This window comes from Geotrypetes seraphini, chromosome 2, assembly GCF_902459505.1.
Source record: "Geotrypetes seraphini chromosome 2, aGeoSer1.1, whole genome shotgun sequence".
Lineage (NCBI taxonomy): Eukaryota > Metazoa > Chordata > Amphibia > Gymnophiona > Dermophiidae > Geotrypetes > Geotrypetes seraphini.
In genome coordinates this window covers 265,020,530-265,308,887 of record NC_047085.1, presented here as the reverse complement: position 1 = coordinate 265,308,887, position 288,358 = coordinate 265,020,530, and the positions used below count along the sequence as shown (strand labels likewise).

General features: G+C 43.3%; 3 protein-coding genes across 13 annotated transcripts in view; 1 reads left to right on the top strand and 2 right to left on the bottom strand.

The window, feature by feature from the left end:
• HMGXB4 (HMG-box containing 4) overlaps positions 1 to 98,651 on the bottom strand; it is a 125,368-nt gene extending 26,717 nt beyond the window's left edge. For 2 of the 8 annotated variants that reach the window (XM_033929569.1, XM_033929571.1), the window contains exons 1-7: positions 98,350 to 98,650; positions 74,972 to 75,099; positions 74,733 to 74,851; positions 55,042 to 55,120; positions 37,530 to 38,500; positions 34,850 to 34,934; positions 15,428 to 15,492 (exon numbers count right to left, since the gene is read on the bottom strand). In XM_033929569.1, coding sequence (XP_033785460.1) covers positions 15,428 to 15,492; positions 34,850 to 34,934; positions 37,530 to 38,500; positions 55,042 to 55,120; positions 74,733 to 74,851; positions 74,972 to 75,002 — 1,350 coding nt within the window. In that variant the 5' untranslated portion in view covers positions 75,003 to 75,099; positions 98,350 to 98,650. Of the gene's footprint in view, positions 1 to 15,427; positions 15,493 to 34,849; positions 34,935 to 37,529; positions 38,501 to 55,041; positions 55,121 to 74,732; positions 74,852 to 74,971; positions 75,100 to 98,349 lie in introns of those variants that run through there. The other 6 variants (XM_033929574.1, XM_033929575.1, XM_033929572.1 and 3 more) reach the window with 6 other exon arrangements.
• Positions 98,652 to 111,496: 12,845 nt separating this feature from the next.
• ANKRD54 (ankyrin repeat domain 54) lies at positions 111,497 to 178,179 on the bottom strand. Of its 2 annotated transcripts, XM_033929566.1 has the most exons (8): positions 177,768 to 178,177; positions 162,802 to 162,849; positions 153,867 to 153,965; positions 128,843 to 128,914; positions 117,757 to 117,804; positions 117,292 to 117,416; positions 116,096 to 116,203; positions 111,497 to 112,489 (listed from the first exon to the last, which is right to left on the bottom strand). In XM_033929566.1, the coding sequence occupies exons 1-8, from the start codon at positions 178,087 to 178,089 to the stop codon at positions 112,415 to 112,417; spliced, it is 897 nt and encodes a 298-aa protein (XP_033785457.1). In that variant the 5' UTR covers positions 178,090 to 178,177; the 3' UTR covers positions 111,497 to 112,414. The 2 variants fall into 2 exon arrangements, with proteins under 2 accessions (XP_033785457.1, XP_033785458.1); XM_033929567.1 differs by lacking the exon at positions 117,757 to 117,804 and having other exon boundaries at positions 177,768 to 178,179.
• A 165-nt stretch (positions 178,180 to 178,344) lies between these two features.
• On the top strand, positions 178,345 to 267,190 carry EIF3L (eukaryotic translation initiation factor 3 subunit L). Of its 3 annotated transcripts, XM_033929564.1 has the most exons (16): positions 178,365 to 178,495; positions 179,169 to 179,363; positions 181,699 to 181,753; positions 192,126 to 192,336; positions 200,103 to 200,182; positions 201,085 to 201,146; positions 204,804 to 204,873; positions 225,160 to 225,233; positions 240,053 to 240,224; positions 240,431 to 240,585; positions 258,527 to 258,697; positions 262,396 to 262,529; positions 264,976 to 265,149; positions 266,281 to 266,470; positions 266,649 to 266,729; positions 267,063 to 267,190. In XM_033929564.1, exons 3-16 carry the CDS (start codon positions 181,744 to 181,746, stop codon positions 267,099 to 267,101), a joined length of 1,623 nt encoding a protein of 540 aa, XP_033785455.1. In that variant the 5' UTR covers positions 178,365 to 178,495; positions 179,169 to 179,363; positions 181,699 to 181,743; the 3' UTR covers positions 267,102 to 267,190. The 3 variants fall into 3 exon arrangements, with proteins under 3 accessions (XP_033785454.1, XP_033785455.1, XP_033785456.1); XM_033929563.1 differs by lacking the exon at positions 179,169 to 179,363 and having other exon boundaries at positions 178,345 to 178,495; XM_033929565.1 differs by lacking the exons at positions 178,365 to 178,495; positions 179,169 to 179,363; positions 181,699 to 181,753; positions 200,103 to 200,182 and having other exon boundaries at positions 192,258 to 192,336.
• Positions 267,191 to 288,358: the final 21,168 nt, after the last annotated feature.

Here is a 288,358-nt window from a genome sequence, read left to right as displayed (position 1 = left end):
GGGTGGCATGCAAGTTTGGGTCATCTCTTCTTATCCAGAGCTTGTTTCAGGTCATCTAGCTTTTCATTTCTGAAAGGCAGTCATGTAGTTTTGAGGTTTAAACGTCCCGGTTCAAGCCTATTGGTAGGTAGATCCTACATGGCATTCTTCCTCCCCTAATCCCATTATCCTGGAATTCTTCGAGACCTGACACTACCAGATCCGCCCACATACTCAAACTATCTTTCCCCTCGTTAAAAGGTGTCATGTATGCAAGTAAATTAGGGAAATCCCTTTTCTTCAAATTCACTGAGCTTTGGAATAACCTTCCTGCCCTGCTGCGGAACCTAGGCTCATTCCAATTATTCCAAAAGCATCTGAAAACCCGGCTTTTCTCCAAAACGTAAAGCTATTTATTTAAAATGTAAAGCTAGCTATCCTCTTCTTAACCTCTAATTTCTTATTATGTCCTTCCCTCATTTATTGAATTACCTGTAAACCATATCGAGCTCTATCTTTATGGAGATGATGCGGTATACAAACTTTAGGTTTAAGTTTAGTTAAGGTACAGTTGTATGTCAGTGAACGAGTGGATCTTTATTTGATATTTTAAGGTACTGTATCACCAGTCTGATATAGAGATTGAAAAGCAAAGTAAACAGGAGGGTGCCTTGCGGTATTCCATATTTTATCAGTTTATGTCGCGATAGAATAGATTTTAATAGTACGCTTTGGGTCCTATAGCTCAGGAACGTGAACCATTGGAGCACTTGATCCTTTATTCCAATGTTGAGAGTCTGGCAAGGAGGTAGTGGTGGTCAATGGTATTGAAGGCAGCACTGAGGTCTAGAAGGATCAGTAGTCCATTGCTCCCTTTGTCTAGTATATTCCAGCAGTCATTGATAATGTCTGTTAAAACCATTTCTGTGCTGTGGAATTTTCTAAATCCTGATTGGTAAGGGGAGAGGCATTCAGTCTGTCAACAAAGGCTAGCAGTTTTGATAGTACAGTCTTTTTAAGGATCTTGGAGATGAAGGGGAGGTTGGAGACCGGTCTGCAGTTGCAGGGTTCATTTGGATCCAGTGTTGTTTTTTTAAGATCAGTCTGATTGCTGATTTCCAGCTTTGCGGTACTGTTCCTGATTGCAGGGAGGACTTAATTAGTGTCAAGATCAATTTGGCAAAGGTGTCTTTTGTGGTTGTCAGAAGGTTTGGTGGACACTGGTCGAAGATGGATCCAGAGGGTCATAGGGCAGTGATCGTTTTCGCTAGATCTTCATGAGATGCTGGTGCAAGGCAATTGAGGGTTTCAGTTCCAGGTTCTCTCATTGTGTGTGTGTTGGGGGTAGGGGGGGTCATTCTGGGCAGTTGGTGAGATATAGGGTGTTGAATAAAAGTTTGTGCATATAGGATCAATTTTCTTGGAATCTAATGGAGAAGGTTTCACTATCCGGGTTGGTTTGTAGGGTTTTTTAATTTCCTTGCGAGGCCGTAAGCAAATTTTTTGTCAGTATAAAGAAGTTCATTGATCTATTTGGAGCTTTCCGAAGGAGATTAGTGTATTAGGTTTATTTTTGCATCATGGATTGATAGTTTGTACTCCTGTAGTAGTTCTTTCCAATGGGTTTTCTCCTTTTTATCTAAGGATTTGTACCAATTTCTTTCAGCTCTAGTATCCCACTCTTTCACAGATAACTCCTGACCCAAATCCCTCTCCCATGCTGCCATATATTTCAAGGTCACCCCATTTTAGTGTTCAGGCATTGATATATTGCAGCAATTGCCCCTATTGGCACTGTAGGTCCTAGCAGTTTCTCAAATCCTGTTTTCCTCTGGTGGAGATCTCCCAAAATACCCAAAGTCTGAATATAATGTTTGACCTGTAAATAGGGGAAAAGATCTCTAGAAGCTAGCCCATATCTGCCCTGAAATTCCACAAAAGGTTGAACCCTTCCTCATCTGAATACACAAACTGCCCCACACAAACCAAGCCCTTAGCCTCCCAAGCTAGGAATATAGGAACAAATTCTATAAATGGCATCCTGATGATAGGCAGTTGTAGGCGCCCTACTGCTGTCTAACCAGCCAATCGGGACACATTTTCTAAAAAACAAACAAAAAAAAAAAAACTAAACACTGAGGAAGGCCCCCTACAGTATAGGCATCTATCGCGAGTGCAGGGAGGCACCTAGGAACGCTTAAATATATCTCATATAACATACTCATAAATCTAATACACACAGTTTTATTATAATCATATAAAGCAGCTCATATGGTTGGAACGTCCAAACAGGGATCACCCATCCAACTTCAAACTTTCCTTTCCATATGAGCTGCTTTATATGATTATCTATAATGAAACTACAAGTATGTTTGTTTGAAATGGAGCCATACCCAAAATAAGCTCCTGAAAATGCCTGGTGGCGAAACACGGAATCGTATCAAGTTATATGTGTGAATTGGATATTACTGAAGATCAACGGGATAAATGCAAACGAAGCAATTGATGAACATTTATGAGTGAGAACTTTGAATCCAACCATTTTGCATGCTGGTTGTGGTTATTTATGCCATTTGATTGCTGCTATACCCAGGTGATTTTTTTTTAGGGAGATTATTTTATTAATTGTATGAACTGGGAGGGGCTCTATGTATATGTATTAGATTTATAACTATATTATACGAGATATATTTAGGAGGATTTAATAAAATTATTTCATATTGAGTTAATAATTAATGATGACTATTGTGAATTGATTATTTAATTAGCTTTTTGGAATTGATGATTTAAATATAAAACAGGACAGAAATAAGCACCTCTTTGATCTTTTAACAAAGGCATCATGTTATAAAATTATCCCTTTACAAATTACCTTACTAACATATACACAAATTATCATACCAATAAAGATCCGTGAATCTTAATGTGTAAAAGCTTGTTCTTTGATATGCATGTATGGTGCGCGTGTAGGTGTTTGTGAGCGAGAAAAAAAAAAGTGCACTTCTTTCATGTAATTTCACAGCCATGTGAGTCTGTGAGGGATGGCGGGGTGGGGTTTAGATACACCCTTCTCTCCCCTTTTAAGTTAAACCCCAGTGGGGAGACAGGTGTAGGAATGGGGGTATTGTCCCTGCCAGGATAAGGAAGTGAGATTAAATGGAATCTTCTACACATACAAGTCTTATGTAGGGAAAGAAGGGTAAAGAGTCTCAGAAACCCACTTGGTTTGACACATACATGTGTGATGTTGAGACTAGAAGGGTTAGCATCTTAATCATTGACCCTTATCACCACCTCCTCCTTAATGTGTTGCCAAAATCTTACTGTTGCTAATTCAATCAATAAACAAATTTTTAATAAAGTAATATCACAGTAAGGAAATTTTTGAAATCCAGTACCACCACTATTCTTTAGCGCTATAGAAAAGTTGGATGCATTTGCGCATGCCTGAGAGCAATTGAAATCAAAATCAACAGTATCATAGTTTGCTTTTCAATATCTGTGAATAGTGACTTACAATTAGTAAGGAATATATTGAAATTAATTTACTTGATTATATTTTAAAACATTTTTTAAAAAAAATCCATGCGACAAAATTATACCATGCATGAGCTAGATTCAATGTACTGCGCATGAGCAAAAAACGGCAGCTTTAAAACACGCCAGAATAGATGGTGTTCTTGCAGTCAAATCTAGCCCTAAATGAGTAAGGACGCTTTAAAATGTAAGTAGAATTGTAGTTGATTTAAAAAGCTCTCTTTTGTTTCAAGGAATTTAGCAAAAACAAAAGTTTAATTTTTAAATCTGGTGTACATGTCATCCATTGAGAATTAAAACGTAATATGAAGGTGCAATACTACAGTTTATAATCAATAAAGATCAATTTAATATTTGAGTATATATTTTAAAGTATGGACATTATCTCTAAAAGGTTTACATGATAAAAATACACTACACATGTGCAAGAGGGTAAGCACTGCGCATGAGCAATAAATTCTGGCCTTAAAATACGCCAGAATAAGTGGGGTTCTTTTAGTTAAATCTAGCCCCTAATTGAGAAAATAAGGTTTAAAATGTAAGTTGAAATATAATTGATTTAAAATTTTTCTTTGAAATTAAGGAATCTAAGAAGAAGGAAAGTCTAACTTTAAAATCCTGTATGCATTGTTGAGTACATACGCCACCTATGGAGGTCTAACATCGAATGTGTAGGGTTATTGCAGTTTTAAAGTTGATTAGAGGAGATTCTAGAACTTTGCAGCGCACGAAGATGGCTGGGTAGAGGATTAGCTCTGTTGTGACAGGCAAATTTTATTAAGATTTTGGCAGTTAAAATTAAAGAAAAGTGAAGGAAAAGAGAGAATTGAAGTAAGAAATGGCTTCGGGTAAAACTAGTAAAAGTAATCCGGTGAATTCAGGAGCAGGAAGTAAAAAAAGAACAAAAATTGATTCGGTATCCCCGACAGCGGTCCCGTTGCCTCAGGAAGAAATTGATAACAGTGATTTGATGAATGAACTTCAGAAAATTAAAGAAATAGTAAGTGATAACGCTAAAAATATAAAAGATGTGAAGAAGGAAATAGAGAGTCTGACAAATAGAATGCAGGCAGTTGACTTCAAAATTGAGCAGTTAGAAAAGCATGCTGAGAAATCTGAGGCAGAGATGCTGGTGTGTAAAAAAGATCACAGAGAAATAGAGGCGTTGAAAAAGGATTTTGAAGACTTACCAAATCGTGAAAGAAGGAATAATTTGCGTCTGATTGGGATACCTGAGGGGATTGAGCAGAATGATCCTATTCAATTTGTGACTAATTTTATCCCAAAGATCTTGCCATTTAAAAGTTCTTTTCCTTTGGAGATAGAAAGAGCACATCGGATACCGATGAAAAGATCAAATAGTCAGAAGGGTCCCCGTCCAATAATCTTTAAGCTGCTAAGACATCAGCAGGTGGTAGAGATTATAAAGCTGGCTAAAACAAACAAGGATCTTAAATGCCAGGATTCTAAGATCTTTATAGTACCTGACTTTGCAAAAGCTACTGCCTACAGAAGAAAACAGCTTTTGGATTTAAGACCTAAACTGAAAGCAATGGGAGCAAGATATGGATTGATATACCCTGCTATTATGAGGGTAACTTATGAGAATAAAACTTATAATTTTGAAGAAGCAGGCAAATTACAGGAATTTCTAGATCAATATAATTTGCCTATGGTTTCATGAAATTATTTAGAAAATGTAATAAATAATATACTTAGATTATTTTTGGTTTATATTTTTGAGTGAAAATTGAAAGATATTTTATAAAGAAGGAAAAAGTGGAAAAAAAAAATAGAAAAGGAGAAAAATATTTTCTAGAAAATTGTTGAGGTTAGATTAAAGGGGATCAACATTTCAAACAAGATTTAAAGAATAGAAATGAAAATTTTAAAGAGACAATAAGAAAAGAAGAAAAGAAGATTTTGACAAGGTAAGAAGAGGGATGGAGCATATAGGAAGTGAAAAATAATATGAGGAACAATTATAAGATTTGGATGGTTTCTTAATGTGAGTTTATAATTTGCATTTGAGCGTGACTGAGATAATAATATGAGGACACATAAATGCTGCATTGGAGAAATGTGGGAACTTAGAATATAATTAGATGAAAAATACAAAAGACTATTGATGTAAAGAGAAGAAGATGTGAAGATAGACTGATGGAAATGACTTGAGCATTATTTAGATTTACAATTTGCATCTGAAATTGACTGAGATATAAGGATGATGTTGCAAAAATACTTTATTGGAGAAAGATGAAATAGCAATCTGCAAGAAGATGGAATAAGAGACTGAAACAGCAGGATGAAGATGTACAAGTGTTACAGTTGTGCAGAATGGAGAATAGACTGTAATAGATTGAAGATGCAATGAAAATTAATGAGAGTTTTAAAAAATATGAGGTCTGCTTGGTTGAAACGTTTGATCCTTCTTTTGATGTAAGGATAAAAAAAAAAAAAATGAATATTATAGGATGGAGTGATGTATGTTCCATTGAAGTTGTGAGAAACTTAGGTTATACAAAAAAATAAAATAAAATAATAATATTAATCTTGGGGGGTATATATTGTAAGAAATGGTTTCCGAAATATTGGGTATATACTTTTATAAATATATTAGAGGTATAGGATGGAAGAATGTTTGAAAATTTGAATGAGAGGGGAAGTATATAATAAAGAATTATAGTAAATATGGGTATTTAGGGTATTGAAGAATGGATTGACTGCAGGAAAATTTAGTGTTGGTTGTTTGAAAGATTAGAGAAAGAAAAATGAGTATGTTATTGCCTGTGGGGAGTTTATTTTTGCTCAGTAATATGTGCGTTTCGAAGTTTGCATTTGTGTTAGGGGAGGGGAGGGTGGGGGATGGGAATAGGGGGGATGGGGAAAGAGGGGAGGGGGGAGACTCGTATATTGGTTTAAGGAAAAAGAAAAAATGTATATTTTATGTTTGAGTGGATTATATATGTATTTTATATTTTATTTGTAAAATGGGTTTTAAAATTTTTTCTTTGAATGTAAATGGCCTTAATCACCCTATAAAAAGGAAAAAGGTATTGGAATATATTAAACAACAAAATATAGATATATGTTTCTTGCAAGAGACACATTTGTCTGGAACAGAGCCTATGAAGCTGACAGATAAGTGGATAAAACAATGTTTATTTGCACCAGCGGTAAAAAAAGAAGGCAGGAGTTGCAATATTGATTAATAAAAAATGTCCAGCAACATTTAATATGGTTAAGGCAGATCCTCAAGGAAGGTGGTTACTTGTTGACATGAGCATGGGCAGTAATACAATGGTGTTACTAAATATATATGCACCTAATTCGAATCAAAGTGAATTCTTTAAATCTCTACAACAATTAGTTTTACCACTGGCTACTACTAATTTAGTGGTGGCTGGGGATTTCAATGCTGTTATAGATCCAATAATGGATAAAAAGCCTAGTAGAATAATGAAATCAATGGGATTACCGTATTTTCACGCATATAACGCGCGTTATACGCGTTTTTACCTACCGCGCATACCCCTCGCGCGTTATACGCGTGAGCGCGGTATACAAAAATTTTTTTACATAGTTCCCACCCCGCCCGACGCCCGATTCACCCCCCCCAGTAGGACCGCTCGCACCCCCACCCCGAACGACTGCTCGCACGCGCTCCCACCCGCACCCACGATCGGAGCAAGAGGGAGCCCAAGCCCTCTTGCCCAGCCGACTCCCCAACTCCCCGACAATATCGGGCCAGGAGGGAGCCCAAACCCTCCTGGCCACGGCGACCCCCTACCCCCACCCTGCACTACATTACGGGCAGGAGGGATTCCAGGCCCTCCTGCCCTCGACGCAAACCCCCCTCCCTCCAACGACCGCCCCCCCCAAGAACCTCCGACCGCCCCCCCAGCCGACCTGCGACCCCCCTGGCCAACTCCCACGACACCCCCACCCCCCTTCCCCGTACCTTTGGTAGTTGGCCGGACAGACGGGAGCCAAACCCGCCTGTCCGGCAGGCAGCCAACAACGGAATGAGGCCGGATTGGCCCATCCGTCCCAAAGCTCCGCCTACTGGTGGGGCCTAAGGCGCGTGGGCCAATCAGAATAGGCCCTGGAGCCTTAGGTCCCACCTGGGGGCGCGGCCTGAGGCACATGGGCCCAACCCGACCATGTGCCTCAGGTGAACGGAGAGTCGGGACAGCGCACGGAGAGTCGGGGCAGTGCACGGAAAGTCAGGGAGGGTGAACGGAGAGTCGGGACAGCGCACGGAGAGTCGGGGAGGGCGAAAGGAGAGTCGGGGTGGCCAGAGGAGAGTCGGGGCGGGCGAAAGGACAGTCGGGCTGCATGCGCGGTATACCCGTGAGCGTGGTATACAAATGTTTTTGTACATAAAATCGTGGTTTCTGTGCACTATACCCGTGTGCGTGTTTTACACGGGTGCGGGTTATCTGCGTGAAAATACGGTAGATAATTTGGTACAAGTATGTAATTTAAAAGATATATGGCGTATTCTTCATTTTAATGATCGGGAATTTACATTTTGTTCACATGTTCATCAGTCGTTCTCAAGAATTGATTATATTTTTGTTTCAGATCAGATGGTACAGCAAGTTATAAAAGCTGACATACAACCAATAGTAATATCTGATCATGGTGGTATATGGATAGAAGTTAATTTAGTAGATCCAGATAATTCCAAACCTGTATGGAGGTTTGATAATACAGTGGTGCCTCGCATAACGGACGCCTCGCACAGCGAACGCTGCGCACAACGAACTTTATGTCTTGATCCGTACAACGAACTTCGTTTCACACAACGAAGTCGCCCGAGCTGCATCCTTCCGCGCAGGCACTGCGCTTAACTGCCCTCTCTCCGCCTGGTTCCCTCTTGCCCCCCCGACTCCCCGACACGATCGGGGCAAGAGGGAGCTCAAGCCCTCTTGCCCCCCCCCGACTCCCCGACACGATCGGGGCAAGAGGGAGCTCAAGCCCTCTTGCCCCCCCGACTCCCCGACACGATCGGGGCAAAAGGGAGCTCAAGCCCTCTTGCCCCCCCGACTCCCCGACACGATCGGGGCAAAAGGGAGCCCAAGCCCTCTTGCCCCGCCGATTCCCCAACTCCCCGACAATATCGGGCCAGGAGGGAGCCCAAGTCCTCCTGGCCACGGCGCCCCCCTAACCCCACCCTGCACTACATTACGGGCAGGAGGGATCCCAGGCCCTCCTGCCCTCGACGCAAACCCCCCCTCCCCCCAACGACCGCCCCCCCCCAAGAACCTCCGACCGCCCCCCCAGCCGACCCGCGACCCCCCTGGCCGACCCCCACGACCCCCCCAACCCCCTTCCCCGTACCTTTCTGTAGTTGGCCGGACAGACGGGAGCCAAACCCGCCTGTCCGGCAGGCAGCCATCGACGGAATGAGGCCGGATTGGCCCATCCGTCCCATAGCTCCGCCTACTGGTGGGGCCTAAGGCGCCTGGGCCAATCAGAATAGGCCCGGGAGCCTTAGGTCCCTCCTGGGGGCGGGGCCTGAGGCACATGGGCCCAACCCGACCATGTGCCTCAGGCCCTGCCCCCAGGAGGGACCTAAGGCTCCCGGGCCTATTCTGATTGGCCCAGGCGCCTTAGGCCCCACCAGTAGGCGGAGCTTTGGGACGGATGGGCCAATCCGGCCTCATTCCGTCGATGGCTGCCTGCCGGACAGGCGGGTTTGGCTCCCGTCTGTCCGGCCAACTACAGAAAGGTACGGGGAAGGGGGTTGGGGGTGTCGTGGGGGTCGGCCAGGGGGGTCGCGGGTCGGCTGGGGGGGCGGTCGGAGGTTCTTGGGGGGGGCGGTCGTTGGGGGGAGGGGGGGTTTGCGTCGAGGGCAGGAGGGCCTGGGATCCCTCCTGCCCGTAATGTAGTGCAGGGTGGGGTTAGGGGGTCGCCGTGGCCAGGAGGACTTGGGCTCCCTCCTGGCCCGATATTGTCGGGGAGTTGGGGAATCGGCGGGGCAAGAGGGCTTGGGCTCCCTTTTGCCCCGATCGTGTCGGGGAGTCGGGGGGGCAAGAGGGCTTGAGCTCCCTTTTGCCCCGATCGTGTCGGGGAGTCGGGGGGGCAAGAGGGCTTGAGCTCCCTCTTGCCCCGATCGTGTCGGGGAGTCGGGGGGGCAAGAGGGCTTGAGCTCCCTCTTGCCCCGATCGTGTCGGGGAGTCGGGGGGGGGCAAGAGGGCTTGAGCTCCCTCTTGCCCCGATCGTGTCGGGGAGTCGGGGGGGGCAAGAGGGCTTGGGCTCCCTCTTGCCCCGATCGTGTCGGGCAGTCGGGGGGGGCAAGAGGGCTTGAGCTCCCTCTTGCCCCGATCGTGTCGGGGGGACCAGAGGGCTTGAGCTCCCTCTTGCCCCGATCGTGTCGGGGGTGCCAGGGACCACACGGAGTCACCCACCGTACCACCCGATTCGGGTAAGCGCAGGTATCGGTGGGTGGCTTATTTACGGGGGGGTGCCTTATTTTACATTTTTTTCTAAAAAGGGGGGGCTGTCTTATTTGATGGCCCTGCCTTATCATCGGGGAAACACGGTAGAAAAAAAAAAAAAAAATGAACAGTTAAGTCCCAGTTTTTGCCGCTGAGACTCTGCCCTCTCACTGTAAAATTAGACTCTACTTAGTCTGTCTTTAAATTTAAAAAATGTGTGTTGTTTTAAAAAACAATTATGTTTTTAGATGTATCTAAATAAAAATAATAACCAAAAATTTATCTTTTTTTATGTCATCTTAGCATATTTTATGCTGCAGAACGAATTATTTTGTTTTACATGTATTCTTATGGGAAAACGCGTTTCACACAACGAACGTTTCACATAACAAACTTGCTCCTGGAACGGATTAAGTTCGTTGTGTGAGGCACCACTGTACATTGCTTGCTGATTCTAAATTTTGCACAGAATTTCAAAATAAAATAAATGAATATTTTAGACTTAATGATTTAGAGGAAATTTCGATTGGAATTTTATGGGATGCTTTCAAAGCAACTATGAGAGGACAAATTATATCATATTCTGCATATAAAAAGAAACTGTTAAGAAAACAATATGTGAATTTGGAAAAAGAAATTAAGAATTTGGAATTAAAATTGGTTAATAAATGGGAACAGGAGACATTTATCAAGTTTATCAAGTTTATTAGGATTTTTATATACCGCCTATCAAGGTTATCTAAGCGGTTTTTACAATCAGGTACTCAAGCATTTTTCCCTTTCTGTCCCGGTGGGCTCACAATCTATCTAACGTACCTGGGGCTATGGAGGATTAAGTGACTTACCCAGGGTCACAAGGAGCAGCACGGGGTTTGAACCCACAACCCCAGGGTGCTGAGGCTGTAGATCCAACCACTGCGCCACACACTCCTCATTTCAAATATTGTTAAAAAAAAATGTGAATATAATGAAATTTCCTCTGGGTTAGTAAGGAAAGATATTTTTGCTCAGCAGGTAGTGTATTATGGTAGTGCAAATAAGGCTGGAAGATTATTGGCAAATTATTTAAAAGCAAAGAAAAGGAAGGAGAAAATAAGCATAATTAAAGATGAGTTAGGAAATTCTCATTCTCAAATTGGAAATATATTAAAACAATTTTTAAAATATTATAAGTCATTGTATTCTTCGGAGTCTTATTTAAATAAAGAGAAAGATGGGATGGATTTTTTGAGTTTAGTTGAAGGTCCTAAGGTTCCTGATCATATAAAAAGAAGTTTAGATAAACCTATATCATTAAAAGAGTTACAAATGGCATTGAAATCCCTTAGAGTTGGGACCGTTCCAGGTGGAGATGGATTTACAGTAGAGTTTTATAAAGAATTTCAAATTTCCCTATTACCGTATTTATTAAAATTATATCAGGATCAACTGAATAAAAGTTGTATATCAGGCACTATGGCAGAATCTTTAACTATTGTTTTGCCAAAGCCAAATAAAGATCCAACATTGGTTTCAAACTACAGGCCTATATCTTTAATAAATGTAGATGGTAAATTATTAGCTAAGATTTTAGCATTAAGATTGGCTAAAGCTCTTCCGCATATAATAGGAATGAATCTAACTGGATTTGTTGCTCAAAGACACTCTTCTAATAATACTAGACTGGCATTTCAGATGTATTATTTAACAAAACAAATTAATGATCCGGCTTTTTCGGTTTCACTAGATGCTGAGAAGGCTTTTGATCGTGTAGAATGGAGTTTCATGTATCAAGCTATGGAATGGTTTGGTATTGGATCCGGATTTATACAAATGATACAAGCATTGTACAGCTCCCCAACTGCTCGCTTATATATAAATAATAATTTTTCGGATGCTTTTAAGTTGCAGAGGGGAGTTAGACAAGGTTGTCCATTATCTCCTTTGCTCTTTGATATAGTTCTTGAACCCTTATTATTAGCTATTCGACAGGCAAAGGACATACAGGGTATTCCATGTGCTGGAGTGGAATATAAAGTATCTGCTTATGCAGATGACATCTTGCTTCATTTGAGGAATCCGGAAACAACAATCCCATGTCTACTGAAGGTCATAGATACATTTGGAAAATTCTCAGGATACAAAATAAATTGGACTAAATAAGAGATTTTACCTTTAAATGTGCATTGTACAAAAGGTATACTTGATACTTTCCCTTTTATATGGAAAGAGGATGGAATAAAATACTTAGGTATTTGGCTGAATAAAACACTTGAAGAGACAATAAGAATAAATGAAAAATTTTAATTACAAAAAGTTACAGAATTGTGTGAGCAATGGAATCCTTTACATTTGTCCTGGTGGGGAAGAGTACAAACTGTTAAAATGATGATTTTGCCTGTGGTTTGCTATCAATTGGGAATGATACCAGTGTTTTTTCAGGGGTCTTTCTATAAAAAATTAAATAGTATTCTGGTTAAATTTATTTGGCTGGGTAAAATTACAAGAGTGGCTTTAGTGTCTTTGCAAAGACCAATTAAGGAGGGTGGGGTAAATTTTCCCAATTTTTATAGGTATCATCAGGCCTATATCATGCGCCAAGGTATGTATTGGGTCCTCCCAGAGCTTTTGGAACAATTACCAGAGTGGTTAAGGGTGGAGAGATCACTTATCTTTCCACTTAGGCTTGATCTTTTGCTTGGTATAAAGGTGCCTAGAATACGTAAGGACAATAGAGTATTAATGGATACTTGGAAAACATTAAGGTTTGTAGACAAATTAACTACTGATTCTATTTTAAAATCGAAACAACAGACTATTTGGGTAAACTCCAAGATACAAATAGGCGGGTTTAAGGTTGTCTGGAAAGATTGGATTAAAGCAGGTATAAGATCATTAACGGAAGTAATTGATAATGATAAGATGCTTGAATTTTCACAATTGCAACATAAATATGGTCTGAATAAAAAACAAAGTTATAAGTGGTTGCAATTGAAGCAGGCTATTCAGGTGGGGTTCCCTGAATGGAAATCTTTAAATGATCATTACAGCTTAGAATTCTTATGTTTCCAGGCAGATTTTCTGGGTCACCAGGCCGCAAAGTGGTATAAAATTATATCTAATTATTTGAATAAGAAGCCTAAAAATGGATTAAGAGATATTTGGAGCATTGAGATTAAGCATCAGATTAATGCATCTCAATGGCCACGTATTTGGTCTTGGAGAATTAAAGGTACGATGTCAGCATCTATTAGGCAAACATGGTTCTTTTTGTTGCATAGAGCATTCTGGACCCCTACTAGATTACAAAAATTAGATTGCTCTAAGTCTAATAGATGCTGGCATTGTAAAATTGAAGTTGGAACTCTAGACCATCTTTTATTTTATTGTCCATGTATTCAGGCATTTTGGATATCAATATGGGATCAAGTTAATATGTTGATGGAGAGTCATGTGGCTTTATCCTATGACACAGTGATTTTTGGAATGTGTATGAGGGCCAAATGCCAAATATCTGCAGCAAACAATAAATTATTGTTGATTCTTACGGGAGTGGGAATTCAACAGATTGGAAAGACTGTTCTAGATTGAATTGTAATTTTTGGTGGAACTCAGTTTGTCATATGTATAAGATGGAAAGATTTTTTGCGATACAGAGGGGGTATTTTAAAAGATTTCAAGAGGTGTGGAGGCCATTAATTGAATATTATAACGAGTAAAGTTTATTCTTTTTCCTTAGGGGATAATATATAGAAATGGGATGGGATGGGAGGGATAGGGAGGGAAAAATATTGGAAAGATGTTGTTATGAAAAATAAGGAGATATATGTAATAGGATGGGATATTTATTGTTGTGCATTACTGGGTATAATAAAATGTTTAAAGTGTTTGAGGAAGAAGGATGGGGGGAGGGACAGATTTCATGTCAGATTAATTGTATTATCAAAAAGGGATGTATAATTATATATAAATTTGGAAGGAATATTTTATTGATATGGAAAAGGGTGGGAGGTGGGGGGGGAATAAAAACATGTATAATAATATTGTTTAAGAATGCCAAGTGTGTTATGTAAATTAATTGTAATAATACTGTACACTTGTTGAAAGAAATAAAAAGGAATAAAGATTTAAAAAAAAAAAAATAAAGTTGATTAGAGAAACTGATTTTCAGGTGATTGAAATTTGTGTGGGATGATAAAGAGTATATGCCAAGTATACAGGGTTAAACTCAATATGGATATGTTATATTGCAGCTTTAAAATACGCTAGAGAAGTGAGGGTTTCAGATGGTTATAAGATGAACCGTATATGAACCAATGGTCTTCTAAAATAAAAATTGTATTTTTATTTGATCTATAATTGAAAAAATGTGCTTATGTAATTAATCATTAAAAGTAGTAAGTTTCATGATATTTAGTAATTTTAAGAGATAAATTTTATCACTAATTATGTTTAGCCATGAAGTTATGTATTTTAAATAAGAGAGTTAATAACAATGAATTATGTAGTAATGAATTTATAATAATATATGCATTATATGAGGAATACTATTTATTTAAGTATTTAATAGGAAATTATAAGTACAATTAATTGGATATATTCACTTGAAGTTTTAACACAGTTTTGGGGTGTTTGTGTGCTTTAATAGTTTGAAACATGTTTTTGTTATATGCAGCGCTCCTTTAGAACCCTTAACAAAGCCTTTGTGTGGCGAAACGGGTCATGTCGGGCTGGCTAGTAATTCTGCATATTAAAGATAAGTTATGAATTACTGTGATATTGCTTTATTGAAATTTTGTTTATTGAGTGAATTAGCAACAGTAAAATTTTGCCAACACATTAAGGAGGAGGTGGTGATAAGGGTCAATGATTAAGATGCTAACCCTTCTAGTCTTAACATCACACATGTATGTGTCAAATCAAGTGGGTTTCTGAGACCCTTTACCCTCCTTTCCTACATATCACACTCTGAAGTGGGGTGACTTGTATGTGTGGGAGGCATTGTCCCTGCCCCTATTATCTCTGCTCCCTGGTTGAATTTCTAGCGGGGGGGGGGGGGGGGGAGGGGAAGGAGAATGCCAGCCACTCAAACTATTATGAAGGACCATTATGCCCTTGGGCCCAAAATCATGTCCACCCCTGGCCTACGTGAAAAACCACACTACGAAAAGAACAGTCAGGAGCAGGGGAAGGTGAATGGGAGTATGGAAAGGGGAATCAAGAGAACAAAGAGTGGCCAAGTGGTTAGAACTACAGCCTCAGTACCCTGTGGGTTCAAGCCCTGAATTGCTTCTTGTGACCCTGGGCAAGTCAGTCAATCCTCCAATGCCCCAGGTACATTAGATAGATTGTGAGCCCACCGAGACAGATAGGGACAAATGACTGAGTACCTGAATGTAAAAAATCCACTTGGCAGTTAATAGGCGGTATAACTAAAATAAATAAATAGCTATACAAGTGCATCACTGGGGATTACAGGTACTTGCCAGTTTTTCTTTCTCTGGGAGCTGTTTCCACACCTCAGCCAGCTTCTTGCTCAGTTCACCAAAATCTGGCAGTGAAAAGAATAAAGACATTAAGAAGGGAAGGAACTCAACTAGCCAAATAAATTTGGATACCCAGCATTCAACTTAGCAGAGAATTATCAGTGCATATGGTACCACATTAGACATATTTGATGTAGAAAAGTCCCTGTCCTAAAGAGCTTACCATCAAAATTAAAAGAGAAGAGAGCTAAATCATGATTTGCGTCAAAAGAAGATCCCTTGCTTTTAAGCAGCACAAGAACCTCAATCATGAAGAATGCTTGTTTGTCAACCAGGATTTTCAGCTTACTCTCATGACCTTGCTGTGACCCACTTACTAAAGAATGACATGGAGAACAAACTGGACATGTGGTATTCTGGGCATCTCACCTCACACAGAAGAATGAACACAAACTCTCCAACAGTGTACAGGAGCTGATGTACTAATATTTGTTAAAAAAAACAAATATGTACAATAACCTGTTATGTGTCCAACATCTTTTTTTTTTTTTTTTAATTCTTTATTCATTTTCACATCAATTAACAAATATATAATATGATATCTTATAATATACAAAATCACTTGTACATTCTTAACCATAAATCTCAAATACTTTAAATTACCCCCATCCCATCCTCCCAGCCCTCCCTATATCAATAAAATTCATTCATAAGAACATAAGAACATAAGCAGTGCCTCCGCCGGGTCAGACCACAGGTCTATCCTGCCCAGCAGTCCGCTCCCGCGGCGGCCCAAACAGGTCAAGACCTGTTTGAATCCCCAGAGGGGGTCCCCTTGCCACCCTGGTTTCCCATTTAAGTCATAGCTTCCCATCGAAGTCCTAACCCTCCAGTCTTGCACATGCACGACCTGGTTGGGTTTCTATACTTATTACCTGGTTAGCTTTCTATACCTGTGATACATCCCAGCACCTCTCTCAGTATCCCACGATCCCTTTATCCCTCAGGAATCTGTCCAATCTCTGTTTGAATCCTTGTACCGTACTCTGCCTGATCACTTCCTCCGGTAGCGCATTCCAAGTGTCCACGACCCTTTGGGTGAAAAAAAACTTCCTTGCATTTGTTTTGAACCTATCTCCCTTCAGTTTCTCCGAATGCCCCCTCGTACCTGTTGTCCTCTTCAGTCTGAAGAATCTGTCCCTATCCACCCTCTCCATGTCCCTCATGATCTTGAAGGTCTCTATCATATCTCCCCTGAGCCTCCTTTTTTCCAGAGAGAAGAGCCCCAGCCTATCCAACCTCTCGGCGTATGGGCAGTGTTCCAGCCCTCTTACCAGTTTGGTTGCTCTCCTTTGGACTCTCTCAAGTACCGCCATGTCCTTCTTGAGGTACGGCGACCAATATTGAACGCAGTATTCCAGATGTGGACGCACCATCGCTCGATACAATGGCATGATGACTTCCCGCGTCCTGGTTGTTATGCCCCTCTTTATGATGCCCAGCATCCTGTTGGCTTTTTTTGAGGCTGCTGCGCACTGTGCAGATGGCTTCAGTGATGCATCCACCAGCACACCCAAGTCCCTCTCAAGACCGTTGTCTCCCAACAATGCCCCCCCCAATTTGTAGTTGAACAACGGATTCTTTTTCCCTATATGCATGACCTTACATTTTTCCACGTTAAAGCGCATTTGCCATTTGTTTGCCCAGTCTTCCAGCTTGTCCAGGTCCCTTTGCAGGTCCTCACACTCCTCCCTGGACCTAACTCTACCGCACAGTTTGGTATCGTCTGCAAATTTTATAACCTCGCACTTTGCCTCCTTTTCTAGGTCATTGATGAATATGTTGAAGAGTAACGGCCCCAGCACCGATCCCTGTGGCACACCGCTCGTGACTCCCCGCCAGTCAGAATATTGGCCCTTTACTCCGACCCTCTGCAGTCTACCCGACAACCAGTGCTTGATCCATCTGTGCACATCCCCTCCCACCCCGTGGTTCCACAGCTTCCTAAGCAGCCTTTCATGTGGCACCTTGTCGAAAGCCTTTTGAAAATTGAGGTAAATGATGTCTATGGGTTCCCCATTGTCCTCCCGACTGCTTATTCCCTCAAAGAAGTACAGAAGGTTTGTTAGGCATGACCTTCCCTTACAGAATCCGTGCTGGCTTGTTCTCAGTAGGCCATTTCTCTCGATGTGCTCGCAAATGCCGTCCTTGATCATAGCTTCCACCATTTTCCCTATTAATGAAGTCAGGCTCACCGGCCTGTAGTTCCCGGGGTGACCCCTCGATCCCTTTTTGAAGATGGGTGTGACATTTGCCAATTTCCAGTCCCAGTTTTCCAATCTCCAGTTTTCAAGGATAGGTTGCAAACATGTTGGATTGTGCCCGCTATTTCTTGTCTTAGTTCCTTCAGAACCCTTGGGTGGATCCCGTCTGGGCCCGGTGATTTGCCGCATTTTAACCTGTCTATCTGTTTGAGGACATCCTCCTTACTTACCTCTATGTGCTCCAATTTTTCAGCCTGTTCCCCACTCATGAGCTCCTCTGAGTCCGGTATATTAGATGTGTCTTCTCTCGTGAAAACCGACGAGAAGAACGTGTTCAACCTCTCAGCTACCTCTTTATCCTCCTTAATCGCTCCCTTCCTATCCCCATCGTCCAACGGCCCCACCTCCTCTCTCACTGGTCGCTTCCCCTTAACGTAACTGAAGAATGCCTTGAAGTTTTTCGCCTCCCTGGCCAGCCCCTCTTCGTATTTCCCTTTTGCTTTTCTAACCTCTCGGTGGCATTCCTTTTGGCATTTCCTGTGCGTCTGGTGATTTTCCTCCGTTGGGTCCTTTTTCCATCTCCGGAAGGATACTTTTTTGTCATTTATTGCCCTCTTTACTTCTGTTGACATCCAAACCGGGTCCTTTGACCGCTTGTTCTTGCAGCCTTTCCTGAAACTGGGGACGTACATTCTTTGTGCTTCCTGCAGGGTGTCCCTGAATAGGGTCCAGGCGCTTCCTACAGTCTCCATCCTAAAGATGTTTCTGAGCTTCCTCCCCACCATTTTCCTCATAGCATACATAGTTCCCTTTACTGAAGTTGAGTGCAGTTGTTGCGGTCCTTCTTACTATGGGTGTCCCCCTTTCTAATGTGAATCTGATCGTGTTGTGGTCACTGTTACCTAGTGGTCCTCCCACTTCTACCTCTCTTGCAGGCCCCCCTAATCCGTTTAGGATGAGGTCAAGAGTAGCACCCCCTCGTGTCGGTTCCCTGACTAGTTGCTCCATGAAGCAGTCCCTCACAGCTTCTACAAATCTTGTTTCCCTAGTGCAGTTGGAGTGACCCGTACTCCAGTCTATCCCCGGGTAGTTGAAGTCCCCCATCACTGTTACACTTCCAGTCCCGCATTCCTGTCTCAGTTCAGTTTCCAAGTCGTGTCCGACTCCTTCTGGCATACCAGGTGGGCGATAGTACAGCCCCAGTTTTATGCCTGCACCCTTGTTTCCTGGCAATTTGATCCATAGTGATTCCAGCCCCTCTGCCTTCGTTGCCATATCCATCCCGACCGAGTAGATAGAGTCCTTTACATATATTGCTATGCCTCCCCCCCTTTTTGTGGGTCCTGTCCCTCCTGTAGAGCTTGTACCCCGGCAGCGCCACATCCCATTGATTCTCCTCTGTCCACCATGTTTCTGTAATTCCAATTATATCCAGGTCCTCCCTCTTGGCCATGACCTCTAGTTCACCCATCTTGGCCATGAAGTTTCTTGCATTTGCGTATAAGCACCGCAGGTCCCGTCGTTTTTCCTCCATCTCCGCATTTACCTGGGCCGCCTCCCCTTGAATTATGGGCAGTTCTCCTGTTTCCTGTGCTTCTGCTTTGCCATCAGCCTTTACCCTCGTAGCTTTCGGCTTCCCCACTTTCCCGCCACCCCACTTCCCCGCTTTTCCTCTGGGTTTTCTAGCCCTACCTGCCCCCTCTTGGGCTATCATCCCTTGAGCCTCAGTTTGATCCCCTTCACCTTGTGGCACCCCTATATTGCCCTCAGCTTTCGCCCTCGTGCCACCCAGTCCCCTTGTGTCTCCATGCCCCTTAGTCTCCTCCCAGCAAGCTCCCTTTACCTGATGTTTCCCTCGCTGTCTGATCATAAGATCCACCGGTCTCTCTACTTCCTTCTTGCAGTCATTCCGTTCAGCATCTGTTCTGGATACCGTTGTCCGAAGCATCAACATCAGATCAGCTGTCGGCTTTCCCCCTCTCCTCAGTTTAAAGCCCTCTCGATCTCCTTTCTCACATTGGCTGCCAGTAGTCTAGTTCCCGCTGTGCTCAGGTGCAGGCCGTCCCGCCGGTAGAGTTTACTCTTTCCCCAGAAGGACGTCCAGTTCCTCACAAAGTGGAAGCCCTCCTCCTGGCACCATCTCCTCAACCATGCATTCACAGCCTGGAGGTCTGCTTGTCTCTTTGCATCTGCTCTCGGTACAGGCAGGATCTCTGAGAATGCAATCCTCCGGGTACTCTGCTTCAGCTTTCGTCCCAGGACCCTGAACTGGTCAGTCAGTATGGCCATGCTGAAGTTCCTCCGGCTCACATCGTTCGTTCCGACGTGGATTATCACCGCAGTCTCCTCTGTCTCTGCTCCGTCCAGGATCCGCTCGATCCTATCAGTGATGTCTCGTGTCTTGGCCCCTGGGAGACAAGTCACTAGCCGGTCCTCCCTTCCTCCAGCTACGTGACTATCTACCTCTCTCAAGATCGAGTCTCCCACCACAATAGCAGACTTCCCTTTCCTCAGCAACCTCCTCTGTCTCAGGTCCGTGTCCTTGGTGTAGTGCGGCGTCTCTCCCTCGGGGTCCCGGTGAGCCGCGGTCTCCTCCTCTTGCGTGGTTCCTCCTCTAGGTCCTTCCCTGGTTTTGCCTTGTGGATCCTGGGTCTCGTCTGCCGACATCCGTCTGTGCAGCTGCTGGTCCTGGTCCTCCACCTTCCTATAGGCCTCATCGATGAATCTCTCGAGGTCCCTCACCTGGTCCACAATGGGGCCTGCTCCGTCTGTGTCCTTGGTTGACCAGCTCGTCTCCTCTGTGGTGCGCAGTCCCTCAAGTCCCTCCAGTTCCTGGACCCTGGCCCTCAAACTGCCAACCTCCATCCTCAGGTTTTCCAGTTCCTGACACCGACTGCATATGTACTCCCGCCTTCCCAAAGGGAGGTAGTCGTACATATTGCACTCTGTGCAGTATACCGGAAAGTACCTCTGGGATCCTTGGTCCTCCATCGTTCTCGTGAAGTGCTGATGTGCTCCTGCTGTGGGCCAGCCAAGGAGTTGCAGGGCGAGCTGAGCCTGGTAAGCACGTGGCTACGTGCGGCTAGAGGAGAGCGCTAGCAGAGGGCAGAGCGGAGGAGACAGCGAGGCCGGTGCAGGGAGGAGAACGAACCGGAGAGAGGGCTAGCAGGGCGAGAGAGGAGGAAGCAGGCAGCGGAGGAGAGAGTGGAGGCAGTGAAGCGGAGAGAGGAAAGAGAGGGCGGCGAGTGGAGCGGAGAGAGGAACTGAGTAGCAGAGCAGACCGGGAGAGAGGCAGACGATACACGGAGAAGGGAAGAGGCGAGAGTTAGCTCCGCCTACCCCCCGACGTCACCAGACTAACTCCCCCCATAAAAGGGGAGGAGCCAACGGCGCGCAGCTGCCTTGTGAGGGAGCCAGAAACGTCAAGTAATTCACTTCTTTTCTCTTCTTTTTTCCTTTTCTCTTTTTCTCTTTTCTCTCTCTCTTACCCACAGCAGGAGCAGATTCATATATATATTATATCCCTTCTTATTATAAAATTTCAAACATTTAAAGTTGTCTAATCATTTGAATATTCAATCAATGGCCCCCATATCTTTTTAAACTTATCATAATTCCCATTCTGTAAAGCAAGAACTCTTTCCATTTTATATGTATAACATACTGAATTCCACCAAAAGGTATAGTTAAGTCTTGTATAGTCTTTCCAATTTCTAGTGATGTGTTGAATGGCAACTCCTGTTAATATTAATAATAATTTATTGTTAGATATTGAAATTTGACTTTTAAATCTCATTGAAGTGCCAAATAAAATTGTGTCATATGACAAGGCAACAAAGTTTTCTAATAGCAAATTAATTTGGGGCCAAATTGATTTCCAAAAGGCATTAATACAATGACAGAAATAAATTAAATGATCTAAAGTCCCTGCATCCTTATTACAATGCCAGCATCTATTAGACCTAGAAGTAAAAGCCTCCAACATCTAAAAGTGTGCTATTAGTCATCATTATACTTATATATTAAAATATTAAGGTGCTGGCATAGGCCAAACAGGTTCACAGCCTGATAATGACCTTAGTCATTAGCACATTATGGTGTTTATTTTAGTAGCACTATTTGTGTCCTGGATGTCCATAAACCAGCACTTAGATGTCTATCATGCAGAGATATCTAAGTTCCAAATTTTACAAAGCCAGAGTATGGATGTCTAAAACTGAAGAATGTCCAAGTGGTATGGTCTGGGTGTGTTTTTGGTAGGACTAGGCCGCACCCAAAATATAGCAATGTTACCCACCTATAAGAAGGTGTTCTCCGAAGACAGCAAGCACATATTGCCACATCTGGGCAATGTCATCCACGGAACCCAGTATGGACAGTCAAAAGTGCCCTGTTACTTTAAATCTTTAGAATTGCCTATATCGCGTGTGTGCTGGTGCCTTCCTGACTGATGTCGGTTCACGGGACCTGCAGTTCAGTAAGATAGCAAAGAAGCCAACTAAGGGAGGTGGGAATGTTGTCAGAATATATGCCTGCTATTCTTGGAGAACACCTACTACAGGTAACTTTGCTTTCTCCAAGGACAAGAAGGCATAATATTCTCACATCTGGGACTCCTAAGGATCATACCTCTAAGAGGGTCAGTGTTAACTACCATGAACTTAGCAAAATGCAAAGGGATGGAGAGAAATTAGGTTCTTACCTGCTAATTTTTCTCTCTTTTAGTCCATCCAGACCGGCACAGAACAGGTGGAGACTGAGAGACAAACTTTTGGCTGTAGTATAAGTGGGCTGTAGTGTCCCAAGTACAATCAGTCTGATGAACAGTCAAGCAGAACTAAGAAACTAATAACTGTGAACTATAAACAGTAACATTACTCCCAGAAGGAGAAGAGCAACTAACAGAGAAATACTGTTGGATATTGATTAGAATAAAAATCTTCAAAAATGTCCCCACAGCTTGCCAGCTATGTCAGACGAACCAAATGCCGCTGTTCTTTTAATCTCCCTTAACAAACCAGACAAAAAGACACCACAGAAAAAAAAAAAGTACTGTTTGTGCAAAAACTCCAAATAAACTAGGGTCTCTACTGGTCTGGAGGGACTAAAGAAAGAAAATTAACCAGTAAGAACCTAATTTCTCCTTCCTTATCGTCCCTCCAGAGCGGCACCAAAGCAGTACCCATTCATGGCAGCCCTGAAGGGCTGCCACAAAAACACGCTCACCGAACACCACATCCTGATGCGCCTGAAAGTCTACATAGTAGTGTCGCTCAAAGAAATGAAGAGAAGACCAAACCGCAGCCTACAGATATCCATCGGCGGTACAAGAGAAGACTCAGCCCAAGAAGCTTCCTGACCCCGAGTGGAATGAGCTTTGATAAATTCTGGAACAGGCTTCTTTTGAAGAAGATCCTTTTGCTTGAAAGCTTGGGTATTGAAGTGACGAAAGAGGAGCAAACAGGCTTAGCAAAGCTATCAGTATGGATCTGCCGGAGACGGAGAGGCTGTCTGTGCTTCTGCAATCTTGTTTCCACTTGGTGGCTTCAATACCCAAGTTTTTCAAGCAAAAGGATCTTCAAGACTGGGAAATCACCTCCACAATACCAACAAGGGTCATTTCATAAATAAAGCACAGGTTGGCAACATTGGGGAGTGAATGATGCAACTGCAGTAAACCTTGTTTCACTTTCACTTCAGTGCTTGAAGCAGCAGGATGTGTTCTTAGGAGCTCTATAGTGTATATAGTGTGGCTGTGACAAATGTGGGAAATGGAGGCTGCAGGTGTCTCAGGTACTGTGTCTGTTGACGATCAGAGGTCGTACATTAAGATTGAATCTCTACGTGGCAAAAACCCGACAGAAATTCACAGTGTGTTATGTGAAGTTTGTAGTAACAGTGGACCGTAGTACAGTTTCTTGGTGGGCAACTCGTTTTCAGAGTTGTCGTGTGAGCATAGATGATGATGATGCAAGACCAGGAAGACCAAAATCAACAACCGATGAATGATGTGTGAAACTCATGGCTGATGCTCTTGAACAAGATCGTTGTGCGACATGCGAGGAACTTTATGAAACCACAGGGATTCCACCGACATCAGTATACCGAATTCTGACAAATGATTTAAAAAAGATAAAAATTTCTGCGTGATGGGTCCCCCACTTCTTGACTGCTGAACAGCAGCAGAGATGCCTGGACAATGCAACCATGTTGAAACAAAGATTAGACGTTGAAGGTCAGGCATTCTTGAATCACATTGTTGCTATTCGTGAAACGTGGATCTGGGACTTTGAGCCGGAGCTGAAATCACAGTCCAACCAGTGGAGAGCTCCATCTTCCCCACGACCAAAAAAATTTTGACGAGCTCAATCAAAAGTCAAACAAATGATAATTTTTGCTTATGATCATGAAGGCATCATCATCGTAGACAAAGTTCCATGTGGAAGAAGTGTCACGGCAGTGTATTATGATTGCTTGCAAAAATTGCGCAGAAAAATGCACAAAACCCGACCTCAGTTGCTCTTGGCTGGGCCACTCATTCTTCACGACAACACTCGCTCGCACATAGGGAACATCATCATTGGGAAAACTACGCGAATACAGCTGAGAGGTGTTACCTCATGCTCCCTACAGTCCAGACATGAGTCCATCAGACTTCGACCTTTTTCCAAAGTTGGAACAACCTATGTGTGGACATCGTTTTGCATCTCTGGAAGAGCTTTCTTCCATCGTTACCCGAGCCATTCGGCAACTGAACAAAAATGGTGTCTTAGATGAAATAAAGAAGCTTCCCGGACGTTGGGACTTGGTCATTGCAAAGCAGGGAGACTATATTGAAGGATTGTAAAGAAATACTTGAAAACAAAACACGTAAATTAAAAAAATAGAGTGCATTATTTATGAAATGTACAAACCGCAGCCTTACAGATATCCACCGGCAGAGGTACAAGAGAAGACTCAGCCCAAGAAGCTTCCTGACCCTGAGTGGAATGAGCTTTGAGAAATTCCAGAACAGGCTTCTTTTGAAGACGATCCTTTTGCTTTAAAGCTTGGGTATTGAAGTGACGAAAGAGGAGCAAACAGGCTTAGCAAAGCTATTATTTCGGATCTGCTAGAGACAGAGAGGCTGTCTGTGCAAACTTTCAGCATGGAGATTTCGAGGCTGAAATGCAGCAAGGTTTGGGAGGCCTCAGTATCATCATCTGAAATTGTTGACCATGTCCATGACCTGATTTTCACAGATTAGCGAATATTGGCTAAAACAATTGCAGAGACACTACAGATATCCAGGGAATGTGTTAGATGTATAATTCAGGAACAGCTGGGTATGCAGAAGCTGTCAGCCAAGTAGGTGCCCAAGTGTTTGAATACTGATGAGAAATGATGTTGAGTGGACACTTCCAAGTTGATTTTGCAGCATTTTCAGCAAACTAGTGCCAACACTTTGGAACGACTAGTTACTGTTAATGAAATACAGTTACATCACTAAGATCTTGATTGTAGAGCAATATTTCAGTGACTAGACATCAAAGTATTTTTTGGAAGGGTTACAGAAACTTCTGACACTATGTGCCAAGTATGTTGAACTTTGGTGTGAATATGGGGAATAGCTTGTAAGTTTCATGGCTCCATGTCATTCCCTTCTTGGTTGGGCTGAGAACTTTACAACACCCCTTTAAAATATTATATGCTTAACTTCACATTTCATTTTTTTGGAAACTAATCACTGTTATGCCTCCATATTCATAGGCGCAATGCATGTAGCCCTGGGCATAGAGAGCAAAACAGGTGGCATTTTATGTCGAGTGGAGAAGCGAATAGATCCATTTGAGCAGCTCGTCATTGTTGGAAGATGTCACCGAGGCCTGCAGGGGTCCACTCGTGCAGATCAAGTATCCTGCAGAAGGAGTCTGCCAGGATATTATGTTCCCGTGGAATATAGAATGCATGAAGGTCCACATGAGAGAGAGCATAGTTGTACAGACAGCAAGCTGCTCTGCAGAGAATAAGGGATTTGGAATTCCCTTGTTTATAAAATATGGATACTGGATTGCCTGACTGAATGAGACGGTTTCCCCACGAAAAAGCTAACGATGGAAGGTTTGAGTGCAGAAAAACTGCTTGGTGGTCAAAATACTACATCTCACTTACCAAAAGTTTGGAAACACTCGATCATACGCCCAATTCTTAAAAATGCTAAAGGAAAACCGGAGTGCTCAAATTATAGACCTATTGCCAATTTGCCATTTTTAGCAAAATTAACTGAAAAGATAGTCTTCAATCAGGTCTCAAATCTTACATCCAAATCAAACTGGATTTCGTAGAAACCATTCGACTGAACATTCCTTGATAGGTTTAACAACTTCAATACAATACATTCTTGACCACCATAAATCTGTACTCCTAATTTTGTTAGATCTCACAGTAGCATTTGATACAGTTGACCATCAATTACTTTTACTAAGATTAGCTTCAGTTGAAATCACCGTCCAAGAACTTGATTGATTTAAATCGTATTTCACACAACGATCTACCATACTCTTCAACAACTCCAGCTCTAAGACATTCTCTAATTCTTTTGGAATTCCTCAAGGATCGATTCTATCACAACTACTGTTTAATATTTATCTCGCTCCTTTACTGACTCTATGCCAATCCATTGGCCTCACAGTTTTTGCTTATGCTGATGATGTTCAAATCATTTATCCTATCGATACTGCAAATGACTCCGAAATAGATGAAATAAATAAGTAGTTAACTAAAATAAACGATTAGCTAAGGGAAAATATGTTTTCCCTTAGTATCTCTAAAACAAACTTTCTCCTCTTCCCTTGGAAGGATGGTTTACAATTAAACTCTCCCATCTGCATTGATAACATTGCTATTAACCAGGTTAATTCAGTTAAAATCTTATGTATAATTATTGACTCTAAGCTCACTTTCAGTGCTCAAATAGGTACTGTAGTTAGAAACAGTTTCCATACATTAAGAATGATCAGAGCACTATCTAGTTTCCTAGAACCTCAGTCATTAAATATATTAATTCACTCACTTGTAATGGTCAAAACTGATTACTGTAATTCTTTATATAAGGGTATATTACAGAAAGAAATCCGACGTCTTCAAATCATTCAGAATGTAGCTATTAAGGTTATTACAGGATCTAAAAAATATGATCACGTTACTCCGTTGTTGATAAAGGCACATTGGCTTCCTATTCCCCACAGAACATATAAACTCACCCTGATAATATTTAAAAACACAGAAAACGAATGAACCAGCATTTCTCGATAAATTGATTACTCCTCATGAACCATCTAGGACACTTAGATCCTCAAATCAACATCTTATTTTTGTACCCTCATTGAAAATAATCAGCACTCGCCGTACAACAATATTTTCTGTAACAGCCCCCACAATCTGGAATTCTCTACCTTTACACATTAGATCCGAAACTAAATTTAGAGAAATTCAAAGGCGCTTTAAAATGAACTCTAGATACTCTTTCTGCTTAAAGATATCTAGTGACGCCAAGTATCCTTTATGTCTCTCCTACTCGCCTTGTCCTGTCTTTTTTCTTTTTTTTTAATAGAATCTTAGCAGCACAAAATGTGTCTTCCCCTTCCTTTTGTTTGTTCCTTATATTTTTCTTTTCTTAACTTTATTGTAGTTCCTTCCTCCTTTCCATGTATAATCTGTATGGTTTGTCTTTAATTTGAAGATATCTGTGTTTTAAACTACTGTACTCCATATTATTATCAATATTGTACTTTTGTCTAGAATTTTGACAGGCATGTAATCAGATTTTAAATAAACTATGAAATTCTTCGCTGGGTGACCAGTGGCCCTGCGTTTTGAGGTTGTCTAGATGCACCTCCCAAATTTGATTGGAAGCATCAGTGGGGAGGTTAGGAAAGACGGTGGAAACTGGGACATCTTCTGTGTAGGCAGGGAGAATGGATCTACCACAACAAGGAATTTTTTAATGTTGAAAGGTAGAGGAATCAGGTGTGATAGCGAGTGGAGACATTGACTCCAGTGAAGCTTGAGGTGCTACTGTAATGGATGCCTGTGGCGCATGCTGTACCAGGGAGAGTGAAGCTGCCATGTGGCCCAGTAAGCATAAGATCATTTGAGCTGGTACGGAAGTTGATTGTGTTTCTTGGTTTACCAGTGTGAGGATTGCCTGATGTCTGTCCCAAGGAAGAGAGGTTCATGCAGAGATGGTATCTGAAAGTGCTCCAATGAATGTGAGGGAACAAACTGGAGTGAACCTGGATTCCTTGAAATTGATTATGAAAACCAGTGTTTATGGTGTGTACACTGTAGTGTAAAAGGTGAGAAATAGATTGACCTTGAAATGGGCCACTAAGTAGCTAATCATGAAGGTACGGAAACACAACATAATGTCGTTGGGGTTTGTTTTTTTTCCAAATGTGCTGCTACCAGCGCTAGGCACTTGGTAAATACCTGGTTTGCTGACAATAGGCCAAAAGGCCAGAACCTTGTAGTGAAAAATACTTGCTGAGAAATCTGAAGTGTAGAAAAAAAACAATGGGATGGATGGAACGAACGTGAGTGTAGGCATCTTTGAGATCCAGGGCGGCTAACCAATCTTACTGTTTGAGGAGGGGAAAAATCAGAGGAAGAGATATCGTTCTGAATCCTTCTCTTGGTAGATAAGCAATGAGAAATCTGAAGCCAAGGACTGGCCCGAGTCCTTGGTGTTTGTAGGGAAGAGAAAAATCTTTTAAGTAAAACCCCTGATTAATCTGCAGAGGTGACACTTTCCCTATGGTACTGAAAAGAAATGAGTTAGCTGCCCACCCTCTAGTCGATTACGTTTGCCCCCAAGAGGCAGTCCCCTAACAGGGATCATCTGCCAATCTATCGTGAAGATCCACTCTAAGGTCTGTCGCCCTTAGTCACACCAAGCATAATTATATCAGAAGCAGCATGTGTTCTTGATATAGCACAGTTACTTACCGTAACAGGTGTTATCCAGGGACAGCAGGCAGATATTCTTGACTGATGGGTGACAGCACCGACGGAGCCCCGGTATGGACAATTTTAGAGTGATTGCACTCTAAGAACTTAGAAAGTTCTAGTTAGGCCGCACCGCGCGTGCGCGAGTGCCTTCCCGCCCGACGAAGGCACGCGGTCCCCAGTTAGGATAAGCCAGCTAAGAAGCCAACCCGGGGAGGTGGGAGGGACGCAAGAATATCTGCCTGCTGTCCCTGGATAACACCTGTTATGGTAAGTAACTGTGCTTTATCCCAGGACAAGCAGGCAGCATATTCTTGACTGATGGGTGACCTCCAAGCTAACAAAAAGAGGGATGGAGGGAAGGTTGGCCATTAGGAAAATAAATTTTGTAAAACAGATTGGCCGAAGTGTCCATCCCGTCTGGAGAATGCATCCAGACAATAGTGAGATGTAAAAGTATGAACTGAGGACCAAGTAGCAGCCTTGCAGATTTCCTCAATGGAAGTGGAGCGGAGGAAAGCTACAGACGCTGCCATAGCTCTATCTTTGTGGCCCGTGACAGAACCTTCCAGTGTCCGGCCCAACTGAGCATAACAGAAGGAAACGCAAGCCGCAAGCCAATTGGATAGAGTGCGTTTAGATACAGGATGACCCAACTTGTTAGGATCAAAGGACAAAAACAGTTGAGGAGATGATCTGTGAGGCTTAGTGCAGTCAAGATAGTAAGCCAGAGCACGTTTACAGTCCAAGGTATGCAAAGCCTGTTCACCTGGATGAGAATGAGGCTTTGGAAAAAAACAGGTAGGACTATGGACTGATTAAGATGAAAGTCAGACACAACCTTAGGGAGAAACTTTGGATGTGTACGGAGGACCACCTTATCATGGTGAAAAACAGTGAAAGGTGGATCGGCCACTAGTGCATGAAGCTCACTGACCCTCCTGGCAGAAGTGAGAGCTATAAGAAAGACCACTTTCCAAGTAAGAAATTTGAAATGCGCTGTGGCCAAAGGTTCGAAAGGAGGCTTCATTAAAGCAGACAGAACCACATTGAGATCCCAGACTACAGGAGGGGGCTTGAGAGGTGGTTTCACATTAAAAAGTCTCCTCATGAACCTAGAAACTAAAGGATGAGCCGAGAGGGGTTTTCCATGAATTGGCTCATGAAAAGCAGCAATGGCACTAAGGTGAACTCTGATAGAAGTAGATTTGAGACCAGAGTCGGACAAGGAAAGGAGATAGTCCAACACCAGTCCCACTGCTAGAGACATGGGATTATGGTGATGTAAGAGGCACCAGGAAGAAAACCGAGACCACTTCTGTTGATAACACTGGAGCGTGGCCGGTTTCCTGGAAGCATCAATGATAGAGCGGACAGGCTGAGAAAGGAGTGAGTGAGCCGAAGTCAGCCCGAGAGATACCAAGCAGTAGGGTCTGCTGATGCTGAGAAAGCAGAGAAGGAAACAGTGGAAGAATTTTAGGTTCCTTGGAACTGAGTTGAAGTAGAAGGGAATACCAATGTTGCCTGGGCCACCGTGGAGCGATGAGAATCATGGTGGCTCATTCCCTCCGGAGCTTGAACAATGTGCGCAGCATGAGCGGTAGAGGAGGAAATGCATATAAGAAGAGATTGGTCCAATCCAGGAGAAATGCATCGGGAGCCAGACGGTGAGGAGAGTAGAGTCTGGAGCAAAACAGGGGCAGCTGATGATTGTGAGGAGCTGCAAAGAGGTCCACCTGAGGAGTGCCCCATTGATCGAAAATGGACTGGAGAGTCAAGGGGTCGAGAGTCCATTTGTGAGGTTGGAGAATTCTGCTGAGATTGTTTGCCAAGGAATTCTGCTCCCCTTGAATGTAGACAGCCTTCAGGAATAAATGACGAGCTGTCGCCCAAGACCAAATCCGTTGGGCTTCCTGACACAACAGGCGAGAGCCCGTCCCTCCCTGTTTGTTGATGTAGTACATTGCAACTTGATTGTCTGTGCAAATGAGTAGTACTTAAGGAAAGAGAAGATGTTGAAATGCCTTGAGGGCATAAAACATTGCTCGTAGTTCCAGGAAATTGATGTGGTGTTTCTTTTCCTGGGCAGTCCAAAACCCCTGAGTTTGGAACTCGTTCAAGTGAGCTCCCCAGGCATAGGGGGAGGAATCTGTGGTGATGATTAGTTGATGAGGAGGTAGATGGAACAGTAGACCTCTGGATAGATTTGAAGATGTCAAACACCAAAGAAGCGACTGTCGAAGAGACGAGGTCACAGATATGTGTTGGGAGCAAGGATCTGTCGCTTGTGACCACTGAGTCGCTAGGGTCCATTGAGGAGTACGCAGGTGGAGACGTGCGAAGGGGGTGACATGTACTGTGGAAGCCATGTGCCCCAAGAGCACCATCATGTGATTTGCAGAGATTGTAATCTGTTGAAACACCTGCTGACAGAGATGAAGGATGGTCTGACGGCGGTTGGATGGAAGAAACGCCCTCATCAGAACAGTGTCCAGAATGGCTCCAATAAATTGAAGCCGCTGGGTCGGAATGAGATGCGACTTGGGTAGATTGATTTCGAACCCCAACAGTCGAAGGAAGTGAATGGTGTGATTGGTGGCAAGCAGAACCGCCTGAGGTGAATGAGCCTTGATCGCCAATCGGCCAGATAAGGGAATACTTGAAAATTGTGAGAGCGGAGATAGGCCGCTACCACAATCAGACACTTGGTGAACACCCTGGGAGAGGAGGCCAGACCGAAGGGTAGCACCTTGTACTGATAATGATGTTGATTGATGAGAAAGCGGAGATATTGCCTGGACGTCAGATGGATAGGAATATGTGTGTAAGCCTCTTTGAGATCGAGGGAGCATAGCCAGTCGCCCTGAGTGAGAAGAGGGTAGAGGGTGGCAAGAGAGAGCATTTTGAACTTCTCTTTGACCAAACATTTGTTGAGATCTCTGAGATCTAAGATGGGTCTGAGGTCTCCGGTCTTTTTGGGAACTAAAAAGTACCTGGAGTAAAATCCCTGACCTCTCTGATCTTGAGGAACTTCGTCGATGGCATTGAGAAGAAGGAGGGATTGAACCTCTTGAGCGAGAAGGAGGGACTGAGACTTGTTGGAAGCAGACTCTTTTGGCAGGCCTAACAGCGGAGGAGTCTGAAAATTGAGGGAGTAGCCGTGGGCTATGATCGAGAGCACCCACTGGTCGGTGGTGATTACTTCCCATCGAGAGTGAAAAATATTTAATCGACCTCCTATGGGCTGTGGAAGAGGACAAGAGGGAGGAAGACTGGCAATGCCCTGGAGAAGGGAGTCAAAAGGGCTGAGTCGGCTTAGTCTGAGTGACAGGCTTGATGGCAAGCTGCTGTTGCTGACGAGCCTGTTGATGCTGTTGCCGTTGCCTCCGAGGTTGAGGAGGATGAGGCTGAACCGGCCGAGCAGAAAACCGCCTCTGATATGAAGGTTGCTGTCTAAAAGGACGAGGAGGAGGAGGCTTCTTCTTATTTTTCAACAAGGTATCCCACCTCGTCTCATGGGCAGAGAGCTTTTGAGTGGTGGTATCCATAGACTCTCCAAACAGCTCGTCACCCAGGCAGGGAGCATTGGCAAGGCGGTCCTGGTGGTTCACATCAAGGTCTGAGACTCGAAGCCATGTTAATCGTCTCATCGCTACAGACATAGTCGTGGCTCGGGATGTGAGTTCAAAAGTATCATAGATGGAAAGGACCATAAACTTCCTGAGTTGCAGGAGACTGGAAGTGCATTGTTGAAATGCAGGAAGTTTGCGGTCAGGAAGATACTTTTGAAAAGAGGCCACTTGTTGAATCAGATGTTTCAGGTAAAAAGAGAAGTGAAACGCATAATTACCTGAACGGTTGGGCTAACATCGCATTATGGTAAAGTCTTTTGCCAAATTTATCCATGGCCTTGCCCTCTCTACCAGGAGGGACAGAGGCATACACACTAGAGCCTGCCGATTTTTTGAGGGTTGACTCCACCAGTAGAGATTCATGGGGCAGCTGGGGTTTGTCAAACCCTGGAATAGGAATCACTTTATAAAGCGATTCCATCTTCCTAGGAGCTCCTGGAACGGTTAGAGGGGTTTCTAAATTTTTGTAAAAAGTTTCCCTCAGGATGTCATGGAGAGGCAACTTTAAAAATTCTTTAGGAGGCTGGTCAAAATCCAAAGCATCAAGAAATGCCTTGGATTTTTTAGAGTCAGACTCTAGGGGGATGGAAAGGGTGTCTGACATCTCCTTAAGAAACTTGGTGAAGGACGAGTGCTCTGGCTTACTAGCAGGATCCTGCACCGATGGATCATCCTCATCCGAGGAATAATCTGCCTCGGTACCGAGAGGGTCGTCAGAATCATCCCACAAATCAGGGTCCCGTACCGATGAAAGACGGCCCTGAGAAAGGGGAGTAGAAGGTTTGGCATGCTTGGTCTTGCGCACCGATTTACCTGATCGCATGGACACCGTACCGGGTGACTGTACGGCGGTACGGGTGTCAGAAAACGGTACCGGCTCAGAAGTCGAGTAAGCAGTGCGTCGAAGAGACTTCGGTTCCGCCGAGAGAATAGGCATAGAGACAGATTTTTGCGGTGCCGATAATGTCGATGCCGACAGAATAGGCTGTTCGACAATCGGCACCGAAGGCTCAGTAGGTACCGACACTGGAAGGTATGGAGGTAGTAGAGCCGGGAGCAAGTGTTGTAACTGCTCCTTAAGCTGGACCTGAAGGATGGATGCTATTCTCTCATCCAAAGACGGTCCCGATGGCACCAGTACCGCTTTTTTCTTGCTCGGTACCTGCAGTGCAGCTCGACGCTCAGGAGAAGTCGATGCCGATGAAGAGGCAGTGACTTCAATGGGAGCGGAGCGTTTGCAGGGCCGGCGCGCAGTCTGCAGGACTTGACTCACTGCTTGTTCGACTGGCGGGCCAAGGACAGTAGGGGATGGCTTCTTAGCCGGCTTACCTACAGGGTGCGACACCAAGGATGGATCTTGCGGCGTCGAAGTCACCGGTGCCGATTTGGAGGAAGTTGTTGGTGTCGATGTCGGGGGAACTTCCATGGCGGCACCGAAAAGAATCCGCTGTTGAATTTAGCGATTCTTTAGAGTTCTCTTTTGGAGAGAACTGCAGCGGGTGCACGTTTCAGTCCTATGGTCCGGACCCAGACACTGAAGGCACCTCTTGTGTGGGTCGGAGAGGGAAATAGGACGTGCACACCGCTGACACTTCTTAAAACCCGGTGAGGGGGGCATGAAGGGAAAAACGGCCGTAGCAAAATCGAAGCCCGAGGCTTCGATGGTGCCAACAGGCCCCGCCGGGGCCGACCGGAAAAAAGTCGAAAAAAATTGACTTTTTTTTATTTAGAAAAGAAAGAAAATAATAACGTGAACACTTCACGACAAGAAAAAAAACGCGCGAGCGGGAAGGCGAGAAAAAATTTTCCAACAGCCGTTGGAAATACGTGTCTTCTTAGCTCCGTGGAAACTAAGAAACTGGGGACCGCGCGCCTTCGTCGGGCGGGAAGGCACTCGAGCATGCGCGGTGCAGCCTAACTAGAACTTTCTAAGTTCTTAGAGTGCAATCACTCTAAAATTGTCCGTACCGGGGCTCCGTCGGTGCCGTCACCCATCAGTCAAGAATATGCTGCCTGCTTGTCCTGGGATATAATAAGTGATACGTGACATCTTGTAGATCCACATGAAGGTTAGGCATGGTTTCTGGGAAAGCCGTACAGAGTTGCTATAGAAGCTGATGTGCCATGATCTTTGAGGAAAGCATAGCAGCATGGAAAAGATGTCCGCCCTGTCCTGGAGGAATGAAGAAAACCCTTTGGCTTTCTCCAAGTTAAATTATTTATCTTGTTTGGAATTTTTAGTGAAAAGAGGGGAGAGCTGCGACCATTCAGGAGCGGCTGAGAAAAAAACTGGCAGGAGGAGAGGAGGGGGCTTGAGGAGTAAGGCAATCCTGCACATGCTCAGTAAGCTTAAAGCTTACTATAGCTAGGGGAGGGCACCGACACACCAGGCTCAGTCAGAGACTTCACCATCAAGTGTGGCTGCATATCCCCTGCTTGTCTCTAGAGAAAGGGTTTAACTGCTGATATCCCCAGGGAGAGTCAGTACAATCACGGAATATTTAATATTCAAGAAGAGTATCAGAGCATCTCTTTCTTACCTATCCCAGGGTGGTCAGCTACGATGTTGATCCGGTACTCCTTGCAGAACACCTGATACGCCGACATATTTTTCTTCTTAGGCTGCTTAGAATGTATAAAGGGAAAAGGATAAGAATCTAAGGAAGTGCACTACTCCTCAATTGTTGTACCATTCTATAAGGTAATTTAATGCACAGTGAGGAAGAAACATAAGGCATGGAATGTGTGTTCTTCATCAAAGAAATGGCCATAGCTGCCAGGTCAAAAAGGATCCCAGTGGACCACGTAATTCACTATAACTTATTTAATTAGGCTAAGACTATAGAAATCTGAATAAAGATAGATAAGACAGACAGACAGATAAATAGATGCTGTGACATCTGTTATGGACATTTCACCTGATATTCAGCACTATTTAACTGGTCAGGAATGGCTGACCGGCTATGTTTTGTGGCCAGATAGATCGGTTAAAAGTTAGGCTGGTCAGATAAATGAATATTGGCTTAACTGGCTAAGTTTCTAGAGGCCAAAAAAAGCCTGGAAATTCAATACCAGTCACCTGATATGGCCCAACACTGATATTCCGGGTTTGCTGCCTCCAGCAATCTGAATATCAGGTCCAATGCATTTATGTTCACACTGAAGACATTTGCATAACTACTCTGTTGTATATAGTACTGAATCCCTCTAGTGCAGGGGTAGGGAACTCCGGTCCTCTAGAGCCGTATTCCAGTCGAGTTTTCATGATTTCCCTAATGAATATGCATGATATCTATTTGCATGCACTGCTTTCAATGCATATACATTGGGGAAATCCTGAAAACCCGACAGGAATACGGCTCTCGAGGACCGGAGTTCCCTACCCCTGCTCTAGTGTAAAAGACACCTTGCTAAAAGGAAACTTTCTGATGTTCAAAATGTGGATCACTTATGACCTTCACATGATCAACACAGTTCATCTGGCAAGTATTACACAGTTTTACATGCTCAGTTTTCACCAAATCATGAGCCACAAAACTGCACTGCCTATCACCTTCTGATCATTAAACCTCCCATCCCTTCTCCTTTTCATGGTATCATTGTAAATGGTCTTTTTGATTCACTTGTTTTCTGGTAATTACCATCTTTTTCGTTCAGATCTGATGGAAAGGAATATTGGCTTCTAAAAGCTAGTCAAGAAATATATTATGCTAATCCAGTAAAATGGTTTTTATTTTTCATTAAATTTTATTTCCAAGGCTCAGAAGAGCATTTTAGAGAACCTCAGAGGGGCTTGCTTATGCCTGTAGTGTAAAACTATCCGGAGATTCCTATAACTATAGAGCCAACACCCCTCCCCTTTTCAGAATGTGAAAAGAAAGAAGAAAAGAAACCTCATTTTGTCAGAATTAATTTAAAAAAGTATTCTAATTTACACACCTCCTCATATTCCCATCCAATCCATATTATGCCCACAAGAGTCAGAGCCCCTTTCCTCTACTGGAATTATTTTTTTTATGCATGTTTGTTTCTATTATGTCAAGTGGTTTCTAACTTGCCTAGTAGGATGGTCAGATATGCATGTTTTAATATGCCAACACCTGATGAGGCTCCCTCCTTTTTGCAACAGGGATCGTTAATAATAACCTTGCTAACTATGGAAAAATGGGTTAGGTGACATGACCTTAGTTAAGGAGAAGTAGCTTCAGAAAAATTGGTATCCCTTTAGGAATTCATTATCTCCTGTGGTTTGCAGCAGGGTTCTTAACCCTAAGCCTCAGTGTTCTGTTTGGGAGCCTCCTAGACTGCAGCTATTATGGGGGTGGGGAAATGGGTATGAAGCTGCATGTGGAAAATATGTCAGAAATTGAATTCAGTTGAATATTGTTATTGAAGAGTTCTTCTGGTTTGATTAATTTATCAAATGGCATGTACTTGAGACCTCATGTTTCTGGTTTTAAGAATTATCACTATTTACAGTTTATTTCACATATTTTTCCACTTTTCCCAATAAAATTATCATCACATAATGTACCATCACTGATTTAGAAATTGATATAAAAAGATTTTAAAGGAAAAAAAAAAAATCAATGGTTAATAACAATTGTGATTGGAGCTCTTACAATGTTGATTGGACTCCCAAAATACTTGGAAAATTTGAGCCCGATATTCAACCCACAGCATACATGGCTTGTCACTCATAGCTGCGGGTCAAGTCAACCCCAAATATTCAATGTCAGAGGCTCTGACCTCTGACACTGAATATCTGGGTTAGTATGGCAATGTGGACGTTAACTACATAAGGTCCGATATTTCAGACCAGTAAACTATTAACTTGGCAGATAAAGTTAGGACAGCCTTTCAGCTGTTCTAACTTTAGCCATTCATTTAACCTAGTCTGCTTTCACAGTCAGAGGGATTATTCAGTGGTACTATCTTAAATGCCACAGTATATCCAGGAATGGCAAGCTCAGCAGGGTTTAAAACAGGCAGGACTTCTCTTGCCTAGTTAAACCCTTTTGAATATCAACCCCTTTTAAAAATCATAACCCCATCAATTTTGCACAAAACTATTGTGCTTGGAACAGCACATATCTTATGTTGATCTCCCTCTGATTCTCAGGGTCTTTGTAGGACCACCACTTAGCAGTTAAAAGCAGTCAGCACTTAGACTCTCAGCATATAAGGTTCTCATGAGGTACCAGATCCTCCCCTGCTCACCTTCTCTAGTTTCTCTGTTTTTTCTCTCTCCTTCTCCTCTTTTTTCTTCTTCTTCTCGCTGGACACTTCTGAGTGGAAGACGGGCGGTGGTGGCGTAGGAGAGGGAAGGGTGTAGGGCACACTGTTGGCTGGCTGTACATTGGATCCAGACACTGGTACCACTGTGCCTGCCTCCCCTGAGGACAGGCTCAGCCCTTTCTTTGACTTGGAGTGCTTTTCCTCTCGGTGCTTCTCCTCCCGGTGTTTCTTTTCCCTGTGTTTCTCTTTTTTCTTTTTACTCTTTTTGGACTTCTTCTTTTTCTTGACCTCTCGGTAGCAGTCATCAATCACCAGCTCTCCAGCCTCCAGCTCCCCACCAGAGGATGAGCCAGTATCCATGGTCTCTAGTCCTGTCAGGTCAAAGCCAGGTGCATCTGCATAGAATGAGGCTTCAGAGCCAAAGTCCTCAGCAAGATGTGATTCTGTCTTGGGCTTCTTTCGTGCAGATTTGGTGAAGCCTGACAGCTCATGTGCCAGAAGAAAAGTAGCTTGGTCTTCCCTCAGGGCTTTCTTGGAGCTGCTCTTCTTCTGAGTAGGAGGCCCTGGGTAGGGGAAGGCCTCTTCTTCAGTCCCACCTTTCTCCTTCGGAGACAAGATTAGTTTCATTTTCAGGCCATCTGGCTCTCGCAGGGTCAGAGTCTCTGTATTCAGAAAGGGCAATTTGCTCTTTTTGGATTTGTGGAGGACATCTTCAGAGGAGTGTGAGACCTCACTGTGCATCTTCCTATGCTCTTTGCGATGCTCCTTTTTCCCTTCAGAGTGGGCAGAGAAACCTGAGGAACCAAATGATGACTTTTCTGTCTTCTTAGAAGGTTTGGAACTTAGTGCTGAAGGTGAGGTAATGGCTTTGAGAATGTCCATGGCAGTATCTGTTGATGGGTTAATCACAACTTTCTTTTTCTTCTTAGCAGATAGCTCCAAAGGAGAAAAGTCTGAAAGCAAAGCAAAGCAACAGCAAAGAGGAAAGGTGAGAGAAGAAAACTCTAGGGTCTCCTGAAAGACTGCAATGTTGTAGTGAACATAACTTTAATAAATGAGGATGTGATAGGAGAAGGTGATGTTGCCCCATCTAAATTTGTCCGATATTTCTACCACAGTGCTGCCAAGGACTGGAACTCTCTATCTCCCTTGTCACTTTTCTCTACATTCTTCAGCTTTCACTGTTCTCCCATTATCACTACTGTTCACGGCTTTTTAGCTTTTCCCACATCTTTCAATTTCTTCCCATCTAAACCTCCACTTCACTCCTTTTAATATCACATCCCCTTCACCTCGCATCTCCATGTCTTCTTTTTCTGTCTATCTACAAACCCTCTATTTTCCTTTTCATCTTCCCAATTCATTTCTTCTCTAGCATCACCACCCAACTCTGCCACTTTCCTACACTCCCTCAGTGTGTGTCTCTCTAATCAACCCCAAGAGGCAGAACAGCTCATCCTTCTGCTGCTGACAGCTCATCACTATGTGCCAGCATCACAGGCAGACCCTTTCTCATTGCTAATTTAGTGCCAACCCATATTAATCCACAACTCATTAATTTATCTTGGCTTCCATTTTTTTTGACAAGTGAGTTTATATATTTCAATCTATTTTAGAATTAGAAAACAAGCCACATAATCCAATAAGGTACAACAACTTTAAACTCGCCCTTTTCTACTCCCCAGTTACACAGCTTACATAAGGACCTATAAAAACCGGATAATCTGAAGTCTTGGTTTTTATGACTCCTGGGCAAAGTTTAAAATACGATTATTATGGTTATGGCTATCTTTATTTCAAGTTCAAGTTTATTCGTTCTTAATGAATCGCTTATTTAGATTGCTAAGCGATGTACATAATATAAATGTGCAGATAAAATATTGGTGCTGACGTACAAAATGATTTTTATATTGTGGGTTAAAACTTACAAGAATTGTGTGGGAAAATGGGGAGAAAGTTACAATCTTTAAATAGGAGAGAAAGAAGAACATAAAAGGAATGAACAAAAAGGTGGGGTAATTTTGGCTACTTAAATAAAAATTGTTAATTAGAAAGCTAGGAATCATATGCATCTTTAAAAAGATGTTTTTAAGGTTTTTTTAAATGAGGGTAAATCTTTTAATTCTCTAATGTATTGAGGTAGGAGGTTCCATGATTGGGGGGCCATTACAGAAAACATGTCGTGCCGTCTAATTCCTATAACTTTCATCGAGGGAACGGAAAGAAGATTGTGGGAAGTCGAGCGGAGAGATCATGAAGTGCTGTATGGGATTAACCACCTATTAATAAATTGTGGTTCATTATAACTCAAAGCTTTAAAAACTAAAAACAGTAATTTAAAAGTAATGCGGTGGCTTACCAGAAGCCAATGGGATTTAATCAACAGAGGGGTAACATGATCATATTTTTTCGCATTGTGGATCAGTTTCACGGCAGTATTTTGGATTAATTGCAGCCTTCTTTTTTCTTTTTGAGTGATATTAAGAAGGAGGGAGTTACAATAGTCTATTTTGGATATTACCAAGGAATGTATTAAAATATTAATAGATTTAGACTCTAGGAATTTGGCAAGTGAACGAATTGAATGTAATTTATAAAAACATAATTTAACAATATTGCTAACATGATCATGATAGGTAAGTTTATCATCAATGAAGTCGCCTAAAATTTTTATAGTGGTGACCAATTCCAATTCGGTGCTGTTAATGGAAAACGGAGTGCTTAATGCTATATCCCTTTTCCAAGAAAAAAGCATCGATTTCGTTTTTTTGAGGTTTAATGCCAATTTATTTGTGTTGAGCCAGTTTTTTATGATTACAAGTTTATTGTTGATAGTTGTAATGTCTTCTTTGTTTTCAGGATCTAATGGATGGAGGAGTTGAATGTCATCAGCGTATGCAAATGTTGTGAAACCTAGTGATTGTGCTATATTTAAAAGTGGGGAAAGGAATATATTGAAAAGAAGGGGAGATAGTATTGAACCCTGCAGGATACCATATTTTGAAGAGTAAACTTTGGACTTGCTGTCATTGAATCTGACGATAGATGAGCGATTTGATAAAATGAAACGAACCATTTTAAAACCTGGTCTTTGATCCCAATTGATTCCAGACGATTGATTAATAGTTCATGATTAATTGTGTCGAAGGCGGCAGTTAGATCCAGCGAGATTAAAATTACGGATTTGTGATGATCAAGGAAATAATGAATATTATTAGTCAAGCCTATCATAGCATACTCCGTATTATGGGATTTTCGAAAACCAGTTTGGTGGGGGTGGAGAACATTAGTAGATTCGACAAAATCTGAGATTTGCTCAAACACAAGTCTCTCGGTAAGTTTTGCCAAAAAAGGGATATTTGCGATGGGGCGATAATTAGAAATTTCGTCTGAAGAAATTTTGTAATCTTTCAAAATTGGGATAATGATGGATTTTTCCAGGTATAGGGAAAAGAAGCAGTGAGAAGACTGTTTTGTACTAAAGAGTGGATAAAGGGTCCCAAACAGGAGAAAAATTTTTTAAGATAAAAAGGTTGTATCATTTCCTCTCGTGAACTTTTTAAATTGATTCTATGCAAAAGAAGTTCTATGTCGTTTATTGTCAGAATTTTAAATTCAGAGCATTTGGATGTAGGATTAGATAAAGAATTGTTATTATCTATGGACTTAACAGATGTACTTTGTTGGAATGTATTCCGAACTGCATTTATTTTGGTTGAAAAGTAATCCGCGATTTCTTGAACTGTAAGAGTGCTTTTTTGATTAGTACCTTTTTTTTAATATAGGAGAAACTGATTTCACTAGTGAGTATAAAACTGCTGGATTTTTAGCTTCTATGATTTTTTTGTTATAGTAATTGATTAATTTTTTGCTTATAAAACGATGCCTGTTCTTTGTATTTTTGTAAGTTTCTAGGAGATTTATTGTTTCTCCATTTTCTTTCTAGTGATCTTTGTTGTTTTTTTAAAAGCAAAAGTTCTTCTGCAGAAATCAAAGCGATTTACATTACATTGACTAGTAAGCAGGTACTCTCAAGTATTTTCCCTTTCTGTCCTAACAGGCTCACAATCTTATAGTATTATTGTTATTTACGGCTTTGCACGATGATGCTCTGGCCAAAATTTCAAAGGGTCTGAAAATTAATCCGCTCAGTAGAAACCTATGATCTCAAGAAAGATTGTTACTAGATGTACCCTCATTCTACCAGATCCATTTACCGTAGAGGAGGATTGTTACCAAATGTTTTCTTTTATCATTGGTCCAACATGGTGGAATATGCTTCCTTTAGAGTCATGGCAGATATCTTCATTGTTATCCTTTAGGAAACAACTCAAAACAACTCTTTTAAAGTGCTTATTAAGTTTTGAGGCAGATATACTGCTTATTTGTATAACATGATGCTGGTTGATTGATTTAAGGGTTGTTATTCTTGATATTATATTATATTTTGTTTATTTTAATTTTTGTGATCCTGGGCAACTTACTTAACTCTCTATTGCCCCAAGTACAGAACTTAGATTGTGAGCCCACTAGGGACAGAAAAATGTACCTGCATATAATATATGTAAACTGCTTTGATTGTTCCCACAGAAAGGCGATATATCAAGTCTGTGATCATTTAGGCTTCATTTGTTTTTGGATTTTATGCATGTACTGTAACCTGTTTAGATCAATTAGATTAACATGAGACATAAAACTGAAAATAAAGTTCTGAAAAAGCTTGCAGTGCTGAATAGTTGGTAGTGAAGGGCTACAGTTCCCCTTACAGCCTGGAGTTAGAATTAAGAGGATAAGAAGATGATAAGATCCCTTTTCATCTTGTGTCTCTGATTATAACATAGTGGTCTGTACAGTTATTAGTGGTATGCTGCAAATGCATGACCCTTACGTGGAACTTTAACCACTAGCTCAGCCTACTGCATCTCACAAGTGCAGAGGCATAAATCACTGCTATTAAGGAGGGAGAGTTAAGGACCACTTTCAAACATGTTAGAGTGACCAAGCAATTGCAAAATTACCACTGAAAGAGCTACATTCCTGCCATTTTCTATACAATTCTTACACTATACAGTACTCCTGGGGGAATTCTATGCCTGATGGTGTGGGTAACATGAGAAAGGACCTAACAAAGCTTGAAGAATGGTCTGGAATTTGGCAGCTAAGATTGAATGCTAAGAAGTGCAGGGACAAACATTTGGGCTTCAAAATCCAGAGGGAGAGGTACAGATTTAGAGATCAAGTACTTCTATGCATGAAAAAGGAGCAGGTGCAATCGTTATGCAATGATCTTAAGGAGACCAAACAGGTGGAAAAGGAGATGGCAAAAGTCAAAGGGATGACTGTGTGCATAGGGAGAGGAATGGCTAGGTGGAAAAATGAGGTGATAATATACTCTTCTCTCCATATTTGTGGGGGGTTAGGTGCAAAGCTGGCCCTTGAATAAGAAAAAATTGCGAATAACTTTAGGGACAACTCTAACCCACCCCCACCTCCCAGACCTCTCCATTTACTTACTTTTTAAAGCCTGGTGGTCTAGTGGTGAAGTGGGGCAGAAGAGATCTTCCTACGCTCCTGCCCGTGCAGAACCACAAACAAAAATGGCTGCCACGAGTTCCCACTGTAGTTTCGCAAGACCACAGAAACTCATTCATTCTCAAGGCAACAATTACATTACATTAGGGATTTCTATTCCGCCATTACTTTGCAGTTCAAGGCGGATTACAAAAGAATTATCTAAGATTTATTAAAATAAGAACTTACAAAAAAAAAATAAAAAATTGGTCATTTTCAAAAAGAGTAAGAAATGGGTAAGGTTATTTGTTTGGGGTAGTTGGCTTTAGTGACAGGTGGAGTTTGAGACTTGCGGTATTATTTCTTTTTTCACAGTTTTCTTGAAGAGTATGGTCTTTATTTCTTTTCTAAAAGTCTTGTAGTCGAGGGATGCTGTCAATAGATTGGCGATTTGGTTATCTAGTTTGGCTGCTTGAATGGCCAGGAGGCCATCATATATTTTTTTCCGTTTGACCTCCTTAATTGGGGGGTATGAGAATGGGGTGTGAGTTTTCCTATGTCTGGTTGCAGTGTTGTGGATGAGGCGGTTATTCAGGTAGTTTGGACTGTCTCCGTATAAAGTCAAATAGTAGGCAGTAGAATTTAAATTGTATTCTTGCTGGGATTGGAAGCCAGTGCGATTGGAGATATGCTTCTGTAATGTGATCATGTTTCTTTAATGAGTAGATGAGTCTTAGTGCTGGGTTTTGGATAGTTTGTAGTTGTTTTGTTATGGTTGTAGGGCATGGGAGGTAGAGGATATTACAGTAGTCAAGTAGGCCTAGTATTAAGGACTGAACTATGAGCTGGAATTGAGTTTTCTCGAAGAATTTCCAAACTTGTCTTAAGTTTCTCATGACTAAGAATGACTTTTGTATTGTTTTATTGATTTGCGGTTGCATGGTGCAGCATCTGTCGATAGTTATTCCTAGCAGTTTTAGGGTGGTTTGTATGGGGTAGTTGATTGCGTTGATTTCAATGTTGGTTATGGTTGGTATTTTGTTGTTTTCTAGGAGGATGAATTTCGTTTTATCTGGGTTCAATTTCAGTTTGTGATCTTTCATCCAGGTTGCTATTGATTTTAGTGTTTGGTATATTGTGTTCGTCATGGAGAGTTCAGGTTGATCGAAGGGTATGAGAATGGCAATGTCATCGGCATAGCTGTAAGAGGTTATGCCTTGTTTGTCCAGGTGAGAGCTGAGGGAGGCTGTATAGAGATTGAAGAGAGTCGGGGATAGAGGGGATCCTTGGGGAACTCCGCAGGGGTTTGACCAAGGTTCAGATTTTTGTTTGTCTGATTTTACTCTATAGGTTCTTGATTTAAGGAATCCTTCAAACCATGTGTATACTTTATCTGTGATACCTATTGTATCCAGGATTTGTAGTAGAATGTTATGGTCCACCAAGTCGAATGCAGCGGTAAGGTCTAGTTGTATGAGCATCATTTTTTTTCCTGTGCTGAGATGTTGTCTGGCTGTGTCCAAGAGAGAACTTCGTAGTGTTTCCGTGCTGAAGTTGTTTCTGAAGCCGGATTGTGTGGGATGGAGTATGTTATGGTTTTCTAGGTAATTGGAGAGGAATTTGGCAACTAGTCCTTCTATTATTTTGATGTAGAGTGGAATAGAGGCAATGGGTCTGTTTGGTCTATCGGTCCTTTGGGGTCTTTGAGGATCGGGGTGATGATGATTTTGCTGAGGTTGGTAAGGTAGTGGCCGTTTATTAGCGAGATTTGTATCCAGTTTAGAAGAGGAGCACGGAATTTTGTGCTGGATGTTTTTAGGAGATATGGTGGACAGTTGTTGAGGTCACAGGATGCATGGCTGTATTTTTTGTAGTATTTGTTGAATTCAGGCCATTGTATGTTGGGGAATTGAGACCATATTCTATCTGCTGCAGTAGAATCTCTATCTATGGGGAGAATTGTGAATTCGTTAGGGTGGGTAGAGATGTCATTGAGGGTGGCTCTTGCATTGGTAATTTTATTTTGGAAGTGTTCTGCTAATAGAGTGGCTGGGGGGGGTAGTATTATTAGTGGTCAGGTAGGGTTTGGTGTCGGTTAGGGTTTTTAGAATTTGGAATAGTTTTTTGGTGTCTTGGGTTTCAGTGCCTATTAGGTTGGTGTAGTGTGCTTTTCTCTTGTCCTTTAATTGTGATTTGTATTGTTTGTTGATTTTTTTCCAGGCGGATTTTGTATGATCCGAGTTCGATTTTCTCCATTTTCTCTCTAGTCGTCTACATTGTCTTTTGAGTTGTAGCAGTTCGGAGTCGAACCATTTATCTGATTTCCTGCTGGGTCTGGATTTGGTTTGCAGTGGGGCTAAATCATCAAGGGTGTTGGAGCAAAGTCTTTCCCAATGTAAGATGAAGACCTCGGGGTTGTTTTCTAGAATAGTTTCATCTATTTTAGACCAGAATACGGAGGGTTCGATGTGTTTGCGTGAGGTGTATGTTATTTTATTGAGTTTTGTTATAATTTTTTTGTTGTTTTTGATCCAGTTGATGTTGAAAGTGTAGGTGTAGTGGTCTGACCAGATGGATCTGGACCAGGTTCCGTTAGATGTATGAATTTCTGTTAAGGATGGTTGGTGGGTCATGAAGGCTGCAATATCAAGTTGGTGTGGATTTAGCATTTGGAAGGATAAGGCTTTGAGAAATGAAAGAAAGTTGTCTACTTGTTTGGATGATTGATCATCTAGGTGTAGATTTAGGTCTCCTAGGAGTAGGTTGTAGGTTGCTATTAGTGAGTTTTGGTATATGAAGTCTTCCACTTCGGTTCTTGCTAAAGACCAGTTTCCCGGCACTATGTAGCAGAGCATGCAGTTTAGTGTGTCTTTTAGTGTGGTGCTTGAGAGTTGGCAAGCTAAAAGGTTCATGTACGGGTTAGATGTTTACTCAATTATATTAAGGGTTAGATCTTGTTTGATTAAGATTGCTAGGCCTCCGCCTCTTTTTTTTTCTCTGCAGACCACTGTAATTTTGTATCCTTGTGGGCAGACTTCAGTTATTCTGGGGTCTGAATCGGAGGTTAGCCAGGTTTCTGTGAGGAAAAGACAGTCCAGGTTTTCTTGTGTTATCCAGGTTTTTATAAGCTCTGTTTTTGGACCTAGCGCTCTGATATTTAAGTAGGCACATTTGAGTGTGGATATCTCTGTGTGACAGTTGTGGGTTGTGTTTGGATATATAAGTGATTTGGTGTGCCGGTGTGGTTTAGTCTTAGTGTGTGTTGGTCTTCTTCCCCATGCTGTGGTAATGGAGTGTAGAGTGTTAGATTGTAGGTTTGAGTTTTTGTCACTTGATGTTCTCCTATTTTGGAAGAGAGATTTATTTATATCTGTAGCGGGTGTAGGGAGGAGTTTATTTGCTGCTATCTTCCCGCTGGTTAAAAGAAGGATTAACAGTATGAAGTGCTGGGCTCGTGAGGTTAGCTTCATTTTGGGTTTTTTGTTTTGTTTTTAAAAAAAATTTTTTTTTTTTTTGGTGGTTGGTGAAAGGTGGTAGAAGGGTCTTTGGTGGTTTGGCTGCTGTTTTTCGGTTGGTTTTACGTTTGGTAGTGTTGTGGGGGTGGATCGCTTCTTGGTCGCTTCACAAAGGTGCTATGAGCGTCTTAGACAGCGTGCTGTTAGGCGCTGAATCTTTTATTGGTTCAGCATAGTCCTGTCGGGTGAGGAGGAGGAGCGGAGTGCGCTCCCACGCCGGCAGGCCTCCCTGCCTGCTCCTGGGTCCAGCGATGTCGGCCAAAGTGAGATTCAAATAAAGCAAAAAGAAAAAGAGACAAACTAAAAACGGGTGCTGGGAGATTCCCTGAGCCTTCCAACTGGCTCAGTGTAGTCTCGTTGGGTAGGGGGAGGGGTGGAGTGCGCTCCCACGCCGGCAAGCCTCCCTGCCTGCTCCTGGGTCCAGCGATGTGTCCACAGTGAGTTTCAAACGAGAAACAAGAAGTAAACAGAAACTAACAGAAACATGGGTGCTGAGAGACTTCCTGAGCCTTCCAACTGGCTCAGTGTAGTCCTGTCAGGTGGGGGAGGGGCAGAGTGCGCACCCACGCCAGCAAGCCTCCCTGCCTGCTCCTGGGTCCAGCGATGTCGGCCCTGTGCAGTCCCTTCGGGAGGGGGGAGAGGCGGAGTGCGCTCCCACGCCGGCAAGCCTCCCTGCCTGCTCCTGGGTCCAGCGATGTGGCCACAGTGAGTTTCAAATGAGAAACAAGAAGTAAACAGAAACTAACAGAAACACGGGTGCTGAGAGACTTCCTGAGCCTTCCAACTGGCTGTGTAGTCCTGTCAGGTGGGGGGAGGGGCGGAGTGCACTCCCACGCCGGCAATCTAGTAATTATTCATTCTAGTAATCTAGACAATCTAGTAATTATTCATTTTACTTGCTAAGTTTCAGTATAAGATGTTTTTCACTCCGCCCCGTCCCGCCCCTCCCCAAGATAGGCAAGACCTGTACTCAAATGATTTGAATGAGGTATATAATTGCTCGTGATCCTTCTTGATGCATAAGGGATGGAGATCGTATAAGCCTGTCCAACATTGGCTACACTGTCTTACACTGCTCCGCAACGTCACAGTTAACTCCAGACCCACCCCCACCCCTCAATACGTCTTGCCATATACAGGACACAAACCACAGAAGTTAATCCAGCATCATCATTCTTTCCCGCTGCTGGGCTTCTATTTAAGCAGCACTCCTGTACATCAGAAATGAAGATATAGTTTTTGATCTGTCGAGTTTTGTGTCAATATTATCTTCTTTCTATTTAGGGATTCTTTTGTGTTTATCCTATGCATTTTTGAACTCCATCACTATTTTTACCTCCACTACCTCCATTGGGAGGGAATTCCAGGCATCCATTACCCTCTCCGTGAAAAACTATTTCCTTATGTTACTCCAGTGTATCGCAGCAGATTCCAGGTGTACCCCGAGACACCGGCAAGGAGGAGAGGTGCAGGCTGACTGCTTACAGGACATGCCTCTCGAGGTGAGAGGCACGTCCTGTAGGAAGTCAGCCAGCACTGACTCTCCTCTTCACCAGTGTCTCTCCTTCTCTACTTTTTTACAGAAAGGGTGGTAGATGCGTGAACAATCTCCTGGAAAAGGTGGTGGAGACAAAGATTGTGTCTGAATTCAAGAAATTGTACAATAGGCATGTAGGATTTAGTGAAAAAAAGAAAGAAAGAGATAATGGTCTATGCAGATGGGCCATTTGGCTTTATCATGGTTCTATATTTCTATGTTTTCTTTCCCACCACAAAGAAATTCAAACTGCTTTGTCACCTCTTTGCCTCCAACGACTACTTAAAGCGTCCATGTTTCCCTTAAATAAGGTGTGATCAAAAAATACAGCGAATGTTTAAATTAAAAAGAGAAAATTACAATAAAAGACACATTGCTGTTAATCTCCCTCGCTTCAAAACACACTTATCCCATCATTCTGAAGCAGTTCTAGAAGTCCTCTTTTGTATCTTTAATTGCACTTTCGTGGCTGCCTCGATGTCCTGAATCGATACAAAACATTTACCTTTCATTGTCACATGGGATCTCTTATGAGAGAGGAATAGATAATGGTTACTGCAGATGGGCAGACTAGATGGGTCATTTGGCCTTTATCTGCCATCATGTTTCTCCGATTCTATGACAATGCACCGCGTCACACATCACTTCTGGTATGGCAATTTCTGTCAAATAAAAACATTACGGTATGTACTCATCCACCTTATTCACCAGATCTGGTACCTTGCAACTTCTGTCTCTTCCCCAAAGTCAAAATAACAATGAAAGGTAAACGTTTTGAATCGATTCCGGATATCGAGACAGTTTAACAGGATAAATTGGGTCCTTACCTTCTAATTTTCTTTCTTTTAGTCCCTCCAGACCAGCACAGAAATGGATGGGACATACTAAAGCAGTACCCATCATGGGTGGGACCCACGAAGGGCCGCCACTAGAACATGCTAACCGAACACCGCCCGATGCGCTAGAATGTCCACACTGTAGTGTCACACAACAGAATGGAGAGAAGACCAAACCACAGCTTTACAGATATTCACCAAAGGTACAAGAGAAGACTCTGCCCAAGAAGCTGCCTGACCCCGAGTGGAATGAGCTTTGAGAAATTCCGAAACAGGCTTCTTTTGAAGAAGGTATGCCGAAGCAATAGTCTCCCTGATCCAGAATGCAATGGTAGCCTTGGAAGCACCGTCCCCCTTGAGGGCCCACTTAGAGAACAAAAAGACAATCTGCTTTACAGAACTCCTGGGTCCGCTGAACATAAGAGCGAAGGACCCCACGGATATCCAAATTGCACAACTGTCTCTGCTTCAAAGAGTCCTCCTGACTACCCAAGACCGGGAGGACCATGGACTGGTTGTCAAGAAAAAGCGAAACCACCTTCGGCCACATCATGACCCACTCCCAAGAGAACTTCAGGAAAAGGCAGCCTACAAGAGAAAGCCTGCAGCTCAGAAACGCCTCTCGTGGAAGAAATGACCAACAGGAAGATAGCTTTAATTAAGGCCCTTCGATGTGCAGGAACCAAGAGGCTCAAACGGAAGATGAATGAGCACAGAGAGCACTAGATTGAAGTCCCATGTGGGAACCGAATGCCAAACAGGCGGTCAAAGCAACTTTGCCGCTCTCAGGAATCTAATCACATCCAGAGAAGAGGCCAATCATGCAAGAAACCGCGAAAGGAAGACAATGCAGCAAGATGCACATTAAGAGAGGACCAGACGAGGCCGTGCTCCAGGCCATCCTGCAGAAACTCCAAGATGTGAAGCAAAGGAGCACAGAAGGGCACAACCCCCTGCATGGAGCACCACTCCTCAAAGTCTGGAAAGTAAGTCTGGATCTTTCCACTGACCGTGCACTACATCCTGAATATCCTGATGCATAGGGAAAGAGTGGGATGCTGACCGGATCCCTCTCAGGAGAGGGTCCACAACATGAGGGAGTCCTTAGCTTCCTCTTCAAAGTGTAAAACCGAAGACCACCTGAAGAATAAGTCCTGCAATTCGTCCCGGAGAAAAATACGCACAACAGATGTGTCCTCGCCAATAGGCAGCTCTAAAAGGTCTCCATCCAAAAAGTTAGGCCCCCCTGATGGATCTGTAAGGTTTCCACCAAGATACAAGTCCTCATCTGGAGAAAACTGATAAGCAATAAAAGAATCCTTGTCCCAAGACGCCAGCGGCCACTTGGATGATAGCTGAGGGGGTTGAAGAGAGGTAGCTATGGCAGGAGATTGAACAGGGGCAGCCGTGGAAGGAACACCCTCTCCCGCAGAGGACCCTGCGAACTTGGTATCAAGCAGGACCCCCCCCCAGCCGCCTGTAAATAAGCCATGCACATTGCCAACATCAAATCAGGGGGAAAAAAATCCTGGCAGCAACATAGCATTAATGTTAGGAGCAGAAGACACATTTAAGACTTGTTCCTGCCTGTCCAAGCAGGAGGAAGGTCGCCTAAGGCCGTGGGTAAATTAGACGTGCTTCCTGCCAAAACTGAGGGAAGGGCCATCGATAAACTGTCTCCAGAAAACAAACGCAGCACCGAATCCAACTGATCACTGACAGCCGAGGAAATCCCGGCGTGACAGTAGGAGAAGCACAGGGCTCACCCCTGGCCAACAAGTGATGTGTGTTCGAAAGAGAACCCGGCATGCTGACACCCGAAGCCGGGTCTCCCTTGAGGTGGCCAGAACATTTTGTGCACTCGCCAGTAGCATTCAACAGACAGTGCCCCAGAAAACACACTTTTTCTGCTTTTGTGCTCATAATAAAAGTGGCAAAAACCCACGTACAACAACACTGTATAACAACGGTAGCCTCAGGGCTCTCTCTTTTTATTTATATATACAGTGTGTGTGTGTATATATGTATATATATATATATATATATATATATATATATAGGTGTGTGTAGATATATAGATATATCTACACACACACACACACACACACACATCCCCTTTTTTCAGTTTATTTCTTTTCACAGCACCAGCTATATCAAGAAAAGGCAGACCCAACAGGCCTTCTAAACTGTAGTCATAATCGGTAGCCAGGCATACAAGAGGAGGAGAGGCTCCTCTAGATTCAGAAAAAAACCTGGAGAGGTGGGGGAAATGGGGGGAGGGATTCGACCCTTCCGAGTGTGACATCCCCGTGGTCGGTAGGACCCCTGAGCTCAGTCCGGAGAAAGGACAAGAAAGATTCACTAACCAGATCCAACACTTAACAAACTGCACAAAACAGACCCACACTAAGCTTTTTCCTTTGAATTTATTATTTACTTATCTCCATTATTATGTGATTATCACACCCCCTACATTGTGGTCTAAGGAAGGTATAAAATTATTCCTTTGTATTTTGACAACTTTTTGTATAATTGGTAAAAATTTGTTTCTTTCTCTGTGTTGCATGGAACAAGATTTACTCTTTTGAATGAAAAAAAAAACCCCAACAGCTGCTGGAGACTGAGAAAAGACTGCACAGTAGTGTTGCCCGATTTCCAATTTGAATTGATTCACTGATTCAAATTGATTTTTTTTTTTTTTTTTTTAATCAGCCTCCTGATTCGGTGACCAACCCTCCTCCCCATGCCTTCCTAAAGCAGAAGCGGCAGTGCTGTCTCTTGCTGGCACTGCCACTCCTGCTTTAGGGGTTGAGGGGGTAGGATCAGTCGGGAAGGCCTGCATGTTCCTCCAGCTTTCCCGCTCTTACCTTAAGATAATATGACAGCCTGCAGGATCGCCGGTGCTGTAGCGATCCTTGCAGCTGCCATTGTCCTTAGCGGCACGTTTCTTCTGCCGCAGACCCGCCCTTCCTGATATCAGGGGCAGGATCGTGGCAGAGGGAACGTGCCGCTGAGGACGATGGCAGCTGTAAGGATTACAACAGCACAGGCGAACCTGCAGGCTGCGGTATTATCTTAAGGAAAGAGCAGGGAAGCTGGAGGAACATGCAGGCCTTGGGGGAGGCGGGGCAGGCCAGGCCTTCAGGGGAAGCTGGGGGACAGGCAGGCCTTCAGGGGAGGGGAGCCCTGGTGTAGAAGTACACGGAGGGAGGGAAGGGGGGTTCAAAGAGATATGCATATACCGGACTGGGGGGAGGGAGTGGGGGAAGAAATAATGGGTCTAAAAACAGAGGAGAGGGAGAGAGATGGAGGACAATGGGATTTAGGGAGGGAAGGAACAGAAAGGGGGAGAAGATAGACACAAGGGCTGGTGTGGAGGGGTGGGGTGGGGGATAGAGATACTGGATAGGAGGGTAGTTGGGAAGAGAAAGGGAGAGCTGGTGGACCCTGGGGTGGTGGGGAAGGAGGGAGAGATGCTGGATGAAGGGTAGTTGAGAAAAGGAGAGATGTGGGGGTCCATCGCTGCAGCTGCGAGGATGGAGATGAAATAAAGGAAATATGCCAGACCTCCAGGGGAGGGAAGGGGAGGACAGAGATGGAAGATGGATGGTTAGCACGGAGAAAGAAGAATACCCTGATCAGAAACCAGAGCCTGGGACCAATAAGATTTGAATAATGACCAGACAACAAAAGGTAGAAAAAATAATTTTATTTTCTGTTTTGTGATTACAATATGTCAGGATTTGAAATGTGTATCCTGCCAGAGCTGGTGTTAGACCGCGAACATGAGCTAGGATTTAACAGAGAGGAAAAGTCTTTTTTGTTTGTTTATACCACAGCGCCAGTGTGGGCAGGACAGGGCAAAGGGGGTGAAGAGGCTATAAAATAAACCCACCTGGATGTTTGAAAAAACCACCCAATTGGGCAGGAAAATTGAATCGAATTGAAAAATCGATTCAATAGGCTGAATTGAATCAAATTTTTTTTCCTCAATGGGGCAGCACTACTGCACAGCCCACTTGTACTGATGTCAAAAGTTAGTGTCTCAGTCTCCACCTGTTGGCAGAGGACCGTAAGCCCATCCGTTTCTGTGCCGATCTGGAGGGACAATAAAGAAGCTGCTCTATCTCCTTTTTAAATGTTAGCGTCAACAGCCTGGTTCCATTCCAGTAAGGTGGAGTCCATCCTTTCAGAACAAGCTCCCCCATTCCAAGAATGTTGCCCAGTTCCTAACAAATCTAAATCCCTCATCCCTGCACCATCATCTCAACCATATATCAAGTCTCTCCACTATGGCCTTATTCTCCATGAGTGCCTCTTTTGTTCCTTGATGATCCAATGGTCCCACAGACTCTTTCACAGGCTTTCTGCTTCTCATGTATCTGAAAAAGGTTTTACTGTGAGTTTTTGCCTCTTTGGCAAGTTTCTCTTCATATCCTCTACTAGCCTTCTTTATCAATGCTTTGTATCTAACTTGCCAGTGCTTATGTTGCTTCTTATTTTCTTTATTTAGATCCTTTTCCCATTATTTAAAAGATGTTCCTTTGGCTCTAATAGCCTCTTTCACTTCACCTTTTCACCATGCCAACTCTAGTGAATGACTGGGGTTCCCCAGGATAGGTATGAGAATCACTGGCTTGCCCTCTCCCACTTCATTTCCCCTTCCACATATGTTCTCTTAACCTCTGTTGTCCCTAGCTCTCCCCACCTATGTAGATATGTCCTATCCATACTCTTTGTCTCATTTCCCCCTCCCTTCCATCACCAGCTCCCATCTCATACATACACTCATCCTCTACTAGTAATCTCTACAGCACTATTAGACATATACAACACTATACACAAAACATATAAAAGTCCCTACTTGACAATCAGAACAAATAAGAAATTTGGGTGTTATTTATTGTGGGAATGATTAAAACAGATAGGTGAATAGGGGTTAGGAGTTAAAAGCAGCCTCAAAAGGTGACATTTTAGCCTAGATTTGAATACAGTCACAGACGGAGTTTGATGTATTGACTCGGGAAGTCCATCCCAGACATACTGGGCAGCTAGATGTAAGGAACAGGGTCTGGAGATGGCAGTGAAAGAAAAGGGTGCAGATAAGAGAATCTTACCTGATGAACAGAGTTCCCAGGAAGAGGTATAGGAAAAGATAAGAGTAGAGAGATATTGAGGAGCTGCAGACGTAATACACTTGCAAGTCAGTACGAGGAGTTTGAACTGTATATAGAAATGGACAGGGAGCCAATGGTGAAGATCAGTCCCGTCTCCTCCAGCCCATTTCCTTTTCAAGTTTTCCATGTATCCTTAATCCCTTGGTTATCCTCAGTAAAACTATCACACATATCCCCTATACCCTGTTTCCAGTTCTTCTCCCCTTTCACATGTCCTCTTACCCTCTATTGATCCCAGATTCCCCCACCCCTCACATCTATTTCATCTCTCCTTTCACAAATTGCCCATTATTCAATGACTCTTCACATCCAACACCCATGTTCCCTTAGCCCCTTGCTTCCTCAGCAGGTCCTTTTCTCAGCTTTCACCGCAATCTCAATCTCTTCCCAGCATAATCTTTGATGCATAATGCAGTTGTCTGTCAATTGCAGCTGCTGTCACAGCCTCTCTCCACTGTGCACTCACAAGAACAGCTCAGAACTCTGCACTATGCTGACAACATATTGAGAGCTATGCATCAGCTGAATTTGAACCATGGCTCCACTTCTGACAAGCAACAATTAAATTCTGCAAAACACAATTGTACAGAACTCCCCTAGGAATAATACAGAAGAGAAGTCCCTGTAGATAGCTAACAACAAGAGAGAGAGAGGGAGCCATTGCTTACCCCTGAAAATCAGATATGAGAAAAAGATATACTTTTTGGAATTTGCCAGACTTGGTCACTGTTAAGAGACAGGATGCTGGGCTGGATGGACTTTGTATGATTCAGCATGCCTTATCTTACAATCTTATGGCCTTCCAGAGAACAATAAGCAGAAATAAAATATTTTATTTAGTTCCCTTCTGGATTGACATCTTACATGTACAGACCTTGAGTTCTGCAAAGCTTGCCATGCAGAAAGCAAAGATCCTACCTGGGTAGTAGAAGTCCTCCGAAGAATGTTTTTTTTTCTTTTTATGCACATCTGTCCCTACGAAAAACAGCTCGCTGTCCTGTAAAAGAAACAGAGAACTCAGCAGATGTTAATAATGAAGGCCATCATTGAAAGGCAGTTCTGCTGTCTCACATATAAGCCATTCTCATGTTGGCACACCAGCAACTTTACCTGTTAACCCTTTAAATACAGCTACCTGGGAAGTGATTTCAGGAAATAACTTGGTACTCAGTTCAATACAGTGCTCTTTGTTATAACAAAAGCAGAGAAACAAAGCTATTGTAGTTTTCTAGAATTTACTATTACAGAAACAATGGTATGCTTGCTGATTGCTTTTGAAAATTAGGTCATGCCATATCAAGTGGACTAGAGGCCCAACAAACAACCTCCTCCAAATTGATAAAAATTTTATGTTGATGTTCCCTTAGGTCTTAAACAAAATCATGCAAATTTTTTTGGTCCGGATCTTTAATGGTTTGAGACTTACAGGCAGCTGAATGGAGATTGCATTCAGAGAGCCATGCTCCACATAACACAAAACAGCCACTTAAACCAGGCACTGCAGCCCAACAAAACACGTCAGAGAACTGAAATTTTTTTGATTAGTATAACCCCTATTACTTAGTTCCTGTGCAAAGTTTTGAACCTAACAGGAGCTTGCCTCCCTTTTTATGGGCCAGCAAGCTATGTGAAAAATGTTACAGTAAGAAATTTAAGGCCTAATTTGTCTCCTCATTGCTCCTAACCTATACTTTGATTCAGGTCATAACTGGACCAGTAGTCATGGTCTATGATGTACATTAGAGAATGACACGGGGAAAAAATCTGTCCCCGTCACCGGCCCACCATCCTCTGCACCGCCCCGTCACCGCCGTTCCCTTCACCGCCCCGTCACCGCCCCGTCACCGTCACCGCCATCCCTTTCACCGCCCCGTCACCGCCACTGCCATCCCATTCACCGCCCCGTCACCGTCCCCGCTGCATCCATATAAGCCTTAGTACTGTAATATTTAGCTTATTCCTTTCTTATAAATCAAAGTTCCTGCTGCTGAACTAGAGAAAGAGATGTTCAGCTGGCAGGGCTTTGTTTATAAATTTTTATCAACACAACTAATATACTATTTTATCCTAAAGCAAAAAATAAATAAATAAATATAATTTTTTTTTCTACCTTTGTTGTCTGGTTTCTGCTTTCCACATCTTTTCATTGAATTCCTTCCATCCACTGTGTGTCTTCTCTCTGCGTCTTCCATTTGCTGTTACTGTGCCTCTCCCTTAACCCCCCCCCCCCCAATTGGTCTAGCACCCATCTTCTTCCCTCCGCTCCCGCATAGTCTGGCATCTGTCTTCTTCCCACTCTGTCTTCCACATTTCCCTTGGGGGTCTGTTCCTCTCCACCCTCCTTCAATGTCTGTTCTATTCCTTTCCACCACCACCCTTCCCTCCCTCCTTTACCATCTGTTCCTTTCTACTACCCTTCAGCTCCTCTCGCGTGGCCTATCTACCTTCCTTCCTCTTATTTTCATGGCACGTTACAATGTAATTTGTGCAAGCCACTGGAGCCTGCAAGCTCGGTCCCTGTCCCATCCCCACAAACCATCTCGCTTCTGTGCTCCTATTTTCTCCATTTCTAATATCTCCCCTATGTATCTGTCATTGCTCCCCCTGTGTCCATATACCATCCCCATGGCATGTCCCCTTTATGTCTCTGTCCCTATGCCCCATGCACATAATTTCCCCTCTTTCTGTTACCTTCCTGTGTCCAGATTTCCCCTATCTTCCTCTTCCATACCAGTGTGTCTCTTCTTTTCAACCCCATCTAGCTTTTTTCCCTCTTTCTTCCCCCCCCCCTGCTTCTAGCATCTGGCTCACCTGCCAGTCCTTCCCTTTCTTTCCTGCTGTGGGTTTTTCTTTCCGACTTCATCCCCTTGGCCCAGAATCCTTTTCCCTTTCACTCCCTCCTTCCAATTTGAGCCGGGAACACTAGCGATCGCACGGTCCCCGCAGCCACTACCTGCCTGCCCAATCGATCCTAGTGTTTAGCCAGCTCTCTCCCTTCTCCTCACCTTAGTTTATAGGTTTTCTTTTTCGGCGACCTGCACGCTTTCCCAAAAAGCCGCGCACGCGCGGCTGCTCAGTGTTCAATCTTCTGCTCTGCTGCAACTTCCTGTTTCCGGTTGCGTCAGAGCAGAAGATCGAAACTGAGCAGCAGCGGGTGCGCGGCTCTCTGATAGCGTGCGGGTCGCCGAAAAAGAAAATCTACAAACTAAGGTGAGGAGAAGGGAGAGAGCTGGCTAAACACTAGAATCGATTGGGCAGGCGGGTGTGAGCTGCGGGGACCGCGTGATCCTTCATGCCTCACTGCGGGGACAAGACCATTCACCGCCCCGCGGGCGGTGAATGGCCTTGTCCCCGTTGCCGCAGCGACTGCTAGTTTTCTTCCCCGTTTTCGGCGGGTGACCCGCGGCTAAAATGCAGTGGCCGCGGGTAAATCGCCACCGTGTCATTCTCTAATGTACATCTAGGATTTGCACTAGGAGCCTTTGCAGCCAACTGGAAACAAAGATATAATGACAAACATGATGTCACTTTTTTAATGCAAATTTTGCCATTTTGGGGGCACTATTCTTAATTTTTTTTTCTTTTTTTATGTCATTTGAAAGAGCATCTTTTTTTGTTACAAAAGCCACCCTGTTTCATCTTGCACCCGGCCTTGCTTTTGTCAGAATTAAGGTTCCAAAGACATGCACCATTTGCATGCTCGGATACAATGTGTTATACAGTCATCTTTGGTACCCTATTGTGTAATATGCAAATGAGTTAGAGATGTTACATTTTGCAATATAGCTAAGCTTGTTGTGCTTACCATGCTTTTAGGTTATGACACATTTGCAATATACTTTTATAAATAACCCCTCAAATTGGATGTTAGGTTGTGCTGTGTTCTTTACTGCTTGCAAGCCTAGGCATGCAAAAGTTTCACCTTTGCAAGAAACTGTGATGTCATATTGAAATGTCATGTTAGCTGTGATCTGGAAATTGGAACGTGCGAGGCGACCAAGATGATAAAGGGGATGGAACTTATTTTGTATGAGGAAAGACTAAAAAGGTTAGGGCTCTTCAGCTTGGAAAAGAACAGCTGAGGGAAGATATAATTGAAGTCTACAAAATCCTGAGTGGAGTAGAATGGGTACAAATGGATCGATTCACTAGAGGTAAGACTTGTCAAACAAATCTGATCAATTGGGTGTGACTGTATGTGATGATCTTAAGGTGGCCAAACAGGTTGAAAAGATGACAATGAAAGCTAGGGTGCATAGGGAGAGGTATGGCCAGTAGGAAAAAGGAGGTATTGATGCCCCTGTATAAGACTCTGGTGAGACCTCATTTAGAATTCTGGAGGCCGAACCTTCAAAAATATATAAAAAGGATGGAGTCGGTCCAGACCACTGCTCCTGCACCAGACTGCAGTGACAAACCACTCCCCAACCAAGAAAGCTGGCATCTGTCGTCAGGATCACCCAGTCAGAGAAATTGATGGAGAAATGACGGACGAGATTAAATGTAACTGCAAGGGAGGCAACATAGTTATCATGGGTGACTTCAACTATCCGGGGATAGACTGGAACCTAGGTACCTCCGGCTGCACTAGTGAGACCAAGTTCTTGGATGCTGTAGGCGATTGCTTCCTGAACAACTTGTCAAGGAAAATACAAGAGGAAATGCAATTCTGGACTTAATTCTAAATGGACTGCAAGGACCGGCACAACGTGTAGAAGTAGAAGGGATGCTGGGAAACAGCGATCACAATATGATCCGCTTCGACCTGGACGCAGGGGCAAAACATCGGTCCAGAACGACGGCCACAACACTGAACTTCCATAAAGGGAATTATGAAGGGATGAGACTCATGGTGGGGAAGAAGATTAAGAAGAGGATAAGCACTGTAAAAACGCTAGAGCAAGCTTGGTCCCTTTTTAAGGACACAGTCACCGAGGTGCAAAATCTATATATACCGCTTATCAACAAGGGATCCAAGAGGAAAAAGAACAAAGAACCGGCGTGGTTCACTGTAATAATAATAATAACTTTATTTTTGTATACCGCAGTACCATAACAGTTCAGAGCGGTTAACAGAGTAAGAGATTGTACATATACAGTGATGTTACAAATAAGTCAATCAGCATAGCTTAGCGAGTAGGGAGTGGTCAGGGAATCCGGAGGTATGTCGGAGATACAAGGCAGGGTTACAAGGGGGTGGGGGGGAGTCAGAGGAATTTGTCAAAGAGATAGGATTTGATTGATTTCCTGAAAGTTTGGTAGGATCGTGAGCTAGAGATGAAAGTGGTAAGACATTTATTCCATTTGCCTGCTTGGAATGCCAGGGATCTATCGAGGAACCTCTTGTAGACACAGCCCTTTAGGGACGGGAAGGTAAACAGGTAGGTATTACGAGTGCGGGTGAGGCCTGAACGTTCAAAGTGATCCGATAGGTAGATTGGAGACGAGCCTGTTAAGGTTTTGAAGCAGAGGCAAGCAAATTTGAAGATGATCCTTGCTTCCATCGGCAGCCAGTGCAGTTTTTTGTAATAAGGGCTTACATGATCCGATTTTTTGAGGTTGTAGATGAGACACACTGCAGCATTCTGAATGATTCTTAGGCGTTTGATGGTTTTTTTAAAGGATCCTAGATATATAATATTGCAGTAGTCCAGGATGCTTAAGATTAGTGATTGGACCAGAAGTCGGAAGGAGAGGAAGTCGAAATAGTGTTTGATGGTGCGAAGTTTCCAGAGGGTACCAAAACATTTTTTAACCTGAGCATTGGTATGGACTTCGAAAGTCAGGCAGCGGTCAAGGATGATTCCAAGGATTTTGATAGTGGGGTTAATTGGATAGTCTAACCCGTTTAATTTCAAGGAGGTATTTGTTAGCTTGTTGGTGGGACTAGCCAGGAAAATGTTGTTTTTTTCTGTGTTCAGTTTTAATTTGAATAGTGTGGTCCATTATTCTATCTTGGTGAGGACGGAGGAGGTGAATTGTTCAGTATCTTGAGTAAGAGAGATTATGGGAATGATAACAGTGATGTCATTCGCGTATATATATGATTTCAGTTTTAGGTCAGATAAACTCAACCACCAAACTCTACGAGATAATAACCCCCACAACGGAAGAAGCCATATCTGCAGACAGAACATGGACCACATTCCCAACTCTACAATGGTCTGATTTGAACCGACTATACAAAAAATACAGCCACGCCTCATGCGACTTGAACTACTGCCCATCGTATCTGCTAACAAATGCCTCCCTTAAATTCAAAACCAACCTCATGCAATGGATTCAAAGCACTCTCATAGAAGGTCAATTCCCACAAGATCTTGGAGAGATCATAATCACACCCCTACTGAAAGATCAAAAAGGCCCTATAGACGCTCCTACCAACTACAGACCTATCGCTTCGATCCCATTATATGTCAAACTGATTGAAGGACTTGTGGCTCAATACCTCACCAACTACCTATTTGACCATAATATACTTCACTCCTCTCAATCAGGATTTAGATCTCACCACAGCACGGAAACACTACTAGCAACACTACTAGACATAGCCCGACAACACCTCAGTAAAGGACACAGGATCCTAATTATCCAACTGGATCTTTCCGCCGCCTTCGATCTAGTCGATCACACCATATTACTCCAGATACTTGATGCAATCGGGATCTCAGGGGTGGTTTACAATTGGTTCCAAGGATTCCTTAAAACAAGAACGTACAGAGTTAAGACAAACAACACGAAATCTAACTCATGGTCAAATCCATGCGGAGTCCCGCAGGGGTCACCACTATCGCCCATTCTATTCAATCTCTTCATCTCCTCCCTCGGCACCACTCTAGACAACCTAAATGTAACATCATTCAGCTACGCAGATGACATAACTATTCTCCTCCCCTTTGAAATCCAAGATCACACCTCAACAGGACACCTAGAAATAATTCTGGATGAAGTAGAAAAATGGATGACAAATCACAAACTGAAACTAAACTCGGACAAAACCAAATTCCTAATGCTTGAAACGGACAAAAACCCATCCATAACAGACCTAGAAATTAAAGCAACCAAATACCCAATCCAGACCTCACTCAGAATCTTGGGAGTGCTGATAGACAGAAGCTGCACTATGCAGACCCAGATCAACAAAACTACCCAAAAAGCATTCTTCACAATGCGCAACTTAAGAAAAATAAGGAAATTCTTTGACAAAGAACACTACAGGATAATTGTACAATCCCTGGTACTAGGTCTCGTGGACTACTGCAATATCCTTTATCTACCATGCCCCACAAACATGATCAAAAAACTTCAAACCGTTCAGAACACAGCCCTTAGACTAATTTACTCACTCGGAAAATTTGACCACATCACCAATGCCTACCTAGACTCACACTGGCTACCGATTCGAGCCAGAATTCAATTCAAACTATACTGTCTACTCTTCAAAGTAATTAACGGTACTGCACCCACCTACCTAAATGACCGCCTAAACCGTAACCTTCCAACCAGAACAAGAAGAACACTGACATCATTCACATACCCACCACTCAAGGGTACTCACCGCAAAAAGCTTTATGATAGCCTCCTGGCAACACATGCTGCAAAACTCGAACCTTCCATCACCAGATTGTTAACCACAACATCAGACCTCAAGACATTCCGTAAAGAAATCAAAACACTGCTGTTCAAAAAATATATACAATCTACCTAACCTCCCTCACCCCATCCCCCAAGAAACCAAAACACTGCCGTCCAAAACATCTTCCGATGTTATTAAGTCTTTACTATCATTCTGTTATTAAGTCTCTATCCTCAAACTGTATTCTCTATTGTCATGTACCATCCTGGAAATGTCCAGTTCTCTTCTTATGTAATCCGCTTTGAACCGCAAGGTACAAGCGGAATAAAAATCACTAATGTAATGTAATGTAATGTAATAACATATGACCCAACGAAGCCATGTAGACATTGAATAAAGAAGGGGATAGAGGGGAGCCCTGAGGTACTCCGCAGGAATTGTGCCAGGACTGGGAGAAGGTTCTGTTAAAGTGAACTTGGTAAGTGCGTTTTTTTAGGAAGCCTGTGAACCAGTTTATTAGTACCTGTCCGGAGATGCCAATGGAGTCGAGGCATCTGAGTAAAATGTCATGGTCTACCAGGTCAAAGGCACTGCTCAGGTCGAGCTGGAGTATCAGGGCACTTTTTCCCAGTGAAAATAAATGGAGGAGGTAATTAGTCAGAGAGGCTAAGACTGTTTCTGTACTATGATTTGTGCAGAAGCCAGACTTGGAGTCATGAAGAATGTTGAACTTCTCTAGGTAATTCATGAGGTCATGAGTAACTAGACCTTCCATTATTTTTTGGAAGAGTGGTATATTGGCAATGGGTCTATAGCTGGTAGCTGAAGAGGTAGGTTCCTTGGGGTTTTTAATAATTGGAGAAACAAGGATGTGGCCGAGTTCTGTCGGAAAGTGGCCAGTGGTCAGGCATAGGGAAACCCAGTTAAAGAGTCCAGCTTTAAATGGGGGGGGGCGGATTTCATGATAGAGGGGGGGACAGTTGTCTAGTAGGCAGTTGGATTTTGCATATTTAGAGTAGATCTTGAGGGATAGGTTCCACTCTGGGCTTTCGAAGTGATTCCAGGTCATGTCTGCTATTGAACTTTCTTTTCCTATGTTATATTGGTTGATTATTGGTTCTGTGCTGGCAACTACAAGAGACGATTTCAGATTGTGAATTTTACTGGCAAAATAGTCAGCTAGGATGGTGGCGGAGGGTGGGAGTTCTGAGTTGGAGCGCTTGAGAAAATCAATATCGAACAGAGAGTTAACTATTTTGAAAAGTTCTTTACTATTCAGCGTGGGAGAATTGATTATTTGGGAATAGTGTTTACAGCGCTTTTCTTTGATTATTCTTTGACTTTTAGTCGCCAAATGAGTCTATCGTTGTGTCTCAGATTTACGCCATGTTCTTTCCAGTTTACATACTTCTCATTTTAAAGTTAAAAAGGTCAGCATCAAACCAGCTGTCTGAGGGACGAAGTGTTTTCTTGCGAAGTTTCAGTGGTGCGATTTTGTTTAGAACCTGATCGCTGAAGTTATTCCAATCAAGGAAGAAATTAGGATCTAGGCCGGGGTTGGAAATTAGACTGTAGTGCGACCAGAATTCTGTTGGGTTTAATTGTCCTCTTGACCAAAATATCTTCTTTTTAGGATTGATCCTAGTTTTCCTTTCAGGTTGTTTTTTGATCCAAGCTAATTCAAAGTTACAAAGAAGGTGGTCCGACCAGGGAGTATTAGCCCAGGTTTCTCCTATGAGACATATACTGGGGGAGATAGGGACATTGGATAGAAAAGTAATCAAGTCGAGGTGGTGACCTTTCCTGTGGGTTGGAGAAACCTAGCGAAGTTAGGAAGGAAAGTAGGTCAGTTACATTGGAATTCTCTTCCTGTTCGAGATGTAGGCCGCATCATTGATCACCTTGATGGACACAGTCTGATGAGGACCAGCCACACGGTTTCAGCAAAGGCAGATCTTGTTTGATGAACTTGCCGCACTTCTTAGAGGGAGTAAACAAGCAGATAGACAAGGGCGACCCGGTTGACATTGTATATCTGAATTTTCAGAAGGCGTTCGACAAGGTTCCACATGATCGACTATTTCGGAAAATTGCAAGTAATGGAATCGAGGGTGAAACACTCATGTGGATTAAAAACTGGCTGGAGCATAGGAAACAGAGAGTGGGGGTTAAATGGACAATACTTGGACTGGAAAAGCGTCACTAGTGGAGAGCCGCAGGGTTCGGTGCTTGGACCCGTGCTCTTCAACATATTTATAAACGATCTGGAAATTGGTACAATGAGTGAGGTGATTAAATTTGCAGACGATACGAAGTTATTCAGAGTAGTGAAGACGCAGGAGGATTGCAAAGATCTGCAATGTGACAAACACGTTCGAGAAATGGGCTGCAACATGGCAAATGAGGTTCAACGTGGATAAGTGTAAGATGATGCATGTCGGTAACAAAAATCTTATACACGAATATAGGATGTCCGGGGCGGTACTCGGAGAGACCCCCCAGGAAAGAGACTTGGGAGTACTGGTCGAGAAGTCAATGAAGCCGTCCCCGCAATGCACGACGGCAAAAAGGGCAAACAGAATGCTAGAAATGATTAAGAAGGGCATAACAAACAGATCAGAGAAGGTTATCATGCTGCTGGTACACCCTCACCTGGAATACTGCATCCAGCACTGGTCACCGTACATGAAGAAAGACATGGTACTACTCGAAAGGGTCCAGAGAAGAACGACTAAAATGGTTAAGGGGCTGGAGGAGTTGCCGTACAGCGAGAGATTAGAGAAACTGAGCATCTTCTCCCTTGAAAAGAGAAGACAGAGAGGGGACATGATCAAAACATTCAAGATACTGAAGGGAATAGACTTAGTAGATAAAGACAGGTTGTTCACCCTCTCCAAGGTAGGAAGAACGAGAGGGCACTCTCTAAAGTTAAAAGGGGATAGATTCCGTACAAACGTAAGGAAATTCTTCTTCACTCAGAGTGGTGGAAAATTGGAATGCTCTTCCGGAGGCTGTTATAGGGGAAAACATCCTCCAGGGATTCAAGACAAAGTTAGACAAGTTCCTGCTGAACCGGAACGTGCGCAGGTAGGGCTAGTCTCATCTTGGGCACTGGTCTTTGACCTAGGGGCCACCTTGGGAGCGGACTGCTGGGCACGATGGACCATTGGTCTGACCCAGCAGCAGCAATTTTTATGTTCTTATGTAAAGCAAAGATACCACTGATGCAGTGGCTATATATCAATATGTAAACAATCTTGTTCTAGAACAAGCGGTGAATGGAACTCCCCCGGATGAACCACTGTAATGACCAATATCACAGTTTTCTGACCAATCCCCTCTTCTTGGGTACCATAAAGGAAATAGAATAACTTCCCTTGCCCTTTTGTTCCAGAGGAACTGGAACTATTGCCCTGAGTTCCATTAACACCTTAAGGGGCATAGTACCAACATCACCTTTGGCTTCTCAATACACGGTGACCCCCAAGAAAGAATCTGGAATAGGAGAGGAGGATTCAAAGTTGCAATCATCCTGAATAATATGCCAAACATATTGACCGGATATCATTGCTTCCATCCCTGTGCAAGAAAGCCTAATGAACTGTGAGAGGGAGACAAGATCCTTTCCAAGTGAAGCGCGGGAGGTTGGAGTATGGGCTGGATGAGAGTTGTAAGTCCTGGATGAAATAATGGAACTCTACTGTGAAAAATCCAAGGAACATTATAAGTTCAACCCCCTTTCCACATGTAGACTAAGGGCTCCTTTTACGAAGCCACGTTAGCGGTTTAACGCGCATAATAGTGCACGCTAAACTGCCAGACGCGCTAGCCGCTAATCCTGATTTTAGTAGATTTGTAATTCGCTTTGAAATATTGTTATAAGCGTTTGCATCAAATTTTAATAAACATGAAGGAGTAGAATACTGCCAACCTCTGAGAATTCTAAAAAGAGGGCCGTGACAGGAATGAAATAAAAAGAACTCCTAGGATTAACTTGTAGTAATGTCTGTTATCCGGAATCCTTAAAATCCACTACAAACATCACTCAAGCTTCTCCAAACAACAAACTGCCCTTAAAGGGAAGATGCCCTAGGTGCAAACCAGAAGCTACATTCACCTTGATACCTTTAAGACAAGGCTCACATCCTGAAAGAGAACTTCAGGGATTACTCTCAACTGTCACATAGCCTTTGCCCTCTCGCCCCCCTGAAACCTGGCTATAGTGTGGTTCAGAGCCTCAAAGAGAGCTAGAATAATTTTGGAGCCTCAAAGAGAGCTAGCATAGGAATGTGAAGAGGCACCAATTTGGGAAAGGGGACTTGTATACTACCTTTTTAATTGCCTTTGGTATTCAAAAAAGGTGTCTTTTCCATGGTTAAAAGTAGCTGTACAGCTCTTGCTGTCAATTTAGGGAACTGTCATGCACACGGTAGGAGAAGATGGCAGCTTCAGAATCCTGTGCTACAGCCTGAACAACATGGAGGCACTGCCACCCTAGAAGTGAATACTGTGCTGTCCGCATGAAAAAATGAAGTTTCCCCAGGCCACCAAGGACCGCCACTAGAGCCTCCTCAAACTCAAGCAGCAGCACGACTACTACTATAAATTATTTCTAAAGCGCTACCAGAGAAATGCAGCGCTGCACAAAGGCAGAAGTAATAAGGGAACTTTCAACATGCATAGCTTCACCATTGAAAAACTCATACAGCGACTAGAAGAAACCCAGACCAATCCCAGGATACTCTCCTGTCATTGAGAAAACTGTGCTGCGATGTGCTTCCTGCCGCTCCAGTTCAGAGACCATCCGAAACTAGGCAGACGAGCACAGAGCTAAAACACCCCCTAAAACACCCTCAGGCCATTCAAGATGGGCCCCATGCCAGCAGAACACGTATGATATAAAAATCAGCGCATCAAACACTAACAAACAGGCCGTCGCAAAAGTAGAGGAAAAACAGCCTGGGGGAGTACTGCTTGAATGCTGCAGTACTGCCAACAGCATACAAAAGAAAGCGCGTGGCTCCCTTGCTCAGCAATAACAGTTCCTTCAACGCTCTGGCAATTACATACCCTCAGCTCCCTTCGGCAAAAATTTACTCCCGTGCCGAAAAGAGTTTGACAGTTAACACCACCCAAACCCGGCTTCAGAACCTATGCTGCTTTAGAAGTTATGGCGGCTAGAAATAAAATTGCTCACAGCAAAGCCACTCACCTGTCCTAACCAAAACATACTCACAATAAACTATGAGTTAGGGCTTATAGATGCCAGCAAAGTGCTGGTTGTGCTGGTTGCTCAGCACTAGGAGGGCAGACATGGTATATATTCACTGTGGTCTCTTTTTATTTTTTATTTAAGGGAACGAAGAAAAAGCACAGTTACTTAACGTAACCGGTGTTATCCAGGGACAGCAGGCAGCTATTCTCACATATGGGTGACGTCATCGACGAAGCCCGGATGCGGACGCCTCACAAGCAGACTTGCTTGAAGAAACTTGAAGTTTCGAGTCGACTGCACTGCGCATGCGCGAGTGCCTTCCCTCCCAGCGTAGGGCGCGTCTCCTCAGTTCAGATAGCTAGCAGAGAAGCCAACCAGGGGAGGTGGGTGGGTTGTGAGAATAGCTGCCTGCTGTCCCTGGATAACACCTGTTACGGTAAGTAACTGTGCTTTATCCCAGGACAAGCAGGCAGCCTATTCTCACATATGGGTGACCTACAAGCTAACCAGAATGGGATGGTGGGAGTGTTGGCAATTTAGGAGAATAAATTTTGTAATATTGTCTGGCCAAAATGGCCATCCCGTCTGGAGAAAGTATCCAGACAATAGTGAGAAGTGAAAGTATGAATCGAGGATCAAATAGCAACCTTGCAAATTTCCTCAATAGGTGTAGATCTGAGGAAAGCTACTGAAGCTGCCATTGCCCTAATTTTATGGGCTGTGACTCTACTTTGTAGGGGTAATCCAGCCTGGGCATAGCAGAATGAGATACAAGCAGCCATCCAGTTGGAGATGGTACACTTAAAAATAGGATGTCCCAACTTATTTGGATCGAAGGAGACAAAAAGTTGAGGAGCAGTTCTGTGTGGTTTGGTGCGTTCCAAATAGAAGGCCAAAGCATATTTACAGTCTAGAGTATGAAGAGCTACTTCTCCAGGATGAGAATGAGGCTTTGGAAAAAACAGTGGAAGAACAATGGATTGGTTGAGATGAAATTCCGAGACCACTTTAGGGAGGAATTTAGGATGAGTACGAAGAATCACTTTGTCATGATGGAACACTGTGAACGGTGGGTCAGCAACTAAAGCTTGCAGCTCACTAACTCGTCGAGCAGAAGTGAGAGCTATGAGAAACACCACTTTCCAAGTGAGATACTTCAGATGAGCCTTATCAATTGGTTCAAATGGAGGCTTCATGAGTTGAGAAAGGACAACATTGAGGTCCCAAACCACAGGAGGCGGTTTGAGAGGAGGTTTGACATTGAAAAGTCCTTTCATGAATCTGGAAACCATTGGATGAGCAGAGAGGGGTTTCCCTTCAATAGGCTGATGAAAAGCCGCAATTACACTGAGATGGACTCGGATAGATGTAGACTTGAGGCCAGAATTGCAATAAGTGCAAAATGTAGTCCAAAACAGAAGATAAGGAGGAATGCTGGGGCTCCTTATGATGAGAAAAACACCACGAAGAAAATCTAGTCCATTTTTGGTGATAGCATTGTCTAGTGGTAGGCTTCCTAGAAGCTTCTAAAACATCTCTTACAGATTGAGAAAACTGAAGAGGGGTTATGTTGAGAGGTACCAAGCTGTCAGGTGTAGAGACTGCAGGTTGGGATGAAGCAGACATCCTTGATTCTGTGTAAGCAGAGAAGAAAAAACTGGTAGAAGGTATGGCTCCCTGTTGCTGAGTTGAAGTAGAACGGAGTACCAAGGTTGTCTCGGCCACCGAGGAGCAATTAGAATCATGGTGGCATGATCGTTCTTCAACTTAACCAGAGTCTTGAGAATGAGAGGAAATGGAGGGAATGCATATAGGAAGAGATTCGTCCATTCCAGAAGAAAAGCATCTGCCTCGAAGCGGAGAGGAGAGTATAGTATATCCTGGAGCAGAACTGAGGCAGTTTGTAGTTGTGGGGAGCTGCAAAGAGTTCTATCTGAGGCGTTCCCCACTTTGAAAAAATGTGATGAAGAGGCGAGGAATGGAGTGTCCATATGTGAGGTTGCAGAAGACGACTCAACTTGTCCACTAAGCAATTCTTCGCCCCTTGAATGTAGACAGTTTTGAGGAAGGTGTTGTGGCGGATTGCCAAGTCCCAAACCTTCAGAGCTTCTTGACAAAGAGAGGCAGATCCCGTCCCTCCCCGTTTGTTGACATAATACATTGCGACCTGGTTGTCTGTCCGAATGAGGACTACTTGGTCATGAAGAAGATGTTGAAAAGCATTGAGAGCTTTGAGGATCGCTCTGAGTTCCAACAGATTGATATGACACTGAAGATCCGTACTGGTCCAGAGGCCTTGAGTACGGAGACCATCGAGATGAGCGCCCCAAGCGTAGGTCGAAGAGTCTGTCGTTAGGACCTTCTGATGGGGAGGCGTTTGAAAAAGCAAGCCTCTGGAAAGATTGGAAGAGAGCATCCACCAACGAAGAGACTGCTTCAATGAAGGAGTGGCTGTTATGTGTCGAGAAAGTGGATCACAAACCTGCATCCATTGAGATGCCAGGGTCCACTGAGGAATTCTGAGATGAAGTCTGGCAAAAGGAGTCACGTGTACTGTGGAGGCCATGTGACCTAGGAGTACCATCATGTGTCTCGCTGAGATGGTAGAGCGGGATGACACTGTATGACAGAGTTGAAGAAGAGCTTCCAGTCGTTGTTGTGGAAAGAATGCTCTGAGTTGGACAGTGTCCAGAACAGCTCCAATGAATTGTAGATTTTGTGAGGGCTGAAGTTGAGATTTGGGAAAGTTGATTTTGAATCCCAAACTTTGTACGAACCAGGTAGTCCGTTGGGTCGCTACAATAAAACCTTGAGATGTGGAATCTTTGATGAGTTAGTCATCGAGGTAGGGAAATACCTGAAGACCATGGTTCTTGAGAGCTGCTGCTACCACTACCAGGCACTTGGTGAACACTCTGGGAGACGAGGCCAGGCTGAAGGATAGTACTCTGTATTGATAATGCAGATTCCCCACCCGAAATCTGAGATACTGACGGGAGGCTGGATGAATGGGAATATGAGTGTAGGCCTCCTTGAGATCCAAAGAGCATAACCAGTCGTTCTGCTCAAGAAGGGGATAAAGGGATGCCAGGGACAACATTCAAAACTTTTCTTTGACTAGAAATTTGTTGAGAGCCCTCAGATCCAGAATGGGCCGCAGATCGCCCGTCTTCTTCGGAACAAGGAAGTAATGGGAATAAAATCCCCTGTTCTGCTGTTCCAAGGGAACTGGTTCGATGGCATGGAGATGAAGCAGAGCTTGAGCTTCCTGAAGAAGAAGGGCGGTCTGGGATGGATTGGAAGGATACTCTCTTGGAGGAAGCTCTGGTGGAACCTGAGTGAAATGAAGAGAGTATCCTTCACTGATGATGGTAAGTACCCAGAGGTCGGATGTAATTGTCGTCCATCGATGGTAAAAAAGATGGAGACGACCTCCTGTTGGGGGAAAAGAAGGCAGAGTCAGAACGGTGGAGGGTATACTCTGTTTTAAACAGTCAAAAAGGCTGAGTAGCCTTAGGTGCAGCAGAAGGTTGAGGTTTTTGTTGCTTCGGAGGCTGCTGTTTCTTGAGCGGAGGGTGATTATAAGGAGCCGTCCTCGGAGCAAAATGCCGCTGATAGATAGGAGCAGGGCGTGTAGGTTTGGCAGGAGCTGGTTTTGGCTTAGGTCTGACAATAGAAGCAAAGGATTTTTCATGGTCAGACAATTTCTTGGTGGCTGCCTCGATAGATTCATCGAAGAGGTCATTGCCTTCACAAGGAATGTTAGCTAAGCGGTCCTGAAGATTAGGGTCCATGTCAATGGTACGAAGCCAGGCAAGGCAACGCATAGCTACAGAACAAGCAGCTGCTCGGGCAGACAACTTGAAGGCATCATAAAATGACTGGAGGAGATGCAATCAGAGTAGAGATAAAGAAGCAAGGACTACTTGAAATTCAAAGGGTTTTCGAGTATCCAAATAAGTAAAAAACAGAAAATTATAATTGAGGACTTTACAAGATATCATGGCATTTTGATAGATGCAACGTCCGAATTTGTCCATAGTTTTCCCTTCCCTTCCAGGAGGAACGGTGGCATAAACCTTGGAAGGATGGGACCTCTTCAAGGAGGACTCGACAAGCAGGGATTGATGAGATAACTGCGAGTTGTCAAACCCCTTACGATGCACAGTTTTATACCTAGAGTCCAATTTTCCTGGAACAGCTGGTAGGGAAAAAGGTGTCTCCATGCATTGACCAAAAGTCTGATTCAAAAGCTTATGAAGAGGAAGCTTAAGTGACTCTGCTGGAGGCTGAGGAAGATGCATGACTTCGAGATACTCCTTAGAGTAGTTGGAGGCAGTATCTAGTTGAAGATCCAAGTCCACAGCCATCTGACGAAGAAAAGATGAGAAAGATAGCTGATCTGCCAATGCTTTGCCTCGAGAAGGACTCGAGGATGTCGAGGAAGCCTGGGTCGAAGATGAAGCTTCAGCAGGAAAAAAGGCATCAAAGGAATATGGCAATCGACACCGCTACATCCTCGAGGTTCGGCACTGGAGACCTCGAACGAGGAGTCGGTGGTCTAGTTGAAGTAGGGGTAGATCGAGGCTTAGTTGAAGAAGGTCGTTCTTTAGAAGAAGAACTATGCCTGGAAGGATGCCTCGATGAAGGCCTCTATCTTCGGTGAGAACTGTGACTGGAAGCAGATCTCGAAGATCGAGGAGACTTCGCCTCGGAGACAGAAGTAGCCGATGCTATCAAAGAATGGATAGGACTGGAGGCTGTAGATCGAAGCTCCAGAGGCTTGATGAAGGAACCTCGATCCACTCCCAAAGGCTCTGCTCCTTGTATAGAGTGTGAGGATTCCTGCCGAGGCACTTGCAAAGATTCTGCTCCTTGCTTCATGTGCTTAGATGCCAGACCCCAGACACTCGCAGAGACTCTGCTCCCTGCAGAGTGTGTAAGCTCAGACTGAGGCAAAGGAAGCGGCTCGACCTCGCGGGAGTCTGCTGAATGCCCAGGCTGGATAAGAGGAAGAAGCTTCGGTCCCATATTAATAAGGAACTGAATGAACCGCTTCTCCAACATGGTCTGGAAAGAAGCCGGCAAGGATGGATCCATGTCTGAAACCAGACCACCTGCTTTGGCTGGAGGTTCCCTCGAGGCAGTGTGACTGTGCTTCGACTTGGAAGTCTTAGGCACTTTAATCACTACCGCTGGAACTGTCTGCTGAGCTATCTGACCTGAGGAAACAGGGGAAGATACAGATGTCGTCGAAGAAAGAGCCGCTGCAAACGATGAAGGTCTGATGAGGCTCGAGGTGGAAGCAGTAGAAGTAGGAGGGGCCTCGGTAGGAGTTGAGGCCTCGGTCGCCTTTGAAGTCTAGGGATCAGAAGAAGAATCCATCCCGAAGAGCTTGTCCACCAAAATACGATGACGGTTGAAGCGTAGCACAGCGCAAGCACGACTTCGGATGATGTTTCGGCTCAAGGCACTTGAGGCAGCGACTGTGTGGGTTCGTAAAAGAAATCACACGCTGCCATTTGCTACACTTCTTGAAGCCCATGACAGGCCGGGACATAGAAGTAAAAATAGCCGCCGCAAGATCGAAGCCCTCGGGCTGTGGCCGAGTGGCCTGTCCCGGCAAACGGATGGAAGATGAAAAAAAATTTTTTTTTTAGACTAAAAATGAAAAAAATAAAATAAGAACAGCGATTTGTGAGGAAAAAAATACAAACCGCGGTTCAGAGAAGGCACAAAGTAACGAAGTTAAACGCAAAGATTCAAAGACGGACTTCTCGACTCTGCGGAAAACTGAGGAGACGCACCCTACGCTGGGCGGGAAGGCACTCGCGCATGCGCAGTGTGGTCGACTCGAAACTTCGAGTTTCTTCAAGCAAGTCTGCTTGTGAGGCGTCCGCATCTGGGCTCCATCGATGACGTCACCCATATGTGAGAATAGGCTGCCTGCTTGTCCTGGGATAAATAGAGAACCAGTCAGACTCTAACACTGGAGGGAGGGTGAGGCAGGGACCTGGGGGGGGGGCAGGTGTAACCCCTAAAGCCGGACATCCGTGTCTCACTGAAGAGAAACCTCAACAGGAGAATAAAATTGCCATCTCATTGAAGGGAAACCTTAACAGGAGAAGAAATTTGCCCAGTCACAGCCAGAATTCAGGAGCTAGTTGAATAGTGAACATAGAGCATACTGAAGATACAGAAGGCATGCCAGCCAATAGGGCCACCTGTTAATCAGTTTCTCTATCTCCACCTTCCGGTTAGATGTGTGCTATCCCACTAGTCTCTGGATTCATCTGCTGCTGTTGCTAAGGAAGAGTTAGGGGAAATCATGTGAATATAACCATGTGGTTGCAGTTTACAGCACATATTGTCTACACAGAGTTCTTCAACTGCCAGCCCATGGACCAGTGCTGGTCCACAGAAATTTCCTGCTGGTCCATAGGGCTGGCATGTGCGTCGGGCCCGAGACAGCGTTCTTCAGCCACCGGTCCATGGTGCAATCAATGCCGCAATGTCTTCAGGCCGGCTCCCTCTTCCTCAGTGCTGCAGTGCACAAAGCAGTGGGCAGAGTCCCCTATGCCTGAACTGGAAGCCCTCTCTCTGACATCGCAACATCAGAGGTAAGGCTTTATGATGAGGCACGGGACGCGCGAAGAGCTGCTGCCCGCGTCTTTGTGCATTGCAGCACTGAGGAAGAAGGAGGCGGCCTGAAGATAACACTGGGGGCGGCATAAAATATCCAGGCGGGAGCAGGCCAGACGGTAAGTCACAGCATGGAGGGAGGGAGACAACAAAGTAGGGGGAATGATTTTAGTTTTAAATTTAGTGATTGAATTACATCTGCTGTCTGTTCAGGAAGAAATGCATTTGTGAGTTTTTTCCTCTGGAGTTGTACTGCATGCCAAGTCTTGCATCTTGTATATATTAGTACTTTTAGTTTTTGGTCCCATATTTGCATGGGGTTATCTGTGTTCTGGTAGGAATGAATATTGAGAGCATTCCTTGTGCTTTGTGTAGTTTAATTTTGTGGTTAACCATTATGTGTTAATACGATTATATTTGTGTGTGTGTGTATATATGTGAATGGAAAAAATGGTGTTACAATTAGTACTATTTTGGGGGCGGGGTCTGGGGTGGAGATGGGCGGCATCTGGCCCACGGCTTAACCCAGTGTTCTTCAACTGCCAGTCCGCAGACCGATGCTGGTCCACAAAATAATTACTTCATTTCCGCCAGTCCATAGATGTCAAAAGGTTGAAGAACACTGGTCTAGCACACGAGAAGTTTCTGTAAACTGGGTATTTGCAATAGGATAGAACATGCCTGCAAGGTCAGCATGACGTCAGTAAGCATGTTGTTCACTTCCTTCTATTGCTGACAGAGATTAAACCAATAGCATATGATGAGTTAAGTCATTGTTGCTAAGGAAAAGTACTAACAAAATAAAATTAATAGGAAATCATGTGACTTGAATAAAACCAATAGAATATTGTTGAAGAATGCAATTTGTAAATGGATGGTAATTGGAAGATGTACCAACTACGTATGTTTAATAATAAATTAATTAATGATATCATTATTCCAATAAAATGACCAGTCACTGGTAATATGAGGAGACTTTTGACTGTGAGCTTACTAATTTCAGTAAACAGTCAAATACTCAAAGCTTTTGACTATTAACCACACTTTTTGCGTTAGATTTCTTTCTTGATCTCCTCTGAGATAGAATTAAGAGCTGAGGAATATATTTAATAATTGGGGGGCATTTATGTAGCCTGTCCACATAGTTATTTCAACCAAACAGGAGGACTTGCAGACCTGAGCAGCAATCTCCTCCTCTTCTCGCAGCAGATCCTTGTAGGAGCGTTTCTTCTCTCGCTGACTCCTCCCAGCTACCAGACCTGGCTCATCAATGCCTCTGTCATTATCTAAATACTCTGGAACCATCATCATAAGAGAGAAAGCATGTGGAGAGAAAAAGACAACAGCTATAAAACATCCCAGGCAACGTAGTAAAATGACAAGTTTCTTTATAATATAGGTTGGTAGGAGGTTACCTTCCTTTTTCCTGGAGTCATCGTAAGCCATAGCGGTCTCCGAAGAGACAAGGAAGATTGTTGATCTGCGTACATGCAAGGATTCTGGGCTGAGAGCAAGTAGCTCCTTTTACATCAACAGGACCAGTCTGGCAAAATAAACCCACAAAGGTCAATGAGACAGCAGCACTGGGGAGTTTTCTACAAGTTTTGCAAAATGTGTGAAATATTTGATCATCGCATTGTCTCCAGCTTACCTTTTTCCTCATTTTGTGTTGCATAGACCATCAAGAAAAACTAGAAACTTCTACTTATTTGCTTATCCAAAAATTAATGGGTATAGATTTAAGACCTTCTTAGATAGGACCCTAGCATTTCAAGCTGGTAGGCAACAATCTTAGTTAGGTAAATGTATTCAGCAAGCTATGTTATCCTATTGCAGTTTTCGGAAATTAAGATCACTTTGTTCAATAAGTTTATTACTTAGTGAGTTTTATTATTGAAATTCTAGTTTACAAATATTTGTATTTTTTACTGTATTATTGTAATTCGCTGATTGTCTAGCTCATTTTAGTGTAAACCACCTAGAACGTTTGGTTATGGCGGTATAAAAGATTAAAGTTATTATTATTATTACATCATAAACAAATAGACTGTGCTGTCTTCAGGTTCTGCCTCTCTAAAAGTATTTTAGTAATATGGGGGAAAAAAAGCAGGAGTAGTTGCCTCAAATGCTTTTAAAAAAAGTGTAGGACTTTCAGTGTTACAACCCAGAACTAAATATCCCAGGCTATTTTGATAAGTGTGTTTGGGGAAGTGAGAGAAGCAAAGATGAGCCACAGAGACATTTTCAGAAAGGCAATGACTTTCCCCTTTAATATAAAAAAAAAAAAGCCACCAGAGGAAAAAGGAGAAATTATGTCTTACTTTTTAATTTACTTTAATGCCTTCGCTAAACTGTTTTCCAGCGATTTAGAAAATTGGCTCTTCAACATTGAAATGAGTCCTCCGATGGATTCTTTAAAAATGCCCCACCAAGTCTGGAAATATACCTTGGGGTCATTCCATGTCAAGTGGACCAATACTGAAAACTGCCCATGCTTGACCCCTTTGAAATCCAACCAAATTTTACAGGGATGTTGTCTAGGGTCTCAAATGAAACACTGCAAAATTTTTTGGATCCATCTCAATTTGGCCAGGAGCTAGGGGTGGTTGAACAAAAGTAATCAATCTACTCCCATGCCTCGTGTGACCTAAAATGCCAACTTTGCTTAAGCACTGCGGCAGAAGGAAACTATCTAGGAGTCTGAAATTTTGCAGTTTGGTATAACACCTTGGGGCATGTTTCTGTGCCAAGTTTGAAATCTTTTGCGAAAGTGCTTTCATTTCTACAGGTCAGCAAAATAGGCAAAAAAATTCACAAATGAAAATTATTTGCACAGTTTGGCTCCATACTGCTGCTGGTCAGCTGAGGGTACAACTTTACCAGCAGACATGTACCATGAGGTGCTTCCAAGATTTGCAATATGAATTTTTACAGTCAAGTGAAGCTGAAGATATGACCATCCAAAAAATATGGCTTTATGCAAAATGCAAATTTTCACTATTTTTCAGATTCAAATCTCTAATGGGTAGTTTTTTTTTTTGTTTTATATATCATTTGAAAGAGCATGTTTTTTGCTACAGAAGCTATCCTGTTTCATAGTAACATAGTTGATGATGGCAGATAAAGACCCGAATGGTCCATCCAGTCTGCCCAACCTGATTCAATTTAAATTTTTTCTCTTAGCTATTTCTGGGCAAGAATCCAAAGCTCTACCCGGTACTGTGCTTGGGTTCCAACTGCCAAAATCTCCGTTAAAACCTACTCCATCCCATTTAAACCCTCCCAGCCATTGAAGCCCTCTCCAGCCCATCCTCCCCCAAACGGCCATATACAGACACAGACCATGTAAGTCTGCCCAGTACTGGCAGTTCAATATTTAATATTATTTTCTGATTCTAGATCCTCTGTGTTCATTCCCATGCTTATGAGTTTTGATTTTAGTTTGTATATAATATTAGTATCTTGTTTTATAATGCTTATGTATCTTATTGTAAATCGCTTAGTAAATTATAGATAAGCGATTCATCAAATGAATAAATAAACATAAACATAAAACATGCTTCTTTGAACTCAGTCACTGTTTTCCTCTCCACCACCTCTCTTGGGAGTGCATTCCAGGCATCCACCACCCTCTCCGTAAAGTTTTGTCTTGGACCCGATCTTAATTTGATGAGACTTGATGGTTTAAAGATAACAATTACTTGCTTGTGTAAACATGTTATGTTGGAAGGGTCATTGGCACTTCATTGTGAATGTGCAGTGGAACTATATTGATCTGAAAACTTATAACCAAGCTTTGCCAGTCACAACTACTCGTCTTGTACTATGCTCAGCGTTTGACAAACTCACTGTGCGCTTCTGCAAGATGACAGTCAAAACATGCATTGGCTTGAACAAACTACTTACTGCGTGCAAGCCCAAACACATAATCATGTGATTCACAAGAATGTACGCATAGCTATATTAGTATGTCTGATATATGCAGCTTTTCTGAACATGTTCTGACTTGCAACTATCACAGCACAGTGGCTGTATGAACAAGTCTGGCTTTAAGGTTCATCATTACTTTATAACACCATGACTTCATTATTTGACAAAGCTTACCTTTGGCGTGTTGCTTTCCGTCTATTCTTTCTGTGCAGCATCTGATTCTTTCTCTAGTTAACTAGGCTATGCCTGTGTGGATTTTAGAAACTTACTCTGCACTTGATGACATGTACAACTTGCTTTGCTCTATTTTCATTGTGTTCTCACACTGATATTGTTCACCTTACTTTTATTTTGTATTTTTTGGTGACTTTTATCTTATGGAGACTAATATAAGCTAGAGCCCTGCAGTATTGGAATCTATGATAGTTCTGAGTACCAGAAATCATCTACCTTCTATTCTGGAGAAAGCTGCTTGAAGCTTATTTCTCTTTGCCTGACCAAGAATTAATTAAAAGACGCTCTGGACTTTCTACTTTGTCCGTGGAATCTAATATCTGTACTCATCATGAAGCCTTGATTCTGAAGAAGTTTGAATTTCTACTGAAAACTGCTGTAATCCGTTCACAAAACAGAATCACAGCAATATCAAAGGTCTACGTCCAATTGATCTTCCTGCAGCTAATTATTTAAAAGCTATCACAAAGCACGAGTTTAAACCAGGCCAAAAACTTTACCCAAAGATGCAGGCAAGACTTGTGTGTCAAACTGCAAGATCTAAGCCCTAAATCTGATTCTGACAGTGATGACCCTACCAATGCATCTGAAAACCTCAATGCCAGCTTTTCACCACTAGGAATCTCTCCTCTAAAGATTCAACGGATTAGCAAGCAAAATTCCTTAAGTTATGCTAAACACAAACTCTCTGAAGCCCATAATGCAATTGCAGACCAAATTGCAGTTATTGGTGACTTAACTCTAGCCGATATCAAAGCTGAACCAGAAAGTGGCCAATGTAAAGTGTTCCGACTATGACCTTCTATTGACTGAACTGAAACAGAAGTTGGAACTATCTAGTAATAGGGAGAAAATACAAATTCTCACTCTTGCTCCACACAGCTGGACTATTGAGAAAACTGCTTTGGAATCTGGTGTTTCAACAAGAATGGTTAAAAAGGCCAGGAAGCTGAAACAGCAGGGTGGCATTCTTGCTGTTCCAGCAACAACAAGGAAAATGCTTGCTCAGCAGATTGCACAGAAAGTCCTGGATTTTTATGAAGATGATGAAATCTCTATAATATGCCCAGGCAAAAAAGATTATGTCTCTGTTCGGATCAGTAGTGAAAAAGTGCAAAAGCAGAAAAGATTGCTATTATGCAATCTGAAGGAACTGTACACCACCTATTGCAGTCAACATGGGCCTGAAGTTGGGTTCTCTAAGTTCTGTGAGCTTCAGCCAAAGTGGTGTGTCACAGTCAGTTCATCAGGGACTCATTCAGTCTGTATCTGCACAATACACCAGAATGTGAAACTTATGCTTTCAGCAATTGCAGTTCCAGATGACTACAAGGTTCTTCTGAATAAAACTGTCTGTGATATGAATTCAAAAAACTGCATGTTGCAGCAGTGTGAAATATGTCCTGGGCAGATCCCTCTGGAGGAATATTTTACTGAGTTCTTTGGTGAACATGATCAAGGTGTTCTACCCCAAAATTTTTTCCAGCTGGGTGGCATGAAAAAATAGACAGGTGGGGCGGGGCAGGATGGGGAAATTTGGTGGTGGGGAAAATTAAATATGCACTATTTTTATTAGGTAATTGTTATTAATTACTGTATTTTCCAATGCTCAATATGACTCTCTTTTTTAAGGTTTGACATTTAGGCAGTGTTCCAGTAGCATTTAAGCCACCCTTGAAAAAAGCAATGCAGATCCTCTTATTCTGAATAACTACTGACCAGTATCAAACCTTCCATTTCTTTCAAAACTACTGTACTTGATAGAGTGGTATTGAACCAACTTCAAACTCCATGTTGAATCAGTTAATGCTTTGCATCCCCGGCAATCTGGTTTTTAAGACATAGCACAGAAACAGTAGTTCCTGCCTTAGGGCTCCTTATACAAAGCTGTGAAAGCAATTCTGCCACAGCAAATGCACTGAAGCCCATAGGAATTGAATGGACTTTGATGCATTTGCCATAGGAGAATTGCTACTGTGGCTTTGTAAAATGGGCCCTTACTGAATGAACTCCATAGTTACCTAGATTAGTATTTCACAACTTCTTCAAGCCAAGTACCCCCTAAGTTTAACAAATACCAACTGAGTACCCCAGCCCAAGCTCCGCCCCTGACCCCAACCCCATTATAATAGTACTTACTAATTGTAATGCAATTTCTTCCATTCATTTTTCATGTACACATAATATAATCTTATTAATTCATAATGGTAACCACTAATTTTTTATAAAAGCCCACAAAGCACACTGTATGCAGATAAAATGTTAATTATCATTTATATTTGTTTTATTTTTCAAAGAGGTCAAGGCAGATGACTTTAAAATATGCAATGTCATCTCAGTAACAACTATAGAAAAATAGACAAATATAGTACAAAATATATCCTATATAATAAAACGCTAGCCGCGCATGTGCACTCAACTGCGTGCTTCTGTTTTCCCTGATCTGTGAGATGTAGGTCCGTGGCATTGCAGGAGTGCGCATGCGCGCCTAGGGTTCTTTTCAGTTCGTCTTCGTCGTCGTCTTCGCCCCTCCCCTCCAATCCCCGTTGAGCCTCCCACCCGATTTTCCCTTCTCGCGGTTTGGCCGGCTCCCTTAGTCCCTTGCCGCCGCCGCCCCTTCCCTTCCCGCGGTCGACAAACCTCTTGGCTCCAGCAGCGGCCGCAGAACTGTAAACACGCTGCTTCGCGGCCTCTACTGCCTTGATTTGCTCTTCTGTGTCCCTGATGACATCATCAGAGACGCGGCAGAGCAAATCGGGGCAGTAGAGGCTGCGAAGCAGCGTGTTTACAGTGCTGCGGCTGCTGCTGGAGCCAAGAGGTTTGTCGACCGCGGGAAGGGAAGGGGGTGGCGGCAAGGGACTAGGGGAGCTGGCCAGACCGCGGGATGGCGCGCATCTTCAAAAAAGTGTAGGCGGGAGGCGAGTGAAGGAGTTTCAGCTCAGAGGAATGGCTGGAGGGTGCTGCAGGTGGCCCATGCAGGTAAACATTCTCACAGGAAGGGAAAGGGGGCTGCTTCGGGGGGAAGGGGTGTGCTGGGAGGCAGATCGTTTTGCTTAGGGGGGGAAGACAGAAGGGGGGCCACGGAGAGACAGTGAGGAACTGGAGCGGGAGAGGGAAAGGGTCTGCTTTGGGGGAGGGGTGTGCTTGGAGGCAGATAGCTTTGCTTGGGGGGGAGACAAAATGGGGGGCCACGGAGAGACAGTCAGGGAGGAATTGGAGGGGTAGAGGGAAAGGGATCTCTTTGGGGGAGGGGTGTGCTGGGAGGCAGACAGCTTTGCTTGGGAGGGGAGACAAAAGGGGGGCCACGGAGACACTGTCAGGGAGGAATTGGAGGGGTAGAGGGAAAGGGGTCTGCTTTGGTGGAGGGGTGTGCTGGGAGGCAGACAGCTTTGCTTGGGAGGGGAGACAGAAGGGGGGCCACGGAGACACTGTCAGGGAGGAATTGGAGGGGTAGAGGGAAAGGGGGCTGCTTCGGGGAAGGGGTGTGCTGGGAGGCAGATTGTTTTGCTTAGGGGGGGAAAACAGAAGGGGGGCCTGCTTTGGGGGAGGGGTGTGCTTGGAGGCAGACAGCTTTGCTTGGGGGGGAAGACAGAAGGGGGGCCACGGAGAGACAGGGAGGAACTGGAGAGGGAAAGGGACCTGCTTTGGGAGAGGGGTGTGCTTGGAGGCAGACAGCTTTGCTTGGGGGGGAAGACAGAAGGGGGGCCAAGGAGAGACAGTCAGGGAGGAACTGGAGGGGCAGAGGGAAAGGGGTCTGCTTTGGGGGAGGGGTGTGCTGGGAGGTAGATAGCTTTGCTTGGGGGGGGAGACAAAATGGGGGGCCACGGAGAGACAGTCAGGGAGGAATTGGAGGGGTAGAGGGAAAGGGGTCTGCTTTGAGGGAGGGGTGTGCTAGGAGGCAGACAGCTTGGCTTGGGAGGGGAGACAGAAGGTGGTCCATGGAGACACTGTCAGGGAGGAATTGGAGGGGTAGAGGGAAAGGGGGCTGCTTCGGGGGAAGGGGTGTGCTGGGAGGCAGATCGTTTTGCTTAGGGGGGAAGACAGAAGGGGGGCCACGGAGAGATAGTTAGGGAGGAACTGGAGGGGGAGAGGGAAAGGGGGCTGCTTTCTAGCACCCGTTAATGTAACGGGCTTAAACACTAGTAGCAGATATAAATTCTCAAAACTGACACATTTCAATCACTAAATTGAAAATAAAATCATTTTTCCTACTTTTGTTGTCTGGTGATTTCATGAGTCTCTGATTGCACTTCCTTCAGATTGTGCATCCAATATTCTTTCTTTCTACTTCCTGCACGCTTCCTCTCCTCCATTCCAGAGCCAACATCTCTCTGTCCCTTCATGAGTCCAACTTTTCTTCCTCTCTCCTCCACCGTCCATTGACAACATGTCTCTCTCTCTCTCTGTTATCTCATTTCCTCCCTTGTTGCAAAGGGAGTGGGGAGAAATCCAGAGTGCATCTATCTTAGTCCCTCTACTGCAGGGGTCTCAAAGTCCCTCCTTAAGGGCCGCAATCCAGTCGGGTTTTCAGGATTTCCCCAATGAATATGCATTGAAAGAAGTGCATGCACCTAGATCTCATGCATATTCATTGGGGAAATCCTGAAAACCCGACTGGATTGCAGCCCTCAAGGAGGGACTTTGAGACTCCTGCTCTACTGCCACATCCAACATTTCTCCCTTCTTTTCCCCAGTCCAACATCTCTTTCTCTCTGCTTCCTGAATGCTTCCTCTCTTCCAGTCCTCATCCCTTCCCCCAACCAACATCTCTCTCTCCATGAGTTCAACTTTTTATCTGCTCTCTCTCCCTTCTCCTGAGTGTGACATTTCTCCTTCCCTCCCTATCCATCTCTCATTCTCCATGAGTTCAACACTTTCTGCCTCCTGCACGCTTCCTCTCCTCCGGATCTCATTCCCTTCCCCAACCAACATCTCTCTCTGTCCCTCCATGAGTCCAACTTTTCTTCCTCTCTCCTCCTATTGGCAACGTCTCCCTTTCTCTTCCTCCTCTGTTATGATTTTGCATCTCTCTGTTCTTCCTCAGGGTCTCCCCCCACGCCCACCTCTTGTCTCTTCTGTCTGCACCTCCCATAGTCTAGCACCTGCCTCATGTCATAGAAACGTGATGGCAGATAAAGACCAAATGGTCCATCCAGTCTGCCCCTTTGGTCCAGGCCTCAGTCTTTCTTCTGCTTACAACCCCACCCCTTGCAACCCCCCCCCCCCCCCCCATGTCCAGCATTTGTTCTCGTTTCTTCCAGGTCTTTCTCTGCCTCTCTCTCCTTCCTTCCTCCCTCCTTGGTCCAGAATCTTTCCACTTCTCTGCAGTCTTTCTCTCTCTTCCCTAAGTTCAACATCTGCCTCCCCCCACTTTGTTTCAGGTTTCTCCTATCTTCCTTCTGCTAACATTTCGAGTCCTCCCACCTTTGTTCCAGATCTTTCTGTCTCTCTCACTCTCTTTGACAATGTAATATTATATCTCATCATGTCCTTGTTACAAGGCCCAGAATTGGACTAAGGTCATTCTCTTAATTCATATAAGCTAGGCACCTTCCTCAGCTAGTAACAGAAGATGAGACCAAGAAAAAAAAAAATGATAATGCTGTGAGCCATTCATTCTCCACCCCCCCCCCCAAAAAAAAAAGCAAAAGATAGAAATTTTCAAGAAGGTATGCCACAAGTACAGAAAATCCCAACTTATAGGATAACTGAAAATCAACTGGAGTTTATGGCACAGTATCAGGAATTAAACTGAATAACTAGGTCTTCATATTCTGTTTCAAATGAAAACATTACAAGATACAGTACTCATTCGGGGACCGGACTCCCCTCCCCGCAAATCCTGCCATCTCTTCTCTCCTCATCTAGCTACTCTTAGACCTATCTCGCAAGGTAGCACGTCAACTGAGCGCAAGACAAAAGCGCTCCAACAAAGCTGCGCCAACAATTCCTTCCTTTGGAAGGCCAAAACCGCTCAGTTAAACTGCGCGCAGGACCGGACCTTGTGGCAGTAGATACTTTGCAGTGGTGGATTGTTTTTGTCCTGGACCTGGTGGCGGAGGTTACTGTTTTTGTCCTGGAACGATCCCACTACTTTCCTTCTCCAGCAGCCCTTCACCCATACCACAATTTCTCTCTCGCTGAGGTGTCCCGCCTTGCCGGAAACAGAACTGGCGTCAAAGGAGGGTGGGTCACTGGACAAGAAAAGCGGTGGGGCGTGTTGTGGACGAGCAGCTCTAAGAGCCAGTTGATTGACTGGCGCATGCCTGTGGCAACCTCCACCTGAAGCCAGGTGCTACTTGTAGCCGTCACCAGCCACACCCAAGTGCAAAAAAATAGCTGATGACTTTTCATGTTGCTGCATCAGTCCGGGCAGAGATACAATGCCGAAATGACAGCTGGGTGCTCGCCTAAATTAGCTAGGCTAAAACACGCTAGGGAGAAAACTGAAGATGATATCATTGAATTTAAGCAGTGGATTCACACTGATAGGGATATACTGGAAACTCGACAGTTATCCATAGAGGACTTCACTTCCGAATTAATTGGAAAAATTTATAATTTGGCCAGCCACCATTTTATTTCCAAGGACCAAAATGCTTATCTGAAGGAACTGAAAGCAAATATAAAGGAGGGGTATGCTATTTTTTTGATGGACTTCGCTGGAATTTATTCCTTCATTGTTCAGGATGCAGTACAGGGGTTTCACTGGGAAAATAGCCAAGCAACATTACACCCCTTCGTTATCTACTTCTGCAATCCAGATATCCAAAGCCTATGCATGATCAGTGACTACTTGTGTCACAATACTATTCATGCATTTTTGAGGAAGCTTATTCTGCACCTGAAGGAAGTCTTGCCTGTCTTAAGCCATATTCGCTACTTTAGTGATGGTTCTGCTGTGCAATATAAAAACTTCAAGAATTTCATTAACCTCTGCAGCCATGATACTGACTTTCAAATTACTGCCGAGTGGAACTTCTTTGGCACCATCCACGGCAATCTCCATGTGATGGGATTGGGGGAACAGCCAAGCGTTTAGCTGCCCATGCCAGCTTACAACGCCCTCTCAATAACCAAATTTTGACACCAAGGGATCTATTTGAATTCTGCGATAAATCTGTCTCGGAAATCAAATTTTTCTTCATTGCAAAGGAAGATATTGAAGCAATAAGACCTGCTCAGGAGCAAAGGTTTAGTATGGGCCACACAGTGACTGGAACAAGAGAAAATCACCATTGACATTGCTAGACTCTGCATTAGCAAAATTTCAAATGACATCAGCTCATTCATTGCCAATGTCTTAGAGTCTGTACTGATCCTGAACATGTCCCTACCTTTCAAGCATCCAGCTTTCAACCTGGATAATACTTAGCTTGCATATATGATAATTCTTAGTGAATTGGTCATGTATGTGAAATTTCTATGGAAGAATGTGACATCCTGGTTTATTTTTGGCATCCACAAGGTCCTGCACGGTCATTTCACTGATCTCCACGCAAAGACATATGCTGGATCCCTGAACAACATATTATTGCAGGCCTTAATGCACCTATAACCACTTCATCAGGCAGAGAGTACACATATCCACAAGCTATTTTGGCAAACATTGACCAGACTTTCAAAACCATGTGCAAGAAACTGAGTTAAAAGTTGAATTTATGCGATTTCCTGATCTTTGTCAGTATGTATGCGCACTTTAAATAAGTGTGGTTTTTGCACTTTTCCTTTTTGTCTTTAATAAAGCTTAGAAATTTATATGATATTATTTGTCTATTGGGAATGTCTTTCAGACAATGGATCAATAACTGATAAATATGTGGTGTAAGTGTATAATACACTTGTCATGATCTTCACGACCACTGACAGTGGGTATATGAAAATGCATGGATACAGGGAAGGGGATCATAAAACAGTAACAATCTGAACTTAACTGTGAAACTTCATGTACCTTGTTCATTTGCATACAACATGGTTTGTGTTAAACTGCCTCTTTTCATTTAAAAAAAAAATCTTTAATAATTTTAATACAATAATCTCAATACCACACAATTAACATTAAATATAATTAATAAGCTTAATAAACTAATAAGAATAATACATCATATGGCTACCCTACAGATTTCCAAAGAAAGAACCAATGAGATCTCCGCCCATGAGGATGCATGGCCTCTAGTGGCCTTAATAATAATGTAAAATTATGTCCTACCTGTTAATTTTCTTTCCTTTAGAAGTAGCAGATGAATCCAGAGACCAATGGGATACCTCACATCTACCAGCAGGTGGAGATAGAGAAACTGATTAACAGGTGTACTTATTTGCTGGCACTCCTCTTGTCTCATCAGTATAGCTCCTTGCCCAAGCACATTTAACCATCAATAGGTATAGCATGTAAAAAACTTCTTTCCCAGAACACATCGCAACCAGCAATGATACAGAATATCATCATTAAGAACACCCAATCACTAAAAGTCGCACCCGAAAAACCCGACGACCAAATACCAGAAAGGGTGGGGCTCTGGATTCATCTGCTACTTCTAAAGGAAAGAAAATTAACAGGTAGGACATAATTTTACATTCCTTAGCAAAGCAGCAGATGAATCCAGAGACCAATGGGATGTAGCAAAGCAATCCTTAATCTGGGTGGGGAGCAAATGTCGCCTTCGCAATGACCGAAGCATCAAAAAACCCCTACCGCATGTGTCCGCACATCCATGCAGAGCCGTGGAGAGAAGGTACTCTCGGAAGACCAGTTAACCTTGAGACAAATCACCTCCAAGGCACAACCTCTGGGCCGAGCCCATGAAGCAGCCATCGCCCCAGCGGAATGGTCACGAAGTTCAATCGCCACCCGCTCTCCTGCCAGCAGGCAAGTATAAAGAATGTCCTCCTGGACCATTGAGCGAGGTAGGCATCGGACGCCGCCATACGCCTGAGGCGTCCCTTGAAGAATCCCAACAAGGAGATATAAATCACTAACAGTTGTAAGAAACCGAGTTCGCGGAGAACGCTACATACGTTTCAAAAAATGCAGTGAATAAAAGTACTGCCTCCACTATCTCCTCCCAGGAAGAAGGAAGGAAAAGCGAGCATGATGTAAAGGAAAGGATGACACCCCCCTAGAAAGAAATAGTGGGACCATCCGAACTGACCCCCATATGACGGAAATAAGGAATAGGAATCCCCGTTGAATAAGGCCTGCAACATCGCAACTGCAAAACTGAAGCCATGGCCACAAGGAATCCCATGGTCAACCGCACGGCTCCCTAGAGTCCCAAAGGACAAGGCTAAAATGAAGCCATCAGGAACATAGAAGAAGTACTTGAATGAATTACCCCAAACCGGGCTTTCTAAGAGACGCATGAATATTCCGCCTACTGTTTAGGAACTGAACTACAGGAAGCTGAGAAGTCATCGAAGGGCCCTATACCTAGTTCCTGTCACAAGCCAAGAATGGCAGATGAAGCTGAAGGGAATTGAACGCTATGCCATCGGCAATATACCTGTGCTAAAAAGGCACTCAGGAAGGGTGCAACTGTTGAGAAGTATTCAAGAAAGGACAAACCTCCAAAAGGAAGCAGAAGCCACAGGATAAGACGTCTGTAGCGCCTGGATAAGAGAAGAAATAACCTGCTTCTCATTCCCTCACACGCCAGTGAAGCCTCGCTCCAAAGTTAGGTCGTAATACCAAAGTAGTATGAATATCCATGTTGATCTCAAGCAAGGAGAGCAAAGCCGGAGATAAAAGGAACTTCTTAGTCCAGCTGTCTAAAGGCTCATCAGATCCACATAGCAAGGATGGCGCAACCAAGCCAGAGATTGTACAAATACTGTGCCCCGAAAACAAGCTTGAGATGGCAAATCCAAGCTCTCATCAGCCAGGGGAAACCACTGAAAAAGAGAAACCAGAGGTGAGAAAGAGGCCACACTGTTACCCCCTTTAACTCCCGCTTCCTGTGCCCGCCTAAGAAGCTAGGAAGCATGGAATTGTGAGACGAGGCCATGAGGCCAAGTTCCAGGAGATCTCACTTCCACAAAAAAATGGAACGCCTGAGCCAAAATTCCCAACATCCAGGATGTGGAAGATATCACTATCATTAACGTCTACACTTCTAGAGCGTACACCGTGCTGTACACTAACATCTAATAAATGGGCCATGCTCAGATTTCGCAGAGAGAAAGACTAACCAAACTCTTTTCCTGACCTGAGAAATGATCTGCCACTAGAATAGAAAGATGAGGGTCCACCCATCGAAGTAGACCAACTACTGTACTTGGCAACTGAGTACATCACCTACTGCCCCAGCTGCAGAGAACTACCCCCATCATCATACTGACTGAAAGGGTCCTCAGCGGCATTCCGGAAGAATGGTCTGAAGTTCCAGAAAGGAAGCTTGACCATGCTCAAGAGTAGAAGAAGGAACCAGTATTAAGTCGCCTCTGAAGACCCTACTCCTGAAGCTGAGGATGGAAGCCACCGAGCCCCCCAATCTGACAGGCCTGAATGGTCGGTGGTCAAGAACTATTCCAGGAAAAGACCGAGGTATGCCCTGGAAAGACAATCTTGCTGAGCCCCCAATTCATACAAAGCTATGTAGGCGAAGAATAGCAACTAATAGGAGCTCAGAGTGACCGAGAACCACCGGAACAAAAGCGGCTGTTGAGCCCTAGAAGGGAAAGCAAGCCGAGGTTCCCAGAGGGGATAGCCAAATAGATGCTAGAATCTGAACAGAATCTCATCCTCTTAGCCATGGTAAGCGAAGAACGCCCATCTGAGATCGAGACCCCACACTCAAGTCTCTGGAAAGAAATACATGTCTCTCTCAGAAGAAGAACCGCATCAACCCGATATACCTATAAAAATTACAGGAAAAAAAGAGCACTGCAAATTTGAAGATGCGCATGTTAAGAACTGAGGAAAAGATACCACCCACTTCGTGTCAGTCAAAAGACCCGACTGGAAGTCGTCCGAATCCAGTAGGCAGTCAAGCAGAACTCAGATAAATAGTCTGACAGTGCCAACGAACCCTAAGGTAGGCGAAATGGAATGTGCCAAAACCGAACGCGCTGCTCCAAGAGAGGCAGGCAAACCTAGTGCTGACTCAGAGTCCATAGAGAAAATGTAAATATCTTCCCAGGTTGACTGCAGAAATGGGTAACCCTGAGAAACTAATGCAGCCGAATGTAATCCAGCCTGCCCATAGCCCCCGTCTTGGCCACCCACTATTAAGTGGTACCCTAAAAACTACAATAACTGTCCCGAGGACCAGCAACACTTCAAAGAGACACGCAAAACAGAGAGACTCCATGACGAACTGGAAACGTGAGGAGGATGCAAAGGAAAGACAAGGCGCACCAGGCGTAATCCAGAAGCAGCCTCCGCCTCTCCAGAGAAACGAGCTGTACATGGCCGAAAACAGACCAGGTTACCACTCCAAAAGAGAGCTTAAGGGGAGAATCAATTGGGCATACCGTGCCCGCTACCCTACGAACTCGCAAGCAGAGGATCTCGTCCATAGGGATCAGCAGCCACTTAGCCCATGCTTCTAGAGCGGAAGGCCGTCTAGCTTTTTTTTTTTTTTTTTTTTAAACTAGACTTGAACCCTCCGCCACTTCTTTTGGAGACATATCAGCTCTACTCCTTAGCTGCGGCCGAACCTCAGTTCCTTGTTACTAACCTAGCACACAACCCTTGCGCCACCCAGGTTTTCACAGACAAGCTGGCCCACAGCAAGAAGAAAAGAACCATCAGGCCTCAAGAGAGACCTCCAACTCGGAATTCCTGCATACTACCCTGAAGAAACATGTCTAGAGCACAAGCAGGCGGACGCAGTACACAGGCAGAAGGCCTAAGGAAACCTCCAACATCGCCGCATGTTATCGGAACCCCGAGTGAAGCAATGAACCACACGAATGATACACTGGCACGCCCTTGCCACCTACTCCACCTTGCTGTTCGCCACCCATAAGGCAGCAAAACCAAGCGTAGGCAGCCAAACTCAGGGCAGAAATTGAATGTGTAAATGCATAGGTATATAAATGGACAGCCCCAAATAACAACCAGCTGCCATTTCTCTTTTTTTTTTTTTTTTTTTTAAGAGAAGCATGTGGAATAACACCCCAGCAAATTGAGCACTGCCATACGGGGCAAAGCTGATTTCAACAGGGCTGACGATTCAACCTAGCACCCCAGTACCAGGAAAATCGTTATAGCACTACCAGATACCAGCCGCGTGGTTCCAAGGCACCAAGCAGAGGAAAACAGACCCCAGGCAGAATCCTTACCATACAGTCACCCTGAGAGATAATAGGATAGGACTATACCAAGATCCTTAAACTCCCTGCTGCTGATCTCCCTCAGTGGCAATTTGCCTGTATCGACTCAGTGCAGGGAGAAGCTGCAGCTGAGAAACCAAGCATGGGTCTCCCACTCCAGCCACCTGAGGCACAGCCAGCAGGCTCCTCCAGAACAGCCGCCGGAGAAAAACTCTCACAGGGAATCAAACTGATCCGGCAACAGCAAATGTCACCCACAGCCGCATCAAATTGTATTACCCACACTTTTTTTTTTTTTTTTTTAAAGAAGAAGAACAGGGAGACTGCGGGGAGCGCCGAGAGAAGTCAGCTGCCGAACCGACTCCGAGGATGCAGCGGCGCCCCCGCCAGCATCCGAGTCTTAGCGCGAGTCTCCTGCTCGCTGAAAAGGCACCGGCTCCGCAAAAATGTCCCTGCGTGCAACCGGAACCCCACCGCGACCTATGCCGGGTAAACGGCAGCTGAAGGGAACAGGCCGGAAACGGTAGGGCCCTCCCGACCAAACATTAACACAAGCCCGCGTCTCTCGCGCGCGGGAAGGAACCGGCTCGGCCTATCGCGCCCCATTTTGAAAGTTGGAGCCCACCAGGCGAAAAAGAAATCTCAAACACGAGCGAACTGTCCCAAGTGCAGTGAGTCAGAAATAAATAATCAAGGTGGCGAACCACGCAACTGCACAGCCGTAGGTTCCACAGAATTCACAACCCACAGAACTCAGGACATCAACCAAACCCTGCAGTTCCAAGATATAAACCACAGTTGAAATACACAAAAAGAAATACTCACAACCTTGTCAGCAGGGCTGGCAGACGCCGGCAGATATCGGCCGAGCCCCACAGGAAGGGCCCAAGCATAAGGTAGGTCTCTTTCTTTTTTTTTTTTTTTTTTTTTTATTATCAGGGAAAGAAGAAAAAAATTAGAGACCAAATTAAACCCTCTATCATTGGAGGGAGGGTGAGGCAGGGACAAGGGGGGGCCCAAGTGTAACCTCTAAAGTCGGCACCATCTAGCCAGACACCCCTATCTCACTGAAGAGAAAAATCTCAACAGGAGAAATAGAATGGCAGTCTCACTGAAGAGAAAATCTCAACAGGAGGCAATAAAGTTCTAGTCACAGCCAGAATCCAGGAGCTAGTTGAATAGCGACTTCCACCTGCTTGGAGATAGAGAATACTGATGAGACAAGAGGAGTGCCAGCAAATAAGTACACCTGTTAATCAGTTTCTCTATCTCCACCTGCTGGTAGATGTGAGGTATCCCATTGGTCTCTGGATTCATCTGCTGCTTTGCTAAGGAATAGCTTTATTTATATCCCATCATACCTTTTCAGTTCAAGACGGTGTACAAGAGGTGCTGTAAGAACAGTGAGGTAACATCAATTAGATATGGGAAAGGGTAGATAGACAGTTAAGTGGCGAGGGCATAGAGGGGGTGGGAGGAAGGAACGAATAAGAAGAGGTAGCTGTTGAGCAGATTTGAAGGTTTAGACAAATTTGTCGAATAAGTGGGTTTTAGTGATTTTCTGAATAAATGGTATGTTAGTGAATTCAGAATTAGGTCACTTAAGGTGTTGTTCCAGATCCCTGCTTGAAAGGAGTGTTCTGTTGAGGAATCTTTTAAATCTGCATCCTTTGGGAAAAGGAAATGTGAACAGCAATGTTCTGTGTGAAGAGCAGAGTTTGTCCTGTAGGATGAGGTGTTTCAGGAGGTAGGTGGGTACGGTGCTAAAAAGAGTCTTGAAGCAGAGGCAGTCGAATTTGAAGATTATTCTGGCCTCGATAGGTAGCCAGTGAAGTTTCTTGTAGTATGGGGTGATATCGGATTTTTTCAAGCCAACGATTAGTCGAGCAGCCGTGTTCTGGATTAGTCTCAGTTTCTTGATGGTTTTTTTTGTGAGATCCTAGATAGATTATGTTGCAGTAATCCAGTGAGTTTAAGACCAGAGACTGGACCAACAGTCTAAATTATGCGAAATCGAAGTATGGTTTTAGCCTCCGGGATCAGTTGTCCCTGCAAAATATAGGCTGAAGCAATAGACTCCTTAATGCACTCAGGAATAGTGGCCTTGAATGCCATCTCACCCTTCTTGTGCCCTCCAATTAAAACCAAAAGGCAAACCAAATGCCAAACTCCTCAGTTCTACGCAAGTACATCTTTCAACATTCCCTTAACATCAGATTTTGTTCCTCTGATCATCTGGCTTCTTCCAATTTAGGCAATGCTGTAGACTGGTTGAGACAAAAGGCCTCCATTACCTTGGAAGAAAGTTAGGCACTGACCGAAGAACCAGGAAAAGCACTAGGAAGGGCTCCTTGCACAATAACACCTATAAATCCAAATTCTAATGAGTTAAGAGAGTATTTCTGGTTGCTGTCTTGTCAAGGTAACATCCTTAAGCATACTTCCTGCCAATAGTTTAATGGGTGGCTTAACCAAGACCTGTAAAATGAGATTGAGATTTCATGGAGGAACTACTAGATGACAAAGCAATTTGTGACCACATCTGGATGAGAAGTCAATGTCTTACCCTTTACCAAGCCAGCACCACAATCTGCACCTTAAGCAATACTAGGGTCAATCTCTTGTCCAGATCATCCTGTAAAAAAACTACGATATCTGGGATCACAAACCTCAAGGGTACAATGTAGTGGTGTCCAAGCCAGGCCTCAAAAATATGACACACACTGCCGTAGGCCGAAGACACAGAAGTTCTTTGCAAGCACAACATGGTCAAAATCTCCTATCCAGAATAACCTTTCTTTCTGAGCCTTGCCCTTTCAAAGCCAAGGTATAAGACAAAACTGAAATGGGTCTGTCATCCTCACTAGTTCTTGCATCATTATGTCCCATTATGGTTCTCCAACATCAAGAACCATAATGGGTCCCCCGAAGTCAACACCAGATTTCCATTATCACTGCCTTCTCAGTCAATCTAGAACTAGCACCACTAGAGTTCGATCTTTTAGAAATCCATCCTAGAAGTGGCCATAGCAGGAAAACTCAGAAGAGTATGGAGATTGGCCCTGACTAAACCAGGGCATCTTTGCCCTCCACCTTACTATCCCTCTGTGACTGAAAATCCTGTCCACCTTGGCATTTAGGGCTGTCATCATCAAATTCATCACAGGTACACCTCACCACCTGACTATCAGGATGAAAGCAACCCCGCTCAAGCTCCATTTCCTGGGATCCAGAACATTTCTGCTCAGAAAATCCGCTTGAACATGGTCTACTCTGGCCACGTACAACACTGCACTTTTATTCTGCATTTACCTTATGAAAGTTCCATGTGGAGAACAACAAGATTTAATCAGTACAGCCTACAGAGAATGTACCAAGTTTATGTTTAAGCTCTTAATCACTCAAAAATTTACTAAACAAAAAGTTTCAAATTTCTTTTTAAAAACAGAATACTGGTAGTTTGCTTTTAATTTAATGGATAGTGGTAGAGTGTTCCATAACTTTACTGCCTGGTAAGAGAACAGAAGAGAATGAATATATTTGTATTTGATGCAAACAACTAAAGGAGAAATTCAGCTAGCTCTTTCTCAAGAGGGAAATGTCAAGATTTATTTATGTATTGGGATTTATTAACCGCCTTTATTACCAAATATGCACTATGATTATACGAGGGGCTACTGAAAAGTTCTCAGCCCAACCAAGAAGAGAATGATGTGGAGACATGAAACCTACAAATTATTCCACACCTTTCTTGACATTTTTCATTTCGTTTCATATCATTGTCAAGAAAAGTAGAATAATTTGTAGGGTCCACATCATTCTCTTCTTGGTTAAGCTGAGAACTTTTCAGCAGCCCCTTGAAATGTCTGAAGTCTGCTCTTTGAAAATCGGAGGGCACTCAGTAAGAATGCCATAACTTTTTTTAAACAGCTTTGTCCATACTTAGTGTGAAAAAAAAAATTAAATTTGTAGTGCAAGGGGACAGAGAGGAGTTGAGAAAAGTCCGTATAGGCACAGAGCATCACCATGACCCCCCCCCCCCCCCCCACACACACACACAATTTATCTTAAAATATGCTAAAAATTGTGCATGCATCAAGTGTCAGCAGTGGACAGCTTACTACAGCTGCTGTTGCTGCCTGCAAAGCTATGGTCGATAAAGTTCAGAATGCCTTAGAGGAACTTTTTAGCTACCAGGGATTGGGTATCCCCTCCACCTCAGGTACGTTTAACTGTGGTAGAGGAGCACCAGGGTGGACTGCCAAGAGGACATTGTGCCCATTCATTTTGGCAATCGGCTGAAATTTTGGGTGGGATCTGGCTATGACACTTTTATGAGGTCTTGGAAAAGCCACCAGGACAGCAAGGTAGCTTACCATCTCCAAACAGGGTAGGGAGTTTGTGTGATTCTTGTAGCAGTCCACTACTAGCCAGTAACTACGAATAGGTCTACGAAGTCAGTACATCAAACTTTTGAAAGATTCCAACTCTTCTATTTTTCTACTATCCGACTCTGAATCCTACTGATATGTACTTGGCTTTAATTTTTTTGTCCCCACAAGGAATCCTCTCTAAAAATCACACTCTAAATTCATTCTGACATTATGTTAATGTAACAAAATAAAACAATATGAATATATAATATAATTTATAAATATATCTAGAATTTTATTACTAACATTATGAATTCATTAAAAAATATACACACACAAAAAATAGACAAACAATGTGCTTAGAAAATAAATATATATCAAGACAAGCAAAGGAATTCACTCTATTCATTGAATGATTATATAGTTCATAAGTCACTTAGCTCAAAATAAGTCAAACTTCGGCTTGAATAACATGTGTGATGAAACCAGGACGACAGGTGAAAATCCTAAGCCATCCAGCAGAAACAAAAAACACGCACAGAAAAAGTGCAAAGAATTTGTGTGCAATAGGTCCAAAAATCCTCAAAGTTAATAAAGTGCAGATGCAAATTCAATGGGAAATCCAACAGAGTTCCAAAATAAAAACGCAGAACCGACAATACAACCCGTCTTCTCACACCTTCTCTCCTCCTCAACACAGGCCGTGTTTTGATAACTTTCTTTATCAAGAGGAAGAACTATGCTGGAACAAAATAAACAAGACGCAAAACCACCAACATAACTATGATAAACCAACTTATCAGCTAACAAGAAACAAAAAAAGATAAACCTAAATAAAGGCAATCATACCGGGCAAAAAGTCGAAACAAGGTATACCAGAAGCAAAGCTTAGCTTGCAGTCGCCACGCAAACGTCATGACAACAGAGAGAAAGCGGAGCATTAAATAGAAGCTAGCATAATGAACTCAAAAGCAGCTAAATTGGTCTAAAAAAGAAATCATAAACTAGAAATATCAACTTAATGAGATACCAGCCACTCAATCTTTCTATTTAGACCATTAGGTATAACAGTGTGCCAAGCAAAAATCAAACGTTGCTCCTGGTAGGTAAGTAAACAAGAAATATCCCCCCCAGAGGTGATAACAAACTGTTTAAAAACACAAAACCGCAAATCAGATAACAAATGATTGCACTGAACCCCATGGTCCACCAACGGAGCGTCATTTTTAAGTGTTCTAATGCAACTGAGATGTTCAGCAATGTCTCGCTCTTTTAGTTTGACCAATATAAAGTTTCTGACATGGACAAAAAAAATGCCATATACTACCTGAGTGGAATTACAATCCGTTTTTTGGTGTAGAGTAAAATGTATATTAACATTAGGAATGAATACACTATCAGTGCTCATTGAATATTGACAATACCTACATTTTCCACAGGGAGTATGACCCAATGCATCGTTGACAGTAGAAATAGAAGCATGGTATTTTAAACGATCCCCCAAATTTTTACTCCGTTTAAAAGCAAATCTGGGTTTGTTTTTGAATTCTGAGTGATAGCCTAATAGATGCCAATGTTGAACACTGCATTAGAACACTTAAAAATGACGCTCCGTCAGTGGACCATTGGATTTAGTGCAATCATTTGTTATCCGATTTGCGGTTTTGTGTTTTTAAACAGTTTGTTATCACCTCTGGGGGGGATATTTCTCATTTACTTACCTACCAGGAGCAACGTTTGATCTTTGCTTGGCCACTGTTATACCTAATGGTCTAAATAGAGAGACCGAGTGGCTGATGTCTCATTAAGTTGATATTTCTAGTTTATGATTTTTTTTAGGCCAATTTAGCTGCTTTTGAGTTTATTATGCTGGCTTCTATTTAATGCTCCACCTTCTCTCTGTCGTCATGACGTTTGCGTGGCGACTGCAAGCTAAGCTTTGCTTCTGGTATACCTTGTTTCGACTTTTTGCCCGGTATGATTGCCCTTTATTTAGGTTTATCTTTTTTTGTTTCTTGCTAGCTGATAAGTTGGTTTATCATAGTTATGTTGGTGTTTTTGCGTCTTGTTTATTTTGTTCCAGCATAGTTCTTCCTCTTGATAAAGAAAGTTATCGAAACACGGCCTGTGTTGAGGAGGAGAGGAGGTGTGAGAAGACTGGTTGTATTGTCGGTTCTGCGCTTTTACTTTGGAACACTGTTGGATTTCCCATTGAATTTGCACCTGCACTTTATTAACTTTGAGGATTTTGGGACCTATTGCACACAAACTCTTTGCACTTTTTCTGTGCGTGTTTTTTGTTTCTGCTGGATGGCTTAGGATTTTCACCCGTCGTCCTGGTTTCATCACAGATGTTATTCAAGCCGAAGTTTGACTTATTTTGAGCTAAGTGACTTATGAACTATATAATCATTCAATGAATAGAGTGAATTCCTTTGCCTGTCTCGATATATATTTATTTTCTAAGCACATTGTTTGTCTATTTTGTGTGTGTGTATATTTTTTAATGAATTCATAATGTTAGTAAGAAAATTCTAAATATATTTATAAATTATATTATATATTCATATTTTTTTATTTTGTTACATTAACATAATGTCAGAATGAATTTAGAGTGTGATTTTTAGAGAGGATTCCTTGTGGGGGTATATGCGTTTATTTGTGAATCCTTCTGTTGTTTTTGAATTTATTTTTTTTTACAAAACTGTAGCGCAGGTTTTAGTGCTGGCCGCAGCGGTAACAGCACCGATGCTCACCGAATTCATATGAGCATCGGAGCTGTTACCACCATGGCTAGTGCTAAAAACCAAGCTACAGTTTTATAAGTGTGTGTGTGTGGGGGGGAGGGTGTTAAGATAATGTCACAAACAGAAGTTAGGAAAGCGACAAAAATCTATACTAGCACAACTAGTCTATTGTCCCTAACAGCACAGACCAACAGCAGAACCCCCCCACTGGCAGCCAGGCTGATGAAAGAGTACAATACTGTATTAGATGTTCTAGGTGGAACTTCAATCTTATGCTTCTCAACACAACATGCTTTTAAACATTACATTTTTGCTATGTGCATGTTTCACATATAAAAAACTTAGGCTAAAAGCCAATTTGAAAATGTATCACTCTTCTGCAGGTAAATATGCACATTGATAGTTCTTTGAGTCTGTGCGACTGCCAAGATCCATTGATGGCCCCCCCATCATCATCATCATTCTGGTATGGTTCCACTAGCTCCTGTCTCTCTCTACCCAAGCTCAGGACAGAAAGGAGAAAGTGGGTGGGAGAAAAAGCAGCATGCTTAAAGGACGCTTCTCAATAAACAAAGGAAACTAATTTGGAAATGCCAAGCTCCTTGAAGTTACTCCTAATGAAAAGTCTGAGCACAGGTATGGTAATGTCATTTGACACACTGACACACACTGGTCAACAATATCACAGCCTTACTATACATGGGGAAATATTTGGAAGATCCTGTTCAGCTCTTTCAGATACAAAGTGGCCCCGACTAAAAAGTTAGTGAAGACCATCGATCTATTGTTTTGCTTTGGCTACAGCTACTGGTTGCTTCTCCTCCTCTCCCAAAACTGCTGCCTTAAGCCACAGCTAATGGTTGGCCCGTCCTGCTCCAAATCTCACAGAGGAAATAAGCTGCACATGGAGCTGCGAAACCCCAAGCGGGCATCGGATGAACTCTCATGAGGACGAGGCGGACTCAAAACCCCACTTTGCGGTACCCTAAACAAGCAACCGACTCTTGCTTTCGGCTCTCTCGAGCTTCCCTTCCCCGGGCAAGTCTCTCTCTTTCACACACAAAACCAAAAAGAACCAGGCCGCTATAAGCTTCTGCAGAACGACCAGCAGACAAGCGAAGCCCGAGAACCACTGTTTACAGTCCCCACCCTCTTCCTTGGCTTTTCCACTTTTTTAAATGCAATTCAACTTGTACATAAATTCATATGGGAAGATCACGCAGGTTTCCTTACTTATCTTGAAGACGTCTGAAGCCAGCTACTCGGGAGAACCGGTTTCCTTCCCACAAAAGAGACAGTTTATTCTAACACCTTTGCTCGCTAGCCCCTAAACTCCGCCTCCAAGGTGGCTGGCTGCCACACAGAGACCTCCACACACAGCACACCCAAACCGGTTGGTGGCCGCGCCAAACAGAGGCTTGGAACACCCCCGAGAGAGAGAGAGGCGGCTGGAGTATCAAAACGAGGCTCGTTATGCACTGAGAAAGGCTAGTGGAGCACCAGACTGAGGCTTGGAATGCACTGTGCGAGTTCGAAGACGAAACCGAGGCTTAGAGAAAGCTCTTTAAGTGGCCCCCAAACAGCCGCAGCTCATAACTATTTAAAATGTCTCTCAACTGGCCCGCAAAGGTAGCCCCAAATTGGCAGGAAACTAGCCCAACTGGCAACTCTACTCCCAGTGGTGCCGTTTTCGAAAAAGACCTCAATAAAAATCAACGGAGGTTGTGACGCAAAGGGGAGAGGAGGGGGGGTAAAAGGTAATGGATGGAGTTACGAAATCCTCTTATAAAAAAAAATTAAAATCTGACTTTTTTCCTGCCTCCGTCATAAATATGTGGTCTATCGAAACGTTTCTTCGAATCTGAAATTCCAGTCCCTCAATGTGTACCTTAAAAGCCTTCCCCTCCCCTCTCGCGGCGAGTTCCCGCGCTGACATCAGTTCTGTGCCATAGAGAGGTGTGACTCGCGATGCTTTTAACTTTTAAACCGGCCGTCCGGCTCTCCTGAGCTTGGAGAAGTGTTTCTTAAACATTGTAAAGACTAGAACTTCCTTACTGCGGTGACAGGCTCCCTCTGTGCTGGGGATGAGGATCGAGTTGAACCCTGCGACGTCTCCTGCTCCTGAAATCCCAGTAGTTAACCATCCTGCTTTGCAGGGCCGGCTCAACCTATGGACCAGGCAGGTGAGGCCTGATAAAAGGTACCAAAATCCCAGTTTGGTCTACTAAAAAAAAAAATTCCAGAGATAGGTACCAGACTGGGATTTTGACATTCATTAATCAGTGTTCTGAGCTAGAGGTCTGCACGGGAACGGGGATTGTGGGAATCCCGCGGGGACCCCGCAGGGAACCCCCTCAGGTCTATGGGACTCCCATGGAGATCCCCCCTCCCCCTAGGCTCACAGGACTCCAGAGGCCTAGAAAGAGAATTAGTAGAAGATAGACAAAATTATGGAAAAATAAAATGTCCCACCAGCTACAGCAAGAGAGATATTCATTTTGAGGGGGGCTAAGCTCAAAGTGGGAGGCCCAGCCCCCTCTCATGGTTATGCCACCAGTTGTGTTTTGTACAAAATGACGTACTTACTGAGTTTGTTTTGGGGTTTCCAGTTCAGTTTGGCACATTTTTCTCATGCAACCATTGTCCTAAAAATTGCCTCTTTCAATTCAGCTTTAAATGATTTTGATGCTGTATTGTTTGATTAAAATTCATTTGTGGATTTTGGAAGGACCTTTCACAAGTTACCTATGCCAGATGGTGGAACCAGATTTGTTTACTCTACAGATATGAGCTTTATTATTGCCAACTCTTTTATTTCTTTTAACAAGAAATGGTCAACCCTACAGTCACATGACCTAATGTCTATTCTAATTTTTTCCAGTGATGTATGCATCTTATTTCTGTTCACTGTTATTTGTTTATATTGTATTTTATTGTTAGTTTAAATAAACTAAGACTAAAAAAAAAAAATCAGAACTGTCAGAAAGTATTTGCTGCTTTTTATGGGGACCGTAATTTGGCCCTGCATCTACGGTGATTCACTACTGTCTCTAGTTCTTATACAGTTGTTATCCATCAGGTTACTTTGTTCTGATATATGTTAGGACCCCTGAGAAATGAGTGTTTCGTCAAAACATGGACCGTGTTGGGTCCAGGCTTATCAGTCCTTTTAATATGGAGCTCCATACTGCTACCATTCCTAGACAATGTACTAGTGAAAGAGCTTGATCATTAAAAACACATTAAAATACTCTTTCCACATATTTATTGCTATAAATATTGCAATGTATGCTCATTTTGTATAGATTAGTGTAACAATTTAGCATTTTTAAAAATTATAAATGAGTAATTTAATTTGTTTTTCATTAAAGCCTTTTTTGGAGGCAGGGTAAGGTGTTCTGATCTGAATATGTAAGCAATAAACAAAAGCTATGTGGTTTCCTATTTGGAATTTTTTTTAAATTTGATTTTAATACAATGTTTTTACACATATGAACAAGTCTCGCATATATATTGTGAAACAGTCCACATCATGGGAAGTAAAGAGCAAATAAATCAACAATAGAAATAATATAAAAGGAAATATACAGGATAATAGAATCCTAACTATTTAGTGCCTATTATCTATTCAACTTTTAATAAACCCACCCATCCCTTTGCTGAGATTAGTTATACATTAATTTATTTTTAAATTTTTGATCCTGCTTATCAACTAAGCGGGTAATAGCTAATACAATGTCTTTTCTGTGTTGCGTTTTGCTGTTTATTACTTGTTTTTATATTTTGCAGAGCTGATTTTAACAGAAATTGTTGCTGGGGAGGTTCCCCTGTGCCTAGGTTTACCAGATGTCTGGATTTCCCCGGACATATCCAGGGGATCCGGATGGCTTTTCAAAACCTGGCACTTTGTCTGGTTTTTGAAAAGCTTCCTCGTAGCAGCGATGTCAGGAAGGCATGTGTGGATGCAATGCGGTGACATCATGCATGCATGCAACATCATCACATAACACCGGGGCATGCGCAGATGCCCTCTCAAGTGAACAGGTTAAGGGAACAGGGTGTGACTTGGGTGGGCCTGGGGCAGGGCCACGGGTCTGGATTTTCATTCTGGAAAATCTGGTAACTCTACCCATACCCCCTTTGTCATGGATTGGTTTTGGTATGGTTGCTTGGCTTTAGGGCTGAACTGTAGGGGGCTCTAAATCAGTGGTTCCCAACCCTGTCCTGGAGGACCACCAGGCCAATCAGGTTTTCAGGCTAGCCCTAATGAATATGCATGAGAGAGATTTGCATATAATGGAAGTGATAGGCATGCAAATTTGCACCATGCATATTCATTAGAGCTAGCCTGAAAACCCGATTGGCCTGGTGGTCCTCCAGGACAGGGTTGGGAACCACTGCTCTAACTCACTCTCTAAGGTAGGAGCACATGCTCAGAAAAGTGTTTGGATTTCTGCAACTCCTGGCTTGCGGGAAGGGATTGAACACCTAGAGCAGTGGTTCCCAACCCTGTCCTGGAGGAACACCAGGCCAATTGGGTTTTCAGGCTAGCCCTAATGAATATGCATGAAGCAAATTTGCATGCCTATCACTTCCATCATATGCAAATCTCTCTCATGCATATTCATTAGGGCTAGCCTGAAAACCCGATTGGCCTGGTGTTCCTCCAGGACAGGGTTGGGAATCACTGACCTAGAGTATGGAATCCTACAGGGACTAACAGAAATCCACGGTAAAAACCTAATCTTCCATTCTGAGCCGAGGTTTCCTATCAGCACTGTAATTTAGGTGTGTATTTGCCAAAATAAAGGGGCAGCATGTTTGCTGAAATTGTTCATGACTGCATACACTTTAATCCAGACTAGTAATCTCCTTCCCTTTTCCCATACTAGTGGCAATTTCTCTGATTGCAGCTAGTTCTCTGTACTGGGCTGTCTATGGAATCCAAAGCTCAAGGAGAGAAGAGAGAGTCATGTATGCTTGGCTCCATCCCCCACCCCTCCCATAACAAGGAGATATTATTTATAGCATGAGAATCGCTCATTTCTTCAAGTTTGATTTTGCTAAACATTTTTCACCTTTGCTCCCTCCATACGAGAAGAATGACAAGTAAGTGAGGCCAATCATTTAAGACAGAAAAATGAACTGTCTACTGTGCAATACTCAAATTTCTAATAAACCTTGTTTTCTAAAATGCTTGCTTTTGATTGGTTTTAGGACCACCCAAAAATAGTGATGTTATTTGTTTACAGAAGTACCACAACAAAACAGGAGATGCTACCTTCCCAAAATTGGAAAGGCAGGAAAGGTGACCTATGGTGCTCAATTCCTTTATTGCATCAATTAAGACTCGACACTATGGCCTGCCTCAAGAGTCTATATTGAAATTATGAATGCGCGTAACCAACACAAAACAATTGTGTCCATGTGCGTAAGAGAGCCATTTCATCATTTTTTATTTCACCTCAAGAATATTAGTAAGTAGGCTAATAATATAGGTGACATTTTATTTAATTCATAATTTCAATAGACAGACTACTGAGCCATAGTGGCTGAAACACGCACATGTCGTGTCTTAATCGATGCAATAAAGGAATTGAGCACCACGGGTCACCTTTGCTATTTGTTTACAGAACACATTAATGATCTCAGCTGAGGATATTCTGTTCTCATCTGTGGAAAATGGAGCAGAGTTTTTTGTCTGATGCACATATTACTTTAGATTTAGCTGCACTCTCACAGGAGTGAAGAGGGGGATCATTTTGTACCAGATAATATTTTTATCTGCAACAACCTCCCATCACCAGTTACCTTTCAGGTTTTGTTCCTTACAGGACAGGTGTTTCAAACTGAGTGTTCATTCCAAAAGAATAAATGAGCATTTGCAAAGTTTGTCTTTATTCAGAACCTGCACTTGTGGTTTTCAATATGTATTATTTCTGTCCCAAGTTGGCTTTGATGTTGTTTGGGTTTTTTTCCAAGATTTTTTTTTTTAATGCACCTTGCATTTTCAAAATATGTGATCTAAGAAAGTTGCATCAAGCTGTCACACAGCTGAACAAATAGCTTCTGGTCCATAACATAGCTGTTCTTGGGAACTGTAATGGAAACCTTCAGCCTTTTACATTAATTTTTAAGACTGGATGATAAGAACAGGTGTGTTGGTCACCCATCCTGAATTCTGTAAAGTTGGGCACACAACTGTACACATACCCTTGCATTCTGTAAAGGACATTCAAATTTGGGCGCAATCCTAATACACTTGCAACTCAATTGGGTAATGAGCCAACTAACATTTATTGATGCTAATGGGTAATTTAGATGTGTGTACATCTTGTTACACACTATTTTATAAAACTGGAAACCCAAATCCCATGGTGCACAACCCAAAAGAGGTCATGGGCGGTGTAGCATTCTGGAAATTTGTAAATGTGTGCCCATGTTGGGCACCAGAAATTACACCTGGCTGAAGTAGGCATAAGTTCTGGTGACCAAATTTGAGTGACATTTACTGAATCTGGTCCTTAGTATGCAAAGTTGTGAAAGCAAATTATAGAATAAGGTCAGTTGTGCATGTAATGTAACTTAATATAATAATGCAGCGATAACTGATATTCTAGTGCAATAGGCGTGTCATTCTGGACCGTAGGGTATTCTTCCCATGCTTCTGAACCGTGCAGAAGGAATCCATTTTAGGTTTTCAAATTCTCCTCCTCCAGAGGGCTGTGCTGCTGACCCCTTAAGTTTTTCCTTCTGCTCTGCATATTTCTTTATTTTCAGTATTTTTTTTGCAGTTTTAGTGGCTATTGGTGTACCAGAGCTCCCCAATGCAGGGGAAAGCTCTACTTGTGGAGAAAAATCAGACTTAGGTCTTCAGGCAGCAGGTTAATCCCTTTGGGTCTTGTTTGACCAGCCTACAGAAAACTTTATGGAGTTAGGAGTCCATATCCGTAGTGGCTTAGCTCACCTACTGAATCGCAGGCCCTTGAGCCCAGGCTGTTAGGCATCCGCAGGGAGCTCGGCAGCGTTCTTCAGGGTGCTATCTGCATTTTACTTCTCCCACTTTGCATGCATGGTTCCATGGGGGTGGAGGATCAGTCCAACTGGCAGCCCAAAGATCTCAGCATTTGGAGGATGGCTGATTGAGGCAAAGATTATTCTCCTGGCTCCAGCAACTACTTAGAACTGAGGCAGGCTGCAGCACCTTCAGAGCACCCGATGGGCAAAATCAGGGGGGGGGTCCAAAAAACCTATTTTTAAAGGCTTCCGTCACATCCTATAAGGTTCCCCACCTCTAAAATCCTATTTTCAGAATTTTTTTTTTTACTTTTAGTAAAGTCATATTTAAACCATTTTTTGGTGCCAAAATGCTGCTGGCTTTACTCCAAACTTTTTTTTAAGTTCTCTAGATCCTTAAAATCACTTCATTTTGCCTCAAATCTCACAAGGATAGAGTCCTCTGGTTCTTTTACCCCTAATTCATGCCAGATTTGCACTGGTTGGATGCTGGAACAGCACCCTTACACCACATGCTGCGCAGCACGTGAAGGGGAGCAGGAGCATCAGGTTTAGCCTTCCCTTTAGTCTCTAGGGCCGAGGAAATTTGGGGGGGCCTGTCTACTGAGAGAAAATCCCTCCAAGAGCCCTGGAACAGAGCTGTATTCCAGGGCAATGTAGGTGATTAAATCTGCAGATGATACAAAGTTATTCAGAGTAGTGAAGACACAGGGGGATTGCGAACATCTGTAATGTGACATAATCAGGCTTAAGGAATGGGCATCAACATGGCAGATGAGGTTCAAGGTGGATAAGTGTAAAGTGATGTATGTAGGTAACAAAAATCTCATGCACGAATACAGGATGTCCGGGGCGGTACTTGGAGAGACCTCCCAGGATAGAGGCTTAGGAGTTATGATCGACAAGTCGATGAAGCCGTCCACGCAATATGAGGTGGAGGTGGCGGCAGCGAAAAGGGCGAACAGAATGCTAGGAATGATAAAGGGGATCACAAACAGATCGGAAAAGGTTATCATGCCACTGTACCGGGCCATGGTGCGCCCTCACCTGGAGTACTGTCCAGCACTGGTCGCCGTACATGAAGATGGACACAGTACTACTCAAAAGGGTCTAGAGAAGAGCAACTAAGATGGTTAAGGGGCTGGAGGAGTAGCTGTACAGTGAAAGATTAGAGAAACTGGGCCTTTTCTCCCTCGAACAGAGAGATTGAGAGGGGACATGATCGAAACATTCAAGGTACTGAAGGGAATAGACTTAGTAGATAAGGACAGGTTGTTCACCCTCTCCAAGGTAGGGAGAACTAAAGGGCACTCTCTAAAATTGAAAAGGGATAGATTCCGTTCGAATGTAAGGAAGTTCTTCACTCAGAGTGGTAGAAAACTGGAATGCTCTCCCAGAGTCTGTCATAGGGGAAAACACCCTCCAGGGATTCAAGACAAAGTTAGACAAGTTCCTGCTGAACAAGGACATGTGCTGGTAGGGCTAGTCTGTTAGGGCACTGGTCTTTGACCAAGGGCCACTGCGTGAGCGGACTGCTGGGTACAATGGACCACTGGTCTGACCCAACAGCGGCAATTCTTGTGTTCTTATGTACTCCCCACTACTACGCCAGGGGTACTTTGTTAATCTCACATATTGGTATTTTAGAAGTAATTTCGTGGCATTCTGTCTTGTGTTAGACTGAAAGTGCAGAAAAGACTGAAGCTCCTGGCTAAATATTCCCAGGCCCAGATTTGTTTATTATCACATAGGCCTTTACTGACACTCTGGTTAGACCAACATAAATGCTGAAAGCCAGCATATAGTAATGTAATGCTGATACACGTGAGTAGTTATTATGAACTCTGGAATGGATTATATAATTTAGATCAGTGTTTCTCAACTCAAACCTGGAGTACCCCATTGCCAGTCAGGTTTTCATGATATCCACAATGAATATGCATGAAATAAATTTACATATAATGGAGGCAGTGTATGCAAATCAAGTTTATGCATATTCACTGTAGAAATCCTGAAAACTTGACTGGTGAGGAGGTACTCCAGGACCGAGTTGAGAAACACTGATCTAGATCACGTGGATGATTACATATCCACTAAATTTGTGTCCTCCAAGAGATAACTTACACCCCTGTGGCAAGTTAGGGACACGTCTATAGATTTACAATCTCCTGTTAAAATAGGAGGGTAGTCTTCTATCAAAGCAATGATGGCCAACATTTCAGAGAATTTATAATTATAAACATATTTGGGATATGCACATCCCCAGAAAGAAAGTCTTGTATGATATGAATGTCTAGTGACAAGGATTTGTGTAGCAGAATGGCCACTCCCCTTTGTTGTGAATGATAAGATAAGAATATAAGTAGTGTTGGGCAAAGTACTTAAGTAAAATAACAGTGAAGAACACATGATTGTTCAAATTAGGGCAAGGATGCCAATTTTATGTTTTCAAATCTTTTTGAGTGATCTGCCTTCCCCCCCCCCCCCCCTTTAATTTGTTTAATTGCAGGTCATCAGAGCTAAGGCCTTCTGAGACATTATTAGTGGATGGATGTTGGGTATGATTATTGTCTAATCCAGTGTCTCACAAACTTTGCAAAGCCGCAGCACACTAAACTGGTGGTCACAGCTCGAAAGTATCCAGAAGTGTGTGGACGTCAACGCGATGTCATGTGCATGACATCCGTGCATGTGCAAAGGCCCTCCAGATAGGGCCCTGAGCTGCCAGTGGGGGGTGCTGGAAGGGAAGAGGCAGAGAGGTGCTGGTAAGGAGGAGAGGTGCTAGCTGACTGCCTACACCAGGGCTGTCAAATGTCAGTCCTCAAGGGCCGCAATCCAGTCGGGTTTGCAGGATTTCCCCAATGAAGATGCATGAGATCTATTAGCATACAATGAAAGAAATGCATGCAAATAGATATCATGAATATTCATTGGGGAAATCCTAAAAACCCAACTGAATTGCGGCCCTCGATGACTGACATTTGACACCCCTGACCTATACGATGCGCCTCTCGCCACGAGAGGTATGTCCATCCTGTAGGCAGGTAGCTGGCGCCAGTGCCTCTCCGGTGGCTTGCAGTACACCTGGAATCTCAGGCAGCACACAGATTACAATACACTGGTCTAATCCATACAGCTGTGTATACATTCTGGCTGTTTTATTTCCTGTTTTAATAAAAAATGTTTCAAGTTTCTTATTGATAAAAGTTTCTCGTTTTTTAAAGATGTAATTAGACTACACCCAAGGCTGAAATGTTGCAAGATTATGCAGTTGTTTTGCCTCTATCTAGTGCAGGGGTGTCAAAGTCCCTCCTCGAGAGCCGCAATCCAGTCGGGTTTTCAGGATTTCCTCCAATGAATATGCATGAGATCTATTTGCATGCACTGCTTTCATTGTATGCTAATAGATCTCATGCATATTCATTGGGGAAATCCTGAAAACCCAACTAGATTGCGGCCCTTGAGGAGGGACTTTGACACCCCTGATCTAGTGGTATAAGTCAATCACATCCCTCTTGCTCAACAGGTCAAATATATAGGTACACATTTATACAATTACCTCATGGGTGTCAAAATCTAATCTAATCTAGTCTTCGGTTTATATACCAGATCATCTCCTTACGGAGCTCGACTCGTTTCACAAGTATGGAAGACCAGAGTATATAGTAAAATATATACTTAAAAAAACTAAAAATGCTATTGGCGCATCACTTCAGTGATTTCACAAATAATTAAGACCAGAATATATAATAGAATGTAAAACTAAAAGATTAAAAGGTTATTAATGCGTCACTTCAGTAGGTAAGCCACTAAGGAATAGTGTCAACAGCCAAGGTTTTAGATCTTTTTGGAATTGTTGCAACTGACCAAGCAATCTTACAGCATCAGGAAGTTTGTTTCAAATTTCTACCAGTTTAAATGCCAAAGATTGGCTACGCTTCCCAACAGATTTAAGTCCTCTAGAAGAGAGACATGATAATTTATGTATCTGTGTGATCCTCGAATAACAAGATCTAGTAGTATTCCAATATAAAGGAACTAAAGGGTCAAATATTCCATAGAGAAGCTTAAAGATAACGCAAGCGCACTTAAATTATAACCTGAAACGAACTGGGAGCCAATGAAGCTTTCACAATAAAGGAGACATGGTCATACTTTCTCTTTCCAAAGATAAGTTTAGCTGTCGTGTTTTGTATCAACTATAACCAGTCTAAACTACCCTGTATAATACTGTATAATACCCAAGTAAACAGAATTACAGTAATCCAACTGAGCAAGCACAGTGGACTGTACCAACACTGAATAATGTTCTAACTTTCCTAAACATACACAGACTTAAGAAACACTTTTTCACCAAAGAATTTATCTGATTGGGAAATGTAAGTGATGAGTCCAAAATAACACCCAGAATTTTAGAAGAGAATTCTATGTGTAATGAAATACCTGTTTTCAGTGTGACAGCGGCAGGGAGGTTATCTAATCTAGGCCCAATCCAGAGTAATTTGGTTTTTGTAGCGTTCAATTTCATTTGAATGGACATTGTCCACGTCTGTAGTTTGGAAATACAACAATCGATGCCTAGGACTAAATTGCCGAGATCAGGGTCAATTTCCAATAAAATGAAGATGTCATCAGCATAAGTAAATATAGTCTCTGCAGATGTAAGATAGAAGTTTTTCAATGAGGTCATGTAGATATTAAACAAAATCGGCGAAAAAGGAGAACCTTGCGGCACTCCACAGGTAGGTTTCCATGAAGATGAAACCTCGCCCTCTAAATATACCTCATAGGAGCGCAGCAAAAGGAATTTACTAAACCAATCCTAAAATACTTGGTCTAAACCTATATCGGATAACATATGGATCAAGATATGGTGGACCACATCGAACGCAGCCGATAGATCAAGTCGTAGCAACACAGCACATTTATTTTGCATCTGTAAATTTAGAATCTTTGAAATTAGTGACAATAAAAGAGTTTCTGTGCTGAAATTTGGTCTGAACCCATGTTGAAATGGTAATAAGATAGAAAATTTCTCTAAATAATTGGAGAGTTGACTAGAAATAATTGATTCTATCATTTTTGTCATAAGAACATAAGGAGGTCCATCTTGCCCAGCGGTCCGCTCCCGCGGCGGCCCATCAGGCTTATTGCCTGAACAGTGGTCCCCGACTAATTTTATAACTTACCTCTAATCCTATCCCTATAACCTACCTCTACTCCTATCTGTACCCCTCAATCCCTTTGTCCTCCAGGTACCTATCCAAACCTTCTTTGAAGCCCTGTAGCGTGCTCCTGCTTATCACATCCTCCGGTAGCGCGTTCCATGTATCCACCACCCTCTGGGTGAAAAAGAACTTTCTGGCGTTTGTTCTAAACCTTTCCCCTTTCAATTTCTCTGAGTGCCCCCTTGTACTTGTGGTTCCCCATAATTTGAAAAATCTGTCCCTGTCTACTTTTTCTATGCCCTTCATGATCTTGAAGGTTTCTATCATGTCTCCTCTAAGTCTCCGCTTTTCCAGGGAGAAAAGCCCCAGCTTTTTCAGTCTGTCAGTATATGAGAGGTCCTCCATACCCTTTATTAGCCTAGTTGCTCTTCTCTGGACTCTCTCAAGTACCGCCATGTCTTTCTTGAGGTACGGCGACCAGTACTGGACACAGTACTCCAGGTGCGGGCGTGCCATTGCACGATACAGTGGCAGGATGACTTCCTTCGTCCTGGCCGTGTTACCCTTCTTAATGATACCCAACATTTTGTTTGCTCTCCTTGAGGCTGTGGCGCACTGCGCCGATGCCTTCAATGTTGTGTCTACCATCACTCCCAGGTCTCTTTCAAGGTTGCTCACCCCTAGCGGTGATCCCCCCATTTTGTAAGTGAACATCGGGTTCTTATTCCCTACATGCATGACCTTGCATTTCCCTATGTTGAAGCTCATTTGCCACTTTTTGGCCCACTCTTCCAGCGTTGTCAGATCTTTTTGGAGATCTTCGCAGTCCTCCATGTTTTTGACCCTGCTGTATAGTTTGGTGTCATCCGCAAATTTAATGACCTCACATTTTGTTCCCGCCTCCAGGTCGTTAATGAATATATTGAACAGGAGCGGTCCCAGCACCGACCCCTGTGGAACTCCGCTTGTGACCCATTGCCAGTCTGAGTAATGGCCCTTTACTCCAACCCTCTGTTTCCTGCCCGCCAGCCAGTTTTTGCACCTCCCCTTGCACCCCGTGGTTCCATAACTTCCTTAGCAGTCTTTCGTGTGGCACCTTGTCGAAGGCTTTTTGGAAGTCAAGGTAAATGATGTCTATGGATTCCCCTTTATCCACCTGGCTGTTTACCCCCTCAAAGAAGTATAATAAGTTCGTGAGCATGATCTGTCCTTGCAGAAACCATGCTGGCTCGACTTTAGCTGCCCATTGTTTTCGATGTGTTCCCAGATGCTGTCTTTAATCAGCGCTTCCATCATCTTTCCCGGGACCAAGGTCAAGCTCACCGGCCTGTAGTTTCCTGGGTCTCCCCTTGAGCCTTTCTTGAAGATGGGCGTGACATTTGCTATTTTCCAGTCCTCCGGAATCTCTCCAGTTTTTAAGGATAGGTTGCATATTTGTCGAAGTGGCTCAGCTATTTTGTTCCTTAGTTCCTTGAGTACCCTTGGGTGAAGGTATATACGCAATTAGGCGATAATGGGAGGGAACCGAGGGATCCAAATCGGTACCTTTCAATAAAGGCGTTAAAATTATGTTGCCCATGCTGAATGAAAAATGACCATTGCTAAGGAAATGATTTAATAATAAGGTCAACCAAGTAATAGCCTGGGGGGGAATATCCCCGAAAAGGTAAGAAGGAAAAAGATCCAAACTGCAACTACACCTCGAGGGCTGCAATCCAGTCGGGTTTTCAGGATTTCCCCAATGAATATGCACGAGATATTTGCATGCACTGCTTTCATTGTATGCTAATAGATCTCATGCATATTCATTGGGGAAAACCCGACTGGATTGCGGCCCTCGAGGAGGGACTTTGGCACCCCTGAATTACCTGCTAAGTGCTGGCACCAGGTCTTAAACTAATATATTAATTTAGTGGCACACTAGCCACTATCTATTTAGCAGCTGAATATTGCTGCTAAATGGATAGTTCCTGTGTCATCTTTGCTCTCCCCTAACTTGGCTTCTTAATTAAAACAGATTTTATCTTTCTGTCTAATGTGTTATGCCAAGAGAGGAGTTATGTGTTTGGTGCCTATTAGCAAACCCATAGCTCACACTGAACATTGTCTGGACAGATTCTTATATTGCTGCAGCTGTCCAGCCCATTCTGACTGAGATATTGTCTATGCAGACATATAAGCAGAACAGCAGTATACTCAGTCACACTGTATTCTTTACCAAGAGTCCACAGCATTGCTTCTGCTGCTCTGAAGCACAGCAAAGATCAGTCATGAATTCAGCATTAATACAATGTCTATATAATTTTTTTAAAGTACTGTCCATTACAAACAACCGGAAGAAATAAGCTAGTATTTTCTAAAGAAATCCCCCCCACACACACACTTACATTGATATTACTCCAAACCAGTCATGTAAAATGTGCAGCTAGAAGTATATCATATTGTGAAAAGTTCACAAATCAGAGCAATGCACTATCATTCTCAGCAAAAATAAAAACAACCAATTAAAAAACCCTCCACTAAGTCCATAATACAAGAAATGGCTACCCTCCTCCCCCAACACACACATATATATCTAGGACAGAAATATTTGTTTCTCTTCATTACAACATGATCAACTCCATGTAGTAGTTACAACATCATCCAGTAAAGACAGGACACGGACAACACAGATACAAACCAAAACCAGAGCTATGCACTGCTTGTTATATTGAGCACTTTCTCCTCCTAAGGCTTGCATCAAAAAAATTGATCAATTATTGATCATGAGACCAGTGATCTCATGTTTATCCCTTATTACTTCAGAAAAAGCTAGAGGTCCAGCTGTTATTCTCAATGGCAGTCAGTCTATTTTTCAATTGTAATTTTCTCAGGAACAAAGACGGACAAAAACACAATAGGGAAAAGGTAGCCAGTCCGGATTAGAGGATCCATTATGTCACTCCAACTTCCAAAGAAAAGGAAATGCCCCAAGGAGACTTCAGAGGTGTGCACACACACACTTCTTTTCCCATTCATTCATTGGTTGGTTGGAGTCATATAAGTACCACAATTCTATCTTCTCTTTTGGCCATAGTGGGTCCAAGCATTGGTTCCTCAGGCAGTGACTGCAGCTACCTCTTCTCTATCTTCTGCATCTGCAAACTGAGCGAGGTGAAGCTAGCCAGGAGATCTGTGACTTCATCCACCTACAGGGAAGCAAGATAGGAGTTAGACAGCAGTATGATTATCAGAACCCAATTGAAAACTGTATCTAAAATCAAGGAATCTTTGACAAGAACTCTAAGGGAGAGGAAAGAATAATAGATGGCAAAGATGGGCAGATTGGATATGCCACATGGTTTTTTCTACCTTCATTTTTCTCTGTTTCTGTGTTTAATGAGACAAGCAGTCTGCTTCATTATAGCAGTGGGTGTTATACTGCATAGCCAGCCAAGCATCAAGGTACAGAAAGTATAGATTGTTTTCCTATATTGTGTATATTTATATTGGAATCTACTTAGGATATTGGTAGAATATAAATAAACATAATATTTTTTTATACAGAATAGTGATAAACTGGATAAAGAAAATTGTTCATGTATACAGTATGTTTGTTAACATAGTAACAGTAATTGACCTCATAAAGACCTCCATGGTCCATCCAGTCTGTCCAACAGTCACAACCAACAATCAAGTAATTATTCATTTTACTTGCTAAGATCCCCTATAAGATGACTTCCTCCCACGAAGATAGGCAAAACCTGTACTCGGACGATACGAATGTGATATAAAATGGCATACTTGTGTCCAAGCCAGGTTGGAAGACTTGAACATCGGGGCCAAAAGAATTGCCAGAATGGATTCTCTCTCCCACATGACTGGGCTAGAGACTCCGTTCTGTGAATTCAAATAAGACATGAGAAAAAGCCATGTAATAATCAAATAGGTTTTATTAATAGTTCTCCTATGTCTGGGGAGAGCCAATACAGGCATCACAATTTCAGTGCTCTCCAAAGGGAGAAAGCAAGGACAAACAGATTTATACCCTATGTGACATCATTTATAATAATTGGAATACAATGGCACAGTTGATCACATGACTTCCTTTCCAAGAATGCCTTATGTCAGTTTTACATTTAAATCCTTAATTTAATGTTAAGTCCAATCTAATGTTACGTTTTTAAACCCAGCAGGTGGCAGTGTTTCACTTTTTCTTTCTAAATCACTTTTGATCTCTGATCTTTTCAGACACCAATCATGTCATTAAAAGGCCTGCATCCTGCAGACACATCCTAACTTCTGTATGACCTCCCAATTAGCATTGTATGTTCTAATTTATAAGGAACAGATTATCTTTGTAAAAACCTCAAGTTTCCTGCTCCTCTGAGAACCTTATCTTTAAATCCCATGGATGTATATGAACAATGGTACATAAATCTGCCTATGTCTTAAAAGTCACAAAATCAAACTTCTGAACTTCCTTAGCACAGCTAAAGTGCAAATACAGCAATTTAAACTTTTCAATCTGTAATTACAATGCCTCAGACTTTTTCACTAGACCTCATTTTAATTCCCTAATCTTTAATATATTCACTTAATTTTGATTCATTCACAATCTCAGTTTTCATATCATCTGTGACACCTACCACACCTGTAAATTTCAGGAAATCTTCAACACTTGCTCCTAATCTGTCTTGCTGCATAGGGCTATAGACCGTAGAAGTCCATCCAGCATCAACTATACTACCATACTGCTGGGATCGCTATCAAAGCTAACTTCAGCCTGTCCTGATCCATCTTGCCATATACTTCCCCACTGCTAGGGTTTACATTTAAGCGCTGCTCCTGCCTCACTGCTGGAGTCCCCATCAAAGCTAACTCCAGCCTATCACAATCTGTCTCATTTTTGCCATATACTGGACACAGACCGTATAAGTCAGTCTAGCATCACCACTGCTGGTTATAGTTGTTGACCTGTTGAGTTTTGTGTCTATACTATTCTCTTTTAATTTAAGGATCCTTTGTATCTATTCTATGCAATTTGAACTTAAGTCACTGGTTTTGCTTCCACCACCTCTACAGGGAGGGCATTCCAGGCATCTACGACCCTCTTTGTGAAAAAGTATTTCCTGATGTTATCATCCTGCAACCTCATATTATGTCCTCTAGTTTTACTGCTTCTCCGTCTCTACCATATCTTCTTGTGACAGGGTGAAATTTCTGTCACGAGCAGAAGAAGGAGTCTGACCAGTGGTAATGGAGTTCATTTGCATTTGAGATCTTGCAAAAGCACCTGAGATCTGTCCATTCACTCAGAGTGGAAAAGGGTACTGAAAAGAACAGTTCCAGCACAGGGAGCTGGGGAAAGTAAGAGCTCCTTCAGGAACCCATGCAACTCTTGAGGGGAGGAATGCTGGCTTCGGCCTAACCCTAGGTAAGTCTGTAGACTGGCCTGTCCAGTAGAGATTAGAGCATAGAGAGGGCTCAAGCTTCACAAGAAGCAGAGAGCCTGGTGTAGAGAAGGAGACTGAGAGAGTCCTCAGGGACCGTGGAGACTGAGACCTCAAGGCGTGTGTCTGGGAAAAGGCGACTGGTAGCAATGGAGTATCCAGAGGGCCCAGTAGAGCTTGGAGTGACCAGAGAGTACTCAAACTTGATGACTGGCGGAAAGACCAGTGAAGAGTGTCCAGGACTGGTGGGGACTCAAAAGGATTTTAATTTGAGTGACAGGCAGTGGCCCCAGAGTAACCCAGTGGACAGACAGAAGAAAGATGCTAGAAGAGTTTGAGGTCCTAGGCTGATGGGGACTGGCGAGTGACTGGCGGAGGGACAAGCAGGACCTGTGATAACCAGCAGAGAGACTGGTAATGGTACTAGAAGCTGCTAGAAGACCCAAAAAGCAGCCTAAAGAACCAGAGATCATTGGCTAAAAGTGACTGGCGAGTGACCAGTGGAGGGACCGGTAGGGCCAATGGTGACAAGCGGAGAGATTGGTAATAGTACCAGAAGCTGCCCGAAGACCCGGAAGCAATGAGGGTTGGAGAGGACCCTGTGGTGACCAGAAAGTGTTTGGAAGAACCTGTTCGGATTTTAGAAGTATGCGAGTTGTATGAATGAGGAAAGAAGACCAGTAGGTGGAGAAGTGACAGATGATGATCACTCGGCCCAATCACACTCTTCTGTCCCTTTTTTCCTCTAGGGTATACTTATTCAGGGAAGGAAAAAAAAGCAGGGATGGGTCTGGAATACGTGAGATGGCGAGCCTGGAAAGCAAATGAATGGAAAAGAGAGATGATTAATTTTAAGAACTGCATTCAAAAGATAGGGTCATAAGCATTGAACTGGAAAAGAGCTTTCATGAAATCGGGCAGAAAGTTGACGTGCTGGTTTTAGACCCAGAAAGAGAAATAAGGTTGAATAGCCAGTTCTAATCTTACAGGCCATAGCATATTCTAGAAGAGGTCAGGTCTGAGGTATCACAGCTCCTGATAACAAAATGTTACTGTGTAGACCAGGGGTGTCCAATGTCGGTCCTTGAGGGCCACAATCCAGTCAGGTTTTCCCCAATGAATATGCATGAGATCTATTAGCATACAATGAAAGCAGTGCATGCAAATAGACCTCATGTATATTCATTGGGGAAATCCTGAAAACCCGACTGGACTGCGGCCCTCGAGGACCGACATTGGACACCCCTGGTGCAGACAAACTATGGCAATATCATCCCAATTCTATTATTTTGTTTAGTTTATATACAATATAAATACATGAACACAAGAAAACATCGCTTGGGGTGTCCTGCCAGAGGCTACCTGTTCTTTGGTGCTAGTCATCTGCAGCCTTGAACACAGGTCATCCAGTTGCTCCTTCTGCTCGTGCTGACCCAGCTTCTCCAAATATTCCCGCAACATTTGAATGATCTGCAGCAAAATTCACAGGCAGAAGATTAGCCAACAAATTGCAAGCAGAAGCATATTCGCCAGAGACTGGTCAACACAAAATGCAGTATTCATATACATCTGATGGGGAAGAAGAGTTTCTATGCCCCATGACGCTTATTCTTACTGCTTCTGATATGATAAAAAAAATTCAAAGAAGAGCAGCCCAAATGATAAAGGAGATAGAATGCCACTCATATGAGGAAAGGCTAAAGAGGTTAGGGTTCTGGAGGAAAAGTTCATAGCCTGCTATTGAGAGAGACACAGGGGACGCCATTGCTTGTTCTGGGATCAGAAGCATGGAATGTTGCTTTTATTTGGGTTTCTGCCAGATACTTGGCTACTGTTGGAAGCAGGATACTGGGTTAGATGGACAATTGATCTAACCCAGTATAGCTGTTCTTAAGTATGGATTAAAATGGGGTGCCATAAGATAGGACTGATGTTCTCTGGCAAAGTCGTGAGTCTCTAGAAAGCAGGGCATACTGTAGGTCATGACTGAGGTGCATTAGCAGAGTTATGTGAGGAGGGATCCCAGTCCTGAACTAGCAAGGAATGCTGCAGGTCAGGTGCAATGACAGTGCTGTGTAAGGTCCCAGAACTGGAATAGCAGAGAATGTTATGCAGGTCAAGATTGAAGTGCTCTAGCAAAACTATGTGTATAAGAGTCCCAATAAATGAATCTATCCAAAGTTTGAAAAACTCGGTAAAACCATACTCCAATTTTCCTCTTACAGATGCCAACAGTAATATGACAAGAAAGAGAAGGTACCCTTTTTCCCTACATACAGGTTCACGATGGGTTGTAAACCTGGGAGCTGGGTTCAATTTCAACTGCAGCTCTTTGTAACCCTAGTCAAGTCACTGAACCCTCCATTGCTCCTGGTACAAGTCTTAGATTATGAGCCCACTAAGGACAGAAAAGTACCTACATATAATATGTAAACCACTTTGGTTGTACCCACAGAAAGGTGGTATATCAAATCCATGACCTTTTACCCTTTATCATATTTCCATTCATCTGAGACTGTAGACTTCACTCTTCAACAAGAGAAACATTGCTCACTTGCCTGTTTCACTTCCAGCCTGAGTGCCTCCAGGCTCTGAGAGTGCCCATCCTGCAAAATATTAAGCTTTGATTTTGCCAAGTGAAGGGGGGTTCTTCCAGCTCGATCCAAAGCATCTACCCTGGCACCTGAAAACAAAATAAATGAGACTGTACCCCAGGTGGCTTTCACGTTCTTCTCCAATGACAAAAATTACTTTGTAAATATGAAATGACCAGATAAGATTACACTAAATCAAAGGTCTTACCATCACTGGTAGTAAGACTAGACACAGATACTTTGGGCTTATTTTACTAAATGGCGCTAGAGATTTTTAAGCGTGGATTGGCAAGGTAATTGCTCCAATGCTCATAGAATTCCTAGGAGAATTTACCTCGCCGGCCCACATTAAAAACCTCTAGCACCATTTAGTAAAACCCAGCGTTTATTTGGTATGTATTGTTTTTTTTTAAAAAAAGAGAGCTTTACCGCCTTGTAACAGTGTAGTAATGACAGGAATGTGGTTGGTACAGGCAGCTGAGGAAAAACAAACAAAAGTGTTAACAAATACATATGGTGACCCTTGCACCATGCAAAACTGTTTACAAGCTGTGCTTTCTGTCAGTGGGATGTGAGTGCTTACTAACACCTGGTGGTCACTCAGAGAACTGCAGTGATGATAAAGAGAACTGTGCTTGTTCACATTGCCACAAAAAGGGCTCCATGGAAGGTGAACTGCAACCTTGGCTTGCCTCTGAACAAGGAAATTTTGGTTACATCTCAGAAAAGTATCTGAAATTTAAAAGAATAGAAAGAGCAAAACCAACCACCAAAACAAATCTTAACATTTATTAGTCTTAAAACAATATAAATTAGTCACACCAAACAGTAAAACTCGACACAGCTATGGTTTTTTTGCCTGTGTCAAGGATAAAACTGAAATATGAAGCAACCCAAAAAAATTCTATAAAATGAAAATAAAAACCATTAGCCAATCACACACATCAACTGCACATATTCTAGCAGGACTTGATTATCCACTCCTACTCTACCTGAGATCAGTTGCATCCATCTTTTCTGACTTCATGTGAAACTTTTCCTTAAGTTAGATAAGATAAAAATAAGGGTGACTGTCTATGGGCCCCCCCTTTTACAAAGCCATGGTAGCAATTTCCGTGTGGCAAACTCAATGCAGCCCATTCAATTCCTGTGAGTGGCATCATATTTGCCACACTGGTAATCGCTAATGTGGCTTTGTAAAAGGGGTCTCATATGTTCCACATCTGCTTACACACTATGGGGCTCATAATATAAACTTAAATACGTCTAAAAACCCATCCAAGTTGCCATTTAAACTAACTGTGCTGCTTTGTGCAAATGCAGTAGGCCATATGATAAAGCCAACAATGATTTATAAAACCATGAACTCCCAAGCTTTGAAGGGAAAAGATAAGTTCCAACTGCCTTTTTACTGGATGCACAAGAAGGCTTGGACAACAAGAACACTGTTCCTTGAGTGGTTTTATCAGTGTTTTTATGCCTGAAGTAAGAAAATACTTTGTCAGTAAAGGAATGGAATTCAAAGTTCTATTGGTATTGGACAATGCCCCTGGACACCCAGAACTACATGAGTTCCATACTGAGGGTGTTGAGGTCATCTACATGCCCCCCAACACAACATCTCTCATCCAGCCTCTTGACCATGGGATAATAAGTGCTCCGCCCTCCTCCCAGTCGGCTTGTTGGATGTTATGTGTGACTACTATTTTTTCCAAGGGTTACTGATGAAGGGACATTCAGTTACCGAAACAGGGCTTGGTTGAACCCGGCCACAGAGGGTCCCCATTTATGGTGATTGTTTGGACTCCTGTTTCACCATGCCTTTGTTTCAAGAGGAAGCAGCCTCGTCCTTCAAGCTAAGTTCTAACTTTATTTCACCTTGGGAGCTGGCTGGGGGTGCTCAGAGAGTTCTTTGAGTGTTTTCACTCGTGCAACGATTTAATGACTATTTAAGGATTGTTCTCTTATTTTTCACTGTCACTTTCATTGTATGATTTATGCCTGGTTGTTTTCTGTGCTGGAGGTTTTTCCTCCGTTCACGGATGCCCCACACTGAGGATGCCCCATTTCACCTAGTATATTATTTAGCGTTGCTTTTGAGTGATCACTTTTGAGTGCTCTCTGGGAACCCATTGACCTTTTCTGCCTTTCTGTAGCATCATGGGATAATAAGGACATTCATGGCACACTACACACGGTATTCAATGGAAATGATTGTTCATGTGATGGTAGAAGACACCAACATGGAGAACATCATGTATGCAGTTCATACAGTTCATACAGTTCAAACGTGGAAGGACTTCACTATCGTTGATGCCATCAATGTTATTGAAAGAGACCTGAAAGCTGTCAAGTCAGAGACAGTGAACTTGTGCTGGAAGAATTTTTGGCCTGAATGTGTTAAAAAAAAAAAAAAGGAGGTCACTCATTACCACAGAGCCAGTCCAAGAAATTATAGAAGACATCTTGGACTTGGCAAAGAAGGTGTGTGGGGAAGGCTTTAAAGATATGCATCTGGAGGATATTCAAGACTTAAGACACCAGATCTAACGAACTAACAGAAGATGACCTGACAGTTGCTGACGGAGAGGCAATAACAGATGAAGAAGAGGATGGAGACGAAGAACAAGTGCTAGAAGACAAGTTTACATTGGACAATATTGCTCTCATGGACTTTTTTAATGACATTGACCCATCCATGGTACGTGCCTTGAAGGTGGAGTTGGCATAAGCGGCAATGTCTACATACAAAAATATATATATAAAGAAATGAAGAAGCAGAAGAGTCAGATGAAAATCATAATGTATTTCTAGAAGATACCGAGAGTCCCTGCCTCTCCATTCACTTCTTCTGCATCTGCCACCCATGAGGAGGCACTCCCTTCGTCTCCTCCTCTTCCTCCTACTCCTGTACTGCATACTGAACATGTACAGGATGATGAGGAAGAAGACATTGAAGACCCACTTCCACTGTCTGACACCTGGTGCTCACTTATCCTCTGTCATCTCCTGAACTGCATACAGAACATATACAGGATGAGGAGGAAGATGAAGACACCACCTGAATAAGGGATAGGTACGTGTTATAGTACAATATTATGTTTAACATTACAGTACTGTATATGAAGCATTCTTTAATATACTGTACAGTACTTGAAATGTACTGCTAAAGTGTACAGTACGATGCAATACATAACTTGTTTGTTTTTTTAAACATTCGTGAATAAGTTTTATTTGTGATTTTACAGCATTCATGAGGGGTTTAAACCAAAATACCGCGAATAAAATAGGGGAAAAATAAAAAGTTATTTGTGATTTTTTGGTATTCAAAGTCTGGCTTTGCCCCTATCTCTCATGAATACAGAGGGAGAAGTGTAATTACAAGGTAAATACTATTCTCTATTTGGACATCCTAATTTCCAAAGGGAGTGTTGGATTTATGACAGCAACATATTCCTACTTATAGAAATAAAATTGTCAAAGCTTTCACAATAGATTCTTAAAAGAGAACTTAACAGTCAGCCAATTTTTAAATTCAGAAGATTATGTTCCATAATAGAAGATTTTCCAGTCAATATTCAAAAATGATTGGCTGATGTCCAATTAAATTGCTTGTTTGAGGCTATCCACTAACTTTCAGCAGCACTTAACTAGTTATCTCCATAGGGCCTGATTCTATAAATGGTGCCTAGGTTAGGCACCCTAATCACAGATGCCTAGTGACATCTTAGTTCTGTGCACAACTTAAGTTGCTTTTAATTGGTTTAAATGGCATGATAATTGACCACACCATTAAAAACTCTATTATTTTAACTGTCAATTTAGGTTGTGCATAGATATTGGCAAGCTAAGTCAAGGCACTCTCAAACACCTAACAACGCCTACCTAAAAAGTAGGCATGGTTAGGGATAGAAAATAAGCATGGTTGACTTAGGAGCCGGTATATTAGGCCAGGAAAATCCTGGCCTAATGTACCGGTGCTTACCACAAGGACGCCTAGCAGTTGATCGGCAATCGTGTGGAGTGGTACGTACAAGTTAGGTGCTGCTAGGCGCCATTTATAGAATCAGGCCCTGAGTGCCTAAATGAAAACTGGTTATTTTGGGGAGGAGTCAGTACTTAAATGTACTTAACATATAAAACATATAACAGTACTTAACATATAAAACAGTCCTATCTTTATGTGGCAATATCTAACTTTGTTGAAAAAACAAAAGTTCTGCATCCCAACCAAACTGTTTTTCGCAAGCACCATTCAACCGAACACTCTTTACTTGGCCTTACAACTACTATCCTATACTATCAGAATCATCATCAATCCATCATACTTGTATCTCTCGACTTAACAGCCGCTTTTGATACTATAGACCACCAACTCTTACTAAACAGACTATCCTCCGTAGGCTTCAATGATCAGGTACTTAATTGGTTTAGATCTTATTTTTCCAACCGCACTTCTAAAGTGGAGTTTAACAATTTATCATCTGAAACTTTTATAAACAAACATGGAATCCCCCAGGGGTCTATTCTCTTCCCACTATTATTTAACATTTATCTAGCCCCACTATTTACATTGTGCCAATCTATAGGCTTTACTGTATTTTCCTGCGTTGATGACGGTCAACTTCTCCATCTGCTAGACCCAACAAACACTTTTGAAATCGAAGATATCAATCAGAAACTAGGCAGCATAAGCAAGTGGTTAAACAAAAACATGTTGGCACTGAGCATCCCCAAAACAAAAACTCTTCTTCCATGAAAAGCCGGTATATCTCTATGTTCTCCAATCTGTATTGATAATGCCGCACTTGCAATGGTTTCATCAGTGAAAATATTAGGAGTCATAATTGACCAAAACTGGAATTATCATGAACAAATCAGCGCTGTAGTTAAAAAGGTTTTTTTCAAATTGAGAATGATCCGCTCCCTCGCAAGCTGCCTAGACCGCACACATCATTAAACAAACTGGTTCACTCCCTTATAATCTCAAAATTGGACTACTGCAATTCCTTATACAAGAGTATTAACACTGAAAGAGTTGCGACGCCTTCAAATAATACAGAACACCACTATTAAGATTATTACCAACTCCAGAAAATACAATCATGAAAAAGCTCACTTGCTTCCTATGGCACATAGAATTACATACAAATTAGCATTGCTAACTTTCAAAGTCGAAAACACAAATGCCCCCAGTTTCATGGGATAGGTGGCAAAGTTCAGTTGTAGATTAGGAATTGGTTATCAGATAGAAAACAGAGGGTAGGGTTAAATGGTCATTTTTCTCAATGGAGAAGAGTAAACAGTGGAATGCCGCAGGGTCTGTACTGGGATCGGTGCTATTTAACTTATTCATAAATGATCTGGAAATTGGAACGAGTGAGGTGATTAAATTTGCAGATGACACTAAACTGTTCAAAGTTGTTAAAACGTATGTGGATTGTGAAAAATTGCAGGAGGACCTTAGGAAATTGGAAGACTTGGCATCCAAATGGCAGATGAAATTTAATGTGGACAAATGCAAAGTGATGCACATTGGGAAGAATAACCTGAATCACAGTTACCGGATGCTAGGGTCCACACCTTGGAGATTAGCACCCAAGAAAAGGATCTGGGTGTCATTGTAGACAATGTGCAGCGGTGGCCAAAAAAGCAAATAGGATGCTAGGAATTATTAAAAAAGGGATGGTTAACAAGACTAAGAATGTTATAATATCCCTGTATCGCTCCATGGTGCAACTTCATCTGGAGTATTGCATTCAATTCTGGTCTCTTGATCTCGAGAAAGATATAGTGGTGCTAGAAAAGGTTCAAAGAAGAGCGACCAAGATGGTGAAGGGGATGGAACTCCTCTCGTATGAAGAAAGACTAAAACGGTTAGGGCTCTTCAGTTTGGAAAAGAGACGGCTAAGGGGAGATATGATTGAAGTCTACAAAATCCTGAGTGGAATAGAATGGGTACAAAAATTACAAAGACTAGGGAACAATTGATGAAGTTACAAGGAAATATTTTTAAAACCAATTGGAGGATTTTTTCACTCAGAGAATAGTTAAGCTCTGGAACGTGTTGCCAGAGGATGTGGTAAGAATGGATATCGTAGCTGGTTTTAAGAAAGGTTTGGACAAGTTCCTGGAGGAAAAGTCCATAGTCTGTTATTGAGAAAGACACGAGGGAAGCCATTGCTTGCCCTGGATCGGTAGCATGGAATATTGCTATACCTTGGGTTTTGGCCAGGTACTGGTGACCTGGATTGGCCACAGTAGGAACGGGCTACTGGGCTTGATGGACCATTGGTCTGACCCAGTGAGGCTATTTTTTTGTTCTTATGTTCATTGACAAACTTCTCATTCCTCACACCTTAACTCGTACTCTTAGATCATCTTCTCAAAATTTATTGACAGACCTCTCATTGAAAGTTATTAATACTCGCAGTAACACGTCATTTTCGGTAACAGCTCCACTTATATGGAACTCCCTATCAGCTTTCTTAAGGGAGGAAAAAAAATCTTGATAAATGTAAAGGATCTCTTAAATGATTTCTTTTTAAAAATGCGTTTGAATTCCAATAATGACATTTCTCCCATCCTTTAATACTGACTTTCTCTGGACAATGCCAAACTTTTTCTTATTTAAATTTTCTTATGGTTTTGCCCCCTCCTCTCGCTCTGCCCTTTCATTTTTCTCTCCTGTACAAATTGTAGTTCTCCCTTTTTCCTATTCGTCCAGTTGAGTCATTTGGAATCTCTGTATTTTGTCATGTTTTACACGATTACTTGTAACCCCCTATTTTAACTATAAATTGCTTACAATTTTATGTAAAGCAATTAATCAAATTTTAATAAACTTGAATATGATCGGTTAAGTTCTGAATATATCAACAACCTGCTGTGTGTTAGCCAGCGCTGCATAAACTGGATATTCAGTGCCGAAGCCCAGACATGGCCTGGCACTGAACATCCAGGAATAATGCCAGCAGTGGTCAGCAACATGCTCACTGCCGCAAGCTAAATATTTACTTCTGAGAAACAATCTTTGCGCATGATTCCAAAATTTAAGGAGAGAGGATATCCAAAAGAATGTATTAGCAGAGGTTATATTTAGGGCAAGAAAATTAATAGAGAATCACTTCTGAAAGAATGTACTAAAAACAAGACAAAATTGTTTGTCCTTTAAAGTTCATAAATGTAGTCAAAGGTGTGACTGAAGTGTGGACTGATTTTCTGGAGGTAGAATTAGAACAGATGGTTGAAGCGATAAAATGTTAGTTTCTCTAACTGCCCTTTGAACCCTTGTGCTCCTGTAGTGCTTAAGGCACTAAGGCTAAGGTTGCTCTTTCAATGAAGTATATAATACCACAGTCATTGAAGTTGGGCGAAGTTCCGGAAAAGTTTAAAACAAGCTATGATTTCACCACTATTGAAAAGTTGTACCTTGGATGTTACCAAGAAGGAAAATTTTCAACCAATCTCGAATTTGAGATTTATGTCTATGGTGATAAGAATTGGAAGATTTTGTAGTAAAGCAAGGAAGGATACTTAGATGATTTTCAATTTGGCTTTCAGAAGATCATAGTACTGAGTTGCTCTTGTTGACATTATGTGATGAGATCGGCAAAGGATTTGATAAGAGAAAGCACTACTTGCTGGTATCCCCTGGATCACCACGTACTATTGGATAGATTACGTGGATTTGGGATTGCAGGTAATTTATTAAAATTGTTTCAATCTTTTTTGAGTAACAGATCTTTTTGTGTGGCTAATAGAAATGATCAATCTGCATTTCTCCCTTTGAGATATGGAGTGCCATAGGGCTCTTCACTATCTGCAATGCTATTCAATCTTTCTCTAGCACCAATTGGGAAGTTATATTCTGATCTTAGACTACAATATCGAATTTATGCAGATGGTCTGCAATTCTTTTTTGAATTTCCAGCAGACATAATACAGGGTTTACAAGTGCTATCACAGTATATGGATGTGATCCAATTGTGAATGACGATGAATTGTCTTAGTCTAAATGTCTCAAAGACAAAAATTTTGTGGCTTTCTTCTTCTGGAGCTGAAGGAGCCCTGCCAAATTTTATGTACAAAAGTGTCAGAATTCAAATTTAGCAGGAGATCAAAAGTCTGGAAGTTATTTAAGCTACATCTTTAAAATTCCATAGTTATCTCTCTTCAGAATTCATTAAGGGCTCTACAAGTGGCTCAGAGCACAGCTGCTAGGATAATAGCCAGATTACCTCGCTACTCACATGTTATACTTGTACTGGCTGAACTTCATTGGTTGCCAGTTGCATGGCAAATACAATTCAAGATATTGACCTTGGTATTTAAATCTGTTCATGACTTGTTACCTAAGGTGATTGCTTCTTTATTACAGGCATAGGTACCTTGTCGCCATCTGAGATTGCAAGCTAGAGACCTTTTGATTGTCCCTCTGCTTTGTTCAGTCACTAAGGTCTTAAATCGATCTCGAATGTTTCAGGTGGCTGGACCTTCATTGTGGAACTCAATTCCAGATTCTATTCACTTAATTTCTGATTTTTTTGCATTCTGGAAAAGTTTGAAAGCTTCCCCCCCCCCCCCGATTGGCCTTTTCAAACATAGGCAATGTGTAATTTTAGCAGTTATCTGGACTTATTTGTTTTAAGGAGCAGGTCTCGGGCTGTAAGTTATATACTGTATAGTATTGAAGTTTGTTTTAATTATGTATGTATTGCTGTCATCCGCATAGATGCTGGATATGCAGGCTACAAGTGTGTTAAATAAATAAATACAAAACTTAGGGGCCCCTTTAACTAAAGCTTAGAATATGCTAATGGGCATTAGCATGAGCTAAGTACCATGTGAGCCATACCTATAAAATAAGATGTACAGCATTTAGTTCGCACTAAGATTTAGTAAAAATGGCCTTCTAATTTTTCAAAGACAACCTTTACCATAGCCTGATAGGAAGGAACTTAAGGGATCAATTGGTTCCACCTGCCTTGTTCCTCCTAGAAAGGAAGAAATTTAATTTGGTGAACAGTAAACAAGAGGAAAAAAAATGAACAAAAAATATAATGCATTGATTCCAGGTATACAAATAAAACTTAAGGGGTATCAAAATAAACCTTCCAGTTAGCTATCTAAAGAGAAAGAAAGAAAAACACAACACACAAATATACAATGATTTAAAAGAGTAATGAAAAAGTTACTTAGCTTTGTTTAGTAGAACAAATACAGACATCTTCTCTAACATACATAATCAGGGGAACCCATGAACAGGAGTGTGACTGCTTGTTTCTCTAAGCAATGATCACTTTGGTCCTGGCACTCCTTGGCAAATGCTCAACACTCCTAAGTGTGGGCTCAAATTTCATAGATTAGTCTAACAGAAAAGGATATTTGTATCTCCTATTGCTTTAATTGAAATGCTTTCAGTCATGTACCACCCTGGATGGTCTTAACTAAAGGTAGCTCTGGGAATCATTACCTGATCTTTCTGCAAACTTCCCTCTCTCTATATGGATGCAGTTTGTGTGCTGTGACCACTTTATTAATCCAACAACCAGAAAAAATATGCATTGAAAGCATATCCTGAAGGTAATATGATGGATGTTATTTATGTCCATGTCAAAATATTGGAAAAGCAAAAGGAAATGAAAAGCTCCAAGTCTTAAGATTAAGGGTAGATTCACTAACCTGCCTGATCGTACCCAATCCACAGCAGGCCAACAAATTCACTAAAGGCCAGCATGCAAATGGGGGCAATCGGAAGAACGCCCCCCACCAACACAGATCGCTAGTGAGCGATCCTGAAGCATGTGCAGACCATCTTCTTTGTCTGTAGATGGCCCGCGCATGCTTACAGAGCTATGAGCTGTTTTTTTTACTTTTTTATATACTTTGCGAGCCCGTGGTTTTAACCCACGGGTTAAAACCACGGGCTCGCACTGTGGAGAAGGGCAGACGAGTCAGGGCTGAGCAGGGCAGGCGAGTCAGGGCAGAAAGCATGGCAGTGTTCCTGATCGCATCCTTCCTACTTTGCATGCCGTTTACCCTCATTTGCATGCGCAGATCGGAATCGGATCAACCATGAGGTTAGTGAATCGGGTCGGGGTCGCAAACTGATTGGTACACAATCGGTTTGCTTAGTGAATCTAGCTTTTAATTAACTGGTACCCATGGGGATTTATAGATGCTGGATAAATTTAGTTTCTGGTTGATTGAGAGTTACTATTAAAAATAGGCCTAACTAATACTATACCCCATACTATATCCATACTATAAACTGTTCCAGACAAACTACCGGACATGTGGTAGGCAAAGCGTGGACGTACTCAGGTGTGGCGTACCAAGTTTACACATATTCCGCCGGTACCTAGAGCTGCATTAAGAGTACAATATGTAAGGCAGTCGATGGTATTCCAGTGCACAAAGGGGAGGGAGGGATAGGTATATCACGGTGGGAGGGTCGGTGGTGTTTCGGTGCACAAAGGGATGGGAGGGAGGAATAGTGTCAAGGGTAGATACCATGTTCCCCCCAAAATAAGACATTCCCTGAAAACAAGCCCTAGTGCATTTTTTGGAGCACAAATTAAAATAAAACCCTGTCTTATTTTCAGGGAAACACTGTAGTTTCCGAGCTCCTTTGAGGCCTTTGTTGGCTGTTTGCAGTTGCTGTTCTGATGTTACTTCTTGAGCAGAATGGTTGTTGCTGAACTCGATTGCCATAGGTGTCTCTACTTCACATTTATTTATTGGCTCGCAGTGCTTGGGTGGAGCTAAGGAGACCAGTGAAGTATAGCAGAGGCACAGAGAAAAAATCTAGAGTGGATTCCTTCTGCAGATGGCATGCGGACCTGGGGACACAACTCATCTGTCTAGAATGTCTCATCAATTGCACTGGAAAATAACATCTGAGCTTAATAGTTCAATCATTTTCATTAAATATAAGGATATACTATGAAAAAGTACAGTAGAGTTAATAATGTATCTACAGGATACATGTGGTAGTTATGATAGGAATCTAATCATTTGTTTGAATTCTTTTAGCTTTTTGGTGGCTTCATATTCCAGTTTTACTCTTGATGCAGACATACACTGAAACACGCCATGTCAGGCTTTACTGTTTACTGTAAAGCATTTTAAAAATGATTTTCAATAATATATAAAATAGTTCTTTTTTTAGCCCTTTTACTAAAGCTTAGGTATAAATGGGCATCTTAGCATTTAGCACATGCAAAACTTTAGTAGAAGGGCCCCTTTGTTTTTTCTTAGTGATTAGTTTTACTCTTCCTACCACAGCAAACAGCTCTGAGGGGGCTCAGCACCCTAATATTGAGCAAGCTCCTCCACTGTATCCAAAGAGGGGTAATTTGTATTGTTCTTGGTGCCCCCAATCATGCTGGTGTCTATGTCCCCAATTCTTCTGCCATTGTAGTGTTTGTATCAAGTTTCCTCTCTGAATATGTCTGAAATTTAAAACGTAAAAGAGAAAAGCAGGAAATAGTACTGGTAACTCAGCACTTACCCAGGTGTAAAGGAGTGTTCCCCAGCCCATCTCGCTGATTCGGATCAGCTCCATGGCGTAAAAGCAGATATACTAACATTTAAAACAAAAATAAAGAAAGATGACTACTTATATTATACTGAGCTTTTTTGACCTGGCAGTATTCCTTCAGCCCTTCTGTAATTCTACCTGAATCAGGGCTAGGATCAGGTGCCAGGAACCTTTATTACCAACTACCTAGGGATCTTTCTATTCCCTCACAAACTTCTTTAATTCAGTTAAAAAGGGTTTTTCTTAAATTAGCATTTTGGTTTGTTTGTTTTTAAATTAATGCTTATAAAAAGTTTTTGCCAATTTATCAGCAAATTAACACCTATTCCAATTAATAAGTCAACTAATCAATCTCTATGGATAAACTCCAAGATTAAAATAGGCGGAGCTCAAATCCTTTGGAAGAACTGGATTATTGCAGGCATTAGAACTCTAAAGGATGTTATTTCAGATGGTAAACTGCTTGAATTTTCACAACTGCAACATAGATTTGGTCTTAGTAAAACACAAAGCTTTAAATGGTTGCAGTTAAGCAGGCCATTCAGGTAGGGTTCCCTGAATGGAAGACTTTGAACAGTCAGTATAGTCTGGAGTTTCTATGCTTCCAAGCAGACTTCCTAGGGCATCAAGCCGCATTGTGGTATAAATTATTATCTGGATACTTGAATAAAAAAACCAAAGAATGGTCTGAGAGACATTTGGAACACTGAGATCAAGCACCAAATTTCTGCATCTCAATGGCCACAAATTTGGTCTTGGAGAATGAAATGTACAGTGTCAGCATCTATGAGACAAACTTGGTTATTTTTGTTACATAGAGTGTTTTGGACCCCTGTATATTTGCAAAAATTAGATAGTTCTAAGTCCAATAGATGCTGGCATTCAATCTGGAGCCTGGGACATTAGATCATTTACTTTATTATTGTACCTATATTAAGATATTTTGGAATTCAATATGGCCTCAAATAAACGTGTTATTGGAAAATCATATGGCACTCTCTTATGACACAGTGCTATTTGGCATGATGATGAGGAAAAAAAGTCAAATATCATCAGAGAATAACAAGCTTTTATTAGTCATGACAGGGGTTGCCATTCAACATATAACCAACAATTGGAAGAATCACAGAAACCTTAGTTATACATTTTGGTGGAATACATTATGTCATATATTTAAAATGGAACGAGCAATAGCAATACAAAGAGGGACTTATACTAAATTTATAAAAATATGGGGGCCATTGACAAAATATTGTAGTGAATAGTCATCACTTCTTCTCTTCTTCTTTTCTTTTGGCACACCAAAGGGGGGAGGGTGTTGGAAACAATCTTACATAATATGTTATAATATGTTCTAGAATATGTGTATATTCTGATTGAAAATAAGATGAAGGTTGGGAAGTAGGGGGGGTTAAATGTATCATTAGATTTTTATGTAGTAGATATCAAAGTGCTATTGTGTAATAACTTGTTGAATTATATTATTTTGTGCACTTGTTGTCAAATTTAAAAATGAATAAAGAATTATTAAAAAAAAAAAAAGTTTCTGCCAAAACACCAAGTTACAAAAAAAGGTCACATATCTGACCAAAAGGAGGACAAAGAAGGGGTTTAATTTTGTTTAAAGGAGGTATTTTATTTATAAATCACAACAGGAAAATGTACAACTGCATAATATTCAAAATCACAAAATGTCAAAATATTTATTCGTGTCCAACATAAAACTACAACTTAGAAATGTTGTTTCTTTTACCACTAGCACAAAGGCAGATCTCTATTTATCTGATACAGTGCAATCTTCTTTTTATGCTTCTTTTTTTTTTTCCAATGTGGGAAAGCAGAATCTGTACTTCAATGCACTGAGACGGTAGGATAGGGACCTGAGGTGACCACCTATATCCCTCAAAGGGTTGGCAAGGACCTGGGGGACCAGGTGTAAAAGCTTGCATCGCTCAGCCAGAACACCCTTCAGCTCAACTGATCTAGGCCATCCCAGGAGCAAAGCAGCAGAAACCAGGAGCTCATAACAGCACATCCATCCGCCTGGAGATAGAATATACTAATTGACCAGGCTTGACATCCATTAAGGCAGAATGAAAAGTCTGAACTCTTTCTCCACCTGCTGGTAGATGGGCACAATCCACTAGTCTCTAGATTCATCTGCTACTGACTCTAAGGAAAGAGGTGATCAGTGGTGGATTAACGGGTAGGCCCAGTAGGCAAGTGCCTAGGGCCTGAACTTGTCAGGGGGGCCCGATGAAGGAGGGCAGCAATTTTTTTTTTAAACGGCAACGGGCCCCTGGGAAAGTAAGATCGGCAACACGCCCCCCCCCCCCCCTTCCTGGCAGCAACCATTATGTTGCAAGTGGTGCTAAGCCCAAAGCTTCCCCTCTGACGCAGTTTCCTGTTTCCGCCTGGCCGAGCAGCAGCAAAAGATTAGGTTTCTTACCTCTGCTAATCTTCTTTCTTGTAAATCTCCTCTGTAGTCTGAATGGTAGGGTGTTGTGAATCTTATGCAGCCATAAACTGTAAGGAACTCAAAACAAAGTCTAACCCCTCCTCCTGTGGTCATCTCCTGTGACACACCCCTTAAAGATCAGTCAGTATCCAAGTCAGGTAGTTACGACAGGAAACAAAAGAAGAGAGAGAGGGGGTAAGGGGAACTCCCCGCTACATAATCAATGCTGTACTTGATAAATAATTCAAAACTGTTACTGCCTTAAGGCGAAACACAGCATAAACACTCAACTGGAACAAGAAACAATTTGGAACAGTACAAATTTGGAAAGGGAGACACAGCCTGAAGGTTCAGAAGGGGGGCAACCACCCAGGAACCCCTTAAATCCTACTTTAGATATCAATAATGGAATTCTCAGTGAGGCTGGTTAAAGACAGAAATCCAGCTTACCAGTTACTGGCCAGGCGACCTGCGAATCAGACAGAAAAATGGGCGGGTGTTCATACTACAGAGGAGATTGACAAGAAAGAAGATTAGCAGAGGTAAGAAACCTAATCTTTCATTCTTGTACAATCCCTCTGTAGTCTTAACGGTAAGGACATATCAGAGCAGTCCCAGAACATCAGGGAGACCCGATGGGCCCGCCGCCAGGACTGAAGCCCCAAAAGCAGCATCTTGCTGGCCGCCACATTAATCCGGAAGAACTTGATGAAAGTATGCAAGGAAGCCCAAGTGGCCGCCCTGCAAATCTCCTTGGGAGAAACAGCTGTTGATTCGGCCCAAGAGAAACCATTCCTCTGGTACAGTGAGCCCCTCACCCCAAGGGGAGGCTTCTTCCCCACTGCCACATAAGCAGCGGAAATAGCCACTCAGATCCATCTAGAGACGGCAGCCTTAGATGTGGATCCTATCCCACTGGACAGGACCCAACAGTACGAAAAGATGGTCCAAAAGACAGAAATCATTCATGGCCTCCAAGTATCTCAGAAGACGCCGCATGCCCAGTGACTGCAATAGCCTGTCCTTAGACTTGGAACCTGCGGGAACAAAGGTGGGAAGCCAAACTTCCTGATTCACATGGAAGGCAGAAACCACCTTCGGAAGAAAGGAAGGCACCGTCCTCAAGATGTCCACAGAATCTGTGATTCATAGAAAGGGATCACGGCACGAGAGAGCTTGGAGCTCAGAGACCCTATGTGCAGAAGTGACCGCTACAAGGAAGACAGTCTTGATGGCGAGACTTGATCCAGGGGCTCATAGGATGGGCGAGCCAGCGAGTGGAGAACCAAGTTCAAATTCCATGTTGGACAAGGCAGCCTCAAGGGAGGCCACAGCCTCCCTGCCCCCTCCCCCACGCATGAAGCGGATGTCTGGGTGGACGCTAGCGAAGCCCTGAAAGAAGCGGGACCTAAGCACGAAAGGCTCGCAATCTGAACACGAAGAAAAGAAAACGCAAGTCCCTTCCTGATGCCAACTGGTAGAAATTCCAGGACCTGTGCTACTGAAGGAGCCAAGGGATCCACTTGAGCCCAGTCACACCAGGCCTGAAAGTACCTCTAGGCCTTCGCAGAGGCCCCCACAGTGGACTTTTGTTTACTCTGGAGTAACATAGCAATGACTGCGGTCCAAAAGCCCTTGGCTGTCAATGCCAAATGCTCAATAGCCAAGCCATAAGACCAAAGCGGTCCGGATCTTGAAGCGCTTTGGAGCCCTGCGTGAGTAGACGTGGATGGCAGGGAAGCTGCAGACCCCTCTATGCTTAGCTGCACCAAGTCTCCGTACTACGGCTTCCAAGGCCAATCTGGGGCCGCAAAAATCACCTACCCCACATGAGAAGCCACTTGGCGCATAACACGCCCTATCATGGGCCACGGAGGAAAGACAGAGGAGGCCTCCCCGAGGCCAGGGTTGCACCAGTGCATCCAACCCCTCGCAGCTGACCTCTTGTTGGCAGTTGAAGAATCCTGTTCCCGGCGAATGCCATCAGGTTACAATTTGGATGGCCCCACTGCCATACTATGGATTCGAATGCTCGCCTGGACAAGGACCATTTTCCTGGGTCCAGGGTCTGCCGACTGAGAAAGTCTGCCTGAATATTTCCGACGCCCACCACATGAGCTGTGGATAGGGCCACCAGATGCTTTTCCACCCAGGAAAAGAACATCCGAGCTTCCAAGGCTCAGAAGAGGACCCTTGGTGCCTCCCTGTCACATTGTAAGAGAACACTCAGCCAGCTTGACGATAGAGACACTTCTGAAAGCGCAGCAGGGCAAGGCGAATCATCTGCAGTTCCAGGTTATTGATTGACCACCTCCTCTCTGAGGCGGACCACTGGCCCTGCACCGGGACAGACCTGCATACTGCTCCCCAGCCGGAGAGACTCGTGTCTATAGTAAGAGTCACCTAATCCAAGACCCTCAGAGGAAGCCTTCTTTCTAGGGTCAGTGGATTCAACCACCATTGCATGCTGCTGTTGTGAATTCCACCGATATAACAGGGACTGCTGAAGGGGACGGAGCCGAGCTCAGTCCCGCAGAACCACATCTATCGTCGCGACCATGAGACCCAGGACCTGCAGATATTGCCAAGACATAGTAGCTGGAACCGCTAATATGTCCTGAATGGATTGCTAGATCTTCATCTTCCTGGGGTCCGGGAGGAACACCTGGTCCCTGGCCGTGGGAAACCAGACTCCCAGGTACTCCAATTCTTACATTGGCTTGAGATGGCTCTTCTTCAGGTTGATCACCCAGCCAAGATGCTACAGCAGCTGAACCACTTGATGCACTGTCCTGCACCCCTCCTTCAGTGAGGGGGCTCTGATCAGCCAGTTGTCCAGGTACAGATGGACCAAGACACCCTGAGAGTGAAGGCAAGCCACTACCACCATCATAAGAATTGCCTCTGCTGGGTCAGACCAGTGGTCCATCATGCCCAGCAGTCTGCTCATGCAGCGGCCCCCAGGTCAAAGACCAGTGCTCTAAAATGAGTCCAGCCTCACCTGTGTACGTCCCAGTTTAGCAGGAACTTACTTGTCCAGCTTAGTCTTGAAACCCTGGAGGATGTTTTCTCCTACAACAGACTCCAGAAGAGCTTTCCAGCTCTCCACCACTCTCTGGGTGAAGAAGAACTTCCTTACATTTGTACGGAATCTATCCCCTTTCAACTTTAGAGAGTGCCCTCTCGTTCTCCCTACCTTGGAAAGTGTGAACAGTCTGTCTTTATCTACTAAGTCTATTCCCTTCAGTATTTTGAATGTTTCGATCATGTCTCCTCTAAGTCTCCTCTTTTCAAGGGAGAAGAGGCCCAGTTTCTCCAATCTCTCACTGTACAGCAACTCCTCCAGCCCCTTAACCATTTTAGTCACTCTTCTCTTTTGAGTAGTACCGTGTCTTTCTTCATGTATGGCGACCAGTGCTGGATGCAGTACTCCAGGTAAGGGCGCACCATGGACCAGTACAGCGGCATTATAACCTTCTCGGATCTGTTCGCGATTCCCTTCTTTATCATTCCTAGCATTCTGTTCGCCCTTTCTGCCGCCGCAGCACATTGTGCAGACAGCTTCATTAACTTGTTGATCAGAACTCCCAAGTCTCTTTCCTGGGAGGTCTCTCCAAGTACCGCCCCGGACATTCTGTATTCGTGCTTGAGATTTTTGTTACCGACATGCATCACTTTGCACTTATCCACATTGAACCTCATTTGCCATGTCGCTGCCCATTTCTCAAGCTTGATTATGTCACTTTGTAGATCTTCGCAATCCCCCTGTGTTTTCACTACTCTGAATAACTTTGTATCGTCCGCAAACTTAATCACCTCACTTGTCGTTTTTGACCTTTTTCATTCCTTAAACAAAGTTTTCTTGTCTCTGATCGCTTCCTTCACCTTTACAGTGAGCCATGATCTTGGTGAAGAGACCAGACCGAATGGTAGAACCGCAAACTGGAAATGCTGTCCCAACATGTGTAACTACAGAAACCTCCTGTGCCCCTGAAAAATGGAAATGTGGAGGTATGCTTCTGTGAGATCCTAGGAAGCCCAGAATTCCCCTGGTGCCACCGCTGCTACAACGAATCGCAGTTTCCATCCTGAAGCGTGGAACTCGCAGGAGCGCATTCACTGCTTTTAGATCCAGAATTGGTCTTCAATCTTCTGAGCCTTTCTTTGGAACGATGAAGTATATCGATTATCTCCCCAAGCCAAAGTCATCCTCTGGGACGGGTTCTATCACCGCCAGGTCTAGCAGCTTACGAACAGTGGCCTGCACACGCAGGGCTCTTTTCTGGATGTTCTGTGGGCGAAGCAAGGAAGAAAACCGCTGGAGGTCGGTAAAATTCCAACTTGAGGCCTTCTTGAAGAACCTCTAGGACCCACCGGTCTGAGGTCACTGTCTGCCATTCTGTCAGGAAGGCCGCAAGGCGCCCGCCGACATGTGGGAGCGGTACCAGAGGCCTGGCATCAGAACTGCTTTTTAGTGGGGGCAGGAGTACTGCTGACGGTTGGGACCTCCAAAACGAGGTCCGGAAGAAGCTCCAAATCTTGAACCCAAGGGCGTAGGCCCGGCGTACTGGTGAGGGCATCTGAAGGGATGAAAATTAGGACGTCCCACAGCCCAGGTGGGGCGAGGCTTACAGTCCTGCACACTGGCCATAAGGTCAACCAGAACCTGGCCTAACAAGAAAAACCCGTAAAGTGCAATCTGCTCAGGGTATTGGAGGAAGAAACCCCGGACCAATGAAGAATCCAAAACATTCTTCTGGCAGACACAGAAAAACTCCCAGCTTGGTGAAGACCTTCATGATGTCGTATATGGCGACCGCCAGCTAGACCACTCTGGAGATCAGGAATTCCAGATTCCAGATAACTGCAGCAGTAGAATATTGGTGGAGCATGGAATGATCCACTCTAACCAAGGATATGACCGCTGTCACCATGACTCCTTCCACCGTTGGATCAAAGAGGCACTTAAGGAGAAAATCCACCTGCCTGTCCTGAAAATTCCTCAGGACTACACTTCCATCTAAGGGCAGAGAAGTGTGCTTAGTGGCCTGAGCAACTGCCGAAACTACCTTCGGCAGAGAGAAATGCGTAGAAAATGCCGATGCCCTGTGGTAAAACCTCGCTATAGCTCGAGCACAGTGCAGGGGACCCACCAGGAAATCCCAGACCTCTGAAAAAGATCCGGATCAAATCCGGAGTATCAGGAAAAGGAGGCTGAGAGTGGTCTTTAAAAAGCTCATGAGAACCGCAAGATGGCTTGACTTAAGCAATCTGAGTACAGATGCGACTCCGCTAGGTCCCGGGTCCCACACTGATCTTGAACACTTAAGACCATCTAGGTTAGCCACAGCAGCTAGCGCTGACGATATGCCTTGAGGCACCAAAGGGATGGAAAGAGATGCAGACAAGACTGCGGGCATCGCCTGCCTAATCTCCGGGGTCCTCGCTAGCGACTTGCTAGAAACCAGTGAAGGAAATGAGCCCACCTACAGTGCTAACTTCCTAGGGGGAACCACAGGCATGGATCTGTTTTTTTAAACATGCCTGAGAATAATCCTCACAAAAACCGGGGGGACAAATATCTCCTGCGGTCAGGGTTGCTCTATGCGCATCTAATTTTGAGCGCTCAGAAGGGTTATGATGCATTTCCCCTGAACTATGCTTGCATTTCACCGGAGCGCGTCTGTACCCTTTTTAGGGTCACCAGGCGCAAATTTCATGGCGCTGGTAGTAGTAATATAACACTAAATGTGAATCAAAAAATATTTATAATATATCTTAAATTATTATAAAATAATTTATAGAGTGCTCAGTGTGATATCTTATTCAAAACCAACAGGTTAATAGAATGAAGATGTAATAACATTCCATCATTGCACTCACCTACCTACCAGCCCTATCTGATTTAGTAATTCAAGCTGAATAATGATGGTAAAAAATTATAGATGAATACTTAGCTGAATATAGTTGGTGAAAACATATATATTCACATATATTTCCTTAAGTTCTGCTTATTGAAGCTGGAGGTTGTACAATGAAGTCTTTTCAAATATAAAACTCGTTGGTTTAGTAGAAAATGTGAAAAAAGTGAGTCTCCAAATCCACCGTTAAAAATTAGTACATTTCAGCATATAGCTAAAACTCCTTGTAGTGAAAGCAATCCAACATTTCCTCAACACCGATCGTGTTTCACTATATCTTGCGTCATCAGGAGGAAACAACTGAAAATAAGAATATAACAGTTCTTGAAAAATCCTCAAAAAATACTGTATAACTTCATAACTAAAGAAATAAAATACCTTCGGACCACACAATGGAGAGAACACGCCGACATAGGATTCCAACTAGAAAGTTAAATCAACGTGAGACGTCTGACGTCTAAACGTACCAACGTATTTGAAGATCTTTTAAGGATCACGTGATAAATAAGATATAACATCGTAATTAACTGAGATATAACTATCATCTGGTGGTCCACTCTATTTCTTTGTTAAGACCATTAGGAATCACTGTGTTCCAGGTGTAAATTAGACGACGTTCATGATAAAGAAGTATATGAGAAATGTCACCCTGTCTATTAAATTCAAATTGCCTGATTACACAGAATTTGAGGTCATTAAGAGAATGACCAACTGATTGCCAGTGATCAGTTAAAGGAGCCTCAGATTTGTTGGTTCGAATACTGCTCAAATGTTCTGCTATTCTTAGCTTAATTGCTCTTTTGGTTTGACCTATGTACATCTTGTTACAAGGACAGAAAATTCCATATATTACTTGAGAGGTGTTACAATCTAAATGTCCTCGTAAGTGATGAATGTTATTAGTATTAGGTATTTTGATATAATTAGTGATCAAAGAATGGCAACAGTATTTGCATCTTCCACAGCTGGTGTGTCCTGTTGATTCTACAACAACCTCATTAGTTTGATTATTATTAAAATATTCACCTAAATTTTTGCTCCTTTTATGGGCAAACATAGGAGTTTCAGAAAAAATAGGATGAAATTTTAATATATTCCAATGTTTGTATATAATTTTTTGTATAGAGGAAGTTTTGCTAGAAAATGGTAACACACAAGTCATTCTTGAATTAACTTGATCAGATTTATTATTGGGTAATAGCAGCCAATCACGATTGGCGTTCTTGGCTCTCTTATAGGCAACTTTAATACATCGTTCAGGATAGCCCCTGTCACGAAAACGTTGTTTCATAATCCCAGCTTGGAGAAGAGCATAGTCGTTTCAATCTGAGAAATTGACTGTTAGGAATGCTGTTTTTGAGTTGTCTCGGATGGAAGCTTTTGTAATGGAGAATGGAATTCCTATCAGTACTTTTCCTGTATATAGTTGATTGAAATTGACTGGCTGATAAAGAGATCTGAATATCCAGAAAATTGATGTTAGATTTATCTATATTGGCACTAAACTTGATGTTATGATCACATTCGTTTAGTTGAATTATAAATTGATTCACTTCATCTGTTGTCCCTTTCCAAATGAAAATAATATCATCAATAAATCTTTTCCAAAATAATATTTTATTGAAAAACGTAGAGTTGTATATATATTTGTCTTCAAATTGGGCCATAAATAAACATGCCACTGCGGGAGCAACCGTTGCTCCCATGGCAACACCTTTTCGTTGTAGGTAGTATTGGCCATCATATAAAAAATAGTTGTTATTAACCACTAATTGAGCCATGAACATCAAAAGATTTAGTTTATTGCCTATTTGAGAAGACTTTGTCAAATAATATTCAATAACTTGTAGTGCTGCATGTTGGGGTATGCTGGTATATAACGAAGTTATATCTAATGTAACTAGCAATAGATCTTCCATATTAAAAGCCGAAAGATCTAAATCTTGAATTTGTAATAAGAGGTCCATAGAATCTCTTATGTAAGAGTGAATGGTTAACATAAATGGTTGTAAATAAAAATCAATGTATTGAGATAAGGGTTCTAATATCGATCCACAACATGATACTATAGGTCTCCCTGGCGGATTAATGTGTGATTTGTGTATCTTAGGAAGAAATTTGATCATTGGAATGGAGGGATGTTTACAATATAAGTACTTAAACTCTTTAGAAGATATCAACCCTTCAGTATTAGCTTGACTTAATTTAGAATGTATGATCTGTTGAAGATCCTTAGTAGGATCATGTTCCAAAAGTTGATAAACTGAAGAATCTGAAAGTTGACGTCTAGCTTCTGTTTCATAGGTTTCTACGTCCATGATTACAACTCCTCCTCCTTTATCCGCCCGGAGAATCTTTATAGTTCTGTCATGTGTTAAAGTATGTAAAGCTGTTTTTTGAGTTCGAGTTAAATTGTGATACTGTTTCTGGTTGACACTTTCCATTAATGCCACATCCCTCAATACTAATTTTTCAAAAGCTGCGATCATGTTATCAGTGGGGCCCGGAGGGACCCAAGATGAAGGAACATGGTGAGAATCAGTGAAAGAAGGTTCGTCTTGAGATTGAATTGTAGTTTGACCAAAAAATAATTTTAATTTTAATGATCTAAAAAATCTGTGTAACCAGGCATGAGTATCATATGAGTCATAATAGGAGAAAGGAACAAATGACAAGCCCAATTGCAATACAGTAATCTCTGTGGATGTTAGTGTTCTAGATGAAATATTGAAAACTAATCTTAACGATTCTTTTTTGGTCAAACTACAATTCAATCTCAAGACGAACCTTCTTTCACTGATTCTCACCATGTTCCTTCATCTTGGGTCCCTCCGGGCCCCACTGATAACATGATCGCAGCTTTTGAAAAATTAGTATTGAGGGATGTGGCATTAATGGAAAGTGTCAACCAGAAACAGTATCACAATTTAACTCGAACTCAAAAAACAGCTTTACATACTTTAACACATGACAGAACTATAAAGATTCTCCGGGCGGATAAAGGAGGAGGAGTTGTAATCATGGACGTAGAAACCTATGAAACAGAAGCTAGACGTCAACTTTCAGATTCTTCAGTTTATCAACTTTTGGAACATGATCCTACTAAGGATCTTCAACAGATCATACATTCTAAATTAAGTCAAGCTAATACTGAAGGGTTGATATCTTCTAAAGAGTTTAAGTACTTATATTGTAAACATCCCTCCATTCCAATGATCAAATTTCTTCCTAAGATACACAAATCACACATTAATCCGCCAGGGAGACCTATAGTATCATGTTGTGGATCGATATTAGAACCCTTATCTCAATACATTGATTTTTATTTACAACCATTTATGTTAACCATTCACTCTTACATAAGAGATTCTATGGACCTCTTATTACAAATTCAAGATTTAGATCTTTCGGCTTTTAATATGGAAGATCTATTGCTAGTTACATTAGATATAACTTCGTTATATACCAGCATACCCCAACATGCAGCACTACAAGTTATTGAATATTATTTGACAAAGTCTTCTCAAATAGGCAATAAACTAAATCTTTTGATGTTCATGGCTCAATTAGTGGTTAATAACAACTATTTTTTATATGATGGCCAATACTACCTACAACGAAAAGGTGTTGCCATGGGAGCAACGGTTGCTCCCGCAGTGGCATGTTTATTTATGGCCCAATTTGAAGACAAATATATATACAACTCTACGTTTTTCAATAAAATATTATTTTGGAAAAGATTTATTGATGATATTATTTTCATTTGGAAAGGGACAACAGATGAAGTGAATCAATTTATAATTCAACTAAACGAATGTGATCATAACATCAAGTTTAGTGCCAATATAGATAAATCTAACATCAATTTTCTGGATATTCAGATCTCTTTATCAGCCAGTCAATTTCAATCAACTATATACAGGAAAAGTACTGATAGGAATTCCATTCTCCATTACAAAAGCTTCCATCCGAGACAACTCAAAAACAGCATTCCTAACAGTCAATTTCTCAGATTGAAACGACTATGCTCTTCTCCAATTGAATATCATCACCAAGCTGGGATTATGAAACAACGTTTTCGTGACAGGGGCTATCCTGAACGATGTATTAAAGTTGCCTATAAGAGAGCCAAGAACGCCAATCGTGATTGGCTGCTATTACCCAATAATAAATCTGATCAAGTTAATTCAAGAATGACTTGTGTGTTACCATTTTCTAGCAAAACTTCCTCTATACAAAAAATTATATACAAACATTGGAATATATTAAAATTTCATCCTATTTTTTCTGAAACTCCTATGTTTGCCCATAAAAGGAGCAAAAATTTAGGTGAATATTTTAATAATAATCAAACTAATGAGGTTGTTGTAGAATCAACAGGACACACCAGCTGTGGAAGATGCAAATACTGTTGCCATTCTTTGATCACTAATTATATCAAAATACCTAATACTAATAACATTCATCACTTACGAGGACATTTAGATTGTAACACCTCTCAAGTAATATATGGAATTTTCTGTCCTTGTAACAAGATGTACATAGGTCAAACCAAAAGAGCAATTAAGCTAAGAATAGCAGAACATTTGAGCAGTATTCGAACCAACAAATCTGAGGCTCCTTTAACTGATCACTGGCAATCAGTTGGTCATTCTCTTAATGACCTCAAATTCTGTGTAATCAGGCAATTTGAATTTAATAGACAGGGTGACATTTCTCATATACTTCTTTATCATGAACGTCGTCTAATTTACACCTGGAACACAGTGATTCCTAATGGTCTTAACAAAGAAATAGAGTGGACCACCAGATGATAGTTATATCTCAGTTAATTACGATGTTATATCTTATTTATCACGTGATCCTTAAAAGATCTTCAAATACGTTGGTACGTTTAGACGTCAGACGTCTCACGTTGATTTAACTTTCTAGTTGGAATCCTATGTCGGCGTGTTCTCTCCATTGTGTGGTCCGAAGGTATTTTATTTCTTTAGTTATGAAGTTATACAGTATTTTTTGAGGATTTTTCAAGAACTGTTATATTCTTATTTTCAGTTGTTTCCTCCTGATGACGCAAGATATAGTGAAACACGATCGGTGTTGAGGAAATGTTGGATTGCTTTCACTACAAGGAGTTTTAGCTATATGCTGAAATGTACTAATTTTTAACGGTGGATTTGGAGACTCACTTTTTTCACATTTTCTACTAAACCAACGAGTTTTATATTTGAAAAGACTTCATTGTACAACCTCCAGCTTCAATAAGCAGAACTTAAGGAAATATATGTGAATATATATGTTTTCACCAACTATATTCAGCTAAGTATTCATCTATAATTTTTTACCATCATTATTCAGCTTGAATTACTAAATCAGATAGGGCTGGTAGGTAGGTGAGTGCAATGATGGAATGTTATTACATCTTCATTCTATTAACCTGTTGGTTTTGAATAAGATATCACACTGAGCACTCTATAAATTATTTTATAATAATTTAAGATATATTATAAATATTTTTTGATTCACATTTAGTGTTATATTATTTATTAGGTGAATTGATTTATAAAAGATTTTTTCTTCTATTCATTTAATCGCTGGTAGTAGTAAGCCAAAGGGGGACTCACTAGAGGTGAAAGGCACTGAAACCGTGCACCCCTCTCACTCCTCACGGGCCGTGGCATGCGTGGAAACCGGCTGCAAAACCTACAGCCATTCACCACAAATGAGGCATGAATCCATGCCATCATGTCCTGAGGCCATCTATGAAGTTTGGAGAGAAAACGAAAGCTCCTAAGAGTAAAAAATATACTTTTGAAAAGTTTAAGGAAAATCCAAAATAGCTGCCGCGGGTGCTGATTTTGCCCTAAAACAGCCCGGGAAAAACACAGAGAACCCAGAAAACCGGCAATTTAACATTTTTATAGGGAGGGGGGGTTAGGGCATGCAGGGAAATCACCCAAAAACGCCTTTTTAGGACTCCCCAAAATCGCCAAACCAGCATGCATATAGCTACTCACAGGGCTCTGTGCTGCAAGAGAAAGAATGGCAGAGAAGCTTAAACAAGCCTGCAAGGAGATCATTACCTCAGGAAGCTGACAAAATTGGATTTTAAGTCTTCTGACTGCCTCACCTGCCTGATCACCCCAGTCATTGACTACCAGACCCTCTGGAAGAATCAGGGAAGGTACGCAGTCAGGTCCCGATCCTGGGCGCACCTCCACAGAACCATGCAGCCTGTCCTCTACACCTTAGCAGACGAACCCGGGGTGAGAGAGCTCCTGATCCCGGAGCCCCGATCTGACGTGCAGACTGTCCGGTGGGTTTACTACAGTGGCAGCGAATCCCCCAGATGCAGACTTTTACATAAAGGATTTGCGATCTCCTGCCGAATGTCCTCAAGGGTGAATCCGCAGCACCAGGGTAAGACCCACGTCAAATATTAAATTAATACACTAAAAAGTTAGGAAAATAAAACACAAGCAGAAGAGATGAACCCCTATAGCATGGCTGTATGAAACTGATATCCAAAGGGAGTGTCACAGGAGGAGGGGTTAGACTTTGTTTTGAGTTCCCCACAGTTTATGGCTAAATAAGATTCATAACACCCTACCTTTCAGACTACAGAGGGATTGTACAAGAACACCACTTGCAACATAATAGTTGCCACCGATGCCGAAGGGGGGGGTGCGTTGCCAATCTTACTTGCCTGCCATCGCTGTTAATGCCGGGGCCCGTCGCCATTTGAAAAAAAAAAAAATCAGAAAAAATAAGGCGAGTTGTGACCCGCGCAAAGGTGAGAGGAAGGGAGGGAGATGGGCCTGAGTGGAGCCATGAAAGAGAGGGAGACGGTGGCAGTCAGGCAGATGATGGAAGTGGGGAGAACTTGTGCCGATACCGTTAGGTGCATATGGGGAAAAAAAGCAGCAGCGGTGAAGATCCCTCACCTCCTCACCCGAATATGCTGGATGGGGGGAAGAAGATAGTGATATAGTGGAGGAGTGAAGGAAAGGCAAGCTGTGAGTAGACAGTAAAAAGAGAGAAACTGAGGACTGAATAGCAAGAAAGAATTTAATTTAGACGGAGGCAGAAAATGGAGAAGGAAGACCAGAGAAAAAAAGGAAAGGAAAGGGAAGAGGAGAGAGAGATTCCAGAGAACAGGGAAGGAGACAGAGATATCAGTCTGAGTCTGAGTCTGAGTGGAGGAAATGAGAAGAGATGCTAAAAAACACAAGGGGGAGGGAAGGAAACATAGAAACATAGAAGATGACGGCAGAAAAGGGCTACAGCCCATCAAGTCTGCCCACTCTGCTTACCCACCCCCTGTCTATGCCCTAATGACCCAATTTCCTTATCTTGACCCTCATAGGGATCTCACATGGGTATCCCATTTATTCTTAAAGTCTGGCACGCTGCCTGCCTCGATCACCTGCACTGGAAGCTTGTTCCAATGATCAACCACTCTCTCTGTGAAGAAATACTTTCTGGTGTCGCCATGAAATTTTCCGCCCCTGAGTTTGAGCGGGTGCCCTCTTGTGGCCGAGGGTCCCTTGAGAAAGAAAATATCATCTTCTACTTCGACACGTCCCGTGAGGTACTTAAATGTTTCGATCATGTCTCCCCTCTCCCTACGTTCCTCAAGAGTGTAGAGCTGCAATTTGTTCAGTCTCTCTTCGTACGAGAGACCCTTGAGCCCCGAGATCATCCTGGTGGCCGTCCGTTGAACCGATTCAATTCTGCGCACATCTTTACTGTAATGTGGCCTCCAGAATTGCACACAGTACTCCAGATGAGGTCTCACCATGGCCCTGTACAACGGCATTATGACTTCATGCTTTCGGCTGACGAAACTTCTATTGATACAACCCAATATCTGCCTTGCCTTAGATGAAGCCTTCTCCACTTGATTGGCAGTTTTCATGTCTGCACTGATGATTACTCCTAAATCTCGTTCTGCTGAAGTCCTAGTTAAAGTTTCTCCGTTCAAGAAGTACGTCCTGCATGGATTTCCGCTTCCGAGGTGCATGACCTTACATTTCTTAGCATTGAAGCCTAGCTGCCAGGTTGAGGACCAACTTTCCAATGTAAGCAGGTCCTGCGCCATATAATTCTGTAAACTGCATTCACTTACTATATTACATAGTTTGGCGTCATCGGCGAATAGTGTTATTTTACCTTGAAGCCCTTGAGTCAGATCCCCTATGAATATGTTGAAAAGGAGTGGACCCAGGACCGAGCCCTGCGGCACTCCACTGGTCACCTCCGATGTTTTAGAGAAGGTACCATTAACCACCACCCTCTGAAGTCTGCCACTCAGCCAATCATTGACCCATGCAGTTAGTGTCTCTCCTAACCCCATCGATTCCATCTTGCTTAGCAGCCTGCGGTGTGGGACACTGTCAAAAGCTTTACTGAAGTCCAGGTACATGACGTCCAAAGACTCTCCCAAGTCAAACTTTCTTGTTACCCAGTCAAAGAAGCTGATGAGATTGGATTGGCAGGACCTACCCTTGGTGAATCCATGCTGACTGGGATCCCGAAGATTCCCTTCATTCAAGATCGTGTCCAATTTGCTTTGAATTAGTGTTTCCATGAGTTTGCACATTATTAAGGAGAGATGGAAGAAGAGAGATGCCAGCCCATGAGGGGAACAGAGGGTAGATGATGGATGCCAGACCAGGGGGGGCAGGCGGAGAGATGGCAGGGGGAGGCAGACAGTTTCTGGAAGGGGCAGACATTGAATGGAAGGAAGAGAATGACAAGAAGATGAGGAAAGCAGAAACCATATGACAAAGGTAGAAAAAAATTCTAGTTTTTTATTTTATTGCTTTAGGATAAAAGTAGTATTGTAGTCGTTTTGATATATGGTTAGAAATAGAAATGGTGATACTTTTATTGGACTAGTTTTAATACATTTTTGACTAACATTCAGAGACCAAATTCTTACTCAGGTCAGGAGAGGATACTCTAACAGCAGTATACTTTACTGACCTAAGGAAAGAGGTTTTGACTTCTGAAAGCTAATTAAAAAAAGCATTAGTCCAATAAAATAGTATTATCTTATTTTCCATTTTTTGTTTTATTTTTATTTGTTAATTTGTAAAGTGATTTGTTATTTCTCTTTTTTCAAATTTACATCTGCTATCTTTATACTTTGTTCAGTATTGGGAGATATGCACCACGGTTTCTTCACCCCTTAAACTGTACCATTCCTTCGGTTTGTAACATAAGCCAGCATGCTGAATGCTCTGCACTGCTCCGATGGTCACAGAATTCCTATGATCTTCCTAACAGCACAGAACTTTCAGCCTGCCAGCCAGTGCTAAAAACCTTGTCTGTGATTTTGTAAAAAAAAAAAAAAAAAAAGGGAGGGTTAGTTTGTGATTACTCATTCCATACTGGGTGGGGGTGGTTCTGTGTGTATGAAAGACATGGTTTTCTGTTAGCATTGACCAGCCTTGTTTGGCGAAATGCAACAGGCATAGTTTCTGGGAGCACCTTGAATAAATCCGATTTGAATCTCCTTATTGGCTGCCAATCTTCTTTTGTTCCACATTGGATTCTTTGGTGGACCGCTTGCCTTGTTGTTTTCTTACAAATTAACATACATGGAGTGGAACGTACCAGAGGAGTTACAGATTTGGTTGTTTATACATACATATGGGTTAAAATGGGACGACAGAGTGAGGCAATTGAGAGGAGCTGGAAACCTGGTTATTAATATAGACTTATGTTTCAGATAGTATTACTGCTTTACAATGCATTTGAACACTTTTATATACGAATGGAAAGGGTTCAGAGTTAAAATTCTGGGCAAGTAGGTGGGAAGGGAAGGAAGGGGGGATTTGTTCAGAGATGTTTGGGGCTTACATAGAACTAAAACTGTACACTGGCACTGGTTTGGTAATCTTTGTTGTTTGTTTTGAATTTTATAATAAAAGAAAAAATAAATACAAGTGGAAATAAAGATGTAAATAAGAAAACAGGTAAATAAATGGGGGTGGGGCATGGGTGGGGCTGGGCTAGCGGGCCCAGTGTACTTGTGTGCCTAGGGGCCCTTGAAGAATTAATCCTGCCCTGGAGGTGATAGTACCGTTGTATAAGTTTCTTGTCAAGCCCCTGTACAATTCTGGAGATCGCATTTTCAAAAAGATATAAATAGGATAGAAACAGTCCAGAGAGCTGCTATAAAATTGATTAGTAGTCTTTGTCATAAAGCGTATAGGGACAGACTTAGATACCTCAATATATATACTCTAGAAGAAAAGCAGGTGAGACAGATATGATATAGACCAGGGGTGCCCACACTTTTTGGGCTTGCGAGCTACTTTTAAAATGAACAAGTCAACATGATCTACCAACAATAAAATTTAAAAAAAAAACCACACAAAGCACACTGAAAGGCAGAGAAAATGTTAATTATCATTCATATTCCAGGGTTTTTTCAAAGAGGTCAAGGCAGATGACTCTATGCAATGTCACCTCAGTAACAACCATACAAAAATAGACAAATATACTCCCTCCCTTTTTACTAAACCAGAATAGCAGTTTTTAGCGCAGGGAGCTGTGCTGAATGCCCTGCGCTGTTCTCGACGCTCATAGGCTCCTTGCGCTATAAACCGCTATTGCGGTTTAGTAAAAGGGAGCTATAGTGCAAAAGTAAAAGGGAGCCATAGTGCAAAATATAGACAGCAGATATAAATTCTCAAAACGGACACATTTTGATCACTAAATTGAAAATAAAATAATTTTTTCTACCTGGCGATTTCATGAGTCTCTGGTTGCACTTTCTTCTTCTGACTTCCAATATTTCTTCCCTTCTTTCAGCCTCCTGTATGCTTCCTCTCCTCCAAACCTCATTCTCTCCCCAAACTTTTTCTTTCTTTCTCCCTGCCCCCTTCTTTCTTTCTCTTTCTCTCTTCTCCCCCTTCTTTCTGTCTCCCTGCCTGCTCCCTTTCTTTCTCCCTGCCCTCCCCCAAGCCACTAGGTTTGCTGCCGCCACCTTTGGGAAACAGGCCCCCAAGCCACTGCAGCCCCAAGCTCTCCCTGCAGAAGCGTTGTGCTGACCAGAATTCCGCTCCTCAACATCAATTCTGACGTTGGAGAGGAAGTTCCAGGTCAGCCAGGCAGCGATTGGCTGGCCCAGAATTGACGTCGGTGAGCGGAATGCAGGTCGGTCCGACGCTTCTGTAGGGAGAGCTTGGGGTGGCGGTGGGGGACGTTGGGGAGAGGAAGGCTGATCGGCTCGGTAGATCGGGACGGCAACATGAGTCTATCACGGAGCCCGGGATGGACTCCGCGATCAACTCGCATTGCCTTCCTGATTTACCGGTCAATTGCGATTGACGTATTGGGCACCCCTGATATAGATACTTAAATCAATCTGGGGCATTAATGTACAAAAGTTGTGCCTTTTTCAAATGAAGGAAAACTCCAGCACGAGAGGGCATAGGATGAAGTTAAGAGGCGATAGGCTCAGGAGTAATCTAAGAAAATATATTTTTTTACAGAAAGGGTGGTACATGCTTGGTAGTGGATACAAAAACTGTGTCTGAATTCAAGAAAGCGTGACACAAACAAGTGGGAACTCTTAGGGAGAGGAGATAAGTGGATGCTGTGGATGGACAGACTGGATGGGCCATTTGGCCTTTATCTGACATATTTCTATCCAGTATTATGGTAACTAAATGCTAACAGCTCTTTCACATTTTAGTTCAGCTACTTCACTACAGAAATTCTTTATGTAATCTGCCAGTTTGAACAGTTGAGAAACCAATTCAAATTAAAATAAATGTTTTTATAATAGTGTTTGGTTACCTAAGTTAGATAGCTCTAAGTCAAATAAATGTTGGCATTGTCATCTCAAAGCAGGGACTTTAGATCATTTATTGTTCTATTGTCCTGCCACTGTATCGAGCAATGGTGCGCCCACATCTGGAATACTGCGTCCAATACTGGTCGCCATACCTCAAGAAGGACATGGCAATACTCGAGAGGGTCCAGAGGAGAGCAACGAGGATGATAAAGGGTATGGAGAACCTTTCATATGCCGAACGGTTAGACAGGCTGGGGCTCTTTACCCTGTAAAAGCGGAGACTGAGAGAGGACATGATAGAGACTTATAAAATCATGAAAGGTATAGAGAAGGTGGAGAGGGACAGATTCTTTAGACTAGCAGGGACAACTAAAACAAGAGGTCATTCAGAAAAACTGAGAGGAGACAGATTCATAACGAATGCAAGGAAATTCTTCTTCACTCAACGGGTGGTAGACACCTGGAACGCGCTTCCCAGAGAGGTGATAAGACAGAGTAGAATTCTGGGGTTCAAAAAGGGACTGAATAACTTCCTGGAAGCGAAGGGGATAACAGGGTACAGATAGAGGTTTCCCTTACAGGACATTGAGCGAATAGGGTATGGACATTTTAGGTTAGATAGGGAACACTTTCAGGTCATGGACCTGGAGGGCCGCCGCAGGAGCGGACTGCCAGGCACGATGGACCCCTAGTCTGACCCGGCAGAGGCAATGCTTATGTTCTTATGTCCATTTATTTTGGCTTTTTGGAAATCAATATGGGGCCAAATAAATTGTTAGAAAATCCTGTGACATTATCTTATGATACTGTGCTATTTGGCATGTCAATGAGAGCTAAAAGCCAAATATCATCTAAGAACAACAGACTTTTATTGATAATGACAGGAGTAGCTATACAACAAATTACGAGCAATTGGAAGAATTGGAGCCTGTTTAATTATAGTTTTTGGTGGAATTCATTGTGTCATATATATATATAAAATGGGACAAACATTAGCCATTCAGAAAGGAAATTTTAAGAAATTTCAGGAGGCTTGGGAGCCATTGGCAAAGTATTGTAGTGTCTAAGTATTTTTTCCTATAAACATGCACATCTGGAGAGGGGAGGGGAGAAATCTGTTAGGATAATGAATTTAAATATAATGTACTGAGGTTTATTATATGAATTTTATATGTTGGGCATTATGATTGCTTAGGAGGGAGAGGGGACTAATTCTGAAATGGATATTAATGATATATTAAGTGTGATATTGAAGTATAAAATGTTCTATTTATTGTTACACATATTTTAAGTTTGAAAATAATAAAGAATTGGGAGAAAAAATAGTGATAACTATCAAAAAAAGTTTATTCTTTCACTATTAAAAAAATTGCTCCGTGATCTTTTTGGATCAAATGTAAGATCCAAGACATGGGAAAAGGATGATTGATAAGGATCTGATTGTGGATATCCAAAAGTTTGGAAGGAAAGAGGAGGTTCTGTTGTTGGGAGATTTCAGCCTGCCGGATGCAGACTGGAATGTTCCATCTGTGGAATCAGAAAGAAGTAGGAAGATTGTGGATGACTTTCAAGAGCTCTGTGCAGACAAATGGTGACGGAACCCACAAAGGAAAAAGCGATATTGGATCTGATTCTCACAAATGGAGAGAGTATCTCTAATGTTCGAGTGGGTGCTCACCTGGGAAGTAGCAATCAAACGGTTTGGTTTGATATAACGGCTAAAGTGGAGAGCGGCCGCACAATATTTAAAGTCCTAGATTTCAAACGTACGGACTTTAATGCTATGGGAGAGTACCTGAAGAAAGAGCTGTTAGGATGGGAGGACATAAGAGAAGTGGAAAGACAGTGGTCTAAGCTGAAAGGAGCGATAAAAATGACTACAGACCTTTATGTGAAGAAAATCAATAAAAACAAGAGAAAAAGGAAACCGATATGGTTCTCCAAACTAGTGGCAGAGAAAATAAAGGCGAAAGAGTTGGCGTTCATAAAATATAAAAAAAACCCAAGAGAGATATGTCTGGCAAAAGCACAGGCGGAAGAACAAATGGCTAAAAATGTAAAAAAGGGAGACAAAAATTTTTTCAGATATATTAGTGAAAGGAGGAAGATGAAAAATGGAATTGCTAAACTAAAAGATGCTGGGAACAGATATTTGGAGAGTAATGAGGATAAAAGCAAATGTGCTAAACAAATACTTCTATTCTAGATTGTCTGGCAAAGTTACATGAGAAAATGGAGTAGATTCTGCGCCGTTCACAGAGCAACTTGAAAAACTGAAGGTGGACAAAGTGATGGGACCAGACAGGATCCATCCCAGGATACTAAGGGAGCTCAGAGAGGTTCTGGCGAGTCCTATTAAAGACTTGTTCAACAAATCTCGGAGACGGGAGTGATTCCTGGGGATTGGAGGAGAGCGGATGTGGTCCCTATTCATAAAAGTGGTCACAGGTATGAAGCAGGAAACTACAGGCCGGTGAGCCTCACTTCAGTTGTTGGAAAAATAATGGAAGAGTTGCTGAAAGAAAAGATAGTGTACTTCCTTGAATCTAATGGGTTACAGAATCCGAGGCAACATGGCTTTACAAAAGGTAAATCGTGCCAAACAATCCCGATTTAATTTTTTGATTGGGTGACCAGAGAGCTAGATCAAGGACATATGCTAGATGTAATTTACTTAGATTTCAGCAAAGCCTTTGATACAGTTCCTCATAAGAGGCTGTTGAACAAACTTGAAGGGCTGAAGTTAGGACCCAAAGTGGTGAACTGGGTTAGAAACTGGCTGTCGGATAGAGGCCAGAGGGTGGTGGTTAATGGAAGTCGCTTGGAGGAAGGAAAGGTGAGTAGTGGAGTCCCTCAGGGTTCGGTGCTGGGGCCAATCCTGTTCAATATGTTTGTGAGTGACATTGCTGAAGGGTTAGAAGGAAAAGTGTGCCTTTTTGCAGATGATACCAAGATTTGTAACAGAGTAGACACCGAAGAGGGAGTGGAAAATATGAAAAAGGATCTGCAAAAGTTAGAGGAATGGTCTAATGCCTGGCAACTAAAATTCAATGCAAAGAAATGCAGAGTAATGCATTTGGGGATTAATAATAGGAAGGAACCGTATATGCTGGGAGGAGAGAAGCTGATATGCACGGTCGGGGAGAGGGACCTTTGGGTTATAGTGTCCGAAGATCTAAAGGCGAAAAAACAGTGTGCTGGGCTGGGCTGGGCTGTATAAAGAGAGGCGTAGCCAGTAGAAGGAAGAAGGTGTTGATGCCCCTGTACAGGTCATTGGTAAGGCCCCACTTGGAGTATTGTGTTCAGTTTTGGAGACCGTATCTGGCGAAGGATGTAAGAAGACTTGAAGCAGTCTAGAGGAGGGCGATAAAAATGATAGGATGCTTGCGCCAGAAGACATATGAGGAGAGACTGGAAGCAGTGAATATGTATACCCTAGAGGAAAGGAGAGACAGGGGAGATACGATTCAGACGTTCAAATACTTGAAGGGTATTAACATAGAACAAAATCTTTTTCAGAGAAAGGAAAATGGTAAAACCAGAGGACATAATTTGAGGTTGAGGGGTGGTAGATTCAAAGGCAATGTTAGGAAATTCTACTTTACGGAGAGGGTGTTGGATGCCTGGAATGCGCTCCCGAGAGAGGTGGTGGAGAGTAAAACTGTGACCGAGTTCAAAGAAGCGTGGGATGAACACAGAGGATCTAGAATCAGAAAATAATATTAAAAATTGAACTAAGGCCAGTACTGGGCAGACTTGCACGGTCTGTGTCTGTATATAGCCATTTGGTGGAGGATGAGCTGGGGAGGGCTTCAATGGCTGGGAGGGTGTAGATGGGTTGGAGTAAGTCTTAACAGAGATTTCGGCAGTTGGAACCCAAGCACAGCACCGGGTAAAGTTTTGGATTCTTGCCCAGAAATAGCTAAGAAGAAAAAATTAAAAAATTTAAATTGAATCAGGTTGGGCAGACTGGATGGACCATTCGGGTCTTTATCTGCCGTCATCTACTATGTTACTATGAGACCAAGAATCTAGATGATGTAGGGGTGGGGATAGAATTATCACCTCACAATCCTGACTGAAATAGCAAAACTGATTGGATCTCAACGGATTAAAATTCCTATTTTAAATATATATTTTTCCAGTATATAAAAAGTTTCCTTCCTTATATTAACAATTTTTTTTTTTTTAATAAATAGCATTATCTTTATCCCTACAAAGAAAATTAGCCAAAAGAAGAGAGGACATTTTTTCTCCATTCTCACTAACATTTATTCATTTATTTAGTCGATTTTCTAGCCCGTCCTCCCAGAAGAATCTACAACGGGTTACAATTTTACATACATAGTGAAAGGATAGCAACAAAGTTACAAAATTACATACAGCAAATATAAAGAACAACCGATAAGGCAATGAACGATAAGGCAATATGAGTATAGCAGCTAGAGATACAGTACATTTGTTGCATAGAGCAAATACTTTCAGTAAATACATAGTGGAAGGATAGTAACAAAGTTACAAATTCACACATAGCAGATATGCAGAGCAACCTACTGAAAGGTAACAGTGAGATAATTCCTATGTACTGTGTGTTGAAGCATTTTTCTGAATATTGATTGTTAATAGAATTAATGCTGTCTGTTTCTACTTGTCCTGATTTGTTCATTTTATGTATGTAACCATTTTGCTATAAAACGGTATAGAAATGTTTAAAATAAATAAATAATTAATAAAAATGTTAAGGAAGATGAACACAGTAGCAATATAAGTATAGCAGCTAGAGATACAATTGGTCAGACTTACCAATTCTGTCATTGCCATTACAAGAGGCAAAGTGTAGTGCTGTCCGGCCTTTGTCATCAGCTGCACAAGGATCAGCCCCACCTTCTAAAAGTCGCTCCACTGTTCTTACCAAGATAGATGGGAAATTGTTCATATTACAGCCTCAGTACCACAGACATAAAAAGAGATTAATGCTATTCTTCCACGTCTCTCTTTCTTTCCTTTATCCATGATGTACTCAACTTATTTGTCTCTATTCTTACAAAGATTGTATTTCTTCCCTTTTTTGACCTAATGTACCAGTTTGTCATGTCCCCCCTGTTATTTTTAAGTGTTTACTTCATGTTTTAATTATATAACTATTGGATTGTTATTCACTTAGTAATTCTAGATAAGCGATTTTATCAAGTTTTATTAAACTTGAACTTGATTAGGTTCTCACTTTAATAATATTTTTTCCAGTAGATAGGAATAATATGCTGAACCGTAGGGATGTCCATGCCTGCTCACAAGCATTCTGCATGTCAATCACAGCTTTTTGGTTCTTCCTCCTCCCCGGTCTCTGCTGCCCTCTTCAGTTTGTACCAAAGACAGCAGCAATCCTATAAGAAACAGGAGGAGGGGGTACAGGGAACTCCCCAAAACCAAGTGTCTGATCTGCTCAGATAAATGTAAAATAATCATTGAATGAACAGTAATGAAAGGAAAACATTAACAAGCCTCTGTTTTACTACTTGGGAGATTACAAACTAGGTACTTGGGACCTGGGTTGACCACTGCTGGAAACAGGATACTGGGCTTGATGGACCTTCAGTCTATCCCAGTATGGCAATTCTTATGTTCTTAAACATGAATGCAAGGAAAATACAAGTTAAACAAGAACATAACAGCCCGACATTTATGGAGCTCAAACATTCATAACTTAAGTATATACAGAGATGCTTCATAATCCCATAATCTGACTGACAGGAAATCTCAACTGTAACTGTAGAGAATGACATGAGGACAAATTTGTACCCGTCCCCATGGGATCTATCTCCATCCCTGTCCCAGTCATGCAAGCTCTGTCCTCATCTGCACAAGCCTCAAACATTAAAGTGGAGCAGGGACAGAACTCACAGATGGGATAGGGATGGAGACAAATTTATCCCCATGTCTTCTCTATGTGTGAAGCTGACCATTAAGAGGAATGATGAAGCCAATGGGAGAGAGAATTATGGGTAAAGAGATAAAGGTAAAAAAGCATATTACAATACTGGGTGTTTGTTTAGACTTGGCTTTACCTATGGGGAAGCAAATTGGGTGTATTATTCAGAAAGGTTATGCCCAAGTTCATATGCTGTATAGGCTAAAACCATATTTGAATAAGTATGATTTTCAAACTGTGGTCCAATCTTTGCTCTTGACAAAGTTGGATTATTGTAATTCCTTGTTTTAGGGCCTGCCTAAAACGTAATTGAAGGTTCTGCAGGTACTTATGAATCCTGTAGCTAGGGTGATTAGTGGGGTAGCAAGAGTAGCTCACATAACCCCCACATTGAAAAGTTTGCACTAGCAGCCAATTGAGCAAAGAATTCAATTCAAAGTGTTGTCCTTGGTACATCTAATAGTATATCAAACTGTGCCATTCTGGTTTCAATTTCTATGGGAGATTTATAAACCATTAGAAAAAAATACTCAAGGATTAGGGCCCGAATATATCCCTTATTCACTCAAAAACAAGCCCCACATGGACAAACGATACACACACCCAGCAACACTACAAGGCCTTACTTACAACCCACAACATTCACACTCCCCAAAGAGAAAGGGAAAAAGGAAAAAGAAAAGAAGTGGAGAAAAAGGCCTCAGTTCAGCTTCATCTGGCCAAAAAAACTCCACTCCTACAAAAGCTGTTTATGTATAAATGCTGAAAAATAGTCCAAGAAAACAGGGCAACTAAAGTAGCCTGCCAGGTGGTATCAAACAGCACACCTAATACAGATGGAAGTCAGTGGGTGAATGTAACAAAAGGCAGTATAGTCCAGCTCATAACATCCATAGCAAAAGCAAGAAAAAATAACTTAGTTGCTAATGGCCTCCAAATCCAGGCCAGGCAGTCCTTACACCCAACGGGGAACCCTCCGTTTCGCATCAAATCGCTGCGTCAGGGGTGTTCATATCATTGCTTCACATCCAGATATTCCAGACCCACCATACTCCCCAAACATCCTCACCACTTCATCGATCAAAACTGGATTTATAAACCCCCAAGGGCATTACGGTCTTAGGGGAAGATGAAATTGGTAGCACTGACAGCTAGTAATGTAAGATATGTGACAACTCAACTCCAAATGTTTTCCATTGCTGGAATATCATATAAGAACAAGCTTATTGGGCAATTAAGATTATGTGCAGATCATTACAGCTTTAATTGTAAATCATTTAGGTATGTTTTTGATAAACAATATATCAAAGAACAAATAAACTTGGAAGATGTTGAAAACCAAGCTGTTTGTAGATGCATATTTCTGATCTGTCTTTCCTAAAGTTGTTTGTTCACTTTGTACCATCTTTTTAAATATGTTATTGAAGAATCTGTAAATTTGTTTAAAAATGTGTTGTTAATATTTTGAAGAATGATTGTATTTTTTTGTTTTTTTCTTTATGTATGTTTATTTGGAAACTGCTGTGACTCCAAGCGGTATATTAAGTTTTTAAATAAATAACCTTTAGTCAGAGCAGAAGCATCAGATAATTGCTGGGCCCCCTATCCATGTCTATATCATGTCTATCTACTGGAAAAGATAAAGGTAAGAAACGAATCTCTTTTTCCAGTGCAATAAGAATGGTATGCCGACCCGTAGGGTCCCCAAACTCTCGGATGGGATAGAGAGGAGCCTGCTTATAGTACTGAGGACCCAAAAGTGGTATTCTCCCATGCTGCTATGTCCATCCTGTAAAATTTGGTGAAAGTATGAAGGAGGGACATAAGAACTACCATACTGGGACAGACCGAAGGTCCATCAAGCATAGTATCCTTTTTCCAGCAGTGGCCAACCCAGGTCCCAAGTACCTAGCTAGATCCCAAGTAGCAAAACAGATTCTAGGAATAAGCAGTGGATTTCCCCAATCCACCGCAACAGCCTATAGACTTCTCTTTTAGGAAATTATTCAAACCCTTTATAAACTCAGCTAAGCTAATTGATTTCACCGCATTCTCCAACAATGAATTCCAGAGTTGTGTGAAGAAATATTTTCACCGGTTTGTTTTAAATGTACTACTTAGTAACTTCATCTCATGCCCCCTAATCCTAGTATTTTTGGAAAAAGTGAACAAACGATTCACATCTACCCTTCCACTCCACTCATTATTTCATAGACCTCTATCATATCACCCCTGAGTCATCTCTTCTCCCAGATAAAGAGTTCTAGCTGCTTTAGCCTCTCCTCATAGGGAAGTCATCCTATCCCTTTTATCATTTTTGTTGCCCTCTTCTGTACCTTTTCTAATTCTGCTATCTTTTTTGAGATACAGCAACCAGAACTGCACACAGTATTCGAGGTGCAGCCGTACCATAGATCAATACAAGGGCATTATAACATTTTCATCTTTGTTTTCCATTCCTTTTCTGATAACTCCTAATACTCTATTTGCTTTCTTAAAGGCTGCTGCACATTGAGCTGAGGATTTCAACGTATCCTCAACAATGACACCTAGATCTTTTGCCTGGGCAGTGACTTCTAACACAGAACCCAGCATCACATAGCTATAGTTCGGGTTCCTCTTTCCCACATGCATCACTTTGCACTTGCTAACATTAAATGTCATCTGTCATTTTGATGCCCAGTCTTCCAGTCTCACAAGGTCCTTTTGCAGTTTTTCACAATGCTCTTGCGATTTAACAACTTCAAACAACTTTGTGTCATCAGCAAATTTAATTATCTCACAATTATTCCCATCTCTAGAGCATTGATAAATATGTTAAAAAGCAACGGTCCCAGCACAACCCCTGGGGAACCCCACTATTTACCCTTCTCCATTGAGAATATTGACTATTTAAACCCACTCTCTGTATTCTGTCTTTCAACCATTTCTCAATCCATAAAAAGACACTACACCTCCTATCCCATAACTTTCTAATTCCGTCAGAACATCTAACTGATCTACAAATCTCTTCGGGTGGAATTGCCAGAGCTTCCATCCAAGAGGAGACCATATCTCTTGTTGAATGCGCCTTCAAGGAAACAGGCAGTTGCTTGCCACAACCGATATAGGCAGAGAATATAACTCAAGTTTCAAGTTTATTATGACTTGATATACCGCTTTCAGTACCAAAGCGGTTTACATCTTTACAGAATTATAAAAATTAATTAAAAGTCAGGGAAAGGACAAATAAAAAGCAACTACTGAAACAAAACATTGAAACAAGAGGAAAAAAGGGTAAGGATACAATATTAAAATAAAAGGGGAAGGTACAGGAAAGAACGTCATGGGAGTGGGGTTTCTGAAATAGTCCTTCTTTTTAAAATTTTTAATATCTCAAATGCATCTTTAAAAAGAAAAGTTTTAAGATTGGATTTAAAGTTGTTTAAACTAGTTTCCTGTTGTAGGGTTAGGGGGGAGGGCATTCCATAATGTTGGTTTTTCGTGTTGTGTCATAGAACAGCTGTCGGACCGAGGGAATAGCAAGAAGATATTGCTGTGATGATCTCAGTGACCTTGAGGATTCGTAAGGAATCAGAAGTTCTACAAACTCTACAAATCCATCTAGAGATGGTAGCCTTGGACGCGGATCTGCCTTGTCTCACCCGATTGGTCAACTCAAAAAGATGGTCTGAGAGATGAAACTTATTGGTAACCTCTTGGTAACATAATAGCACTCTTCTGACGTCCAAAACCTTTAAGGCTTTGTCCTTTTTCTTGGATCATGTGGGGTGAAATACTGACAGTCTAACTTCTTGGTCGATATGGAATGCTGAAATAACCTTTGGTAAAAAGGAGGGAAACGTATGCAAAGTCACTCCTGTTTCCATGATCTGGAGAAACAATTCTCTAGACTGTTCTCTCCTGCTGAAGTAATTGTTACTATGAAGATTGCTTTAACTGCCAGATCCATGAGGGGAGGCTCTTCCATGTCCCTGCAAGACCACATTAAGATTTCAGGATGGAAACGATGCTTGAATCAGAGGTTGTAGTCTCAGTGCATCCTTCATGAGTCTGACTATGGGCTGCAAGCAAAGCGCTCTTCTTCTGGCCTCGGAAGCAGGAGAATCCTGCTACTTGAACTCTTAAGGGATGCCACCGCCATTCCCTTGTCAAGGTCCTCCTGCAGGGTCAGTATAGATGAGATGGGGGCATTGCCTGGCTCTAACTTTTCTTTGCTGCACCAGTACTAAAACATATCCCATGCCTCAGGATACACTGAAACTATTGTTGGCTTTTTGGCTTTAAGCAGCAGAGTAGCAATGACTACTTCTGAGTCCCCTTTGTGGACTAGCACTGTGTGCTCAAGAGCCATGCTTTAAGACCAAAGCGTCCCGGATCTTCTAGGGCAATTGGCCCTGCGAGAGCAAGTCTGGATGCACATAGAGTAAGACTTTGCTTTGTGACATGTCAATCTCCTTCTGCTCTCCTTGTGCAAGATATAACAGGATTTGTGTAGTATCCATTTTTAGAATCCACAGCGCATACAAATCTACATGCATTTCCTTTTAAATTGGGCAACATGGTGAACCTTAATAGAGCCATCAAGTTTACAGTTGACAGCATGTCGTGTGATCACATTTTTTTCTCCCTCCTCCCCCTCAGCTGATCTATTTAAACAGCAGTTAGCCCACAGCGTCTTGCTGGCAATTTGAGTTTGTTACATGTCAGTCTCCAGAGCCGTGGTATGTATAATTTATGAGCTTCTCTCCTCTGCTTTTGCCTAAAGATTGCATAACCTTTGTAGTCTAGTGTGAATTAGAGATTATACTCACACAGACTTGTTTTTAAATCTTATTTTTAGATACAACTGAACATCACGACCAGTAAAAGTATTTAGCTAATGAAGAACTGTAGATTTACACATGTCCACATCTGTTACTCTCTGATTTCCATTAACATCGGGTCTCCTGAAGCAGGATTCGAAACGGGGCCACGTTGGGACCCCCCAAAGACAATAAACAGACCTAAGTAACTTAGTGGTGGCAGTTTTAACTTTTACCAAATGAAGATATTTATTGCATAAAACAGAAAGACTTTGAAACTTTGTTTTTTCAAACATCTTTGGAGTTTTTGAGTGTGCCCATAAACTTGTTAAGTTTGCAGTGACTGGAAGGTGAACTCTTCTCCAAGGGAGGTTTAACAGCCTTCCCTTTAGAGTTTCATATTTCTGAGCAGTTTTTCAAGCCTAATTGGGTTACTTCTCAATCACTCCTTTTTTCTATTGAAGCCAGTTTGTTTTACTATATCCAATCCTCTTTCTGGTTTCCATTTTGTTTGTTACACTTCACCCTGTACCTCGCATCTTTGAAAATAAGTTTGTGCGTAAGCTTGACAGAGGAGATTATAAACTCTGGAATAAAGGCCCGAGAGGGCAAGTCTCCTTGTCCCTTAGGGTGGAGCAGATACCTATTCTTGGGTTGTGAAGCATCTACGCCCATGTTACAGTGCATAGAAGTGCTGTCCTGGGACCCCGGAAGGTATTTCACTCTCCCAATAGGCCCCCGATAGGGGGGAGGTGAAACCACTATTGATGCCTAACAGCCTGCGCTCAAACTTCTGACCTAGTCAAGGAAGCGAGCAAATGCTAAGGGCCCAGAACCCTAAGCTCCACAAATATTCATCAGGCAGACTGAACAGGTCCTGAAGTATGCACCTGCCAGCTGCAGACAAAGTCTGCTCCCCTCCAAGCAGGCACAGCTGGCTCTGCAGCCACATAAAACTGTAAACAACCGAAAAACACTGCAAAAAACAAAGAAAAAAGGGAGCAGATCAGAACGACACCTTCATGCTTGCCTGCACAAGAAGAAATGAAGAGAGCAGCAGAAAATGGGGAGAAGGAGGAGCTGAAAAACTGCAATCGATATCTTCTACAGAATACTCACAAGCAGGCATGGACAAACTACGGTTCAGCATACCATTCCTATTGCACTGGAAATAAATTTATGTTCAAAATCCTAGTTTGAAATCATCTGCGCATATATATCCAGATAACCTATATGAACAGTCAAATTTTTTCACAAATGCTGTTTTTATAACTCAGTATAACTTATTACTGAAAAAAATAAATGCTAACTAGCACCAACTTACAAATTCACTTAAAATGGATTTTTATGTAGAACCTGTGCAGCAGTGTGCCAGATTTAGCTTAGCCACTTTATTGAACAAACTGGGTGGCCCATATTAGTCTATCTGCTATGTTAAGTAATGCATATTAGCTAAAAGCTCTAGAGTTGCTATACCATGTGCTATACCAAGGCTTGGTAAACCTTAGATGCTAGGTTGCTGCCATGGCACCCAAGATTTTTGTGTACCATTGTCATTTAAACAGGAACTGTTGGCCTGCACCATGTTTGAGCTGTACAGTGCAGAACTCCTGTACTGTTCTTGCAAGACTCAAACTCACCAACAGCAAAGAAGAAACAGACCACAAGGTGAGGGATGCCAGGAAAGCTTCGTGTGGCAGAGCAGAAAGACGGTGGGGGTTAAATTGCAAGGAATGGAAGGAGGAACCAAAGTGTAAGAGAAGGGAAGAGAGACTTGAGACAGGGTTGTAATTGACAGAGGATAACTTTTAGGGAATTTGAGAGACCGCAAGAGACTGACTGAATTTTGGTTTTGGGTCTGGGTTTCAACTGTAATCATAGAACTCTTCTCCCCTTGCAATCACTTTCAGCCCCATCCCCAAGCAGAAGATGGGCTAGGTGGCAGCTCCCTTCTAGGCCTTTGGTGGTTTGTGAGCACAGGAGCATACCCTCTCACTCCTGCTCGTACCCGACTCAGAAAATGGCTTGTGAGACTATCACAGGAGATCCCAGCAGCCATCTTGAGAATGAAACTGGCATAGGCAAGAGAGATCCTCACTTGTTCTTACTCAGTGACACAGCAAAGGGAAGGCCGTTCAGAGTGCTGCTGCTGCTTTAGGAGGCTTTGGAGGTATGTCAGGTCTCACCAAGGTGTGTGTGGGGGGGGGGTCGCTGAATCAGCGAGTCTGATTTTCTTGGACGATGAAGCGATTCACCAAAGTGAATCGGGCAGCACTACTGTAGACAGGGTAGCTAGGTAAGAATGAGAGAGAGACTGGGTAGAGACTAATTGGGAAACTAAAAAAAGAAGAAGCTGGGGGGATGAGGTCTGCTGGCCATGTGCTTTAGCCAGCAGTATTCAGTGGTGTATTACAGAACCTACTTTAGTAAGTATTTAAGTTTATTAAAATATTTGATACACCACCTTATAGGAATGTCTAAGCAATTTACAATCAATCAATCAAATAATGATTAAAAGAAAGTAACTACAATAATACATACAGTAGAGGGCAATATTTTCTAAAGTGTGGTATTGTGCATTGTGTGTTACTGACTACAGGTCCCATGATATACAACGAGTCTTATTTACTAACATACAATAAATCTAGCCGAAAGATGTTTTATTATTTTTATTGACGTGATTGATAATTATTTTTTTTTGTAAATGTTAGGTTTAATGATTTTGGATGTTTTTACTGTAAGTCAAACATCAAAATAATTATTTTAAATAAATAGTAAATTAAATCCTAAGGAAACTGCAATAGTTCAAAGGAGAACATTTCTCCCCTTAAATGTTTTTGGAAGCTGAGGGGGCATTGGGAGTTTGAAGGTATTCTTAGTCACTGGCACCTAGATTCTAAGATCTTTTGTCAAGGCCTGTGCTATACTGTAAAATATTATCAGCGGATAACTCTAAAACAACTGGGTAGCCTTGTACTAGCAAGCATGATTCTCAGAATCTCACCTGTTTCCAAGTCATTTGCATTGGCCGCTTCTCGCAACCTTTTCAAAACTGCAAATAAAAAAAAAGAGAAATACATATAACCAGATCATGACAAAGGGAGAAAGGGTACAAGTAGTGTCAGGCACCAACATAAGGGAGCAAAGTATGAAAGAAAACAGAGAATAAGTGCACATGAAGAAAGACTGAGCAACAGTCACCTTAAGAAAAAGGAGGGAAAGAAAAGCTAAGCATATGAGGGAAAGAGAGCAATGTACAACAAGTTGACAGCATTCTTCCTCTCCATACCAGGCACACACATTCCAGTAAAACCCTTTTATATTTGAGCAAATTTAGGAGTACACAAATCCAGTTTATTTTTCAAACAGCTTTCAGAACAGGAGACCTATGCAATCATGCTGTGTTTATCCTCATGACACCAAATTCTCATGGAATGTCAGAGGGGGTCAACAGAAATCAGGTAAGGGTTCCCCCCCAAAAAAAAAATCTTTATGTTCCATGAACACATGTGCACAACTACCATTTCCTAATAGTTTGTCTGTTTTCATCAATATCAAAATTTTAATGTCGGGAGATAATTGAAGTGGTATTTTGGGGGAAATCCACACATTCTGCAAATACAAGCAATTGTGCCACCTCATAACATTTTAGATTTGCATTTAATCCACAATCTGCAGAAATGTTTCAGGAGATGCCAGGGTCCAAGAAGGTCAGATGTGGGTGTTTTCCCCCCAGATCCTAGCAGATTTGCACATACAAAGAAAACTAAATTTGTATTAGTTTTGTTTGGAATGTCTAGTTTTGGATAAATAAATTACTGCAAGGAGATTTAAACTCACAAAATGATGGATGGGTTTTCTTTGTGTGCTAGATAATTCCTATTCAAAAAAGGTGCTGGCCAGGAATTTCTAACTCTGGAATGTATCTCCTTAGTAATGCCAGACCAGCTTAGGCATCTAAAACATACAGTGGATTTTCTCTTTTCTTTATTTTATACTTATAATTTCTACCACTCTCTGCGTAAGGAAGTTCTTCTTCACCCAGAGAGTGGTAGAAATCTGGAATGCTCTTCTGGAGTCTATTATACGGGAAAACACCCTCCAGGGATTCAAGACAAAGTTGGACAAGTTCCTGCTCAACTGGAACGTACGCAGTGAGGCTGGACTCATTTAGAGCATTGGCATTTGACCTGTGGGCCGCCATATGAGCAAACTGCTGGGCACAATGGACCACTGGTCTGACCTAGTAGCGGCAATTCTTATGTTCTTATAAATATCAAGAAACATCTTGAACAGAAAAGTTCCCATATAACAAACCAAGAAGCATCAATACAGCACAATCAACTAAGAAAATAGAAAATTATAGACCACAAAAAAGGGAAAAAAGGAGGGAGGGAATCTCCCCCCCCAAAAAAAATATCCCAGAGAAAATGCAAGAAACATCAAAAGAAAAGAGCAGACTAAGGGCCCCTTTTACAAAGCTGACATAGCAATTCTCCTGTGGCAAATGCATCAAAGGAACTGAATGGGTTTTGGTGCATTTGCCGCAGGGAAATTGCTACCGCAGCTTTGTAAAAGGAGTCCTAAGTAAATGAATGTTCCTATATCTCAAGCTACATTTATATATTACCAGATAAGATTCTTAGATCTTAAAGATTTGCAAATATACTGGTTCATAGAAAGTATAAGCAACACCTTTCAGATAAAGATGTCCTTTTTTCTTTTACTACTTTTTACATTAAGCATATTAAAAGAAAAGAAATTTACCCCTCCTCAAAAAGCAAGATACCAGTTTTGAATCAATGTAATCAGAACATCACAAAGAATAAAATGGGCTTCTCAAAGCATTTGCCAGACTGTAGAACTGTGCTCTCTGTTGAATGTTACCAATTTCTTTTGTTATTTTACTGTGTAGATAGTATCTTAAGAATCAACAGCTGTCCACACAGATGCTCAAACCCTAGCGCTGCTGTAACTGTAATTGTGCTTGATTCTATAGAAGTGCTTCTTAATACTCATTTGACTCAAAGTTCTTTTTTCAAAGTATTATAGCAAATAAAAGTTAAAAAGAAATCATTCATAGGGTAGGTCATGTCTGTCAATCTGCCAGTTATGCTGTATCAGCACCTGAATTAGAGGAGGTTTTATCTCCCGCTTTGGGCTCCTGTAGCAGTTGTATTTTTCTGTGCTTTGAGGTTGGCTGAGTTATCAGTTGCATGCACAATGTAGCTGACTAGTAGAGGAAGATACTGGTAGCAGAGGACGGACACAGATGTGCTGGAAAAATGGCTGATGATGGCAGCAAGAAACAGCTGCTACTGAAGAGAGAAAAAGGAGAGCCCTATAGGCCTCCTTTCTAGCCACATACTAAGTCGCAAATATGTTGAAGGGTTTTATTGTAAATATAAAGGCCCTGATTCTGTATAGGATGCCCGGGAGGGGTATTCTATACAGAATTGGGCCTACACTAACCCCGATTCTGTAACCGGCGTCCATGTTACAGACGCCAGTTAGAGAATCGGGTTAGAGTAGACACGGCCGCTATACTTATTGCGGCAAGGGATCTCCCTGCCGCGATAAGTATAGCGGCCGTCTGTCCGATCGCCGGCAGAAGAGTGCCCAATCCCTCCTGTCGGAACGCCCCCCCCCAAAACTCTTGATCACTGGCAGGAGGGTGCCCAACCCCTCCTGCCGGAACGCTGCACCTCCTCTGGACCCCCCACGCTAATGACCCCCCCAATAACCCCCCCTAACCTCCCCCCAACTAACCTCTAAATTGTTGGCCGGCCGGCCAGGTCTTGCTGCCGTCCAGCCAGCAGGCCCGCCTCGTCGAAATGAGACAGACCCACCCCTTTCCGGCCCATCCCCGCTAAGTCTAAGGCCTGATTGGCCCAGACTCTAGGAGCCTGGACCAATCAGGCCTTAGGATTATCGTGTCCGCCCATCCCCGCTAAGCCTAAGGCCTGATTGGACCAGGCGCCTAGAGCATGGGCCAATCAGGCCTTAGACTTAGCAGTGATGGGCCGGGAAGGGGCGGGCCTGCCTCATTTCGACGAGGCGGGCCTGCTGGCTGGACGGCAGCAAGACCCGGCCGGCCGGCCAACAATTTAGAGGTTAGTTGGGGAGGAGGTTAGGGGGGTCATCGGGGGGGAGGGGTGTGGCTTTCCAGCAGGAGGGGTTGGGCACCCTCCTGCCGGCAATTGGGAGTTTGGGGGGGGGTTTCCAGTAGGAGGAGTTGGGTACCCTCCTGCCAGCGATCGGGGGTGTTGGGGGGGGCGGCCTTCCTGCAGGAGGGGTTGGGCACCCTCCTGCCGGCGATCGGACAGGCTGCCGCTATACTTATTGCGGCAGGGAGATCCCTTGCTGCGATAAGTATAGCGGCTGTGTCTACTTACAATGTAGGCCAGCATTTTGCTGGCCTACATTGTAAGCGTTTCTTTCTCTACTAGGGAGACACGTAGAGCCGCCTAGATTTGCCTAAGGCCCTTAGGCAAGCTTAGGCGGTCTTGCGGGCCTCCCTAAGCTCCCATAGGCGCCATCAATATAGGCGGCCTGCCTGGGGAGCATTTTTTTATTTTGAACGTGCATCCCGATTGGCTGATTAGACAGCTGTAGGATGCCTACAGGTGCCTAAAATCGGGACGCACTTTGCAGAATCAAAGCCAAAGTGTTTACTTGCTGGAAAAAAGGATAAAGGATGCATTATATTGTGTCATTTTCCCCTGCATGTAAACATTTATATTTATAGTAAAACTCTGACATATTTGCAAAGCAGTGTGCAAAATCCACGAGAAGGAACAAAGAACCATTAGCAATGCAAAAAGAGGCTTACATACTATCCTGTGCTGTTTGCAGTCAGTCACATATTATTTAAATATTGTGAGCATTAGGTCAAATCAGCTCACTATCTATAAATGTATAGTTAAAATAATTTACATTAAAATGATAATAGAAGATTAGGTTTTCACCTTCAATAACCTTCTTTCTGTTAGTGCCTGGAGGATTCAGTACACTAGGGGCTAGATTCTCAAAAATTTTCGTTAAAAACTGATGGGCCGCTGTCGCAGCTATTATTGTAGTGATTTTTAAAAAGTGAATCATTCTCCAAAAACCATGCATGCAAATGAGGTTGGCGGAGAGTAATGAAGATTCGCTAAATTTGTATGTGCCCATTGCTGGTGAAAGCAGTGGGCACATACACAGAATAAATGCAAACCCCCCCTACAAAACCCCCTAAACAAAATCGAGCCACTGAAGGCAAGCAACCCCCACTCGACATCCCCCCAGCAGCATATCTTAATAAAAGGACCCCTAAGTATCTTAATAAAAAATTCAGCCTGCAACTTAGTCTATGTTTTAGATTTCGGCCCCTTATGTGATTGAGTTCGACATCCCTGGCATACAAGAAAAGAACCTCATACCAACTGTGAAACATGGAGGTAGAAGTATCAAGGTTTAGGGAGGACCTGGCTAGCTCACCATCATAGAATCCACCATGAATTCTACCGTGTATCAGAGAGTGCTTGAGGAACTTGTGAAATCATTTGTAAGAAAATTAAAGCTGAAGCGGAACTGGACCCTGCAACAGAACAATGACCCAAAACATACCAGTAAATCCACCAAGGACTGGTTGAAAACTAAGAAATGGAGAATCTTAGAGGGGCCGAGTCAAAGCCCCGATCTTAATCCCACTGAGATGCTATGGGGTGATTTGAAATGGGCTTTATATGAAAGAAATACCTCAAACATATCACAGCTGAAAGAATTCTGCATTGAAGAGTGGGCCAAACTTTCCTCAGACCGATGTCAGAGACTGGTAGATGGCTACAAGAAGCATCTCACTACAGTTATTTCAGCCAAAAGGGGTAACACTAGCTATTAAGGTGTAGAGTGTTCTAATTTATTCCTCAGTTAGAATACACATTTTTGTGGATATCTTTTGTTTCATGAGTAAATCAAGGAAAAATTTTGTTGTTTACCTGCAATGACATCATTTTCTTTTCCAGAGATAAATAAAAAAAAGCTTTGACATCAATATGTGAACATTTAAGAAAGAACTGAATATTTCATGGGGTGTCCTAATTTTTTCACATTACTGTAGAGGCTGAAGTGATCCCAACTGGGTTTTCCTCAATTCCATCTTTAGTGAAGCCACTGGAGATCACATTAGAATCTATTTGGCAAATGTGGTGCATAAATTCAATAAAATGTAATGAATGAATAATAAAAGCAGTTAGAACATTAGACTTGGGAACCTAGGTTAAGCTGCCCAGTCATTGGCTTGGGAACCAGACAGACACCCACTGAAGGCTTTGGAACCTCAGTGAAGAAACCAAAACTAAAGACTTGGGAACCTGAACTAAGAGATCCTCCTGTGCCTGGTATTGCACAGCTATCGGGCATGACCTCATTGGTGAGGAGGTTGCTGGTTCAAATTTCTTGAACTAGTAGTGACAATGCCACCATGGACCAACACAATCAAATAGTTTCCTCATAAAAAATGCAAAACAGTTTATAACTTGAAGAGTTGACAATATTTTGGATGTTAATGTATGCAATTATTATGGAAACCAATTACCTTTGACCCTTATTTTCAGGCACTGTTTGCTTTTGTTGAAAAACAAAGCCAACTTTTTCTAATAGAATGTTAATAGAGTTTGAAAATGTTTCCAGAATATTATTTTTTGTAAAAGCTGGTTAAAAATATCCAATATTTGACATTTTTTGAAAAAATGACAAACTTTAAATTGAAATTAAAAGTAATAAGATTACCTTATAAGTTGAAATCGTATATTTGAGAACAAAATCATGTCACAAAATAACATACAAAATTTTAGGGGAATAGCTTCATTATTACAGGAGCCACAGAAGGCTAAACTTTGAAGTATTTTAGCATGGTCCATTTTTTCGGCCACTTTAAGGTTTTTTTTTCATACATCAGTTTCAAAATCTGAAAATCCACATTAGTTCCATTGAATAGATTGTAAAAAGTGTTCAAGGCCCGTTTAAAAGCCCACCTCTTTAAGAGTGCTTTCAACTCCTAACTCTTCTCACCTTGGGTTCTGCATCCCCAATATGTCATGTCTGTCTGTCCAAGTTAGATTGTAAGCTCTTCCGAGCAGGGACCACCTATAAATGTCAAAATGTACAGCTCTGCGTACGCCTTTTAGTGCTATATAAGTGATAAGTAGTAGTAAAATAAGATTGAGGCTAAGCAAATGAAACTTGGCAATGGCCAAGAAAATATTTTGACTCAAAAGTTGCGAAAATTGTGCAAGGATACTGTACATGGTCATGGTATGGTATCAAAGATCTATCCCTCCTCTTTTAGAAAACCACAGAAACATTTTTTAGCGCATGGTTGGCGTGCTAAATGCTCAGTACTGCTCCCAACGCTCATAGAGTCCTATGAACATCAGGAGCAGTGCAGAGCATTCAGCATGCCAGCCTGCGCTAAAAACCACTTTCATGGTTTTGTAAATGGAGGGGTGTATCTCACAAGTATTCCACTGGTGATCTTAAACTTTACCAGAGTTCATTTGGGTCATGTAAGATTCAGCATAGAGAATGACACGGGGAAAAAATCTGTCCCCGTCACCGCCCCGTCCCCGGCCCACCATCCTCTGCACCGCCCTGTCACCGCCGTTCCCTTCACCGCCCCGTCACCGTCACTGCCATCCCTTTCACCGTCCCGTCACCGCCATCCCATTCACCGCCCCGTCACTGTCCCCGCAGCATCCATATAAGCCTTAGAGTAATTTAGCTTATTCCGTTCTTATAAATCAAAGTTCCTGCTGCTGAACTAGAGAAATAGATGTTCAGCTGGCAGGGCTTTGTTTATAAATTTTTATCAACACAACTAATATACCACCATAATGTTTCCGACAGAGGACAAGTATGCAATAAATGCATTTTGCTGTTTCAATGCCAGTGCTCAGCAGAACAACAGACAGCAAAAATATCCAATGTTGTTCCTTCTATGAGCAATATTTAAATTATGAGGAACAACATTGGGTATTTTTGCTGAATTGTGTGACACCATTTGGGCTGAACATGAAGATTGAAAATGCCTGGTTAGCCCTGGACAGATGATTTGAACAGCCAGGAGCCTGTCCTGGCCATTTAAATCATTTTGAATATCTAGTCCAATGCTAACAAAATTAGGGTGATTATAGAAACATAGAACTTTGTTGATCACTAAAAACAGAGGAGACTAAGGGTCTATCAAGCCCAGCATCCTGTCTTTGACATTGGCCAGTCTTGGTCTTTGGAACTGCCCATTGTGTCAGAAGCAATAGGGATTAAGTGACTTGCCCAGGGTCACAAGGAGTGTAGCTCTAACCACTGGATTTAGAAGTTGGCTTCTTTTGGGATCTTTAACTCATCGTCTGCTAGGACTCGAATCTGAGTCCGTGGCACCTAACACAGAATGGAATTAGTATGGCAAAGTAATGAAGAATGGTCCAGCAGCCCCCACCCTCCCTCCACCTCACCTTATATTCCTTCCGAGTTTGCCGGCTTCCTTTTTCCCAAGCCGCACGCGTTCAAAAAAGCCCTGCACGCGCGGCTGCGCGTGTCAATCAAACTTCTCCTAAACTAAAACTAAACTAAATCTTGGGTTTATATACCGCATCATCTCCACAAGTGGAGCTCGACACGGTTTACATGGTTTGGGAAAGAACGGAACTCCAATGGAATTATATAAGTAGTAAGAAGAGAAGTTAGGTGTAAGAGTACCAGGGATGGGACGGGGTTACATTTTGGAGAAGAGCCAGGTCTTCAGATGCTTACGGAATAGTAGAAGGGAGCTCAAGTTGCGGAGAGGGGAAGAGAGACTATTCCAGAGCTGAGCGATTCTGAAGGGGAGGGAGGACCCAAGTTTACCAACAAGGGAGATGCCTTTTAAGGAGGGGTAGGATAATTTTAGTTTTTGCGTGCATCTAGTGGAAATTGGATTTGAAGAATTCCAGGATAGAGGAATAAGAGGAGGAAGGATGCCGTGGAGGATCTTGAAGGTTAGGCAGGCACATTTAAAGTGGACCCTGGAGATAACAGGAAGCCAGTGGAGCTTGGACAGGAGCGGTGAGACATGGTCAAATTTACTTTTTGAGAAGATAAGCTTAGCCGCGGTGTTCTGGATTCTTTGGAGTCTATGGAGGCTTTTCTTTGTTAAGCTTAGGTAAATGGAATTGCAATAATCCAATCTGGAGAGGATGATGGATTGTACGAGGACGGCAAAGTGTTTTTGGTGGAAGCAGGACCTCACTTTCCTCAGCATGTGAAGGCTGCAAAAGCATTTTTTTATCAGGGAGTTGAGGTGGTCATTGAAGGATAGTGAGGAGCCTATGGTGATGCCCAGAACTTTGCTAGAGAACTCCAACTGTAGAGAGGAGCCTGTGGACAATGGGATGGAGGTGGGTAGTTGGTCAAGTTTAGGGCCGAGCCAAAGTAGTTTGGTTTTGGACTCATTCAGTTTCATTTGTACAGTGAGAGCCCAGGATTGAAGGTTGGTTATGCATGAGGAGATGTTTGCTGCGAGATTGGTGAGGTTCGCGTCGGTCTCGAGGAGGACCAGGATATCGTCGGCGTAAGTGTAAAGTATTTCTAGGGGGGATAGGTGGAGGAGATTCAGGGAGGACATATAAATGTTGAAGAGGATAGGGGATAGGGGGGAACCTTGTGGGACTCCACATGTCGGTTTCCATGGGGAGGATGAGGTGCCATTCTTGGTAACGGTGTAAGAGCGAGAACGTAAGAAGTTCGAGAACCAGTCAAGGACTGTGGAGCTAATGCCTATCTCGGAGAGTTGGAAGATTAGAATGTCATGATGGACAACGTCAAAGGCTGCAGAGAGGTTGAATTGAAGGAGAACGGCAAATTTTTTGTGAGAATGAAGTTGTTGAATCTTCGAGATTAGGGAGGCCAGGAGGGATTCAGTACTGAAGTTGGGTCTGAAGCCGTATTGATAGGGTAAGAGAATAGAGAATCTTTCCAGGTAGGATGAGAGTTGGGAGGAGACGATGGACTCAAGCAGTTTGGTTAGGAGAGGAATGTTTGCTATTGGGCGATAATTGGATGGAATGGAGGGATCTAGGTCAGCTTTTTTCAGTAGGGGGGTCAATGCAATGTGTCCCATTTCTGGGGAGAAGAGGCCCGATAATAGGGCAGAATTTATGAGTTTGGTGAGGGATGAGATGGCCTGTGTGGGTATTTTCTCAAATAGATAGGATGGGAATGGGTCCAAGGTGCAGTTACAGGATTTCAATTTCAGGCAGAGCTTGAGGACCTGCGATTCAGATACTTGCTCAAAGGCAGTCCAGGATCTGTTGACTGGGACAGGGGTGGAGACATTTAGAGTAGGATTGGGGGTGGCGGACACCAGAGAGTTGTAGGAGACTGCGGGAGGGAAGGAGCTTCTTAAGGAGGTGACCTTTCCATTGAAGAAGTTTGCTAGTAGATCGGCTGATGGGGAGGAGGGAAGTATAGAAGGGTTGTTGTTAGGAGTTAAGGAGCGCCAGATATTGAACAGCATACTATTCTGGTTGTTTGATCTGGAGATCTTGTCACCATAGAAGTTTTTCCTAGCTTTTTTGAGTATATTGTTGTAGAACTTAATGTTGACTCTCCAGGTTTGTTTGCCTGTGGGGGATTTAGAATTTTTCCAGATGCGTTCCAGGGATCGACATTTTTGCTTTAGTACCCTGTGGTATGGGAGGTACCAGGGGGCCTTACGGGAGTAGGAGATGGTTTTGGTGGAAAGCGGGGCGAGAGAGTGGTAGGTGGATTCTGAGAGAGTAATCCAGTTGTGCCAGTTGGTTACTGAATCTGTAGGCTTAGGTTTGGATGAGAGATTGTCGAGAAATTTGGACCAGAACTGGTCACTTGAAATTTTCTTGCGGAAAGTAATGGACTTAGAGGTATGGGGTGAGGTTCCAAGGTATGGGGTGAGGTCCCTCTCCTGCAACTTCCTGTTTCCGGTTGCGTCAGAGGAGAAGATTGATTGACTCGCGCATCCGCACGTGCAGGGCTTTTTTGAACGTGTGCGGCTCGGGAAAAAGGAAGCCGGCAAACTTGGAAGGAATATAAGGTGAGGTGGAGGGAGGGTGGAGGCTGCTGGACCATTCTTCATTACTTTGCCATACTAATTTTTGAACGCGTGCGGCTCGGAAAAAAGGAAGCCGGAAAACTCGAAATTTAAGGTGAGGTGGAGGGAGGGAGCTGGCTAAATGCTACGGGCGGGCGGTGACTGCGGGAACCGCGCGATCCTTGATACCTCACTGCGGAGACAAGACCATTCACCGCTCCACAGGGCGGTGAATGGCCTTGTCCCCATCCCCGCAGCGACTGCTTTTTTTCTTTCACCGTTCCGGCGGGTTACCCGCGGCTAAAGGCGGTAGCCACAGGTAAACCGCCACCGTGTCATTCTCTAATTCAGCATACAAAATTTCATCAAAATCCATGATGGTGAGGTGGGGCACTTTTCTAAAATTAGACCACTTGACATGGAATGACCTTTATACAGCTTCTCCTGTGTTTAAAGGTTCACCCCACTATATTAGTGGGCTAAAAGCCTCTACCTATTTAACCCCCCCCTTTTTTTTACAAAATGGCAACGTGGCTTTTAGCGCAGGCCACAGCATTAAGAGCTCTGACACTCATAAAATTCCAATGAGCGTCAGAGCTGTTACTGCTGCAGGCGGGGCTATAAACCGCACTACAGTTTTATAAAATGGGGAGGGGTATGTGGAAGTTTTTGGAATTAATTTCCTGATTTTGTGTTGTTACCTGGCATATTTCTCTACAAAGTTCCCTGTGTGAATATATTAAAATTATATAAATAAAATAAATAAAAAGGAGAAGTTTGGCTGCCTATCTCCCATCTCCCTTTTGCCTAGCAGCACAAGCTAAATGCCAAGCCGCCGACAGGATTAGAATGTGCAGCTTGGCTTGAAAAAAGGGAGGGTATAAAGTGGTTGGCACAGTGGAGACTTGTCAACTAGCATTTATGGCTGTGGCCCACACAGAGTGGAGGGTGCGGCTCTGACCATCTTGTTGGGCAGACTGGATTAACCATGTAGGTCTTTATCCTCTTTTACTGTGTTATTAATTCCTACTCAATCTTATATTTTCCAACTTAAACCTGGATATTTTTAAAAACTTCTCATCTACCCAACTGATTTGTTCCAAGAGCAGTAAAACTCTTCATGCATCAATACAAATTATTGGATCAGTACATTTATAACCTCCAAGATCTTGCAGAACTTTCCTAGAAATTAATTAAATTATTCTAAAATGCAGAAAATACTGAGGTTTTCTGGAGAAAACCAAAACATACACAGAGCAAAATTATTAAGAGACCTTGAAGGTATAACAGACCACCCCCCCCCCTCCTCCCAAATTCTACATATGTAACTTTTCCAAAAGCATTCCCATATGGAAAATAGGCTTTTTTGGAAGCATAAACATGTTTTATCACAGAAGAATTATGTGCACCAAACAGCAGGTGAAAACGCATATACACTAATTATACAGTTTGTTTTCTGTGGAACATACAACACAGTCTATATAGTGAAAAGTATATGTGCATTTCACTTACGTGGGAAGTTTAAAAATTTGCCCCCAAAATGATTGACAAATTTAAGGTTTTAAGGGCTCCTTTTATCAAGGTGCGCTACGGGGGTTAGCGCGTCGGACATTTCATCACGCGCTAACCTTTGCAGCACACCAAAAACTAACGCCTCGTCAATGGAGGCATTAGCGACTAGCGCGACAGGCGGTTGAATGCGCGGTATTCCACGCGTTAACTGCCTACTGCAGCTTGATAAAAGGAGCCCTAAACTTCACTAATCCCAGTGAATATGGGACAGAGTTAGAGGGCAATATCTAAACTCAAGAAGTGACAAAATAAAAAGTTTCACCAGAAATGAAAGAGCCTGCTCTTCAGGGTGTGCTTGTGCACACATTAAGAGGAAGAAAAATAAAAGGGACAAACAGAGAATGACACAGAGACAAATATTTCCCTGTCCCATCCCCACCAGTTTTGTCGCTGTTGCTGTCCCTGTCCCTGTCCCATTCCTTGTAAGCTCTGCCTTAACAGCACAAGCCTTGAACACTTATGATTTTAAAGCGTTTGAAGCTTGTGCAGATGAGAACAGAGCTTGCAAAGATGGGGCAGGAATAGGAGAAGAGCTCCCCAGGACAGGAAAATGGGTTCCTGCAGGGACGGGAAAAATTTGTCCCTGTGTCATTTTCTAGACAAGCACTTTGGGCTCCTTTTATCAAGCCGCGCTAGTGGGGTTAGTGCGCGCGACTTTTCATCATGCGTTAACCCCCGCACTGGCCTAAAAACTACCGCCTGCTCAAGGGAGGCATTAGCGGCTAGCGGTTTAGCGCAGCTTGATAAAAGGAGCCCTTTGTTTTTTGACTCTGGAAAAAAGAAAAGTTATCTCCATCAAAGTCCTCCTATCTCCTCTAATATAGCCTGAAAAATTGCTATGGACAGGACACCAAATACAATTTCATAAGCTTATTTCTGCAAGTAGTATAATAATCACAGTTTACATACTTGCCTATGCAAGCAAGTTACCCTATTTTTCTTTGCAGCACTGAACAGGAAGGAACATGATGGGAAAGCCCCAAAAGTTAGCATATAGATTCAGTGGCTTACCAAGGGGGGGGGCGGAGGGGGCGGTCCGCCCCGGGTGCCAGCCCTGAGGGGGTGCTCCCGGCCTTGCCATTCAGTCCCCCCCCCACCCCCGAAGGACCGCTCGCCCCACTGACATTCCTGCACCACCTATGAAGCAGCCCGCAGCAGGATCGCGACGTCAGCGATCTCTGAGCTGCTTGGCCGCTGCTTCCTACGCCGCAATCCCGCCCCTACTCTGACATCAGAGGAGGGGCGGGACCGCGGCGCAGGAAGCAGCACCTAACAGCGCAGGTATTGCTGACGTCGCGATCCTGCTGCGGCTGCTTCATAGGTGGTGCGAGAAGGCCAGGGGGGGCGAGCGGTCCTTCGGGGTGGGTCGGGACATCAGGCCTTCAGGGTGGGGCGGGCGGGCAGGCAGGATTTCAAGGGGGAGGGGGGTGACAGGCAGGCAGGCAGGCCTTCAAGGGGGGACAGGCCTTCAAGGGGGGAGGCAGGCCTTCAAGGGGGGGGACAGGCCTTCAAGGGGGTGTGCAGACCTTCAAGGGGTACAGGCCTTCAAGGGGGAGGGACAGGCCTTCAAGGTGGGGCAGGCAGGTCTTCAAGGGGGGGCAGGCAGGCCTTCAAGGGTGGGATAGGCCTTCGGGGGGGGTGCAGGCCTTCGGGGGGGGTGCAGGCCTTCGGGGGGGGGTGCAGGCCTTCAAGGGGGTGCAGGCCTTCAAGGGGGTGCAGGCCTTCAAGGGGGGGAACAGGCCTTCAAGGGGGGGAACAGGCCTTCAAGGGGGGGAACAGGCCTTCAAGGGGGGGAACAGGCCTTCAAGGGGGGGAACAGGCCTACAAGGGGGGTTGTTTTGGGATGTCTTCCAGTGGTTTATCAGTATCTCCTTCTGGTCCAAGGAAGGAAACTTTGTTATCTACAGAATATGTTTGTAACAGCGCTGCTTGTGTGGCATTAGGCTATGTAGTGATCGAAAGAAAAAACCAGACCTTTGCACATTTTTGCACTATATGGTGGGTATATGAGGAGATTCACATTTCCTGCACAGCTAAGTCCATGTGAAGTTACCTTGTGCTGTATTTGACATCTAGCAAGGTCTCTGTTTGAAAGGAAAGATCTAAACTTAAAAATGAAGTGGCCAGAAGTTATGGTAAAAGCAGACAGTGTAGCTGGTTTTAAGAAAGATTTGGACAAATTCCTGGAGGAAAAGTCCATAATCTGTTATTAAGACATGGGGGAAGTGTCTGCTTGCCCTGGATCGGTAGCATGGAATGTTGCTACTCTTTGGGTTTTGACCAGGTATTAGTGTCCTGGATTGGCTACCATGAGACTGGGGCTACTGGGTATGATGGACCATTGGTCTGACCCAGTTAGGCTATTCTTATGTTATGTTCTCATCTGTAGGGGCCTTTGTTTTCACTTTTTATTTTAATGTATTTTTTTTCTGGGAACTTATCAATGTTTTTTTTATAATGGAAGAGAATTAATGTGTGTGGGATGAGGGGGTAACTAATTTCTTCAGCTAAATAATTCAATCCACTTCAAACAGACATAGGAGAACTCACGCATCATTCACACACCCTCCAACCAAAAACGTCAAAAGAAAAAAACTGTTCGACAACCTCCTAGCCATTCTAGCTGCAACACTCGACCCCCAACTCTACAACCAATTGACATCGACCACAGACTGCAAAACCTTCAAAAAGAAATAAAAACCCTTCTATTCAAAAAACACATAAAATCGAACTAACACAATCAGAACTGTCCCAAGTATCACCTGCAACTACTCTATATGTACTTCTGATGTCATGACAATTCAGACATAATTTATGTTATGTTTGGAATATAAGAAAATTTTCACTGCCTGTTTCTATTCTGACCATTTATTCCGTTTCATAGTCATTACAAAAAATATTTTTTTACATGGGGGGGGGGTCAAAAAATGATGGGCCCCGGGTGCCACATACCCTAGGTACGCCACTGTATAGATTTTAACTTTTCACTTAATGCACATTAAGGGGTGGTGGTGTTATTAATATGGGCTACCATTAAAGACATGCTATTTTACTGTTAACTTTGATTATTAGCAACCTAAAATGAAACTAGCAGAATTTAGGAGTAAAACACATATAAATTAGGTAGCCCAATGTGATAACTACTGCAAACCCCAAATATTGGTATTTAATACGCGGCCAGTGTAAAAGCTTTACACTGGCTCCAAAATGAAATAAACGAATGCAATGTGCAACTTAAATTATGTAACTAGGCAGGCGACATAGTAAGAGACAGAACGGATCGTACAGCGAAAATGCTACAATAATGCACGCACCGTGCAAGTCCTTGCCCAGCGGGTTTTGGCTCCGGCGATACAGCCTGGCGCTTCGTAGCCGTCCCGCGTTCACTCTCCTGCAGATTCGCTGCACCAGGAGCGTCGCAGCAGGAGAAGGGGAGGCTGCGCGCTCCCGGCCAGGATTCCCGGTCCCGCCTCCTAGCGGCTCCCTCTCCCACAACAAATGAAGGTAATGCAGGGGATCGGACTCGGCTGTCTCCGGTACTGTCCCGCCACCGATTCCGCAACCACCGAACCCAGAAAACTGAAAGCCACCCGCAGACCCATCAGCAACACCTTCTTCCTCCATCCTACCGCCCATCACAAGACCGCCCACGGGCAAAGGAGGCGTCCCTTCCGGGAACCGTAGCAACAGACAGGGAAGCTCAAGCTGTCCAATCAGACAACTTTAAGCAACAGCCATTAACCAATCAGGATGGAGCTAAACTACTAGGAAGCAAAATATGAGACAGGGGTGGAAATCATCAGAGAAGCACCTCTATTAGCCAATCGGAAGGACCATGTGGCGTTGACACTAGAATCGACGACCTCTAACGTTAAGATGGACTTCAGACCGGAAATTGCGCATTTTACTTTGCGCCGCCAGAGCTTCCGACTGGAAGTTGTGTTTGTTTCTCGCGCCGGATCTTTCTTTGCTGTTTTCCGCCGGCGTGTGTGCCCCTTCATAACCGCGCAGCATGTCTTATCCTAACGACGACTATGGGGAGGTAAGAATGCAGTAGTGCTTCGTCTCTTAACCGTTTTTATCTCCTGAACTATTTCTAGAAGAAGCTCAGTAAATCAGTATTTCTGCTTATCGCGTAGTTAAAAAAGAGGAAGGTGGTTCCGCTGTACAGCCCATCTGGAGTTCGGTGTACAGTGGAAGAGGAGATAGAATGGATGATTGGGAATAAAGACACAAGAATAATCTTATGTAATAAACAAGGGTGAGAAAGGTTTAGGGACAAGTTATGTTACAGTTGGCTGAGAGTTTGGGGCGAGCCTCTGAGTAAAGTGACATCATATCTACAGTGATCATTCTAACAAAGGTATGAGATTGGTAGTAGTAGAACTAGACGCAGTGTTGAGAGGCAAAGTCCTAATGTCGATTTATGCACTTATAATGGATATGTTATAATTATTCACTGTTATGCCATGTTGTGTAATTTTAAAAAATGCTTTTGGGCAATTAGAATTTATTATTACAAAAAGTTTTATAAGTTCTAATGGCCAGATAACTCCTTTTGTAATCCGCCTTGAACCGCAAGGTAATGGCGGAATAGAAATCACTAATGTAATGTAATAATGGAGATTACATTTTGGATTCCATGACTGTACTTGCATGTGGTAATACATCTGAATAAAAAAAAATATCCCTCCTTCTTATTTCTCCTATTATAGTGGTTATCAACTGTATAAACTGAGGAAATACAGTACAACCCAGTAAAGGAGGTGGAGCTGAGAAATGTAGATGATGCCTTCTGCACAGCTCACAGTTAGGGGAGAATAACCACTTATCAAGGCTTATATGCCCTTATTCCAGAAGGAAGATGATTGGAATTATGGGAAGATTAAGTTCTTATCTCAATCTTGCAGGTACTAATTTGATTAACTTACCCCCACTTTTACAAAGCTGCACTAGCAACTGCCCTGAAGCCCATAGAGATTTAAAGGCTTCAGAGTTTTTGCCACACAGTTTTGTAAAGGGGGGGAGGGGTAATTTAATTTATATTGACTAATGAAGATGGCAAAATCTCAAATTCATAATGGCAAAAAGAGTGTTAACAATCACAACAGATGGAAAATATTATTCTCTCTTCTACCCTTTCTTTCCTGAATAGATAGCCTTGTATAACTATAGGCAGTCCCTGGTTAAGAACGAGTTCCATTTTTGAAACAGTTCTTAAGTTGAATTTGTACATAACTCAGATCATGTAAGAATCTATGTATTTATGTTCTTCTGAACAGTACACAGTCTATAAAAACATTAAACAGCCCTCAAAATAAAGTACTGTAGTTTAAATAGAAAAGATAGGAGGTTTCACTTACCCCGGTTCTGAGCTGTGCCTTTCTTCTCCTCCTTCTCCACAGTTGTGTGCCTCCAGACCAGGCCTTTCTTCTTCTCCACTGCTCTCCTAAGCCTCTTCACCTGCACAAGGCCTTTTCTTTCCTCCACTGCTCCCCTGTGCCTCCACACCTTACCTTTCCTCCCCCCATGCCCTGGCATATCTCCCTCCCCCTGGTCTGGTATTGCCTCTCATTCCTTTCACTCCCTCCCTCCCCTATGGTCTTTCCTTTCCTGTCCCTTCCCTGATCTTTATTTTCCCTTTCTACCTCTCTCTCCCCAGTTGGGTGCAGCATTTTTCTGCTCCCCCCCTCCCCCTTCCCTGTCAGGACCTGGCAGAAAGGAAGGTCCAACACCGGCAGAGCAGCGAATTCTGAATGCTGCCACTGCCAGAAGAAGTTAATGACACTGGCTGCACCCAGGGTGAACCGCTCCCCACCTTGGTACACACTGCTGTTCTGGCCAACTCCTTCCTCCCAGCTGCACTTCTATTCACAAGGCTGCAGTTCCTACATGCTGCCCATGACTGACCCGAAAACCTTCCCTCTCTCGTCAGGGGAAGGCTTCCAGGTCAGAAATGTGCAGGAGCCACTGCTCTTGGCTTTGTGAAGAGGAGGGAGCAAGTTAGAGGAGGTAAACACTCATTGGAGGCGGGGATGCATGAATTTGGGACACAGAATAGAGGGAGGGAAGGATGACGAGGGTTGCGTTGGGACAGAAAGGGAGAAAGAGGGGTGCGTTGGCACAGAAGGGAGAAGCAGGACCCTGGTTAGTAAGTACGAGTTCGACATAAGTCGGACATTCTTAACCTAGGGACTGGCTGTATATCCTAGTCTTGGTTAGTTAAAGCAACAGAATTACAGGGTAAGGAAGAAGCTCTGTGTATTAGTCTTGCTTATAGGCTGTAAGATAAGACTTCTAGAACAACCCCCAGTAGCACAAATGTTCTAGCACAGACTTAAATCTGCTTTAAGCCATGTGTACTGTAAGTGTGCATTTTTAAATATATTAAGTGGTAGATTTAAAACAAACTGGATAAAATATTTCTTCACTAACATGTAATTAAACTCTGGAACTTCATCCCAGAGAATGTGATAAAAGCAGTTAGGTTAAAGTTAGTTTTAAAAAGGTTTTGGATAATTTCCTAAAAGAAACGTCCATAAGCTATTATTAAGATGACCTTGGGGAAATCCACTGCTTATTCCAAGGATAGGCAGCATAAAATCTGCTTTATTGTTTGGGATCTTGCCAGATACTTGTGAGCTGGGTTGGCCATTATTGGAAATAGGATACTGGGCTTGATGGATTTTTGGTCTGTCCCAGTATGGCAACTCTCTTATGTTCTTATGAGCATGTCTCTACTGTTGGGGAAGGAGGGGGCATAAAACAGTGTTCTTTTGAGATGATGGCATGTACTTTGATAGGCATTTATGGAGCGAATCACAGATTAGGACACACGTAAATCACAAAATATGCTGATCTACATGCGTATGTAGAAATTATAGATATGGACATTTTGTGCCTGCTCCAGGGCATGTGTAAAGGTCCTCAATTTCTTTGTAGTTGCAATTTTTGCCTCTTAAGGAGTTGTTTTATAAATACAAGTATAAAATTATCCTCCTCTTGTGCGCAATATATATCTTATAAAGTACTCCTCCTAAATTATGTCCTGGAAGCACTTACACACAGATTGCATAGAAATAAATGCTACCTTTCTGTGTACAGCTGAGTCATTTTATGTATGTAACATCCTTTTACTCGTATCTAGACTTACTACTACTTGTTCCAATGTGCCTTGTAATGCATGTGAGAAAGTTGGTTGACCTATTGTATGAGATTTCAATCCTATTTATTTATTTTTAACAGGTTCAAGGCCAATATGATCCATATAATTACCAGGCCGATTATGACATGCACACAGGTAGGTAGAGATGCTCAGTTGTTTTGTATTTAAGATGCTTTAACTTTTTGTTGTGGAAGCTGCCTCTTTCTAAGCCTTTAAGGGTAGTTGGAACCAGTCCATTATCTTCTAGTTTGCACTTTTGTAGTGCAAAAAAAATAAATTGAGACATCTCTTGAAGATAAGCTAAAGTAAACAGTGTCGTACTGGTTGGGAAAGAGAATTGACTCGTGCACATTTATGCCACATAGGTATTTAAATGTCTCTATCATATCTCCCCTATCCCGCCTTTCCTCTTAAAGTAAACATATTAAAATCTTTAAGTCTGTCCCCATACACCTTATTATGAAGACCACCCACCATTTTAGTAGCCTTCCTTTGGACCAAATGCATCCATTTTATATCTTTTTGAAGATGCAGTCTCCAGAATTGTACAAAATATTCTAACCAGTTCCTGACCCATCCCAAGAGCACCCAGTTTATTTATTAGCTATCTGTGGTACACTGTCAAGTCTTTGCTAAAATCTAAATACACTACATCTAGTGCACTCCCTCTACTTAGTTCTCTGATCACCCAGTCAAAGAAATTGATCATATTTGTGTGACAAGACCTAGTCTAGTGAATCCATGTTGCCTCTGGTCCTATAATCCACAGGAATCCAGAAATTTCACCATTCTCTGTTTTAGAAGTGTTTCCATTAGTTTGCTTGCCACAAAAGTCAGACTTACTGGCCTGTAATTCCCTACTTCTTCCTTACTTCCACTTTTGTGTAGAGGGACCACTTCCACCCTTCTCCAGTCCTCTGGTACCACTCCTGACTCTAGAGAAGCATTGAAAAGGTCAGTCAGCAGAGCCAAAAAACAAACTGCAGACTGGTATGTACAAAGATGCACAATGTTTATTATACCAGTCAGCAGAGCCACCAGAATTTCCCTAAGTTCCTTCAGCACATTTAGATGTACACCATCCGGACCCATCACTTTATCTACCTTTAATTTAGCTAGCTCCTTATGAACACAACTCTCTGAAAATCAATCGGGGTCTACCAGTCCACCATCCCTATTCACATTTGTCTTCTGTGGTCCCACTCCCAGATCTTCAGCTGTGAAAACAAAACAGAAATATTTGTTAATCAATTCAGCCTTTTCTTTATTGGCTTCTACATATTTCCTCCCCTTCATTATTACATCACTAATGTAATGTAATAATGGAGATTACATTTTGGATTCCATGACTGTACTTGCATGTGGTAATAGATCTGAATAAAAAAAAATATCCCTCCTTCTTATTTCTCCTATTATAGTGGTTATCAACTGTATAAACTGAGGAAATACAGTACAACCCAGTAAAGGAGGTAGAGCTGAGAAATGTAGATGATGCCTTCTGCACAACTCACAGTTAGGGGAGAATAACCACTTATCAAGGCTTATATGCCCTTATTCCAGAAGGAAGATGATTGGAATTATGGGAAGATTAAGTTCTTATCTCAATCTTGCAGGTACTAATTTGATTAACTTACCCCCACTTTTACAAAGCTGCACTAGCAACTGCCCTGAAGCCCATAGAGATTTAAAGGCTTCAGAGTTTTTGCCACACAGTTTTGTAAAGGGGGGAGGGGTAATTTAATTTATATTGACTAATGAAGATGGCAAAATCTCAAATTCATAATGGCAAAAAGAGTGTTAACAATCACAGTCTCACAGTGCCACTTTTGTACTTTCCTATCAAGTTTCAAGTTTAATAAAAATTTGATTTGATCGCAAAATCGTAATTCAATTTGATTTACAAATTATGATAAAATTGGGGTAAAAAGAAAAGCACATTAATCAAACCAGACGGTTAAAACAACTTTAGACCAACCAAACACAGAAGGTAAAAAATAAAAAATAAAGGGTTAAATACAGTTTATAAACAAATAAAAAGGGTGAGGCGATGAAACAATAGGATGGGGAAAAGGTTACCTGCTCAATTTTCACCTATCAGCATTACTAGTACTCTAACACACATCCTGAATATATAAAATTTGCATAACTCATAAGCCAGCTTTTCAGGAGACTTTTAAACTTATTAAGTAATTTTTCTTCCCTTATATTGATTGGGCTTGATATCTAAAAAAAATTTTTGTCTCCCCATTTTACCGTGTTAGCTATTTTTTCTTCCATTTGTATCTTTGCTTTCCTGACTTCTTGACCAGCCTCTCTTAACTTTTCCAGATATTTTAGCCTGTCTTCTCTTTCTGCAGTCTTTCGTAGTTTTATGAAAGCTAACCTCTTATTTCTTAGCTACTACTTTTGAGAACTAAAGAGGCCTTCTTTTCCTCTTACCTTTATTTACTAAAGATTTGTCACCCTGTATATCACACCAATGTAAATATATTTACCATTCCCTCTTTCCAAACTGGTCCACAGTGCCTCTTCCTTGCCCTACAGATCCTGCTATTGTGTGTCTTTAATATGATCTTTAACATATAACTCTATACCCCCCTCCTTTTCTTCCTACCCTGTCTTTCCTGAACAGATTATAGCCCGGTATAACTACATCCCAGTCATGGTTCTCTGTGAACCATGTCTCTGTGATCGCCACTATATTCAACTCATCTTCTTCCATCACTGCTTCTAGATCCAGAATCTTGTTTCCCATACGTCGAGCATTAATATATACTTCTTTCCAGATACTGCCCCCTTTTCCCATCTGTGTAGAGGTATTCAGTGATTACTTACCTGAGGGCTTATACTCACCTGGGAGCTTTGATAATAATAATAACTTTATTCTTCTATACCGCCATAGTCGAGAGACTTCTAGGCGGTTTACATTCAAAGAAGGCTGGACAATCAGCGAATTACAGGAGGCAAGAATGAGGGTTACATAAGAAAATAGAGAGAGGATATTAAATTGCATCGTGAAAGATAGGGAATATATCCTTGAGAGTGGAGAGATTTCTGTTTAGGAGATGAATTTGTCAAACAGAGCGGTTTAAATTGATTTTTGGAATGCGCCGTAAGTCAGATTGGTTTTATTTATGTAGTTATTCAGCCATAATCTTCAAGCTTCTCTATGGAATATGTGATCCTTTTGTCCCCTTATGTTGGAATACCCTTAGACTTTGCCATTTGAGAAACACACAAAGATATGTTAGCCTTCCCTTCCTTTAAGGGAATTAAATGGATGGGAAGCTCAGTTGATCTTTTGTTTTCAAGTTTGTAGAGATCTGGAATGAACTTCCCGACTCCATTAGGCTTTTAGGCCAGCTGCAATTATTTCGTAAATTCCTGAAAACTTTGTTGTTCTCGCAATTTTTAAATGGTTTAACTACAGCCTCAACAAAATGATAATATTATAGTTATTTTTCTTATGCTTTTCTTATGTACTTTAGTTTTTAATTAGTACTTCCTTCTCCTATGTTTTCTGCTTTGTACTCTAGTCTTAATTATATGTGAACCAAGTCAAGTTTCACTGGGAGATGACCCGGTATATAAACCAAAGATTAGATTAGAGAGCCCTCTTCAGTAGATTAGCCAGTCTGCTGACAAAGACACTTCTTCCCTTCTTTGATGAATACCATCCCTGCTCAGCAGCCCTTGGAAAATCATCCTATGGCCCAGGAAGCAAAAAAAACTCTCGACAACACCATCCATGTAGCCACATATTCATCTCCAGGATGCTTGCTTCTCTGCCCTGGTCCTTACCCTCAGCAGTGAGGATGGACGAGAATACAATCTGCACACCTAACTGTTTCACCTTCTTTCCCAGAGCCACAAAGTCACTTTTGATACGTTTGCAGGGGTACCTGGCAGTATCATTGGTGCCAATGTGGATGAACAGCATCGGATAATATAGTCATCTGGCTTGATGAGTCTTTGCAATCTCTCTGTAATGTCTTGAATAGTAGCACCAGGTAGACAGCATACCTCCCAGGACACATCTGGTCTGCAGATGGACGCTTCTGTACTCCTCAGAAGGGAATCACCAACCCCCACTACCTTACGCCTCCTAGTGGTCATGGTTCCAGCAATTTTAGGGATTTCAAGCTTTGGTCTTTCCTCTCCCTTGGATGCTCTCATCTCCTCCACTTTAGGGCAGCATACCGATTCTACATAAAGCTGTTGTACTCTATCACCCACTTCTTTTGATAATTGCTTGCCATATAAAGGCTGTTAGGGAAGGGAAAGGGTATCATACTTTAATATAAAATTGATTTTAGGAGCTAATATTGTCTTGATGGCTTCAGTTCTACCCCAGAAGGGGGCCGCCTCTCTCCTGTAACGCACTGCACTGCACGTTTTTGGGGAACCCGGTGCTAAATCATTCAGTTCTACCCCACCATGATAAAAATAATGGAGACCAGGAGTTTAGAATGGAAGTAGTCAAGCAGATTATACAGTTAGTTTAGTTTCATGGTTTTATTAATAGTTACTTTACCAAATACCGAAATATTTTGTTTTATGAGGTTCCCATTGAAATGGATATACAGAGATATGGTGTTTCATTACATATGGGGTAAGAGGCATTGATTTAGTAGCCAGAGATGTTGGAAAAAGAATTTTATACAATTGAGTAGTTAAGGTAAAAAGTCTACTATTGTATATAATAAAATGTCATCAGTGTAAATAGAAAGTTTATAAAATTCCTCTTGCAGTGACACGCCTTTAATGTTAGGATTGGTTCGTATAGCAATAGCTAGAGGTTCAAGGGCCAAGTTAAATAAAAGTGGGGATAATGGACAACCTTGTTTTGTACCTCTTTTTAGAGAGAAGAAATTGGAAAGGGTTTCTTTAACTGAGATAGATGCTTATGGGTTGTTATATAAAAAATCGTAATCATATTGATAAATTTTGAGTTTAAACCAAACCAATGTAAAGTATAAAAAATAAATTCTCATTCAGTTCTGTCAGACGCTTTCTCTGTGTCTAAAGATACAGTTACCAATTGATTTGGTCTTGATCCATTAGATTGATTTCATCAGCTGATATTTTGTATACCAATTTGAGCCCAACTTTTTTACAATAAAATTTAAGCTGTGACACTTTGATTGTTTTCTTCCAATGATCATGCTGCTAGTGAAGAACTGTCATCAGCATTCAATTCAGATGTATCCATTTAAAATTAATTGATAAATCACAAATTAATATGAATCCAATACAAAAGGGAAAAATTATTGAAAATATGTTGGGCTTGAAGACAAAAATTATCCCAATAATATTGTCTACCTAGTACAAATGGTAAATAGAAATATGCTAAACTCATACATGTACTGCTCATTAAATCAAAAACAACATAATAAACCTATGCAGAGCTTCCTATATTTATAGAACTGATGTTAGCATCTGTGTCAAACAAATATGTATCATAAACTTTGCTGTAAGTCTATAGCATTTTTATTGACCATTAACCCTTATTTTCAGGCAGTTTGCTATGAATAATAAAGGCAACTTTTTCAGGGGGTCTGAAACATATTCTTTCTTTTTTTTTTTTTTTTGTAAATCATGTTTATTGAGGTCAACCAAAGGAATAGAGTTAGTTTGAAAATGTTTCCAGAATATTATTTTATTGTAAACGCTGGTTAAAAATACCCAATTTGACATTTTTTTGAAAAAACACAAACTTCACATTGAAATTATAAAGTAGCGATATTAGCTAATAAGTTGAAATTATATATTTAAGAAAAAGTCATGTCACAAAATAACAGACAAAATTTGACAGAGATAGCTTCATTATTACAGGAGCCACAGAATGCTGAACTTTTTGAGCATGGTCCATTTTTTCAGCCCACTTTGAGGCTTTGTGCGTACCTCAGTTTCAAAAAATGAAAATCCGCATTGGTTCCATTGAATGGATCCTAAAAAGTTGTATAAGATTGCAAAGTTTCATTGATTTTGCTTCAGTGGCCAAGGAAATATTTTGACTCAAAGTTCCCAACATTGTGCATGGATATATTGTACATGGTCATAGTATGGTATCAAACAAAGAGCAATATAACCACAAGTATTCCACTGGCAGATCTTAAACTTTACCAGAGTTCTTATGGGTCATGTAAGATTCAGCATACAAAGTTTCATCAGAATCCGTGAAGATGAGGTGGAGAGCTCTAGATCACTTGCTATGGAATGTCCTAGATGCAATATATTGTTGCAGTCCATCTCCTAAAGTTATAGTTGCAATCAAAGTGGTTTTCTGTCACTATTTCCATAGAAGACTCAGAAAAATCTAGTTATGCCAAGATTTGTTTGATCATGATGTTTGCTGTTACCACTTTCTGAATTTCTCAGGATTAAATAATAAGCCCTCATAATTGGGGACAAAGATTCAGAAGGGATCATTAAAACTTCCATACAGTATTTCTTAACCATATCAATAGGAGTCGCTAAAGGTGACTTAGGGAAATTAAAAAAATGTAAATTATTATGTTTGGACAGATTTTCCATTATGTTCCAGTTTACTATATACTAAAGCTTGATCTTTAACAATGACTTGAGAGAGTTGTTTTAATCTCCTCACATTTTCCTTCCACAGTACACACTTTAGTTGACAATTCTTATAGCACTTGAGATTGTTTTGCAACAGATTGAGACAAGACACAAACTTCCTCATGTTTTTTAATCAACAAAGGGATAGATTCACGAACCTACCCAATCGGGACCGATCTGGGCAGGTCCAATGGATTCTTCAATCTCCAATATGCAGATGGGGGTGATTGGAGGAACACCCCCATCTGACGGCACAGATTGCTGGTGTGTGATCCTGACACATGCGCAGACCATCTGTAAATGGTCTGCGCATGGCCGTCCGAGCCGCAACTTTTTTTTTTTTTACTTTTTAGCCCAGCAAGTCCATGGTTTTAACCTGCTTTAAACCCGCTTGTTAAAACCACAGGCTAGCAGGAAAGGGCAGGAGAGACTCTGGGAGGCAGGCAGGAGAGATCCGGGGATGAGCAGGGTGGCGATTCGGGGCAGAGCAGGCAGGAGAGATTCGGGGCAGCAGAGAGCAGGGCAGCGAGCAGGGCTTCAATGTAGCTGGAGAGTCGGAAAGACGTTTGCGACTGGTCCCCAGCAGTCGCTTCTTGGGTTAATCGGCCAGCCCAGTCAGTTTTAAAAATTTGGTTGGTGAATCGCGTCCCTGTGTACTTTGCATGCGTTTCCCTTCATTTGCGTGCACAGATTGGAAGCGGATCGCAGGATAGTTTAGTGAATCAGGCTGGAGGGAAATCTGGTCGCAATGGGGTCACAAACCAATCGGTACATGATCAGTTTGCTTTGTGAATCTAGCCCAAAGATATAACAGAAGAGTTTAACTTGTGTAAAGACTCCCATAATACTTCCATTGTTATCACTGCAGGTCTTTCCAATTTCTTCAAAACTCCTCTGGAAGGAACTTGTATTCCCAACTGAAAATGGAGTTCCTCCATTATTAACCCACCAGAGACAGGCTGCATTATCCTCTTCAAAATGGCTCCTTTTTCTGGGGGTGGAAACTGCTAATGGCAGGTTCCTCAGCCGTTGCTCCAAATCCTGGCCATCTGCCTTTTGGACTGGGTCGTTGCTCTGCTTCCATGGAGTCCTCTCCAAGTTGAAGGGTTCAGTTCGTTGTTAAGGGTTAAGCAATGCCTTTGCAGTGCTGCTGCTAGAGCTCACAATGCTCCACGAAGCAGAGGAACGACAGCCGTGGATCCAGTCATTGCTTGAAAACCCTTTAAAGTTGTTTGTCGGAGCAGTGGAACCATCCCTGGCTTACTGGGAGCCACCTTAGATGCACCTTTTTGCTTCTCCATGTTGGGGAAACTGAACACTCATCGCCAACAACCAAGACAAGAGTCTTAAGCATCTCTCGGTAAGAATCAAAAATCCATCCCAACCGCTGCCGATTGATTTGACAGTCAAGTCACTCTTCCTGGTAGCTGTAACCTCAGCAAGAAGATTTTCTGAACTTTAGGCTTTGCATTCATTAGATTTGCGGAGGTTAGTGTTTCTTGGTGCACAGTGCCTTCTTTTGCTTGAGTACCTGATTGTAAAACCGCTTAGATAACCATGATAGGCGGTATATAAAAAAACCTAATAAACTTGAAACTAAACTTGAAACTTTAAGCAAAAGATGCAAGTCTGATGGCCTGCATTCCAGACTGCAGGTGTAAATAAAAAGGATAAAGTTTTGAAGTTACTGGACATGAGGAAAGTTCTTCTCAGTTATCGCAAGGTGACTAATTAATTTTTGGTTTTTTAAGGCTTTTTTTTTTTGTGCTCACCAGTCCTGGCAGACTGGGAAAGCCAGCATCTAAGACTCCTATTTCCAGATGGATCCTCATGGCTATTTCTTCTGCATACAATGGCTGTGGTAAACAACCACCAAGCTCCTTGAAGGCTCATTCCACCAGAAGTGTGATTGCTTCATGGGCAGGATCCCAGGCAGTTCCGCCAAGGAGATTTGTAGGGCAGCTACATGGTCCACTCTCCATTCTTTCACATAGTTTTACAGAGTGGGTATGATGGCTCAAATGGACACCAGTTTTGGGTCCTCAGTGCTAGCAGCAAGCTCATCTGCCTCACCCTAGACTCGGGGGACAACTTTGGGAATGCACCACTGGTCAGGATTCTTGTTCCTTTTGTACTGGAAGGGAAAATTAGATTCTTACTTCAATAATCTTTTCAATTTAAAGGACTAGGAGTCCTGACACCTGCCTGTCAGATGTCAATTTAAGACGTGTATGTGTGTCTCCAAATGCTTGCCTTGGAGCAGCCAAGAGAGCATAAAGATGAGTTTATTTGACTGTCGAACGAGTACAATAAGTGATGCAGTAGTTCACTAAGGCAAAGTCGGAGCCTGTAACAGCTGTATAAATGTTAATGCTCATTGCACTTAGGTAGGTGACTTGTTTGGTTCCACTAGTTTCGTGGGGTTTAATTGTCTTTGTTGCAGAACAGAAAATATTTGACTTTGATCTGGAAGTTCCTCATGCCCTCCTTGTTATTTCTCCTCTTTTAAGGATGATCACCTGCTTTGGTACAAACTAAGGAAATGGGGCACTGCCCACTTACATAAGGAGGCGGAGCTGAAAATCTATGGATGATACCTTCTGCAAAACTCATGTGTAAAGGAGAATAACCAACTGGTCAGGACTCCTGTAAACTGGAAAGAAGATTGAGGTAAAAACCTATCTTCCCTTACCCAACCATAGTGGTATTTAACATTTTTTTTTCTCTTCCTGTAGAAAGAAGGATTTTTGTTCTTATGCATTTGTTTGTCTTCTGTTATCTGTATGTATAAGCAATTGGTGATGAATGCATGCTTCTGTTTGGTTCAGCTTTGATCTGGTAGATTTGGATTTAATTACTCTCCTTTATTCAGGTACAATAGATATTGCCCTAACTCCACAGATCTTACAGTGTTAAGGGCTAGATTTACTAAATAGATCTCGCTATTAACACAGCAGCACACTTCAGCAGACCTAGCCATTAGATTGTACTTGAGGCCTGCCTGCCCAAAATTTTATGTCCTTTAGTGAGGCTGGCAGGGATTCTCAAACCCCACCAGCCGAAGACCTCCTTCCTGCTGAATTTACATGTTGGGACTATCCCGGAGTCACCACTGTTCCTAGTCATAGGCCACTCCCTCCTTTGCACATGCTTAGTTTTTACGCTTGTGTGCACAGAGGTTGGCTGCAGCGGCTCTTGGTCAATGGCAACGGCCATCCAATATGCAAACTCTTTGGTAGGGAGGAGGTCTTTGACTAACAGGGTTCGGGGATCCCCACTAGCACAGGTATACCATTTACGTGTGGGCACTGGGGAGGGGGGGACAGAAATTGAATTTGGGTTTGCTTTAGGTTGGGGTGGTGGAAATGAAATTTTTGGCCCACCCTCTTTACTCTCAGGCCCACCCTAAATCAAATACATGGCTATGCTACTGAGACTGAACAATGGCTTCTGGATTCTTCCCATTGCTCTAAGCATAAGGCCACTTCTGCTGTTCTTTTTGTAATAGTTTCTACTGTCTTCACAGCCCAGATTCTGAACAATCTAGCCAGTGCAGCAATAAGAGCTTGACCAGAGGCTGTAGATCACAACTCCCCTTTATAACCTTGTTTGAATACATTCTAGATCTGACACTTGGATGTGTGATTGCAGGAGTTTCCCTCAAAGGCTAATACTGCTATTTTGAGGAGAAAGATGGAACAAAAGTCAAACTTGTGGCAGTGCTACTGAGCAGAAGATCCTCTATCTGTCGTCTTGTCCCATTCTGTAGTTTCAGTAAGATACCATGACATCCTGCTAACAGTAAGATCTAGTGGTAGGATTGCTTTCTAGTCTGTTCTGTTGGGGTTAAAGATGTAGAGGTGAGGGATCAGTAAAACTGTCTCATTGCCTTATTTCCACTTTGCGCCTTTTTTCCTGTGCTTCTCAGGGGACCCAAAGCAAGACTTGGCCTATGAGCGCCAGTATGAACAACAGACTTACCAGGTGATCCCTGAGGTGATCAAAAACTTCATCCAGTATTTCCACAAGACTGTATCAGATTTGATCGACCAAAAGGTATATGAGCTGCAGGCCAGCCGGGTGTCCAGCGATGTCATTGATCAGAAGGTTTATGAGATTCAAGACATCTATGAAAACAGGTATGAAGCAACAGTCTAGAAGAAAGCAACTCAGGCCCTTGTGTTGTGAACAGGTTGAGTTTTCAGGATATTTGCACTGAATACGCATTTCCATACAGTGGTGGCAATGTGTGCAAATGCATCTCAAGCATGTTCCCTGTGGATATTTTCATTACATGACCAGCTCGTGGTACTTGGAGTCTGGAGTTTCTTACCCCTGTTATAGTCCTTCAGAGAACTTAGTCTTTCTTATACTGTTATCACAGTGAGATTCTCTCAATATGCTGTGGGGTCTTGGGTGAAAAGCACTGACAGAGCAGGCTAACACTTTATGCCTGTACCTAGGACTATGGAAAATATGCATATTTCTGTGTGGTTTAGTTTCTTGTATACCGCCACACTGGCTCTAGTTTCTGGTTACACTTAACATGCAATATATAATTTTTTTTCTTTTTAAGTAGTGGATCTTCAAATGTGCTGTCCATATGGTTATTTATGTACTGTTACTGTGTTTCCACGAAAATAAGACAGTGTCTTATATTCATTTTGGGCCCTAAAAAGGCACTAGGTCTTATTTTCAGGGTATGCACATGACCATCTCTCCCTTGCTCTCCTTCACCCCAATTCTTCCTCTTTCCTTTCTCTCCCCCACATGTGCAGCATCTTTCCTCCCCTCCCTCCCTCCCTCCCTCCCATCCCCCTGTGCAGCAAAAGTTTGCCCAGCTTCTAAACTTCCCTTCCTCCTATCCCTTGTGCAGCCTTGCCCAGCTTCCATCCTTCCCTCCCTCCCATCCCTCGTGCAGCAGAATCCTTGAGCATCCCCCACCCCCACTGCACAGCTGAACCCCGGCTGACCTTCCATCCTTCTCTTCCTGCCAACCGTGAACGAGCCCTACCTTCAACTGAAGCAGCATCAGACCGGCAGCACTCTAAACAGGCTGCTTAGCCTCAGTAACACAGCAGAGTGAAATCCCTGAAGGTGGTGGTTGTAGCCAAAAGGATGCCTGTATAGAGAGAGATGTAACCAGCAGAAGAAAGGAGGTGTTTATGCTTCTGTACAAGTCATTAAGCCCCCACAGTTTGCTACAAGAATATACGATGTAATTTTGGCAGACTATGCAAATTTAATCTATACACACTACAACAAAGGCACATAACTCAGTATAAGAAGGGATCACTAGAACAATGACTACAGCTCATAATCACAAGAAGGGCTCAATAAGAACAATGCCAACAGAGAGAGGGCATGCAATACAGAAACACACAAAAAGAAAAAACAGCAAACTAACACACACCAACCAACAAGCACAAACCAAAATACAGCATGAAGAGGAGGCCTACTAAACACAAGATCCATGAACAAGAAGGGAAGGCCTAATAGAGGAACACGCACTAGACTTCCTAGTAATAACGGAATCCTTGCTCACAGACAATAGTGAGGTCGTCATAAGAGAAGCGTGCCTACTTCATGCTCCAAAATAGAATAGGTAAGAGAGGAGGGGGGTTAGCAGTACCAAACTGGGATTCCAACAAATGGGAGCGGAATGTTTACTACTTAGAGTTGGAAAACAAACTAAATGGGCATAATGGTGCTATATTTAATCCCTGACCAAGACACAGAAAAGTGGCAAAACATTGTGAACCTCATCACAGAAAAGTGTCAAAACATTGGGAACCTCCTCACAGAAATCAATCTAAAATTCTCTTCATTCTGGGTATGTGGTGACTTCAATCTACATGTAGATGATCCAGCATGCCAAAAAGCCCAACAGATAGTCCAACAACTAGAAGACCTAGGACTACAAATAGTAATAGAAAAAACCCATGCTAAAGGACACACTTTAGACTTACTGTTCAGCAGAGAAGAGGATATAGGGAACTACAACCCCACCTCTACGAAAGTATGATGGACAAACCACCACTAATACGCTTCAGGATAAGACAACCAGAAAGTAAGAAACAATCAAAAACCTCTGAAACGAGACCGAGAATAGGTAGAGGATTCATAAACAGTGTGGAGACACACCTCAGAGAAGTGAAAACAGATCACAGACCTTACAGAACGGGCAAAACTCTGGGATGAGGCACTAGACCGTAGTCTAAAGGAGGTAGCCCCATTAAAATTACAAAAAACAAGCAAAAGAAAAGATGAGTTCACCTCCCTCAGATGAAATCATGAAACTAAAAAGAGAGAAAAGAAATTGAGGAAATCGGACAAAAATGAGGAAACTAGAAAAACCTGGCTAAGAGTCAACAGAATTTACATCAAAAAGATAAGAAAAGAGAATGCCTTTCAAAAAAGAACCTCGAGGCTGGAAACTCTACAAAAACCCTATACCAGGTAGTATATAATTTGTTGGGGGGGGAAAAACGGAAAGAAATCACCACCAAATGCTCCCTAACTAGTAGAGAATTCTGCAACTTCACAGAAAAAATAATGAAGATACAGAAAGGCAATGGCTTAAATAACATATCAATAGACATATATACAAGAGAAGCAGGAGACACAATGGAAGAGTTAGAAACCATCACAGAGACCCAAGTGAAAAAACAACTGAGAAGAGTGAAACCGGACCCATCATCCCTCAACACATGCCCGTTACACCCAATGAGAGCTTGAAGACCCAGGATTCTCCTACCTCATGGACCTTATTAGTGAATCATTATAGTCCAGACAAGTCCTACTTAAATGGAAACTCTTGTCATCAAGCCCATTCTGAAGAATAAAGAAAAAGACATAGAAGATCTATCCAACTATAGACCTGTAGCCAACCAATTGTGGATATTGAAACTAATAGACAAACTAGTCTGCCAACAAATTTCAGGCTTCCTAGAGAACTCATCAAAGCTAGACCAGGCCAAATCAGGGTTCAGAAGACATCTGAGCACTAAAACCATACTAGTAGCAGTACAGGACTCGGTCCTTAAACACCATGCTAAAGGAGAAGATGTGCTGCTGGGGTTCCTAGACCTCTCAGCAGCCTTTGACCTAGTCCAACACACACTGTTAAAACCAAGATTCATAGAATTAGGCTTCAAAGGAAAAGTCATTGCATGGATAGCGTCCTTTCTATCCAAAACACTGAGGGTAGAATGGCAGGGCAAGCAACACATTAGGGTACCAAAAGGATCCGCTATGTCACCCATGCTGTTCAACAACTTCTTGCAACCACTGAAGAAATTCATCAGAAAACAAATGGGAATGCTATATATTTGCAGATGACATCCAACTGATCGTCCCACTTGTTTAATTAATCCAGAAATTAAGAAAATTAATACATAATAAAGAAAAATATGATATCCAAAAATAATACTCTCTTCCTCAGACCACCATCCCATGTGGGGGGAGAAAGAAAAAATAAGGAGATCTCCAAAAATATTTTGACAATTAAGAAAAAACAGGCTTAATGGGTTAAGTCAGGGGTAGGGAACTCCGGTCCTCGAGAGCCGTATTCCAGTTGGGTTTTCAGGATTTCCCCAATGAATATGCATGAGATCTATTTGCATGCACTGCTTTCAATGCATATTCATTGGGGAAATCCTGAAAACCCAACTGGAATACGGCTCTCGAGGTCCGGAGTTCCCTACCCCTGGGTTAAGACATCTAAATTTAAACAAACCCTATACATTCTGGAGCAACTTCTTAATATCTAGAAAGGCTCAAAGTTGTTCAAGAGCAAAAAAGACGTATTTTATCCCAACATATTTAACCAGACATTTACATGGATAACTCAACAGTAAAGTAGCTCCCAAAGTTTTAACTTGTTGCATATTCAAAAATAATTTCTTGCATTCTTGAGTTGTCTTTGTCACATCGGGGAAAACCCAAATTCTTTGTCCATGAAACAAAGCTTGTGAGACTCGAAAGAACATACACATTACACTTCTCCCTCCGAATTTGCAATGATTAGGGGGCAGAGACGGCCCGTGAATAAGGAAAATTGCGAATAACTTTTAGAGCTGGCTCTAACCCAACCCCACCTCTCTCCTGCGTCCCAAACCTCCCCAGACCTTACCTGGTGGTCTAGCAGTGAAGCAGGGCAGGAGCAATCTTTCTATGCTCCTGTCCCGTGCAGAGCCATCAACAAAAATGGATGCCACGTGGTCTCGCAAGACTACAATGGGAACTCACAACAGCCACTTTTGTTGACGGCTCTGCACGGGGCACGAGCGTAGGAAGATCACTCCTGCTTCGCGTCACCGCTAGACCACCAGGTAAGATCTGGAGAGGTCCGGGATGCAGGAGGGAGGCAGGGATGAGTCAGAGGCAAAAACTCGCAAATAACCGAAGTCGCGAGTTCTAAACCCGCAAATTCAGAAGGAGAAGTGTACTGCATTTAAGTCTTGTTTGAATACAAAAGAAACAAGAAGAGTAGAACAGGATTCATTTTCTACTAGGGATCTTTCCAGAAATTCGGATAAATTATTCATGTCCATAGTTTGTAAATTATCAACTTCGGAGGAATTTCCTTGGTTCTTTTTTTCAGGTAAATAATATATCCGATTTATTGGGAGTATTGGGCTCTGTATATTAAGCTGCGATAGCGTTTTTAGCGTGCGCAGAATTTTAGCGCACGCTAAATCCGTGCTACGCAGCTAAAACTAACGCCAGCTCAATGATGACGTTAGCGTCTAGTGTGCGCGGCAATTCTGCATGCGCTAAAACTGCTATCGCAGCTTAGTAAAAGGAGCCCATTGTTTTTGTAGTAAAAGTTAAAACTTCAGTCGTATTTTTTGAACATATCTCCAGGCGTTACCCCCATAGGAAAATTAAGTAACCTAATATTTAATCTTCTGTTGAAATTTTCGATTATTTTCAGTTTTCCTTTGAAGAAACAATTTATCTTTAACAAAGTTCCCTGTTAAATTTTGCTATGAAGATATTTCTTTGTTTATCTGGCCAAATTTGCTGGTAGTTTCATTTTTAATTGACTCCACTGATATAGATAAACCATCTATTTTACTCACAACTGTTGAAAATTCTTCCATCGATTTGATCACCGCAGCTTCTAACCTTTTGAAGCATACTCCAGACGTTGTCCAATGTCACCACCATTGGGGAGCCTCTTTCTCCTGCTCCCTGAATGGTGTGATTCTCGGTGCTCTGGTCTGCTTCAGCCCCCTCACCACGTGGCTGTATTGGCCTCTTCTGGGTTTCAGACACTGTGCTGTCGCTGGGCCCAGAACGGGTACAAGTAGATCTTTTTTTTTTTTTTCTTCATCAAGATTTACAAAGGCTAGGGGACACTCGAAGTTACAGAGTAATTCTTCTAAAACCAATGGGAAGAAATATTTTTCACTTGGAAAATAGTTAAGCTCTGGAATGTGTTGCCAGAGGATGTGGTAAGAGCGATTAATGTAGCTGGTTTAAAAAAAAAAAAGTTTGGACAAGTTCCTGGAGGAAAAGTCCATAATCTGCTTTTGAGACAAACATGGAGGAAGACACTGCTTGCCCTGGATCAGTGGCATGGAATGCTGCTACTATTTGGGTGTTTGGCAGGTACTTGTGACTTGGATTGGCCTCCGTGAAGACAAAATACTGGATTAGATGGACCATTGATCTGACCTAGTAAGGCTGTTCTTATGAGTACCTACCGGTCCTCTCGTAAGAGCGGAAGGACTGGCCAGATGTTCCTTTATCTCTGGGGGATCTCAGTTTGGCAGAGGAATGGCTGGAGGATCTCCTGCAAGGGCAGGACTCCTCTGTAGTCAGAGTTTTCCACCATGATGAGCTCCAGTAATTGATTAATCAGGTTTCAGCAGTCTTGCACTTTGAGGAAGAGCCACGTGTTGTGGATTCATTGCTCAAAGGGATCTTGAAGGCTTCAAATACCTTTTCCTATGCATCTGGATGTTAGGGATGTGATTCAATAAATCCTCTACTGCACAACTTTTAATATGGTTAAAGGGAGCTTCAACTATCAAACAATTTCTCCACTTGATAGTATAACTTTCTATCAGTTAGCTTGCATCCCTTCACTTTTTTACCCTTTTGGAACCTCAGCGCCACCACTCAGAGCTCAATTGGATTTCATTGCTCTAAGCTTTACGTGCCAGCTCCTCATCGGTTCCTTAAATTTAATATCCGTCTTATATATTTCTTATATTAGCTTTTGTATAATTTATTTTACTTTATATAACTTATAAGCATGTACTTAACTTCCAACTTGTGGTCTCTGGCTAGGGGAAAATCACGCCGACATGTTTCGCTGCTAGAGCTTTATCAAGGCTTTGCCCCTGTTTCGTCGTACGGAACATTTGTTCTCACTGGTCACAGGAAGGAGGAAGCAGAGTCCAAGGTCACCATTGCTCGCTGGATTAAGCAGGCTTGCATTTTAGCAAATATGCCAATCGCCACTTTGCTCAAGGGGACAGATGACTTCATGGGTAGAATTGGCCTTGGTACTACCGGTGGGCATTTGTAAGGCCGCCATGTGGTCCTTTTTGCATTCCTTTGTGCGACAGGTGGATGTGCACAGCAGGATGCAACTTTCAGAGCACAGGTACTTCAGTCAGAGCTCGCAGAGTCCCATCCTTAATGGTCACTGCTTTGGTACTTCCAGTTCATATGTGCCGGTCTGGTGGGACGCTATAGAACAGGGGTATCAAAGTCCCTCCTCGAGGGCTGCAATCCATTCAGGTTTTCAGGATTCCCCCAATGAATATGCATGAGATCTATTTTCATGCACTGCTTTCATTGTATGCTAATAGATCTCATGCATATTCATTGGGGAAATCCTGAAAACCCGACTGGATTGCGGCCCTTGAGGAGGGACTTTGACACCCCTGCTATAGAAGGTGAAATTAGACTTGTCTGTTAATTTTTTTTCTTTTTAGTCCCTCCAGACCGGCATAGAACCCATCTGTCTTTTGGATACAGCATAGGTTTTTTTAAATGGAAGATTTTACAAATACGGTGTTTTTCCTCAGTTCCATGGCATTTTTGGGGCAGTCAACCAGATGCAACTCCCTATATATATATTGACTGGGGTAGCTGGTGGACCAGGAGCACAAAGAGGGGATTGCTTTTGTGTTCCTGTCTGTGTTTTTGTGCTCTTCCTGCTTATCTATATGAAGACTGACTCTAAGGTGCAGAGCAAAGCCTGTTTATAGTTAACTTTGAGGTCAAGCATTCTCAGACTCCACCTGCTGATAGATGTGGAGGAGTGTGTGGCGCAGTGGTTGGATCTACAGCCTCAGCACCCTGGGGTTGTGGGTTCAAACCCCGCGCTGCTCCTTGTGACCCTGGGCAAGTCACTCAGTCCTCCTTAGCCCCAGGTACATTAGCTAGATTGTGAGCCCACCGGGACAGAGAGGGAAAATGCTTGAGTACCTGATTGTAAAACCGCTTAGATAACCTTGATAGGTGGTATATTAAATCCTAATAAACTTGAAACTTAATAATAATAAACTAGATGTGCATAAACCCATTCATCTGTGCCAGTCTAGAAGGACTAAAAAAGAGAAAATTAGCAGGTAAGTCTAATTTCACCTCACTATGTGTAAAATATAATGTACACACAGAAAATGTTTTATAAAATTGCTCAGAATGGCTAGGGGAGGATACAGTGAGTTATACATTTTCTGTTCTGAAAGCTCCAAAGAGGTGTCAGAACTTTTGTTGATTGCTCTGGGTTATAAAGTTGGTGGTAATTCTGTCTTCATCTCTATAGCCTAGGAATGTGCTAGAGCCATGTGGTGGCATATGCCGAGTCCTGCCCCCTCAGAAGTGGTCTGTATATAGCTAATGATATATATATTGATCCTGTCCTATCTTTCTCCTCCAGCTGGACCAAGCTGACAGAAAGGTTTTACAAGACCTCTCCATGGCCTGAGTCTGAAGCCATTGCTCCACAGGTTGGAAATGGTGAGTCCTAAGCTGCCTTCAGAATTTATGTTGAAACTCAGCTGTAAGTTTTGTGAGAACTGGTGATATTTGTTGCTGGTGACTGCATATTTAAGAATTCCTACATCAGTTAGCCAGCAGTCCTAGCTGTACCTGGTTAGCTATGCAGGAACAGCACTGAATATTGACTGTACCAGTATAACTTACTGGTATTGCCACTGATTTGGATATCAATACCAGTGTTCAGACATGGCCTAGCATTGAATATCCAGTTCTAAATTAGCTGGCAGTGGTTGGCATTTACAAAAATTCTTACTGCTGCGGGCTGAATATTGACACACATATGACAAAGCCAAAAAGGGATTATCCTTGGCTCGTGGCACAGATTCTACATGTGGATCTTAGCTTCCCAAATCCTCATTTTTCACCAGTAGAGTTATAAAAGAATAGGGGAAAGTAATGAAAGGAAGAGAATCCAAAGAACTTTGGCTTGTGGAGGCAGTGAAACCGAATAAAAAAGTGAGCTTGAGCAAGGAGAGAAGCATACCAAAGAAAATGGTATGGGCTCACAGACGCATCAGGGAACTGAAGCAGCAGAGCACATTGTAAAAGCAATCATTTTTAGCTTAGCTGCCATAAAGGGCAAAATATCTGCAGCAATCCATATGCTTACATCAGTGGGACATTTTATTTTTACCTGGTTAGCTACACATCAGCCCATGGCAATTTGCCCAATGGTGCCACAGTCTTGGCATCTATACTCTACATATCTGAAGCACAAAAAAAAAGAAGTGAAGGGCAAAGAGGATTTAGCAGAAAAGATGAACACATTGAAACTCAGTATTTCTCTAGGAAGAAAATAGAGAGGAGAATTTAAAATCGGAAGCCCTCTTTAAACCTTTTTCACTGCTGCTATCTTTCAGATGCAGTGTTCCTGATTCTTTACAAGGAGCTGTATTATAGACATGTCTACGCCAAAGTCAGTGTAAGTAGAGCAGTTCCTTTCTTTAATCTGTATTGGATTTCCAAATTCCATATATACTCGAATATAAGTTGATCCATCTATAAGTCAAGACTCCCATTTTTCCCCCCAAAAGGAGGAAAAATGGTTGACTCAAATATGTCGGGCAGCTTAATAATCAAGTGCCCTGCCAGGATCTGCACCCAGCCCCCTCCCTGCCAGGTACTGCACAGAGCCCCCTTCCTTTCTTCCCTCCCTCCCAGGCTCTCCACCCTGTCCCCCCTCTCTGCCCTGTCCATTGTACCTCATCTGATGCTGGAATTCCTGGTGGTCCAGAGGTATAGCGGGCAGGAGTGCGGAAAATTCGCTCCTGCCAGCTACACCTCTGGACCACCAGGGAATCCAGCGGCAGAGGAGGTATGTTGGGCAGGGAGGGGGGACAAGGTACAGAGCCTGGCAGCCCGACAGAAGCCTGCAATAAGTCTAGGAGGGGATTGGGTGAGCGCTGGACCAACTATAAACCAGGACCCCCATTTTTGGGCCAATTTTTGGGTCATAAAATCCCGGTTTATATTTGATTATATATGGTAAGACCCAGACCCTAGTATCTTTCAGTACTGTTGGGGAAGCAGTGACTGAACACATGCACATTTGCGAGTACTCCCCTCTTCAGTGGTTTATTTTTTATTCCTTTCCCATCCGCACCATCCTGATATAGCTCAGTTTTTCTCAACTCTGTCCTGGAGTACCCCCTTGCCAGTCAGGTTTTCAAGATATCCACAATGAATATGCATGAAAGAAATTTGCATATAATGGAGGCAGTATATGTAGATATCCTGAAAACCTGACTGGCAAGGGGGTACTCCAGGACAGAGTTGAGAAACACTGATCTAGCTCACAGAAGATGACTAGCAACACTTGGATGGAGGCTTTGAACCATGCAGTTGAAAGCTTCAGTCCAGCACTAACAGTTGAGCATAGAAACATAGGCCATATGGTTTTTATCTGCCTTCATTTTTCTATCTAGTCTGCCTAACCATACCATCTACTATTCCCTCCTCTCCCTTAAAGATCCAACGTACTTGTCCCAATCTCCCTTGAATTCAGGTACACTTTTTTGTTTCCACCACCTCCACAAAAAAGCTGTTCCAAGCGTTTACCACCCTGTCCATAAAAAAGTATTTTCTGAGGTTACTTCTGAATCTGTCCTGTTTCACCTTCATCCTATGCCTCCTCATTCCAGCATTTCCTTTCAGTTAAAAGAGAATCTCCTCATGCTCATTATGCCATGTAGGCATCTAAAAGTCTCCATCATATCTGCCCTCTCAAGCCTTTCCTCCACAATACACATATTGAGATCTTAAAGTCTGTCCCCATACACCTTATGACGAAGATCACACACCATTTTAGTAGGCATTCTCTACACCGATTCTGTTCTGTTTATATCTTTTTGAAGGTGTGGTCATCAGAATTATACACAATATTCTAAATTTCGGTCTCACCAGAGTCTTGCACAGGGGCATCAACACCTTTTTCATACTGGCCATTTCTCTCCTTAAGCACCCAAGCATCCTGGCTTTTGCCATCATCTTTTCAACCTGTTTGACTTCCTTAAGATCATAACATAGTATCATACCCAAGTCCTGCTCCTCTTTCGTGCAGAAAAGTTCTTCATCCCCCAAACTGTACCATTCCCTCAGGTTTTTGCAGCTCAAATGCATGACCTTGCATTTCTTAGCATTAAATCTTAGCTGCCAAATTTCAGACCTTTACTTAAGCTTTGCTAGGTTCTTCCTCATGTTGTTCACACCATCAAGGGTTTCTGCTCTATTGCAGATTTCTATATCCTCTGCAAAGAGTCAAATCCTACTAGATAGCCCTTCAGCATTGTTGCTTACAAAAATGTTTAAATGAACATGCCCAAGAACTGAATCTTGAAGCATGCCACTTCTAACATCCCTTTCCTCATAGCAATCTCCATTGACCACTACCCTCTGTCAACTTCCACTCAATCAGTTCCTGACCCAGTCTGCCACTCAGTTAATTTTATTAGACGCTTGTGTGGAACACTGTTAAAGGCTTTGCTAAAATCTAAATACACCACATCTAGCGCTCTCCCTCTATCCAATTCTCTAATCACCCAGTCAAAGAAATTGATCATATTACAGTATCTGCCTTTTGTGAATCCATGTTGCCTCAAGTCGTGCAATCCATTGGATTTCAGGAACTTCACTATTCTCTGTTCTAAAACTGTTTCCATTAATTTACTTACCACAGAAATCAGACTTACTGGCCTGTAGTTCCCTACCTCTTCCTTCCACTTTTGTGTAAAGAGTCCACATCCATCTTTCTCCAGTCCTTATGTACCACTCCTGACTCTAGAGAAGAATTGAAAAGGTCAGCCAGTGGAGCTGCTAGATCTTCTCTAAGTTTCCTCAGCACCCTTGGATGTACACCATCCACTCCATCACTTTGTCCACCTTTAGTTTAGCTAGCTCCTCACAAACAGTCTTCTGAAAATTATTCAGGGTTTACCCCCCACCTCCATCCCTATTTGCATTTGTCTTCTGCGATCCTGCTTGTGGCACTTCAGCTGTGAACGCAGAACAGAAATATTTGTTAAGCAATTCAGCCTTATATTTATCAGTTTCTGTGTATTCCTCCTCTTCACCTTGGAGTCTCACAATGCCTCTTTTGCACTTCTTCCTGTCATTCCTAGTGTGAGTTCTTCAGTGCTTGAGGAGATGGAATGTGAAAGAGCTGAGAATGTATGTACATAAGGTGGTCCACAGTAGCATGCAAAAAAAAGATAAAAAAAATCAACCTTGTCAAATCTGGTCTCCACAAGGCTTATTTTTGTTCACTTGGTATGTCTTGCACATGTGTCAAATTTCAGCTTGATTAGACAATATTTAGAGGTCACCCAGCATGCACTGTTTGCTTGCATGTTGCATATGTAGGTGATTGTGCATAACTATGCTAAATTCTGCCATTCTGCACTCACCATACCATGTTTTGTCATTTTATGTATCACCATGCTTTAAACTATGTTTGCCATCTCTATCAGACAATGGTTGCCTTGCTATTTTATACCATGATGGCTGAGAGTGTGGTGCAGAGATTATAACTACAACCTCAGCACCCTGTAATTGTGGATTCAGGCCTACATTGTCCCCTGTGACCCTAAGCAGGCTATTTGGGTACCCCATTGCTCAGGTACATTAGACAGATTATGAAGCCACTGAGACAGAGAGGGAAAATTGCTTGAGTACTGAATAAATTCATGTAAACTGTTCTGAGCTCCCCTGGGAGAACGGTATAGAAAATTGAATAAATAAATGAATGTATGTTATTGCGCATAACTAGTCTACATGTATGTTGTTTAACCAAGGTCCTTATGATCTTTTGAAAACAGTATATTAACAAGAGTGATCCTAGTTATCCATACTTGAACCTTATAAATGCCATCTAATTCATTCAGGCAATACATAATGAGGCTACTATTGAGTGTTCAGGGATCTATAGGAGAACAGACTAAAGAATGATATGAGAGTCAAATGATTAATGGGTAAAAAGAAGATTATTGATAGATGTATAAGCCAAGAGGTATTCTTGGGATATTGTAAAGCCTGATGTACAAGTGGTATTCATTGCACATTTCCTGTCTATATTTTGTTACAGGGTGGCCCCACGCTGGAGCAGCGGTTTGAGTCTTATTATAACTACTGCAACCTCTTCAACTACATTCTTAGTGAGTCACTTTCAGTGCAGACAGTCTTCCAGCTAAGTGCAGCCTCTTTGTGATGTTGGGTCAAGGTGTGGCTTCTGTACTTTTCACACCAGCTCAGTGGAGTAATTTTAAAATTGCTTTTATCCAGTCATAAGAACAGAAGATATGTTATCATGAGTCGGACCAAGGTCCACTGAGCCTGGCATACTGCCTTTGATGCCAATCCAGTCTCAAGTACATGGAAAATTCCAAAGAGTAGATTCATTCCTGGTTGATTTTCTCCATTTTTGTATGGCCAATAATGGCTTATGAACATTTCTTCCAGTAACTTATCTAAATCCATTTTCAATCCAACTATGCTAATTGCCTTAACTGTATCTTCCAGCAACAAATTTTGCAACTGAATTGTGTTCTTAGTGGAAAAAGTACTTTAATTTGTTTTAAATCTGCCACCCTTTAGTTTAATGAAGTGTCCCCTTATCTTAGTGCTATCTATCAGGATAAAGAAACCATTCACTGTTTACCTGTTCTACCTCGCTCAAGATTTTGTAGACCTCCTATCATATCTGCTTTCAGCTAAAGTTGCTTGCTTCCTGCTCATGACTATCATATGGGAACATGGTTTGTGCTTTGCAAATCATATTCCTTGTGCAGTAATGGCATTCATCAAAGTAGAAGGGCCATGCAGAAAATTTTGAGTTTGATTTCATTCTCTAATTTCTGTTCTCCAGGCAGGCTTGGGATGTTTTAGAAGCAGTGTTCTTAGCTCCTGGTGTGAAATGAGTCTTCACCTTTGCTTTTAAGAAACAGTTTGTGGCGGGACTTAGGTTTTAAATTGACAAAGTTACAGAGATAGCTGCAGTTTATGGCCCCCTCCTGAGAACCATTACTGCTAAGGCAAATACAAAAATAGGGGGAAGAATTATGTGTGGTGGCTAGTTCAGTTTGAGTTGGATTGCAAAGGAGCAGGAGGAACCTGCAAGGACAACCCCCTCCCCTCAAAAAAAAATAAAAAAATTTCATCCAGAGAGCATGGTATCTATTTTCTGGCATCATGGGCACAAAGCCTATCCATGCTTAAATCCAGTTTACAACTTTTACAAAACACAGCAGTCAAATTAATCTACAGAGCAAAGAAATTTGATCATGTCACCCCCCCCCCCTCCTTCGTAATGCCCATTGGTTACCTATCACACACTGCTTAACATACAACATACTTCTAACCTATAAAACCAAACACTAACACGCCAGCTTTCATTGACAAACTTCTGATCCCCTATGTTCCTTTCCGGACACTCCGATTCAACACTCAAAATTTGCTAACAATTCCATCTTTACAAGAGATATTCTATGATGCAATCCATAAAACCATCTTTTCAGTCACTGCCTCCTCTCTATGGAATGCACTTACATTAGAATCGAACCCTCTCTAGACAAATTCAAGTCCAAACTTAAAACCTTCCTCTTCAAAGATGCATATAACACCTGAAACAATTCACATGCAGAGCTCATGGAACATCCCTCTCGGATGTCGTCAAAACGCTTCTTTAGAAGCAAACCCAATCCTATTATACTCCCCTTCCTTCTATTTCCCTTCCCTTTGGTTTATTTTTTATCTCGATGTATTTATTCACCTTTCCCTACCCTTCTTCCCCTCTCTTCCAGTATGTCCTTTTGTTACGTATTCCCCTTTTTAGATTTTATTTACTATACCATTATTTGGTGTACTGTCTTTCTTTTAATTTATCTTTGCATTGTAAACCGTTTAGGTAATATTTGATAAACGGAATATCAAATGCTGAATAAACTTGGACGAGTAGACAAGAAACAGGTCTTTAGTAGTTTTCTCCAGCAGTGGTGAAGAGCAGGCTCCTGGGCCAGCTGGAGAGCTGGAATCCAGGCGAGCAAGGGGTTTACTTTTGAATTTGGAATAATCTCATGAATGAATGAATGGCTCGCACAAACAAACCCATTTTCAGTTGAGTTTGGGGATAACTCGGAGTCTGAGCTTCCTTTCTCTTCACCAGATCCCCTCTTGCTTCCGTGTTACGATTCAATTTTTCTTTTCTAATTTGTTTTGACTGAGGAAAAAATTGAGTATTGGAGAAGAACTTGTTGCTATTTATGGCTATCTTCATCAGTACAGGAGTGAATCTTAATGTTTTTTGTGTTTCCCAGGGGAAACTTGCAGGGTTCTGATTTTTGGATGTTGTGGAGTTCTGGCAGTTAAATCTTGACATGCAATTTTGACTTCTATTTGTGTTTATACTGCATCCCAAGCCTCAGTTTTACTTTGTTTGATGATCTTCAGCCACATAGTGATAGAAGATATATAGAAGGGGTGACAAACTCAACCACAATGATGTTACTATTGAGTGACTAAAGAGAGTTACTTGAATTCAAAGAAAGTCACTACATGAAAAAATATTCATCACTGATATTTCAACAATTCCAACAATTGTCAAATGCTATAACTGATAGAACTCTGCTCAGAGACATGAAGGCAATATAGAAACATAGAAAAAGCGGCAGAAAAGGGCCATAGCCCACCAAGTCTGCCCATTCCAAGTATCCCCCCCCTGAATTTACTCCCTTAAAGATCCCACGTGAGTATCCCATTTTTTCTTAAAATCCGTTACGCTGCTGGCCTTTATCACCTGGGGTGGGAGACTGTTCCAATGATCCACCACTCTTTCGGTGAAGAAGTACTTCCTGGGATCGCCATGAAACTTCCTTCCCCTGATTTTCAGCGGATGCCCTCTGGTGGTTGAGGGTCCCATGAGCCAGAAGATATCATCTTCTGACTTGATGCGTCCCGTGATGTACTTATACGTTTCAATCATATCTCCCCGTTCTCTTCTTTCCTCAAGTGAGTACAGCCGCAACTTCTTTAGTCTTTCTTCATACATGAGATCCTTGAGCCCCATGACCATCCTGGTGGCCGTTCGCTGAACCAACTCGATCCTCAGCACGTTCTTTTGGTAGTGTGGGCTCCAAAACTGAACAAAGTACTCTAAGTGAGGCCTCACCATGGCTCTGTACAACGGCATCATAACCTCAGGTCTCCTGCTGACGAAACCTCTACGGATACACCCCATCATTTGTCTTGCCCTGGAGGAAGCCTTCTCCACTTGATTGGCAACCTTCATGTCCTCGCTAATGATCACTCTTAGATCGCGTTCCGCCGTGGTCCTAACCAAGGTCTCACCATTTAGTACATAAGTTCTACGTGGGTTTCTCCTGCCCAAGTGCATTATCTTGCATTTTTTAGCATTGAAGCCTAGCTGCCAAGTTTTTGACCATTGTTCCAGCAGCAGTAGGTCGTGTGTCATATTATCAGGTGATAAGCCACTGCCTACTATGTTACAAAGTTTGGCATCGTCGGCGAACAGTGATACCCTTCCTCTAAGTCTTTTCGTCATATCTCTTATGAATAAATTGAATAGAATCGGACCCAGGACCGATCTCTGCGACACTCCACTGATCACGTCCGATGCTTTGGATGGGGTACCGTTTACCACCACCTTCTGAAGTCTACCGCTCAGCCAATCCCCAACCCATGTAGTTAGAATGTCTCCTAATCCCATCGATTTCAGCTTGTTCAGTAATCTTCGATGAGGGACGCTATCAAATGCTTTACTGAAGTCCAAATATACCACGTCCAATGACTCTCCGGCATCCAGTTGTCTGGTAACCCAGTCAAAAAAGCTAATCATATTAGATTGGAAAGATCTCACCACCCAATCATTGCAGTGTTCACAGTGAATTTACCGTATTTTCACGTAGATAACACGCACCCGTGTAAAACGCGCACACAGGTATAGCACGCGGAAATCGAAATATATGTAAAAAAAATTTGTATAACGCGCACACCCATATACCGCGCATGCTGCCCCGACTCTCCCGTCGCTGCCCGACTCTCCTTTCGCCCGCCCTGACTCTCCTCTGGCCACCCCGACTCTCCTTTCGCCCGCCCCGACTCTCCTCTCCCCCTTGAAGTCCTGTCCCCACCCTGAAAGCCTGATGCCCCCACCCCCCGACATCCGATTCACCCCCTGCCCGCAGGACCACTCGCACCCCCACCCCGAAGGACCGCTCGCACGCACCCGCACCCCCACCCTGAAGGACCGCTCGCACCCCCACAGCCTCCCGACCCCCCCCCCCCATCATGTAGACGCTCCTACCGGTGTCCTGCTGCTTCCTCTTGGCGGTCCCGGCCCTTCTGTGAGCCCTGCGCCTGCGCTGCTTCCTCTTCCGGCGGTCCCGCCCTTTCTCTGATGTCAGGCGCAGGGCTCACAGAAGGGCTGGGACCGCCAAGAGGAAGCAGCAGGACACCGGTAGGAGCGTCTACATGACAGGGGGGGGGTTGGGAGGCTGTGGGGGTGCGGGTGGGAGTGCGTGCGAGCGGTCCTTCGGGGTGGGGATGCGGGTGCGTGCGAGCAGTCCTTCGGGGTGGGGGTGCGAGCGGTCCTGCGGGGGGGTGAATTGGACGGCGGGGGGGGGGGGAACTATGTAAAAAAAAATTTGTACAACGCACTCACGCGTATAACACGCAAAGTTATGCACGGTTTGTAAAATCGTGTATAACGCGCGCGTTATATGCGTGAAAATATGGTACTCCAGATAAAAAAAATTTTCTTAACTGTTATGTTGCTAGCTACTACAGCTATGCTTTGCTATTAATGCAAAACTGAAATGTAGAAACAGGTTTGCTCAAACTTAACTTTGAAAGAGTAGCTGGTTCCGACGTGCTACGTTTCGTTTCTGCGTCAGGGAACCGACACACAACCACAGTTAAACTGGAGGTGAAAGCTCATGTAGCATAAGATACGTTTAGCTTGTACCGTCCGAATGTAATTTCTTCTTAAGGTTCAAAATAGAAGAGCCGGCAGAGTTCATTAAGGCCTCCTTTTACGAAACTGCAATAGCAGTTTCTAGCGCGGGGAGCCGCGCTGCTCCCGACGCTCATTGAGTTCCAAGGAGCAGCGCGGGCCATTCAGCGCGGCTCCCCGTGCTAGAAATTGCTATCACAGTTTCGTAAAAGAGGGGGTAAATGTGCCCATTGCAAGGGCCAGTGAAGCATGGTTGGGGATTGTTTCTTTTTTCGAAGCAGGAATTCTGCTCCCATAAATAAGTTGTTCCAAGTAAAGATGAGGACAGACCTGTGGTTCCGCTCTGCTAATTAAGACTTCATCTGAACCACATGTAGTTTAAGGCTCAATGTTATAATTTTTTGGCAATCACAGTTTTACTGCACCATCACAGAGAGAGATTGAATTTAAATGCTACAGAAGTACCTATATCCTTGATCTCATGGGAACCTCTTAGAGCAGAGGTGCTTCCCCCCTCCCCCACACAGGCAAATTTGTTTTGTTTTATATAATGCATTTTATTAAAATATATAACCTGCATTATCCCACTGTTCTAAGCAGGGTACAAATCATTAATCATGCACAATAAAACAATATGACAAAAAAATAAAAAATCCAAAAATTAACATGCTGCTTTGGATAACTAAAACTTAAATAGACTATGCAGTCCATTAATCACAACAGTACTAAAATGAAACTAGGCATTCTTACTGAAACGCACACGGGAGTTGACAATCTTTCCAAGCCATTCTTTTGTGCCTGAAGACAATTTAGCTTCAAAGCACATGTGATCAGTCAACTATTATGCCTTGTGCAGGAGAGGGTTCACTTTCTTCAAGGCCCTCTCATAATGGAACACAGCTCCATTCTGTCTTATGGATTGACTTTTAAAAAAAAAAAAATCTTTATTCATTTTCAAATCAAACAAGTAGTGCATAAAAATATATCATACAAGAAATTTCAATATAGCACTATAATATCTAACACATAAGATCTAATAGTGTAAAAAACAAAAAAAAGCCACCCACCCACCCTTCATCACATTTTCAACTAAAATAGAGTGTACTATATTATATAATATATGATAACATATCTTATTAACTTACACTCCATATCCACCCTCCTCCTTGAGTGTGCTAAATAGATCTAAAAAAGAAAAGGAAAAGAACAGTCAAGGTTCTCATTGCCATTTTATTTCAGGCTAGAAAGAGTTCCACATGAGTTTGACATATTTTTTTTGGAATTTTGATGTGCCGAGAGAGTGATCTCTCTTTAAAGCAATAATGGTCCATATGTTGTCTGTCTTCAGGATGGGTTTCATAGAGAACTAGTGTTAGGATCCTTGAACATTTTGTTGGGATCAATTTCTTAATTTTATACAAGCAAGATTTTTCATTAGAACGATTTTCTCCTCTTCCTAAAGTGATATCACTGGACAGGAGTTTAACTCCTTACTCTTCCTAGATGTTTGCAAAGTTCATTTTACATATTTTAAACTGAGTTATACAAAACACAGATAGTTTGTCCTTTTTAGTGGATCAAAGAAAGGACATGCTGCCTTGAAAGCTACAATTGCTCATTGGATAAAAACATTTTTGTCTGCCTTAAGGGTAAACATTCTTTCATTGGATTAAGAGCATGTTCTACCAGAGCAACGTCTGCCTTGTGGGCAGAGTCAGTGCTATAATTTCTCTTTTTTTGTGTATTATTTTAGTTCTCAAATTTCAAATTATATTACAAGAACAAATTCCTGCTTCAATAATACAGCATAGAATATACAAGGAAATTTTTTTTATACAATATCAATGTAATATTGAAAGAAAATTTGTTAAAACTCCTTAGACCACTAAACATTGAAGGAGGAATTCTAAATGAAGAGAAACTTATTATTTCAAATAATCAAGGAATAGGCTTAACAGCAATGAATCCCATTTTAATTAAATGTTGTTCACTACAACTAAACATTCCCTGCAGCCAATTTCTTCAAATCTAAGAAGGCTCACAGTTGTTCAGGAGAATAGAATACATATTTAACCCCTAAATATTTAACTAGACATTTGCAGGGGTAGGCTAATAAAAATATAGCTCCCAAAGAGACTGTTTCAGGCCTCATTACAAGAAACAATTTCCTATGTTCCTGTGTTTGTCTAGCAACATCGAGGTACATAAAACTTCTTTCCCTTAGAACAGGGGTGTCCAATGTCGGTCCTCGAGGGCCGCAATCCAGTCGGGTTTTCAGGATTTCCCCAATGAATATGCATTGAAAGCAGTGCATGCAAATAGATCTCATGCATATTCATTGGGGAAATCCTGAAAACCCGACTGGATTGCAGCCCTCAAGGACCGACATTGGACACCCCTGCCTTAGAACAATACTTGTGGAGATTGAAAGTCTAGATGAAAAATTGCATTTACGTCTTGTTCAAAAACCAGAGCAAGTAACAATGTCATTCTTTCAGAGGTTTCAGATACAGTTGACTCTAAAAAAATCTGTAATATTTAAGATACCTTCAGCATTTAAGTTAACCTGTTCAGCCTCTGGGTTTACCCTACTTCTTTCTTTGATGATGGTAAATAGTATATCTTATTAACAGGTGGTATACATTCAGGGGAAAATTTTTAAAATTCAACAAGATATTTTTTAAACATCTCAATAGGAGAAACCCCCAGAGATCTAGGAAAGTTCAAAAGGCATATATTCAAACGACAATTGAAATTTTCCAATTGTTCAACCTTACGATTTAATTGGTTTTTATTCTTAATTAGTCCAAACGATAAATCTTGAAGCTTTTCCAGCTTTTCATTTACTTGTTTTAAATTGCTGGAGAAATCTTCCTTAGTCCCTTCTAATTTAAGTCTTAAAGAGTCAACTGTACTTACTAAAGCTGCGACTTCTTCTGAAGACTTGGCTACAGTGGCATTCAGACTGGAGAGAGTGTCCCAAATATTCTCCAGTGTAACCACTGAAGGTTTAATCAGGAGAGAGCTGACTTCCCTGTCAGCTCCCAGCTCTCCCTGCTCCTTCGTTGCTCTTGCGGCTTCTGCCCCTTGAACTGGTGTTTCCCCTGCACTCTCCATTCAGCAGGGCTCCATTCAGCAGGGCTCCTCGGACATCGTCACGTGTGAAGCAGGGCGTGGTGGTGAAACAGCAAAAGGGGGAGACAAAGATGTTTCATAGACAAGGTCCTCTTTGGGTGGGAGACAGCGCTTTCATCACCCCAGAGAACTCCGCGGGGTTCAAAATTGACACAAACTCCCGCATCGACCGCCGCTGCATCGGGGAGGAAGTTCATAGCATCGAGGGATCTACCCGAACTATCCCCTTGCGCTTGGTATGCGGCATCATTATAGAGGTAGGAAAAAGCTAGAAGCTATCGGGTCGGCTCAGGAGTGCGAGTATTAGGCTACCGCCATCTTGAATTCCTCCCCCCTCCTGTTATTTCTTCTCGCAGTACTGTAATTTCAGTTAATATTTTGTAGAGTATCTTCCTGGTCATCACTTCATTCTTTTGCTGAGCATGACTAATTTGAAGTACAGTAGGTACACAAGTGGAGGATAACTTTGGTGCTGAAGTACTTCAGACAAGAATGTCTATTTCCCACCTTCATTAAGGATTGCTTTACTACATCCCGTAGATTCTGGTTTGATCTGGTAAGGACAACAGAGAAGAAGAAATTTATCTTTTACCTAATAATTATCTTTCCTTTAGTCCAGTGATCTCAAAGTCCCTCCTTGAGGGCCGCAATCCAGTCGGGTTTTCAGGATTTCCCCAATGAATATGCATTGAAAGCAGTGCATGCACATTGATCTTATGCATATTCATTGGGGAAATCCTGAAAATCCAACTGGATTGCAGCCCTCAAAGAGGGACTTTGAGACCCCTGCTTTAGTCCTACCAGACCAGTCCATATCTTCACCTGACTGCTTATTGGACTAAATTCTGTTTATAGCACTGAAAAATCGGTGTTGAAAAAAAAAAAAATTAACATTAAGCGTTATTCTGTAAACAGCACTCAGAGCTGGGTGATATTTATAGAATTGTAGTTAGAGCTGGGATCTGCACCCAGTTTTGAGCATGAGGATTTATATCAACTGAAATTTGCTGTAAATTTTTGTACCTAAGGGGTCCTTTTATTAAGGTGTGCTAACTGATTTATAAAGATTAGTGCATGCTAAGATGCCCATAGGAATATAATAATAATAATAATTTTATTTTTTATATACCGCCAAAGTAGTTCGAGGCGGTTTACAATAAGAAGAGCTGGATAGTCAGCGAAGATATAACAATGAAGTCCTTGGATACAATGAATTCTTAGAATAACAATGATGTGTTTGAATACATGCATATTTGTGGGGAGGAAGAAAAACAGAGTGAAAGTCACATTATCCCAGGACAAGCAGGCAGCATATTCTTAACGTATGGGTGACGTCACCGACGGAGCCCCGGTACGGACACTTTTAACTAGAAAGTTCTAGTTGACTGCACCGCGCATGCGCGGGTGCCTTCCCGCTCGACGGAGGCGAGCGTGGTCCCCAGTTTCTTCGTTTCCGCGGAGCGAAGAAGACGCATGTGCTTTCAACGGCTGTTGAAATATCCTACTTTGCCTTCCCGCTCACGTAATTTTCTTCCTTTTTTGCTTTTTTCCCTTCGGGTTTCTTTTTCGTCTTAAAAAAAAAAAAATTCTTTAATTTGTTTTTTCCTTTATTTTTCTGGCCGGCCCCGGCGGGGCCTGTTGCCAACATACAGGCCTCCGGGTTTGATTTTGCGGAGGCCGTATTTCCATTCATGCCCCCTCAGCCGGGTTTTAAGAAGTGCCAGCGGTGTGCACGCCCGATCTCTCTCACTGACCCGCACAATTGGTGCTTACAGTGCCTGGGTCCAGAGCACCGGGCTGACACCTGCACCCGCTGTGCTACTCTTAAAAAACGTACATTAAAGAATAGGCAGATCCAGCAGAACATCCTTTTTGGCACTGGATCTGCCATGGAGTCTGCCGCAACATCGACGGCGCCGCTAAAGTCGGCACCGACTACCTCCACACCACCTGATCCTTCCTCGGGGTCGATGGCGTCAGGTAAGCCGGCTAAGAAGCCTTCCACTTCCCTTGAGCGCCCTCCTGCCACGGCGGCGACACCGGTCCTCCCGGCATCCAGCCGACCCCATAAACGCTCCGCCCCGATTTCGGTGAGTGCCTCGTCATCGGCCTCCTCATCGCCGGGGCGTAGAGCAGCACCTATGGTACCGAAAAAGAAAAAAGTGGTACCGGTGCCTCCTCTGGACGACCGCATTGCGGCCATACTCCAAACTCAATTACAGGAGCAGCTACAGCAACAACTACAACACCTGTTGCCAACTATATTGGCCCCGCTCCTTCCGGTACCGGACCGGCCCGAGCCTCGCACCATACCACCGGAGTCGACTCCATCGGTACCATTAAACACGTCCATGCCGGTGCTCGCGGCGGAACCCATCAACCCTCTCGTGCAACTACACTCTGATGCCGATCCTCTCCGACATCGGGACCGTCACCAAGCCCCCCGAGACCGAGACCGGCACCGCTCTTCTTCCCCCGGTACCGTCTCCATGCGTTCTGGCAAATCTCTCTCTAAGACTCGCCACGCAGAACCATCCACACCACCGTCCCGTCTTATACACATCGAGGTCAGGGACCCGGACCTCTGGGAAGAATCCCAAACCGGTACCGACGATGAGGCTTCTTCAACCGACGAGGAGCCCTCCACAATCGATACCGGTTCCAAGCCTGAACAATCCTCGTTCACCAAATTTCTTCGAGAAATGTCTGCGGCTCTCTCTATCCCATTAGAATCTGACTCTAAGAAGTCACAGGCTTTCTTAGATGCCCTAGACTTCGAGTAACCCTCCAAAGAATTTCTAAAGTTACTCGTACACGACATCTTACGGGAAACTTTCTACAAGAATTGGGAGAACCCTCTCTCGGTACCGGGGGCCCCTTGAAAACTGGATAGTCTCTACAGGGTCATCCCTATCCCGGGGTTTGACAAACCCCAACTACCCCATGAATCTCTTCTTGTCGAGTCCACCTTGAAGAAAACCCTGGGATCCAGTATTTATGCTTCTAACCCTCCTGGCAGAGAGGGCAAAACGATGGATAAATTTGGCAAGCGCCTTTATCAAAATTCAATGCTTGCAAACAGAGCCAATAATTACACCTTTCACTTCTCCTTCTACATGAAGCATCTGGTTCAACAACTCTCTTCATTACAAAAGTATCTTCCTGAACGTAAGGTCCCTCTTTTCCAACAACACATTTCCAGTCTGCTCCAACTCCGCAAATTCATGGTGCGCTCTATTTATGATTCTTTCGAGCTCACCTCTCGAGCTTCGGCCATGGCGGTTGCCATGAGACGTCTGGCCTGGCTGAGAGTTTCCGACCTCGACGTTAACCACCAAGACCGCCTGGCTAACGCACCTTGTCTTGGTGATGAACTTTTCGGAGAGTCCCTAGACTCCACCACCCAGAAAATCTCTGCTCACGAGACCAGGTGGGATACTCTCATCAAACCGAAGAAGAAGACTCCGCCTGCTCGCCCCTATAGACAGCAGTCTTCATACCAACGCAGATTCTCAGCCAGACCTCTTCACCCACCTCCGCAACAACCTCGCCGACCTCGTCAGCAACAGCAAACTCAGGCTCGCTCCCAATCTCATCAGCCTGCCAAGCCTCTCCCTCAGTCAAAACCTTCTCAGCCCTTTTGACTCCTTTCTCCAGGGCATAGCCAGTCTCCCACCAGCGTTACCTCTTCCTCAACCTATCGGAGGACGCCTGCAACTTTTTCTCAGCCGTTGGGAGGTCATCACATCAGACCAGTGGGTCCTTACCATCATTCGCCACGGCTACTCTCTCAACTTCCAGACTCTTCCACCAGACAATCCTCCCATAGAATCTGCTTCTCACTCCTCTCAAACCCTCCTCCTTCTCAAGGAGGTTCAATCCCTCCTTCTTCTCAATGCCATCGAAGAAGTCCCCCAAGACCAAAGGGGTCAGGGATTCTACTCCCGCTACTTCCTGGTACCCAAGAAGACAGGAGACCTACGTCCCATCCTCGATCTCAGGGACCTCAACAAGTGTCTGGTCAAGGAAAAGTTCAGAATGCTCTCCCTTGTCATGCTTTACCCTCTTCTCTCTCAACACGACTGGCTATGTTCCCTAGACCTCAAGGAGGCCTACACTCACATTCCAATCAATCCGACTTCACATCGCTACCTCCGGTTTCAGATACAGCACCATCACTACCAGTACAAAGTGCTACCCTTTGGCCTCGCATCATCGCCCAGGGTGTTCACCAAGTGCCTTATTGTGGTGGCGGCCTTCCTCAGGTCTCACAACCTCCAGGTGTTCCCCCTACTTGGACGATTGGTTGGTGAAAGCTCCTACGTCTCCGCTTGTGCTACAAGCCACTCAACACACCATCTCTTTCCTCCATCTTCTGGGGTTCGAGATCAACTACTCCAAGTCGCATCTGCTTCCCACACAACGACTTCAGTTCATTGGAGCTGTTCTCGACACCACTCTGATGAGGGCGTTCCTCCCCTCCGACCGTCAACAGACCCTGCTCCATCTTTGCCGCCAGGTGCTCCTTCATCACTCCATCCCTGCTCGGCAGATGATGGTCCTCCTGGGCCACATGGCTTCCACGGTCCATGTGCTCCCTCTGGCACGACTCCACCTCAGAACACCTCAGTGGGCTCTAGCCAACCAATGGTCTCAGACCACGGACCTTCTTTCTCATCCCATCTGTGTGACATTGTCTCTTCAGCGATCTCTTCAATGGTGGTTGAACTCCTCCAATCTTTCCAGGGGTCTGCTTTTTCATCTACCCCCTCACTCCATGGTCATCACCACGGATGCCTCCCCCTAAGCATGGGTAGCCCACCTGGGAGAACTTCGCACACAGGGTCTCTGGACCCCTCAGGAGCGTCAACATCATATCAACTTCCTGGAACTCAGGGCCATGTTCTATGCACTCAAAGCTTTCCAACACCTTCTCTACCCTCAGGTTCTTCTCCTGTGCACAGACAACCAAGTCGCCATGTATTACATAAACAAGCAAGGCGGCACCGGTTCTCCCCTCCTCTGTCAGGAGGCCATCCGCATCTGGACCTGGGCCACGGCCCGCAATCTCTTCCTCAAGGCTGTCTACATCCAGGGCGAACAGAACTCCCTGGCCAACAATCTCAGCCGCATCCTTCAACCTCACGAGTGGACTCTGGATCCGACCACACTCCACTCCATCTTCGATCAGTGGGGCACTCCTCAGGTGGACCTCTTTGCAGCTCCTCACAACCATCAACTGCCCCTTTTCTGTTCAAGACTCTACTCTCCTCATCGTCTGACCCCGGATGCATTCCTGCTCAACTGGACGGGTCGGTTTCTCTATGCCTTCCCTCCACTTCCTCTGATGTTGCGGACGTTGTTCAAACTCCGCAGAGACAATGCCACCATGATTCTCATAGCTCCTCGGTGGCCTCGCCAACACTGGTTCTCTCTCCTGCTCCAGCTCAGCTCCAGGGAGCCCATTCCTCTTCCTGTGTTTCCTACTCTACTTACACAGCAGCATCAGTCTCTACTACATCCCAATCTGTCTTCGCTCCACCTGACAGCTTGGTTTCTCTCAGGCTGACCTCTCCAGAAAATCTGTCTCAGCCTGTCCGTCATGTTTTGAATGCCTCCAGAAAACCGGCCACCCTCCAATGTTACCACCAGAAGTGGACCCGGTTCTCCTCTTGGTGTCTACTGCATCACCACAATCCCACCTCTTTGGCGGTGGAGACTGTACTTGACTATTTGCTCTCTTTATCTGACGCTGGCCTCAAGTCCACCTCAGTCAGAGTGCACCTCAGTGCCATCAATGCGTTTCATGAGCCAGTACTCTGAAAACCTCTCACGGCTCATCCCCTGGTTTCCTGGTTCATGAGAGGCCTCTTCAATGTCAAACCACCTCTGAAGCCTCCTCCAGTCGTCTGGGACCTGAATGTGGTTCTGTCCGCCCTCATGAAACCTCCGTTTGAGCCTCTTGCCTCGACTTCCCTCAAATTTCTTACCTGGAAGGTGCTTTTCCTCATTGCCATCACCTCTGCCAGGAGGGTTAGTGAGCTGCATGCACTGGTTGCCGACCCACCTTTCACTGTTTTTCACCATTTCAAGGTGGTTTGCGCACCCTTCCGAGGTTCCTTCCCAAGGTGGTCTCGGACTTTCACCTCAACCAGTCCATTGTTTTGCCTGTCTTTTTTTCCCAAACCTCACTCTCATCCTGGGGAACAGGCGCTGCATACGCTGGACTGTAAGCGTGCCCTTGCTTACTATCTTGATCGCACCAGGGCTCACCGCTCATCCCCTCAGCTCTTTCTGTCTTTCGACCCTAACCGTTTAGGTCGCCCGGTCTCTAAACGGACGCTTTCTAATTGGCTTGCTACCTGCATTGCCTTCTGTTATGCTCGGGCCGATCTCTCACTGGAAGGTGCTGTCACGGCCCACAGAGTCAGAGCTATGGCTGCTTCTGTGGCTTTCCTCCGTTCCACGCCCATCGAGGAAATCTGCAAGGCTGCCACTTGGTCCTCAGTTCACACGTTCACTACTCACTACTGTCTGGATGCCTTCTCCAGACGGGATGGACTCTTCAGCCAATCTGTGTTACAAAATTTATTTTCCTAATGGCCAACCATCCCTCCTCCCCCTCTGTTAGCTTGGAGGTCACCCATACGTTAAGAATATGCTGCCTGCTTGTCCTGGGATAAAGCACAGTTACTTACCGTAACAGGTGTTATCCAGGGACAGCAGGCAGATATTCTTAGGACCCGCCCTCCTCCCCGGGTTGGCTTCTTAGCTGGCTTATCTTAACTGGGGACCACGCTCTCCTCCGTCGAGCGGGAAGGCACCCGCCCATGCGCGGTGCGGTCAACTAGAACTTTCTAGTTAAAAGTGTCCGTACCGGGGCTCCGTCGGTGACGTCACCCATACGTTAAGAATATCTGCCTGCTGTCCCTGGATAACACCTGTTACGGTAAGTAACTGTGCTTTGTGGGGGCGTCAAGTACAAGTAAGTAGAATACAGGGGAAAGGCTTTAAGAGTTCTTGCTTACAAATCGGTTAAACAGGTTGGTTTTGACTAGTTTTCTGAAGTTAAGGTAGGATGAAGAGTGCTTGATGAGATTACCTAGCCAGCCATTCTGTTGATTTGCTAGGAACGTAAGAGTTCTGTCAAGGAATCTTTTGTATCGGCAGTTTTTTAATTATTGGGTGGCTAAATATTTGTATTCTGCGTTTTGGCCTGGTGGAATAGTCCAATTTAAAATGGGCGACCAGGTATAGGGGGGCTAAACCCAGAATGGATTTGAAAACAGGCAGGCAAATTTGAACAGCACTCTTGCTTCTAGGGGCAGCCAGTGGAGTTTTTGGTAGTAGGGGGTTATGTGGTCCCATTTTTTTATATTAAAGATAAAAGTCGCACTGCTGAATTTTGTATGATTCGGAGTCTTTGAATGGTTTTCTTGAGAAACCACAGATAAATGATATTACAGTAGTCGAGCAGGCTTAAGATTGAAGCTTGACCCAGTAGTCGAAATGAAGCTGCGTCGAAGAACTTTCTGATGGTTCTTAATTTCCATAGTGTTGAGAAGCCTTTTTTGATCAGTCTTAGCATTTAGCATGGATGTCTTAGCATTTAGTGTGCACTAATCTTTAGCATGTGCTAAATCAGTTAATATACTTTAATAAAAGGACCCCTAAATTAGGTGCAAATATCCCTTATTCTGTAACACTGTGCACAAATTCCAGGTACACCCCTGATCTACCTATGGGCTAGATTCACAAAGCAAACCGATCGTGTACCGATCGGTGTGCGACCCCCTTTACTATCAAATTTCCATCCAGCATGATTCACTTACCTTTCCTGGGATCCACTTCAAATCCTTGCATGCAAATGAGGTGAAACACATGCAAAGTAGGCTGGGACGCGATTCACAACACCAAATTTCCAATCCAACTGGGCTGGCCGATCACCTGAAGAAGCAACTGCTGGGGACCAGTCAAAAACGTCTTTCCGACTGGAAGCCCTGCTCTCTGCCCTGCAATCTCTCCTGCCTGCTTGCCCCTAATGCTGCCCTGCTCTGCCTCGATCTTCCCCGAATCTCTCCTGCCGCATCGCCGTTCTCTTGCCCTTCCCCGCCCAGCGAGCCCGTAGTTTTAACCCGTGGGTTTAAAGTGGGTTAAAACCACGGGCTTATAGGGCTTCTTAGATTTGTCATTGTAATTTTTATAAAGTCCCATTGTTTGACTAAGGAGTTTCCTCAGAGGTTCCATTTATAATTCCCATAGAAACAGTACTGATGGCTGATATCACAAGGAGAGATTCCTGTAGAGATAAGGGGACATTTCAGTGCAACTTAAAGCTACTCTCCACGAAACTGGGCATCTTGCCTAAAATTCTTTACAAGGCTTTCAGTCTAAAGAGTACACTCCCATACCGTTTGAAAGGCATGCAGAGAAAATATGCAGAGAAAACCACGGGCTCTTCTTGTCCAGCAAGGCTGTCTCAAAAAAAAAAAAATAAAATAAGGTTGCATCTCAGACGGGCATGCGCAGACCATCTACATACAGATGGTCTGCGCATGTGCGGGGATAGCTATAGAACGATCCATGCAGGCAGATGGGGGCATTCCTCCGATCGCCCCCATCTGCATATTTTTTGTTCCTGAATTCATCGGATCTGCCCCGATCGGGCAGGTAGTAAATCCAGGCCTAAGCCCCTTACTTGGCTGCAACACCCTCCCCCCCACCACACACACACATACCTTTCAGATTCATTTGTAATTCACAGGTCATAAGTACATAAGCAGTGCCTCTGCTGGGTCAGACCAGAGGTCCATCCCACCCGCAGTCTGCTCATGCGGCGGCCCATTCAGGTCAAGGACCTGCATAGTAATTCTCTATCAGTAATCCTCAATCCATTTTTCCTGCAGGAAATCATCCACTCCTCTATCTGTACCCTTCAATCCCCTTATCCTTCAGGAATTCATCCAAACCCTTCTTGAAACCCTGTAGTGTACTCTGTCGTATCACACCCTCTGGAAGCGGTGTCCACCATCCTTTGGGTGAAGAAGAATTTCCTAGTATTGGTTCTGAATCTGTCCCCTCTTAACTTTTCTGAATGCCCCCTCGTTCTTTTATTTTTTGAAATTTTGAAAAATCTGTCCCTTTCCACTTTTTCCATGCCTTTCATGATCTTGTAGGTCTCTATCATGTCCCCTCTAAGCCTCCGCTTCTCCAGGGAAAAGAGGCCCAGCTTCCCAATCTTTCGGCATATGAAAGGTTTTCCATACCCTTTATCAGTCACATCGCTCTCCTCTGAACCCTCTCAAGAATCGCCATATCCTTCTTAAGGTACGGCGACCAGAATTGGGCGCAGTACGCCAGATGCGGGTGCACAATTGCCCGATATAGCAGCAGGATAACTTCTGCCGTTCTGGTTGTAATACCCTTCTTGATTATACCTAGCATTCTGTTTGCCTTTTTTGAGGCCGCTGCGCACTGCGCCGACAGCTTCATTGATCTGTCTACCATTACCTCTAAGTCTTTCTCAAGGCTACTCTCACCCATTACCAGCCCCCCCCCCCATCATATAGCTGTACATCGGGTTTCTGTGTCCTACATGCAAGACTTTGCATTTCTCTACATTAAACTTCATCTGCCATTTATTCGCCCACTCTCCCAGTTTGTTCAGGTCCCTTTGTAAATCTTCACAGTCCTCTTTGCTCCTAACCCCACTAAAAAGTTTTGTGTCATCTGCGAATTTTATAACTTCGCACTTCAGCCCTGTTTCTATGTCATTTATGAAAACATTGAACAGCACAGGTCCGAGTACCGATCCCTGCGGGCCACCACTCATGACCCCTCTCTAGTCCAAGTAGTGGCCCTTCACTCCTACCCTTTGCTTCCTACCTGCCAACCAGTTTTTGATCCATCTATGTACATCCCCTTCCACCCCATGGCTCCTTAGTTTCCTTAGCAGGCATTCATGTGGTACCTTGTTGAAGGCTTTTTGGAAATCCAAGTATACAATATCTATGGGGGCTCCTTCGTCCATTTGCTTGTTTACTCCTTCGAAGAAGTGTAATAAGTTCGTTAGGCACGATCTTCCTTTGCTGAAGCCATGTTGGGTTGTGTTTATCAGTTTATTCCTTTCTAGATGCTTGTTGATGCTGTCTTATCAGTGCTTCCACCATCTTCCCCTGGACTGATGTGAGACTTACCGGTCTGTAGTTCCCCGGGTCGCCTCTCGAGCCTTTTTTAAAGATGGGTGTAACATTTGCTATCTTCCAATTCTCCGGGATCACCCCTGTTTTCAAGGATAGATTACAAACCTGCTGCAGTAACTGCTATTTCCACTTTTAGCTCTTTCAATACCCTAGGGTGGATTCCGTCCAGGCCCGGAGATTTGTCAACTTTTAATCTGTCTATCTGCTTGAGCACGTCCTCGAGGCTTACCTCCATGGATCTTAACTTTTCTGCCTGATCACCTTTAAAGATCCTTTCAGGTTCTGGCACGCTGGATGTGTCCTCTTTTGTAAAAACTGATGAAAAGAACATGTTTAATCTAGCCGCCATTTCTTTTTCCTCCTTCACTACTCCTTTCCTATTTCCGCCGTTCAGCGGTCCCACCTCCTCTCTTGCCGGCTGCTTCCCTTTAACATATCTGAAGAACGGTTTGAAATTTTGTGTCTCCTTGGCTAGCCTCTCTTCATATTCTCTTTTTGCTCTTCTAACCTAACGGTGGCATTCTTTTTGATGCTTCCTGTGCTCTTTCCAGTTTTCCCCGGTTTTGTCCTTTTTCCACTTCCGGAATGACTTTTTCTTATCTCCTATTGTTTTCTTCACTTCCTTAGTTATTCATGCCGGCTCATTTGTTCGGCCTTTTTTGCATCCCTTTCTGAATCTGGGGATATACAGAATTTGCGCAGTGTTTATCATGTCTTTAAGTAAAGACCAGGCTTGCTCCACAGTCTGCGACTTCTTTAAGCTGTTCCTTAGTTTCTTTCCTACCATTGCCTTCATCGCTTCGTAGTTTCCTTTCTTGAAGTTAAAAGTTGTTTTTGTGGTCCTCTTCCCCTTCGATGTCCTTGCATCGACTTTGAATTGGATCATTGTGATCACTGTTTCCTAACGGTCCCACTACTTCCACTTCCTTTGCAGGTCCATTGAGCCCATTTAGGATCAGGTCTAGAGTTGCGTTCCCTCTCGTCGGCTCTCTGACCAGCTGCTCCATGAAGCAGTCCTGGATTGCCTCCAGGAATCCGGTTTCCCTAGCGCATCTGGAGTTTACAAGACTCCAGTCTATCCTGGGATAATTGAAGTCTCCCATAACAACGGTGTTACCATTTTTGCATTCCCGTCTCATTTCGGCTTCTATTTCTTCGTCATTTTCTTTGGTCTGCCCGGGTGGATGATAATACAGGCCCATTCCTTCCTGGTATTTTAACCCATAGCAATTCCAGTTTGTCGTTCACTGCCACTGTGTCCACTCTGGTCTAGTGTATGCTATCCTTGATGTATAGGGCTATTCCTCCTCCTTTCTGATTCGACCTATCTTTGCGATAGAGTTTGTACCCCGGCAGTACTGTGTCCCATTTGTTTTCCTCATTCCACCATGTCCCAGCAGTAAAGATGGTCACAGAAATCTAATGCCAATTAGCACTGATTGATTATTAGTTCCCAATTATCAATGCTAATTATCTTATCAATTATCCTGTGTGTGTGCTCCCAATTTGCACATGCAGTTTTGAGCACCATATGGGTGATTTGTTCATTTGAGCACCATATGGGTGATTTGTTCATTTTCTGCTGTTTATACAAGTTTGCGGTTTTTTCTTATTGCAAAAGTTTTAGGTCATAAGGATTTACAAATGGGGTGTGTGTGTGGTGGTGTTCAACTCTAACAGTTATAGAATTATACCCTTCAAAATATCAAAGACTTGAAGTTCCACAGAACTTTAATAGGGTAAGGCTCGCAAGTCTTTGTTCTGTCGCCATCTTCTGGTTGATGGACACAAGCCACAAGGTTCTGGACTGATCTGGTAGGACTAAAGGAAAGAAAACTATTGGGTAAGACTTAATTTTTTGTTTCCTTTGGAAACTAAGTTAAGTAGTCATATAGTATTAGGAAACCAGGCAGGTGTGACACACACAGTCATTGGATTACAGTTTTTTACCACAGCAGAAAAACCCTTGAAAGTCAATAATTGCTCTGAGAACTGCATATTTATCTAAAAGATGTATTGGAGCCAGAAATGGTTCATATTCAGGTCTCCTGGAGCATGATGAGAAACCATAGGCATAATGCAGACCTGATCTCCAGGAGCTGGAAGGTTAACTTTTTTTCTTCTTCTTTTTCTCACAGATGCAGATGGCCCAGCTCCCTTGGAGCTTCCTAACCAGTGGCTGTGGGACATAATTGATGAATTCATTTACCAGGTACAGTGCCTGGTTTTCTGGAAACAGTGTGGAACCCATAGTCTGTGTCTTGATCTTGTTTGTATTGTAGAAGCTAATGCTGAAAGCGGCATTACTGAAAAATTGTTTTGTTTTTAATTTATTCACTGTGCTTTTATTACCCTTTGAAGTAAAGGAGTTTGAAATTGTTAACAGGTCTGCTGCTTGTCCATGTTTATCTATATAAGGTCCAGGTAAGTCAAGATGATGCTTATCTGAATATTCTCAAATATATTAGCAGCCTGAAAAATTGAAAGTGCACAAGAACATATCATCTTTCTTTGCAAAAAAACTGTGTGCAGTGAAATAACTAGTGGTAAAAATGAAGGCAGTGTGAGACAAACAGCTCAAGGAAAGTACAGTGATGTGAAAAAGTTATTCCCCACCCCCTCACCGGTCCTGTCACACTGAATGGCTTCTATCTTTAAACAAAATTGTAATATTAAAGGGCACCCGATTAAACACGTAAGTTATTAAATTACTAGTGTTTAAGCCCGTTACATTAACGGGTGCTAGAATATATGTCTTTCTTTCTGTGTGTCTCCCTGCCCCTGTCTCTTTCTTCCTTTCTTTCTGTCTCTTTCCTTCCCTCTGTCTGTCTTTCTTTCTGTCTCTCTCCCTGCCCCTTTCTTTCTGTCTCTTTCCTTCCCTCTGTTGGTCTTTTTTTCTGTCTGTCTCTCTCCATCTGGCCCCCTGTCTGTCTGTCTTTCTTTCTTTCTGTCTCTCTCCGTGCCCACTGTCTTTCGTTCTCGTGCGCTGTCTGGCTTTATGTCTCCATGGCCACCTGCCTGCCTTTCTTTGTCTTTCTCTATGGCCCCCTTCTATATCCTCCCCAAAGCAAATAAAGATTGCTCCCTGCACCCAGCACACCCCTCCCCCCAAAGCAAAGCAAGTTCACTCCATGGCCCCCTTTTGCTACTGAAAAGGAAACTTTAAAATAATGCATTTAAAATGATCAGATACTTGGAAACTGCAAAGAAAGGACTTAAGTAAAGTTCAGGATTTTTAAATCATAATAAAAGTCATAAAATTCTGCAGCTTCCCTGCTTTCTATCTTGAAAGTTGTTTAATGATAGAGAAATTGATAGAGAGAGATTTCTGCAGCTTCTCTGCTTTCTATCTCTCCCTTCCTCTCTCCACCTTTTCCCTTCACACTTTCACTGAAATAACCTGAGTTACAGCTTCGGGAGCGGCATGCAGGCTACTTGCTAGGGGATCGGCCATTTTTGCTGCATCGGATCCGTTGCTTTGGCCGGCCGACTTAGGCCTGTGAGCGTCGTTGGCCTGGAGGAGCCGGTCGGGGCGGGGCTTCCGTGTTGGTCGGCTGCGTGTGAGTTTAGGGGTATGGGTGATTAGTGAACATACCCGCGCATCCCTGAACCTACCCAAAGATTCCCCGTGCGGGAGGAATCGCCGCCATCACTGCCCCCCTGAGCCGCCACTACTGCTGCATCCGTCGCCGGGCCCTGCTCCCCACGCTGCGCACCTAGGCCGGGGAGGAGGTGGTGGCGGCAACGGCAACAACAGTGGATTCCGGGAGCAGCGGCTGCCTTCCCCGCCTCCCTCACCGCCCGACTGCAGAGCCGAGATTGAGGAGCCGCCACCGACAGCCAGACTGTGAGTGCGCGGTCTGGCTGGCTCCTCTACCAAAGCCCTTCCGGCAGCAGCCCCTCTCGCATCCGTCCCCGCGTTGCAAGCCTCTCCGAAGGCCGGCTCCCACGAAAATGCTGCCCCTCTGTCCAAAGCTGCAGCCGGACGCAAGAGGAGCCGTCAACACGAAAACCCCCAGCAAGGGAGCCATTCAGAGTGCGGGGCCGTTGCAAACAGCTGGGTTCTTCTGCTTCCCCTATTATCTCCACCGCCGTAGACTCTTTTTTAATCTGGGGTAACCGCCATGCAGAAAATGCCATTGCTGGAGAGCAGGGAGTGCCGCGTTTTAAAATTTCTCTACCTCGCGTGTGGCTGTAGTAAGCGCACTGTTGCCGGCCACGGACCTACGGATCATGGAAGCACGCAAATAGGAGTGCGCATGCGCGAGTTAGCCTTTTATTATATAGATTGCATGTCCATCCACCATCTTTTCCTCCCCTGCTTTACTGTGATCCGTATCTTTTTCTAGTGATATAACATAAGCATTATATACACGAAATAATATAACCACCTTTATGAAGAGATTAACCCAACGCAGTGTAGAGCTTGACATAAAACAATTTTCTTAGCATCAGCTACCAATGGGTGTTACTCCCTTTCTGTCAGCAAGTAGAGGTAGAGATTTCTGGTAGTGACATCACCAGCATAAGCGACAGTGCTCCCTGGAGCAATCCAGTATTTTTCTCTGCCTTCAGCATTTGGTAGGTTATGTTATCAGTGCTTCTCTCCCTGGCCTAGCTCCTGGAGGGAGACCAACAAGGGTCTCAGTGATGTAGAGTATCTGGTTATTCTAAGAGGTCAGAGTCCTTCAGACAGAGTGGAGGAGGGCTCAGGGGTTCTCTCCTGTAGATTCTGGTTCTGGGGAACTTCCCTGTCAAGAGAGTGATCGAATGGGATCAGGCTGTTTTGTCATGAGGAGCTGTCTCATCTCCTAAATGAGGTTGTGGGGTGCTAGCTATGTTTTAAACCCTCTCTCCCCCCCCCCCAACAGAGCACATTTCACTCCTTAAGGCTTTTTGCTTGATAATGACAGAGTGGGAGTTCCTGGATGGCCCTCTTGGTGTTGCTGGGGCTCCTGCTCATTTCTATACCTTTGCTTAGGAGGTGGCGGACTATTTGAACACCATGGTTACTATAGTCATGAAGGTGACCACAGTACTTGTATAATAGGGCTTGGCCTTTAGGGAGCTCCATGAAAAGTATTTGGAACAGCAGCTTTGCCTGGGCTTTTCAGTGGGGGTCCTAGCATTCAGGCTACTATTTCTGGTGGTTACCTAACTACTTGCGTTGGTTTTAGCAGTTACTGGAGTCCCCAGAGACTTCACCTGACATCTGAGTTGACCTTTTTTGGTGAGCATCCTATATAATCTAGTCCATATGGTTTTTCACTCAGTGGCAGTGTTGAGGATCACCGTCGATTGTGACTTTCACCTCTGGGCGCAGATGCAGCTGCCCTTTAGAGGTGCTTGCCTTTTGCTGATGACTTGGAGAAGTTGGTGAAGGATATGGGAGAGACATGGCTGTCCATCTCCTAGAGCTGCAGCAAGGGTATGCACCAATCCTTGACCTCAAGGGAACAGGCTGCTTCAGGTCTGTTTGGCGGCTTTCAGCCCGAGGGTGGCACATCCGAGCTGGGACCACATCCGCTTGGCCTGCCCAATAAGGGTGTGCCACATCCCTTTTCACAATGGGAGACAGGCTGTCTCTCTTCTGCAACACATGGATCTGCAACACCTCATATCAGTGGGTTCTGGAGGTTGTCGAGAGGAGGTATGCCATAGTTTTCCCATCTGGTTCCAGACACTTTCATGATCTCTTTCTGTGAATTGTCTCTAAACGTCAGGCTGTCATTAGTACCCTTCAGTACATTTTTATTTGTTTATAAATTGCATTTGCCCTTTTTATTTGTTTATAAATTGTATTTTTAATCCTTTTTTTTCTTTTTACCTTCTGTGTTTGGTTGGTCAAAAGTTGTATTAACTGTCTGGTTTGATCAATGTGTTTTCTTTTTACCCAATTTTATCGTTATTTGTAAATCACATTGGATTATGATTTTGTAATCAAATCAAATTTTTAAATAAACTTGAAACTTGATCTCTGTGATATGGGAGTGGTGGAACCTGTTCTGCTGGCGGAGCAAGGCTTGGACAGGTACTCATCTTTTTCATGGTCCTGAAGAAAGGTGGCTCCTTCTAGCCCATCTGGGACTTCGAAAGGGGTGAACACTTGCCTTAGAGTCCAGCACTTTGGATGGAGGCTCTGTGCTCGATCATCGTGTCTGTGATGCTAGTGGAGTTTTTGACTTCCCGGGACTACTACTATTTATTTATAAAGTGCTACCAGACGCACAAAACAAACACGCAAGTGACGGTCCCTGCTCAAAAAAGCTGGCATTCTAATTAAGACAGACAAAGGTATATATATGTTACTTAGGTGAGGAAATATAAGAGACTTAGAGGTAGGGGAGTAAAGGGAGAATGACAACAGATATGGGTGCTTTACAAGTTGGGAGAGTAGAGTATAAATGCAGTTTCAAAAAAGTGGGTTTTTAGCCTGGCTCTGAACCCTATGAGAGATGGACCTCACAGAGGCTCCAGCTCAGGTTCTGGAGTATCTGGGAGTCTTCTTCAACAGTTGCTGGAGGATGGTTTTCCTTCCAGAGGAGGAAGTAGGGAAGCTGCAATCGCAGAGGTGGTAAACTGAGAGGTTTAAAGGCAGGCAGTTGAGGTTTACAAAGAAGGCATAGCTGACCAGTATCAGTGAGCTATGTCATAAGTAACAAGTGAGATTAACAGTTGAGGACTGCTAAATTTCAGGAAAAGGTATGTTTTTAGGAGCTTCTTAAAGTGCATGTAAGAGGTTGATGCTTTGACCAGCTAACTGTTCTGGTTCTTTGGAGGCAGCTTGGTAAGATAGACTGCTGACGGATCTTTTTTGAGTGCAGTCTTTAATTGAGGGGAAGGTGAAGAATGATTGATGTGTGGTTCAAACAGGTCCAGCAAATATGAATTGATTAGTGAGGTAGTTAGGCAGTAGGTCATATAATACTTTGTAAAAGAGACATCCAAATTTGAAGAGCACTCGACCTTCACTCGGTATTAGCTTCCCTGATGAACTCTCTCCATTGTCTATTTAGTGAAGGTTCAAATGCACTGATTATTCATATGGTCTTAGCAGTGCTTTTGATCTAGTCGATCACAAGATATTGTTAGATTGTTTAGATTCAATAGGTATCTCGGGAAAAGTTTGGAACTGGTTTGAGGGTTTCTTGAGAACAAGACGTTATCAAGTGTTTAGTGAAGAGAGTTACTCTTTTTCCTGGAGTAATTCTTGTGGGGTACCCCAGGGTTCTCTGCTGTCACCTACTTTATTTAATATATATTTGGCTCCACTGGGAAAATTATTGCATAGCTTGGGAGTCAAGTATTTTATTTACGCTGATGATATTACCATAGTACTCCCACTTATGTGCTTCACAGGGGAAGTAATAAATCAAATTTCTTCATTATTAATCCATATAAGGCTGGAACTTTAGATCATTTATTATTTTATTGCCCATTTATTAAGGCTTTTTGCCAGTCTATTTGGGACCAAATAAGTTGTATGCTAGAAAATCATGTAGCATTGTCTTATGACACAATTTTATTTGGCATGTCTATGAGAGCTAAATGTCAAATATCTGCTAATAAAACAAGCTTTTGATATTGACAGGAGTTGCCATCCAACAAATAACATATAATTGGAAGGATTGTAAAAGGTTGAATTATTGTTTTTGGTGGAACTCAGTTTGCCATTTGTATAAAATGGAAAGAGCATTGGCAGTTCAAAAAGGATACTTTAATAAATTTAAGGATGTGTGGGGGCCATTAATAAATTATTATAATGACTAATTTTCACTTTTCTCAATTTAATATACATGCAGATTTTAGGTGGGGATGGGTTTTGGTTTGTCTACTAATAAAAGGTGTATGAATTAAATATGCTACTATATTCATGTGGTATATATTTGTTGTATATGAATTTGGGAGGGGGTTTAGGGTTAAATCTTCTTTTTGAATGATGTAGATTCTTCAAGTGATGATGTATTTTAATTGTTGATAATTACTGTACACTTGATGTAAACTATAAAATGAATAAAGAATTATTAAAAAAAAAAATAAATCCATATCGAGCAATGGACTAAGAGGGCAAAACTTAAAATGAATCCGGAAAAATCAAAATTTTTTCTGGCTAGTCCTTTTGATACTATAAAAGAAAAAGAACTATACTTGAATGGACAAACTTTCCAAATTTCTGCTTCATTTAGAATTTTGAGTGTCATATTTGATTATCATTTAACATTGGAAGATCACACAAACTCGCTAGTTAAGAAATGTTATACAATTTTGTGGAAGCTTCGGATGATAAAAAAATTCTTCGATAAGGCATCATTTAGATTATTGGTACAATCATCCATTTTGTCCATTCTAGATTATTGTAATATAATTTACATGGAATCCCAAAAAAAGCTTCAAAAAAGACTGAGACTTATACAAAATACAGTGGTCCGTTTAATTTTTGGGTTGAAAAAACATGATCATGTTACTCCATCCTACAAACAGTTGCATTGGTTGCCTTTTGAGGCTAGAGTAATGTTTAAGTTTGGTTGCACCAGTTTTAAAGTGCTGTTTGGTATGGCTCCTAATTACCTGTGTCTATGTTTTGAAAGATATAAACCCAAAAGAATAACTCGAGGGCAATACTTATTTGTGTTCCCAATTATTAAGCTTTGTTGTTACAAGAGATTCTTTTTTTTTTTTTTTAATTTTTATTCATTTTTTTTATGTTACAACAAGTGTAGCAATTAAACTCATATGAACTTAAAGATACACACTTGATTAACTCTCATATAAGCATAAAGTTTAACATTTCATTACAAATTAATATTCTATAATATTTTAAATATTATATAAGAAATCTAAAAGAGATTCTTTGATAAATTGCTTGGTTTTCAGGCAGATAAAATGGATTCATGGTTAAGTTCTATTATTTCTTAGGCCCATTCATACATGTCTTTTAGGAAACTATTGAAAACTGATTTATTTGAAAAATTTGTAAATTGATGTTTCAGAATATTGATGGGAAATTTGCACATTGATTTTATAGTTGAACTTTTTAAAGAAATATCTATCTATTTTTGCGAATGCATTTTATTTAATTATTGTATAATCTTAGTTGTTCATAGATTTTGAATTTTTATTCACTGTTTGTATACTTTTAGTACTGTAAGTGAACCGCTTAGAAATATGTGGTAGGGCGGTATATAAAAATAAAATTATTATTATTCAATCGTCAGCCAATGCAGCTTTGGATAGAATGGAGTTATGTGGTTGAATTTGTTTAGGTTGAAGATTAGCTTGACAGCAGTGTTTTGGATGACGCTTAGTTTCCAGAAGTGTCTGCGTAATCCTCCTAGGTATACAATGTTGCAGTAGTCCAAGATTAGTACCTGGACTAGGAGTTTGAATGGAAGTATTTCATTATGGACCTAAGTTTCTATAATGTGTTGAAGACTTTGTGTACAACATTACACACTTGGACTGACATGGATAGTTGTCTGTCCAAGTGGACACCTAGAATTTTATTTGTAGGGGAGATTGGAAAATTGGTTCCCCTCAAGGTGAGGGAGTCCTTTGTGAAGTTGGTGGATGAAGCTATGAAGAATTTTGTTTTCTTCGTATTTAATTTTAGTTTGGAATCGGCCATCCAGTCTTCTATAGTGGACAAGACAGTTTATGCTATGTGTATCAGGTGGGTAACAGGGAGAACGATGGTGATGTCAACAGTATAGCTGTAGTGGGGGATGTTTAGGCTGCTCAAGTAGTCACCTAGAGAGGCTAGGTAGACGTTAAAGAGGAGGGGCGACAGTAGGGAACCTTATGGAACGCCACAGCTGCTGGCCCATTCAGATTGAACTTGGTAACTGTGAGCTTTCAGGAAGCCTCAGAACCAGTTGAGGACATTTCCTGATAGTCCGAAAGAGTCTAGGCGGAGTAGTAGCAAGTCATGGTCCATTAGGTCGAAGGCACTGCTGAGGTCCAGTTGGAGTATGAGTGCGTTTAGTCCCTTGCTCAATATATTGTATAGGTCATTGAGGAGAGAGGTGATTATCATTTCAGGGCTGAATGACGGTCTGAAGCCTGATTGTGAATCATGGAGCAAATGAAATTGATCTAGGTAGTTCATTAGTTGTGTTTGGACTATCCCCGCCATGAGTTTTATAAATAGTGGGCATAGCGTGATGGGTCTGTAATTGTCAGGCTGTGAGGTCGTTTTTTTCTTATCTTTTACGATGGATCTGATCATGATGTGGCCTCTTCCTGTGGGGAACAAGGGGGTATTTGAAGATCCAAGTCCGACAGAATTTGGGTCAGAATGTTTTTTTTCTTGTTTTCCTCCTCTAAATCTAGGGTGCGTCTTATGGAATGAAACATACGGTATGTACTTACCCTGGTAAGCTCTTTTCCAGTAGATAGGAGAGAAGTTCTTTACTCCTGCCCTGTCCTTCCTGCACCTGCCTACTGTCCTGTTTGTACTTCTCCAAGTTGCTTCTTGGATGTTAGTCAGCCCTTGGTCTGGGAAAGACTCTGTCTATGTCACTGTTTTATGCAGAGGTCATTTCAGAGCTCCTTTGATGCATTTGTTTTCATATTTATTCTTGAGCAGAACACTTGTTTATCCCAGGACAAGCAGGCATGATATTCTCACATGTGGATGTGGGTGACGTCATCTACGGAGCCCCGATGCAGACAGCTTTTTCAAGCAAACTTGATTGAAGATTTTAAGTTTGCTCTGCTGCTCCACGCATGTGTGCCTTCCTGCTCCACTAGAGGGCGCATCTCCCCCTCGTGGTCTCCAGTTCAAATTTTTCCGCTGAGCCTAGAAGTCGTGTATTTTTAGGCTCTGCCCCAACTGCCTTCTAGCACCGCGATTTTTTCTTGTTTTATTGATTTAGTCGCTGTGAGCGTTTTTTCTGATTTTTATTCTTCTGTTCCTGCTTCATTTTGACCGACCCGGAGGCTTCCGGGTCGCCGCAGCCGTGTGGCTACTTGGGCCGCGGCCAGTTTCATTTTCTATGTCCCGGCCTTTGACCGGCTTTAAAAAGTGCACCCGGTGCGAGCGGCTTCTTTCCATCACAGACCCGCGTCACCGGTGCATCCTCTGCCTGGGGGCCGCCCATCCAACCGACTTCTGCCCCCAGTGTGCTACTTTTCAGAACCGGGCCCTCCGTCGAAGAAAAGCCCGCATGGCGGACCTTTTCACCGCCGACCAACCCACTACCTCGGCCTCGGCCTTGACCTCGGCCCCGAATATCTCGGCACCACCTCGAGACTCGACCCCGAAGACCTCGGGAAAGCAAAAAGCCTCGGCTCCGGGTAAGTCTCCTCTTCCTTCTTCAGGTTCCGCACCAGCGAAGAAGCCAGCCTCGGGAACACCGGCGACGCATGGTGGAAGCCCCAAGCTTTCAGCCCCGGCGAAACCTTCCAAGCCTTCGGGCCGTGCCTCCACCACCCGGGAATACTCTGATACGAGGTCGCCCCCGGTGGAGTGCACCGAGGCATCGGACATGCCCTCAATGCTGTCCGTGCCCATTTTCCAGGACCTGCTCCGGGCGATGATCTCGTCGGAGCTGTCCGCTGCGCTGGCCCATCTACAACCGGCCCCGACCTCGACCTCGCGTGCGCTGGACCAGCCTGAGCCTCGCGTCGAGCCCCCTCGGGGCAAAGTGCGCCAGCTTCGCCGCATTCCATCCTCCTCGGATTCCTCGCCGAGACGCTCTCCCTCCACGGACCGCCGCGGGGCAAAGCGTCGCACTAAAACGACCGAAACCTCAAACCGCCGTACCTCTAAGAAGGCCCGGAGTTCGCCCACACTAAGAGGCCGTTCACCGACGCCCCGTACAGGACCGCTGAAGGTGATTGAGTTATCACTCTCCAACCCTCACATCCTCCTAACTCCCCCTCAGACCGGGGCTCCGAGCCGAGGTCCCAGGCTTTCGCCGAGGGAGTCCGGGTCGAGGTCACCGATTCGACATCGATCGGTACCCCGTACCCCGGCATTGTCTCCGAGGGGCTCCTCGAGACAACGTAGGTCCTCGACCCCGGAACACTGCCACAGTGTTTCCCCGGTCTCGGAGCGCAGGTCGGAGCATGAACCTCAATACTCGAGGGAAGCCTCCCCGTCCTTCTCCGCTCGACGGAGGTCTCGTTCACCGTCCCCACACGGGGCCCCGGGAACGTCCCGCCCCTCCTTCACTCGCTTTGTCCAGGACATGGGCCACGCTCTGGACTTAGACCTCCAGTCCGACTCAAGATACTCTAAAGAGTACCTGGCGGAGCTGGATTTGCCATCACCGCCCAGAGAGTCCCTTCGCTTACCGCCCAATCCGGTACTCCAACACGCTTTCTTCAGGAATCTGGAGACCCCCTATATGGTAACAGCTGTCCCCTCCAAAATGGAGTCCAAGTACCGTACAGTACCATACCCCGGGTTTGAGCAACCACAGCTCTCCCACCAGTCGCTGTTGGTAGAATCTTCCCTGAAAAGGCTCACCCCTCCCGGGTCTCAGCGGCGGTCCCCCCAGGTCGAGAGGATCGGACCCTTGACAAGTTCGGCAGAAGACTGTACCAGAACTCTATGATGGCCTCTAGGGTACAAAGTTACACTTTCATCTTCACGTCCTACTTGAAACATCTCATTGGACTGTTGGGAGCCTTTGCGACCTACCTGCCGGCCTCACGCCAAGGAGCCTTTAACCTGCTCCTGGAGGTTTTCTCCAACCTACGCCTCCATTTATTTCACGCGGCCTATGATGGCTTCGAACTTTCATCCAGAGTGGCAGCCTTCGCTATCGCCATGCGCCGCCTAGCCTGGTTACGCCTCGTCGACATGGACCCTAACCTACAGGACCGGTTGGCTAACCTCCCCTGTGTGGGCAAAGAACTTTTTGATGACACTATCGAGGCAGCTACGAAACGCCTTTCAGAACACGAACGCTCGTTTGCCTCCCTCGTTCGGCAAAAGCCGAAACCGCCAGCGTCCAGGCCGTTCAGGGCCCCTCCACGCCACTACCCTCAAAAATCTACCCCTGCCTTCTCACGGCCTCCACCCCGACGCCCGCAAGCTCACCATCGGGCTCCGCCCAAGTCCCAGCCGCCTGCGACCGCCAAACCATCCCCGTCCTTTTGACGGGATAAGCGGATGGGGGCTGGCCCCCTCCGCCACAGCCCCAGGCCTCCTTCCCATCGGGGGACGCCTCAGAGCCTTCTACCCGCGCTGGGAACAAGTCACGTCGGACACATGGGTCCTTGGTGTGATCTCATCAGGATACTCTCTCAACTTTCGGGAAAACCCTCCAGACAATCCTCCAAGGGTGTGCCCTCCCAACCGAACTCAGTTATCCCTCCTTCTCTCAGAAGCTCGAGAACTGCTTCGCCTACGGGCAGTGGAGGTGGTTCCCCCCGACCAACGGGGGAAAGGGTTCTACTCCCGTTACTTCCTGGTACCGAAGAAGACGGGAGACCTGCGCCCAATTCTAGACTTGAGGCGACTCAACAAATTTCTGGTGCGGGAAAAGTTCCGGATGCTTTCCCTACCGATTCTCTACCCTCTCATCGACGAGGGCGATTGGCTCTGCTCCCTCGATCTGAAGGAAGCCTACACACATGTTCCAGTGCACCCTGCTCACCGCAAGTTCCTGCGCTTTCAGGTGGGGGACCTACACCTACAATACCGAGTCCTCCCCTTTGGCCTGGCGTCGTCACCCCGAGTCTTCACGAAGTGCCTCGTGGTGGTCGCAGCTGCCTTACGCTCTCAGGGCCTCCAGGTATTCCTCTACCTGGACGACTGGCTGATCAAAGCCCCGTCCAGGGAGGGGGTTATCTCAGCGACCCGACAGACTATTATTTACCTTCAAGGTCTGGGGTTCGAGGTAAACTTCCTAAAATCCCAGCTGCGCCCCTCTCAGTCCTTACAGTTCATCGGGGGCCGTGCTGGATACCGTTCGCCTCCGCTCCTTTCTTCCCCCTCCACGTCAAGAGGCGTTAGTAAGTCTGAGTCGAAGGATTTCGCTGCTGACCTCCGTATCAGCTCGGCAGATGATAACTCTTCTGGGCCACATGGCCTCTACCGTCCACCTCATACCCTTCGCCTGCCTCCACCTGAGGACTCCTCAATGGACCCTGGCCTCCCAATGGCGTCAGGACTGGGACCCAATCGACCGTCCCGTGACAGTGACTCCTTCCTTGCAACGATCACTCCTCTGGTGGGCCGACTCTTCAAATCTGTCCAAAGGTTTACATTTTCTCGCCCCTCCACACAGCAAGGTACTCACCACGGATTCGTCGGAGTACACTTGGGGAGCTCACCTGGATGGCCTATGCACTCAGGGGATGTGGTCAACAGAGGACCGCCGCTGCCACATCAACGTGCTGGAGCTTCGGGCCATCTATCTCGCCGCTGTGGCTTTTCAACATCTGCTCCACGACCGGGTGGTTCTCGTCCGAACCAACAACCAGGTAGCAATGTACTATGTAAACAAGCAAGGGGGGACGGGGTCTCGGGCCCTCTGTCAGGAAGCCCTGCGTCTCTGGAAGTGGGCAATCTCCAACAACATCTTCCTTCGAGCGGTGTACATACAAGGAGAGCGGAACTGTCTGGCAGACAGACTCAGCCGCCTCCTCCAGCCACACGAGTGGTCGCTGCACGCCCAAACCTTACGACAGGTGTTCGAGAAGTGGGGGACCCCTCAGATAGATCTGTTCGCCTCCCCCCTCAACCACAAACTCCCTCAATTCTGCTCCCGGATGTACTCCCTGGACAGCCTCGAGGCCGACGCCTTCCTCCTAGATTGGGAGGGAAGGTTTCTATACGCGTTTCCGCCTTTTCCTCTGATTCTGCGGACGCTGGTCCATCTCAAACCAGTGCGAGCCACTATGATCTTGATTGCTCCTCGGTGGCCACGCCAGCCTTGGTTTTCCCTTCTACTTCAACTCAGTACCAGAGATCCACTACCTCTGCCTCTGTTTCCCTCTCTGCTATCGCAGAGCCAGGGATCGCTGTTGCATCCAAATCTTCAGTCTCTTCATCTGAATGCTTGGTTTCTCTCCCCCTGACTTCTCTCCCTGTGTTGCAATCAGTCAAGGAAATACTGGAAGCCTCGAGGAAGGCCTCGACTAGAACCTGCTATTCCCAAAAATGGACCAGATTCTCATCCTGGTGCTCCTCACACGACCAGGACCCGGTGTCGGTCTCGGTCCCCTTGGTCCTGGAATATTTGCTCCATCTTTCTCACTCCGGCCTGAAGACCAACTCCATTCGGGTACATCTTAGTGCAATTGCTGCCTTCCATCAACCCCTGGAAGGAAAAGCCCTTTCACTCCATCCCTTAGTTTCTCGTTTCATGAAAGGTCTTTTGAATGTCCACCCTCCTCTCAAACCTCCCCCGGTGGTTTGGGACCTTAATGTGGTGCTGGCTCAACTCATGAAACCCCCATTTGAGCCGTTAGACAAATGCCATCTGAAATTCCTCACTTGGAAGGTGATCTTCCTACTCGCACTCACTTCCGCTTGGCGGGTTAGCGAGCTACAGGCTCTGGTGGCAGACCCACCTTTCACTGTATTCCATCACGACAAGGTGATCCTCCGCACTAACCCTAAGTTCTTGCCTAAAGTGGTATCTGATTTTCATCTCAACCAGTCCATCGTCTTGCCAGTATTTTTCCCCAAGCCCCACTCTCACCCTGGAGAGACGGCGCTGCACACACTTGACTGTAAGAGAGCGTTGGCCTTTTACCTCCAACGCACTCAATCTCATCGGACAGTCCCACAATTGTTTTTGTCCTTCGACCCTAATCGGCTGGGTCGCCCAGTTTCCAAGCGCACCTTGTCCAACTGGTTGGCTGCTTGCATTTCTTTTTGCTACGCTCAGCTGGTCTCGCGCTGCATGGTCGAGTAACGGGACATAAAGTCCGAGCGATGGCAGCCTCCGTAGCTTTCCTCCGTTCCACACCCATTGAGGAAATCTGCAAGGCTGCCACGTGGTCTTCGGTTCATACTTTCACCTCCCACTACTGCCTGGATACATTGTCCAGGAGCGATGGCCGTTTTGGCCAGTCGGTATTGCGTAATCTATTTGCTTAAATTGCCAACTTCCCCCCATCCCTTTTCAGTTAGCTTGGAGGTCACCCACATGTGAGAATATCATGCCTGCTTGTCCTGGGATAAAGCACAGTTACTTACCGTAACAGGTTTTATCCAGGGACAGCAGGCATATATTCTCACAACCCGCCCGCCTCCCCGAGGTTGGCTTCTTTGCTGGTTAAGTGAACTGGAGACCACGAGGGGGAGATGTGCCCTCTAGTGGAGCAGGAAGGCACGCATGCGTGGAGCAGCAGAGCAAACTTAAAATCTTCAATCAAGTTTGCTTGAAAAAGCTGTCCGCATTGGGGCTCCGTAGATGACGTCACCCATATCCACATGTGAGAATATATGCCTGCTGTCCCTGGATAACACCTGTTACGGTAAGTAACTGTGCTTTATGGTTTTCATTGCCTTGACTGTGTCTGCTTTCATGTTTGTAAGATGGCTCTCAGTGCTTGGGTACTAACTGTAGGTGGAGCTAGAGAGCACTCTGAAGTAGAGCAGAGTCGGAGAGAAAATCCAGATTGGATTCCTTCTGCAGATGGCACGCGGCCATTGGGATACTACCCACTTGTCTAGAATGTCTCCCCTATCTAGTGGAAAAGAGCTTACCAGGGTAAGTACATAATCTCTTTTTGATAAATGTCCTAATGTTAGCAGAATATAAGTGATAATAGGTAACATGTTAGAACATTCATATAAAATATACATGATACTCGCATGTCTGCACAATATAAATGAAATATCTTAATAATTAGGCAGCATTAGAGCATGTCAAGTAACAGAGATATGATGCCAATGCTGTTTGTAGAATGGAATTAAGTATATGAATGGGTAACATACGGGGCAAGTGCCACTGAGATACAGTATATAGATGACACAAGATTAAACAAACTTGCTGTTTAGATTTATTTAAAAAATAGCTTGTGCAACCCACCAAAGCTGAGTGTCTCTTCTTTAAACCTGTGCAGTTCCAGTCTTTCAGCCAGTACCGTTGTAAAACAGCAAAGAAGTCAGAAGAAGAAATTGAGTTTCTGCGCTCCAACCCCAAGATCTGGAACGTGCACAGCGTCCTCAATGTCCTGCACTCTCTGGTGGACAAGTCCAACATCAACCGACAACTAGAGGTCTACACCAGCGGTGGTGAGAAGCACCTTTCCAGACTCGCATATTGCAACATTCTTAAGGGGATCTTGAGTTTATCACCAGGATGGCAAATAAGGGCATCTTAAAATTGATAATCTTGCCTTGTTTTTCTCCAGAGAGATGATAGTGGCAGACACCTGCGAGTCTGTATGAGGGAAATCTCTTTCTCTTTTGCTATGTCTGACAAACTCTAATCTTCCCAGGTGACCCTGAAAGTGTAGCAGGCGAGTATGGACGTCACGCCCTCTATAAAATGCTGGGTTACTTTAGCTTGGTGGGGCTCCTGCGACTGCATTCCTTGCTGGGAGATTACTATCAGGCTATCAAAGTGCTGGAGAACATTGAGCTAAACAAAAAGGTAAGGGCTGTACCCCAGAGCCTTCTATGCATTGGCCCTTATTCTTAAAACTCATGAAATAAAGAGTAATATCCACTGAATTATACCAAGTAATATGGTGTTTTGTGTAAATTATTTTGACATTGTTCTAAAACTGCCCTGTGCTCTTGGAAGTAGCCATTTTTAGGAAGGCTCTAAACCAGTGGTCTCAAACTTGCGGCCCACCAGGTACTGTTTTGAGGCCCTGGGTATGTTTATCATAATCACAAAAGTAAAATAAAACCGTTTCTTGATCATATGTCTCTTTAGCTATAAATTACAATATTATGATTAAGACTTAGCTAAAAGGAAAGATTTATAAACTATAAAGAGTTTTACCTCATGCAAAATGGTCATTTCTTTAATAAGACATTAACTATTTTTTTCTGAGGCCCTCCAAGTACCTACAAATCCTAAAATGTGGCCCTGCAAAGGGTTTGAGTTTGAGACCACTTCTCTAAACAGAGTGAATCTTTCTTTTACACACATTTATTACCCTCATACCAATATGCAGTATATAGCCACAGGGAGCTGAAAGAATGTTAGAAGTTGGCTTTGGAGTATAACTAGCCTGTGCCAGATTGATATGTTCCTGTTTTGTGAGCAAGGTAGTTTTCATATATCACCTTGCTCATCTCTTTATCGGTAGATAGAAGGCAAAAAAAAAAAATCAGCCGACTCTTTTTCAATTTGCCTCACTTACTTTGGCTTGCACTGCTAGTCCTTAACATAAGCATTGCCATACTGGGACAGACACAAAGGTCCATTATGCGCCGTATCCTGTTTCCAACAGTGGCCAACCCTGGTCTCAAGCACCTAGCTAGATCCCAAGTAACAAAACAGATTCTATGCTGCTTATCCTAGGAATAAGCAGTGGATTTCCCCAAGCCATCTCAATAATGGTCTATGGACTTCTCTTTTAGGAAATTATCCAAACCTTTTTTAAACCCCGCTAAGCTAACTGATTTCACCACATTCTCCGACAACAAATTTGAGTTTAATTACACATTGTGTGAAGACATATTTTCTTCGTTTTATTTTAAATCTACTACTTAGTAGCTTCATCGCATGTCCCCTAGTCCTAGCATGTTTGAAAAGAGTGAACAAGCGATTCACATCTACTCTTTCCACTCATTTTATAGACCTCTATCAAATCATCCCTGATCAGTCTCTTCTCCAAGCTGAAGAGCCCTAGCCCCTTTAGTCTCTCCTCATAGGGAAGTCATCCCATCCCTTTTATCATTTTTGTCGCCCTTCTCTGTACCTTTTCTAATTCTGCTATAACTTTTTTGAGATACAGCGACCAGAACTGCATACAGTATTTGAGGTGTGGCCGTACCATAGAATGATACAAAGGCATTATAACATTTTCTTCATTGTTTTCCATTCCTTTCCTGATAATTCCTAACATTCTATTTGCTTTTTTAGCAGCAGCTGCTGCACATTGAGCTGAGGGTTTCAACTTATCCTCACCAATGACACCTAGATCCTTTTCCTGGGCAGTGACTCCTAACACAGAACCCAGCATCACATAGCCATAGTTCGGGTTCCTCTTTACCACATGCATTACTTTGCACTTGTTCACATTAAACATCTGCCATTTTGATGCCCAGTCTTCCAGTCTCACAAGGTCCTCTTTCAGTTTTTCACAATCCTCTTGCGGTTTAGCAACTTTGTGTCATCAGCACATTTAATTATCTCACTAGTTATTCCCATCTCTAGATCATTAATAAATATACTAAAAAGCGTGGGGGCGTGGCTTGGAATCTCGCACGAATGGTCGGGTGAGGAAGGAGCTCCCGCTATTAACAGACATTATATTAAATAAACTTTAGTGTCAGGAAAAATAGAAAGTTTTGAATTTTTTCAAATTAGTAACTCAGGATGGCCTCCGGTAAACAAACAAAAAATGACGCGGCAATAAACGCTGGCAGCGTAAAGCGATCGAAACCGGAGCCGGTGACACCCTCAAAAACTCCATTGCCGAAGGATAACAAATGGGAAGAAGAAATGTTTAAAGAAATTAAAGCCATAAAAGAAATTGTCTTGTCAAACTCAAAAAAGCTGAACGAGTTACAGGATGAAGTATCCACATTAAATAGGAGAACGGAGATCTTAGAAAATAAAGTTAACCAACTGGAAAAGAATGTTGAAGGGTTTGAATTTCTAAAGAAAAAACTTAAAGAGGACGGAGAGAAAATAGACTTGCTTACCAGGGAGCTGGAGGACTGCTCGAACAGGATGAGGAGGTCGAATTTGAGAGTGATAGGGATACCGGAAGGGGTGGAGAAAGGGAACATGATATCCTTCTTAGAAAACTTCATTATAAAAGTCCTGCCTTTTAAAGCAAAACACCCTATAGAAAGGGCACACAGAGTCCCAACCAGAAGACCTGATAAATTTGTTGGACCTAGACCGATAATTTTTAAGGTGTTAAGATTTCAGCATGCCCTAGAAATTATTAGACTTGCAAAAGAAAATCAAAATCTGCGTTGTCAAGATGCCAAGATTCACATTGTCCCAGATTTTGCAAAATCCACAGCACAGAGGAGAAAGCAGTTTTTAGATTTGCGTCCATCACTCAGAGAAATTGGAGCTAAATATGGGTTGTTGTACCCAGCAGTTATGAAAGTTACAATGGGCAATAAAACATTCAGCTTTGATAACCCTGAGAAGCTTAAATAATTTTTAAATCAAAGAGAGCAGCCTATGAATGAATGAATCTGAGTGGTTTATTCTAGTTGTTTTAAATATATATCTATATATATTTTAGCATATATGCTTTATAGTATATATAATATAAAGAATTGTTTTATATTTTAAAGTTTATTTTAATATGTACCGGTAAAAGAATCTTCCCAGTTTACAGTGGGATTTGAATTGCATTCTAAGTTCTATAAGCACTACAAATGCATGAGGTAATATATTGTACTGAACATTCCTCTCTGGAAGATTTACAACTTACAAAATATTCTTATCTGCCTTTTCTTATTGCAGTAAGATTCTAACAAAGGTCTAGTCAAATATTGCAGGAGTAACTTTTAATTATTAGCTGCAGAAAGCACGGGGTGGGAGGGGATGTGCACAGATGGATCAAGCACTGGTTGTCGGGTAGACTGCAGAGGGTCGGAGTGAAGGGCCAATATTCTGACTGGCGGGGAGTCACAAGCGGTGTGCCACAGGGATCGGTGCTGGGGCCGTTTTTCTTCAACATATTTATCAATGACCTGGAAAAGGAGGCAAAGTGCGAGGTTATAAAATTTGCAGACGATACCAAACTGTGCGGCAGAGTTAGGTCCAGGGAGGAGTGATAGGACCTGCAAAGGGACCTGGACAAGCTGGAAGACTGGGCAAACAAATGGCAAATTCGCTTTAACGTGGAAAAATGCAAGGTCATGCATATAGGGAAAAAGAACCCGTTGTTCAACTACAAATTGGGGGGGGGGCATTGTTGGGAGACAGCAGACTTGAGAGAGACTTGGGTGTGCTGGTGGATGCATCACTGAAGCCATCTGCACAGTGCGCTGCAGCCTCGAAAAAAGCCAACAGGATGCTGGGCATCATAAAGAGGGGCATAACAACCAGGACGCGGGAAGTCATCATGCCATTGTATCGAGCGATGGTGCGTCCACATCTGGAATACTGCGTTCAGTATTGGTCGCCGCACCTCAAGAAGGACATGGCGGTACTTGAGAGAGTCCAAAGGAGAGCAACGAAACTGGTAAAAGGGCTGGAACACTGCCAATATGCCGAGAGGTTGGATAGGCTGGGGCTCTTCTCTCTGGAAAAAAGGAGGCTCAGGGGAGATATGATAGAGACCTTCAAGATCATGAGGGGCATAGAGAGGGTGGATAGGGACAGATTCTTCAGACTGAAGGGGACAACAAGTACGAGGGGGCATTCGGAGAAACTGAAGGGAGATAGGTTCAAAACAAATGCAAGGAAGTTTTTTTTCACCCAAAGGGTCGTGGACACTTGGAATGCGCTACCGGAGGAAGTGATCAGGCAGAGTACGGTACAGGGATTCAAACAGGGATTGGACGGATTCCTGAGGGATAAAGGGATTGTGGGATACCGAGGGAGGAGCTGGGATGTAACACAAGTATAGAAAGCTAACCAGGTAATAAGTATAGAAACCCAACCAGGTCGTGCATGTGCAAGACCGGAGGGTTAGGACTTCGATGGGAAGATAGGACTTCATTGAGAAACCAAGGTGGCAAGGGAGCCCCTTCTGGTGATTCAGACAGGACGTGACCTGTTTGGGCCGCCGCGGGAGCGGACTGCCGGGCAGGATGGACCTATGGTCTGACCCGGCGGAGGCACTGCTTATGTTCTTATATATTTTATGTATAATGTGCTGGGCTATGAGATATGCCTTTTATATAAACTGAAAAAATGGATCCTTTGTACATGATACCACATGTTGGACATTTTTCTGACTCGAAGAAGAAAGAATTTATTTTTTTTTTTTTCATCACAATGACTGAATTATAATTTCCCCCCCCCCTTCTTCATATAAATTCATGTAATCCTTTTTTTTCTTCCTCTCTACTTACTATTTTAAGTTCTTGTAAACCGTGTCGAGCTCCATACTCATGGAGATGATGCGGTATATAAACTTAAGGTTTAGATTAGATTAGATTAGATTATAGAAGATGAAGGATAATTCTAAACATGAGTACAAAGTAAGAATAATTCTACAGCAGGATTAACAGGAATATGGTGGAACATTATGCTCACTACATTGCCAAGTTGTATGATCACTTGTATATCGAAGTGCATAGGGGATATGCCATTCATACTAAAACTTTTGAACTGAGGAGTTCACCTTTCTGTTCAAGAAAGAAAGAGACTGATTTCCAGATACGATTGGTATGGTGAAATGAGATTCTTTATTCAGAAAAGACAGCAGCATTGAAAATGGAATTCTTGGAACTATTTGTTTATTGATTTGAATCTTCATCGCAGATATCATCTTCGGACTGAACAGTGGTTCTTGTGCAAGGGAAGGACATATATAATTAATTGGCATGTCTCGTGCTTATTGCATATTAGGAGATGGATTGCATTCCTTGTGTCTCATTGCTCATTCCTTATAGCTCCTGAAATTCTAACCTTAATATATTATCGTAGTATGACTAGGAAGATATAAGAAAAAAGGAGAAAGAAGAACTGGAATATTGAGTTTTATGACTCCATTACTGTTTATAACTATGATTTCGGGATCAATTGGAAGTAAATTTGTGCGCAAGGAATGTGACTCACTAGGATCTTTCACTGAGGAATTTTCTTTCAAAAATGATCTTATCTTTGATCTAGTGCTGAACTCATTCTGTATAAGAATTAATATTTCAATATATTTAATTTAAATTTTAATTGCTTTTCATTGAATCTCATTGATAGCTATAGAATATATTTTCAATAGGGAATATCTAATTCTAATATGAATCAAATTCATATGTCTTTAGTGATGGAAAATTTATTAATTAACATCTGTACACTTCTAAAGAGGATGGTTACTGTGCACATATGAGCAGAAGCGATTTGATTTCATTATGAGTAACTTATAGATTTATAATTTGTCTCCTTTTATACATATTAATATTATATGTTAAAGGATATTAAGAATAATTAGTTATTGATTATCCAAGCAAGATAATCTTAATATTATCTTCACATTAGATCAACTAGATCTATACAGATTGGGAATTGGTTGTTGAGGTTTTTGATGGATATTTATGGAATGATTATAATAATAACAAGAGAATTATATAAAAAGATGAATATATTATAATATTGTCTTAATATTGTGGTCTGTTGGGGAACTTTCTGGACTCATCTGTACTTATATGTGTGATTCCAAGTTATATATGTCATTATTTAGGGGGGGATGGGTGGGAATGGGATTAACAAAGGGATTGATAATAACTGGGGGAAGTGTTATATTCTAATGAAGAGGGTTTGGAAAATGGCATCTAATCATGAATTAATTTGTTATTTATTCTTTACATTTGAGAAGAGATTTTTGATAATTATTAAATATAATGGAGACTAAAATTTTTTCCCTTAACGTTAATGGTCTCAATCATTCTGTAAAAAGGAAAAAAATGCTTACTTTCTTGAAAAAACAGAAAGCTGATATATACTTCATCCAAGAGATGCATCTTTCAGATGTTGAATCAAAAAGACTCGAAGGCGAATGGATAAAGCACTGTTTTTTCGCCCCTGCAGTTAGGAAAAAAGCGGGGGTTGCTATTTTAATAAGTAATAAATGTTCAGCTTCATTTAAAATGTTGGAGTTTGATCCCTTTAGGAAGATGGATTAAGGTGGAAATGAGAATGGGAAATAATATCTTGACTTTGATTAATGTCTACGCCCCTAATTCGAATCAAAATGATTATTTTAAATCTTTACAACAATTAATACTCCCACTGGCTGCTTCTAATTTAGTTGTAGCTGGAGATTTCAATGCTGTGATGGATCCTTTTATGGATAAAATCCAAGTAAAAATATAAAATCTTTAGGATTAGAAAATCTGGTAAATTCTTGTGATTTAAAAGATATATGGCGAATTCTTCATTTTAATGATCAGGAATTTTCTTTTTTTTCACAAGTTCATAAATCTTTTTCAAGAATTGATTATGTTTTTGTTTCAAATTCATTGGTAAAACAGGTGCTACAAGCTTCCATTGATCCAATTATTTTGTCAGATCATGGAGGAGTATGGATTAAATGTAGTTTAGATAAACAGGAAATAAATAGATCAGTTTGGAGATTTGATAATACACTGATTGCAGATTCAGTTTTTCTTGAAGAATTTAAGGAAAAGATATCTGAATTTTTCCAAATCAATAATACAGTGGATATTAACACTGAAATATTGTGGGATGCTTTTAAAGCTACTATGAGAGGTCATATTATTTCTTATTCGGCACATACTAGGAAATTATTGGTTAAACAATTCACTGATCTGGAAAATGAAATTAAATTTCTAGAATCTAAATTAATTAGTAATTGGCAGAAAGATACTTTACAAGAACTCTTAAAAGTAAAAGGGAAATATAATGAGATTTCTTCAAGATTGGCGAGGAAAGATTTGTTTTCCCAGCAAACTTTGTATTATGGAAGTTCCAATAAGGCAGGAAGATTACTTGCAAATTATCTTAAAGCAAAAAAAAGAAAAGTAAAAATAATAGCAATTAAAGATAGTAATGGAAATTTGCATACTCAGATTAATGATATTTTAAATCAATTTCTTAATTTTTACAAAGATTTGTATTCTTCTGAGTCTTATGCTGATAAACTTCAAAGTGGTGTGGAATTTTTAAATTTATTAGTGGGTGCAAAACTTCCTGATCATATAAAAAGAAGATTAGATGAGCCTATATCATTAAAAGAAGTAAAAACTGCATTGAAGTCTCTTAGAGTTGGATCCACTCCAGGTGGGGATGGTTTTACAGTAGAATTTTATAAAACATTTCAAATGCGTAACTCCCTCATTTATTAAATTTATATCAATATCAACTAAATAAAGGTTGTATTACAGTACTATGGCAGAATCTTTAACTATTGTTTTGCCTAAGCCAAATAGAGATCCTACTTCGGTATCAAACTATAGGCCGATATATTTAATTAATGTAGATGGAAAATTACTGGCTAAAACTTTGGCTATGAGATTGGCTAAGGCTCTCCCTTATATAATTGATGTACATCAAACTGGATTCATTGCGAATAGACATTCTTCCAGTAGCACAAGATTGACATTCCACACTTTAAATTTAACTAAAAATATGAATGATCCGGCTTTTGCCATATCTTTAGATGCAGAAAAAGCATTTGACAAAGTGGAATGGGATTTCATGTATCAAGCCTTGGAATGGTTTGGTATAGGTTCAGGATTTATTCAAATGGTTCAGACTTTGTATAGCTCCCCTATGGCAAGATTATATATCAACAATAAAATGTCAGATCGTTTTAATTTACATAGGGGAGTTAGACAGGGTTGTCCACTATCTCCTTTGCTTTTTGATATAGTATTAGAACCCCTATTATTAGCTATTAATCAAGCAAAGGGGATACAGGGTATTCCTCGTAATGATTGGGAATATAAGTTCTTTGCTTATGCAGACAATATTTTATTATATTTGAGAAATCCTGTTTCCTCCATTCCTTGTTTGTTAGAATTGATAGACAAGTTCGGTAAATTTTCAGGATATAAAATAAATTGGAATAAGTCTGAACTTCTTCCACTCAATGTACATTGTTTAAAAAGTATGTTTGAGTCCTTTTCTTTCATTTGGAAGGATGATGGTTTAAAATATTTAGGAATATGGATTAAAAATACAGTAGATGAGACTAAAAGAAAATGAAAAAAGGCTGATAAAAAAGGTTACGGAATTATGTGAGCATTGGAATCCACTACATTTATCTTGGTGGGGGAGAGTTCAAACGGTTAAAATGATGATTCTACCTGTAGTTTGCTATCAAATGGGTATGATACCAGTATTTTTTCATGGATCTTTTTATAAAAAATTGAACTCGATTATTATAAAATTTATTTGGCTTGGTAAAACTCCTAGAATTGCTATAGCATCTTTGCAAAGACCAATTAAGGAGGGCGGGGTAAATTTTCCAAACTTTTATAGGTACCATCAAGCCTATATTTTACATCAAGGTATGTATTGGGTCCTCCCGGATCTCTTTGAGTATACTCCTGATTGGTTATATTTGGAATGGCGACTCATGTTTCCTTTACATCTTTCTCATGTGCTCAGTATCAAGATGCCCAGATTGTACAAAGAAAATAGAATTCTAATGGATACTTGGAAAACATTACGGTTTGTCAGTAATTTAACAGCAATTACTATTAATAATTCAACGAATCAATCCATATGGCTAAACTCCAAGATTCAAATTGGCGGTTTCAAGATCGTCTGGAAACATTGGATAATTGCAGGTATCAGAACTTTAAATGATGTAATTACTAATGGTAAGCTGCTGGATTTTACACAATTGCAACATAAATTTGGGCTTCACAAATCGCAATTTTTTCGTTGGTTGCAATTGAAGCAGGCCATTCAGGCAGGGTTCCCTGAATGGAAAAATTTGAATACTCAACCTAGCATAGAATTTTTATGTTTTCAGGCGGACTTTCTGGGACATCAGGCCGCACACTGGTATAAAACTATTAGTGAATTGGTTAAAAAAAAGCCTAAAAATACTCTTAGGGATATTTGGAGCATTGAGATTAAGCATGATATTTCAGCATCTCAATGGCCACAAATTTGGTCTTGGAGAATGAGATGTACAATGTCAGCGTCTATGAAACAAACTTGGTTTTTTTTGTTACATAGAGCTTTTTGGACCCCAGTTAGATTGCAAAAGTTAAATAGTTCTTTGTCTAATAGATGCTGGCATTGTAATCTGGATATAGGGACTTTATATCATCTTTTGTTCTATTGTCCCCATATCTTAGCCTTTTGGAACTCAATCTGGGATCAAGTAAATTGTTTATTGGAAAATCACGTAGCATTAACTTATGATACTGTACTTTTTGGTATGTCTATGAGAAAAAAGAGTCAGATATCAATGTGTAATAACAAACTTTTATTGATTTTGACCGGAGTAGCCATACAACATATTACTAATAACTGGAAAGACCATAGTGGGCTCAATTTTAAATTTTGGTGGAATTCAGTTTGCCACATATACAGAATGGAAAGATCAATAGCGGTGCAAAATGGAAATTATAAAAACTTCATTAAAATTTGGGAACCATTAACGTCCTTTTGTCATGATTGATGCCATTTTCCTAATATTTATATATTTAATATGTAAGATAAGGGTGGGGTGGGGGGAGGGTTTCTATTATATGAAAAATAAAAATTATCCCAGGACAAGCAGGCAGCATATTCTTAACGCATGGGTGACGTCACCGACGGAGCCCCGGTACGGACATTTTTCACTAGAAAGTTCTAGTTGGCCGCACCGCGCATGCGCGAGTGCCTTCCCGCCCGACGGAGGAGTGCGTGGTCCCCAGTTTCTTCGTTTCCGCGGAGCGAAGAAGACGCATGTGGTTTCAACGGCCGTTGAAAACTTCCTTTTTGCCTTCCCGCTCGCGTTATTTTCTTGTTTTTTTCTCTTTTTCCCTTCGGGTTTCTTTTTCCGTTCTAAATAGTAAAAAAAAAAAACAACTTTGTTTTTTCTTTATTTTTCAGGCCGGCCCCAGCGGGGCCTGTTGCCATCATACAAGCCTCCGGCTTTGATTTTGCGGAGGCCGTGTTTCCCTTCATGCCCCCTCAACCGGGCTTTAAGAAGTGCCAGCGGTGTGCACACCCAATCTCTCTCACTGACCCACACAATTGGTGCCTACAGTGTTTGGGTCCAGAGCATCGGGCTGACACCTGCACCCGCTGTGCCACTCTTAAGAAACGCACCTTAAAAAATCGGCAGATCCAGCAGAACATCCTTTTCGGTACCGGATCTGCTATGGAAACTGCCGCGACGTCGACGGTACCGCAAAAGACGGCACCGACCACTTCGACAACGCCCGATCCTTCCTCGGGGTCGCTGGCACCAGGTAAGCCGGCTAAGAAGCCTTCCACCTCCCTTGAGCGCCCACCTGCCACAGTGGCGACGCTGGTCCTCCCGGCCTCACGCCGACCCCGCAAACGCTCCGCCCCGATCTCGGTGAGTGCCTCCTCATCGGCCTCCTCATCGCCGGGGCGTGGAGCAGCACCTATGGAACCAAAAAAGAAAAAAGCGGTACCGGTGCCACCCCTGGATGACCGCATCGTGGCCATACTCCAAGACAAATTGCAGGAACAGCTGCAGCAACAACTCCAGCACCTGCTACCGACCCTATTGGCACCACTTCTTTCGGTACCAGACCGGCCCGAGCCTCGCACCATCCCACCGGTGTCCACCCCCTCGGTGCCACTCAACACTTCCATGCCAATCCTCTCGGCTGAACCACTCCATTCTCGTCCTGTGGTACAGACCCGCTCTGAGGTCGATCCTCCTCGGGACCAGGAAGGGCACCGGTCTCCCCGGGACCCAGAATGTCACCGCTCTTCCCGGGACCGGGGTCAACACCGGTCTTCCTCTCCCGGTACCGTCTCCATGCGCTCTGGCAAGTCTCTTTCTAAGACCCGCCACACCGAGCCTTCCACCCCAACATCTCGGCGTGCGCACACTGATATCAGGGACCCGGACTTATGGGAAGAATCCCCACCCGGTACCGAGGAGGACGTCTCCAACTCTTCCTCAACCATTGGGAGGTCATCACATCAGACCTGTGGGTCCTCAACATCATCCGCCACGGCTACTCTCTCAACTTCCAGACTCTTCCACCAGACAACCCTCCTATAGAGTCTGCGTCCCACTCCTCCCAGTCCCTTCTCCTCCTAAGGGAGGTCCAATCCCTCCTTCTCCTCAATGTCATCGAAGAGGTTCCCACAGACCAAAGGGGTCAGGGATTCTACTCCCGCTACTTCCTGGTTCCCAAGAAGACAGGAGACCTTCGTCCCATCCTCGATCTCCGGGACCTCAACAAGTGTCTGGTCAAGGAAAAGTTCAGAATGCTCTCCCTGGCCACGCTTTATCCTCTTCTCTCTCAACACTACTGGCTATGTTCCCTGGACCTCAAAGAGGCCTACACTCACATTCCAATCCATCTGAATTCACGTCGCTACCTCCGATTTCAGATACAACACCGCCACTATCAGTACAAGGTGCTACCCTTTGGCCTCGCATCATCGCCCAGGGTGTTCACCAAGTGCCTTATTGTGGTGGCGGCCTTTCTCAGGTCGCACAACCTCCAGGTGTTCCCCTACTTGGACGATTGGTTGGTAAAAGCACCTACGTCTCCACTTGTGCTACAAGCCACTCAGTACACCATCTCCTTCCTCCATCTCCTGGGGTTCGAGATCAACTACCCCAAGTCGCATCTGCTTCCCACACAGCGACTTCAGTTCATTGGAGCCGTTCTCGACACCACTCTCATGAGGGCGTTTCTCCCCTCCGACCGCCAAGGGACCCTGCTCCACCTCTGCCGCCAGGTGCTCCTTCATCACTCCATTCCAGCTCGGCAGATGATGGTCCTCCTGGGCCACATGGCCTCGACGGTCCATGTGCTTCCTCTGGCGCGACTTCACCTCAGGACACCTCAATGGACTCTAGCCAACCAATGGTCACAGACCACCGATCCTCTTTCTCATCCCATCTCTGTGACATCGTCTCTTCAGCAATCTCTTCAATGGTGGTTGAACTCATCCAATCTTTCCAGGGGTCTACTCTTTCATCTACCCCCTCACTCCATGATCATAACCACAGATGCCTCCCCCTATGCATGGGGAGCTCACCTGGGAGAACTTCGCACTCAGGGACTCTGGACCCCTCAGGAGCATCAACATCACATCAATTTCCTGGAACTCAGGGCCATGTTCTATGCCCTCAAGGCCTTTCAGCACCTTCTTTACCCTCAGGTTCTTCTCCTGTGCACAGACAACCAAGTCGCCATGTACTACATAAACAAGCAAGGCGGCACCGGATCTCCCCTCCTCTGTCAGGAGGCCATCCGCATCTGGACCTGGGCCACAGCCCGCAGTCTCTTCCTCAAGGCTGTCTATATCCAGGGCGAACAGAACTCCCTGGCCGACAATCTCAGCCGCATCCTTCAACCTCACGAGTGGGCTCTGGATCCCCCCACACTCCGCTCCATCTTTGATCAGTGGGGCACCCCTCAGGTGGACCTCTTTGCAGCTCCTCACAACCATCAGCTGCCCCAGTTCTGTTCCAGACTCTTCTCTCCTCATCGTCTGGCCCCGGATGCATTCCTGCTCGACTGGACGGATCGGTTCCTCTATGCCTTTCCTCCACTGCCTCTGATGTTGCGGACGTTATTCAAACTCCGCAGGGACAAAGCCACCATGATTCTCATCGCCCCTCGGTGGCCTCGCCAACACTGGTTCTCCCTCCTACTCCAGCTCAGCTCCAGGGAGCCCATTCCTCTTCCTGTGTTTCCTACTCTACTTACACAGCAGCATCAGTCTCTACTGCATCCCAATCTGTCCTCGCTCCACCTGACAGCTTGGTTTCTCTCGGGCTGACCTCTCCAGAGAATCTATCTCAGCCTGTCCGTCGTATTCTGGATGCCTCAAGGAAACCGGCCACCCTCCATGTTACCATCAGAAGTGGACCCGGTTCTCCTCTTGGTGTCTGCTTCATCATCACGATCCCACCTCATTGGCGGTGGAAACCGTACTGGACTATTTGCTCTCTCTCTCCGACGCTGGCCTCAAATCGACCTCAATCAGAGTCCACCTCAGTGCCATCACTGCGTTCCATGAGCCTATCCTCGGAAAACCTCTTACGGCTCATCCCCTGGTTTCCCGGTTCATGAGAGGCCTCTTCAATGTCAAACCACCTCTGAAGCCTCCTCCAGTCGTCTGGGACCTGAATGTGGTTTTATCAGCACTCATGAAACCTCCGTTTGAGCCTCTTGCCACAACTTCACTCAAATTTCTTACATGGAAGGTGCTTTTCCTCATTGCCATCACCTCTGCCAGGAGGGTTAGTGAGCTGCATGCACTGGTTGCCGACCCACCTTTCACTGTTTTTCACCATGACAAGGTGGTTCTGCGTACCCATCCTAAATTCCTTCCCAAGGTGGTCTCGGACTTTCATCTCAACCAGTCCATTGTGCTGCCTGTCTTTTTCCCTAAGCCCCATTCTCATCCTGGGGAACAGGTGTTGCACACGCTGGACTGTAAGCGTGCCCTAGCTTACTACCTTGACCGTACCAGGGCTCACCGCTCATCTCCTCAGCTCCTTTTGTCCTTCGACCCTAACCGTCTAGGTCGTCCTGTCTCCAAACGGACACTTTCCAACTGGCTTGCTGCCTGCATTGCGTTCTGTTATGCTCGGGCCGATCTCTCACTGGAAGGTGCTGTCACGGCCCACAGGGTCAGAGCTATGGCTGCTTCTGTGGCTTTCCTCCGTTCCATGCCCATCGAGGAAATCTGCAAGGCTGCCACTTGGTCCTCAGTTCACACATTCACTACTCACTACTGTCTGGATATCTTCTCCAGACGGGATGGGCACTTCGGCCAATCTGTATTACACAATTTATTTTCCTAATGGCCAACCATCCCTCCTCCTCTCTGTTAGCTTGGAGGTCACCCATACGTTAAGAATATGCTGCCTGCTTGTCCTGGGATAAAGCACAGTTACTTACCGTAACAGGTGTTATCCAGGGACAGCAGGCAGATATTCTTACGACCCACCCACCTCCCCAGGTTGGCTTCTTAGCTGGCTTATCTTAACTGGGGACCACGCACTCCTCCGTCGGGCGGGAAGGCACTCGCGCATGCGCGATGCAGCCAATTAGAACTTTCTAGTGAAAAATGTCCGTACCGGGGCTCCGTCGGTGACGTCACCCATGCGTTAAGAATATCTGCCTGCTGTCCCTGGATAACACCTGTTACGGTAAGTAACTGTGCTTTACTAAAGGGATTTCAGGATGGGAGAGGGAGGGTTATATTTACAACTATAAGTTATAATGATAAGATGTACAAGTGGTTAAATCTATGTTATTGTGTTGCAATTTTTGTACACTTGATGAAAGTTTTAAAATGAATAAAGAATTAAAAAAAAAAAATATATATATATATATATATATATATACTAAAAAGCAGCAGTCCCAGCACTGACCCCTGGGGAGCCCCACTATTTACCATTGAGAATATTGACCAATTTAAACCTACTCTCTGTTTTCTATCTTCCAACCAGTTTTTAATCAAAATCGGGCATTACCTCCTATCCCATGACTTTCTAATTTCCTCAGAAGTCTTTCATGATGTACTTTATCAAATGCTTTTTGAAAATCCAAATGCACAATATCAACCGGTTCACATTTATCCACATGTTCATTCATCTCTTCAAAGAAATGCGGTAGATTGGTGAGTCAAGATTTCCCTTGACTAAAACCATGTTGGCTTTCTCTCATTAATCCATGTTTATGTATATGTTCTTTCATTTTGTTCTTTATAATAATCTCTACCATTTTGCCCAGCACCAACATCAGACTCACCGGTCTATAATTCCCGGATTACCTCTGGAACCCTTTTTAAAAAATTGATGTCACATTGGCCACCCTCAAGTCGTTTGGTACTATGCTAGTTTTTAAAGAAAAATTACTAACATTTCTGTAAGTTAATTTTTCAATTTTATCAGCACTCTGGGATGTATATCATACGGTCCAGGCAATTTGCTACTGTTTAATTTTTCAGATTGTCCCATTACATCATCCTTAGCAAGCTTGACTACATATGAGTTATTGCTGCTTTTCTGTAGGATTGATCCCCCCTGATTCTCGGGGATTTGCAGCGTCTAAAATGAATGAGCAAATCCTGAGCCCCCTTATATGACAGGCTTGACTCTCCTCTTCACACCTTTCTCCCATCAAATAATACTGTTGCTGTCCTTCTTCTTCTGCACCACTATGGTGCTATTTCTTTCTCTCTTCTTTCTTCCTTATTGGTGTTTGTTTTCTGCTTCTCTTGCCCTACCCCATGCAGTCCTTTTAATCTAATTCCACTGTTATATTCTGCCAACTCCTAAAGGTTCAAGTTGGATTACAAGCAAGTAATTAACATAGGCATTCCCAAGGAGTTAACTTTATGTTAGAGAGTGGCAGAAAATGAATCGAAATCTAATCAGCTGGTGCATCTTAGTGCTGGTGCAGGGACTACAGGACCAAGGGCAATTGTCCCCTTCTCCGAGCTGATGAAGCTTTTGTCTGAACACATAGCCATCTAAGCTTGAGTACTTGCTGGGTAATACCTAACCATCACCAGCTTCAATCTGTGTGGTTTCTGGGAAACTGAAGTTTGTAATAACAACTACCCCATTATTCATGTCAATAAACTATGCTCCATGTTTCTTCTCATCCATACTTTCGAAACAACCAATCAGTGTTTCCAGTTGCTGGAATATAAATAAAGATAAGTTCCCCCCTCCAAAAGGGGGAAAACTGTTAGCGTGAATATAAACCAGAGGGTGTTATACACAGTTGAGTCACATTATTATGACCACCTGCTAATATCCAGAATAACCACCTCTGGCAGCACGGACAGCAGCCAGACACCGTGGGAGTGACTCAACAAGATGCTGGGTGGTTGCTGGAGGTATCTGGGGCCATGCAGACTGCAGTGCATCCAACAGTTGCTGATGGGTGCATGGTGGTGGATCCAGTTGTCGAACATGTCAGTTGAGGTGGTCCCAAATGTGCTCAATTGGGTTAATGTCTGGGGAATTTGGAAGCTAGGAAAGTAACTGGAAGTCTTGGTCATGCTCTGCAAACAATTCTGGTGGTATGATGTGATGTATTGTCCTGTTGAAAGATCCCATCAGCCATAGGGAAGACAGTCAACTTGTACGGCAAGGATGGAGAGATACCCATATTGGTTGAGAGTGCATTCCAGAGGTATCAAGGGACCCAGACGATACAAAGAAAACATTCCCCAGACCATAACGCTGCCGCAACCAGCTTGCGTACGTCCAACAGTGGTTGTTGGGTTTGTTCTCGGTGGTTCCACGCCTGACATGCCAACATCCATCTGTTCAATGGAGCTCAAAACATGACTCATTGGAGAAGGCAACCCTCTGCCAGTTGGTGCAAATCCAATGTCTGTACTCCTGTGCAAATTGCAGCCATTTTTTTGCGATGAACCCTTGTGAGCATGGGTGCAGTCACCAGCCATTTAACTCCAGAGCCCGCTGCACGGTCATTTTGGACACACATCTGGAAGCCTCCTTTTTCGTTTGGACAGTGAATTGCTTCCCGGTAGCATTCCGATAGGCCCGCACCAACTGTGCAGCCGTCATTCACCTCTCACATCGATGGCTCGTGCTGCACCACAGTTACCATGTCCAGTCTTTGAGGTTCCATTTATCCACTCACTATAACCACATTAGTCCATGAACAGTTTACAAACTCCACTGTTTCTGATATGCTACTGTCCTTGGCCTGATAGCCGATCATGCCTTTTTCAATGTCTGATAAACTGTGCTTTTTCCCCATGACAGCCACAGTTGCTATATTGGCAACTTGCTGACATCCCACCTTATATACCCACGAAGTCTGCGTGTGACACGTGCATTCATTCATTGGCTGTGCGTCCCTGACATCGGAGGTAGGCAGTGGTCATAATAATGTACTCGACTGTGTATTTATGTAAGGTATGTATTCAGGTTTTCCCCAGTGAATTTACATGAGATCTATTTGCCTGCACTGCTTCCATTGTATTCATAATGATCTCATGCGTATTCATTTGGGAAATCCTGAAGTTGTGCAATCCTGCACTAGTCATTTCATCTTGACTAGAATGAGCGTCATGTTGTGTCATTCAGCCAGTTCTATTCCACACCTTCCAGCTCACTTACCAGTCTTCTAAGTATATGTTTGTAAAATGACTGCTCCCACTATATATGCTGGCTAATACTGCATGTATTTTAGAAAAGGTTTTGTGATGTTATGCTCAGTCCCAGTGGTATTTTAGAAAAGACTATCTCAACCTGGATGTCAATTCAGATATCTATATTTTATGTCTTTTTTTTTTTAAAGGTAGTTTTAAATGTTAGGATCACCTTTGCAAGTTTTATGCATAAATTTTCTTTACTAGCAAGACAAATTTAGGAAGTGAGACCGACTTAAATCCTGAGACTTTCTCTTTAGAAATTTGTAAATGTATTTTTTGAACAGTGAATACACCCCAGATCATGTGCCATTTCTAGCGTATGTGGAGAATTTCTCAAAGTAAGATGCTAGGAGGTAGTTAGACTGGGGTTATTCCCTTTCATCCAGTCTTAATACCACACATCAGAAGATTGTAACTTATGATGAGTATTCTGTGTCCTCAGAGCATGTACTCTCGAGTCCCTGAGTGCCAAGTCACCACCTATTATTATGTGGGATTTGCCTATCTGATGATGAGACGCTATCAGGACGCAATCCGAGTGTTTGCCAATATCCTGCTATACATCCAGAGAACCAAGAGCATGTTCCAGAGGACCACCTATAAATATGAAATGGTAAGTACTGATCAAGACTTAATTTATAGACTAAACGAAAGTGGAACTATGGATCCACAGGATGGGGTGGGTTGGGGTAGGAGCAACAGGGAAAGGAGGCTTGATTAAGGAGCAGAGTGACTGTGCTCTGTTCTGCTTAAGCTCAGCGGGACTTTCTTTCTGCTGTTTTGCCTGAAGCAACTCCTATGGGTGGCATGCAGTAAAGGCCCCTCTCGCTAGAGGCAGCCTGTTTTCATGGCTGCTGCTGCTGCTGGCAATCAACATGTGTTTGGAGGTCTGTGAGGAGAGGGAGAGACACCAGACCCATGGTGGGAGAAATCCTGAATTTGCTGTTGGGGGAGGAGGGAGAAATGCTGGACTCATGGCAGAGAGAGGGAGAAATGCTGGACTCACAGTTATGAGGAGAGGAAAAAATGTTGCACCTGTGGGGTTGGTGGTATAGAGTAAAGTAGGGAAGAAGAAACTGGTCTAGGTGGATAGAAGAGAGGGGCAGAGATGCAGGGAGCAGAGGGAATAGATGAAGACAGGAGATGAGAAGATTGGGTTGTTGGGGGGGAACACTTGATGGAGGGAGGGAAGGGGGAGAGAGAGATGCTGGACTTTAGGGAGTGGCAACTTTTTGCTACTGAGTCCTGGCCATTGGTGCTGCTTTATTATGACAGGTTTTCTGGAGCTTACTTTTTTGCAGGTTTGGTTACTGGAGCTCTGAAAGAATCTCCTCCCCCTTCCCCTGGTCCCTACTATCTTGTGAAAAAGTGTTCATTTTTCCACCTAGGGTCAAGTCAGTCCTATCTAGGCCACTAATGCCACAAGCCTACTTATTTGCTATTATTTTATTTATTTAAAAAATTTATCAACTACCTATATCTAGGCAGCATTACAATAATAACATGCACAGAATATGACAAAAAGGACTTTTACAAACATGTTGGGTTACAGGTGAATAATCGCATTTTAAATAAATTTTTACAATACAATTCATCTTAAAACTTGCATTCAACATTTCAACTTTTATTGAAATGTTTCTAAAAAATGCTTCTGTTACAAGGTAACACATTTCATTTCCTGCATAAATACAATAACCCACTTTATAAAGTACAGTACTCCCCCCTGATATTTGCAAGGGTTCCATTCCAGGAACCCCCGCACATGTTGAAAAACCACAAATACAGTTTTTAGCAGGAGAGACAGGAGAGGGCAGCTGGAGCCCGGCGAGTGAAGGAAATCACTCGCGGTATGCTCCAACCTCCTCTTCCTGTACTAAAGTCGGGCCTCACCAATCAGGATCTGCTTTGACACACAGCTCCTGATGGTGAGGCCCAACTTTAGTACACGAAGAGGCGGTCGGAGCATACTACAAGTGATTTCCTTCAATCGGCGCTCCAGCTGCCCTCTCCTGCCTGGTCATTTGCGGTCGGAAAATACTGTGAATGACCGGGACCGCGGACTGCAAATCCATGGGGGAGCACTGTATTGATCATACTGAATGCTGTAGCCCAGCCATGTTCTTTCTGTTCTGCACCACTTCCTGCCCTTATAAATGCATGCACTTGGCACCTGGATATCTGGGGATCTTTGTGTTTATCAGGGCTGTTCTGCTGACCTTTGTTATATACAAACTTAGAACCTTCAAGGGAAAATATTCAAGAGCAGCATGCAGTTTTTTTTATTCTGCTTTTCCTTGTTCCGTTTCTAAAAGTTTGGATGAGATGTAAGCGCTGTCTTTGCAAGCCAGTAGCACAAGTTATGCTAAAACATGGATGCTCCCAATGTAATTTACTCTTTATAGACTTTATAAGCAAAGATAGCTGAAAAGGTTACAATGTTGTGTGAATGACAACTGCTGGTTCAGTTGTAATAGTGGCAGAATCAAAAGCTGTTCTGTTTAATGTGCCATTATGAGCATGTCGGTGCTTACCCTGTTCTCAACAGTAATGTCTGAAGCAGTTTGCCTTATCTGCTTCACTACTACTGCTGCTTTGTATAACTAAAGTAGTTTGTTTATACATTGGAAAGCATCACTTCCTCTCTCTCGCCACTCTAGTGGTGAAAAGTGATGTACTTTTCCTTCTCGATACCCTTTTCTAAAGCAAATTTTATAGTAACTTTGCCTCCCTTCCCCAACTTCCCTCCTGGACTTTCATCAGTCATATATGTTTGTCTTCCCGTCTCAATGTTTTAGATTATATTTTATTCTTTTACTTTATTAACCTACTGTAAACCGTCTAGTTACTTGAGATAGATGGTATAACAAAAAATGAATAAACTTGGACAAAACCATGTATTGTTTCAGAAACTATTTCTGGCCCTATGCTACTAACTTACCTGAGAATGGACTCCAGATCAGTTTGAATTTTTTGGTGATTAAGGGCCCCTTTTACAAGTCTGCAGTAGCGAGATCCAGCATAGCAAATAGGAATTGAATGGGATGCATCACATTTTCTACTTGGGAATCGCTGCTTGTGGCTTTGTAAAAGGGGCCCTTCATCACCAAAAACTGAGACAGCACCATCCTTTTCCTTTAGTTTTTTAAAATATAATTATTTTTATTATACTAAAATATGTTTTGGTGGCATTCCTTTCTGTTAGCATAACAATTTAAATTAATAAAAGGTTCTTTAATATTGTAGCAGGATGGATGCCCACTCCTTCCTGCTTCTAGGCCCCCCCCCCACACACACACACACACACATGCGCGCCAGGACCCCAACTCTCCATACTTAGAAACAAATTGGCAGGAGAAATGCCCACTTCTTCCTGCCTCCGGAACTGACCCCCCACCCCAATGCCAGGACCCCCCTCTCAATGCCAGAACTCCATTCTCCTTCCCCTCTCCCCATACTTAGAAAAAAAAAATCAGCAGGAGGGATGCCCACTCCCTCTTGCCTAAGCCACCCCACCTTCCCCAACCCCATACCTCGTTGAAGACAGGAGAGATGCCCAGTCCCACCTCTCCAAAATGGCAGGTCTTCCCTTTCCTGGTGAATCCTGGCCTTAGGTGTCTGAGCCAATCAAGGCCTTAGGCTCTTCTCAATGAATGCCAGGATGTACTGGGCAGGGGGCCTAAGGCCCTGGTTGGCTCAGACATTTAAGGGCATATACTGGGAGGAGCCTAAGGCCTCTCTCCTGGGAGGGGACCTTAGGTGTGTGAGCCAATCAGGGCCTTAGGCCCTTCCCCATGCATCCCAGGATGAGCCAGGAAGAAGGCCCGCTATTTTGGAGAGGTGGGCCTGTGGGCAGGAGACATCCCTCCTGCTGTTTTCAGGAAAGAGGTGGGTTAGGGTGTGGGGAGAGCTGGGGAGGCCGGGGGTGGGAAAGGGGAGACCTTTTGCGGCATGGAGGGGTTCACGGTGGCAGGCGGCATGTAAATATTTCTTCACTCAACATGTAATTAAACTGTTGAATTCATTGCCAGAAAATGTGGTGAAAGCAGTTCACTTAGCAGGGTTTTTAAAAAGGTTTGGAAAATTTCCTAAAAGAAATGTCCATGAACCATTATTAAGTTGGACTTGAGGAAATCCACTACTTTTTCATATTTCTAGGAAAAGAAGCATAAAATCTGTTTTACTCTTTGGAATTTTGCCAGGTACTTGTGACCTGGGTTGGCCACTGTTGGAAACAGGATATTGAGCTTGATGGACGTTCGGTCTGTCCCAGTATGGCAACTCTTAACTTTTAATGTTCTTATGTTCTTTCAGATTAACAAGCAAAATGAGCAGATGCATGCCTTGCTGGCCATTGCACTCACTATGTACCCTATGCGCATTGATGAGAGCATTCATACCCAGTTACGAGAGAAATATGGAGACAAGATGCTGCGGATGCAGAAGGGGTGAGCAAAGGAGGAGAGGCTGTGCCCATGATTCAGCATAGCAAATGGAAAAGGTTTCAAGTCTATAGGGGCTGCACAGAGTTTTGCTGGTATTCTGTTTTTTTGCAAGTGCTGTCGGTCCTTCACCCCATGGAAGATTCTTGCTCCTGTGCCTACAAGCTGTGAGCATCCCTCCCTCCTCCCCTTGTCCCCTGTAAGCTTTCCTTTACCGTTTCCAGGCTGAGCTGCTTCTCTCTCCTGATCCATTGCTATCATACTGTGGCTTTATGAATGCAACTGATTACCACTTGCTACACCTGTTGTGTACCAAATGCATTCTGTATACATTGAACAAATTTCATCTTTGCACATGCATGAAACAGGTCAAACTAGTGCTGCCCAATTCAGGAAAAAAAATTTCAATTCGATTCGATTCAGCCTACTGAATTGGTTTTTCGATTCAATTTTCCTGCCCAATTGGGTGTTTTTTTCAAACATCCTAGTGGGTTTATTTTATAGCCTCTTCACCCCCTTTGCCTTTTCCTAACCACACTGGCGCTGTGGTATAAACAAACAAAAAAGACTTTTCCTCTCTCTCTTAAATCCTAGCCCATGTTTACGATTTAACACCAGCTCTGGCAGGATACACGTTTCAAATCTGACATACTGTAATTACAAAATGGAAAATAAAATTAGTTTTTCTACCTTTTGTTGTCTGGTCATTATTCAAATTTTGTTGGTCCCAGGCTCTGGTTGTCTTCTGATAACTTGCTTGCCAGGGTTTCCTTCTTTCTTCTTTCTCCGTTCTAACTATCCATCTGCCATCTCTGTCCTCCCCTTCCGTTTCCCTTCCCTCCCCTGGAGGTCTGGCATCTTTCTTTTTTTTCATCTCCATCCACAGATCCACCTTTTCTTAACTACCCTTTCATCCAGCTTCTCTCCCTCCTTCCCCACCACCCCAGGGTCCACCATCTCTCCCTTTCTTTTCCCAACTACCCTCCTATCCAGTATCTCTATCCCCCCTCCACACCATCCCTTGTGTCCAACTTCTCTCCCTTTCTGTTCCTTCCCTCCCTAAATCCCACTGTTCATCATCTCTCTCCCTCTCCTCTTTTTTAGCCCCATTATTTCTTTCCCCCCAAAGTCCGGCATATGCACGTCTCTTTGAACCCCCTTCCCTCCGTGTACTTCTACACCAGAGCCCCCCTCCCCTGAAGGTCTGTCCCCCCCTGAAGGACTGCCCCCCCCCCCGAAGGCCTATGCCACCATCCCTGGCCTGTCCTCCCCCCCTTAAAGGCTTGTCCCCCCCTTAAAGGCCTGTTCCCCCCTTGAAGGCCTGCACCCCCACAAAGCCTGCACCTCCTCCCCCGAAGGACTGCCCCCCCCCCCCCAAAGGCCTGCCTGTCCCCCCTGAACGCCTATGCCACCATCCCTGGCCTGTCCCCCCTTTGAAGGTCTGTCTCCCCCTTAAAATCCTGTTTCCCCCTTGAAGGACTGCCCCCCGAAAGACTGCGCCTCCCCCCCCCCCCCCGGGAAGGCCTCCATGTTCCCCCTGGCCTCCCCGAACGGTTTACCTTATAACTTCAGCCTGCAGCCGAAGATCGCGGATACAGCATCTTTGCAGTGCTTTGAGCTGTTTCCTCTGCTGCGGTCCTGCCCCTCCTCTGACGTCAGAGGCAGGATCGCGGCGGAGGAAACAGCTTAAAGCACTGCAAAGACACTGTAAGTGCGATCTTCGGCTGCAGGCTAAAGCTATAAGGTTCAGGGAGGCCAGGGGGAACACGGAGGCCTTCCTGGGGGAGGTGCGCAGTCTTTCGAGGGGGGGGCAGTCCTTTGGGGAGGCCAGGAGGGAAGCCAGACAGCAGCACTTCCCGACTGACCCTCCCTCCTTGGCCTCTAAAACAGGTGCAGCTGCGGCCAGCCAGCAAGAGCAACACTGCCGCTCCTGCTTTAGGGGGCGAGGGGAGAGGGGCCGAATCAGGAAGCAGATTTTTTTTTTTTTTTTAATTTAAATCGATTCGAATTGATTCACCCGAAGTGAATCGGGCAGCACTAGTCAAACAAATGAACTAGATGAGGGGCTTTTCTTTCCCCAGCTTACAAAAAAGGGCACCTACAAATGGCAATGGTGGAAGGGAGTTTGACAGGTATGACATTAAACTTTGTAATGTAAATATAGAGCAGAGTTCAGCAGCAGAGATCTATAAGATGAAGCTTCACTGCTGCTTCCAGGAAGTTTTTTTGACTTTCATCCCATTCAATCCCTTTCTTTACTTTCTATTTTATTTTAATGGTCATTTTTGACTTTATGATGAGGGATGGTTTCATGTTTTTTGTTATGTGATAGGTTTTGTTTTTGTCTTTTACAATGTTTTGTATGATTGTTTTATTAAGTAATCTTGAGACTTGCTTAGAAATATTGAGAACAATGTGTAATAAATATCTTATTGATGATAAATAAATCCAGTGATGCTCAGGTGTATGAAGAGCTCTTCAGTTACTCCTGTCCCAAGTTCCTGTCACCAGTAGTCCCTAACTACGACAACGTGCACCCCAATTATCACAAGGAGCCTTACCTACAGCAGCTGAAAGTTTTCTCGGATGAGGTGCAGCAGCAGGCCCAACTCTCCACCATCCGTAGGTCAGTATCCCCACATGATGATTTTGGCGAACTGTGCAAGCTCATCCTTGATCCATCCGCCTCCTTTTTGTTCTGTATGCAGGGGACGGTTTACACTGCTGTACACTAAAATGCTTGTGTTACTTTCTAGCCATTTGGTTTGGCAAGGTGTCCTTTTTATATGACATATGAATCTTTCTTTTATTAGGTATAGGTGGTAATGCAGAAAGCATAACCCGGGCCCTTTTTGATAACCTTTACTGAAATCCTACTGCATGTAATTTAGAAATTTTGTTTATTCTGCTGATATTTTGGTAGTATCTTATATACTGAGGGCAATAAATAGACCAGAATTATTCTATTTTTGGGAGAAAGATAAAATACCTAGTGCACATGAGTCAGGTACAAATTACACAAACATTGGAATCTTTGTGAAGAAGAGGGTTGTGGATACAGTATAAATATTTGGGGTTTTTTTTTCTTATTTAACACCCATTTATCTATGGGCAGATTCAGAAAACTATAGCTGATATCATACTGTCTGTGTAGCACTCCTCCTTCCAACTGTCATCCACAAGGAGGATGAGTGTCTGTCTATAAAACATCAGCAGTGCTAAAAACAGTCACCTACACCAGTTGGATGCCCATCTGTGAATTAAATTCCTTGGAAAAGACTGGAATTTAAATTGCTTATGATTGTCCACTTATCCCTCACACCTGTAGATTTCAAAGAATCCTGGGGTTGTTGATCCTCTTTCTTATCACATATAAAGGAGAAATACATAGGGTAGACAAGGAAAGGGTAGTTTTCTGACATAAAAGACTTTAAAGAATAAGGGCATAGTTTTATTGCTGAGCTTTTAAAAAGAAATCCTTTAGAAAAAGTTAAGAAGGGTTGCATTAGAAGGCCCAAAGGCAGATAGACTACAAAGATGATCATTTTGATGTAGCCCAGTAGTGTTGCCACTTCAACAGATTATATTGTGATAGAAACAATGACCCATGGCCTTGGTGTTCAATTCCACATTATTCTCCTCTTGAGACAGAGGTGTGCTGGCCTGTGAGTAGCATTGGTTCTAGGAGTGCAAAAATGTGATCATCATCTGTGCCAGAAGCTTCCACACAGGTGGTGACAGCTACTTCTTATTGCAGCTTCCTGAAGCTCTATACCACCATGCCAGTAGCCAAGCTGGCTGGCTTCTTGGATCTCACTGAGCAAGAATTCCGCATTCAGCTACTCGTCTTCAAACATAAAATGAAGAACCTGGTGTGGACCAGCGGTATCTCCGCTCTGGATGGAGAGTTCCAGTCTGCATCTGAGGTGGATTTCTATATTGATAAGGTGAGTAGACCTACCCTTCTGCTATGATTCTTTTTTCTGCAGCAAACAAGTACAGCAGCAGAACTCTGCTGTAAGTGGCTTGAGAGGAGCATCTGTCAGTAGATCATGATTGTGTCTTATGCTGTGACGAGCCCTTTTTATGCTGCCCATTGAGATTCACTTTCTCCTCTGTTGGCAGGACATGATCCACATTGCAGACACAAAAGTTGCTCGGCGTTATGGAGACTTCTTCATTCGGCAGATCCACAAATTTGAAGAGGTGAGTGTCTAGCTGGGCTGCAGCCAAGATATTGAGGGGAGAGGATAGTACAGAGAGTTGTCACAGAAAGAGACAAACATAGTGATGCAAGGAGAAAGGACATATGCAATGACCTGAGGAGTCTGGGTGTCTGAACCTTTCCATGATTAATGGTTGGCATGCATGGATGTGGTGAATTTCACTGTAGATTCTCTTGGAGAGGTGGTCCTTGTGGATTCTTGCAGCAGATGTCTGCAAAGGTTGGATGGAGGAAGGGATTCAACATCTTGTAAAACATACTGCTGCCTCATTTTTTATTTTGTTTTTTTTAACACTCTTTTGCCTTCTTCACAGCTAAATAAAACACTGAAGAAAATGAGTCAAAAACCTTGAAGTCACCAAGTGTTCCTGTGGGTTCCTCGGAGGAGATTATACCTCTTTGATCCTGTCGGTGTCATAACACTGTGCAATTTCATCTGTATTAAGAATATAGTGAAAAGAAGGCTGAGGCCAGGCCATTGCTTGAAATGGAAGATAGTAGCTATGGGAGCTGCTTCCTTTGATCTTCCCTTGTTCCACCAGTCTGATTCCCATCTGTACATACCTGGAAAGTTGGTAATTGTTCATGCTGAGATTAGTGATGAGATGGAGGAGGGAGAATTATTCAACATGCTATGTAAAAAGCTAATATATCTACATGAGGATCTACATAATTGTTGGTATTAATTAGGGCTGCAAATTTAGCACGTTAATGACGTGATTAATCACGATTAACGTGATTACCTGATCTGCTGCTCCTACTCCAGACCCACAACTTCTCTGGCTCTGGAAAGAGGCTGTGGTGTTAACGTCAGTGTCCATGCTGCTGCTGGCTCTGCCTGACCCAGAAACAGGAAGTTACATCAAGCTGATGTAACTTCCTGTTTCTGGTTCAGACAGAGCCAGCAGCAGCATGGACACACTGATTAACACCACAGCTCCTTTCCAGAGCCAGAGAAGTGGTGGGTATGCACAAGAGCATCAGATCAGGTAAGAGAGAGAGTTGCTACATTAGGGGGCAAGGAGGGGAAGAGATGCTGAACTTGGAGAAGGGGTGGGGAGGAAAGAGAGATCCAGTGAGGGGATTGTGGATGAGGGCGGGAAAGATACTGATTATGAGGGATGAATGGAAGGAAAAGAGGAGATACACTGGCCTGGAAGCAAGTGAGAGACCAGGATGGGGCTGAGTGGTGAGGGTTGAGATGGTGAGTACAGAAAAAGGAAAATGGAGGATTACGTAGTAGGTGAAAGATAGAGGAAACTATAGATATATAAGTAGTTTATGCTTGATTTCTGGAATTTTTTGTGTGTATTTTCTTTTAAAAAAATATATTGCATATTAATTGCGATTAAAATTTTTAATCTTCCTGCAGCCCTATTATTTAACTCTTTGCTTCTCTCTCCTAGATTATATTTTTCTCCCCATTACCACAGATTTTTTTTTTTCTTCTTCTTACCTTCCTCTGGTCTACTTGTGCCCCACCTCCAATCTAGATTTTCCAAATAAGATTCTAAATTCAATTTCACATGTCAGCTAGCCCTCCTCTGCTTCTTTTATTTTACTTAGTGTGGGTTGCTACTACCTCAGAAACTCACTTGATGTTGCAATTCAAGATTTCTAATTAGCTTATCCCATGTTTAGATGAGCTGCTTTCCACCACTACCTCTAGGTCCCATTTGAAGTAGAAATATTTGCTACCACCATGTTTGCTAGGCTAAACTTGTAATACCTCATGGTCCAAGGAGGAGTAAATCTACTTATCAATAGCTCACTTGTACTGTCATGCTAGGTTGTATTGTTTTCTGCTTTTCTAGTCTCCTGCAGGGTAAGGCTATACCCTCTCTTGCCTTGCAGCTCTTTAAAAGGACTGAACTTATTTCTGAGCTGGTTTTGTTGACTAGCAGAACTCTGTCCCAAGACTCCCAAATCATTTCAAGCTCTGGTCTGTACTAGGTTGTTTTTATGATGAAAAATTTAAATAAAAATCAGTAAAACGTGCACTTTTATTTTTTTTTCTGAAAGAAAATGAAACTCTTAGGTTAAATTAATTTGTCATGGAAGCTCAGCGGCAGTGCTATATAGAAGATATGGATTCAATTCCTAGGCCAAAATTCCACTCCTTGGGCTCATCATGGCTTAGGATACTGTGAGGATAGCATTCATCATATTCCCTGTGGAAGGGAGTAGAAGTCTCACCTCTCACTCAGTGATGACATCTAGAGGTTAGATTTGGGGGAAGGGGATATGTTGGTGGTCCTTAACGGACCTTTTTTGCTGTGATGGCTGTACTAGGTGAGAGTTGTTTAAAAAATTTAAAAAGTCTGATTAGTTGTGAATGAAGGCTCATGGCATCATAGCTAGGGTTACCATATGGCTCCAGAAAAAGGATAGATTGAGACATCCAGGTTTTACTTCCATTGCTTCCAATGGAAGTAAAACACAGATGTATCAATCTGTCCTCCTTTTCTGGATCCATATGGTAACCCTAATCATAGCCCAATGTACTAATTGAGCTGGAAACCAGAAAAGAGGAGGAAAGTGCTGAGCTAATAAATTAATAGCTAATCAGGTGGCTGTTTCTATATTCAAACAGCAGCCATTAGAATTTCCCAGTGTCAATATCTCACAGTCCTCAGCGACACCACCAGGGACTCAAAAATACTTTCACAGTCCGTGGCTTTAAGTGTCCTTTCCTCATCGGACTTAATAAATTTTCATTTTATTTTGTTTTATAACTTAGATAGTTTTTGATAAATAGAACTTAGCTTAGTGGTCGGAATACAGGGATCTCAAGCCAACATGTTTCACCCAGTTAGGTTTTTTTCAAGGCAATAATCCCTTCCTGCTCCTAGCTACTATTCAAGACCGCAGCCATCATCCAAAGATTGGTTTATGATGGGAAGAATATCACAGATATTTGGATGATGGCTGTGGTCTTGAATAGTAGCTAGGAGCAGGAAGGGATTATTGCCTTGAAAAAAACCTAACTGGGTGAAACATGTTGGCTTGAGATCCCTGTATTCCGACCACTAAGCTAAGTACTATTTATCAAAAAGTATCTAAGTTATAAAACAAAATAAAATAAAAATGTATTAAGTCCGATGAGGAAAGGACACTTAAAGCCACGGACTGTGAAAGTATTTTTGAGTCCCTGGTGGTGTCGCTGAGGACTGTGGGATATTGACACTGGGAAATTCTAATGGCTGCTGTTTGAATATAGAAACAGCCACCTGATAGCTATTAATTTATTAGCTCAGCACTTTCCTCCTCTTTTCTGGTTTCCAGCTCAATTAGTACATTGGGCTATGATTAGGGTTACCATATGGCTCCAGAAAAGGAGGACAGATTGAGACATCTGTGTTTTACTTCCATTGGAAGCAATGGAAGTAAAACCTGGATGTCTCAATCTATCCTTTTTGTGGAGCCATATGGTAACCCTAGCTATGATGCCATGAGATGTGTCTGTTATCACTACCAGTATTGCAAATAGACTGGTATTAAATAATAGAATGGTATCTGTGATATTCTTCCCATCATAAACCAATAAGAATTTGTAATGCTAGCCAAAAGTGCTATGGGCTGAGACAGAACAAAGAAACAGTTATGAAGCATTCCAAGTGTGATGTATTAGTGCACTCAGATCTTTCCATCATTGTGTACTCCATTCAGGTGCTAAGCAGATCATAGATGGTCTCCCTTGCTTCATCTGTCAGGATCAAATTTTTGTCAAATTCTGCCTCCCTTGACTATCGGTCTTTAGCATTTCTACTAACTCAGCAACAGCACGGAGTCCAGTACAAGGCAGCATAGAGAAAATACATTGCAGTCTTTAGAATCTTTTCCCTTATGAAAGTATGCATAGCAAGTCCTGTGGATAGATGATGCAATAGCTTTGTTAGGGAAAAAAACCCAACTTAAAGAGGTTAGGGCTCTTCATGTTCTAAAAGAGAGGATATGCGTAATAGAACTTTGTACCACATCTCTCCAAGTTGTTGTTCTGTGTTATTTTGTATAGGTCATTAATATTGGATTTCAACAATTCCATAGAAATAATGTACTGTAAGCTATTCCACGTTTCCACCAACTGCTCTTAGGCTAACTCAGGATGACACTATAACATCTCTTTCTGGAACCGAACATCTAAACATAAGTGTTCATTAAGCTTGTATATATTTAGTCTTGGGCAACACCAGGAAAATGAGCATGGGATATAAATGCTCATTTGCCTAGTATTTCCCACTATATTTTATTATATCTGCTGCTCCATATGGGACTCTTGTTTTTTCAAGTTTCAAGTTTATTGTTTTTTTAATATACCGACCATCAAACAAATATCTGGACGGTTTACAATATATATAAAACAAGATAAAAGTAAGATAAAATATTAGGTATTAAAAATAAATATGTGTACATATATAACATAGACAGGACAGACTTGAAAGTGAGGGTAAAGGGGAGGGAAGGGGAAAGTTACATAGTGAAGAAGAACTGGTGACAGTGGGGAAGGGGAAAGAACATATAGGATGGGTCACTTTATGAAAGCGGTTGGTTGAGATTAGAATGAGAGGGAAAAAAGAGGAAAAAAGAACATTAAGGTATGTCTAAACTTAGCCAAAGGCGTCATGAAATAAAAAAGTCTTTAAGTTAATCTTAAATTTGTCTAGATGAAGGTCGTCACGGATTTGCTGTGGTAAAGAGTTCCACAGGGTTGGCGCAGTTACTGCAGTTTCTTTTTTGAAGCAAGAAAGATACAAACTGCCATAATTGCATATAAGCAAAAATGTCAGTTGTGGGGAGGCAACTATCACTATAAAACTTGTGACTTTTCATTTTAACTTTCTCATCTAATTGAAACAAATAAGTAAAACCCTCATCCAACCAAGCGTGGAATACTCACTGCATTAAACCTGAAGGAGACAGTTTCTGCAAATGGGCAGCAAGGGCATCATTCCATACTGATCAATCAGGCACTTAATAGTGTACCAAATAATACACATATAGCTTATAATTAGGGCTGTACATCAATTACAATTTTTTAATCAGATGATCCAAATGTAAGAGTTGAAATAAATTTAGTGTGAACAGCCCTACTAAAATACTCATCTTCCCTCCCCTCCATGGGCACCATCTCTTCCCATTTCCTCCTTGCAATCCGCATATTTCTCTCCGTTTTTTATGGGCACTTCATAACTTAGCTCTAATCCAGCTGCTCTTTCTCTGAGCCCCTCATAGCCATAGGAACTTGCTTTGATGTAGCGGCACTGAAGGCAGGCTGCTGCTTGTTGGGCCCAAAGCTTCTCTCTCAAGCATGTTCTGTTTCCAACACGAGAAAGAGGCTTCAGGCCCAACAAGCAGCAGCCTGCCTTCAGTGCCACCGCATCAAAGCAAGTTCCCATGGCCACGAGGGGCTTGGAGAAGGAGCAGCAGGAGAGAAGGAGCTGTCAGACTGTGAGGGGAGTTATAAAGAGGCGCCCATAGAAAAAAGAAGAAGAGAGAGAAAGATGGGGGAGGGGGTTGTATTATGTTAAAAAAATTTAAACTTGTGTTAAATTAACGTGTTAATCATGTTAACACATTAATTGTACAGCCCTACTTATGTGATGCAAGTCATGCAGGAAGCAAAGAGTCTGGCAACACATAGCTAAAATGTAAGGGACCCGCTGTTTGAGATTTAAATGCAAATGCAGAGAACTAGGCTGTACTAGGGAACCAACCATTCAAATGTCGCATGCCAGAGGCTAAATTGAAGAACAAATGTCCAATAAGCCTTATCCTCCCTGCTGTCTTCATAGAGGGAAAGTCTTTAAGGGTGTTGCCATGCCACAAATATATTTCTAGTGCAAAAACATATGGATCTTGACCAGTGGATTATGTATCCTTCCCCACCAAAGAGGAATGAGGAGCTATGGGATCCAGAGATCAGGCTCTCACACAGACTGAGTGGTAGCGAGAAGACACAAGGCAGTAAGTCTCCACCACTGAGGCACAGCACCAGCTACACAGTACTGAGCCTATTACTATGAGGCAAATTAGGTGGGCTTAATTCTCAGTTTTGAGGTTTTCTGGGGCCAGTATTAAGGTTCCCCACATTCAAAAAACCCTTCCCTGTGATTTTGGTGTTTTTATTTTGCTCCCCTGTGCAGCTGCTGTGGCCATATTGGATTTTTTTGTCCCAATTTTTATGTTCAAATATGTTTTATTGAGCTCAACAAAAACATCAAACAGGAAACAACCAAGTACAAACAAGCTCAGCATTTTAGATAACAAAACCCATCCCCCACAGATCACATTCCCCCAATAAACACCCCCCCCACCCCAACGCAACCCTTCCCAAATCAGCCCCCCCCCCCCAGGGTCCTCCTTCCAAGTACAGCACACCCAGAGAAAACAGAAAAGGATCAGGCTAACCAGGTGCAACAAAATAAACAGAATACAAGGATTCAACAATTCAGCAAGCGGCTTCGAGCCAGCGGGGTCATAGTTGTCCAAAATGGTTCCCAAGTGCGCTGAAAAGTACAGCCTGGGAGAGAAGAAAGGTCCATCACATCCTTCTGTTCCCACATCAAGAGAGTAATCTGGAGCAGTGATATCCAACCCTGTCCTGGAGGAACACCAGGCCAATCGGGTTTTCAGGCTAGCCCTAATGAATATGCATGAGAGAGATTTGCATATGATGGAAGTGATAGGCATGCAAATTTGCTTCATGCATATTCATTAGGGCTAGCCTGAAAACCCGATTGGCCTGGTGTTCCTCCAGGACAGGGTTGGGAACCACTGATCTGGAGCATCGTCCTCAAGCCATAGCAGCAAAATACATTTCAGGGCCACCAGGACAGACCATTTAAGGAAAGCAGCAGCTCCCCGTACACGAGGGAAATAGGAACATTTCCAAACAATAACAAAGGGGAGCGGCGAATGGTAATTTTCCAAATGCGCTCCACAAAGACAAAAACAGCATTCCAAAAAGCTTGAACATTAGGGCAAGTCCAAAACATGTGTCCCAAGCCCGCTTCAGGAGCTTGGCATCGGAGAAAGGCTGCAGTTTCTCGAAGGCGAGATAAACAAGCCCTCTTCGAAGAGATATACAAACAGAAAACCAATTTATAATGTTGCTCCCAAAATGTTGTATATTTTCGAAAGGCAGGCAACGTACGGACAGCCTGCAAAAGCACATCATCCGGCAATTCTACAGCAAGGTCACGAGCCCAAGCATCCCATAATTTGGAAAAGTCAAACAAGGGGGACTCATCCTTCAAATGGTGATGATGGAATTTAAGGGGGACTGGAAGTTGGGAACCAATGGTGAAAGCCATAGACAGCAGCTCGTGGCAAGAGGCTTGCAAAGAGCTAGAGGATAAAGAAGAAATGTAATGGTGAATTTGCATATAAGCAAAATAATCAGTGGGGGGGAGACCAAACTCCTCTTGCAACTGTACAAAAGGCTTAATTTTGCCATCATCATCAACCAAGTGAAATACATAGTGAATTCCCCTTGTTTCCCACCGAGCAAAACTCAGCCCATCTATCCCAGGTAGGAAGGAGCTATTAAAGCGGATAGGCAGAAACGGAGTTACAGAAGCAGAAAGAGCATGGTATTTACAGACCCAGCGCCAAGCCTTCCGCAAGGGATGGTGGAGCACCTTCACAGAGAGAGATTCAGGCACAAGAGAAGGAAGAGAATGAAGATATGCAAGTGAGTAGATCGAAAACAAAAGAGTTCCAAAGATGTGTTAGTGAACGCTGAAGTGCGCCTGAAGAGATCATTAATGTGGCGCATGCCACAACCAACAGTCAAATAACGAAGGTTCAATAAACCCAATCCACCCCTGTACCACGGAGTTGCGGCTCTTTTATAAGGCAAACGACGACGCTTCCCAGTCCAAAGAAATCTCTGAACCAAATGTTCCAGTCGTCTCTCATCCCGAGAGGTCAAATAAAGAGGAAGGAACTGAAAAACGTATAGCCAACAGGGGACAATAAGCATGTTATAAAGATGCACCCAACCTAAGAGCGAAAAGGGAAGAGTTTATTCTGAAGGGCCTGGAACAACAGTTCCACGTTCAAGCGATACAGACTAGACAAGTCCTGAGGAATAAAGACCCCCAAATATTTCAAAGTAGAGCCAGCCCAATGAAGAGGAAAGACACCCCTCTACCGGGCACGTAACTCAGGTGGAAAAGGTAAGGCCAAGGACTTATCCAAATTAAGAGACAGACCAGAATAAAAGCCAAATTCAGAAATGAGGTCCAGTGCCATCGGTAAAGAATCTTCAGGCCTAGTGAGAATCAAAAACATATCATCCGCAAATGCCAAAACCTTTAACTCAATCCCATCAACGTGAAGGCCCCGCACTTCCGCACACCCCCGAAGAGTACACAGCAAAGATTCCAAAGAAAGAAGAAACAACAAGGGGGAAATGGGGCAGCCCTGCCAGTTCCTCGAAGGATGGAGAAAGAATCCGTGCGGGTCCCGTTGACTAGAAGCGAAGCCCTCAGGTTAAAGAGAGCGTATAGCAGCAAGGTAGAAACCCCCCCAACCCAACATGTTCCAGGGTACAAAACAAGAAAGTCCAATGGACACTATCAAACGCCTTAGAAGCATCTAGATTGACAAACAGAGCTGGAATCTGATGACAATGACAATGGGCAAGCGCAAAGAGAACCTTACGGACATTACAAACTGATTGACGTCCCCTGACAAACCCTACTTGACCTAAATGAATAAGCTCAGGGAGATGCGGAGCAATACGATCAGCCAACATACGGGCAAAAAGCTTTAGATCCACGTTGATCAAGGAAATGGGACGATAGGATCCCGGGGAGTCAGCCTCCTTACCAGGCTTCAACAATAAAGAGATAAGGGCCTCGTTAGTATAACGCGGAAAAGAGCCTTGAGCAATAGCAGCGTTAAAGTAAGCCAGCAAAGGGCCACAAAGATTAGAAGAAAGAAGTCGGTAAAAGTCTCCCGAAAAGCCATCCGGACCCAGGGCTCTATCAGAGTGGAGAGCTTTGATAGCAGATTCTAATTCAGCTACCCGAAATGGGCTATTAAGAGAAGACACTACCTCTTCCAGCAGGTGAGGAAGACCAGAAGACTGAAGATAATCTGTCAATAATTCCGGAGAGACATCATCGGGAGCATCATATAACCGACTAAAAAAGTCAAAAAGTACCCCGGAGATATCAGTCATATTGGTCACCAACCCACCACTCGGGGTCCGAAGAGACAAAATTGGTTTCTTACAAGTCTCAACTTTAACCAAGTGGGCCATGAACCACCCAGGTTTGTTACCAAAACATTGAAAACAGTGTTTATGAAAAGCCATCCATCATTGGTAACGAGAATGAAGTAACGAATTTAAAGCCTCTTGGGTAAACAAATAGCATTCTCGAGCCTGCCGCAATGGATTCAACTGAAAGGACCACTTCGCCACTCGTAGGGCCCGTTCTAAGTTAATAATTCCTCTGTTAATACGTTTGTTGCGAGCACTCAGAAAAGAGATAATATGTCCCCGAATCACTGTCTTACCCGCTTCCCAAAACAAATAGGATCATCCAAGTGGGGAGCATTGTTGGTAGAGTAATCCTCCCATTGGGCCTGCAAAAAGGTTTGAAATTCCTTGTCATGAGCAAGATAGAATGGAAATCGCCAAGATGGGGTCCGTAGATACGAGGAATCCAGAGCAATATCTACCCAAATCGGACTATGGTCCGAGATATTCAGGGGGCCAATCTCTGCTGACTGGACAGCAAAATATGGTCTATCTGGGACCAGGTCCCATGGGCCCGAGAAAGATGCATATAATCACAAACTTCAGGTGAAGAAGTCGCCAAGGGTCTACCACAGAAAGAGTATCACAAAAATCAGAGAGAAGGCGACCCTTAGCCCCAAAAGAGGCAACAGAGGTACTGGACTTATCTAAGTCCGGACGCAATACCAAATTAAAGTCACCCAAAATGAGAAGAGGATCCACAGAAAAACGAGAGCAAAGCTGAAGCAATCGTTGCAAAAAAGCCGATTCCCCCCCCCCCCCCCCCCCCCGAGTTAGGGCCGTAAGCCACAAGCAAGAGATAAGATCGAGCACCCAAAGTGAGGCGCAAAATAGAGAATGACACGGGGAAAAAATCTGTCCCCGTCACTGCACCGTCCCCGGCCCACCATCCTCTGCACCGCCATTCCCTTCACCGCCCCGTCACCGCCATCCCTTTCACCGCCCCGTCACCGCCATCCCATTCACCGCCCCGTCACCGTCCCCGCAGCATCCATATAAGCCTCAGTACTGCGAAAAACCATGAAGACAGAAGAGAGTTCTGCCACTACTATTACTGCACTGAGAATCTGTTTCAGTGCCTCTGCCCTGTAGTAAAAACAGAACATAAAATAAATCAATTAACTTGTCCTCCCTTTCAATGACGTGTCCCCCATGTTCACCTATAGCTCGAATCAGGTCAATTGTGCACACTAAAAATGCAGGAGGATCTGGAACGTGAGCGCAGGCAGGCAGTGATACAAAAAAAGCAGACACTCAACCGACTGCAGTGTTCCGCCATCTCCCTCCCTCCATCTCACCTTAGATGTAGAGTATGCGGGCTTTCTTTTTCGCCCAGCCGCATGTGCGGGTGCTCATTTGTTCAATATTCTCCTCTGACGCAACCGGAAACAGGAAGTTGCAAGAGAGGAGAAGATTGATCAACGCGAACGCGGCTTTTTGAACACATGCGGCTGGGTGAAAAAGAAAGCCGGCATACTCTACATCAGTGTTTTTCAACCTTTTTACACCCGTGGACCGGCAGAAATAAAATAATTATTTTGTGAACCGGCAAACTACTAGGACTAAAATTTTAAAACCCTGTTTCCGCCCCATCTCCGCAAGCTCAGTCACCAGTAACTATAGAAAAATAGACAAATATAGTGCAAAATATAGACAGCAGATATAAATTCTCAAAACTGACACATTTTGATCACTAAATTGAAAATAAAATCATTTTTCCTACCTTTGCTGTCTGGTGATTGATTTCATGAGTCTCTGGTTGCGTTTCCTTCAGTCTGTATCCTTTCTTTCTGCACTCAGGCCCAAGAATTGTCCCTTTCTATTCCCTCCCTCTTTCCTTCCTATGTCCTTAGTGCCCCCGGTGCCTCCTTCCCATGTCTTTAGTGCCCCCGGTGCCTCCTTCCCATGTCCTTAGTGCCCCTTCCTGTCTTTAGTGCCCCCAGTGCCTCCTTCCCATGTCCTTAGTGCCCCTTCCTGTCTTTAATGCCCCCAGTGCCTCCTTCCCATGTTTTTAGTGCCCCAGTACCTCCTTCCCATGTCCTTAGTGCCCCTTTCTGTCTTTAGTGCCCCCAGTGCTTCCTTCCCATGTCTAGGTGCCCCCGGTGCCTCCTTCCTATGTCTTTAGTGCCCCTAGTGCCTCCTTCCTATGTCCCTCTCACTGCCTTCCACACTTAGTCCCATCCCTACCCCCGAAGCCTGCCTGCCTGCCTGTGCCTGTCTACTTTTCTCCCTCCCTAGCCAAAGCCAGCCTGCTGCTAAAAAAAAAAAAAAGCCTCCCTTCTTTTCCTCTTCTCTTACCGCCATGCTGCAGCTCCTAAAGCCGGAAGTCTTCTTTCCGACTCAATTCTGAAGTCGGAGAGGACGTTCTGGGCCAGCCAGGCAGCAATTGGCTGGCTCAGAACGTCCTCTCCGACGTCAGAATTGACGTCGGAAAGACTTCCTGTCGGCTTTAGTAGCTGCAGCATGGCGATAAGAGCAGGAGAAAAGGAGAGGGTTTTTTTTTTTTTTCTTCGCGCGGACCGGCAGAAATTCAACCGGCGGTTGCTCTTCAGTTCAAAGGTGAGGTGGAGGGAGGGAGATGGCGGGGACCGCGCAATCTTGATTGCCTCATTGCGGGGACAAGTCCATTCACCGCTCCACGGGGCGGTGAATGGCCTTGTCCCCGCCCTGCAGAGGCCACTATTTTTTCTTCCCCGTTTCGGCGGGTTACCTGCGGCTAAACACGGCTAGCCGCGGGTAACCGTGTCATTCTCTAGCGCAAAAGCAATGTTCTCCCTTTTTTTTTTTTTAACTTTATTTGAATATTTGATTAAACGCTTATCCTAAGGTACAAAGCGTTTTACAATAAGATTAAAAATCTAAGAAGTTACAGGAGGACAAACAATGTTGACTAACTTGACGTACATGACTTCTTAAGTTGTTAAGAAACAATAGGAAGGGGGGTAGAACTACAATTTTTGTATAGAGAAGGTACATAAAAGGGGAACACAATAGTTTTATCAAGAACCTGCACTCCAAGAGGCGAAGATTTGCGGACCAACACTGCAACACCACCATGGTGGCCCTGAGAGGAAGCAAAATATACCTCACCCACCCAGGAGCGGGCCAATTTAAGATGTTCCGCGTCAGTCAAGCGAGTTTCCTGTAAACAAGCAATATCCGAGCGATAACGCTGCAAAGCAGTCGATATTTTGGACCGCTTTATCGGTGACGTAATGCCCCCAACATTCCAAGAGGCAAATCTAAAAGGGGTACTCAGGTCAGAAAATCAAGATAGAAGCAACGCAGAAAAGACAAAAGAAAAGGGAGTAGACTACCCCAGGGGCCCCACCCCCCAGAGCAGTGATCCCACACCAATAACAAAACCTGAAAGAGAAAACATGAGCAATGCAAATTCAAAATAAACAGAGTATACATTCTGAAGGAGGACCCCCCACCCCCACAATCCCAACCCAAACCCCACCCATTCCAAACCCCCCAGTAACCCAACCACAAACTCACACCCCAGCCTACAGACGTGGAGTGTCAAGGAAGCCACGCAAAGATGTAAATAGGGCCCCCAGTCCCCCCCACCCCAATGATCAGAGCAAACCAGAAACCCCACTCACACACACAACAATCCAGCCACGCACCTTCCCCCTCGCCCTCCCCCACCCAGACACCCAATACAAAAGTGGAGACCAAAGTGCAAGGGCTCGAACCTGCCTCCATGGAGTACCAAACAAATTGCCCAGCCAGAATTAGGCACTATAACTCTCACTCTCTCTCCCTTCAAGTACACTCACTCACAAAGATCAACCAATCTATCCTAGCCCAAGACTAAAAACACTAACCCAAAGGAGACACAGAACCCCACACTCACTAAAAGACAGGACTCCCCTCAAGAAAACCAGTCCCCAGTCAAACAAACTCAAACAGACAACCTCCAACCGCAATCAAATCCCCCAAGGAAACCACAAACACCCCAAACAGAATCATCTGTAGACAAACAGTGCAAGAAGGGCTCAAGGAGTCCACAGGTAGCCCCAGTCCTCCAAGGGTCGGGCCCTCCCAGTAGGGCAGCAAAAGATGTCCATGACCACTGAAGCACACCACTGCCACCCGGCTTCACCACAGATTCCAGGGGAGAGGGAAAATTCCTGCATGGGGGCCGAAGGCCAAAGCATAGTCAGAATCCAAACAAGGATCCCCCCAATAAAAGGGCCAATAACAGTCCATAGGGAAAGAACAGCTACAAGAGGGGAACTGCAACAAGTATGCCTGGAAACTCAAGGAGCCGATGAAGGGCCCGTTTCCCCCGGAAGGGCATCCAAGTATGCCTGCACGTCCTCCGCCGAGGTGTAACTCTTCCACCCAGCAGCCGTCCAAATCCTCAATAGTGCAGGATAAGAGAGTTGGAAGCGCTGTTTGCGCTCAAACAAAGCTGAGCAAACCCTGGAAAACGACGACGACGCTCCTCTAAGGCAGGGGAATAGTCCTGGAACAAACGGACTGGAGCCCCCTCATATGTAAGTGTGTTTCGCTTCTGCCGATAGTGTCGCATACGTTCAGCTTTATGGGATGAGTTAAGAACTTTGAAAATAGTTACCCGAGCACGGGTATGATCCTCAGCCCACCTGCCAAGGCGGTGAGCTCGCTCCAGCCGTATGGGCCCCATCCCAGCAGGGAGCGGTAACTCCGCCTGAAGCCAGGACTCCAAGGTGGTAAGCAATCGAGAATCCGAAACTGCCTCAGGCAGACCGATCAGACGCAAATTATCGCATCTCGAGCGGTTCTCCAAATCCTTAAATTTGTTCTGGCGCCGAAGCTGCGCTTTTAGAGAGGTGAGATCCGCTGCAGAGGCTGAGTGGGCTTCCTCCACGTGCGCGACGCGGGTTTCCAGCTCCCCGGTGTGTCTGGTAGTGTTGGATATGAGAGACTCCAGCGAGGTAAGTTGTGTGGAGAGTTGATCGAATCGGGCATCCAAAGCCTGCACAACCGTGGCGGATAGCGCTTCGATGTGAGCCGCCGATAAGGGGAGCGCGGAACCCGCTTCAGCTGCCGCCGCCATCTTGGATTCAGCCCACGAGGCTCTCACCTCCCGATCCTTAGTAGCGCGGTTCTGCTTTCCACTCATGGTAGGGCTACCGGACTGTAGATACCGATCCATGCAACATTCAGGCGAGAAACACTGATGCAAATGGGAGAGCCGATGATGGGCAAGGCGCGGAGGGACTCAGGGCCCCGGAGCTCGAGCAAAGCACGTCTTGCTCGGCTCAACACATCACGTGACTCCATCCTTTGTCCCAATTTTTAAAAGCCCCTTGATTTTGCTCAAAATCAATTTATATAGACTCCTCAGGGTATCTGGCATGGGGATTGAGCCAGATTGACACTGGATGGCTATCTGAGGTGCGTCCATGTGCTGTATGCTCCATGCATGCAACCCCCTCCGGTGTGTTATAGTTGCTAGTGTTTAATATTATTATGGTGTAAAAAGGAATTGAGATCTATATACAAGGGGTAAGGTAGAGGGAGGGATGGTTATAAAGGATGCTCAGGATTGCGGGTTGGATTTGGCTCTTGAAAGACAGTTTGAATCTGGTTTTGGGACTAAAAGTAGTAGCCTTTTTGTGGCCCAGGCCTGCCATACCCTTTTGCATCAGGCACCTGCGGAGGAGGACGCCTACCCCCTGTTTCTGTTGTCGGGGTGGATTATTTAGCAGACGCTTTCTATGATATTGGTCTTGAGTAAGGTCTCTATCTTGGCCCGCAGAATGCTCTGGATTTTGTCAGTGGGCTGCAGACTCAGCCTCTAAATTTTGCAGGGATCTCAAAGTCCCTCCTTGAGGGCTGCAATCCAGTCGGGTTTTCAGGATTTCCTCAATGAATATGCATTGAAAGTAGTGCATGCACATAGATCTCATGCATATTCATTGGGGAAATCCTGAAACCCCGACTGGATTGCGGCCCTCAAGGAGGGACTTTGAGACCCCCTGCTCTAAAGCCACATTCAATCAACTTCCTTTTAAGGGTCATAAGTTCTTTTGGAAAGGACTTGGGATCTACATGGCAGAACAATGACCTAGGTTTCTAACAGACTGTAGACTGCGGATCCCTGCCGAAGCTGAACTAGCAAATTGGGCAAGAGAGGAATTGGAGGAGAAACAGAGGGATTGGTCTGTTCCAACCAGCAGAAAGACCACCATTACTAGACAATGAGGAGAAGATTGTCTAGAACAAAATGGTAATTTGTGATTGAAATATGTATGTCGAGTACTTTCCTAGGGCCAAATATGCTAGGTCCATTGTTAGAGAGCCCAAGAACTAGAATCTCTGGCTGAGGCACATAGTACAGTGCAATCTGAGCAACTTAGCAAGAGGGAGAAGTTAATAACAAGTGCGCCCGAGCACAGAAATTATCTGTGTGTGTAAAGCAAAACTGAAAGAAATGTAAGAGACCTATATGGAAAAACCAGTAGGAACAGGTTGTAATGTGCATACTGACTAGAACGCATAAGCGTGTAATTGTAGACTTTATAGAAGAGACCGTCAGTCCAGAAATTATGACTGAGATAAACTGGAGCAAAGGGAAAAAAAAATCCTAAAAAGGATGTGGCCTCCTCCTCCCCTACAGCCACTCCCAAACCTCCGGGCCTTTTAGGATCAAAAGGATATGGAGTAAAAAGTTCTGTGGAGAATGTTCCTTAGAGAACAGGTGTAGGGAAAATAGTTAAGTAAATGGATTCCTTCTGGCAGGTACTGTATAAACATTGATGGTACAGTGGCAGGCATATTGGGAGAGAAACTGATTGATCCTGGTTTTAAATGAAAACAATGAAAAAATCTGATATGGTGGTACTCTAACTTACAGGCTCTGTTAGATCCCATCAATTTCCTTAAAGCAAAGTATCCTAGCAACAGGGAAAAAAATCACCATACAGGTTCTCTGGAGACAGGCAGGGGATATGCAGCCCCACTTGATGGTGAAGTCTTTGACTGAGCCTAATGACATCGGTACTCTCAGTGGCGTACCTAGGGGGGGGCGGTCCGCCCCGGGTACCAGCTCAATAGGGGTGCTCGAGCCTTGGAGTCATGGCCCGGGAACTTCCCTGCTATGGCCCGACTCCAAGGCTTCCGCGAGTCCCCGAAGTGATCCTGCCTGAGCCCTCTCTCTTAACTTCCATTCCCCCACGGCCACACCCCCCGTCGCCGTCGGAGCTTGGTCAGCAACTTCCGGTTTCCGGCTGGGTGGAAGCAAGAAAGGGAGCCCGAGCTGCGTGGGACACTGCAATTAAGGCAGGAACTGAGGGTGAATATCGCTGGGCTGCTTGGCGGTGGTTTTATTGTTATTTTTTTTTTCTGCCCGAATCAATTTTTCAAAAACCCCAAAATCGGCCACCCGAATCATCAACTGACCCTCCCCCCCTAAAGCAGGATCGGCAACTTCCTCTTGCTAGCCGGCTCCTGCTTTAGAGGGCGAGGGGGGAGGGTCAGTTGGGAATTGCTGCAATGTCCTGCTTCCCCTCTGGCCTCCTGACCCGTACCTAATTGCATTAGACAGTACTAGATGGGGGGGGGGGGTGTAGGCCTTAAGGGGTGGGGTGTAGGCCTTAAGAGGGAGGTGTAGGCCTTAAGGGGGGGGGACAGACCTTTGGGTGGGAGGTAAAGACCTTCGGGGGGGGTGTAGGCTTTCAGGGGGGGACAGATCTTCGGGTGGGGGGTGCAGGCCTTCAGGGGGGTGCAGGCCTTCGGGGGGGTGCAGGCCTTCAGGGGGGTGCAAGCTTTCAGGGGGGGACAGATCTTCGGGTGGGGGGGAGCAGGCCTTCAGGAGGTACAGACCTTCGGGGGGTGCAGGCCTTCAGGGGGGGGTGCAGGCCTACAGGGGGGTGCAGGCCTTCAGGAGGTACAGACCTTCGGGGGGGTGCAGGCCTCCAGGGGGTGCAGGCCTTCAGGGGGGGTGCAGGCCTTCAGGAGGTGCAGGCCTTCAGGGGGGGTGCAGGCCTTCAGGGGGATGCAGGCCTTCAGGGGGGTGCAGGCCTTCAGGGGGATGCAGGCCTTCAGGGGGGTGCAGGCCTTCGGGGTGGGTGCAGGCATTCGGGGTGGGTGCAGGCCTTCGGGATGGGTGCAGGCCTTCAGGGGGGAAAGACCTTCGGGTGGGGGGTGCAGGCCTTCGGGGGGGTGCAGGCCTTCAGGAGGTACAGACCTTCGGGGGGGGGGTGCAGGCCTCCAGGGGGATGCAGGCCTTCGGGGGGGGGGGTGCAGGCCTTCGGGATGGGTGCAGGCCTTCAGGGGGGGACAGACCTTCGGGTGGGGGGCACAATCCTTCGGGGAGGGTGCAGGCCTTCAGGGGTGGGGTTTAGGCCTTCAGAGGGGGACAGACCTTCGGTGGGAGGTAAAGTCCTTCGGGGTGGTGCAGGCCTTCAGGGGTGGGGTGTAGGCCTTCGGGGGGAGGACAGACCTTCGGGTGGGAGGTAAAGTCCTTCGGGGGGGTGCAGGCCTTCAGGGGTGGGGTGTAGCCCTTCGGAGGGGGACAGACCTTCGGGGGAGGGGGGTCCTGGTGTAAAAGTACACAGAGGGAGAGAGGGAAGGGGGGTTCAAAGATACGTGCATATGCCAGACTCTGGGGGTTAGAAATAATGGGTCTAAAAACAGAGGAGTGGGAGAGAGATGGTGCATAATGGGATTTAGGGAGGGAAGGAACAGAAAGGGAGAGAACTTGGAAACAGGGGATGGTGTGGAGGGGGGATAGAGATACTGGATAGGAGGATAGTTGGGAACAGAAAGGGAGAGATGGTGGATCCTGGGGTGGTGGGGAGTTGAGAAAAGGTGAATCTGTGGATGGAGACAAAAAAAAAGGAAAGATGCCAGATCTCCGGGAGAGGGAAGGGAAACGGAAGGGGAGGACAGAGATGGCAGACGGATGGTTAGCACGGAGAAAGGAGACCCTGGCAAGCAAGACAACAAGAGCCTGGGACCAACAAGATTTGAATATTGACCAGAGAACAAAAGGTAGAAAAAATAATTTTATTTTCTGTTTTGTAATTACAATATGTTAGATTTGAAAAGTGTACATGAGACAGCTTGAAATGGGAACTTTTCTATTTTTGTGAATGGCAAGGCTGAGTTCAGTTAAAATATATGCTTTATAAGAAAATATAATAATGTGTTTTATAAAGTTTATAAGCATTGCTGGCATACTCGGTGAGGTGTTCCTAGTGTTGGTGGTGGTGGTAGCATGTCAGTGTGTTGAGAGGAAGAGGTAGTCTGGGAAATTCTGCTGAGCAAACTCTGGGCCCATTTCCACCCCCAGTTAGTCCACTCCACTCAACTGGTTCACACACTGAGTGGGTCTTTGGGTGTTATTTCTGGGTAGTTGTTTTAGAATCTCTTCCAGTGGTTTGTCAGTATCTCCTTCTGGTCCAAGGAAGGAAACTTTGTCAACCTTAGCATTGACCTTCAGAATATGTTTGTAACAGCGCTGCTTGTGTGGCATTAGGCTATGTAGTGATCGAAAGAAAAAAAACAGACCTTTGCACATTTTTGCACTATATGGTGGGTGTATGAGGAGATTCATTTCCTGCACAGTTAAGTCCGTGTGAAGTTACCTTGTGCTGTATTTGACATCTAGCAAGGTCTCTGTTTGGAAGGAAAGATCTAAGCTTAAAAATGAAGTAGCCAGAAGTTATGTTAAAAGTAGATAGCGTAGCTGGTTTTAAGAAAGGTTTGGACAAATTCTTGGAGGAAAAGTCCATTGTCTGTTATTAAGACATGGGGGAAGCGTCTGCTTGCCCTGGATTGGTAGCATGGAATGTTGCTACTCTTTGGGTTTTCACCAAGTACTAGTGACCTGGATTGGCTACTAGTGCTGCCCAATTCACGATTCGAATCGGTTCACCGATTCGAATCAGGTGAATCGACGAGTTCGGACTATTTCACGCCGCCGGACTCTTCCCATCTAATGTAACTTCCGGTTTTGCGAAACAGTAAATTACATCGGAAGAAACGAAAGGAGTGGGAGAGTCAAGCGGCGAGCGAGCGGACCTCTTGCAGCAGACCTCGGCACTCAGCAGCAACAAATACTAGTTTTGGCTGGCTCTTTCCCCGCATTTCTCCTCTCTTCCCCACTATTTAATATCCAGTTCAGGCAGTAAGTAAATACATCGGCAGGGGGGGTCTGGTAAGTCTTGGGGGCTGGGGATGGAAGGTGAGAATCAGTTCTGTAGGCTATCAGAAATTTGCTTAATTATCTACTCACACAGAAAAGCAGTAAAGTCAATAGGTTCTCTGAGTGGGAACAACCTGTTTGATCTTGCACTCTTGTGATTGACCAATTGTTTATCACTGTTTAATTTATCACATTGATTAATTTGAGCACACCTGAGGTGTCCTATGATGGTGTGCACTGCAGGCAGAGGGTGTTTAACCTGTGCCTTATTGTGTAAAGCGCTGGAGAATTCTCTCCTCTCGCTTACCTCTCACGCTGAGGACACCCTGCTTCATTATAATCATTTATATGATTTATCTTATAAACATTATTATGTGGTCTTTTCCTCAAGTGCTGAGACATCAGGTTGTTCCCACTTGGAGAACCTATTGACTTTTACTGCTTTTCTGTGTGGCTTTAACATTTTTGCTATTCAGTATACCTAAACTATTATTCAGTAGAAAAAATTTGGTTTGTTCAATCAAATCCTGGACTTCTATGAGTGAATGTTCTGCTTGATTGAACAAACTAAATTTTTTCTACTGAATAATAGTCTAGGTACAATGAAAGTAAATAGCAAAAATGTTTGAGTAGATAATTAAGGAAATCTTTTTCATATTGCTTGCTTATGGACTGGGAAAAAAGACTGTTCAAGCAAATGTCTCCAGAACTGCTTTAATGGAAAAATGTGATTTTTTTTTAAGTACTTTGTGAAATTTATTGTTGTACTTTGTTTAAACTTAAAAAGCGGTGTCATTAACAGTGAATCGAATCGAAAAATCGATTCAACAGGGTGAATCGAATCGAATGAAATATTTTTCTCTGAATCGGGCAGCACTATTGGCTACCATGAGAATGGGCTCCTGGGCATGATGGACCATTGGTGTGACCCAGTTAGGCTATTCTTATGTTATGTTCTCATCTGTAGGGGCCTTTGTTTTCACTTCTTATTTTAATGTATTTTTTTCCTGGGAACTTATCAGTGTTTTTTTATAATGGGAACAAAAATGGAAGAGAATTCTAAGTTGCTTTTAAGTTTGTTGTTTTAACCTTCTTACTCAGTCTCCAGATATGCTCCACTATCCCTACTAACCACTTCCAATTTTCCTGCCTACTATTTAAAGCAATAAACGGAGACAGCCCAGCCTATTGGAACAATCGACTAATTAAATCCACCTCAACTAGACATAGGAGAACTCACGCACCATTCACACACCCTCCAACCAAAAACTGTTCAACAACCTCCTAGCCATTCGAGCTGCAACTCTCGACCTCCAACTCTATAACCTATTGACTTCGACCGCAGACTACAAAACTTTCAAAAAATAAATAAAAACCCTTCTATTCAAAAAACACATAAAACCGAACTAACATAATCAGGACTGTCCCAAGCATCACCTGCAACTACTCCATATGTACTTCTAATGTCATGACAATTTAGACATATTTATGTTATGTTATGTTTGGAATAATGGTTACATATATGAGGTTCAATAAAAGAAAATTTTCACTGCCTGTTTCTATTCTGACCATTTATTCCATTTCATGGTTATTGCAAAGATAAAAAAAATTTTACATGGGGGGGGGTGTCAAAAAATGATGGGCCCCGGGTGCCACATACTCTAGGTACGCCACTGGGTACTCTCCCCTAGCTATAGTAAGCCTTCGAGCTTATTGAGTATGTGCAGGATTGCCCTACTACTCAAGCCCCTCCCCTCTGCCTGTCAGTTTTTCCTGACCCGTTCCTGTACAGTTATGGCTCTCCCCTTTCTCAGAGAAAAATATTAATAGGAAGAAGAAAAAGTAGTTTTTAGTCAGGAAAGCCTATGCTTTCTAGCCCTTAGGACAGTAATTTAAAAAAAAAAAAAAAAGTGAAATTTCAACCCGTTTCTCACAGTTCTTCAGTGACAGGGAAACTGATTTCTTCAAACGCCAGTTTTTGACTGTGACAACTAATCGCAAGTATTTTTGGCTGGAACAATCACTAAAAAAAAAAGACAGAACGAAAACCTAACAAGCTGTTCTTCAGAACAAGCGCAGGTCTGTTGCCCTTACAGACTTGCCAGCCCCGCTTTCTCACATAGTGGCCGCTAGGACCATGGAGACTTTGGCAGTTAAGATGTCTACGCCTCCGATGTTGCTACAAACCGGCA

What these genes read in the sequence shown, in the direction of transcription:
- ANKRD54 (XM_033929566.1), bottom strand. Translation starts at nt 178,089, where the DNA reads ATGGGCGGTAGGATGGAGGAAGAAGGTGTTGCTGATGGGTCTGCGGGT. An exon ending in TACTACACTGTTACAAGGCG is followed by an intron (nt 117,417 to 117,756) that starts GTAAAGCTCTCT and finishes TTTTGTTTTCAG; the next exon opens with GTGCCAGGGTAGATGCTTTG. An exon ending in TGACTAGCACCAAAGAACAG is followed by an intron (nt 112,490 to 116,095) that starts GTAGCCTCTGGC and finishes GCTTCCCTGTAG; the next exon opens with GTGGATGAAGTCACAGATCT.
- EIF3L (XM_033929563.1), top strand. Translation starts at nt 178,466, where the DNA reads ATGTCTTATCCTAACGACGACTATGGGGAG. An exon ending in TGCTCCACAGGTTGGAAATG is followed by an intron (nt 200,183 to 201,084) that starts GTGAGTCCTAAG and finishes GCTATCTTTCAG; the next exon opens with ATGCAGTGTTCCTGATTCTT. An exon ending in TTGATGAATTCATTTACCAG is followed by an intron (nt 225,234 to 240,052) that starts GTACAGTGCCTG and finishes AAACCTGTGCAG; the next exon opens with TTCCAGTCTTTCAGCCAGTA.